Raw genomic sequence first — 281,055 nt, 5'->3', positions numbered from 1 at the left:
CCAGGACCCTGGGATCATGACATGAGCCAAAGGCAGGCGGCTTAACAACTGAGCCACCCAGGTGCCCCTGTAAGTAATCTTTTTAATATAAAGGACCTTTCTCAGACCATTTTAATCTGAGTGTGTTGTCTGTTTCCTGTTGGACTCATACTTAGTAATATATTTTTTTAAATTAGTGTTTCTGTATGTTCTTTAAGAAAATTTTCTTGGGGCACCTGGGTGGCTTAGTCTGTTAAGCATCTGCCTTCACGATGATAGGGTCCTGGGATCCAACTCTTTGTTGGTTTCCCTGCTTAGAGGACAGTCTGCCTCTCCCTCTTCCCCTCCCTCTCCCCCTGCTTGCGTTCTCTTGCTCACAAATAAATAACAAAATCTTTTTTAAAAAAGTTAAGAAATATTTAGAAAAATAAGAAAATTTTCTTAATCCCAAGGTAATGAAAATTACCTTATATTATCTTCTTTTTTAAAAAATAAATTTAAATTCAGTTAATTAATGTATAGTATATCATTAGTTTCAGATGTAGAATTCAGTTATTCATCCATTGCATATAATACCAGTACTCATTACATCCCATGCCCTCCTTAATGCCCATCACCAACTTAACCCATCTCCCCATCCTATATTATCCTCTAAAAGGTTTATTATTTGTTTTCTTTATTTTGGTCTATAGTTTACCTGATTTTAACCTCTCAGTCCTTCTGTATTTATTTATTTTTTAAAAAGATTTTATTTATTTATTTGACAGAGAGATCACAAGTAGGCAGAGAGGCAGGCAGAGAGGAGAAGGAAGCAGATTCCCTGCCAAGCAAAGAGCCCGATGCAGGACTTGATCCCAGGACCCTGAGATCATGACCTGAGCCAAAGGCAGAGGCTTAACCTACTGAGCCACCCAGATACCCAGTCCTCCTGTATTTATAGAGATTATGTTATGTCCCAGCAAATCGTCTGTCTTAGTGACTATTTCTTTTTTTTTAAATATTCTCCATTTTTTAAAAGATTTTATTTATTTATTTGACAGAGATCACAAGTAGGCAGAGAGGCAGGCAGAGAGAGAGAGAGGAGGAAGCAGGCTCCCCGCTGAGCAGAGAGCCCGATGCGGGGCTCGATCCCAGGACCCTGAGATCATGACCTGAGCTGAAAGCAGAGGCTTTAACCCACTGAGCCACCCAGGCGCCCCAGTCTTAGTGACTATTTCATGTGCATTTGAAAAGAATGTATATTTTGATATTTAAAAAAAAATTTAAAAAGATTCTATTTATTTATTTGAAAGAGATCACAAGTAGGCAGAGAGGCAGGCAGAGAGAGAGAGGGGGAGGCAGGATCCCTGTTGAGTAGAGAGCCCGATGCAGGGCTTGATGTCAGGACCCTGGGATCATGACCTGAGCAGAAGACAGAGGCTTTAACCACTGAGACACCCAGGCACCCCTATTTTGGTATTGTTGATGGAATGTTCTATAAATGTCAACTAGGGAAAGTTGGTTGGTAGTATTGTTCAAGTCTTCCACATCTTTGCTGATTTTCTGTCTACTTGTTCAATTACTGAGAGAAGCATTTTGAAACAACTATGATTATGGATTTGTCTTTTTTTCCCTTTCTGTTCTCTTAGCTTTTCCTGATATCAGTGGAGCCATTCCAACTTTCTATTAATTAGGGTTTGAATAGTATTATCTCTTTAAATCCTTTTACCTTTTTTTAAAGACTTTATTTATTTGTCAGAGAGAGGAAAGAGGAGAGAGGGAGACAGGCAGAGGGAGAAACAGGCTCTCTGTTGGACAAGGAGACCAATGTGGGACTCAATCCCAGGATTCTGGGATCATGACCTGAGTCAAAGGCAGACACTTAACCAGCTGAGCCACCCAGGTGTCCCTCTATTCTTTTACTTTTCACTTTTGTTTTTATATTTCAAGTAGATTTCTCAAAAACAGAATAGCCTCTTTTTAAAAAAACTAGTCTGATAATCTCTGTTTTTTAACTAACATGTTTAGACCATTTATATTTAATGTAAGTAACAAAATAGTTAGGTTAAGATCTATCATTTGACTATGTATTCTGTTTTCCCGTTTTGTTTTTCTTCTTTCTTTTTATTATTCCATTTTATCTTCCACTATTGGCTTATTTGCTATACCTCTTCATTTTATTTTTTATGTTTGCTCTAAGGTTACAATATGCATCATCTTTAACTGATAGCTGTCTACCTTTAGGCAATATACCATTTTGTGTATAATATAAAAGCCTTCCATTTTTCATACCCCATTCTTTGTGTTATTATTGTCATACATTTTACTTAGACACATTATAAAACCAAAAATACATTGTTATCACATTTAATTAATTAATTAATTTTTTATTTATTTATTTTTTAAGTAGGCTCCATGCTGGGCATGGAATTCAATGCAGGGTTTGAAATCATATCCCAGAGATCAAGACCTGTGCTGAGATCAAGGGTCAGATGCTTAACCCCCTGAGCTACCCAGTTGTTTCACATTTGCTTTAAATAGTTATCTTTTTATAATTTACATAAAATTATGAAGGTATAATTTACATAAAATAAACTGCAGATATTTTAGATGTAAATTTTATAAGGTTTGACAAATGGTTTACATCTGTGAAACCGTTGCCATAATCAAGATAATTAATATTTTCTTTTTCATGTAATTCTTTATAATCTATACTTGCTGTATACTTAAGAGTGAAATTGCTGGGTCATGTGGTAATTCTCTCTTTATCATACTAAGCAACTGCTAGATTGTTTTTCAGAGTACCTCACCATCTTACAGAACTACCAGTAAGGTATGAAAGAACACTTCACTTTTTTTCATGCACACACACAAAAAGGACAACCCCTCCAAAAAAAACCCCACATACCCCACTTCAGATGGAACTAAGGTTTAGATATAAAACCTGAAAAACTTTATAGTATTTGAGTGGCAAAGGCTTTTCAGAGGCAAACCCATAAGCCGGGAGGAGGGAAGAGACAGATAAATTTTACTACAGGAAAATGTAGAACATTTCCTACATGTAGACACAAAGCCAAAGACAGAAAGAAAAAAGAGAAAATATTTGCAAAATAAGACAGGCAACCATTTTCTTATTATGCAAAGAATATTTTTTTGACAGAGAGATCACAAGTAGGCAGAGAGGCAGGCAGAGGGAGAAGGGGAATCAGGCTCCCTGCTAAGCGGAGAGCCCAATGTAGGGCTGGATCCCAGGACCCTGGGATCATGACGTGAGCTGAAGGCAGAGGCTTAACCCACTGAGGCACCCAGGCGCCCCTACAAAGAATTTTTTGTTTTGAAGATTTTATTTATTTATCTTGAGAGAGAGAAAGCATGAGTGGGGTGGTGGGGGAAGAGGAAGAAGCAGGCTCCCCACTGAGCAGGGAACCCAATGCAGGGCTCCAACCCAGGACTCTGAGGTCAGAACCTGAGCCAAAGGCGAATGTTTAACCAATTGAGCCACCCAGGTACTCCTATACAAAAAAAATTTAAAGAAAATAAAACAACCCTATAAAAAATTGGTAAGAGACATGCATAGATTACAGAAAATGAAATTAAAATAGCCAATATAGAAAGATGGTCAACCACACTAATACTTAATTAAATAGAAACTGACACATATAACAGAGGTCATGTTAACCTACTAGTTTGGCAAAGATTAATGAAATCCAGTAAGGGAGTGAGAACATAGGCATTCTTATATATTGTTAGTAAATGTACAAGTTCATGCAGTTCTTTAGGAGTACAATTTAGCAATGTCTTTTAAAATTTTATTTTTTAAATTTTTATTTGTATTTTTTTAAAGATTCTTATTTATTTATTTGACAAAGAGAGATCAGCAGGCAGAGAGGCAGGCAGAGAGAGATGGAGAAGCAGGCTCGCTGCTTGTGGAGCAGAGAGCCCAATGTGGGGCTTGATCCCAGGACCCTGAGATCATGACCTGAGCTGAAAGCAGAGGCTCTAACCCACTGAGCCACCCAGGCACCCTGGAATTTTATTTTTTAAAGATTTTATTTATTTGAGAAAAAGAATGAGTGAGCAGTGGGGAGGGGCAGAGGGGGAGAGAGAGAGGGAAGCTGATTCCCTGCTGAGCAGGAAGTCCCATGCAGAGCTTGGTCCCAGGACCAGGAGATCACTACCTGAGCAGAAAGCAGATGCTTAACTGACTGAGCCACCCAAACACCCCATCTTTTTTTTTTTTTTTAAGATTTTATTTATTTATTTGCCGGATAGAGATCACAAGTAAGCAGAGAGGTGGGCAGAAGAGAGAAAGAGAAAGAGAGGAGGAAGCAGGCTGCCCACCAAGCAGAGAGCCCAACGCAGGGCTCAATCCCAGGACCCTGGGATCATGACCCAAGCCGAAGGGAGAGGCTCCAACCCACTGAGCCACCCAGGTGCCCCAATGCCTTTTGAAAAATTCCATTTTTAGGGAGAGGTATTCTAGAGAATTACACAAGTGGAAAATTATATATTTTAAAGAGTCAACGCTGACAGAGACATTAAGTACTTGTTGAGCATACCAACAGACCAAGGGTAGCAAAACAAGAAAAAAATGTTTCAATATTTGGTATCCCTTTTTTTTAAGATTATATTTTTAAGTAATGTCTACACTCAACATGGGACTTGAACTCACAAACCCAAGATCAAGAGTCTCATGCTCGACTGGCAGCCTGTCAGGCACCTCTTGATATTTGGTATTCTAAAAGGTATTGAGTAAAGCATCTTGAGAAAAAGCAACTTTGTTAGAATTTCTTACACTTGACTTAACAACGGTATTGTTTTTATTTTTATTTTTTTACCGGGGTAAGAAGGAACATATTTCCAATATTTAATAATTCTGAAGGATTTGCAATCCAATCTTAAAAGCAGTGTTTATTGTTTTTTTTTTAAGATTTTGTTTATTTATATGACAGAGATCACAAGTAGGCAGAGAGGCAGGCAGGGGGTGGGGGAAGCAGGCTCCCTGCTGAGCAGAGAGCCCGATGTGGGGCTCAATCTCAAGACTCTGGGATCATGACCTGAGCCGAAGGCAGAGGCTTTAACCCTCTGAGTCACCCAGGTGCCCCAGTAGTGTTTATTGTTAATTAGTGTTGGTTTACTTATGTGTATAATAATAAATTTACACAATAGTATTTTGGCTGAGTTAAAGATGAGACACTATTAGGCTGGTGTGTAGCAATACAACTGTGTGCTTACTCCAGACCAGCCTTTCAGCAATAGTATAGCACTTTATTTTTATTTATTTTTTAAAGATGTATTTGTTCACTTCAAGAGAGAGGGAGGGGGAATGGGGGAAAAAAACAGAGAGAGAGAATCTCAAGGAGACTCCCTGCTGGGTAGAGAGCCCAATGCAAGGCTTGATCTCACAATCCTGAGATCATGGCCTGAGCACAAGTCAAGAGTTGGACACTTCAGTCATTGAGCCACCCCATGCCCCAATAGTATGGTGCTTTTTTTTTTTTTTAAGATTTTATTTATTTGTTTGACAGACAGAGATCATAAATAGGCAGAGAGGCAGGCAGAGAGAGAGGAGGAAGCAGGCTCCTTGCTGAGCAGAGAGCGTGATGCATGACTCAAGCCCAGGACCCTGGGATCATGACCTGAGCCAAAGGCAGAGGCTTTAATCCACTGAGCCACCCAGGCACCCCTAGTATAGTACTTTCAGTGTTCATGTGGTGGGATGCCTAGGTGGCTCCATCACCAAGCATCTGCCTTGGGGCTCAGGTCATGATCCCAGCATCCTGGGGTAGGACCCCATATTGGGCTCCCTGTTCAGAGGGGAGGCTTCTTCTCCCTCTCCAGCCTCCTTCTCTCTATCCAGCTCCCATGTGCTTGTGTTCTCTCTCTCGCTATCTCTCTCTGTCAAATAAATAAATAAAATCTTAAAAAAAAAAAAAAAGACTCATGTGGTGTTGACAGATACTGAAACACGAGGTATGGAGGAGGCCTAGGAGTGTGTGTAAGGCAGGAACTGGAACCTGGTCCATATTAAGAAACTGAAATGTGTGCTCCCAGATGGCCTAAGGTTTTCTGAAAAAGTCAGAATCATTGGAAAGATACATCGTCAGCTGGGATCTTTTGGAATGGGCTGGACCAAACAGCATAGCTGGGTTTTGTTATGAGCAGGGTTTCCAGTCTGTATATCAAACATTGACAAAGTCTGGAAACACAGATAATAGTATTTTTACTTTGAAAACTGCTATTTATTGAATATGCCTCATGGTACAATTCACTGGTGTTTCTAGACTGTAAGACTGTGGTGGTCAGGAATCCAGAGCACTTTCTGAGTCTCTCAGAAAGTCTGTTCAGTGAAGGTGGCATCTATAGTGTCAAGGAATGACCTGAGTCTTTAGGAACTCAACATCTCTGCTGTGGGAATTCCCTCTGGTTGTGATAGAGGAATTATCCCTTTGTCCAGAGGGTTTTGAGCAATAAAGTTGGAAGCAACGGCAGCTGCTGAGGTAGTGGCCAGGCAGACAGCCATGACACTGAAGAAAAGAAAAGGTCAGCAGCAACCTAAGCCCCATTATGATTATCTGGCAGCAGTGTGGGCATTGGCCTGTGGACAACAGGGTGACAGCAGCCAGTGGACCAGCAATAGCAGTTGAAACGAAAGCTGATGGCTTACAGAGCCGTTGGCAGCTGTTCTGATTATGTCAATAATAAATATCTCCACCCTCACCTCTAAAACCCTTAGATAAATAAATATAGAGGGAGATGCTGGAGCCAAAGCTTGACAACTTAGGTGTTGCTATAAATGTGACCCATCAGGGGATGGTGGGGAACCTGTGGATATATAAGTCTCTGATGAGGGAAATATGCTAGTCTCTTAATCAAAAGAAATGTAAGTCACATATTCAAAAGATTGAACACTCTGAATACAGTACTAGGACTCCTTCTGTTTTCAAATAAATATCTGAATCGTCTTTCAGATGTATACTTCACCTTGTTTATTGTGACTCCACTTGTTTTCAAAGTGTATATTTCAAAGTCTATATATTGTTTTCAAGTGTATATTTTATTTTAATTAGCATTAGTATTCCCTGGCATTTTCAAAATAGATACCACAACCTTTTTAATATTTTGAAGTTTGTTTACTTGTGTGGACCAGGGACTTCTTCACCTCTAGATCCCAAAATGATTTCTGGAAAAACTGGGAAGACAGCAGGTCTTGAGTTGACTTCTGTATAAGAAAACCCATGAAACCAAGGTGTTAAAAACTGAGGTGAAATACTTCCCAGATTCTGATTGGGAGAAGCTCCTCTCACTCTTCCCTGCATGCAGATTTTTTAAGTAAATGCCGAAAATCATGTTTCAAAACTTCTGCATTGTGGTCTTATTTCAATAATATTACAGGGGCACCTGGCTGGCTCACTCGGTGGAGCATGCGACTCTCGATCTCAGGGTTCTAAGTTCAAGTCCTTTGTTGGGTGTAGCGATTACTTAAAAATAAAATCTTAAATAATAATAATACATATACAATGGAATATGACATAACTATTAGAATTAATACAATAGAGAAAAAGATGTAGCAGGATAAACTTCAAACTCCTAAGATCGACTATCAAAGTAGCATAAATGGAGGTAAGTTCTTGTAATGATGCATATTATAATCTCTGACATAATTGCTAGAGGCATAACAAAAGAAAATACAACTAAAAGGCCAAACAGGAGTGAAAATTTGAAATACAAAACTTACTTTTCCACTCCAGAAAGAAACAAAAAAGGAGGAATACTAGAACAAAGAACAGATGGGGAAAATAGAAAACAAATATCAAGATGGTAGTTTTAAGGCCATCTATATCAGTAGTTACATTAAATGTGAATGATTTAGGGGCACTTGGGTGGCTCAGTTGGTTAAAGCATCTGCCTTCAGTTCAGGTCATATCCTGGGGTCCCAGGATCGAGTCCCACGATCAGGCTCCCCATTTGCTGGGGAGTCTGCTTCTCCCTCTGACCCTCCCCCACCCTGTGCTCGCTCTCTCTCACCCTCTCAAATAATAAATAAAATCATTTAAAAAATGTGAATGGTCTAAACGCTCAAAAAACCCCACCCAAAACCCACTCCAATGAGAAAGAATATCAGATTCTTTCACCTCTGCCACCAACATGCCATCCAGATTGAGAAAGACCCAGAATTTGGGGGCCTCATGAACCATGGCCAAGGCTGCATGGGCAAGTACCCAGAGGATTGGGGTAATGCCAGTGACGTGCAACATCACAGGATCAATTTTGACAAATATCACCCAGGTTACTTTGGGAAAGTTGTTTTAGGCAGCATCACTTAAAGAGAACCCAGAGCTTCTTGCCCAGCTGTCAACCTTAATAACTGTGGACCTTGATCAGTGAGCAGACACTGGTAAATGCTGCTAAAAACAAGACTGGAGCTGCTCCTGTCATTGATGGGGGGGCAGGCAGTGTCCTGGTAGCTGGAAGCCACATAGAGGGAAGTTCATTAAATGCTCACAAGTGCTTTAACAAAAAGGAAAGAATGTCCGACCGTATATAAAAGAAGAACAACAAAACCCACAAATCCATTTACATGGTACTTATAAGAGATACAAGTTGGTTTAACATTCAAAATCCATTTGACACAATCATCAATTAACAAAATAAAGGAGAAAATGTGATTTTGGCCTTTTTTAAATCAATAGTCTTTATATTTTAGAGAAATTTTAGGTTCACAGAAGAAAATGTAACAGAAAGTACAGAGAGTTCCCATGTTCTCCTTGATCCCATATACACACAGCCTCTCACACTATCAACATCACTCATCATGGGTGCCTGGCTGGCTCAGTTAGTAGAGCATGTGATTCTTGATTTTGGGGTCATGGGTTTCAGCTCCATGTTGGGTGTAGAGATTAGTTTTAAAAATTGTTTTATGGCCTAGAATATGGTTTGTCTTGGTAAATGTCCTTGTACACCTGAGAAGGATGTGTATTCTGGAATTTAGTGGAGGGTTTTATGGCTGTCGGTTAGGTCGGATTGTATAAACCATGCTGAAGAATACAAAAACTTGTTCTTCAAATCTGTATCATACTGATTTTCTGTCTAGTTTTCTATCAGTTACTTAGGGACAAGGGCTAAAATCTCCAATCACAATTATGGATTTGTTTGTTTCTTTCAATACACCACTTCAACTTTCATTTGATTTTTATTTGTATGATAGACATTTTCTCATCCCTTTACTTTTAACTATCTGTTTTATATATAAGTTGAGTTTCTTGTAGACAACATGTGGTTGGGTTTTAGTATTTTATCCAGTCTGGTCATCATTACATTTTAATTGGGTGTTTACAACATTTACATTTAATGTAATTATCAGTATGGTTGAGTTTGAAGCTATCATCTGAACTATGCATTTCTTTATTTTTTTAAATTTGATTTATTTACTTGACAGACAAGAGATCACAAGTAGGCAGAGAGGCAGGTGGATGGGGGGTGGGGAGCAGACTCCCCGCTGAGCAGAAAACCCAATATGGGGCTCAATCCCAGGACCCTGGGATCATGACCTGAGCTGAAGGCAGAGGCTTTAACCTACTGAGCCACCCACGCGCCCCTGAACTATGCATTTCTTTCTTTCTTTCTTTTTTTTTTTTATTTTTTTTTATTTTTTTTTTAAAGATTTTTTTTATTTATTTATTTGACAGAGAGAAATCACAAGTAGTCGGAGAGGCAGGCAGAGAGAGAGAGAGGGAAGCAGGCTCCCCGCTGAGCAGAGAGCCCGATGTGGGACTCGATCCCAGGACCCTGAGATCATGACCTGAGCCGAAGGCAGCGGCTCAACCCACTGAGCCACCCAGGCGCCCCTCTTTCTTTCTTTTTTTTAAAGATTTTATTTATTTATTTGACAGACAGATCACAAGTAGGCAGAGAGGCAGGCAGAGAGAGGAGGAAGCAGGCTCCCCGCCAAGCAGAGATCCAGATGTGGGGCTGATCCAAGGACCCTGAGATCATGACCTGAGCTGAAGGCAGAGGCTTTAACCCACTGAGCCACCCAGGTGCCCCTGAACTATGCATTTCTTATTTGTCCCATCTTCTCTGTTACTTTGTTCTTGTCTCCCTGCTTTTGTTTGGGTTGACTATTTTTCATAATTTCATTTTGTCTCCACTATTTGGCATATTAGTTATTTAGTTGTTACTCTGGAGTATATAAAATACATTTTTAAAAGATTATTTTAAAGATTTATTTATTTACACAAGTAGGCAGAGATCACAAGTAGGCAGAGAGGCAGGCAGAGAGAGAGGGGAAGATGAAGGCTCCCTGCAGAGCAGAGAGCCTGATGCGGTGCTCGATCCCATGACCCCGAGACCATGACCTGAGCTGAAGGCAGAGGCTTTAACCCACTGAGCCACCCAGACACCCCAAGATTTTATTTTTTAAAGTAATCTTGATACTGAATGTGGAGCTCAAACTCAAACCCCAAGATCAAGTCACATGCTCTATTTTTTTAAAAAGATTTTATTTATCTATTTATTTGACAGACAGAGATCACAAGTAGGCAGAGAGGCAGACAGAGAGAGAGGGGGAAGCAGGCTCCCTGCTGAACAAAGAGCCCTGGGATCATGACCCGAGCTGAAGGCAGAGGCTTTAACTCACTGAGCCACCCATGCGCCCCAGTCACATGTTCTATTTACTGAGCCAACCATGCATTCCTGGAGTATATAAAATTCATTCTTTTTGTTTTAATTTTTTAAAGATTTTAGTTATTTATTTGAGAGAGAGAGTGTGTGTACAGGAGCAGGGAAATGGGCAGAGAGAGAAGACTTCCTGTTAAGCAGCGAGCCCAAGTCTCCATCCCAAGCTCCTGGGATCATGACCCAAATGCAAGTGCTCAAATGAATGAACACCCAGGCACCCCTATAAAATACATCTTAAATATCATTCTACCTTCAACTAATATATCACCTCATGTGTAGTATAAGGACATTACAGTAGTATATGTCCATTTTTTCCCCTCTCACCCTTTGTTCTATTGTGGTCATCCATTTTGCTTTTATATGTGCTCTAAACCCCATTGTTGTCTGTTTATCTTTCAAGAGCCAATTATCTTTTTTAAATTTTTAAATTTTTATTTTTTGGGGGGAAGCAGGCTCCCCGCTGAGTGGAGAGCCTGATGTGGGGCTTGATCCCAGGACCCTGAGATCATGACCTGAGCTGAAGACAGAGGCTTAAACCACTGAGCCACCCAGGTGCCCCAAGAGCCAGTTATCTTTTGAAGAGATTAAAGATTAAAGAAATGTCATTTACATTTACCAGTATACTTACTATTTCTGGCACTCTACATTCTGTTATATAGATCCAAATGTCCCCATGGTAACATTTCCTTCTGCCTGGAAAATTTCTTTTGTCATTTGTAGAACATGAGTTTTCTCTTTCACCAAAATTTGAGTGCCTGAATTTTCTCATCTTTTGTCTAAAAAATGTTTCCTTTGCTTTCATTTTGTTACTGTGGTAAAATATACATCGAATAAAATCTTCCATTTTAACAGTTTTAAGTGTACAATTTAGTGGCATTAATTATATTTACAGTGATTGTGCAATCATTACCATTATTTGCAAAACTTGTTTATTATCCCACACAGAAATTCTACCTGTTTAGAAATAACTCCCCATTACCCCCTGCTCTCAGTCCCTACTAACCTCTAATTTACTTTGTATCTCTATGAATTTGCCAATTTTAGACATTTCATCTATGTGGAATCAGACAATATTTATCCTTTTGTGTGTGGCTTCTTTCCCTTAGTTTAATGTTTATAAGGTTCATCCATGTTGTAGCAAGTATCAGAACTTCATTCCTTTGTTTGGTTGAATAATACCATATGTGTGTGTGTGTGTGTGTGTGTGTGTGTGTGCGCGTATACATATATACACATATATATGTATATATAGTATATATGAAGGAGTATATACTTTGTATGAAGGAGTGGAATTTATGAATAAACAAAATGTGACCATACACACACACACACACACACACACACACACACACACACACGGTCACAATTTGTTTATTCATTCATCTGTTGATAGATATTTGGGTTATTTCTGCTTTTTGGCTATTTTTTTCTTTTTTTTTTAAGATTTTATTTATTTATTTGACAGACAGAGATCACAAGTAGGCAGAGAGGCAGGCAGAGAGAGAGGAGGAAGCAGGCTCCCCGCTGAGCAGAGAGCCCAATGTGGGACTCGATCCCAGGACCCTGAGATCATGACCTGAGCCAAAGGCAGCGGCTTAACCCACTGAGCCACCCAGGCGCCCTGGCTATTTTTTTTTAAAGGATTTTATTTATTTATTTGGCAGTGAGAGATCACAAGTAGGCAGAGAGGCAGGCAGAGAGAGAGAAGGAACAGGCTCTCCGCTGAGCAGAGAGCCCAATGCGGGGCTTGATCCCAGGACCCTTGGATCATGACTTGAGCCGACCGAAGGTAGAGGCTTTAATCCACTGAGCCACCCAGGTGCCCCTGCTTTTTGGCTATTTTAAATAATGCTGCAATTAAAATTTGCCTATAAGTACCTATTTGAGTCCCTGTTTTCAGTTCTTTGGGGTTTGTATGAAGGAGTGGAATTTATGAGTCATATGGTTATTCTATATTTAACCCTTTTCACCATTTGTTTAGTTTTTTAAGTTAATATACAGTGTATCATTTGTTTCAGAGGTACAGGTCTATGAATCATCAGTCTTACACAATTTACAGTGCTCACCATAGCACATACCCTTCCCAATGTCCATTACCCAGCCACCCCATCCCTTGCACCCCCCTCTACTTCAGCAACTCTCAGTTTGTTTCCTGAGATTAAGAGTCTTAAAGTTTGTCTCCCTCTCTGGTTTAATCTTATTTCATTTTCCCTTCTCTTCCCCTATGATCCTGTCTTGTTTCTCAAATTCCTCATATCAGTAAGGTCATAATTGCCTTTCTCTGATTGACTTGTTTCACTTAGCATAATAGCTTCTAGTTCTATCCATGTCATTACAAATGGCAAGATTTGGGTTTTTTTTTTTTTTGATGGCTGAATAATATTACATAGTATGTATACACCACATCTTCTTTATCCATTCATCTCCTGATGGACATCTAGGCTCTTTCCATAGTTTGGCTATTGTGGACATTGCTGCTATAAACATTGGGGTGCATGGGTCCCTTTGAATCACTACATTTGTATCTTTAGGGTAAATACCCAGTATTGCAGTTGCTGGGTTGCAGGGGAGCTCTACTTTCAATTTTTTGAAACCCTCCATACTGTTTTCCAAACTGGGTGCACCAGCTTGCACTCCCACCAACAACTGTCACTTCATGTGGTTCTTGTCTTCTGTTTTATCTATGTAGTGCCACATTGATTGATTTGTAGATGTTGAACCAATCTTTGCAGTCTAGGAATAAATCCCACTTGGTCATAGTGAATAATCCTTTTAATGTACTCTTGGATCCTATTGGCTAGTATTTTTTTTAAAGATTTTATTTATTTATTTGACAGAGAGAGAGATCACAAATAGGCAGAGAGACAGACAGAGAGAGAGATGAGGAGAAGCAGGCTCCCTGCTGAGCAGAGAGCCCTATGCAGGACTCGATCCCAGGCCCCTGGGATCATGACCTGAGCCGAAGGTAGAGGCTTAACCCACTGAGCCACCCAGGCGCCCCTATTGGCTAGTATTTTGGTGAAAATTTTTTTATCGATTTTCATCAGGGATATTGGTCTGTAATTATCCTTTTGGGTGGGGTGTTTGTCTGGTTTTGGGATCAAGGTAATGCTGGGGCTCCTGGGTGGCTCAGACAGATAAGTATCTATCTTTGGCTCAGATCATGATTTCAGGGTCTTGAGATCAAGCCCCACATTGGGCTCCTTGCTCAGTGGGAAGCCTGCTTCTCCTACTCCCTCTGCCTGTTGCTCCCCTGCTTGTGCCCTCTCTCTCTCTGTGTGTGTCAAATAAATAAATAAATAAAATCTTAAAAAAAAAAAAAAAAGGTAATGTTGGCCCTCATAGAAAGAGTTTGGAAGTTTTCCTTCCATTTCTATTTTTTTTTTTAATTTTATTTATTTATTTGACACACAGAGATCACAAGTAGGCATAGAGACAGACAAAGAGAGATGAGGAAGCAGGCTCCCTGCTGAGCAGAAAGCCCGATTCAGGGCTTGATCCCAGGACTTGAGATCATGACCTGAGCTGAAGGCAGAGGCTTAACCCACTGAGCCACCCAGGAACTCCCCATTCCTATTTTTTTGAAACAGCTTCAGAAGAATAAATATAAGTTCTTCTTTAAATCTTTTGTAGAATCCTCCTGGGAAGCCATCTGGCCCTGGGCTCGTGTTTGTTGGGAGAGTTTAGATTTTTGCTCCAATTTCCTTGCTGGTTATAGGTCTGTTCAGGCTTACTATTTCTTCGTGTTTCAGTTTTGGTACTTTATACATCTCTAGGAATGCATCTGTTTCTTCCAGACTGCCCAGTTTGTTGGCATATAGTTGCTCATAACATGTTCTTATAATTGTATTTCTTTGGTATTGGTTGTTATCTCTTCTCTTTCATTCATTATTTTATTTACTTGGGTCCTTTCTCTTTTCTCTTTGATAAGTCTGACCAGGAGTTTATCAATCTTATTAATTCTTTCAAAGAACTAGCTCTTAGTATCATTGATTTGTCCTACTGTTCTTTTGGTTTCTATTTCATTGATTTCTGCTCTAATATTTATTATTTCTCTTCTCCTGCTGAGTTTAGGATTTATTTGCTGTTCTTTTTCCAGTTCCTTTAGGTGTAAGGTTAGGTTGTGTAACTGAGACCTTTCTTGTTTCTTAAGAAAGCTTGTATTGCTATATACTTCCCTCTTTTTTTTTTTAAGATTTTATTTATTTATTTATTTCACAGACAGAGATCGCAAGTACAAAGAGAGGCAGGCAGAGAGAGAGGGGGAAGCAGGCTCCCTGCTGAGCAGATAGCCTGATGTTGGGCTCGATCCCAGGACCCTGGGATCATGACCTGAGCCAAAGGCAGAGGCTTTAACCCACTGATCCACCCAGGCACCCCTATATACTTCCCTCTTAAAACTTATTTTGCTGCATCCAAAAGATTTTGAACAGTTTGTGTTTTCATTTTCACTTGTTTCCATGAATTTTTAAAATTTTTCTTTAATTTCTTGGTTTCCCATTCATTCTTTAGTAGGATGTCCTTTAGTCTCCATGTATTTGAGTTCTTTCCAAATTTCCTCTTATGATTGAGTTCCAGTTTCAAAGCATTGTGACTCAAAAATATGCAAGGAATGATCCCAGTCTTTTGGTACCAGTTGAGAACTGATTTGTGACCCAGTATGTAATCTAATCTGGAGAATGTTCCATGTGTATTTTAGAAGAATGTGTATTCTGTGGCTTTAGGATGGAATGTTCGGAATATATCTGTGAAGTCCATCTGGTCCAGTGTGTCATTCAAAGCCCTTGCTTCCTTGTTGATTTTCTACTTGATCTGTTCATTGAATTGAGAGGGATGTTAAGGTCCTCTACTATTATTGTATTGTTATAATTATTTTTAAAGATTTTATTTTATTTGAGAGAGAGAGAGATAGAGAGTGAGAGAGGGAATACAAGTGGGAGAGTGGGAGAGGGAGAACAGGCTTCCTGTGGAGCAGGAACCCAATGTGGAGCTTGATCCCAGGACCTTATTGATATTTTTTCTTTTTTTTTTTTTAAGATTTTATTTGCTTATTTGTCAGAGAGAGAGAGATAGAGAGAGCAAGCAGGGAAAGCAGCAGGAATATGGAGAAGCAGGCTCCTTGGTGAGCAACGAACATGATGCTGGACTCAATCTTAGGACCCTGAGATCATGACCTGAGCTGAAGGCAGAAGCTTAACTTACTGAGCCACCCAGGCATCCCTTGATATGTTTCTTTGATTATGTTATTAATTGGCTCATATAATTGGCTGCTCCCATGTTAGGGGATAAATATTTATAATTTCTTTTTAAGATTTTATTTTTTTATTTGACACACACAGAGAGAAATCACAAGTAGTCAGAGAGGCAGGCAGAGAGAGAGGGGGAAGCAGGCTCTCCAATGAGCAGAGAGCCCAATGTGGGGCTCGATCCCAGGACCCTGAGATCATGACCTGAGCCGAAGGCAGAGGCTTTAACCCACTGAGCCACCCAGGCACCCCAATATTTATAATTTTTAGATCTTCCTGTTGGATAGACCCTTTACTTATGATATCGTATCCTTCCTCATCTCTTATTGCAGTCTTTGGTTTAAAATATAATTTATCTGTTGTAAGGATTGCCACCCCAGCTTTCTTTTGATGTCCATTAGCATGATAAGTGGTTTTCCACCCCTTCACTTTAAAACTGGAGGTGACTTTCAGTCTAAAATGAGTCTCTTATAGACAGCATATCAGTGGATCTTGCTTCTTCTTCTTTTTTTTTTTTTAATCCAGTCCGATATCCTGTGTCTTTTGAGGGACATTTAGCCCATTCAGAGTAACTGTTGAAAGATATGAATTTAGCTCTACTGTGTTACCTGTAAAGTGACTGTTACTGTATATTGTCTCTGTTCCTTTCTGGTCTATGTTTCTTTTGGGCTCTCTCTTTGCTTAGAGGATCCCTTTTAATATTTTTTTCTTTTTTTTTTTTAATTCTTTTCAGCATAACAGTATTCATTGTTACCAAGTGCTCCATGCAATCCGTGCCCTCTCTAATACCCACCACCTGGTTCCCCAACCTCCCACCCCCCACCCCTTCAAAACCCTCAGATTGTTTTTCAGAGTCCATAGTCTCTCATGGTTCACCTCTCTTTTAATATTTTTATAGGGTTGGTTTGGTGATCACAAATTTTTTCCTTTCTGTTTGTCCTGTAAGCTTTTTATCACTTCTATTTTGAATGACATCCTAGTTGGATAAAGTATTCTTGGCTGTATATTTTTCTCATTTAGCACCCTGAATATATTATGCCAGTCCTTTCTGACCTGCCAGGTCTCTGTGGAACGATCTACTGGAAATTTGATGTTTCTACTATGGATCTCTTGTCCCAAGCTGCTTTCAAGATTTTCTCTTTGTCTCTGAGATTTGTAAGTTTCACTATTATGAAATAGGGCTCTTGACCTATTTTTAGTGATTTTGAGGGGGTTTTCTGTGCCTCCTGGATTTTGAAGATCATTTTCTTCCCCAGATTAGGGAAGTTCTCCACTATAATTTGCTCTAATATACCTTCTGCCCCCCTTTCTCTTTCCTTTCCTTCTGGGATCCCAATTATTCCAATATCATTCTGCTTCATGGTATTACTTATCTCTGGAATTCTTCCCTCATGATCCAGTAGTTCTTTATCTCTTTTTCTCAGCTTCTTTATTTTCCATCATTTGGTCTTCTATATCACTAATTTTCTCTTCTTCCTCATTTATCCTACAGTTAGAGCCTCCTCCTGTTTTTGTTTGTTGTCTTTTTGTTTGTTTTTAATGAGAGGAGAACACATTTATTAGCTTAGATAGCATACATGCACATGAGAGAAATTAAGTGATGAGTAACTCAAAGAGGTGGTCAGGACTTGCACTTATATAGCATCTTCATGAAGAATGATAAACTTGTAGAAAAGTAACAAGGATAAAGACACAGGTTTTAGGCCTCCAAGTGCATCAAACTGTGGGCAGTGAATACACTGGAGGAACCTAAGGAGATAAGTTTTGTTTGCACAGGTCCATCTCACTGCTAACTTTCTGTCTTAATGCTCTAAAAGTTCCCCAGGAAAGGGGATTTCTCAGAAGTATTTGTTTTTCATCAGAGAAGGGAAACTCCAGGATGGCTTCTTTCCACATCTCTTGGATCTCAATTGCTATTAGCTCAAAGTAATCTTTATGTCAAAGAGGCATATTTGGGGGTGGCATATTTTGATTCTTATACTATTCACAGAATAGTATAGCATAGTATTATATAGTATAGGAGAGGTATGATATGATTTACAGAGAAGTATGATAGTATGATTTACAGAATCTACACCCTAATAGCTTTGATCTCAATCTAGTTTTGAAGTGTGTATGTGGTTGTTAGTTTAAACAGGGTTAACACTAAAATTTTTAGTAGAGTTTAAGAGTTTTGGGCGCCTTGTTTTCCTATTTCTTAGATGTAATTCCCTACCTGTAATGCCTGTTAGAGCAGCAGGACTACAAGGTCATGTTCCTACCAGGTGACCAATCAGCCACAGATGATTGTAGCAAGGGTGGATATTTGCTCCAATGTTAACCATATTTATTTTCTTTCTTTCTTTCTTTCTTTCTTTCTTTCTTTCTTTCTTTCTTTCTTTCTTTCTTTCTTTCCTTCTTTCCTTCTCTCTCTGTTAACATATAGCATATTATTTGCTTTAGGCATACAGGTCTGTAAATCATCAGTCTTACACAATTCACAGCATTCATCATAGCACATACCATCCCCAGTGTCCATAACCCAGCCACCCTATCACTCCTCTCCGGCCCCCCCCCCCGCCAGTAACCCTCAGTTTGTATCCTGGGATTAAGAGTCTCCTATGGTTTGTCTCCCTCTCTGGTCTCATCTTGTTTCATTTTTTCCCTCTATACTCCCCCAACACCCTGCCCTGCCTCTCAAATTCCTCATATCAGAGAGGTCATACGATGATTTTCTTTCTCTGATTGACTTATTTCACTTTACTTCTTTCTTATTCTCTTGTCCCCCACATTCAATAAAATATGATACACTGTGGATTCTCTTTTCTCTGTATTTATATGTTTTCTCTTTCCCATTGCTAAAGGACTGATTTATGCTCTCATTCCTTCTTGCTTGATTTCAAGTTTCTCAACTGGTCTCAGCTGAATTTTCCTAAAGCACTATTTTAATTATGTCATTCTCTCACTTAAAATCACTCAAAATATCTCTATGACTTCTGTATTATCTACTGAATTTACTTAGTACATGAGGTCTTTTTCTAATCTGTTCTCCCATAACTTTTCTATCTGCACTCCTCTAGTCATAATGGGGGGTTTGCTGTACCTCAGAAGGAGTGCTTACATTTCCATGTATTTGTTCCAACTCCTTTATCCCCTTTTATGCCTCTCCCACAACTATACCCTCATGGACACCCCTCACTATGTGGCTCACTTTCCAGGCACTTTTTGAGAATAGTGATTATTTTCACAGGGAAATGAACATGGATGAAAAGTGGAAAGGTAAGAGTAGGGTTACATTTTGAAGTTAGGATATCTTTTTTTTTTAAGATTTTATTTTTTTATTTGACAGAGAGAGACACAGTGAGAGAGGGAACACAAGCAGGGGGGAGTGGGAGAGGGAGAAGCAGGCTTGGTAACAGGGAGCCCAATGTGGGGCTTGATCCCAGGACCCTGGGATCATGACCTGAGCCAAAGGCAGACACTTAATGACTGAGTCACTCAGGTGCCCAAAGTTAGTATATCTTATATCATACACTGATCATACTCTGCAATCTCTCTGCACTCATCTTTCCTCTCCTCTCGCCTGAACCTTGCACCATCGTTAGTGGTTCACAGATATTAGCCGAGTTAAATCATCTACTACTTATAGGCTTCATAGGTCAGATTAATTGTGCTTTTTACCTATTCATTTTCAAACAGGAGATATATTGTTCCACATCTGGATTTGTATGGAGTCAAAACTTTATCTGACTCCCAAAAGATAAATTTTATAAAAACATAGAGAACAGTAAGTATTTACATGTTTTATTTTTTTATATTTTTTAAAAAAGATTTATTTTATTTATTTGAGATACAGAGAGAGCACAAGAGGGGAGAGGTCAGAGGGAGAACCAGACCCCCACTGAGCAGGGAGCCTGATGCGGGACTTGATCCTGGGACTCCAAGATCATGTCCTGAGCCAAGGGTAGTCACTTAACCAACTGAACCATGCAGGCACCCTATTTACATCTTTTTTTTTTTTTTTAAGATTTTATTTATTTATTTGGCAGACAAAGATCACAAGTAGGCAGAGAGGCAGGCAGAGAGAGGAGGAAGCAGGCTCCCTGTGGAGCAGAGAGCTTGATGCGGGGCTTGATCCCAGTACCCTGGGATAATGACCTGAGCCAAAAGCAGAGGCTTTAACCCACTGAGCCACCCAGGCACCCCCTATTTACATCTTTTAATGTCTATGGCCAAATTCATTTTATATAGCTTTTCTTTCCTGGTTGATTTTTTATAGAATGTCGGTGGTGAAACTATGTAGATTGCAAAAAAGACTGTAAACATTAACAGATTATAAATATTTCTGGGGAAATTAGCAATATGAGTGGAAAACCATGAAATTCCTAACAAATAAACCCAGCAATGCTAATCTGCTAAATCACTACTGTTTTCAAGAGCCTCCACTTTTTTTTATTGCATCTCATTAATAGTCTTTCTAAATTTCAACTTGGTTAGATTTTAGTTCTTTTATTTCTTCAGAAAGGGATTCTCTAGTGTCTTCTATGCTTTTTTCAAGCCCAGATAGTATCTTTATAATTATTATTCTGAACTCTAGTTTTGCCATCTTACTTATGTCAATACTAATTAGGTCCCTAGCAGTCAGTATTTCCTCTTGTTCTCTTGTTTGAGGTGAGTTTTTCCATCTTGTCCTTCTGTTCAGAGAAGAACAGATGAGTGAGAGAACAAAATACTAAACTGGTGACAATGACCCCAGAGAAATATACACTAAACAAATCGAAGAGACCCAAAACTGGGAGAAAAAAAGAAACAAGAAAGAAATAGAATATAATCAGACAGGTGAGCAGAAGAGAGCAATACACTGGATTCTGTGTGTATTTTGGTCTTTTTTTTTTTTTTTTTTTTTTTTTAGAAAACTATGTCCCAAAATTGTAAAGAAAGAAAACTTATATATGTACAAAAATAAAATTAAATACAATGAAAGGATAGAATGTAACTGTAAAAATGGAAATTAAAAGACAAGAAAAAATGGAAGAGGAAAAAAAAAGCAAAAACAAAAAAAGGAAAGGATATAAACAGACAGGTGAACAGAACAGAGCAATACACTATCTCCTGAGTATATTTTGGTCAGTTCATTAGAAGAAACTACATCTAAAAATTGTAAAGAAAGAAAAACCTATATGTATATATAAAAATAAATATATTGAAAGGATAGAATGCAACTGTAAAGGTGAAAATTTAAAAAGACTTTTAAAAAGTTATGATCAGACAGGCAGACAGGTAACTAGAACAGAACCATACACTAGATTTGGGGTGTATTTTAGTCTGTTAGAAGAAACTGCATCCCAAAATTGTAGAGAAAGAAAGGCTAATATATATACAAAAATAAGATTAAATACAATGAAGGAATAGAATGTAGCTGCAAAAATGAAAATTATAAAAGATTTTATTTTATTTTTTTTAAAGATTTTATTTATTTTATTTAACAGACAGAGATTAAAAGTAGGCAGAGAGGCAGGCAGAGAAAGAGAGGGGGAAGCAGGTTCCCTGCTGAGCAAAGAGCCCAATGCGGGGCTCGATCCCAGGACCCTGGGATCATGACCTGAGCCGAAGGCAGAGGCTTTAACCCACTGAACCACCCAGGCACCCCATGAAAATTATAAAAGATTTAAAAAAGAAGTTGGTGGGCACCTGGGTGGCTCAGTGGGTTGAGCCACTGCCTTCAGCTCAGGTCATGATCTCAGGGTGCTCAGCAGGGAGCCTGCTTCCCTCTCTCTCTCTCTGCCTGCCTCTCTGCTTGCCTCTCTGTCTACTGTGATCTCTCTCTGTCAAATAAATAAATAAAATCTTTAAAAAAAAAAAGAAGTTGGTAAAATAAGAGATTGGTTGAGAAAGGAAAGAAAAAAATTAAAAATAAAGCTGAAAGACTAAAGAATCATGGGGAAAAAGCTATGAATTTTATGTGGTGTATTTCCATAGTTCTGGAGTTCCACAGTTCTCATTGATTGATAAACATGGTCTTGGCAGGATATTCTTGCTGATCTTCTGGGGGAGGGGATTGTTGCCTTGATTCTCAAGTGTCTTTGCCCAAGATGGGATTGTACCGCCCTTGCCAGGGGCCAGGTGAGGTAATCTGCTCCAGTTTGCTCTCCTGGCTTTCATTTCCCTGAAGGCTTTCCATAGAGCTCTGGAGGATGGGAATGGAAGTGGTGGCTTCCCAAACTCTGGCTCCCAGGGAGCTGAGAGCTCAGGGCCCCACTCCTCAGTGTGCCCTTGGAGAAAAGCAACCAGTCACTCCCATCTCCCTGGTCTCTGGCCTCGTGCTCCGTTCTCACCCGGCCTGTGACCAAGCGTTTCTATCTCTGGCACACAGCCCCCCCATTGGGAGTCTCCAAACCCTGCTGACTCCTGCAGTGTGCTCCCGTGCTGCTCCTCCTGGGCAAGAAAGGACGGTCTCAAGGAAGGAGGGAGAGCCCACACCTCGGTTTGCTGTTTGCAGCTGGCTTCCCACTCGGATACCTGGGAGCTCTGCCGCACTCAGTCACCCACAGTCTTCCTGTGACCCCGAGGATCCTGACACCATATTGTCCCACCTACTGTTCTGTCCCAGTTAGCCACCTGGGTGACGTCCCTCACTGAAGCAGACTTCTAAGAGTTCTTTTTTCTTTTCTTTTTAAAAGATTTTATTTATTTATTTATTTATTTACTTATTTGACAGAGAGAGAGAGATCACAAGTAGTCAGAGAGGCAGGCAGAGAAGAGAGAGGGAAGCAGGCTCCCTGCTGAATGGAGAGCCCAAAGCGGGGCTCGATTCCAGGACCCTGAGACCACGACCTGAGCTGAAGGCAGAGGCCTAACCCACTGAGACGCCCCAGACTTCTAAGAGTTCTGATTTTGTGCTCACCTGCTCTATCACTTGCCAACAGCCAGCTGATGGAAAGCTCCCTGCCCCCACCCCCCCACCCCCTGCAGTCTACCTTCCCATAAATCACCTTGGATTCACTTCTCCTCACCTCCTACCTTGCAGAAAGTGGTTGCTTTTCTATTTGCAGAGTTGCAGCTCTTCTTTTCTTCCACCTCCAGTTGAGTTCATAGGTGTTCAGAATGATTTGATCCTTATCTACCTGAATTTCTGAGACCAGAATAAATTAAGGTCCTACTCCTCTGCCATCTTGGACTCCTCACTGGTTAGTTTCTATTTTATTTATTCAGATCACTAATCTTTTCTTCAGCATCTGCTTTATCCCATTCAGTGTATTTTCCATTTCGTATAATGTATTTTTAAAAAATCTAGACGTTTCATCAGTGATCTTTCTTATATCTCCATTTTCTCTAATTTTTGTGGCCCTGTTTTCCCCTGCCTTTTTGAACTTATAGATCATTTTTAAAAAGATTATATTTATTTATTTGACAGAAAGAGAGCGCAACAGAGAGAGAAGGGGAAGGAGAAGTGGAGGGGGAGAAGCAGACTCCCCACTAAGCAGGGACCCAATGTGGGACTTAATCCCAGGACCCTGGGATCATAACCTGAGCTGAAGGCAGATGCTTAACTGATTGAGCCACCCAGTTGTCCTAGAGCATTTTTATAATCACTGTTTTTATGCCCTTGTTTGTTAGTTCCATCACATTATTTCTGGATCTTTTTTAAAGATTTTTAAAATTTATTTATTTATTTGACAGACAGATTACAAGTAGACAGAGAGGCAGGCAGAGAGAGAGGAAGGGAAGCAGGCTCCCCACTGAGCAGAGAGCCCGTGGCTTGATTCCAGGACCCTGGGACCATGACCTGAGCCAAAGGCAGAGGCTTTAACCCACTGAGTCACCCAGGCGCCCTTCTGGATCTGTTTTTATTGGTTGATATTTTTCTTTTAAATTAAAAAACTTTTTTTTTTAAAGATTTTATTTATTTATTTGACAGACAGAGATCACAAGTAGGCAGAGAAGCAGGCAGAGAGAGAGAGATAGGAGGAAGCAGGGTCTCTGCTAAGCAGAGAGCCCGATGTGGGGCTCAATCCCAGGACCCTGGGATCATGACCTGAGCCGAAGGCAGAGGCTTTAACCCACTGAGCCCCCCAGGCGCCCCTAAATTAAAAAACTTTTAAACAAAGTTGTTCAGGTTTTATTTACCACTAGCTCCACTCTCTTCTCCCTGCCAGCTGCTGTGCCCTCTTCCACACTCTCAGATCCAGAAGAGGACTTCTCTGGCCTTATCAGTGTTAATCTTATGGGAGTAGAGGTCAGTGAAAACAGCTGTCAGACATTAATGTGCCTCTTCTGGGTCCAACTAGGCTGAACTTTCCTTCAGCAGATGTCCTAGAACTTGCCTCACTTAGTCTAGCTTTGATTTCCCTGATGTTCAGGTGGCCATTTTCCCTGCCAGCAACAACAACTAGTGTGATCTCTATTGAACTCAGAACAGACTGATGAGGTAAGTGCTACCCACAATGGTGATACTGAAGCCAGTGGCTTTAGTTACTTAATGACCCTGATCAGGTTGTCTTGGCTGTTGTCCTAAGCAAAATTTCTTCTTCCTTTTAATACCTATTGTTGTAGGTCCTCCAAAGTTCTCCAAAGAAGTTTCATTTGGATCTTTTTTATATCTTCCATTTTAGTGGAAATGAAAGGGCTAGGCACACTTTGATAATTTATATCCCCAGCATCTCAGACCAAAATCTTTTTTCAGAAGTCAGAGGATCCACACCAATGGTGGCACATGTGTCCTGGAACTGTACTTGGAACTTGAGGATGCTTCTGGATCATCTGCTTGTGCTTGCTGGCAAATGGCCCCAGGGTGGTCTTGAACACATCCCATTCTTTGACATCTGGGCCAGTGATACCCAGCCAAGACAGTCCCTTGCTTCTTATAACTGGCCTTGGCGGGCTGGCTATATCCTTGCTATCAGTTTGTGGGCCACCCTGCTGCCAGGACCCTGGGTCTCTGTAGCCCTAGATTTACCTATGGCCTCTTTTGATTGATTTTTATCCTGTTTATGGATAATATTTTCTTGCTTTTATTTTTTGGATGTTTAGGGTTTTTTTTTTTTTTGAGTCATTGTGAATTTTACATCATTTTTAAAACTTTGCTTTAGAGTTACTGAAGAAGTTAAACATAGAATTACTATATGACCCAGAAGTTTTAGTCTTATATATATACCCAGAAATATTGAAAATAAGAACTCAAATACATGTATGCTAATGTTCATTGTAGTATTATTAACAATAGTCAAAGGTTGAAACAACCAAAGTGTCCATCAACAGATGAATGGATAATGTGGTATATGCATTCAATGGAATATTAATCAGACATAGAAAGGAATGAAGTTCTGATACATGGTGTAATATGGATAAGCCTTGTAAACATAATGCTAAGTGACAGAAGTCAGATATAAAAGGAAAAATATTGTATGGCTTCATTTATAAGAAATATCTGACATAGGCAAAAACACTGAGATGGAATGTAGATGAGAGATTATCAGGGGCTTCAGGGTGAGAGAAATGGGAAATTATTGGTTAGTGGAAATTTTCTGTTTGGGGTTATAAAAAATTTTGGAAATAGATAATAGTGATGGTTGCAGAACATTGTGAAAATAATTAATGCGACTGAACCCTACACTTTAAAATAGTTAAAAAAAGGGATTCCTGGGTGGCTCAGTCAGTTAAGCTGCTGCCTTTGGCTCAGGTCATTATCCCAGAGTTCTGAGATCGAGTCCCACATCAGACTCCTTGCTCAGGGGGGAGCCTGCATCTCTCTCTGCCTCTGCCTGCCACTCTGTCTGCTTGTGCTCTCTCTCTAAGTAAGTAAGTAAGTAAGTAAGTAAAATATTAAATAAATAAATAAGTTGAAAGGGGGGCGCCTGGATGGCTCAAATGGTTAAGCATCTGCCTTGGCTCAGGTCATGATCCTGAGGTCCTAGGATCAAGCATAAGATTTAAAATTTCAAAAGATGGGGCACGCCCCTCCCCCACCCCGCAGAGAGCCCGATGTGGGGCTCGATCCCAGGACCCTGGGATCATAACTTGAGCTGAAGGCAGAGGCTTTAACCTATGAGCCACCCAGGCGCCCCAAGCATTCCACTCTTGATTTCAGCTTAGGTCATGATCTCAGGGTTGTGTGAAGCTGCGTAGGACTTCATGTTCAGTGTGGAGTCTGCTTGAGATTCTCTCTTGCTCTACCTCTGTCCCTCCTCCCACTCATGCTTTCTCTCAAAATAAATAAATATAATCTTTAAAATCTAGGGTGTCTGGGTGGCTCAGTCAGGTGAGTGTCTGCCTTTGGCTCAGGTCATGATCTCTGGGTCCTGGAATCAAGTCTCTAGTAGGGCTTCCTGCTCAGTGGAGTGTCTGCTTCTCCTTCTCCTTCTACCCCTCCCCCCTGCTCACTGTCGCTCTCTTTCCCCAATATATAAATTAAATCTTTAAGAAAATAACAAAATAATAAAATGAAATCAGGGTGCCTGGGTGGCTCAGTGAGTTAAAGCCTCTGCCTTCAGCTCAGGTCATGATCTCAGGATCCTGGGATGGAGCCCCACATCGGGCTCTCTGCTCAGCAGGGAACCTGCTTCCTCCCTCTCTCTCTGCCTGCCTCTTTGTCTACTTGTGATCTCTGTCTGTCAAATAAATAAATAAAATCTTTAAAAAAATAAAATCTAGTGCTCGCTTCGGCAGCACATATACTAAAATTGGAACGATACAGAGAAGATTAGCATGGCTCCTGCGCAAGGATGACACGCAAATTCGTGAAGCATTCCATCTTTTTTATGCTCGCCCTGATATGAGGAAGTGGTGATGCAACATGGGGGCTTAAGTGGGTAGGAGAAGAATAAATGAAACAAGATGGGATTGGGAGGGAGACAAACCATAAGTGACTCTTAATCTCACAAAACAAACTGAGGGTTGCTGGGGGGAGGGGGTTTGGGAGAAGGGGGTGGGGTTATGGACATTGGGGAGGGTATGTGCTTTGGTGAGTGCTGTGAAGTGTGTAAACTTGGTGATTCACAGACCTGTACCCCTGGGGATAAAAATATATGTTTATAAAAAATAAAAAATTATTTAAAAAAATAAAATAAAATCTATATGTATATAATATATAGAAAAAATCTAAATCTATCTGTATATAGATTTTAAAGATTATAAATATATATTATATATAAATAATATAGATGTAGAAATTATAAATTATATGTTATATAAATATATATGTTGATGTAATTCCTCTTCTTAAAACCTTGTAATACTTCTCAATTTAAACTTATTATAAAGTTATAATAAGGGACCCTGGGTGGCTCAGTTGGTTAAGCATTTGCCTTTGGCTCAGGTCATGATCTCAGGGTCCTGGGATGGAGCCCCACATCGGTGTCTCTATTCAGTGAGGAGCCTCCTTTTCCCTCTCCCTCTGCCAGCTACTCCCCCTGCTTGTGCACTCTCTCTCTGCCAAATAAATTAATTAGAATGAAAAAAATTGTTAAAATGGTGACTTTCATCATATATTTAATTACATTAGATAAAAAAGGATTACTTTGGCAGCTGTGAAGAAATCAGACAATAGGTTAAGGTTACTGCAGGAATCTAGGTTAAAGGTGATGATGTTCTGTTTACCCCTCCAGGTTCACTCTGTCCTCCTCTGGAAGTTGACCTATGTAGACTGATTAACTGGTTCCTAGGCCCTCTGGCTTCTGGTTGAACTTGGCCAATGTACAGCAATGGGAAGAGACCTCAGTCTGCAGGATTGCTTTGAGCACCTATGGCAACTGATAACAGGTAATAGCTCTTGCCAGGCAGCCTTCTCCACAAAGCTCTGTGTGTCTCTGTATTCTAGTAATGGCTCCCTTCTCCCATTCCTTCCTTCTAAGGGTAAAGTGGCTGCCACCTGTATTTCTCTACACCGGTTTATTAGTTTAATAGTTCCCTTATCAAACTTCTCTAGAATTAGCCAATTGGAGTGTGTTATTAGTTTCCTGCTTTAGATCCGTTTAGATGTAGTGGACAGAGCAACATATGTATTTGGCAATAGAACCTTGAGGTTTTGATAGACTGGATGGTGTGACAGACATGGTCCTGGCTCTCAGAAAAGTTCTAATAAATTGGGGGAGGCAGGATGACACAGTTAGGAAAAAAAAAAAAAAAACAAAAAGTAAGATTCAGGCTCATACCAACTAGCAATAGTCCAGCTATGGACTCGGGTTCTAAGGTGGTGGGAACTAGCTATTGAATGCACTGATTCAGATAGTATTAATGATATAGTTCCCTGTCTTGGGGACAGAACTGATATTTTTCCAAGCTCTCACATATGCAGGAGAGAAACTAAAGGAGGTTGGTTGTTTTCCCACAGAGGAATCAGAAGAGTGAGCTCTCAAGGAAGCAGTAGAAATTGAGATTTGGAAATGAGGAGAAGATCTAGTCATCTGGGTGAAATGTCAAGGTGCAGACACTGGCTTGCAGCGGCTTAGCCTCCCAATCAGAGGATCTAGAGATGCTCAGGCCTTAGGTTTAATTAAGCAACACCCTGTTCCATCCACTAGTTGGCTTCCTGAGCCCATTCTGTCCCTGAAGCCATGGATAGGACTAACTGGGGGTGATTTCTCTATCATGGACCCTTCATCTACCCCTTCGACTATTTCCCCATTTTTCCTATTTTCCCTGCATGCCTCTCCTCCATCCTGGCCCTTCCAGCTGCTGAAAGGCACCTGTTAGCTCTACATCCCTGATAAGTGGCCAACCGTCCAAGATCAGGTTTTCTTGGCTCATACTGGATATCCTTAATGTCTTGCATGCCTTGCTTATTTGCCTTGGATTCTACACAGAGAATTCTAATTGGGGTGTAACCCCCACAACATGACCCTCTAGATCTTGAGCTGCTGGACCTGTTCTCTGAGCCCTGCTAGTTGTTCTGGCTCAGTTTTCACACCAAGGCCCTTTGTGGGCCAGTACAGTCAATTTCCTTTCTTATCACACCCACTTTACTCCCACAGGAAGTACTTCCCAATCCATCTTAGTCTCTTCCATGCTATAAGGATCCAGTCGCCTCCAGAAATTTACAGCTTCTGGCTGACTGTATAATCTTAGACACATTACTTAACCTCTGTATGCCTCAAGTTCTTACTAAATTCTTAGCCCATGCCTGGCACATGGCAAAACTCAGTAGATGTTAGTTGTTGTTGTAATTGTATTTTTAAAATGTCAATATGTTCATATAACAGGTATGACCCACTTCAAATTTGAGTCTAAAAATGATCATATTTCTCTCTTTAAAAAATTCTGAGTCTATGGGCGCCTGGGTGGCTCAGTGGGTTAAGCCGCTGCCTTCGGCTCAGGTCATGATCTCAGGGTCCTGAGATCGAGGCCCGCATCGGGCTCTCTGCTCAGCAGGGAGTCTGCTTCCCTCTCTCTCTCTGCCTGCCTCTCCATCTACTTGTGATTTCTCTCTGTCAAATAAATAAATAAAATCTTTAAAAAAAAAAAATTCTGAGTCTAAGTTCAGTTTATTTTAAAGATTTTATTTATTTATTTGACAGAGAGACACAGCGAGAGAGGGAACACAAGCAGGGGAAGCAAGAGAGGGAAAAGCAGGCTTCCCGCAGAGCAGGGAGCCCGATGCAGGGCTCAATCCCAGGATCTTGGGATCATGACTTGAGCTGAAGGTAGCCGCTTAATGACTGAGCCACCCAGGAGCCCCTAAGTTCTGTTTATAAAAAAAAAAAAAAAGAAAAAAAAAGATATTATTTACTTTATTTTGAGAGAGAGAGAGAATATGTGCAAGTGGGGGAGGGGCAAAGAATCCCAAGCTGACTCTGCCCTGAGCACAGACCTCATGTGGGACTCTGTCCCATGACCCGGAGTTCAGGACCAGGCCGAAACCAAAAGTCATTCGCCCAACCAACTGAAGCACCCAGATACCCCTAAATTCAGTTTATTTTTGTACTTATTTTATTTTAGCTTTCTTTTCTTTTCTTTTCTTTTTTAATTTAAGTAAGCTCTACACCCAATGTGGAGCTTGAACTCATGGCCCTAAGATCAAAAGTTGCATGCTCAACCTTGTGAGCCAGCCAGATGCCTCTATTTTAGCTATTTATTTCTTAACTAGTACACCTAGAAAAAATTCCGAAAATGTCAAAAGCCCCACCACTTCTCCTAATCACCCAGTTTACCTTCCCAGAGACAACTTTCTTAACAATTCTTTACTTAGATATAAAATATTTCCATCACCCTGAAAAATTCCCTTTGCCCCATTGCAATCAATCCCCTTACTTAACACTTAGCTATATTCAACCACTGACCTGCCTTCTGCCACTGTGATTTTGTGTGTGTGTGTGTGTGTTTTTTTTAGAATCCCATAGGAAGATTAGAACAGAAATAAATGATATAGAAACCAAAAAAAAAAAAAACAAAAAAACCCAACAGAACAGGTTGATGAAACCAAGAGCTGGCTTGGTATTTTGAAAAAATATCAGTAAAATTGAGCGTTGCTGGAAGGGAGAAGGGTGGAAGGATGGAGTAACTGGCTAATGAACAAGAAGGAGGGCGTGTGATGTAATGAACCCTGGGTATTATATAAGACTGATGAATCACAGACTTATACCTCTGAAACCAAGACTACATTATATCTAATTAATTGAATTTAAATTTAAAAAATTTTAAAAGATTTTATCCATTTATCTGATAGAGAGAGAGAGCGAGCACAAACGGGGGGAGCAGCAGAGGGAGAGGAAGAAGCAGACTCCCTACTGAGCAAGGAGCCTGACATGGGACCCAGTCTCAGTACCCTGGGATTGTGACCCAAGCCAAAGGTAGACGTTTAACCCACTGAGCCACCTGGGCATCCCAATAAAAAAAAATATTTAAAAAATTCATAAACCTCTAGCCAGACTTATCAAGAATAAAAGAAAGGACTCAAATAAATAGGATTTGATATAAATGGCCTCACAATATGTATTCTTTTGTATTTGACTTATTTCACTTATCTTAATGTTTTTCTTTTCTTTTCTTAAGATAGTTGATGTCAATAGTAGGTGGACGCGAGACAGGCTGTGGTCAGGGAGGCTCTTGAGAAGAGAAGAAGGTGCAGCCCACAAGACAGAGACAATCCTTAGCAGGTGAGCATCTGGTGAGCAGATTTGCATCTGGTGAGCAGAAGGCAAAGACAAAGCCAGGGCGGCTTCTCTCTAGCCACTTCCAACCTTCTTTCTAGTACCTACATTTGGTGGTGCTGCCCCATGCATAGCCTCCTACTGACCTGGGCTGGTGGCTTGGACAGCAGGGGTCACTATGGGCTCTTGGTAGAGCCATGGCCTCCATGAATTCATTTGTCCAATAATAGTTAACAAGCGAAGAAATGACTCAGATACAAATGACAAAGATGACTCTCAAAAACTTTGAAATGTAGTTTAGACTCTGAAGAACCTGTGGAGAGTTTCGATTTATTTTTCCTGGCTCCTAGCAATACCCTCTCCTTCTGGTAACTCCTTAACCAGTGAGTTTCAAATTATAAGATGCAGCCTATTAGTGGGTCATGATGGGCATTTTTTTTTTTTTAAGTAGTCTCCACCCCCAGTGTGGAACCCAACACAGGGCTTGAACTCACAACCCTGAGATCAAGACCTGAGCCGAGATCAAGAGTCCAATGCTTAACCGAATGAGCCACCCAGGCACGCCATGATGGGCATTTTTAAACAATGAAATATAGTGGAATAAAAATATCAGACACAACATGGATAGGATGTGTATTTAATGAAAGATGTTTCCAATATATGTGTATGTATGGAGTTACAACATGATGTGTATTTCTCCTTGTGTGTCTCAGTCAAAAAATCATGAAAGCCTCATGCATTGGTATTTCCCCTGGGGTTGTAGCTTCTTCAATCTTCTGATTCTCATTAATAGTTCCCAAATTCTAATGAGCAAAAGAATCACCCAAGAAGCTTGTTGAAACTATAATTTCCAAGCCCTACCTACCTCCAAATATATTCAAATTCAGAAGGCTGGGGTGAACTAGGAGATTTCATTTTTTAAAAGATATTTATTTATTTATTTATTTATTTATTTATTCATTCATTCATTCATTTGAGAGAGAGAATGCACAAGCAGAGTGAGCAGCAGGCAGAGGGAGAGGGAGAAGCAAATACCCCCTGAGGAGTCACCTCCACCCCCTGGCCCGACACATGCACCATTGATGTGGGCTCTATCCCAGGACCCTGGGATCATGACCTGAACTGAAGGCAGATGATTAAGGTAAACCAACTGAGTCACCCTGGCACCCCAGGAGATTTCCTTTTTAACAAGCTGGAGATGAAGTATAAATGGTCTATGGACCCCAGTTTGAAAGGCCCTGCTTGACCTCACGTTGGCCAGTTTCATCCACAGCCAAGAGTTCAGTGGTATCCTCTACCCTGAGTGTCAAAGGCAGATTGACAAGTTCATTTGTAGACACTGGTTATTGTGTCCTCTGATCTGGATGTTCCTTGCACTCATAGCGCCCAAACTGAAGCTCTTTCCCTCTCACCCCACTATCACACTTATTCCTCTAACATTGTTTCTCATCTTTGTGAGTGGATGCATTATATACCCTGTCAACCAAACCAAAATAAAGGAGAGAGAGGAATCAGAGTTGGGCCCCCAGGGTTAAGCCTGGGCACAGGGATCACTTCATAGGTATGTAACCTGTGCAACCCCATAGGGTCCTGCACTTAGAAATGCCTTACACTCAGTTTCATGTTCTGCTGCCACTATCTTAAGAATCTTCATAATTTTTGAACAAGGGACCTTATATTTTTATTTGGCATTAGGCCTCACAAATTATGTAGCCTGTCCTGTCTAGGAGCCTGGGAACCTGGTGGTGAATTTAAATAGAAATGGGGAAGTTGGATGGGGTGCCTGGGTGGCTCAGTGGGTTAAAGCCTCTGCCTTTGGCTCTGGTCATGATCTCAGGGTCCTGAGATTGAGTCCCGCATTGGGCTCTCTGTTCAGCAGGGAGTCTGCTTCCTCCTCTCTCTCTCTCTCTCTGCCTGCCTCTCTGTTTACTTGTGATCTCTTTCTGTCAAATAAATAAATAAAATCTTAAAAAAAAAAAAAAAAAGAAATGTGGAAGTTGTGGGGAACCTGGATGGCTCAATCATTAAGTGTCTGCCTTCGGCTCAGGTCATGATCACAGGGTCCTGGGATCGAGCCCCATGTCTGGCTCCTTGCTCGGCAGAGAGCCTCTTCTCTCTCTCCCTCTGCCTGCTGCTCTGCCTACTTGCGCTCTCTAGCTCTCTGTCAAATAAATAAATAAATAAATAAATAAAATCTTATTTAAAAAAAGAAGAAAGAAGGAGGTCAGCAAAAAGAACAGGTCTAGGAAGAAAGTGGGCTGGCTTTCTATACCTCAATGTGAGCTGTCTGTAACTCAGCCAGGTGAAGTACAGTGGGAAGTTGGAAATATGAGCAAGAACAGAGAACAGAGGTCAAGATGGAAGATAAATTGTTTGGAGTTAGCCAAATAGATGTAACAGGTGAGATCATGAAAGGGAATTAACCAGGAAAGAGGGTACACAGTGAGAAGGAGTAAGGGACAGGGACAGGACTTTAAAAATCAGTAGCATTAAGGAGGTGGGAAGTATGGGAAGAAGAACCAGCAAAGGCACAGGAAGAAATGTAGAAGCAAAACCAAACAGTAAAAATACTGGGGCAAGGAGATAATCTGATGTGACCATGCAGGATCTGAAGGGGAAAGTAGGAGCAGAAAAGCCAATTTAGGGACAGAGCACATGGAAAGGAAAGATTCAACCCCCCAAATTTAAATCATCTATTTTTATTTTTGAACATATACTGATTATAAAAATAATTTTAGAAACACTCATATTCCACCATCCAGACAAACTGTTAGCATTTTGGTGCATTTCCTTCCAGTGTTTGTTTTCAGCATAGTTTTCTTCCATATTTTTTTTCCTCTACAGAAAGTTTACAAATATTCTATCTACAGTCTTCTTTGATTTTGCTCCACAAATCTGAGACCATATTATCCATAGTCTCATATCCTACATAGATAGGATGGAATTTTACATTCTATCCAGAGCACTTCCTATGCTATTAAAAACATTTTTTCCTGGATGTGTAGCATTCCAAAATCTTGTGACATCAATTTTTAAAATATCATGAAATAAAATATAAAATACTTCTAATTTTGTTGCTATAATCTCACCAACCCCATCAAATAATTTCACATTTTAGTGTTTCTTTCCAACTTCACTCTTTGAAAACATCACTAGGGTACCTGGGTGGCTCAGTCAGTTAAGCATCTGCCTTTAGCTCAGGTCATGATCCCAGGGTCCTGGAATCCAGTCCCACATCTGGCTCCTTGCTCAGTGGGGAGCCTGCTTCTCCCTCTCCCTCGCCTGCCTCTCCCCCTGCTTGTGCTTATTCTCTCTCTCTGTCAAGTAAATAAATAAAATCTTTTAAAAAATTAAAACCTCATTACTTTGAGGTAACTGAGGTAATAGCATAATTACAGTGTTAAATATTGTTTTCTTTCACATTATTTTACAAACATGGTTTCATATTTCTCCATGTTCTGGTAGCTGTAAGCTATTTTGTACTGTTAAATGTTTAATAATTTAATCACCGCCTGACATAAGTGTTTCAGTACATACAGATTTTTTTTTTCTTTTGGCTTATATCGTTGGGTTTTAAATTTCTAGGTGAGGAACTGGGCCAAAGCATACCAGTTGGTTCTTGCTAAGTGTTACCTAAGTGTGCTTCTAGGAGGATTAAGTCAATTTACCCAGCTACTAGCTAGGTACGGATGTATCTTTTCCCAGGGCTTCGACTGGCGTTGGGTATTTAATTTTTACTTGATTTAATGGCTGTTAATTGGGACCATACTATACATATAGTCTTTAATTTGCATTTCCATAATTACTAAGGAAGTTGAGTCTTTATATATATATATATATATATATATATATATATATATATATATTTACTGTTTGTATTTCCCCTAGATGCCTATTCGATTCAAAGCAACAGACATATTTTGAGTGCCACCTATGTGCCAAGTGCTGTGTGCTTCCCTCAAGGATGAGTGCCCTAACAAAAATGACCATTGGGGTAGGGTGGGGGAACCAGGTAGTATAGAAAATATATAATTAACTTACTCTATTTGTAGAAGCACAATACCAGCAGGCAGCTTGGGCAAAATCCTGTGGGTGGAAGACAGAAAAGGAAGGAATTGACTCTTAAGCAGGTTAGGTTTCACAGGTCAAGTGCCTTTAGAGCTAAGCCCAAACAAAGAAGGATTTGTCAGGGTGAGAAGATGTCTGGAGAAATAAAACAATGTGGAGAGAGGTAAAGTGGTTGAGAAACATAAAATACAGTGCTTGTGTAATAGAGTTGTGACTTTTCTAAAGCTAAAATGTGATCAATTTTTTGTTCTTTAAGAGAAATGGCATGAGATAATGTATCTTTTAGGACTATCTTTCTGGAAGCTAATGACAGGTAGATCTGGAGACACTGGAGTCTATAAGATGAGCCTATGTTTTTAGCCACTTAGCAAGGGTCAGAGATAGGACTAAAGGTCAAGCTTTTTAGGTAGTATGCACATTAACTTTTTATCTTAAAACTGTTCCCATTATAACTTTTCCCTTAAACTTTTAAAAAATGGCAGGAAGATAGGGGTAACATAAAATTTACCAATTTTAACTGTGTAATTCAGTATCGTTAAGTACATTTCATATTGCTGTGCAACCATTTGCCAGATTGTGACTTTCAAGTTAATTTAATTCAGCTTTATTAAAAAGAAATTGAAATTTGTCAAATTTACCTTCTTTGGTGTTCGCTTAACACTTTACATTGTATAATGCTCTTTAACTAAATATATGATCTCGTTGATCCTCATAAACATTCCTCTGAGGTAGATATTATCCCCATTTTCCAGATGAGGAAGCTGAGGCCAAGAGCCAAAAGGCCAGACAAGCTTGGGGTGTGTGTTTATCTTGGGGAAATAAAGAGTGTCACCCAGATTTATAGGCTGAGGATTTCAGCCATCCAATCAGTCATGTAGCAAATATTATCCAAGTACCTAGTATATGCCCAGTGTTAGGGGAATGATGTTGAGCAAAATAGACATATTCCCTGCATTTATGGAGCTCAAGGACTAGTGGGGTAAACAAGAATTCATTGAGAAATAATAAGGGGCGCTTGGCTGACTCGGTCAGTGGAGCCTATGACTCTTGATCTTGGGATTATGAGTTCAAGTCCCACACTGGGTGTAGAGATTACTTAAAAATACAATCTTTAGGGTATGTGCTTTGGTGAGTGCTGTGAAGTGTGTAAACCTGGTGATTCACAGTCCTGTACCCCTGGGGATAAAAATATATGTTTATAAAAAATAAAAAATTTAAAAAAAATTTTTAAAAAAATAAAATAAAATCTTTAGGGATGCCTGGGTAGCTCAGTCAGTTAAGCATCAGACTTTTGATTTCAGCTCAGATCATGATCTCAGGGTCCTGGGATCGAGCTCTCTGTCCAGCTCTGTGCTCAGAAACGAGCCTGATTGAGATTCTCTCTCTCCTTCTGCCTCTCCCCGACCCATGCTTGTGTGTATGCTCCTGTACGTGTGTGCTCTCTTTCTCTCAAATAAATAGATAAATCTTAAAAAAGGAAAAATAGGGGCAGGGTGCCTGAGTGGCTCAGTTGGTTAAATGTTTGCCTTTAGCTCAGGTCATGATCTCAGGGTTCTGGGATCAAGCTTGAGCCATGGTCTCTGCTCAGCAGGAAGTTTACTTCTCCCTCTGTGCTTTCCCTGCCTCTCTCTCAAATAAATAAATAAATAAATAAATAAAATCTTTTAAAAAAAAAAGAAAAAACAGAGGCATCTGGGTGACTCAGTCAGTTAAGTGTCTGCCTTCAGTTCAGGTCATGATCCTGGAGTGCTGGGATCCTGTCCAGTGACAGGCTCTCCGCTCAGCTGGAGAGTCTGCTTCTCCCTTTCCCTCTGCCACTCCCCCACAGACCTCCCCCACCAACCCGGTTCCTGCATGCTCTCTCTCAAATAAATAAATAAAATCTTAAAAAAAAAAAAGCCACTCCTTCCCCAAAAAACTGTAAAAAATAAAATAAAACCTTTAAACTTCACAGAGAAAGACAATGTAAAATATCTTCATTCGAGAGAAACTTAGGACCAAGTATACTTACACTATATGCATTTGTAAATTTTCCAAAATGACTCACCCTGACATTTCCATGTGTCTGTCTAATCCACAGTATCCTTTCCTTGACATTGTGTGATTTGTATATTGACCCCCAACCATGTGAGGTCAGCAGGCAAGTATGACAGTCTATATTTTACTGATGAAAAATTCGAGTCTCAAAGAGGTTAGATAACTTGCCAAAAACGACATGACTAGTTAACAGTGAAGCTGGGATTTGAATCCAGCTCTTGCAACACCTGTAGTATTTTTGTAGTATTCATCCTTCCATTATTCATTCATCCATCAAATATGTACCCAGCACCTTCTGAGTGTCAGCCTACGCATGGAGCAGTCAAGAGCCACTGAAGGGGGCACCTGCGTGGTTCAGTTGGTTGTGCCTATCTTTGGGTTTACCTTCCCCCACTTGTGTGAGCTTCGGCTTGCATGTGTGCTCTTTTTCTCTCTCCTCTCTCCCTCTCAAATAAATGAATAAAATGTTTTGGGGGGGGCGGGGAGAGCCACTGAGGGGTTTGAAGCAGGAAAGCAGCATGATCCAATTTAGATTTTATTTTATTAGAGATTTTATTTATTTATTAGAGGGCATGAGGAGAGCAGGGAAGGGGCAGAGGGAGAGAGAGAAGCAGGCTCCCTGCTGAGCAGGGAAGCCTGACATGGGGCTTGATTCCTCAGGCCAGGACCCTGGGATCATGACCTGAGTCTAAGGCAGACGCTTAACCAACTGAGCCACCCAGGCGCCCCTTCATTGTAGGTTTTAGATGAGAGGGCAATGATGGTTTCCAAAATACCGTCTGGGACCACCTACTGGGTCTGAAACGCTGGGATTAGGGCTCAAGAATGTCACAATCAGCCAGGTTTGGGAGTTCCTTTCCAATTCTAGTGCAGTGAAGAGAGAGAAGCACTGTATTAGAGAAGGAGGTGATGCGACCAGTTAACATGACTAAGACAATGGCTGGAGTGAGAGCCAACCACGTGAGAGGTGAAGTACAGGGACAAAAGGACATTGGGACCATACTATACATATAGTCTTTAATTTGCATTTCCATAATTGAAGGTCATTTAGATAGAACCCCCACCACTCATTCTCTCTCTCTCTGTCAAATAAGTAAATAAAATATTTTCTTTTAAAGATTAATTATTTATGGGACGCCTGGATGGCTCAGTTGGTTAAGTAGCTGCCTTCGGCTCAGGTCATGATCCCAGCGTCCTGAGATCGAGTCCCACATCAGGCTCCTGGCTCGGCAGGGAGCCTGCTTCTTCCTCTGCTTCTAGCCTGCCACTCTGCCTGTGCTTACGCTCTGTCTCTGTCTCTCTCTAACAAATAAATAAAAGCTTAAAAAAAAATAAAGATTAATTATTTATTTGGCAGAGAGAGAGAGCGAGAGAGGGAACACAAGTAGGGGAAATGGGAGAGGGAGAAGCAGGCTTCCCGCTGAGCAGGGAGCCTGATGGGGGACTCGATCCCAGGACTCCGGGATCATGACCTGAGCTGAAGGCAGACTGAGCCACCCAGGCACCCCAATAAATAAAATCTTCAAAAAAAAAAAAATTAAAAGTATCTCCTTTCCACTACAATCACAGACCTGAAAAGGGCAGATGGGACTATGGGGAGATTCATCGTCATCCGGGGTCTGGGTTCCCCAGGGACTCAGGGAGGCGGGAAACTGACACCGGAATTACTGAACGGAGGCATCAGAGGCTGAGGACATCTCCACTGTCTCCTCACTGCCAAGTAGGTCAGGATTAAAGCGAACTGAGGCAAAGGGTATGGTTGGCTGTACCAGGGGAAGACTGGCCTGTCCGGGCACCGGCAAGACCACAGGAGCTAAGCCAAGCAGTTGGGCATGGAGGTGCGGGAGAAAAGGATGGGAAAGTGGGCCAGGTGGGATCCTGTGACAGGCGTTTGGGTTAGGCTGTGAGGAACCCCTGGGGGAGGTGCTCTTGAGGATGACCAATCAGAGAGCGAGTTGCAGGACAGGGGCGTATCTTAGTCGAGATTGGATAACTGCCTGGCTTTGGGAGGGGCCGCGGTGCCCCCACTCTCCCACCCCGGGCCCGCAGCTTTGCAATCAGCTTCATAAACCGCAGTGGCTGCGGCGATGGAAGTTGTATGAGTGTGGCCCACGTGCCTGAATCTGACGCTCCTCGCTAGCAGCGGAGTTCCTTGGGTCCCGCGTGCGTTTTGTCCTGCCCCAAAGTTCGCTCCATCTTCGGGGCCCTTAACCTCTAGCCCAGCTTCTCAAGCTCCGGACCTCGGCATCTGCATAACTAAATGTTCACAGCCATGAATGCCTCGGACGGAACAGAGCAGATATTGGAGCCTTACAACTTCGAGATATTATGGGACATGAGGCCCCTTTTGGAGGAGTACTGGTGAGACCTGGGGAAGGCGAAGGGCAGTGCCAGGGTCCTGACCTTAACGACTGCTATTTAGGGAGGGTTGGCGTGGGGGAGGAGATGCTGGGTGCCTGCGATGATTTTCTTTGTTTTTCTTTTCTTTTCTTTTCTTTTTTTCTCCTCTTTTCTCCTTCCTCCTCCTCCTTTTTTTTCTTTTTTTCTTTTTTTAAGATTTCATTTATTTATCTGAGAGAGAGAGAGACAGCATGAGCAGGGGGTGAGGGAGAGGGAGAAGCAAGCTCTTTGATGAAGGGAGTCCGATGTGGGACTTGATCCCAGGATTTTGGGATCATGACCCAAGCTGAAGGCAGACGCTTAAGCAACTGGGCCTCCCAGGCACCCCTGCGTCGGTTTTCTTAAAGAGCAAAGGTGTGGGGCTCCCCTGTACTGTCTCCATATCCCTGTTGTCCAAGGTGCAGTTAGCGTGACATCTCAGAGATTAGATCTGGAGGAAAGAAAGAATGAGAGAGGAAGAGACAGGATGGAAGAGAGGGAGAAAGGAAGAAGATGGGTTGAGGAAAGTAGGAGATGGAAACTGAAGGGAAAGAGGGGAGTGAGACATGATCTCTGAGGAAGGGGTTGATCTGAACTCCTCCTCCTCTCCACCTTCTAGAACGACTCTCCTCTGTCCATTGTGGCTGTGTGTGCAGGTGTGCGGGCATAGTGCTGGTGCCCAGGGACAGTCTGCCCTTCACAATTATCACATTGTTCCCCAAATGCTTCATTGTCCCCCGCTGTGGAAAAGGAGACACAGTTGGGAACCTCTGTCAGGATTTCCCCAGTCTCTTTGACTTTGCCCTAAAGCTCCTCAGAGGTGTTTGTGAACTGACTTTTGTCAGTTTGTGGATTGACAATTTGCCATGACCCAAACAGGCAGAAACTATTGCCACATTCTTCTAAATACCAGAGTCCTGGGTTGGTTCTAGACATGGACCCAGTAGTTGTCACCCACTCACAATTCCCCTGAGAGCAATAATCACAGAAACCTGTACACAGCCCCGGCCCTGTGCTAGGTACTTTATATACCTTAACACTGTCAGGGAATGTTATTTTTCCAAAGTCACGCAGCTGGTAAGTGGCAGAGTTGGGACTCCAACCCAGAGCACTGACCCTGAGAGATGAGTGGGCATTCCTCTAACCAGGACCCACCCATAAGCCCATCCCCTCTGCCTTCTGCCTGCCAGGGCAACCTCATTCCTCATAGCTCTGGTCTACCTGCTACTCATCTTTGTGGGGCAGAACTACATGAAGTCACGGAAGGGCTTCAACTTGCAGGGGCCTCTCATCCTTTGGTCCTTCGGCCTTACAATCTTCAGGTAAGACCCCCCCCCCCATCTCCACTCCCTGACTATCCTGTAGACCCTAGACCCTCATTTTGTCCCTAAAAGCTTTCTGGAAACCCCAAGTGAGTCAATGCCCCAAGTTTTCCTCTAACTCTCTCCCTAACCCATTCCCTCAGCTCCAGCTCCTTCCCCAGCTTCTATCCTCCTCTCATATTACCCTGCTTTCCTTCTTCCCCAGGCCCCATACTGGCAACCTCTGCTCTCTCTCTCTCATGAATCCACTTGTGCTCATGGAGTCTGTACTTTTAACAATTTTCTCCAGCCTCTAATGCTCTCAACATCTAACACCCTCTCCCAATACCTTCCAATAACTTCTCTTGCCCCTCCTTCCCAGATTCCATGCCCTATCCCCTCCCAGGTTCCTACTCATCCCATTAACCCTAGTCCCTAACTCAACTCTCAGTCCCATCCTCCAGCATTCCCTGGTCCTTCCCCAGCCCTCATCTCCTCTAGATTACTTATTGGATCCCGGCCCCAGGATCTCAGAAGCTGTGACCCATTCTGCTGGAAGGGGGTAAATGGTGGAGCTTGAGGCAGTGACCTGACAGGCCAAGGGAGAAGGGTGAAGTGGTGTCTGGGGATGACCCTTACACCCTTTTCCTCTGTCCCATTTCAGTATCGTGGGGGCACTGAGGACATGGGGCTCTATGGCTGCCCTGGTACTTAGGGGGAGCCCAAAGAAAACTGTGTGCTTCTCCAACTATGCCAACACTCCTGTAATTGGATTCTGGTCCTGTCTCTTTGTTCTCAGCAAGGTTATTGAACTTGGTGAGTGGCAAGGCTTTGTCTCTCTGATGCCCAGTCAACTACATCCCTCCTCAGGCCCCCCGTACCTCTCCCATTACACGGAGCGTCCCTTCCCCACCCCCTGGGTCCTAACAACACCTCTTACCCAAGCCCCTCTTTAAATTATTTGCCACAAAGACCCTTCTCCATGCCCTGAGAATTCCCCCTGTGTCCCTATATCCATCAAGGAGGGTGGTCCCAACACAGGGTGGTAAGCCAGCTATGACTCTCCATTTCCCAGGAGACACGGCCTTCATCATCCTGCGTAAGCGACCACTCATCTTTGTGCACTGGTACCACCACAGCTCAGTGCTAGTGTATACGAGCTTTGGATACAAGAACAAGGTGTCTGCAGGAGGCTGGTTCATGACCATGAACTTTGGTGTGCATGCCATCATGTACCTGTACTACACTCTGAGGGCTGCCAAACTGAAGTCCCCCTCATGGTTACCTATGCTCGTCACCAGCCTGCAGATCCTACAGATGTTTATGGGAACAATTGTTGGCATCCTAACTTACATCTGGAGACAGGAACAGGGATGCCACACCACAATGGAACACTGCTTCTGGTCCCTTGTCTTGTATACGACCTATTTCATCCTCTTTGCCCATTTCTTCCACCAAACCTACATAGTGCCCAAGGTCAAAGTCAAGACCAAGAGCCAGTGAAAAGCTGGAGAAAAAGGAGCCCCAGTTTTTCTCTCTGCCATGGCACCAAGGAGTTGATCTTAGGTTTGGGAGAATAATTAGGAGGCCTTCCCCGTATAGTTTTTCCCATGGGATCTGTGCTCCAAGGTGGCAGGAAGTTATAACAGGCAAGAAGTGTCAGCCGTGGGTGGGGTGTAATCTAGTACTTTGATGTTTCCATTTTTAATGTGAAGGCCAAGCAAGCCCTGGGATGGGGGTAGAACTGAGGAGGATCCCCAGAGCTGAGTTATTTATATTTCTACCCAGAAATCTTCCTCTTGCTCCATTTTTAAATTAAAGATTCCAACAAGTCTTCTGGGGTTTTGAGATTTGGGGGAAGAGGACTGCTGTGACGGGAAAGGGCTGCTGGCAGCAGGGTGATCACTGAGAAGCCTAAGAAGGTGTGTGGAAAGATGAGAGGCACACACATGCAGACAATAATTCTAGGCCTAGTAGGCACTTAATAAATGTCTGTTACAGACCAGAATTTTATTGCTATTAGAGATCCAAGCCCCTCATAGGAACAGTGAGAAACAGGCGGTGTTAACTTATCTAAGGTCATAAACTTCCTAAGTTGCAGATTTGACACCCGCAAGGGTTCCTGACCAGAACTTCCAGTCATCCTCCATGCGACCACGAGGTGGCGCCTCAGCACCAGTTTTGGCCAACGCCTGCCAAGTAGCTAGTCCCTAAACCACATTTATATATTCGCACGCAGGGCACGTGCCCCACATTGCTCCAGGAATCTCCCAGCTGCCCCATCCCGGTGCTGGCAGCTGAGAGGGGACTGAAGCCCTAGAAGCCCGGGCCTCACTTCTTTCCTGTGCACTCCTTTAGACATGGGGTAGCATGAGGGGCGGGAGCTCAACCGCAATTCTGAATCATCAGGCCTTTGGCAGTCCGCGCACGTTTATTTCGTTTATCTTTGAAAATGGGGGAGGGGAGTCTGGAGAAGGCGGGGTGGGCCAAGGGTCAGTTGGCCCCCGGGGAACTGGTCCCTGTTCCTGGCCTTAGTCCCAGGGGTGTGGACTGTGTGTAGAGCCCAGTCCACCCTCAGGGTCGGCAGGGGGTAGTCTCTCTCCTGAGCTGGCCGCGACTCCCTCCCCGAGCTGCCCCAGCACCCCTCTCAGACCCCGGGGTAGGCGCAAGCCAGTCAAGAGTACCCCAGTCGGGGGAGGCTGTGAATTCTCGCCCCCGCCCTCGGGGATGGTAGACGGACCGGGCCATTCATACAGGCCGTTCCACGGCGTACTGGCACGGACTGAGGTTGGCGGCCGGGGGTGGCCCGGGCACGGCGGGATAGCTGAAAGAGGCGTGCTGTTTGGCCTTGAGCCTCAGGCTGGCCAGACTCGAGTTACACGGGTCCCGATATACGTAGGGGGAGGAGGCGGCTGCAGCTGCGGCTGCAGCGGCCGAGGCGTAAGGGCAGGACACTGCCCCGGAGGACACTGCGGCGGGAGCCAGCCCGGGGGGCCCCCCGCCCAGGCCCTGCAGAGCCCCGGGCCCTGGCACGGCGCCCGGGGCGGCTGCGGCCGAGGGCACCATGGAGGCGGCGATGGAGCTGGGTGGCGAGAAGACGGGCTGCGAAGCCAGAGGCCCCACATTAACCGAGTTGAAGGCGAACGGGAAGGTCTTTGCAGCGAGCGGCGGGCCGAGCGCCTTGGGTGGCCAATTGCCGTACGAGTAGCCTGGGTACACCTCCTCGTAGGGCGGCACCAGCCCCCCGAGTGGCGCGGCGAAGCCCCCCTTGCACAGCTCCGCCTGCTGGCTGCGCTCGCGCTTCCGCCACTTGGCGCGCCGGTTCTTGAACCACACCTGCGGGCGTTGGAGAAAGGGTGTCAGGGCCGGAGCCGGGCGGGGGCCGGCCCAGGTCCGCGCGGCTGCGGCAGGATCCCAGAGCCCGGAGTTCGGGCCGGGACCGTGCCGAAGAGAAACGAAACGGAAGTGGGGCAGCCAAGCTGGGGGTGGAAGGAGCGCACCGAGTCCAGGTGCTGAGAACAGGAGTGGGCGACAGGACTGAGTCAGGGCGATAGGGTCTGGGGCGGGGGCACGTAGGATGGAGACAAAGAAGAGTGAAGACGAGCACGGGAGACAGTGCTGTGGGAGAAGGAACTAGCGGCCTGGGGCGACAGGGTGGATGGAAGTGGAGCAGAGGCCGGAGGCTGGTGCAAAGGAGGCTGTGCAAGGCAGCAGACCGAGGCAGGGGCCCGTCGGGTGTGGGGCCGAGGGTAGGCAATCCTGGAGGGAGCGCGGGCTGAGGCCTCCAGGGCTGCTAGCTGAGCGGTGGCTGAGAAGGAGGCCCGGGCTGGAGAGGGAAGGTGGGCGGGGTGTTGGGGGGTGGGCAGGGGCGGGCGTGTAGTGGAGGGCTCAGGTTTGGGAGGGCCGTACCCGCACGCGGGCCTCGGTGAGGTTGGTCCACACCGCGATCTCTTCGCGCGTGCTCATGTCGGGGTAGCGGTTCCTCTGGAAGGTCGCCTCCAGCTCCTGCAGCTGCTGGCTGGTGAAGTGGGTGCGCTGCCGCCGCTGCTTCTTCTTCAGCGAGCCGTCTTCGGGGGAGCCGCCGGGCAGCGAAGCCGAGGCCTTCTCCGAGTCTGGGGGCCGAGGTGGGGGCAGGTCACAGGGCGCCCAGGCCTGCGCGGATTCTGTGGCTCCAGGACCTCCTCCACTGACCGCTCACTCCCACCCGGCCTTCCCCCACGGCCAGATGTCACCCCCAGGAGGGATTGAACTGTTATCTCCCCTATCCCCGGTAGGGGGTGCGCTCACCGCTGTGCTCTTGGCCCTTGCAGCTGTGTTCGGGGAGGGGTGGGTGGGGAGTGCCCGCATCTGACAGCGAGAGGGCCGGGCTCCGGGCCTCCGCCTCGCTGAGCAGGCCGAACTCCATGGAGGGAGGACTCTGGAAGGAGACAGGACACGGATCAGGTGGATGGGGATAAAATCTCGCAGTTAACTGGTTCCCAGTAGTGTTTCCCCTCAACTTCACTGCCCCTTTCTCAGCTACCGACATAAAGCTACCCCTCTGTGGGGTATCCTAGGAGAGAATAGGGAAACAGCAGCCTAAGGGGAGAAGGGGGTATTCTCAGGGGCATTATGCACAGACATGCACACAGACTGTATTTTGTTCACTGCTGGGCACCTAGCTAGAACTCTGCCTGGGGCCCAGTTGGTGTGCAATAGACACTTCTTGAATCCGCTAAGGAAAACGATGCTATTGCATGGAAAACCATGCAATTGCACACCACATCTTCCAAAACTTTGGTTCCTTCTCACATGTATGTCCAGTATCCCCACAAACTCACACCTGCCCCTCGGCTGATCACACCTGAACACAGCCCAAACCTCTGTTACTCTCCCGTGGGACAGATTTGATTTTTGAACCAGGCCCAATATGTCTGGCATACGGATAATCACTGCTATTATTTATGAATACTTACTATGGGCCTTTGCCTCATTATTTCTCTCCTCACAAGAATGCATCTATCTTAAATATCACCCTTGTTCAGGTGAGGGAACAGACTTGAAGTTACCACTAAGCTCACAGAGCTTGTGCATGGTGAAGCTGGGATCTGAACCAGGTCTGGGAAACTCGTAAGCTACTGCTTTTTCTTCATTTGCTTTTTCAAACTGTGTTCCTGGGGGCCCTACTCAGAAATCCCCTCAAGGACTGGAACTTGGGGCCAGCCTCAGGGATAGAAGCCTAGCTTGGCCTTGCATGGGTTTGCTTCAACCAGGGCAGTCCTGCTTTGGCCTGTTTTGTTTATACTTTCTAGAGAGACAGCATTTGAAGAAAGGGTTCCAGGATCAAAAACAAGTTTGAAAATCCCTAGGTGTCCTGGCCTCGACTGCCTCTGTGTCTGTGCAGACACACATCACACTCCTACTAGAGCCTCCACCAGCACTCCTACCTCCCTGCTCCCAGGAGCAAATGTGAGCTTCTTAAAGCCACCTTCCCGCCCTTATTCCCTATCCCAAACCGTGCTTGACATGGCCCAGGAGATGGCTCAGGTCCCTCTCCAAGTCTCCCCAGCAGGGTCCCCCTTGCTGCTGGCTCTCCCAAGCACCCCCTGGTGGGAGGAAGAGAAAGGGGCACTAGTGAGGCTCTGAAGTCTGGACAGACACCTCTGGGTCAGAGGAGAACCAAAGGAGGTTAGAGACAGAGGAACAGGGGTGAAGAGCTGGGTAGGAGGGGTCCATCTGCCTCTCCATTAACAGGGACTTGATCCAGGCTGTGCAGGGTGGCATTAATGTGGCGGATTAGCCTAGATTGAGATGTGTGTCACTTGGCTGTTCTGAATTTATAAGGAGCCTCACTCTGGGAGGCACAGATGGGCAGCGGCCTGTATTTGCACATGGAAATGCACCCGTCAACCAGCTGAAGGAGGACAGCTGCCCCCCCAACCTCTCAAACGAGACTGGGGGTGCAACAGAGGTCAAGGCAGGAGGTTGAGAAGCAGTCAGCCCCTGTTCTGTTTGCAGGGAAAGGGGTGGGGTCTAGACTTGGACTTTTTCCGAGGTTGGAGAGGGAGGACTGAAGGGAACAGGGAAGGAGAGAAGTCAGGCTAGGGGTGAGGGATACTCAGCTCCCCTCCCTTCCAGGTCTAAGGTCAGGAGTCAGAGGCTTGGGGCTGGCCCAGGGATGCTCTGAGAGAAGGGAGATACCCTTGGGTGAGACCTGTGGCAGCCTTGAATAGTAGTTCTTCCCAAAGAGCTCAAAAGGCTTAGAACTGAGGGCTGGGAAAAGGGGGGCTCTGAAATCTCCTCTTACTTTATACCCAAGGTGCTCTCAAAAGGCAAGCTATCCCCCTGGCTTCTCCAGAGGCCATGGGAACAACACCGCTGGGAAAAGAGGGACGATTCGGTTCACCTGTAGGGAAAATTAAATCCCACCAGTGCCGTTTGTCTTTCCAGTCGGCCTTGGCTCCAGAACTCCAGTATTCCAAACTCCCCTTCCCCCAGCATTCCATACCTGTGTCTCCGTTTCACCCTCCATTGCAGCAGAAGGAGGCAGGGTGAAGAGAGATAAGGGCCAGAGCAAGAGATGAGGCCGAGAAAGCAGAGTTCAGGCCGTGTATTTCCAGAGACAGACAGACACACATGCAGACACACACGAGCCCCCACTCAGACAAAATAAGCACTTGGACTTGGAGTTAGAGGCATACAAACACATACTCTCCCACACATGCGCTCCCACATTCAGGCAGACAGACCCACACCGTCACACAGTCTCCTCTCTCTGTGACAGGGACAGCTGCCTTGGCTGTTTTGGAGCTCGCCATTACTCTCCACTCCCCCCTCCTTCCTGGCCCCTCTGAACCTCAGATCTCAGTCCCAGAACTAAGGACTCTGTAAGGGAGGAGGAGGCCTAAGGGGCCAGGGGAGAAGTCTATACTCCCCCGAGTATAGAGTCTGTTTCGCTGGGTGGGGAGAAGTCTGAGGGAAGAGAATGGCTTGGAAGTAGAGGGTGGAAACTGCCCAGGACCCTCATAGGAAAACAATCTGGAATAGCTAGAAGAAATTAGGTTTGGGGACAAAAGATCTGGGTCCATGTCCTGGCTCCCCAACTTACTAGCTCTTTGTTCTTGGCAAAGTACTTTACCTCTCTGGACATATTTCGTCATCTCTAAAATGGAGATCATACTCCCCTCCCTACCTACCTTTAGTACTGTTAGAAGGCTTAAAAAAAAAAAAAAACACATAATGTAAAGATGAAAGGGGACAAAACTCTATCCAAGTTGCTTCCCTGCCCCCCGCCATTCACGGAACAGATGTCTCTGGTGCCATCTATGAGCTGGGCATTGAGTAAGGCACTGAGGATAGAGTGGTAAATTAGATGTCATCCTTGTCTCTGCCCTTGCTTGAGTTTACCTTCCGAGACCCTGTATCACCCACTGAAGATTTCCTTTGGTGAAAAAAAAGGCAGGTATGCTGGATTTGAGAGTGGGATGCAAAGGTGTGTTGTGAATACTCCACCCTGAACATAAAGGAGGGCCCAGCCAATAAAGTAACAGCAAAATGGGCAGAGTAACCGAAGCCAAGAGCCACTGGTAAAGGGAAGAAGGAAACCTTCAGGCTCTTGACTGGTGTGGGACTAGTGGAAAGAGGGGTGGAGGCCGAGAAGAGTCCTGCCTGTGAAACTGACAAGGCAAGAACACTACAGCCAGGCAGGCAACAGAGAGCTAGACAGCGGGGGCACAGGCCTCCCGCAGACTCGCGTCCGGGTGGGCTAGCCAGGCAAAGGCTGGGGGCGCCAGGCTGTTGTCTGAGCTGGAGACAGGCTGGCTGAGGATTAAGCTCCCCCAAACTGTTAGAGGTCAGGAAGCTGGGGAGTTGGGACTGAGGCCAGGGGCTTCTCCTCACTTGGGTGGATGGGGACAAGCAGTAGGTCTGGAAGCTACAGGATTGGATGCTGGTAGGAAATACCAGGCAGGACCAGAGAGAGTCAGGAGATCAGAGGGATGTTAAGTCCAGCTCTGGGAGGGGCTGCTGGTCCCCCCTCCAGCCTCCCTGACACACCCTACCGGGGGTATAGGGGTGAGGCTCCACACTGTTAGGGTGACAAGTCCTACCCTGGGAAGAAGAAAGGACCTGCAGGTGTGCTCTGATTCTGAAACACAGCCTGGGATTACAGGAAGCCTATAGTGGACCACAGCGAAAACAAAATATTCAAGATATATTGAAGTGGAGAGCACAGGTTATCCCAGGTTAGAGAGGTCAGAGAGAGGAGGTCATGGTTTCTAAGTGACCCAAGCTCATGGCAAGAAGACAACAGCCACGGGTACCCACTTTCGCCCTGACACCAAAGGGGCAAATCAGGGCCGCCGCCAGAGAGCCCCCAAGCAGTTGCAATGGATGCTCGGGCAGGAGGCGTACCCCAGCACTGAGATGGGAGAAAACCCTGGAAGATGGAAGGGATAGAGTTGTGGCACTGTGGCTCAGTTCAGCAAGTAGCAAGTTGGTAAAAGAATATAAGCCAGGGTCCTTAGCTAGCGTGGTGCCCAGCTGGAAACCTGCGTTTGAAGTAAGGCCCTTCAGTTCATTAGGGATGCTGAGGACCCAACCTGTCTGGTCTGCTGAGCTGCCGTGAGCACATGTGAACAAATCAGACAGCTGTAGACAAAGGTCACAGACCCAAGAGGAAACCCTAAGACTCGAGCGGAGGCAGCGATGATTTGATGGAGTTAATTTAGCAAGGGGTAAATTAGGGATCAGAGAAATGGTCCCCTACACCCACCATTCGCCTTCCTTCCTTCTTTCCTTCAGCAAGTGTTAGGTGCCAGGACAGATCCCCCTAAGGATGGTAAGGCACAGATCCCAATTTCTAGGAGCCTACAGTCTGGGGAGGCAAACAGGATAGCCAATGATGGGCTAAGTAGGCCTGATTCTCACACTGGGGGGAGGTCAAAGAGACAGAAGCCCATGTAAGGTGGTATCAAGTTATGGGGCTCAGAGAATGTAGCACATGGCAGAGCTGGGAACTGGGGAGGCAGAGAAGGAGCAGAGGCTTCTAAATAATAGGGCACTACTGAGAATGAGCTAGGAGGTTCCAAGGGCAACAGGCAGTCTAATGTGGCCAGGGTCTCGGTGTGGTCAATGGGAGAGCATCAGAGGAAAACAGGTCAGGTTGAGGGGGCCTCCAGAGAAGGGCAAGGGGTGGTGCTTCAGGTTTGATAAAGTCTAAGCTAGAGCATCTCCAGCTTTTCCATCAACCCCCCCCCCCACCAAGACCAGTAAGAAAGAACATCCCTCAGGGAAACTGGGAGCACGACCTCAAGCAGCTGCCACCAGTATGAAATTTCTTTGAGATCTCCAGCCTTATGTTAAAAATTGAAGCAAGTTTTGTATTCTATTCCATGCTTAAGTGTAGTCATTTTGATATAAAAATAAAGTTTTCTCGGGGTGCCTGAGTGGCTCAGTAGGTTAAAGCCTCTGCCTTTGGCTCAGGTCATGGTCTCCTAGAATCGAGCCCCACATTGGACTCTCCGCTCAGCAGGGAGCCTGCTTCCTTCTCTCTCTCTGCCTGCCTCTCTGCCTACTTGTGATATCTGTCAAATAAATAAATAAATAATCTTAAAAAATATATAAAGTTTTCTCTCTCCACATCTTTAAGTGACGTCTTCAAGTGACATCATCGCACCAGGAAGATGGGCCACATTTAGCCTGCAACGTCATGGCCCTTCTACTCCTGCGCTGCCTGCTCTCCTCATTCCTCCTTTTTTGAGAAGCAGTACTCCAAGCAGTGGGAGTCACTGGAGGCTTGTAGGAAGGGGAGAAACATAAGAACAGCATCTCTGGGACCTTTATTTGGCTGTGGTGAGCAGAATGGATTGGGCAGGGGAAAGGTGGGAAAGAGGGAACGTAACTGAAAAATGTAAAGAAGGTGTTGAGGAGGACAATGGAGGAAGGGAGAGAATTTTAAGAGCAGTGTTCACTCCCCCCACTGTCTATCTTTTTTCCCTTTCTGTTCCCATCATCCTCATCATGGGTCCCTGCCCATGACCATGGGCTAGACACTCCAGATAATCCCAAAGCTCAGGACCTAATGGATCTTTCAGATTAGCTGCCTTCTTCCTCCCCACACTCTAGGATGCATCATTTGGAGCGAATGGAGAAGAAAAGATTTGGATGGCTCTGTCCTTCTCTCATGCCTATCCCCAGCTCAGCTCCAGCCTGCCCGCCTTTCCCCTCCTGGGCTGTGTGCCAGGCCCATATTCACATCCTTGATCAGGAGGCAGGCAGAGATCAGATCAGGATATTTGGAGTTAAGCATTAGGGGAGCTCCTTAGAACTCTTCTTGGAGAGGTGCAGGGGTAATAGCTGGCATTGGAAGCTTGGTATAGGGTGTTCCATCTGTCATTGAGACTCTTCCCATGTCTGGATCAAGGGTGCTATTGGGCTTCTCTAAGACTTGAGACCCCATCCTTCCAAGCAAAATGGGGTTACAGGGGACCTACATGGTTTGGGCATCATAATAATAGCAATAATGCTTCTTACTTCTGTGGTGCTTCTCCATTTGCAAAGCGTTTTCAAAGACATTATTTCATTTAACTCTTACAGCCACCTCAGGTAGTAGGAATATCCATCCTCATTTCACCTCTAAGAAGATAAATTTGTCCAAGGTGACACAGATTGAAGAGATTCGAATCCAGTTCTCCTAAAACCAGGGTCTGAGCTCTTTCCATGCCATGCCCCCTCTACCCCAGCAGCTGTTTGTGGTTCTGACATGCACAGATCCTCCCAAGCCCTGAAGAATTCCATTTCCACTTCCTGCCTCTACCTCCCCTCTGGAAAGGAGCTCTGAAAGTTTGCCGCCCACTGTGTGCCAAGGTTCATTTTCCTATCCATCTTGAGCCTGCATCCCTCCAGTTCTACGAGGCCCCCTCATCTCCCATTTCAGGATTTGGGGAGCAAACACATCTGTTTATCTAGGCCTTCCATTATTTGTGGACTTCCATCTTATTTCACCTTCCAGAGGCCTAAACTTTGAAGTTTGCTCTCTCTAGCAGCCCCTGACTCCCCATTCTATGGATCATTCTCTGACCCTTCTTTAGGTCCATAACATTCTCCCCAAAATCCAGTGACTCGGCATGCACTCAGCCACATGGTTTTATGCAAGGATGGGAGAAAGTTCTGTCTTTTGTTTCCACTCGTCTTCGTTATAATGCCATTGCTTTTTGGCCTTTTTGACAAATGCAGAACTTTGGGCTAAGGTCTTCAGGGAACCATCTGCAAATGCCTTCCCTATTCCTTTCCTGACTCAGAGACTTTCATTTCACTCATAATTTCAGTGATTTTTTTAAAGGTGATGGGAGCACAAGTGCCTGAAAAATGTATTAGAATATGGTGAGAGTAATTGGGGCATAACTTTATATTTATCAAAGGGAGGCAAGGACCAAAAAAAGGTTGAAAAAGCAAACTTTAAAACCGAGGAATGGAGGTGAGAGTGTGGGGAATACATATTACATATTCTTCATGGGTGGAGGTTGAGAGTTTGAGACCCACTTGTTTAGATTACTGATTGCTAAATGCATCAGCTTGCATTTGTCTCATGAAAACTCAGTCCCCATCCCAGTTTTTTGCTCACTTGCACAGACTGGGAAAGTTCTCTCTTCTTTTCTCTGTTCCCTTTAGCTTAATTGGGCTCTGGTTAAAGAGTTGGGGTCACCGTGGGTGGTCACTGTATGGGTCCAAAGGAATCAGGGCTCTTTCCCAGTTACAGAGAAAACAAAAGGGACAGTTGGGTAGGGCTGAGACATCCTTCCCAACCAGTCTTGGAGGGCCCTCTAGGCCCCATGTTGACCCCAGAATCTGGATTCCATGTATGTCCTTCCTCCTTCCTCTCAGCCATCAGGGTGGTGTTGGGACTGGTGGGGTTGAGAGAGCCAAGAGGGAAATAAAACCACAGGGTTTGCTTTGCTAAAGGGCTGCAGTTTTCTCTTCGGGCCTGGGCTCCTGGAAGGAGCCTTTAGCCTGCTGACAACCAGGTAGGAGTCCAGGGCTGTCTGATCAGCTGTTTTGGAATTAGGGACTGACTCTGAGAGTTTGTGAGGAAACGGAAGCTGTCAAGGAGGCTTGTGTTGGAGTCCTCCTTACCCTCCCCTTGCCCTTGTGGTTCATTTCCCGCTTCCCTTGTCTTCTACTAGCCGTCCTGCCATTGGCTTTCTCTCCTCAAATTTGGATTCTGGATGTGGGGGGTGATGCTCAGATCTAGTCTGGGTTGGAGAGAGAATGTCCTCCAGCGCCACCGCACTCCAAGGCCAGGCCTTTACTCTCACTCGGGTGCTCCCAGCACCCTCTCATCCCCATCCCGCAGCCCCTAGAAGCAGAAAGTAGTTTGCAAAGTGTGAGCCGGCATTTGAGGCGACCCACCACAGCGAACCCCACTGCACACGCAGCCGGACAAGGCGCGGCCCGGTACATAGACATGCCACTCGGCCAGGGACATTCTGTCCGCCTTTGCCGGACACAGCGCCTGCTCCGGAGAGACCCACCTAGCCTCCCCGGACATTCTGTCCGCTCTGAGCCCCGCGCGCTGCGGACATTCCGTCCAATTCCATGCGGCTCCAGGCCGAGACCCATCCGAACCCTGACACCCCAAGCCCGACATGCCAGCCCAGCCGCCTAGTCACTAGGGCTAACCCCGCTTCGGCCCTGCCGCCCGCACAGCGGCCATCTGACCCGGTCGCTGCCAGGCTTCCACAACACGGCTCCTATCCAAACTGCGAAGCGGCGGGGAAGAGAAGCTTGTGCGACCAGACTCACCCCTGCTCGCAGCCCCTAGAATCTGAGCCCTGGGCGAGGGGCGTTCGGAGCGGCCAACTGCCCTCACGCTGTGCGGTCGCCGCCAGCTCCCCCCGCTGGCCAGGGCCTCGGCAACCCCTTCCGCTCCCTGGCTGCCTGCTCCGCACCCCCGAATTCCAGGGCGCTTTCTGGTAATGATTTCCCCACTCTACTCCTTGCTTCGCGGAGCTCCTGTCCTGGCTTCATGTCTCCGGCTTCCCTTCTGGATCCCTTGAGTCTCCCTCTTGTCTGTCCCCCGAGTCCCGACGCTGAGTTTTCGTTTTCCTAAGTCCCGGCCCCGGTTCTGCAGTACGCCCTCCCAGTCTAGACCCGTTCCCCAGGCACCGTTCCCCAGTTCAGCCACCCAGGTCCTGTTTTGGAGATCCCGAAGTTCGGTCGTGGCCCCTCGTCCCCATGAGCCCCTGTCCCCGCACGGTCGAGCACTCACAGTGAGTCCTGCAACAGGCAGACTCCCGGCAGCGGCGGCGGCGGCGGCAGTCTGGAGGGCAGGCAGGGGCCAGGGGCTGGGCACCCGGCCGGGGTGGGGGCCGCCCCCCTGCGCCCGGGCCGCCGCTCTGCTCCGGCGCTCTCGGACTCGCAGAGAGAGAGAGTGAGCCTCGCGGCGGACTGCCACCCCCCGCCGGCGCCCATTCACTTTATGGCAGCCCAGGGCGCCCCCAGCCCGCCGCGGCAAGCCTGGAGCGTCGGGCCCCGCCCCCTTCCAGCTGCGCCGCCCGGGCTCCACCCTTTCCAGCTGTGAATTTTCAGGCCCCGCCTTTGGAGGAGGAGTCCGGCCGGCGCGCCGCCAAGAAACCCGCCCCTTGGCCAATCGAAGGCACGCCTCAGCATCTGGGCCACGCCCCTCCCCACGTGGCTGAAACTTCGCGGAGCAAGAACGTTTTGGCGGAGCAGAGCAAGTATCCAGAGGGCGAGAGTATAGGCCCTGGTGGCCCCGGAGAACTGGGACCAGGCCGCCACTTGAGCGATGTGCAGTGGTGCCGGGGGATAGGGCAGCCGGGGCGCCTGGAAGACGCACTGTCCGGGAGAGGCCACCGGGTTTCAACGCTTTGCTGCCGCTCACGTTTCGCAGATTTTCTCCACTTGTCGCTGTCTGTCTCTCCGCGCTTTTGTCTCTGCTCCAGTCCTCCCACATTTTGCCTTTCTTTCCTCTTCTTTCTCCTCCGCCGCTTGCTCTTGCTGTTTGTCCCTCTCCTCCCTCCTGTCACTTTGAAAGACTAATGTATCTTTTTCTGTGCTCTTGTTCTTCACATCTTTCTTTCTCTTCTCGGCTGTCTCCCCCCTACCCCCAACCTTTCCTCTCTTCCAAGTAAGGCAGCTTCATGGACAAAGCAGGGTTTCCAATGAGGCAAACCAAAGAGTCATTCTAACCCTGCTACCAACATTCTAACCCTGCCACCATCACCGAGTTTGACCTTGACCAACAACTATCACGCCCTCTACTCCCTTTTACCCCTCAGAATTAAAGGAAACTCTCCCTGTCAGGACTTAGGTTGGGCACTCAGGTCTGGGTGGTTCACCTGTTAGTCTGCACCTTTGGCTTTGCCCCGGTATGCTCTCCCAGCTTTAAGAGGGCTGGCATCGGGGCACCTGGGTGGTTCTGTGGGTTGAGCCGCTGCCTTCCTCTCGGGTCATGATCTCAGGGTCCTAGGATCAAGCCCCGCATCGGCTTTCTGCTCAGCAGGGAGTCGGCTTCCCTCTCTCTCTCTCTGCCTGCCTCTCTGTCTACTCGTGATCTCTCTCTGTCAAATAAATAAAATCTTAAAAAAAAAAAAAAAAGAGGGCTGGCATCTCCCTGGTGATACCAAGTTAAATCCTGTGGGCAAAGTATGGCCTTGGTGCTTGCTAGCTAGGGAGTTGCAAGAACAGGGCAGTTGTCCCGAGGAACATGTGGAGTCAGGCTGGGTAGGTTGAGTGATTCTGAGGGCCCTAGCCCTATAACATAGTATGCTCCTTAAGGAAATCGGACCAGTCATGTCTCTGCCCTTAAATGGCTCTTGATTTTCAGGTTAAAGGCTAAACTCCCTAGCCTGGCATACAAAACTTTCAGCACCTGGCCCTGTCTTTTTTTTGTTTTGTTTTGTTTTCTTTTTCCGTTTTGTTTTTGTTAAAGCACAGGGACAGGACCCATGGGCAGGAAGAGCTGCCTGGACCTGACCATGTCTTAATCTCTAATTTCGGAGTGGTTTCCTGCATGTCTCTGGCCTTTCTTCTGACAGTAACATATTTCAAGTCTTCATCTTGCCAACTCCTACTCATTTTTCTATGCTCTAATCAGGTTTCATTTTCTCTGAGAAACTTTTCCTGAACTTCCAAGATAGCCAGATGTCTAGCTTCTTGCTCCCACAACACTCTTACACATACCTTCTATTATCCCATCCAACATACTGAAGAGATGTCTTCTATGATGCTAAAATGGAGGAGGGCAAGTACCAGGTTTTCCCCATACTTCTATTCCTAGGCATAATGGAGGACTCAATACTGAAATCTAAGAGGGAGATGTTCTGCCTGGTAAGATGATGGGCATGTTCAACTTTCTTTTCTTTCTTTCTTTTTTTTTTTAAATTTATTTGTCAGAGAGAGAGAGCGAGTAAGAGCAAGCACAGGCAGACAGAGTGGCAGGCAGAGTCAGAGGGAGAAGCAGGCTCCCTGTGGAACAAGGAGCCCGATGTGGGACTTGATCCCATGACGCTGGGATGATGACCTGAGCTGAAGGCAGCTGCTTAACCAACTGAACCACCCAGGTGTCCCTCTTTTTTTTTTTTTTCAAAGATTTTATTTATTTGACAGAGAGAGAGAGAAATCACAAGTAGGCAGAGAAGCAAGCGGGGCAGGATGGGGGGTGGGGAGGAAGCAGGCTCCCTGCAGAGCAGAGAGCCCAATGCAGGGCTGATCCCAGGACCCTGGGATCATGACCTGAGCCAAAGGCAGAGGCTTTAACTCACTGAGCCACCCAGGCGCCCCCATGTTCAACTTTCATGTCCTCATTTCTAACACAATCCCATTCATGCTTTTTAAATTTTTTTTTTTAAATTTTTATTTATTTACTTGACAGAGAGAGATCACAAGTAGGCAGAGAGGCAGGCAGAGAGAGAGGAGGAAGCAGGCTCCCTGCCTCACAGAGAGCCCCATGCGGGGCTCGATCCCAGGACCCTGAGATCATGACCTGAGCCAAAGGCAGAGGCTTTAACCCACTGAGCCACCCAGGTGCCCCTAAAATTTTTTATTTTTTACAAGATTTTATTTTTAAGTAATCTCTACATCCAATGTGGGGCTTGAATTCATAACCCCGAGATCTAGAGTTACATGCTTCATTGATAGAGCCAGCCAGGCCCCCCAACCATTCATGCTTTGGGGTTGATTAATTTTTGAAGGTATATGAGAGTGGAGATGAGGAAGACAGGGAGTTTTGGTCCACTTAGGATTTTCCAGTTGGCTCAATCTGAGACGGGCCCAGAAAACCAAATCCCAGTTTTCAAATGGAAATGGCAATGGTTCAGACATACTGTGGAAAGAGGTGCTAAGGTGGTCTTTTCTTCCTCTGACTCTCTTTGGTTGAAAGTGGCAAGAACCCCAAGCTGGACCCAGAGTTCAGGAGCCCAATGTGCAGGTGCAGGGAACTGTTGAGGAGTTCTTCTGGTCTGATGTTCAGACTTATGGGTTCTTCAATTTAGAGGAATCTAGACCATTCCCACATTCCTATGGGGTTAGGTATGGGGTTTCTCTGGATTTGGGTCATCCATAAATGGGAAGAAATGGGGAGAAAGTCGGTATCTTTTTCCACTCCCTAAGCAGTCTCTTCAAGTCTATCTGGACACCTGGGCTCTATCCCAGCAGATAGGCTGAGAATTCCACCACTCAATCAGCAAGGAGAAAACCCACCTGTCTTCTTCCCACACACTCTGACTTCTAGGTAATTCTATTCTGGCAATCTCTATCATCTCTTGCAAGGGGATAGACAATTGGGGGAGAGGAGTGAATATTGGGCTGGGCATCTAGCCCTTAGGTCTCTTAGCATTTCCAAGGCAAACAGGAAAGTCTTAAGTTTCCTGTTACTGATGATGTTGACTAACCCCTATGGTTAGCTTTTTTCCAGGCAAATAAGGAACGTCCAAAGCTTAGTATGAGGAGCAGAGTTGGGAGTCACAGCCTGATAGAGGCAGTGAAAAGGAGAGCTGGACTGAGGGTGAGGACACCTGGATTTGTCCCTCTGCTCTGCTATTAACTAGCTATGTGAACACGGGGGGCCATCTTTGCACACGGGGACTCGGTTTCCTGCTCTGTAAATTGAGGCCTGGATTAGATATTTAAGATTCCTGTTTCCTCTCATTTTTCTCTATTTGTGGATGATACGAATGGGTACAAGACACAGAAACCGTTGGGATGGGACAGACACATTAATGACAAGTCAAACACGGCAGGCAGATGGTAGGATGGAGGAGGGGAGGTTGGAATAGATTGAAGGACTGGTTCTAGGACGAAAAGAACCTAGAGCTGCCTAGAAAGGAAGTGATCCCTCAAGGGGCAAGATATTGGCCTAGATGACTTTGATAGGTGGTTGCAGGTGGTGGGCAGGGGAGCAGGGTCGCCCGCTCACGCTCTCAAAACGGACCCCGCCCCCTTTCCAGCAAATCGTGGCTTTGCTCCCCATAATGCCCAGCAGCCACAGCTAAACCGCGCACTGCAACCGAACTCTACCTAACTCCACCTCTCTAACCGCGCAACAGAAATTTCTCATTTTTATTGGCTTTTATAACTGTCACTCAGAGAATCCCCGTATCCGTTGGTTGTCCCCTACCTACCCTTTTCTGTCCCTTGTAATCTCGCCTTCTTAGGCTGTACCTGCCCCCCGAAGCCAACTTCCTTTTTCTATTGGGTAGCTGGAATGTCACTTCTCACGATACAAAATTATGATTGGCTGTGCGTGCAAGGGCTCGCGCAGTTACCAGGCAGCGGGCTAGACTGAGGCTAGTTACCACGTCAGTGAGCTGACAGGGAAGGTAGCCGGCTCCACCGCCCGTTCCGGCCGAGTCTTCCTGGCCGACTGTGCGGTCCCTGACTTCGGCCTCAACTTCCAGGAAGCGGGCTCCTTCCCTTCTCCCATCCGCCACCAGAGCCGGGAGAGTCGCTTAAAGACGTCTTCGGGGCCCGGGCTGGACATGAGCAGCGGCTGCGGGTCCTGGGACTAGGCCCGCCATTTTGGATCCGCTGACAGGTCAGCGAAGTCTCTTCTTAAGAGTTCCAGTGTCTTGAAGGCAGCCCTGACATCGCCGTAGGGAATGAGGGGAGGCGGGCCCTTACGTTGGACGAGCCGGGTGGCTTAAGAACGCAGGGACAATAATTAAACAGGAAGAGATTGTTGTCGGAGAGAACTGGGAGGCATGCAGAGGGGCAAAGGTCAGGCCCCTGCGGCCGGAGGGGCGACTTCATCTCTGGCTTATGATCCTTTTCGGGTGCCCGAATCTTTCTTCCTGTATTCTTAGGCTTCACCTAGCCTTTAGCTCCCCTCTTCTAGAGCTTTCTGTTTCCTAAAGAGCCCAGTCCTCAAAAGCTCAAAGCAAACCTAAAGAACATTGGATCTGCTTTTTAGGATTGATTTTTAAACCTTAGAAATGAGGTCTCTGCAGATCCTGTACAGCGTCCACTTCGGTGTGACTGCCTCCTTAGTACAACTGAACTGCTTTATTATCACTGGATGATGAACTAGTGCAACTTAGACTCAGGTAGTGAGAAGAGGTGTGGAAGGATTGAGGCCAGTCTTATGGAGACCTGGGCTAAGAGAAGACTTTCCACTTCTGGGGCAGCTCAGCTGCCAGTCTGGGTCTGTATGTCAACACTGGACTTAACCTTCTGAGGCTGTTTCTTCCATTACACAGTCTTTTACAGATACTCTCTTCTGGTGTATGTTTTGGTTGGCATTTCCCCCCAAGGTGTTTTCTTCATTTGGCCTCAAGCGATGTTTAATCACAAGGGAGCCACTTTGTTATGATATATTTGGCTGAGAACAGAGAGGGATTTGAGTATTGGTGAAAAAAAGGTCATGAAAGATGTTCAGCTAATTTAAAAGTGGTAGGGTCAGGGCAGCAGAGTGAATGATGGAGGAGTTTAACTCCAAGAAGTTTATGGCACTGTGGTAACCTTTGATAAACTGTTGTATTGTAAAACTGTAAAATTCCCCAAGGGTAAAGAGTGCCTTCAGAAATGAGGAATAGTGTAAATAGTGTTTTTTAGCTCACAACAAAGAAGTTTTTATGCCATTAATTCAGGTATATAAGGCACTTCTCTGGGCCCTCTGAAGGATACAAATAGAAAGGTCTGTTTAGGCATTGCTCTGTTTAACTTACACCCACTTCTTAAAAGCAGTAGCATATATGTGCAATGGCCTACCTGGAGCATGAGCTAGGGATAAGCGGTGTCAACCTAATGCCTTTGGGAAAGTAATGGACACTCAAAAAGTGTTATCTGGACCTGGGCTTAGTTGTAGTGTGTGGTCCTGGCTTGTGCCTTGGTCTGGCCTTGGCAGTCAGGACTTTGCATGGTGAGGTAGTGACAAGGAAGATCAAAACCTCATTGTGTTAGAGGGAAAAACTGTATAGTATTGACAGTGACTAAACTTGTTTCTTCTTACCTAATGCCCTCTGCTCTCCTGAAATTGTGTGTGTGTGTGTGTGTTGGTGGGGGATAGCATTGTTTGTATTTATTTTATTTATTTTTTTTAAAGGATTTTATTTTATTTATTTATTTGACAGAGAGAAATCACAAGTAGATGGAGAGGCAGGCAGAGAGAGAGAGAGGGAAGCAGGCTCCCTGCTGAGGGACTCGATCCCAGGACCCTGAGATCATGACCTGAGCTGAAGGCAGCGGCTTAACCCACTGAGCCACCCAGGCGCCCCAATATTTATTGATTTTAGATAAGTGGGATGGAAATGATCCAGGAAATAAGTTTGTATTTTAACTTGCTGATCTAAGTTGCAGAATTTCTACAAAAAAACCCCAAAAATAGAAAGTGGCTTGTGAAATGATATAGCCTAGGAAGTATCCAGGTTTGATGAACCTGTCTTTCTTGCCTGGGTTGATGTGCCCTTTTGAGCCTTGTTGAGTTGATAGACTTTGCATAGTGTGCAATCTAGTCTTTGAGTAGATGGTGTGACCAATCCAGCGTCTTTTCAGTTGGGCCTGGAAGTGACTCAGGCATCAAAGATTTCTCCTTTCTTTACCAAAAAGTCATTTTCTAGGTTGGAATAGTTTTTCACCTCCCATCCTCACCCAAATCAGAAAATTTGTTCTTTTTTTGCATGTCAACCATACTTCAATTAAAAAAAGAAAAGAAAATTTGTTCTTCCTTCAAGACTTGAATTTGAGCTATATTTCAGAGGTGACTGTAGACAGACAGTGCCTTCTAATCTTGACAGTGATGCTTATTGGCTCACTGGCAGCTCAGGTTGTAGATACCTTTCCTTATGAGTAGCCGGGCACCAATCCCAGTTGAACTCGTAGTACTCAGAGTTTCACTACTATTTCACGTTCCAGAATGCAGGATGACTGCCACTTTTAGACAATAATTTCATTGATGGGATACTTAGACTGGCTAGTGTGGGCAGCTAGAGAGGCAAAAGATGCAGTTTCTGCTTTTAAGGAGACACACTGTATTTATACAGTATTCTCTGGAAGGACCATCCTTGTCTTTGTTTGCCACTTCTGTTGACTGATCACAGTCTCTCCCTGTGGTTCAGTGTGACTGATTAGAATGATTCTGTTGGGATAATGGTGAAGTTGAGTTGAAGGGAGAAGGGGAGGTTTGTTTTACCATCAGGCTGGGAAGGCTGGTGTAAATATAATTGGCAGCTGTTTAGCTTTTATTGTTCTTTTTCTATATTTCAGTATATTCAACAGCAGTTGTTTAATTAAATGAAAACATAATAGAGCGTCTGTTGATTTGGAGCCCCAGTCATAATGGAAGTGATCGTGGATGTAATGATTTGTTGCCATCACATAAACCAAGGATTACAAGCTTAAAAAAGCTTGTAAAAAAAAGGCAGATAATGTAAATGAGCAAAGTAAGCCAGGTACGAATGTATTAGGACTGTATGAATGTATTTGCAGGGACTGTTGTTACTGGCATGTGGGCACAGTATGACCAGTCTTCCCATTTTTCAGGAGAAACTTAAAATTCAGATCATTGTGTTTTAAACTCTTGGCTAGTTAAAGTCTAGTTAAAGTCTTTAAAAAGCTTTTCCAGATAGAACAAATATGTCTGTGGATTGGATTCTATCCATCATCGGTGGATGATGACCCCTGATAGGTAAGACGGACATCCTTATGAGATTTAATCACTGTAGTTCTCTATGAATCATCACACAGGCTAACTTTTTATCTTTGTCCTACTCTGTAAACTGTCACCCTTAGTTGTCACTTTGGGTTCTGTGAGTGGTTAAAAGATGAATGAGAAAAAGAAGCATGGTTTCATTCTTCATTTTCATCTCCAAGCTGTCCTCCAGAGGACATCTTTGGACATATTTTAGTGGCTCACCTTGCATATCACTTGGGATGGACTCAGAATCTCCATAGAGGGAGGAGTTGTCATGGCGGACCTGAGGTACACTGGTCACCTGATTATTATACACCTGATTTTCTACTCGTGGCCTGTCAGGGCACCAACTCTTTTCTGGTTTGACTTTCACTTACCTCCACCCTTTGGGTAAATTTCTTGATCCAGTAAGTTGTTTACTAATTCAGTAATTCTTGGTCGCTGTCTATGTTTTATTAGCACAGAACTGTTATATTCCTTGGCAAGCTCTGGGAATCTTTCAAGCTGTATCTTTAGTGCTTCTCTGGAATATTTGAGAGATTGAGTGAAGACAAATCTTGGAAGGGCCAGTTGAGGGTCATTTAGCTTCTGTCCTCTCAGAAAGCCCATCAGTTTTCTTGGTTTGCATAGCTCTGTATTAGACACCAAAGCACCATGAAGCAGTCTTTTCCTTTGGAGAATCTAATTTCTTATTAGATAAGGACAAGTTTTTGTTTTTTTTTTTAAAGATTTTATTTATTTGAGAGAGAAAACACACACACACACACACACACACACACGTTGGGGGAGGGGCAAAGGGAAAGGAAGAAGCCGACTCCCCACTGAGCAGAGAGCCTAACTCAGGGCTCCGTCCCAGGACCCACAGATCAGAATCTGAGCTGAAGGCAGACACTTAACTGACTGAGCCACACAGGTGTCCAAGAATTACATATTTCTGAGAAGAAATGTAGACATGGATTTTAGACTTCATGAAAATAGATGTTAAAATAAAATAGACTGGTGGGTAATGTGGGCTCTTTTTGTTTGTAGAGTAGCCTGTGTAACTTCTGATAGAGAAACACATAGGGGATGCAGAAAGAAGGCTTGCTTGCCTGCCTTAAAATCCTTGACTTCTATGAAGTCGTTGTTCCTAACAGGCGCTGGATATGAGCTGCCCTATATTGAGAGTCAGTCTTTGATGTTAGTTCATCCATTTGTGCATTTGCTCCTCCAGTATTTATCATTTATCTTATAGGCATTGGGGATAAAAAGGTGAACAAATCGTGGTGTCTTCCTGAGATGCCTATAGACTCATGGGAGAGACAGACTAAATGAATAATTATAAATCAGTATCAGTTCTTTAGAGCTATGTAGAGTGTAATGTGATGACAGAAAGGACTACTAATACTCTGGGGGGGAGTGGGTTAGCTAGAGAGGATCTCAAAGAGCAGGCATTATATTTTTTAGTATTTATTTATTTATTAAAAACATTTATTTTTTTGACAGACAGAGATCACAAGTAGGCAGAGAGGCAGGCAGAGAGAGAGAGGAGGAAGCAGGCTCCCTGCCTCACAGAGAGCCCGACGCGGGGCTCCATCCTAGGACCTTGGGATCATGACCTGAGCTGAAGGCAGAGGCTTTAACCCATTGAGCCACCCAGGTGCCCTATTTTATTTATTTATTTGACAGACAGAGATCACAAGTAGGCAGAGATAGGCAGAGAGAGAGAAGGGGAAGCAGGCTCCCCGCTGAGCAGAGAGCCTGATGTGGGGCTTGATCTCAGGACCCCAGGATTATGACCTGAGCTGAAGGCAGAGGCTTTAACCAACTGAGCCACCCAGGTGCCCTGAGCAGGCATTATAATAACAGCTATTTTTTGGAGGTTTAAATAGTGCTGATACCATGCAAAGTGCTTTACAGTCTTCTTATGGAGCCTCACAACAAACAGATGAGGAGATACTGTCTTCATTTTGCAATGGAGCATTGTAAACTGGGGCTCAAAAGGCTAAGAAACTTGGCTAAGATGGTAAAGATGGTAATAGGACTGTTTTGCTTCTGGAGCTGGTTCTTGAAGCCATTGTGGTATTCTGACTTTATCATTAACTTTTGAATGGATTGAGTAACGATTTACCAGGTGGACGAGAGTGAGAAAAAAATATTCGACACAGAAAAGGAACAGCAAGTGCAAAGACAGACTACAAAGACCATGATTTTGAAAAGGATGAACTTTTGGGGGCACTTGGTGGCTCAGTGCATTAAGCCTCTGCTGTTGGGTCAGGTCATGATCTCAGGGTTCTGGGATAGAGCCCTGCGTTAAGGCTCTCTGCTCGGCGGGGGCCTCCTTACCCCTCTCTCTGCCTGCCTCTCTGCCTACTTGTGATCTCTGTCTGTCAAATAAATAAATAAAATCTTAAAAAAAAAAAAAAAAAGAAAAGAAAAGAAGGAACTTTTGATGGTCTGTTTCATATATAGAGAATATGTATAGCATATATGGGGCATTAGTGTCCCCTACCTAGCCTAAAAAACAAAATATCACCACAATGAGGCTGCTTGTATATCCTCTTTTAGTCACATTCCCCCTTCCCATGGCCACTATTCTAAATCTTTTGTGAGTTTTCTGGGATATAGTCTTAGCCGTGGACTTGCTGAGATACAGGATATGAAATTGTTCAGTTTTGCAAGATGATGCCAAATTGTAATCCAGATGAGTTGTATCAATTTACATATCCACTAACTACTTGCTCTGCATTTTTACCAACTCCTAATAATGTCAGGTTAAATTTTTTGTGCTTGTAAAATGGTATCCCATAAACATTTTATAATTTTCTTGATTATTAATGGAGCTAATAATGTATTCATATATTTATTTGCTGTTTCTATTTCCTTATTCTGTGAAATGCCTGTTCATGTTTCTTGCCAGTTTGGGGGCATGTTTATATGTCTATTCTTACAGTTTTTGTAACATTTTATATTATGGATATTGCTTCTTTATTAGTTATGTGTCTAAGATATACCAGTGTTTTCTCTGAGTTTGTGACCTATCTTTTCCCTCTTTTTCATGGTGTTTTTTGAACAAATGTCTTTACTTTTAACATGGTTTAATTTGCCAGTTTTTTAAAACTGGCTATGCTTTTTGTTTTCTGTTTAGGTGCTTCTCTTCTCTGCTGAGATTATAAAAATATTCTTGTATATTCTAAAAGTTTTCAGATTTCCTTTTTCATGTTTAAGTCTGTAGTTCATTGAAATAGATTTTTTTTTTTAAATTCCATGAAATAAGGATCCAATTTATTGTTTCTGTTTCTCGTGCTTTTGTTTAGATCTAGAGGGAGTTGCTAGTTGATAGAGTGACTCCTCTTTGGATCCTCTTGGGGTGAGTAACTGGGATGCCACAAAGCACCAGGGGAATGCTGTAGACTCAGTTAAACATACAGTACTTTTTAATTTTTTTAAAAAATTTTTAATTTATTTTTATTTATTTATTTGATAGAGATCACAAATAGGCAGAGAGGCAGGCAGAGAGAGAGAGAAAGAGAAGCAGGCTTCCCGCTGAGCAGAGAGCCCAATGCGGGGCTCCATCCCAGGATCCTGGGATCATGACCTGAGCCGAAGGCAGGGGCTTAACCCACTGAGCCACCCAGGCACCCCAAACATACAGTACTTTTAAAGGATATGTGTGGCTTAGAGTCTCTGGGCCAGTGGCTTATCTGGCTAGGGATGTTAGTTGCTGCTTATTTCGTTGTTCCTTCTCATGTTATTTCTGATACAAGATAGATCTTAAATTCTTTTCTACCATACTTACATGAGGTCTCTGCAGGCCTTTGTGCTGTTTTAGAAATGAATGCTTTATTTTTTAAAATTCTTTTTTTGAAGATTTTATTTATTAGAGCGTGGGAGAGTGAGAGAGAGAGTGTGCATGCACAAGCGTGAGCATTGGGGAGGGGTAGAGAGAGAGGGAGAACCAAACTTCCCACTGAGCAGGGAGTCCAGTGGGGGACTCAATCCCAGGACCCTGGGATCATGATCTGAGTGGAAGGCAGACACATAACTGACTGAGCCACCCGGGCACTCTCTTCGTGACCTTGTGACAAAGGGTTCCAGCAAGTGGTTCACTGAGCTTCCCATTTGAAGCTGAAGGGCAGATTCCCTTGCAAGAAGACCTCTGTGAGGAGAAAAGTGCTCAGGAGCCTGGCAGGAGATGAAGCAACTCTGTATGGTCCTTGAAAAGAATTTCTCTTCATCCTCTAGTTGTTTCTTTTTTACTAAGAAAGGAAGCTTGGGAAAATGATTTTTTGCTTAGAGCTTCACTGTCTTAGAAAGTTCTTAGCTTTGGGTGCTTATTCACTTTTCATCAAATGTTAGGTTGATTACTTCAGTTGGAATCCCAGTTCAAAATTTATTTTCTCTGGGAAACCTTCCAAATAGGTGGTAGATCCTTTAATTAATTAATTAATTAATTCACCTTTTTGAAAAATTTGCAATTTGTAGTATACTGTTGTCATTTACCTGTTGCTATGTTATTTTCAGTATGAGTGTTTCTCTCATTCTCTTAGTTCTTTGAAAGAGAAATTAAATACTCTTATTTTATAGTGTCCTTTTATAGGCCTTTCAAAAAATTTTTTTACAAGATTTGTTTATTCATTTTAGAGATAGACTGCAAGCGGGTTAAAGAGCAGAGGGAGAGGGACAAGTAGACTCATGCTAAGTGCAGAGCCTGACACAGGACTAGATCTCACAACCCTGAGATCATGACTCCAGATGAAATCAAGAGTCTGATACTTAGCCGACTGTACCACCTAGGCACTACCAAAATATTTTTTATAATGGTAGGTATTCCTACTGAATGCCTACACCTACTGAATGATAACTGTATATTGAAGGCCATCCATGATATGCCCCACACTTGCTGTTCTAGCTTTATCTCCTGTTATTCCCCTAGGAATAATATGCCAATCAGTTTAGAATAACCATAATTCCCTAAATACCTACTAAATTTTCCTACCTATGAGCCTTTACCGTTGCCATTTTTTTTCCTTATATTTTTGACTATTTGAATCTGGTCTGGTGGCTCCTGGCGGCTCAGTTAAGCATCTGGTTCTTGATGTCAGCTCAGATCATGGTCTTGGATTCCTGAGATCAAGTCCCATGCTGTCAGGCTCCAGGCTTCATGAAGAGTTGGCTTCTCTCCCTTTCCCTCTGCCCCTCCCCCTGCTCACTCTGTCACACTTACTCTCTCTCAGGTAAAAAAATAAATCTAAAAAAATACAACCCTGAATCCTGTCTTTCAGTTGCCTTTCTGGAGCCCTCTGCCAGAAGTAATTTTCTTTTGTTCCACTACTGTGGCACTGTGTATTACTCATGCATCGGAGATATATATGTGTTTGTGTGTATATGTATGTTTTATCTAATCTACTAGATTATAAATTCCTTGTGGGTGGGTAGTGACAATTCTCTATGCTGTGCGTAGTATTTTGCTTAGCATGTATTAGGTAATATGTCTGATTGACTGAAGTAAATGCTAGTTAATTAACTTTGATGACTGCTCTTTTTTTTTTTTTTTTTTTTTTTTTTTAAAGATTTTATTTATTGGGCGCCTGGGTGGCTCAGTGGATTAAGCCGCTGCCTTCGGCTCAGGTCATAAAAAAAAAAAATAAAATAAAAATAAAGATTTTATTTATTTATTTGACAGACAGAGATCACAAGTAGGCAGAGAGGCAGGCAGAGAGAGGAGGAAGCAGGCGCCCTGCTGAGCAGAGAGCCCGATGCGGGACTCGATCCCAGGACCCTGAGATCATGACCTGAGCTGAAGGCAGTGGCTTAACCCACTGAGCCACCCAGGCGCCCTGATGACTGCTCTTAATCCTTTACATATGGAATAATACAACTACTCTTCACTATTCTAATTTTTTTTTAAAAATATATTTGAAAAATTATTTTATTTTCATATTAATTATTTATTTTTAAAAAAGAATTAATTTATTTGTCAGAGAGAAAGAGAGGGATAGAGAGAGCACAAGCAGAGGGGGTGGCAGGCAGAGGGAGAAGCCTGATGTGGGACTTGGTTCTGGGACCCTGGGGTCATTACCTGAGCCAAAGGCAGGTGCTTAATGACTGAGCCACCCACGTATCCCTTTAAGTATTTTTTTTTTTTTAAAGATTGATGTATTTGAGAGTGCACCCACAAATGCAAGTGGGGCCAAGTGGAAACTAAGATGGCTCAACTCGGTGGCTCAACTGATTGAGTCACCCAAGCACCCCTGCATTATTCTAATTTAAAAATAGGTAATAGGTAATATATATGTGTGAAACAAAATTCAAGAGATACAAAAAAATATACAGAGAAAATTAAGCCTTCCTCTCTTCCCAGTTCCCCACTTCCGTTTTCTAGAGGCAACCTCTGTTAGCCATTTCTTCAAAATCCTTCCAGAGGTATAAAGCATATTCATCTGGCCTAAATAATTTAAGGAAGGAACCATACTAGAGATTTTATCTTTTCTTTTCTGATCCTTTTAATTATTTTTTAATTTGGTCATTTTCTATTTCTTGGTTCTCCTCCCTCTTATTGTTGTTATGTTTTTATTGTTGAATCTTCTCAGGAGAGAACATTGCTATGTGCCTAGGGCATTTGGAAAGCAGATAAATCTCCTCGGACTAACCTAGTTGTTTTGTTTTGTTTCGTTCGTTTCTTTTCTTTCTTTCTTTCTTTTTAACCTAGTTGTTTCTTTATATTGTCATTAAAATAAATGTTTTATTATATTGGATTGTCTTGTGGATTTGAAGGGGCTTTTATGGTCCTGGACAAAATTTGTGCCTTTTTCCCTTTATTATAAGGGTTTTCATACTTCTTGTTTTCTGGGGGCCCTGTCTTATGCAAAATGTGCAAATGGTCCTACTGGAAGAATGTATTTATTTCTGTATATCTATGGCTCATTTTCTTTTAGATCCCATTAGACTCTGTAAATGCCTCATGGGCAGAAATTATATCTTATTTCTTTCTTCGTTACTAATTTTAGATTATATTGATGGTATAGTAATATATTCTCCCTATAAAAATTTAAAACATTATAGGTAAGGTTAAAGTGTCCTCTGATTACAACCTGATTTTACAATATTGTCTCTAGAGATAACTATGGTTGTTGAGTTTGGGGTACATCTGCCCAGACCTTTTTTTTTTTAAAGATTTTATTTGTTTATTTGACAGAGAACACAGGTAGGCAGAGAGGCAGGCAGAGAGAGAGAGAGAGGAGGAAGCAGGCTCCCCGCTGAGCAGAGAGCCTGATGTGGGGCTCGATCGCAGGACCCTGAGATTATGACCTGAGCTGAAGGCAGAGGCTTAACCCACTGAGCCACCCAGGCGCCTCCTGCCCAAACCTTTTTTTTTTTTTTTTTTTTTTTTTTTTTTTTTTTTTAAGGTTTATTTGTTTGGGGAAGAGAGAGTATGTGCACGTAATGAGGGGGGGCAGTAGGGCAGAGGGAAAGAATCTCAAGCAGACTCTCCACTGAGTGGAGAGCTGGACATAGGCCCAATCTCACCCTGAGACCATGATCTGAGCTGTAATCAAGTCAGACAGCAAGCCACCTGAGCCACTTGGGTGCCCCTGCCCAGACCTTTTGTTCTCTGTTTACACATGTATATATTATTTGAACAAATACATTAAGTACACTTAGCAACATGGATGACTCACAAACATAATGTTTCAAGGAAAAAGGTCGAATATCAGAAAAATACGTGCATTATTATATCAGTTAAATAAAATACAGAAATATGCAGCATAATACTATTTTTTAAAGATTATTTATTTATTTGACAGAGATCACAGGTAGGCAGAGAGGCAGCTAGAGAGAGAGGAAGGGAAGCAGGCTCTCTGCTGAGCAGAGAGCCTGATGTGGGGCTCGATCCCAGAACCTTGGGATCATGACCTGAGCCAAAGGCAGAGGCTTTAACCCACTGTGCCACACAGGCGCCCCAATAATACTATCTTTTAAAAATATGTATCAATGAAGTAAGAGTATAAAGCAACATAAAAGTTTAATAAATATCAGATTTAGAATAGTGAGACCTATAGATGAAAAAGAGGAGGATATGATTAGGGAGAATACACAGAGACTTCCGTTGTACTATTCTTAATTTGGATACAAGCTGTTCTTTTGCTTTTCATATTGTACTGTATGTTACATACCGCATATTTTCAAAAACAAATCTAGTATTTTATATAGGGTGGGTGGGTTGGTTGATTTTTAACATAAACATAGAGTTATATACTACAGTTTGGTTTTTTTTCCCATTCCACATGTCTGAGAGCTCTATCCATGTCTTATTTGCTTTGTATCCTTAGAACTCTGAAAGATTCCTTATGCATAGTAGGTGCTTAATAAGTAGTATTTGTGGAATTCTTTCTCCCCTTACTCTGATAGGCTTACTGTTTTTAACTTTCCTGGAGCCTGATCTAAATGTTTGTCTAACTGTATGTCTCTGTAGTCCTTTCCCTTTCTTTTTAAAATTTTGTCCTTGTGAGGAGGGTTTCTAAATAATGGAAAGTGGAAAGTAGTTTTACATGCTCCAACATTTTTCTCTATGCTGAGAAGATACTATGTTTTTTTTTTTAATATTTTCACCTGAGAAGAGAATTAAATATCTTCTCCAAGTGCTGTCCTAGGCAGCAAAGAAAATCCTGTGATAATTCAGTTGGGAACACTTAAAATACTAAAGTAGTATTTTAGCTTCACTTCAGAGATTCATACAGAAGGAGCTTTAAAATGAGTCTGCCTTTCAATCTGTCTTATTAGGGAGTTCCTGCTCTAAGTATGTGAACTTGACCTTTCATAACTTTTTAAAGGTTGTATCACTGCCACTATCCAGTTTTCTGGAGCTGACTTGGTAGAATGGATGTAGTCTGTAAGTTGACATTGTAACTGTGGTTTCCAAACCAAGGCGTTTTTCTAACAGCCTTCATTCATTTCTTTAAACTTAAAGTTCCATTGTTGCTTTATTGAGGGAATAAAAAAGAACAAAGGGAAGATCTGAAATGTATCTTTAACAAACTAGTAACAGATACATCTGCATACCTGAAATCCTCACAGGAGAGATTTTGGGGACAATTGACTTTGAAGAATTTGACATGCTTGCTAGAGATTGTTAGGTACTTTTGAGAAATTCTGGATTGATACTTTTTGACTTGTATCTTGAACTTTTGGAGACCTCTAGGAGAGCTAGGTAGCTGGATTCATAACATAAGATGGATTTCATCCCATCCTGGTATTACTGGTGGGAAGTCATGGTACTGAGAAGTTAAATCATAATTCTGACCTTATCAGGTACTGATTTAAACATGGATATGCCCTGAGTAACTAAATATTAACTACCTTTTAACTGTTTTGATAGGTTTTACCAGGATGGTGGATAAAAATATTTACATCATTCAAGGGGAGATTAACATTGTGGTTGGGGCAATCAAACGAAATGCCCGATGGAGCACTCATACTCCACTGGTAAGTGGGGGAATGGGCAGATAGTTTGGTCCCTGAGTTATAAGGGATCTGATGCATGGTTAAAACAGTAATCAATTTTTCTGTAATAATGAGAGTAGTAGGAACTCAGAGTTGTTCTTGGTATCAAGGACCCTTTTACTTTTTAAAGATTTATTTATTTATTTTAGAGAGATAATGCACCAGTGGGAGGAGGGACAGAGGAAGAAAGGGGAAGCAGACTGATGTGGGGCTTGAGCTCACGACCCTGAGATCATGACCTGAGCTGAAACCAGGAGTTGGATGCTTAGCCAACTGAGCTACCCCGGCATCCCTATAAAGGACCCTTCTGTTTTATTCCAATTAGTGTCAAATTTATAGGCCTTTTTGTCCTCCTGGACCCAAAAGATAATACTATTCTTCTGGCTATTTTTGTAGACAACTGAAGGTAGCATTTGGGACCTCTTAAATATGCCTCAAAATGTCTGAAAGATGCCTTACCTTTAGATTCCCTAGGACTATAATTAGCTATCACATTGATACATGCAGTGTGGCATGTTGATGATAGTCCTTGGGAGTACATAGAGCAGACCATATCTTGCCAATCAGATGACTAAGAAATTACCTATTGTAAAGCTGGCTTTCTTTGTTGCATATGTATATTCAAGAAGACTCCTTGTTGAGTAGGGATCCCGATGCGGGGCTTAGTCCCAGGACACTGAGGCAATGACCTGAGCCAGAGGCAGATGCCCACAGATGGAGCCACCCAGACTCAAGACTTTTTTTTCCCCCCAGATTTACTATTTAAGTAATCTCTGCACCCAATGCAGGGCTTGAACCTACAACCCTGAGATCAAGAGTTACCTGCTGTACCAGTTGAGCCAGCCAGGTACCCCAAAAATAAAATAAAATAAAATAAAATAAAATAAAATAAAAATAGAAATAAAAATGGTTTAGGAGTGAGAGTGGAGCTAGCAATGTCTTTGAAATGGATTTATATGATTATGTAATGAGTATAAAGAAGGAAAGGAGATAGAATAATATATTATCTTAGTCTTTTGGGATGCTATAACAGAGTACCACAGATTAGGTGGCTTCCAGTTCTGTAGACTGGAAGTCCAAGATCAGGGTGCTAGCATGGTCAGGTGAGAGTCCTCTTCTGGGTCTCAGACTTTTCCTCACATGGAAAGGAGTAGGGAAGCAATCTTGGGCTCATTCATTCATTCATTCTTTTAAGATTTTATTTATTTACTTGAGAAAGTGATCAAGAGAGAGCATGAGAGGGAGAAGGACAGAGGGAGAAGCAGATTTCCCGTGGAATCAATCCCAAGACTCCCGGATTGTGGCTTGAGCTGAAGGCAGTCGCTTAACCAACTGAACCACCCAGGCGCCCTCTTGGGACTCTCTTTTAAGGGTATTAGTTCCATTCATGAGGACAGAGCCCTCACCCACCTTCTGAAGGCCCTAACCACCTATGTTTTAAAGGCTCTACCACTTATACCATCACATGGACATTAGGATTTTTACATACAAGTTGTTTTTTTTTTTTTTTAAATTTATTAGAGAGAGAGCACAAGAAGGGGCGTCAGAGGGAGAAGCAGATTCCTCACTGAGTAGGGAGCCAGACGTGGAACACGATCCCAGTACTCCAAAATCAAGGCCTGAGCCAAAGGCTGTCGCTTAACCACCAGCCATGCAGGCGTTCCTACATAAAAGTTTTGGGGGGACATACACATTCAGACCATAGCGTATATGAAGGCCCTGGTAATCTCTGGTAGCTTGAGTGCTGTGGTTATGGTATAGATTAGTATTTCAGGATTTACTATTTTAGGTAAACCCAGAGTATCTTTATGAAATAGAAGATTGGGGAACTGGAAAGCTGATCCATGGCTAACTTCTTTTCCTCAGAAGGGAAACTTAATCATTGGATTCAAAATGCCCTTGATCTGTCTGCTATTTCCTTTTCCCTCTTTGTCTGATACTTTTTTTTTTAAACCTGTGTTTTATATAGGATGAAGAACGGGATCCTCTGCTGCATAGTTTCAGTAATCTAAAGGAGGTTCTAAACAATATAACAGGTAAGTCCCCATATCTAAGTAGTATTATTTATACTGGTAAAAAACCATATGTTTATTGCAGGGATAGACAAACTTCTTCTGCAAGGGACTATATAGTAAATATTGTAGGCTTTGCAGGCCATAGCAGCTGTGCAGCTGCTCAGTTCTGCGTTGTAGCTCAAAAGCAGACACAGTTAATGCTTACACGAATGAGTGATAAATAATTTCTTTTTCAAAAACCAGTACAAGCCACGTTTGGCCCATGGGTGTAGTTTGACCTTGGTATACTGCATTGCTGATCCTTTTCCTTGAGTTCCTGGTGCGGTATCCCACTTTACTAGGGAATCAGCATTCATAGAATTATAAGCTCCCTTTATTGATTGAGTTATAGTAAAGTTACTTTTGGTCTTGTTATAACTACTTTCTTTCTCTGCCCCATGCATGCCCTGAGGTAGCAAGTTGGTGGCATAAGTGAAGTCTTATTATTATTTGTTACAAGTCAGATTTTAAGTACTTGCAATAAAACCCTTCTCTTATGGAAAGTCTTTGTCACTTTTAGGGCTTTAATTGTGTGTAATATAGATCTTTCGGTCTTCATGTGTTCCCAAAATCATTTGTCCCCTTTTTTACTCCCTGTTTTCCTGATTGTAATAACTAATATTCATATGTTTAGAATTCTCAAAGCCTCTTTCATGTTTATTACCTTATTGAACTTTTTACACAATCCTGTGAAGGAGGTGTAGCAGATATTGTCCCCTTTTTATGAATGAAGTTGAAGCCCAGAGACATTTTAAGTGATTTAGTTGAGATCACATTGATTCTGAGAGGTGGAGTCAAAACTAGAATTCAGGCCTGGTTTAGTGCCCTGGTCTACATTGCTTCTGTTCATACAATTAGAGGAGAATGTACACAGGAAGTGCCTCCTTTTGTATATGTATGTATCAAAGGAGGAGGGAAATCTCAACACAGTTGGGTTTTTCAAGGGGAGTGAGATTGAAGGGGAAAGCCTCAGAGCTGTGTTCCTCTGTCAACCATAAAGGGCTTTTGAAATTTATATTCCTGGAATGGTCTTTAGCTAGTAACATATCTAAGTAACATATCTTAGTAACATATCTAAGACAACAATTGAAATAGTTTTAGGTTTCTGAAAGTTAAGTGAGTAATAAAATTTTTCCTTTCTTGGGAAATGTAGGAGAGTATCTGGAGAAAAATTTCTTACTACTTTCCTAAACATGGGCTGAAGTTATCTAAGCATTCTCTACATGTTTTTTTAAAGGAGCAGTTTCACTCTTTTGAAAAGTATCAGAAATGTTAGCCAAAGATCAAGTATAGAGGAAGCCAGTTAGTGGGGTTAAAGCTACAACTAGTTGGCATGTTCTTATTTTATGCCCTGTATTGTATGTGACTTGGCTGCTTTAGGAAGTTGGCCACTTGCACAGATTTTTTTTTTTAACTTTACAGATAAAGCTTACCCATCCCAATTAGAAAGAAAATGTAGGGAGTAGGTATTTACAACTCTTTGGTGGCCAAAAGTTTCAGCCTGTAGTTGATCCTTGAACAGATTTGAACCATGTAGGTAGGTCCGCTTATATATGGATTTTTTTTTCAGTACATGCAGTATAGTACTGTAAATATATTTGCCCTTCCTTATAACTTTTTTTTTTTCCCAAGTAATCTCTACACCCAGTGTTGGGCTTGAACTCAAAACCTTAAGGGCAAGAGTTATATGTTCTACTGACTGCACTAGCTTGTTCCCCACCCCCCCCACCATGACTTTCTTAATAACATTTTTTTTCTTCTAGCTATTTTTTTGTAAGAGTATAACATATAATACTTATGACATACAAAATATGTTTTAATCTACTGCTTATGTTATCAGTAAGGTTCTTGGTTAACAGGCTATTAGTAGTTAAGTTTTTGGGAAGTCAAAAGTTATACATGGATTTTCAACTGCAAGGGGATTGGTGCCCCAAACCCATGGGTTTGTTAAAGGGTCAACTGTACTATCTTTTAAGAGACGTGAAGAGGACTGAACATGTTAGTATACTGGGAAACATTTGACAAACAATTGATACACAGTATTGTGTTGTATGTGTTTGGAAACACCCAAAATGGCTGAGATGAGACTGGAGTAGCCTTGTAGGCCTTTTGGGCACTCTGCAGACTTGAGGGGATGAGATGGTGCTGCTCTCCTGACAGAGCTACATTTCCTGCTTGCCGTCTAATCCATATCCTATGCTTGTTTTCTCTACTCTGATATTTCCTTGACATATCTCAAGAGACCCTATGAAGTTCAGGACTTGGGGTTTCTAGACTAAGAGCTGCCAGAGTTGAGTCTGCTGCTTAATTTTCCTATATCTTTGAGTCAGGAATCCAGATTATCTGCTGCTTGAAACTAATAAAACCAGAATGTGCTGAGGAGCCAGACCTATCAGTGGTACTATAACATAGCTGGGTGTTGCCAAGCTTTCTCCTAGAGCAAGGAAGAAGGTGGTATTATTTTCTAGGGCAGATGTTGAAGTGGTGCCTGCCAAGGTTGCCCGTTGTTTTTTTAGGTTTTAACATATTACCTGCCTGAAAAAATGACAGAGTGGACCCAAAATGGATCATTTCATAGTCTTCTGATTGGCTCTGACCTCCCACATAGTGCTGGCTTCCAGGAGCAAGTTTATGGGTCAGCTGCCCCTGTGGTCCTGGACTCTGTAGTCCATGACCAATTTCTTGTTTCTTTTACTGAGACAAACAGATTTTTCTGATTGGCAGTGTCAGGAGGACTGCTTTCTTGGAAGTCTATTAATGTGTTAGTGGTAGGAGGCTGGGAAAGGGTTTTGAACTTGGAAAGAGAAACTGAAGGGACTGCCTGCTCTGTATGGCTGGGAATGGTGTCCCATCTAGATTGGAGGAGGTGTGGCAAGAATTCTAGAACTTCCATTCAGTTTAACTCATAAAACTGACTTGGGCTTAGATTTTTCCTATAAAAAGTCTTTTGATTTGCTTTTTTCTAGGCTATCTGCTGGCATGGTTGGTTAAGAATATCACTGTTGGAAATGGGTAGTTATTGGACATTGTCAGTAAAACAAAATGATTTGTTTTTCTCTTCTTGTAAAAAGAGAATCTTTTAAGTAGATAAGCACTATCTACCCTTCCAGGAGTATTATCTTAGTATTATGGAAGAAATAAGTCCATTGTCTCTAATAAGGTTAGCTAAGTCCATACCAGTTATTCTCACAGATACATGTCTCTGGACTACCTTTGCAGTTAGTGTTTGCCCAAACTCCATGATGACTGCATACTTTGTAGCATTTAGAGTAATAAAATAGTCTAATACCAAATATAAAGTGACGGTTGCACTTGGAAGGTACAGGGTACCTAAGAGCAAAGTTTGCATGTTGCTATTTTGGATAAAACCTTAGCTCACCATCAGTGAGACTTAACTGCTGCCCCCATGTGGTCTTTAAGCCCTCTTAGGAATCCTTTTAGGAGGTTTTTGTGGAAAGTTAAATTAGATGTGTGGTTACCAGGGGCTGGGAGGGGGTCTGGGGAGTGACTGCAAATGAGTACAGGGTTTCTTTTTGGAGTGATGAAAATGTTCTGGAATTAGATAGTGGTCATGGTTGTACAACTGTGTGAATGTATTTTAAAACATTGAATTGTATGCTTTAAAAGAGTAAATTCTTTTTTTTAAAGATTTTATTTATTTATTTATTTGACAGACAGAGATCACAAGTAGGCAGAGAGGCAGGCAGAGAGAGAGAGAGGAAGGGAAGCAGGCTCCCTGCTGAGCCAAGAGCCTGATGCTGGGCTCGATCCCAGGACCCTAAGATCATGACCTGAGCCGAAGGCAGAGGCTTAACCCACTGAGCCACCCAGGCGCCCTTAAAAGGGTAAATTTTATGGCATGTAAATTACATCTTAATTAAAAAAAAAAAGATTTATTTATTTATTTATTTGACACAGAGAGAGAGAGAGAGAGCGAGAGAGAGAACACAAGAAGGGGGAGCAGGAGAGGGAGAAGAAGGCTTCCTGCTGAGCAGGGAGCCCAATGTGGGGCTCCATCCCAGGATCCAGGTTCATGACCTGAGCTGAAGCCTAGACGCTTAACAACTGAGCCATCCGGACGCCCCTACATCTTAATTTTTAAAAACAGCAAATGTAGTGTAGGCTGGAAGAGTAGTGGGATTTTCCAGTTCTTCCTCAGGGGTCAGAGCTATGGAGGGAAGCCTCTGACTATAGTTGCTGCTGTGCCCTGAACCCATTACCCAGCAAAGGCAGCCTAAGGCTCTCTTCAGTCTTCTGGCCCAGTTTGTCCTTTTATGTCTCTCTCATTAACTCAAGAAGCACATGGCTTTTATATTTAAATTTATTCAAGCTGTAATCTTTGACATTTGAGTTAGCTTTTAGTACAGTTTTGCATTTATAGTAATATATATTATGTATTTTCTCTATCCCCAAAGAATCCGTTTTAATCTTTTCCGGATGCAAATTTCAGGCTGTCTTGTCCCATCTCCCCTCTCTTGCTGTCTTTCCCCTCCCCCCATGGAGTGTGTTTGATCAGGTGTGGCAGGAATATCCACTGTCAAGCTGCGCCCTTTATATTAGTCAATATTATCCTTCTCCCCCCTCCCTGCCTGTCTGCCCCTATGGGCTTTCCCAGTTGATTTATAATTTTGGAATTCTCATCGGAGTCTGTAATACAGTTTGTTCATTATTTAACCAAAACCTGTTTAATGAGCAGAGAGAGGCAATGTAAATGTTAGGCATGTTGCAGTGATGTACCTTTGTGCTTCTCAAAGCGGGTGGGTAGTTAACTCTGTGCTGCCTGCAGGGCTGGGGTGTCTTGGCCTTAGGGGCAGAAGAACCACTGCTTCTCCCTTACATCTGCCCAAACCCTGCTGTGGTTTGGGATTTCAAAGACACGTTTCCTTTTATTCTTCCAGAGATCTTTGGGCTCTTGCATATTGGAGTTACCTTCAATCTTACAATCTTCAATCTTACAGTTAGACCAGATGGTATGATCTATGGCATGGGATAGGGGGATGAAAAGGAAAGGAAAAATAATCAGGATACTTGGGTTTAGGTTTTAGGTCTTAAGAAAGTAAGCAGTTAAAAAAAAGAAGAAAAGAAAGTAAGCAGTTTAGAAGAATCCTTCTAGCCCACATGGTGTATGGTCTTTGATCTTTCTGGCCCAACTAGACAAGTCCTTGCAAGCCTTAGTGCCCTCATCCAGTATAGCTTCATGGAAAGGGCTCTAGTCAGTTGTGATTTGTGGTGTTTGACTGTGGGCTGCCTTTGTCCTTTGTCTTTAATCTTAGATCATTACAAAGTTTCTTTTCCAGGAAATTTTTGGTTTAAAGCAAAGATAGCATAATAGTCTACAAATATCACAACCGGAATCTTCTCTTAAGGAATTACCTCTTAGTTACTTTAAAGCCTTTAGGGTTGAGGGAGACTTTTTTAGTGTGTGTGTCTGTTGGAGATGGTGGAGGTTTGGGGGGTGGGTAGTGAGTTTGCCTTTGGAAATTTAACTCTAGTCATTTTTAGTTCTGAAGACCTGTGAGGATTGGGGGTATTTGTCATGAGACCAAGATGGTCTTGAGGCCCAGTATAAGCATCTGTATTAACTATGGAATTGTTTTATCTTCTTGGACCTTTTCTTGCTGGGGTTTACCAAGATTAGATTTCCTTCTGGTTCTGGGTTCTTGAATTGCTTCTAAATAGTATTTGTTGAATATCTGCTATGTTCTAGGCATTTTGATTAGACACTTAGGGTCTATAATGGTATATAGTCAACTCATAGCCACTGGTTTTATTTTATTTTATTTTTTTTTCCAAAGATTTTGTTTATTTATTTGACAGATCACAAGTAGGCAGAGAGAGAGAAGGGAGGAAGCAGGCTCCCTGCCGAGCAGAGAGCCCGACTCGGGGCTCGATCCCAGGACCCTGGGATCATGACCTGAGCTGAAGGCAGAGGCTTTAACCCACTGAGCCACCCAGGTGCCCCAGCCACTGGTTTTACAAGGCTAGTAACTCTAGCTGACCATTCCAAGGCAAACTTTGTGGCTTCTGTTCCGTGCCATATCGTTCCCTATCAGGCATGGAATGACTGATAGTGATTGAGGGCAGTTTATTGCCATCTTTTCATGTCTTACTAACAAACAAGCCAACGAAATGAACAAAAATTGTAGCTTATATATTTGCTTATTTGGATTTTTCATACAAAGCAGTTCTCGCCAGGGTTTAGATATTCGGAAAGACATTGGTGGTTTGTGTAGAGTAACTCTGAGGGAGAGGATTTTTTTTTAACTGGACAACAAGATATGGTGTACTTGAGTTGAAGATGGAGAAGCAGGTGCCTGCAGAAAGTGGATGTATCAGGAGTTTATTTAAATATAGTTTATCCTGGACAAACACACCTGTAGAGTACTATCTGTCTCAAGCCCTGTGAATTCAGAGCTAGGAGGTTTGAATCCATACAACCTCCAGAGGTTTGCAGAGAACATTTAAACAGAGTCTGGAAGCCAACCTGGGAGGAACGATGACTTAACACCTGTCTGGCTTAGGTCTCTTAGAAATACCCTTCTAAGTAGAAGTGAAACTGTTCAAGGATGCCTCATACCTCAAGGCTAATCTATTTTAGGGGTGCTTGGGTGGCTTAGTCGTTAAACGTCTGCCTTCGACATAGGTCATGATCTCAGGGTCCTGGGATCGATCCCCACATCAGACTCCCTGCTCAGCAACTCCCAACCCCTCTGCCTGCATTCCCTCTCTTCACTCTCTCTCTCTGTCAAATAATAAATAATATTTTTTTAAAAAAAGGTTAATCTGTTTTATTTGGCACATGGGAAGGTATCAGGAAAAGAGACTTAAGTAGTATCTGTCAGGGAAAAGATTGAGTAAGGGTATATTATTTGAATAAAAATTTTGCTAGAGGGCGCCTGGGTGGCTCAGTGGGTTAAGCCGCTGCCTTCGGCTCAGGTCATGATCTCAGGGTCCTGGGATCGAGTCCCACATCGGGCTCTCTGCTCGGCAGGGAGCCTGTTTCCCTCTCTCTCTCTCTCTGCCTGCCTCTCCATCTACTTGTGATTTCTCTCTGTCAAATAAATAAATAAAAAAAAAAAAAAAAAAAAAAAAAAAAAAAAAAATTTTGCTAGAGTTATCATCTTCCATCTGATTGAATGCATACTCACTTTTTCTATAGGGGCCTGTAGTTTGGGGATTAGTAAGTATATCATTATTAGTCAGCATGAGAAGAAGGTTGAATGAGTCATTAGCTTTGTCCCTCTTGGAATTGAGCTTGTGATTTGTTCAAGGCCTAAGTGGAGACTGAAAGAACCAAGTCTGTATGATAGAATCTGGCAGACAAATTCATATAATGGGTTGAGTGTTGAAAGAACAAGATTGGGCAGACTTCTATAAGTATGTATTTCCTGTGTCCTTTTTGACTTTTTTGTTCTATAAATAAAATATTGCATTTGTTTGGAGATTGTTGAGCAACACATTAGGATGTGACCTGAATTTGAGTCAGACTGACTTTGGCACCTTTGAATCTTGGTAGCTTGAGTGACCTGAGACTTACGGGCATTTCATCATGGTTAGAGAAAATAAAGGTACTGTGATTCTTTTTTCCCCCTGGGGAATAGTTCTATCAATAAGGTTACTCTAAGAGGCCTGTAATTTGATGACTTTGTCATTCCTGGGAATGATCTGAACCCTCCTCAATTGATACTTCTAAACCAAGAAGGTCTTCCAAACATTTGTTTGTCCTAGAGCTTAGAAAAATGAAGACTTTGTGGAAAAGAATCAGCTCTGCATAGTCTGGTTTCCTTTGATCCCAGCTCTTCCTTTTTCTCTCCATAATACTTAAACACATTTAGCCATCAAAACTAGTCTGCTGGCAAAATTTCCACTATATGTACCTGAAAGTGGATTATGATACAAAGGGCTTTCTTAATAGCTTGGATTCAGAAGCAGAGGCAAAGAAGCCTAAGTTTTTTCTAGTAGAGGTTAAGGGACGGTGTGACAGTGTGGTCTGAAGTGGGCGTCAAAGTTGCTGGTATTACTGTCATTGCCATTGTCCTCTTTGGCACAGATATCTCTTGAGGCCTGAAATTTCTCCGAGTATGTGCTCAGCTTGCCATGGCAGCAGTCAGATGAGTAAAAAGAGGAAAAGCCAGCTGCTGCTTTGTTTTTAACAAGGATGCAGGCAGAGTCTCTTTCTTCTTTTCCACCCACTCAAACTCACAGTAAGTGCCAAGAGATTTTCAGAAGCCAAATACTTGAAATTCAACGTGCAGTTTTGATTAGAGATAGTAAGGAGTTATTTGTCTCAGCCTTGCCTTCTCTAACCACCTCTGTGTGTTCATAGATGCTTAATTGGTCACCCTAGTTTCTAAAGTGATACTGGATATGTTAATGGAAAGGATGAGTGCATTTGTCTTTTCTCTCCGGCACCCATTAGAAGATAGAACTGAGTATGGAGTGAAATGAATTTGATCATTTCAGCTCAGATCCTCTCATTAGGAAAGGTTGGTTGATGGAGAGCGGTGACTCCCTTAAACTCTCAGTTTTACTTCTAGAAAACAGAAGATAAGATGCTCCTTGGAAGGTATTAAGTCTTTTATTTCTTTACTTTGGTCTTTGGAGATTCTGAAGAACTTAGATGGACGAGCACTCTTGGCCGCTTGTTGTCTGGCTTCTCACTGCATACCTCTTCTGTAATACCAGCCTTCTGTTACCGCTGTTACCATTGTAGGTTGAGTTGTGAAGGGCTGCTACATGTGTACGCATCACAACTGACCTTTCCTTGTTCCACGCTTATTGAGCAATTACTTGCCCATTTGTAGAACTCACATTATTGCCTTGGGTTTCTGGCCTAGTGTGAAGTGGGAGCTTCCAGGAAGTGGCCTGATATACTGTACATCAGAGGGCAATAAATTGGCATATGATTTGGTGGAAAGGCAGGGCCAGATGTAGTGTGGGAGCAAGGGTTTTTCTGTAGTCAGCCATGCAGCTTGCTTCCAGGTGTCCTGGAAAGCAGCTTGGGAACTGCAGACTGAGGGTAGTTGGGAACATTAACTAGGGAGGAAAAGGATCAAAAGGAGTTCAGTGTTGTCTGTGATGGGCTCTGCATTGGGAAAAATCCTCTAAAAGTAGAGGGACAAATAAAATTTCCCTGACGCTGGTAGAATTTTTCCACTGATTATTCTTTCTTTCAAATAAAGTGAGTTATTAATTGGCAGAAAAAATACAAAACTTGGAAGCCTCCTAGCAAGGGAGTATTCTGCAGCAAGGGGTTGCAGAATAAGAAAGCCTCCTTCCACATGAGATTTTTCATGACAACTCATTCTTCTCTTTGGACAAGCAACAGGTTTAAGAAAACTGGCTCCAAATTGATAATAAAGTGAGAACTAAGGTATTATGACTGCCCTGCCATGGGCTAGAGTAGTATCTTTCCGACTGCAAGTTGCATTCTGTTAGTGGATTGTGAAATCATTTTAAAGGGTCACATAGCATTTTCTCCTCAGTTTTTTATTGTGAAAAATTTTAAGCTCCTGCACACTTATTTTTACACTTACTAATATTTAGCCAATTTGCTTTATCCATATTTATGTGTGAATTTTTTATAAGCTATTTGAAAATAAGTTTCAGACATGTTGACATCTTAACCCTTGAATACTTCAACATGCATCCTAAATAAGGACATTCTCCTACATAATCATAGTACCATTATCACACCTAAAAAACTTAATAATTTATCAATTTAAAAAAATTTTTTAAAAAGATTTTATTTATTTATTTGACAGATCACAAGTAGTCAGAGAGGCAGGCAGAGAGAGAGAAGGGGAAGCAAGCTCCCCACTGAGCAGAGAGCCCGATGTGGGGCTTGATCCCATGACCCCAGGATCATGACCCGAGCCAAAGGCAGAGGCCTAAACCCACTGAGCTGCCCAGATGCCCCAACACATGAAAAATTTCTGATTTGCCCCCAAACTATCTCTTACAGCTATAGCTGGTTTTATAAACCAAAATCCAAGTGAAATTCTCTTTCATTAGGTAGTTATATCTCCTTAGACTTTTAAAATCTTATATAGTTTTCTCCACCCTTTTTTTTCCCCTTGGCATTGACCCTTGAGAGTAGGCCATTTGTCTTTAGAATGTTGTCATTCTAGGTTTGTGTTTGTCTTTGTGGTATCATATAATTTGTTCCTGTATCTCATGTATTCCTGTATTCTAGAAGTTAGGGTTAAAGGCTTCATTAGATGCTTAACTAAATGCTTAACTAGATTTTTAGCAAGAGTATTTTATAGGTGATAAATTGTGTATTTCATACTATTATCATCACAGGAAGTATATATTGTCAGATTTGTCCCCACGTATTGGTGGTGTTAAGTTGGATTACTTGCTTCTGGTTGTGACTGCCACATTTCCTCATTGTAAAGTAAATTTACTTATCCCTTTGTAATTAGTAAGTACTCTGTGAAATAATAATTTGGCACCTTATGACTATCCTGTTCTCTAAAATCCTTTTCCATAATGATAATCTAGTGATGAATTTTTGCCAGTGGGGTTTGCAAAATGATGCTTTTCTAATTCTGTTATTTTTTCTACATTGGTTAGCTGGCATTCTCTGGAAAGAATTACTTTCTTTCATAAACTGGAGGATGAACCATAGTTTCCTTCTTAAAAAGCAGGGAAAATGCTTAATTTTTTTCCTTTAACTGCCTACTTTAAAAGTAAGGAGTTAGAGTTAATAATGATGGTGGCAGATGAGGGGTTTTGTCTCTTGTGGGAGGCTTGTGAATATTCAGTGTTTTATAATTTATTACATTTATGATTATTTTTGGTGCTCAAATCATTTTGAGTTTGGCCCCTTCCAGTTAGTTTCTTTGTTCCTTCGATATAACCCCTTTGAGCACTTCCCTGTTTTCTAGCTTCAGTTATGAAGAGAGAGGAAAAAAAAAAAAAGAATAGAATAGAAAGTATCTGTGCATCACACATAATAAGGATAAGTATTATTTTGGGGAACTTTTGTTTTAGTTAGAGATGTTGTATTCTGAGTTGTAATGTAGACTGTATTTTTGTATGTCATGGTCAAAATTTACTTCTGTTCTGGCACTGGTTTGAATTAGTCTCTCTGCAGTATTATTTCTTAGGCAAGGAGTTGTAGAGGGTATTGATTTCTTGACATTCTGTGAAAGACTCTCTGAAGTGCCTTAGCCACCTTGACATTTGGAAACCAGTGAACTATTAAATCTGCATATTTTCCTTATCAGCTTTGGTTTCAGTAAAGCATATCTGTCTATTATCTTGTCTGTTATCTGTTTATTTATTTAAAGATCTTTTACATGTTATTTTCTCCCCCCAGCTTTACTGAGATTTAATTGACATAGAACATTATGTAAGTTTAAGCTGTATAAATGATGATTTGATATAAATATACTTTGCAAATTTTTCCCACAATAAGGTTTGTTAATACATTCATCACCTTGCATAATTATAATTTGTGTGTGTGTGAACATTTAAGATCTACTGCCAGCAACTTTCAGGTTTATAATACAGTATTGTTAAATCATAGTCACCGTGCTGTCTTATTCTTCTCATAACTGGAAGTTTTTACCCTTTGACCAACATCTTCCTATTTATCCTACCACCCACCCCCTTAGCAAGCACTATTCTTTTTTTTTTTTTTTTAAAGATTTTATTTATTCATTTGACAGACAGAGATCACAAGTAGGCAGAGAGGCAGGCAGAGGGAGAGGGGGAAGCAGGCTCCCCATTGAGCAGAGAGCCTGATGTGGGGCTCGATCCCAGGACCCTGGGATCATGACCTGAGCTGAAAGCAGTGGCTTTAACCCACTGAGCCACCCAGGCACCCCACCATTCTTTTTTTCTTTAGCTTCTTTAATTAATTAATTAATTTTAAAGACTGTATTTATTTATTTGAGAGAGAGAGAAAGAGAGAGAAGCACAAGCAGGGTAGAGGAGAGGGAGAAGCTGACTTCTCATTGAGCACAGAGCCCAATGCAGGGCTCAATCCCAGGATCCTGAGATCGTGACCTGAGTCAAAGATAGACGTTTAACAGACTTGGGCACCCAGGTGCCCCCAATTTAGCTTTCTTTAGATTCCACATATAGGTGAGATACATTAAATCTTCCTCATTTCAATTAGCACAAGATCCTCGGGTCCATCCATATTGTTGCAAATGGCAGGATTTCCTTTTTTTTTTTTAATGGCTGAAGCAGTGCTTTTTATATGGTTGTTTCTCTCTGGATGAATCAGCTTTTGCAAGGCAGAGATTAATTTGAGACCTTTTGAGTCATAACAGTCCTGGAGAATGTTAGAATAAATATTATTCCCCAAGGAAATAGGATTGTGGATGTACTTGTGCCTGATTAGGTACCTGATCCCTTTTATGTGATTGTTCAGGGAAAGGGGGATAGCATGTTATGTTACACATGGCTTGGCCATGCTTTTGAGTCCTTCTGGTGGGTTGAGGATGGAGTCAGTTTTTCTGGAAAGACTTCAAAACAGCATCTTCTCCAGTAAGTTTGCTCTTGACAGGAATTTATTTATCCATTCAGGCAACAGATATTTCTTGAGCATTTAATGTGTGCCAGACACTGAACTAGGTATTAGGGACCTCATTTCCAAGGGGACTGACACAGTTCCTGTCCTCATAAAGTTTATGGTCTAGTGCGCTGGTGATTTGAGAAGCTCTGGAATTTGAGTGGACAGCTGGGCACTGGTTTGAAGTCTGCCCATCTTCCACATGAGACCTCAGGAAATTGTTGTATGTCCTGGTGTGCTGAAAGAGGTTCTAGGATGGTCAGAAGAACAGCAGTGGTGTTTGTCTGTGTTGTCTGTCCTGCCCTCCCCCTCTGCCCTAGCCCTGGCTGCCTGGCAGCAGTAACTAAGTGCATAGTAGCTTCATTAGCTGCTTTAGAGCCTTGGTTATCTTAGGGCTCAGTCCACTAATATTCACCTGTGATTCACCAATCTGTGTATCTCAGAACTGAACGGACTAAAATTGTACTACAGGATATCAATGGCTATTTACCTTTTCTAATAAAATTCAGCTCTCAAGCTTGGGTTTCTGACACAGTTGTTAGGATTTTGAAGTCCAGGGACACAAAACAGAGATGTTAATGGTTATTTAGCTAAGGTTCTAAAAGAAGGAGGAAAATCCCTTGCTATAGCTTGGATCTAATAGTCCCAATTAAAAAATAATGTGAATACTTTTTAGTAGCATGTCTTTAGTCCAACAGCTTCATGTGAAGAAAGAAGTATCAAAACCCATGTAACTTTGGATAGGATGTGGCTTCAAATTAGTAGAATATCCGGTCATTTATTTATCTATTGAATTCCAGAGAAAGCACCCTTATTTGGAAATAGCCTTTGGGAACCTTGGGTCCTCAGAGAGAATACCCTTTAGAAATGCCCTTCTTTTTCAGGAAAAGTTTTCCTTAGGACTTTCAAGGGTGGAAAAAAGAGAATAGTGATACTGTGAGACAATTAAACTGGTTTAAATATTTCTAAAAGAGAATGTTGGAGTGGACGTTAGAATGCAGATCTATTCCACAAAAATATCAGTGACTCACCATTTGCTCCATAGCTTATTGTGTTCTGAATTTAAAGAGTAGTTTTTTTCTCTTTTGCCTCTTTTTTTTGAGCCTACTGCCAGGGTACATCATTAATACCTACCATAACCAAATACTTTTTGTAACCAGAGCCTGGTGACGCTGGCAGAGGATTCTGGTTCCCTCTGGCCCAGGAAGTTCTTGGTTTAGCCCACCTGGTCAGAAGCATTGTGAGGAAAGTAGTCAAGGGAAAATGGATTTCTTTTGTCAGAATCCAAATACGGCTCATTAATCCTCCCAAGTGAGCCCAAGATTAGCATCTTAATCAGTCTCATTTCATTTCAGAGGTTTTTTCTTGTTTTTTTTTTTTTTTTTAAAGATTTTATTTATTTATTTGACAGAGAGAGATCACAAGTAGGCAGAGAGGCAGACAGAGAGAGGAGGAAGCAGGCTCCCCACTGAGCAGAGAGCCCAATGCGGGACTCGATCCCAGGACCCTGAGATCATGACCTGAGCTGAAAGCAGAGGCTTAACCCACTGAGCCACCCAGGCGCCCCTTCTTGTTTTTTTTTTTAAAGAACTTTTATTTTTATTTATTTTTTTAAAAAGATTATTTATTTATTTGACAGACAGAAATCACAAGTAGGCAGAGAGGCAGGCAGAGAGAGAGAAGGAAGCAGGCTCCCCGCTGAACAGAGAGCCCGATGTGGGACTTGATCCCATGACCCTGAGATCATGACCTGAGCTGAAGGCAGAGGCTTAACCCACTGAGCCACCCAGGTGCCCCTCATTTCAGAGGTTTTAAGACTCATTCAATTCTCTAGGTTCTCTGTAAGGAAGGAAAGGAGCATTTGGTAGAACTCTGGTTCTCAGAAAATGGTAGACTTTGCCAGGTTCCTAAGTAGGCTATAGGCTCAAGAATCTATAAAACTGGGTAGTGTGCATGAAGTCACAGAAGGCAGAGAATGGGAAATCTTTATGTTAGTAATAGTCCTTCTCCAAAGGCTCCAAAGGGAAGGAAAAGTTGGCTTGTTCCCCTCCCAAAGGTTGTTTCAGTGTTATCTCTATCTAACTGATGTCAGTACATTTGATCAGGTCAACTGATGGTGAATTTTTTTGTTTATTTTTAAATAATGTCAAACTTATAGAAACATTGCAAGGATAATACACCTGTTTGCTCCCATATATGCTTTTGCTACTTGTTTTCATTATTCTCTTTATCTGTATACATCCACACATATATAATTTTTTTCTAAACCACTTGAGAATAGGTTATATATACATTATCACCTTTTATTCCTTGATACTTCAGTGTATACTTCCTAAGAACAAGGGTATTTTCTTTTTTTTTTTTTTTTTTTTTTTTTTTAAAGATTTTATTTATTTATTTGACAGAGAGAAATTACAAGTACATTGAGAGGCAGGCAGAGAGAGAGAGAAGGAAGCAGGCTCCCTGCTGAGCAGAGAGCCCGATGCGGGACTCGATCCCAGGACCCTGAGATCATGACCCGAGCCGAAGGCAGCGGCTTAACCCACTGAGCCACCCAGGCGCCCCAGAACAAGGGTATTTTCTTACATAATCTTTGTTACAGTTATCAAATTCAAGAAATTTAACATTGATACAATATTTTATTATTGATATTCTAATTTTGTCAGTGTTCCCAATAATAAACTTTAAAATTTTTCCCCTTCAGTCAAGGATGACATATTGCAGGTAGTTGTCATTTTTTTTAGTCTCCTTTAATCTGGAACAGTTTCTTCAGCCCCTCTTTGTCCTTCGTGGCATTTTATTTTTTTAAAGATTTTATTTACTTATATGACAGACAGAGATCACAAGTAGGCAGAGAGGCAGGCAGAGAGAGAGAGAGGAGGAAGCAGGCCCCCCGCCAAGCAGAGACCCCTGACGTGGGGCTCGATTCCAGGACATTGGGACCATGACCCAAGCCGAAGGCAGAGGCCACAACCCACTGAGCTACCCAGGCGTCCCCATGGCATTTTATTTTTTATGATTATAGGCTGTTTTTCTTTTTTCTTCTTTCTCTTCTTTTCTCTCCTTTTTTTTTCTTTTAAAGGATGTTCCTCATTTTGGATTTGTATGATGTTTACTCATGATTAAATTCAGGTTATGGGGGCACCTGGCTGGCTCATTTAGTAGTGTGTCATGCTTGATCTCAGGGTTGTGATTTCAAGCCCCACATTGGGCATGAAGCCAGTCAGTCAATCAATCAATAAATTCAGGATATGCGTGGGCATGAATCTACATGCCACTACTGATAATAGTACCCTGATGATTTCATATGTAGAGGTACCCCTCCAATGGTGATATTAATTTTGATCACCTAGTCAAAGCGTTACTTTTTTTTACACTGGATAGATAACTGTTTTTCTGTTGGAACTATAACCAATCTGTGAGGAGATGACTTTAAGACAGGATTTTTGCAGGGGCACCTGGGTGGCTCAGTTGGTTGAGCAACTTCCTTCAGCTCAGGTCATGATCCTGGAATCCTGGGATCGAGTCCTGTATTGAGCTCCCAGCTCAGCAGGGAGCCTGCTTCTCCTTCTGACCCTTTCCCCTTTCATGCTGTTTCTCATTCTCTCTCTCACATAAATAAATAAAATCTTTAAAAAAAAAAAAAGGACATCGGGTGCCTGGGTGGCTCAGTGGGTTAAAGCCTCTGCCTTTGGCTAAGGTTATGATCTCAGGGTCCTGGGATCAAGCCCCACATCGGGCTCTCTGCTCAGCAGGGAGCCTGCTTCTCCCCCTCTCTCTGCCTGCCTCTCTGCCTACTTGTGATCTCTCTATTTGTCAAATAAATAAATAAAATCTTTAAAAAAAAAAAAAAGACAGGATTTTGCTTTTTATTAAACTTTCCCCCCATGATTTATCATACATTGATGATTTTTGCCTGAACAGTTTTCAGGCTGCAGTGATGGTAAATATCAACTGGTTGTTTAAAATACCTGTTCTCTTGGGCATCTAGGTGGCTCAGTTGGTTTGGTGACTGCCTTCGGCTCAGGTCATGATCCTGGAGTCCTGGGATTGAGTCCCACATCGGGCTCCCAGCTCCACGGGGGGTCTGCTTCTCCCTCTGACCTTCTCCCCTCTCATGCTCTCTCTCTCAAATAACTAAATAAAATCTTAAAAAAAAATAATAAAATACCTGTTCTCTGGGTGATGAACATTAAGGAGGGCATGTAATATAATGAGCCCTGGGTATTATATGACTGATGAATCAGTGATCTCCACCCCTGAAACCAGTAATACATTATATGTTAATTGAATTTAAATAAATAAATAATTAATTAATTAAATACCTGTTCTCAAAGGACTTCTTAGGGATGGACGTGAACTGTCTTCCTGGCTTGCTTATGTTTAGAGTTTCTTTTCTTTTTTCTTTTAAGATTTTATTTTAAAGTAATCTACACCCAGTGTGGGGCTTCAACTCACAAACCTGGAAGCAAGAGTTGCATGTTCCACCAACTGAGCCAGCCAGGCACCCCAAGAATTTCATTTCTTTTTAAGGAACACAATTTTATACCCTAAAGTTTCTATCTTTTTATAGCTTTGGTGATGCTTTTTTAAAAAAACTTGGTAACCGGAAAGAGTTTTCAAAATTGGGAAGAGGTTTATCTCAATGAGGCTTGACAGGGCTTGGTGATTTTTTAGAATATGGCAACATCACCTAGTGGCGTTTGTTCACCACTCAATAGCATACATGCTTCTCCTCTAAGACAGACTGGGAACAGTCATGTGAAGCTGGTTTCCTTCTCTGTTTTTTGTTTCCCCCTCCTTCTTCAGCTTTTTAAAATCTGTGAAGTTTGGAAATGCCCATTGTCCAGTTCTTTAAGAGAGAAAAACATTTCCCCATCCTTATTTAGTATCAACTTTTTTTCTCCTTCTCTCTTTTTTCTTCTGCATTTTTCCTTTTGCCTCTATTTTCCTTTCCTTTGAAAAATCTGATTAATATGCATGACTGAGCTGCCTTAAGAAAAGGCAGAGAGAGAGAGAGGGGTATTACTCTTTCATCTCAGGTTTTTTTCACTTTTACTACTGTGGAGTGTAGGCTAATGAAACGATATTAAAAATGAAGGCCTGGGGCGCCTGGGTGGCTCAGTGGGCTAAGCCGCTGCCTTCGGCTCAGGTCGTGATCTCAGAGTCCTGGGATCGAGTCCCGCATTGGGCTCTCTGCTCAGCGGAGAGCCTGCTTCCCTCTCTCTCTGTCTGCCTCTCCATCTACTTGTGATTTCTCTCTGTCAAATAAATAAATAAAATCTTAAAAAAAAAAAAAAAATGAAGGCCTTATCAGCTCTCAGTTGTGTTTTGTTGAGGGAATCTTGCCCAGGGTAAATTAAAACAACCAAAAAAAAAAAAAAAGATAAGGAAAGAAGAAAGAACTAGAGAGGTAGAAATTAAGGAGGAATGAACAGAAAGGAGCAAAAGAAAAGGGGATACAGGAGTAGAAGGGGAAGGACCAAGAAGAATACAGAGCTGCTAAAATAGGAAAATGGGAGTCAGGTCTAGCATTTACCTTTACCCAGTCCAGTGTTTGGGCTTTCCCCCTTCAGTAGAGTATGCTATAAAGTAAGATGAGGTGGGGTGAATGAAATGATCCCATCCTTGACTTTTAAGATTCATCCACTCAGAACTGAAGAGTTTACCCCATAATAAGGTGACTTGAGAGCCTGATCCTAGTGGGCTGGGGTGGGAAGAGGCTATTAAGTGGGGCTTTTTGGGCAGCCAGCACTAACAGAGTTATTTTTAACCTCCCATTTCAACCCCTTCATTGTTCAGGCTCCTCCATTGGCTACTATGAGAGCAGTCAAAATTAGTAACTATATAAAATGAAGTACCTCTTGTCTCCCCAGTCACTTCCAAAATAAACAGGGAGTAATACTGTCCGTATTTTGTCTCACTTTACTCTGAAGGCTACCGATAGAGGAAGCATGGATTAGTGTGTAGTGATTTCTAGGCTCTGCCCTCTGGACAAATTCCCCTCAGAGTGCTGTGGCTGAGTGACAGGACCATGTGGCAGGAGTGCAGCTGGAAGTATATCATCGGCAGATTTGGGTTGGGTAAATATAGCAGGAGCAGGATGTCAGTGTGGGAGATGGATTGTTCTGGGAAAGGAAGTGTTGTCTTTCGTCTGTGAAACAATTTCCTGCACTTCTGGGACTCTTGCTTTCTCCTTCTCCTTCTTCTTCTTTCTTTCTTTCTTTCTTTTTTCTGGGGCAGGAGTTGGCAGGAGTTGGGTACACTTGCTGAGTTCTATCTCTGGGTGTCTGTTCCTACATTTGAAGTTGGGAGTAGAGATCAGATCTATTTCAGCCAGTTAGGAAATGTACCCAGTAAAGAGCTATATCCATGCCTTACAGTTCATATTTTTGGAATCTTAATGCACATACCTGTATAGAGCCTCTCTTTAGAAAGTAATTGTTCTTTTGGTAAAACTGACAGGTTGAGAGACAGAAATAATTATACAAAGAGAATCAACTCTATTGAAAGTCAGACATGAGGCACCAGCTGGCAGGAAACAGCTGGGATGTTTCTGGGGGCTAGACTCTTCCACACCAGAACTTAACTCTTCAAGCCATCTCTGTTACATGAGCTATTAAGATGGCTGCCTACCCATCAACAATCTCCATAAAGGACTGAGTCTACTAAATTATGCAGTATTTAACAAATGACTAGAACTTTACAATTTTTATAAACTACTTTTGCATATTTTCATTACTTTTTAAAATAGCCCTTTTTTTTTTTTTTTTTTTTTTTTTTAGATTTTATTTGTTAATTTGTCAGGGAAAGAGAGAGAGCACAGCAGGGGAAACAGCAGGCAGAGCAGGCAGAGGAAGAAGCAGGCTCCTCTGGACACCACATTCAATCCCAGGACCCTGGGATCATGCATGCCCTATGCCCAAGGCAGATACTTAACCAACTGAGCCACCCAGGCATCCCTAAAATAGCCTTTTTTTTTTTTTTTTAAAGATTTTATTTATTTGACAGACAGAGATCACAAGTAGGCAGAGAGGCAGGCAGAGAGAGAGGAAGGGAAGCAGGCTCCCCGCTGAGCAGAGAGCCCGATGCGGGGCTCGATCCCAGGACCCTGGAATCATGAGCTGAGCTGAAGGCAGAGGCTTTAACCCACTGAGCCACCCAGCGCCCCTAAAATAGCCTTTTTGAAATAGATTTAGATTTATATAAAAAGGTTGTAAAGAAGTTCCCACACACTCCATACCAAGTTTCCCCCATTACTTACATCTTAACAGTAGTATGGTACATTTGTCACAATTAATGAACCTGTATTGATACAGTATATTAACCAACATCCATACTTTATTCAGATTTCCTTAGTTCTTACCTAATGTTTTTTTTTCTGTTGCGGGATCTCATCCAGGATACCACATTACCTTTTGTTATCATGTTTCCTTAGGCTCTTGGCTATGACAGTTTGCATATGTTTTTTTCATTTAAATTTCATAAAAACTCACGAAATAGGCTTGGACTGTATTAGCATTACCCTTTCACAGATAAAACTCAGGTTCCAAAAAAAGTAACATGTTCAAGCTACGCAGTTAGTAAAAGTGTCTATTGAAATATGACTATGGGGGTGCCTGGGTGGCTCAGTGGGTTAAAGCCTCTGCCTTCAGTTGGGTCATGATCCCGGGTCCTGGGATCAAGCCCCGAGTCGGGCTCTCTGCTTAGTGGGGAGCCTGCCTCCCCTTCTCTCTCTGCCTGACTCTCTGCCTACTTGTGATCTCTGTCAGATAAAGTAAATAAAATCTTTTAAAAAAATGACTGATTTAGAAAAAATCAGTGAGGTAACTTTATTTGCTTTTTATGTGAATGAGGGCAGAAATGTAGTTAACCTTCAAGTGGGCCATTTGCAGAAGAGGAGCAAGAGGCAGAGGTGAACATAGTATACTTGTTCTTAGGCTTTTCTGTTACAAATTATTTTAATCACAATGCCTTGGGGAGACACCCTTTCTCTTTGTGATTCTGCTCTGTCTACTGAAGGAGCTGATCCCAGAGAATCCTGACCTGCTGTCCTGTTGATCTTGTTATCCTGCTGTCGACTTTGGGCTGCTCACTGGTCCCTGTTGTTAGACATCCAGGTTTAATAGAAAGACCCACTGAAAGCCTGGCATACACACCAACACAACCAGATTGTTTCAGACGTATGTCAAGGTAACTATCTGGGAATAAAGTATGTGAGTTTTTTAGTTCCCGTATCTAGTTGGGCAGACTGACATTCTGGCTTGCGGTTAGGAGATTCATGGTAATGCAATGCAATGTGGTAGAAAGACTAAAAATCCAATGAGACATGGCAATAACTGGCTCTGAGTACTCTACACAGAAGGATGAGTGAGGGGAGCGGTGAGAGGAGGTAAAGTGTGATATGATACTGATAATCCTAGATACTATTAAAAGATCATCTCAGGGTGATGGAAACTATTAGGGGTATAAACCATGAGATCTTAAGGGATGGCATAGCACCTCTTGCTTTGAAAAGTAGTCATAAGGATCATACCTGGATTGTAGAGAACAACTTTTAAAGTGTTCCAGCTTTAGCTGTCAGGATGAGAGGTCATTGATACCATTAACAACCACTTTTACTGGAGCAGTTTTTAAAAGATTTTGTTTATTTATTTGAGAGAGAGAGAGCACGCGGGGAGAGGGGCAGAGGAAGAGGGAGAGAGAATTTTGAGCAGACTCTGCGTTGAGTGTGGAGTCTGATGTGGGGCTCCGTCTCACTACCCAAAGATCATGACCTGAGCCGAAATCAAGAGTTGGACGCTTAACTGCCTGAGCCACCCAGGCACTCCTTTTTAATTTTTTTTATTATTATGAATGGGAATGGGGATACTTTTCAGTTTATGCTTTTATGATATGTTGTTGTGATCTTAGAGGCTGGTTTGGGACCTCTTGGTACTGAGTAACTGTTGCCCTTTTTTGTTAACTCTGAGCCTGGGAAAAGCCTGATTTCTCCAAAGGGAAGCTGTGGAAATAGCGATGAGGAGGAGCTTCACGAAGTTTGTATGCATCGTGAATCTTTGTGGCATCATAGAATGGGCTGGAAACAGGGTAGATATTATAAATCACCAATTATAGGAGTTTTTAAAGAAAGGCATGGGTAACTGAGGCCTTCTTCTAGGGGATTGGGAGGCTATTGCCGGGAGGAAAGGTGACAACAGGTTTTAAACATCACAGACTGGACCTCATGCTCTGAAAGTGCTTTTGCTTCAACAGTTTGAAAGGGAAAATGTCAAAGACAAAGTGACAGTCTTTGTGAAGTGAAGAATGACTGTTCAAAGTGCTTCTACCAGAAAATCCCATCTGTTGGTGAGATTGAAACTGTCCTTAGGTTAGAGGAAAAGACTGGGAGACTCTTGTTCAGAGTGCTTGACAAAAGTCAGTGAAGTACCTGTCTCCAGAGAACTGCACTGAGCTGTGGTGGAGGGGGGGGGGAGGAATTTCTTACTGTAGTCTTGCATGATGGGAAGACTTCATGAGATCTCAGAAGATATGAAGGAGTTTGTGGCCAGCTAAAGTTCAGGTTCCATAAGCCTCCAGTGGGATTGCAAGACAGAGATGGCTCACTGACATTTCTGATTAAGGGCAGCCAGTTTTGGTGAGTGGAAAGCTACCGGAGTACTTCACTTTTACAAGAATCTAAAATGATCCCTTTGCACCATGGCCTGAGGTGACTACTTGTCTCTACAAAAGCTACAGAGGAGACACTAGCAGACTTTAACTGGAACTTGTTTATGGCTTCCCAGAAGGGAAGCTCATATCCTGTTAAAGCACTTTAGAAAAATAAAGTACAATTAGAGATAAGAGAGTCTTTACTCTTGTTTTCAAGAGCTTTTTAAAAAATTGAGGTAAAATTTATATAATATTAAACTATTTTAAAGGGAATAATTCAGTGGCATTTAGTACATTCATAGTTTCATGTCACCACCACATCTGTTTAGGTTCGAAACATTTTTATTACCCCAAAAGGAAACCATGTACTCATTAAGTATTTGTTTCCCCTTCTCGCTTCCCTCCAGCCTCTGGCAGCCACCAGTCTGCATTCTGTTTCTATGGATCTGCCTATCTTCTATTTAACATAATAGAATCATGTAATATTTGACCTTCATATCTGGCTTCTTTCACTTAGCATAGTGTTGGTTTTTTTTAAAATTCTATTTATTTATTCATCAGAGAGAGAGAGAGAGCACAAGCAGGGGGAGTAGCAGGCAGAGAGAGAAGCAGGCTCCCCACTGAGCAGGGAGTGTCATGTGGGACTTGATCCCAGGACCCTGGAATCATGACCTGAGCTGAAGGCAGACGCTAAACTGACTGAGCCACCAGGTGTCCCTAGCATGGTGTTTTTGTTTTTTTTGTTTTTGGACTTTCTTTTCTTTTTTCTTTTTTTTTTTTTTTTTAAGATTTTATTTATTTATTTGACAGAGATCACAAGTAGGCAGAGAGGTAGGCAGAGAGAGAGGAGGAAGCAGGCTCCTTGCCGAGCAGAGAGCCCGATGTGGGGCTCAATCCCAGGACCCTGGGATCATGACCTGAGCCAAAGGCAGAGGCTGTAACCCACTGAGCCACCCAGGCGCCCTAGCATGGTGTTTTTGAAGTTCATTCATGCTGTAGCATGTATCAGTACTTTATTCCTTTTTATGGCTGATTAATATTCCATTGTATATGTCTACCACAATTTGTTTATCTATTCATCCCCTGATGGGCATTTGGATTATTTCCACCTTTTGCTTTGGTGAATTGTGCTGCTAGGAATGTGTGTGTATATGTATTTGAGTGCCTGTTTTCAATTATTATTATTTTTTTTAAAGATTTTATTTATTTGTCAGAGACAGAGGGAGAGAGAGCGAGCGAGCACAGGCAGACAGAGAGGCAGGCAGAAGCAGAGGGAGAAGCAGGCTCCCTGCCGAGCAAGGAGCCCGATGAGGGACTCGATTCCAGGACCCTGGGATCATGACCTGAGCCGAAGGCAGCTGCTTAACCAACTGAGCCACCCAGGCGTCCCTGTTTTCAATTATTTTGAATTATATACCTGGAAGTGGAATTACTGGGTCATATGGTAACTCTATGTTTAACTTTCTGAGGAACTCCCAAACTGTCTTCTACAGTGGCTGAACCATTTTACAGTTCCAGCAGCAATGTTTGAAGGATTCCAGTTTCTCCACATCCTAACCAACACTTGGGATTTTCTGTGTGTGTGTTTTTTTTTATTATTATAGCTTCAAAATCTTTTGAGACTGGATAAGACTTTGATGATATAACTCTTTCCAGTCTTTCTGAATTTCCTAGCATGCTTCTCTTGAAGTAACTAAATGGCTCTTCTGGGGTTAAAAAAAAAAAAAAAGGTATTGAGGTTCTACCTTTTGTGGTAAAGAATGACTTGCATCTTAAAATCTGCAGTAAACATGGTGTTCACAGGTGATAGGGGTTGCCTAGACAGGGTTGAAATCTGACTTGCCAAAAAAATAGTGTTGGTTACACTTTGGGTCTTGAGAGTAGATGATAGTATTTTTGGTTTCATCTGCCATCAGAATTCTGGACCAGGCAAAGGACTGGTCTTGCTGACTATACTCAAACAGAGCTCAGTTTGCTCGCAGATTGCCAGCTTATTTTCCTGTTTACTCAATAACCATCTAGAGAGGGGGTTAATTCTAATTCCTGATTGGTGACTGGTTCTTTTTAAGGTGCTATATAAACTGATTTCAATTGTTAGTCCATTACTATTTGTATGAGATCACATACAGATATTAAAACTCTAAAGTTCCTACTTCTTTGCTGTCTGGCCTGATGGTTTCTTGTTTTGATGTCTTGCATCAAATTACTGAGTTCCTACATGCCTTTCTCTTAGCTTCTCTTTTAGGTCATCAGTTTCTACTTCATGGGTTTATATATTGTATGATTTGCCTAATAGTCACTATGGTTAATGTTTTAGTATGTCTTTTCTAAATTAATTTTTTTTTTTGAAAATTGCTTTCTTTGGAAGGAGAAAATTGATGCTGGAATCTAGGGTGCTTGAACTTCCAACTCGCTCAGTTTTTTTCTATAAATTTAGCTTTCCTTTTTTTTGTTGATACTGCTTTCTCTAGTTTATATTTTGGGTGGTAGGTTTTTCTAACTTTTAGAACAGACATTTTTGCTGCCATAATATGTTTGCTGGGTTTTTTCCTCGTAATATTTTAAATCAGAATACATTTCAATGTTTATTGTTTTCATTTGTTGTTGTTGTTGTTTTTTTCCTTAATGAGTTTGGACCAGTTTTCAAAGTAAACAGAAAATTGTAGTCTCTGTTGCACCTCCCCCCTGTACACACTGGTGTTAGGTTTACAAATGCATCCTAACCATTTGATCAAAGTCAGCCTTTGAATAAGGCTTTATAGTCAGGTGTGGTTGAATGACAGGTATGTCTGGATTTGGTCTTGAGAGATTTGGGGATGTAAAAGTATAAGGTTTTTTTTTCCTTCTCTTTCTTCCAGTAATACACTGTGGTCTATAATAGGTTGAGTTGTAACATTCATTAAACCACTCCTCACATTCCCTGTTTTCAAAGCTTATCAGGATGACTTTGATTTAGTTATTTGGAACCAAAAAGGCAGTTTGTGGAGCTGGTCTGGAGCTGTGGAGCAGTAATATATCAGAGATCAGACTTAGGTCCCAGCGGGATTATTCCTTGGGATTTATTTGCCTGGAAGTACACACAGGAGCCAAATGGTATGTATGGAAAGCTTTGCTGGAATGCAAATTGGACACATTTTGTTGGGACCTGTAGGGGATTTTCACTGCTTCATAATTTTTCAAAGGTTTGTTATATATCAGACAGTCACTGCCTCTTCTTTAAATCTTTAAATCCCCCCTCTTTTTCCTGTTGTAAAGGTCAGATTTTTTTTGACAACTGTGTGCAGGAACAAGATTTGCTAAATCCCTTCATTTTTATTCATACAAATATCGGCATTCAGTGAGCATCAGTTACCCCAGCATTTAGAGGTAAGGAAAACTCAAGGAGAATCTTGTGAATCTCTGCTTAGTGCCAGGCATGTATCTCTAGGGATAAGTTTGCTGCCTCAACTTTAACCCTTGACTGCTCTTACAGGACAACACCCATATCGTGGCGTGCATGTGAAACCTACCCTTCACTAACCCATGTCTATGGCTATAGGATAGATAATATAATTAGTGGGAGGGAATTGTGTAGACTCTTCTCTTTGTGACAATCCTTAAATTGGTGTTAGGAGAGAAAGACCATTCATTCCCTTCATTGGAATCTCTTCTTTAGCCTATAGCTTTTAGTGGTATCTTGGGCAGCATACCACTTTTAATTTGAACGTGATTCTTTTCTTCACAGAGTAGGTGAAATCATGATATTACCATATAGTATTGTTCCCCATCAAACTTATTTAGTTTGATGTTATGTTGTCATCTGTTGCTATATAACAAGCTACCCTAAAACTTAGAAGCTTAAATTTTTTTTTATTTCACTGTTTCTGAGAGTCAGGAATTTGGGAGCTGCTTGGTTAGTGGTTCTGGCTTAGTCTGTCAAGATAGTCAGCTAGGGCTGCAGTCATATGAAGGCTTGGCTGGGCTGGAGAATCATATCTGAGCTTCAGATATGATTTGTTATGTTCAGATATGTTATGAGGTCTCAGTTCCTCAAAATAAAAGCCCCTCCATAAAGCTGTTATGGAGCTGCTATGTTGTTACCTGGCTTACAGCTTTCTCCCAGGGAATGATCCAAGAAAGAGATTTAAGGGAGAGAGCAGCAGCCACACTATCTTTGCTGACCTAGTCTTAGAAATAATGTACTATCACCCAGACCAACCCTGATACAGTCTGAGAGAAGACTGCACAAAGGTGTTATTTTGGAGGCTGGCTACATAGGAAGTTAATTGGAAAATTTCGGATGTTTAATTGGACTTAAAGGTTGACTGATTTTTTTTTTTTCCTGAAAAATTGTGTTCTCTCTGCTCCGCCCTTTCTCTTTGTCTTTTCTCAAACTCTTTTGAAGAATTTTGAAATTATCCAGTGTGTATATGGCAAATAGATGTGTGAATATTGCTTCAGCATGTGAATCTCTCTCTCTTCCATTGTCATCTTAGCCATAAACAATAATAAAAACCCCCTTTTTCTAAAGCAAGCCAGTAAGCATGATCCCTCCCTCTCCCATTGCTTCCTCCTTCTCTCTCTCCCCTCTTCTTTTTCTTTCGAGGGGACATCTCTGCAGCTAGTCCAAGGAGCCCTCTTCTCATGAGAACACCTCAGTTGGATTCAGGGAATCCTTTGTGCTTCCTCAATCCTTTTTACTACCGATCCTCTAAAGTTTGGCACAAATAGACTAGAGTGCCCAGAGTTTATGGAGCTGCTATGGATCTTCCAACTGAGATATACAAAGATGTGAGCTCTTGAATTCTGTTCAGGAGTTCCAAAATGGAGGTAAAGGCCTTATGCATGGAGACAATTTAAATTACTTATCTGCTACTCAATGGATTCAACTGGTCCTTTGTATACCAGTCAGAAAAGAGCCTGAAGAGTTATTTGCTATTCTTTACTTTCTAGGACAAGCAAATCTATAATCAAACGAGGAAGAATGCATAGGTTGATCCTGAAACTAAGCAGGGACACTGTCCTGCCTGTTTGGTGACCATGTGAGCCATGCTGTTACATTGCCATCTTTCCCCAAGTTGGTATATACCAAATTCTGTACTTGATAGGAGAAATCTCTGTTATTTAGCTCTTGGGCTGGGGGAGGGAGGGTTGATTAAAATGGAGAACAATTTACTTTCTCAGAGATACTAGATCATCTTTGGTTTCCTAAGAAACAGCCTGAAGCTGTGGATGAACTCTGGCCTCAGATTCCTGTTGCCATTGACTTGGCTTAGTGGAAAATTCATACCTGGGAAAATCCACTGGATGTGGATTTTGTGTGTGTGAGTGTGGTGGGTTTTATTTTTTTGTTTTTATTTGGGCTATACTGAACCAGAGGAGATCCAAAATTGTGTTTAAGTCTATAGAAGAGTATAAACTGGCAAAGGAGGCAAACAAAAACGCTTTTTTCCATAAAATCATTGTTTATCTCTCTGACCTCTAATCCTTGTCATCATAGACACATAATTTAAATAACTTAATTAATGTGCCATATTGTTTTTGTTCCTTTTAGTCATTTAGCACAATTTAATTCAGAATTAAAGATATAATACCTTTATCTTTAAAGATACTTAAAGATATCTTTAAAGATATAATATCTTTAATGATACTATAAAAATATGTTGAATCAGAATGCCGTAGGTTAACTTCTTTGCAGGTCTTTAATTTGTTACATATAATGAAATTTTAATCATCTTTGTGGCGACAATATAAAGATGATACCTTTATAATTTGTTTTACATTTCTTTAATTACTAGGATTTTCTCAGTGTTTTACTGTTTGAATTTTTTTCCTTTATCTCTTCTTAACTCTCGGCTACTTATTTGACAGAAATTGGGGGGTATCCTTTCAGATTTGTGTCAGCTCCTTTCATGTCTGGATAATGCTTTTTTATCTTTTTATATTTATTGCCAGGTCCTTTTTGCCCTATTACTGTGGGTTATTTAAAACCTGGGTAGGTAGAGGTATTTTCAGGTCCTCACAGTAAAGTGTTTGGGCATCAGCTAGTTTATTTGCATCTGAAATGTAGAAATGAGAGGTGGTGTGAGAACCTTTGGCTCAGAGTATGCATGGGAGCCTCCTTGTGTGGAGAGCAGGCCATCCAAGGTGTAAGGAGGGGAGATGAGGACAAGGTTGACACCAGACCTATAAATAACCTAAGATTTAGCTTTGTACTTTAATATAGATATTAGGTCACTTTTATTGTCTTCCCATTTTTTTTACTGGTTGGCCATGAAGAAGAGACATTAGGATTTTGGGAGAAAATGTTACTGTTTTCAGCTCTCAGAGAAGTGAAGAGTGTTGATAGGCCCTACCTCTTGTTTTCTCAATTCTCACAGAGTGAGATGACTGAGTGACAAGTTTGGGTTTGGGGATTTGTTTAACTAGACATGATATCCAGCTTCCTAAGTAAGAAAGTGGAATTCTAAATGGTTAAAGGTCCTGTATCCCTTTGCTGGGGCACCATGTCTAGGACAGTTTTACATGGTCACCCAGCATGTGTCATTCTTTTCACCATTAAATGAGGTCCTTTTTTACCTCTGTTGTCGACTGCTGTGCCCAATCATTCTCATTGGTCTCTCTGCAGAGATCAGAGGCCCAGACTCTTAGAACTTTGTCTATGGTGCTACTGTCTCATTTTCTCTTGGGCTCTCAGTTTTCTTCTCCAAATGAGAAAAGTGGACCAAATGACCTCTAATGTCCCTAAAGTCCTAAGATTCTTTGGGTCCATTGGCCTCTCACACAAGTTTAGAAATCCTTTCAGAAGGATTCTGTTCTATATAATGTCATTATACAGTATTTATAATGAAAACTTTGATGTTAGAATATTACAGAATATAAGGGCGCCTGGGTGTCTCAAAGGGTTAAGCCTCTGCCTTCAGCTCAGGTCATGATCTCAGGGTCCTGGGATCGAGTCCCGCATCGGGCTCTCTGCTCAGCAGGGAGCCTACTTCCTCCTCTCTCTCTCTCTCTCTCTCTCTCTCTCTCTGCCTGCCTCTCTACCTACTTGTGGTCTCTGTCAAATAAATAAATAAAATCTTAAAAAAAAAAAAAAGAATATTACAGAATATAATTTAAAGAAGAAAATCTTTACTTCTATGTGTTTTGAGGTAGCCTAGCTTTACAATTTCCCTTTGTTTTTCTGTTTTTCAGTTAGGTCACTTTTCAGATGAACTGTTATAAGCTTGTTACAGGATTGTGTAATGCCATTTAGTTTCAAGTGAATGATTTTGAGATCTTTGAATCTCTTAAAATTTTCAGTAATTCTTGAAAATGGATTACTGTTGCACGAATGCCAAGTAAACGTGTTCTATTTTGATTTAAATTTTTTTACTCAATTTTTTTTACTTAAATTTTTTAAAGATTTTATTTATTGACAGACAGAGATCACAAGCAGGCAGAGAGGCAGACAGAGAGAGGGGTGTGTGGGGTGGAACAGACTCCCTGCTGAGCAGAAGCTCTATGTGGGGCTCAATCCCAGGACTCTGAGATCATGACCTGAGCCGAAGGCAGAGGCTTAACCTGCTGAGCCACCCAGGTGCCCCTAATATTTTTTACTCATATTAAAATGCTTTGCATTTTATATGTTAATTTATTTGAAGATATATAGGTATATGTCATTTAAGCCTACAGCAGTCCTGTGAGGTAGGCTGAAGATGTGGAATAGTGTTTCCTGATACCTTCTCTTTCCATCATATGCTACTCCCTTGGCAACTCCTTTCACTTCTTCTAGCAGATTCTTTTGGAATTCATTTCTGTAGTTGTATACTTAAGTTACAAGCTTTTATTGCCAATTCTTGGTTTTTCAGTTTTGTTTTGTTTTGTTTTGTTTTGTTATTTTAAGATTTTATTTATTTATTTGACAAAGAGATCGAGAGTACAAGTAGGCAGAGCAGCAGGCAGAGGGGAGAGGGAGAAGCAGACTCCCCGCTGAGCAGGGAGCCCGATGCGGGGCTCGATTCCAGGACCCTGGGATCATGACCCAAGCCGAAGGCAGCTGCTTAACCAACTGAGCCACCCAGGCGCCCCTTAGTTTTGTTTTTTAAAGATTTTATTTATTTGAGAGAGAGAGTTCACATGCGTGCGCTTGCAATAAGTTGGGGGAAGGGAGCTCCTGGGTGACTCATTTGGTAAAGTGTCTGCCTTCCACTAGGGTCATGATCCTGGGGTCCTATGATTGAGTCCTGCGTCAGGCTCCCTGCTCTGTGGGGAATCTGCTTTCTCCCTCTTCCTTTGTAGCTCTGCCTGCTTGTGCTTACTTGCTCTCTCTCTCTCTCTCTCTCTTTCTCTCTCTCTGTCAAATAAATAAATAAATAAAATCGTTTAAAAAAAAAAAGAGTGGTGGGGAGGGGCAGACGGAGAGGGAGGAAGCAGATTCCCTGCTGAGCAGGGATCCCAATATGGGACTCCATCCCAGAAGCTGGGATCATGCCCCAAGCCAAAGGCAGCTGCTTAACTGAGCCACCCCAGTTTTTCAATTTTAAGCATGAAGTTGCACTCATTTGCTTCTCTCTCTACTAATGTTTACAAGGGTTAAGGTATCCTAGAACTGGAAGAAACTTCATATCCTCCAGAGAGCCAAACTTAAAAAATTAAAAGGGCCTAAGCAGAAAACTGAAATGGGTATGGGTGTAGGGAGCAGTGTGGACTGCAGCCAACTAGAAGGCTACCCCCATCTTTAAACATTCAGTTCTGTTTGTTTGTTTGTTTGTTTTTTAAGATTTTATTTATTTATTTGAGATAGCGAGAGCAAGAGAGCACGAGCACTGGGGTGGGGGAAGGAGAAGCAGACTCCCCACTGAGCAGGGAACCCAATGTGGGACTCGATCCCAGGACCTTGGTATCATGAACTAAGCTGAAGGCAGACATTTAACTGTTTGAGCCACCCAGGCACCCCCCTTCAGTTCTGTTTTTTAACTGCATGTATCAAATAGTTGCAATATATGGATCTTACTTGGATTCTGACGCATACAAGCAGATATAACATGAAAGAAAAGTTTATGATAATTAGAGAAATCAAATAGTTGCAAATTGAGCACTAACTAAAGCAGTAATTGATATAATGTAAGATTCTTTTATATGTTTTTGGAAGTTATTATTCTTTTAGATGTGATGACAGTGATATGCTTATGCTCTCGCCGGGTGATATGATGTGATGTGCAGGATTTGCTTCAAAATAATATGGGAGTAGGAGGGGATAATGAAAAAGCAAGATTAGCCCTGAGTTGCTCATTATTGAGGCTCGGTTTATGGTACAAGGGAGTGTATTACATTTATGTAATTTTGAAAATTTTCATAATAAAGGTTAAAGAAATTATATTATTCAGAACCTAGTCTCCTTAGGATAGGATATGGAATGAGAAGAGGAATCCAAAATAGGCTAGAACAAAGGCAGTTCTATTAGCTGTACTGTTTAAAGGTTGTCACTAGGGCGCCTGGGTGGCTCAGTGGGTTAAGCCGCTGCCTTCGGCTCGGGTCATGATCTCAGGGTCCTGGGATCGAGTCCCGCATCGGGCTCTCTGCTCAGCGGGGAGCCTGTTTCCCTCTCTCTCTCTCTGCCTGCCTCTCCATCTACTTGTGATTTCTCTCTGTCAAATAAATAAATAAAATCTTTAAAAAAAAAATAAATAGGGCGCCTGGGTGGCTCAGTGGGTTAGGCCGCTGCCTTCGGCTCAGGTCATGATCTCAGGGTCCTGGGATCGAGTCCCACATCGGGCTCTCTGCTCAGCAGGGAGCCTGCTTCCTCCTCTCTCTCTCTGCCTGCCTCTCTGCCTACTTGTGATCTCGCTCTGTCAAATAAATAAATAAATCTTTAAAAAAAAAAAATTAAATAAATAAATAAATAAATAAATAAATAAATAAAGGTTGTCACTAGACCCTTAATAGATTCAGTTGAATAACTATTTATTATTATAAGTATTCATTTGTCTAGAATATTCTGTTAAATATTTATTTGTGTGCTCAGTTAAATATTTATTTGTGTTAAGTGGGTAATAACATGTAATTCCAAAATATGGTTTCAGTTATTCTCAGTAAATTCATTTATTGCTATAAAAAATTAAAACTCACAGCATATACCAAAAAAATCCACATCTTTGGATCCAGCCTAAATTTTTTTTTACCTGGCTTTCAGTTTGTGATTTCTCAGTCTGCTCTAGCCTTCTCATTTTACAGAAGAAGAAACAAAGTGCAGAGTAGTTATGATGTGACTAAGGTCATACAGGTTATCAGAGGGAAAACTAGAACTCAGGCCTCCTGACTCCATTCATTGTTTCTTATGAGAAAATTGCCCAGTTGACTTAAGAAAGAAGGGTTATGGTTGTGACTGGCAGTTTGCTTGTTTGCTAACCTTAGATATTTGTTTTTAGAACATTGGCTAGGGATTTGGCTTCTCTCTTTTTGTAAGGTGATAGCGCTAAGAGATTCAGTCTTAAAGTCTGGTGGGAATCCAGGCCAGGGATGTTTATATTTCTTAAGATGATGAGGACCTGCCGAGCTTAAGCAAGTTGTAAGCACAAAACTTTAGCTGAGGCAGGGGGCGCCTGGGTGGCTCAGTCCATGAAGCATCTGCCTTTGGCCCAGGTCCTGATCTCAGGATCCTGGGATCCTGGGATGGAGCCTCGTGTCAGGGCTTCTGCTCAGCGTGGAGTGGAGTCTGCTTCTCCCTCTGCCTTTCCCCTTCCCCCTGCTCATGCTCTCTCTCTCTCTCTCTCTCTCTGTACCCCCCCCATAAATAAATAAAGTCATTAAAAAAAAAAAAAAAAAAAACTTTAGCTGAGGCAGGACTGGAAAAATGAACCTTTTGGTTCTGTTTGATCCCCAAGTGAGATTTCACTCCCACTAAAGACTATTTGTGTATATGACTTAAAATTTTTTTTTGAACTATTTTCTCCAAGTCCAGAGCACTAAGCCAGCAGCATAGATGTGCAGACTTGCCAGCTCTGGGGAATGTGTTACTAAGTAGCTGTGACAGAGGCTTGGTAAGATGCTTTGCTGTAGAGCTGTTACTAGGTTTTGTTCCCAGGTCAGTTTGGGAAATAAGGATTTGTTAAGTTGTATTTTGTATATATTTTATTTATATGCTTAATTTAAAAGCCTGATAAACCTGAGCTGACTTCCAGTTATTGGTATATTGGCAAAGATTCACACAGTAAACACCAGTTGAAGGAAGAGGTTTTATAGAAAGCACCAGAAGAAAGTAGAATAACTCTTATAGATAGGTTTTTTTTTTTAAGATTTTATTTATTTATTTGACAGATGGAGATCACAAGTAGGCAGAGAGGCAGGCAGAGAGAGAGGGGGAAGCAGGTGCCCTGTTTGAGCAGAGAGCCTCATGTGGGTCTCCATCCCAGGACCCTGGGATCATGAGCCAAAGGCTTTAACCTACTGAGCCACCCAGGCGCCCCTAGATAGGTTTTAATAATCTTTCCACCATGCCAGCTTTTTCTCGTCTTTTTTTACCTTTCTACACTAAGCTTGTTCATTTATATATTTTCCCACCAAGACCAAACAGAAGCAGGGGCGCCTGGGTGGCTCAGTGGGTTAAACCACTGCCTTCGGCTCGGGTCATGATCTCAGGGTCCTGGGATTGAGCCCCGCATGGGGCTCTCCGCTCCTGCTTCCTCTCTCTCTGCCTGCCTCTCTGCCTGCTTGTGATCTCCATCTGTCAAATAAATAAATAAAATCTTAAAAAAAAAAAAAAAAAAAAGACCAAACAGAAGCAAAAGAGAAGGAAATGATCTTACAGAATTCCTTTGGGTATGGAAGTTGAAGCATACTTGGTTTTTCTAAAGAAACCAAAAGTTTTATTAAAATAGTCAGTCATCAGTCACTTACCTGTCACAGAATTTAGGCCATTATGTATTTTTCTTCTTCTCAGATGTCAAAGATTGCTAGGGAAAATACCATTTTTGAGATTGACACAGATACCTGGAAGGAAAGAGTTGGAACCAGTAGTTTTGAAAATATGTTAACTGGTAAAGACTTTGCCCTTAACTATGCCTAAAGAATATTGTAGACTAAAAGAAAGGTGGATTCCCTTCCCTATTTGAGTCTTGATTCTGATTTAAAAAAAAAAAAAAAAAATTAGGGATACCTGGGTGGCTCAGTTGGTTAATCATCTGCCTTTGGCTCAGGTCATGATCCCCGGTCCTGAGATTATACCCCACATTGAACTTTTCTGCTCAGCAGGGAGTCTGCTTTTCTTTCTCTCTTTCTCTCCCCTTCTGCCCCTCCCCACTGCTCATTCTCTCTCTCTCAAACAAAATCTTTATTTAAAAAAAATTAAATAGAAAGTTAAAGCTATTGGCTAAAATTAAATTGATTTATCTCTATAGTTTTATAGTTCCAGTCACACAGTTTAGCATCATATTATATAATGGTATTAATTCTATTTTTGGGAAAGTGTTTGTCTCTTTAATTAGAATAATGTTCCTTGTAGTCAGGGACTATGTCCTTTATATCTTTTAGAGCTTAATAAATACTGACTTGTGTATTTAGTAGGTTTTTCGTTTGACATGACTTTTTTGGCTCTATTCAATTTGGGTGGCAATAACATATTTTTAAAGTTTCTTATTTTTTATTTTTTACAGTTTATTTCTTAGTAATCTTTACATCCAATGTGGAGCTTGAACTTGTGACCCCAAGGTCAAGAGTCATATGCTCTTCTGAGTGAGTCAGCCAGGGCCCCCCATTTTTAGGTGACAGTAATATTGTATGTCAGTAACCTTATATATTTTCTCATTTAATCCTTCTAAGAATACTTCAACATTTTATAAAAGTGAAAACAGGTTCCAAAAAGTGAAGAACTTATATATACATTTACATACTTAATAAGTGGTAGAACTGGGATTCTAAACCTAGACCGGTTTCACTGATGATAGCTGCTACCCTTATTTCCGTACCACGCTCCCTTAAGAGCTTTGGAATCATTGCTAGAAGTCTCAGTCTATTCTCAGCCTCCTTTTTAGTAAATATGAAAGTTATTTATTCTATGGGTCTAGAGCTCTTCATGTTTAAATTAGGATCATGGGTTGCTCTTCTGAGAGCTTAGGTGGCTAATGGGGGCAGTATGTATAGTGGTTAAGTGCGTAGGTTCTAGGGGTTCCTGGGTGGCACAGTCAGTTAAATGTCCAGCTCTCGGTTTCAGCTCAGGTCTGATCTTGGGATCGTGAGATCTAGCCCCCTGTTAGGCGCCGTGGTAATTGTGGAGTCTGAGTTTCTTTCTCTCTCCCTTTGCCCCTCCCCCCCAATTAATTCCGAAATCTTTGAAAAAAAAGTATATGTTCTAGAGCCACAAAGACTGGGTTAGAAGACTAGGTTCAATTTGGTGCCATTCAACAGGTTACTTAACCTATCTAAGCCTCAGCTGCCTTCTCTACAAAACAAGGACACTGTGGAATGCTACTCAGCAATAAGAGGAATAAGCTATTGATATACACAAGAACTTGGATGAATCTCAAAACCATTATGCTGACTGAACAATTCCAGTTATATGACCTTCTGGGAAAGGCAAAACTGTGGAGACAAGGAACAGATTATGATTGCTGGGGGTTAGAGGTGGAGAACGGGGATGACTACAAAGATGGGTAGTAGAGGGAACATTTGAGGTGATGGAACTGATCTGTATCCTTAGTATGTGATGGTTAAATAAATGTCTGTTCAATGTTAGAACTCATAGAACAGTATATTTCCCCACTCTGAAAAAGTCAATTTATTGTATGTCAATTTTATTTTATTTTATTATTTACTTATTTATTTATTTATTTTTTTTTAAAGATTTTATTTATTTATTTGACAGACAGAGATCACAAGTAGGCAGAGAGGCAGGCAGAGAGAGAGGAGGAAGCAGGCTCCCCGCTGAGCAGAGAGCCCGATGCGGGGCTCGATCCCAGGACCCTGGGTTCATGACCTGAGCCGAAGGCAGAGGCTTTAACCCACTGAGCCACCCAGGCGCCCCTGTATGTCAATTTTAGAAAATAAATGTAAAAAATGAGGATAGTAATAAAACCTTTCTCAGAAGGTTGTCATGAAAATTAAAAATAAGATAATGTAACTAAAATGTTCATCACAGGGGCACCTGGGTGCCTCAGTGGGTTAAGGCCTCTGCCTTCGGCTCAGGTCATGATCTCAGGTCCTGGGATCAAGCCTCGCATCTGGCTCTCTGCTCAGCAGAGAGCATGCTTCTCCCTCTCTCTGCCTGCCTCTCTACCTACTTGTGATCTCTGTCTGTCAAATAAATAAGTAAAAATCTTAAAATATATATATATAATGTGTATCACAGTAGTTGAAACATAGTACAAATGACTAAGTGGTTTTTTTTTTTTTTTTTTTAAGATTTTATTTATTTATTTGACAGAGAGATCACAAGTAGACCAAGAGGCAGACAGGGGAGGGGGGTGAGAAGCAGGCTCCCGATGAGCAGAGAGCTCAATGCGGGACTCAATCCCAGGACCCTGGGATCATGACCTGAGCCGAAGGCAGAGGCTTAACCCCTGAGCCACCCAGGCGCCTGTATTGTTATTTTTATCATTAAAAGTTTGACATTAAATATAGTGATATTCATTGAAAGGAGAGGGAATAAACTTTCATGCCATCTGCATGGCTGTAGTCAGTTAAACAGAAAAATGAGTAACCATGAGTCAGATGGAGTATACATTTTCACATGTCTTGGCAAGGGACTTGAGGTCTTCTGGAAGGTAGGGAAAGATTAGGCCTAGTATTTCTGGAGTATTTTGCAGCTGGCTTCTTTTCTGGCTGTGTATATTGTTCCCTTGATATTATTCTTCAACAAAATAGCTTTGGTCTCAGAAGCCACAGCTCCTTTCACTGGCTTCAGATTAGAGCTGAAATTTTGATTGAGCAAACTGATCAAAGAAGGAGCTGGAAGTGGTTCTCATACTTGGAAGATGGTAGCTGGTCTGTATAACAGCTGTGGCTTCCAGAGCCATTTCCTCTTGCCAGCCACAGTCTCTGCATTAGACAGTGATAGCAGCAGGGCAAGCATTATTCAAGAGCTAAAAAAAAGTTAAGGTCGAAGTGGCATTGTAGTTGTATTAGCAGTTAAAGAGTGTCTCTTAAGTGAAACCTTGACCTTTCTGTCATGTATGTTGGTTGTCTTATACAAGAGCTCAGAACCTGAATTAAAACAAGTTGAACTGATAGTGAAAAGGATTCTGATCTTACGATATCTGCTATACTAGTTACTTACCAGTATTACTAGCATGTACTATTCTGTGAATTACATTGCTTTTAGCTAATGGCACTGGAATTGAGGAAGCAGAGAGAAAAAAAAAAAAAAAGGAATGTTTGGGGATCTTAGTATAGGGCTGTGGTTTAAAAGTAACTTACTTTTTCCTAGTTTCTTCACAGCAGTGACACTAAATTTTAAGCAAAGCTTTATTATTCATTTTGCTTCTTTCATACCTTGTCTTATTGTATATATATGACTAAATCATTGATTGCAGTGGGGAGCATTACTCCTTTCTAGGTTATGAGACAGTGCCAAGGGGACTAGCCTATTGTTTTGCTTTGGTTTTGGTTTTGGTTTTGGTTTTTAAGTTCCTTGGTAGTTTTGCTGAGTAGTTTGTTAGGACAGTGGTTTAAAGTAAAAGAGGATCACTGTTTTCGAAAATTGCTGTGCTTGGTTGCACAGCTCTGAATATATTAAAAAACATTCAATTGTACAATTTAATCTTTTTTTTTAAAAAGATTATTTATTTATTTGACAGATGGAGATCACAAGTAGGCAGAGAGGCAGACAGAGAGAGAGGAGGAAGCAGGCTCCCTGCTGAGCAGAGTCTGATATGGGGCTCGAACCCAGGACCGTGGGATCATGACCTGAGTTGAAGGCAGAGGCTTTAACCCACTGAGCCACCCAGGCGCCGCTCAGTTGTACAATTTAAAGAGGTGAATTGTATGGCATGATGTGAACTAGATCTTGATAAAGCTATTACCCCCCAAAATGCCATACCAAAAAAAAAATTATCATACTGATAATTTTCTTTTCTTGGAAGGAGTTGGACTAGGAATTTTCCAGATGGATATTGGCATTTAGGCAGGATTCTGAGATCATCTAAAAATGATTGTTTATGGAGTATTAAATGACTTTTCTGAGAAGTTTCTAGGGTTCAGCTACTAAGCAAATAACCATTCGGGTAGTCATGACATAGACATTGGTAATTTTGCAAGGGAGGAGGATAAGGAGCATCATTTCATTTATAATAGTGAATCTCAACTGGCAGTTTTTCCTCCCAGGGGAAATCTGGCAGTATATTGAGGCATATATTGGGGAGGGAGGGAGGCTACTGGTAGAGGCCAGGAGAGATGCTGCTAAACATTCTACAGTGTACCTAATAGACTTGCAAAACAGAATTATCTGCCTCAAACTATTATTAATGTCAAAGTTGAAAAACCATGGTGTAAAATTTACACCTATGTTTTCTTCTAAGATTTGTCTAGGTTAACTTTACATTTAGGTCTTCCATCCGTTTTGAGTTAATTTTTTAAGTGGTATGAGGTAGGGGTCCAACTTCATTCTTTTGCATTTTACATTTGGATATCTAGTTGTCTCAGCATCAATTGTTAAAAAGACTATTCTCTACTCATTGAATGGCCCAGGTACACTTGTGAAAATTAATTGACCATAAATGACCTTGGTGTAAAATGATTCTGATATTTATACAGACTTCCACTAGAAAAGCCAACATGACCTCCCTGAGGTCTTAGATAATCTTGATGACTCTGTATTGCTTCAGTTATCTGAAGAATAACTCAAGATGATTAAATATGGATGCAGCTACACCTGAGTAAGACACAGGTTAAGTGAGGGTTAGGATGTTTCTAAGCCTCCTCCTGTCCTGTATTCAGGTAGCTCACACCACATAGCCTCAGTGTTCCTCAGGCTAAGGCGTGGCATTAAAATGGTGAATGGACCCTAATGATCATTTAATTCATTTCTCTACCAAGTACTCTGAATTTTCTAACATTATTGTTTATAATATATTTTACCAAGTACTCTGAATTTTCTAACATTATTGTTTATAATACATTTTAATGTACGAGTAGCTACCCTCTCATTACCTAGCTTTTACAGAAATTTACGTAGTTGCTCTTGTCTGAATGTTTTTTATACATTATTTTATTTAAATCTCAAGCCTATGCGATAGGGTTTTTAAATCTCCCATTTTGTAGAGGCTTGGAGTTTATTTGCCATCGTTATACCAGAACTGGAATTTGAGTCTAGGTCTTTTTTTACTTCAAACCTGCTGTTCTGAGGCACCTAGGTGGCTCAGTATGTTGGGCCTCTGCCTTCAGCTCGGGTCATGATCTCAGGGTCCTGGGATCGAGTTCTGTGTCGGGCTCTCTGTTCAGTGGGGAGCCTGCTTCCCCTCTCTCTCTGCCTGCCTCTCTGCCTACTTGTGATCTCTGTTTAATAAAAAAATAAAATCTTAAAAAAAACCCAAAACCTGCTGCTTTTAGAGGCATATAATGAGGCCTCAATCTTCACATAAGATTGAGTCCTTCTAATAGGAATAAAATAACTATAAAAATGTATACAAATGGAAAAATCATACATGAGCTTTAAGTTCAAACCAATATATATAGTTGGGGTGTGTGTATGTGTGGGGGGAATCTACACTAAATTTAAGATTCATTGACTTTTGTATCCTGTATTCTGACCCAGAAAGGCATTATAGACTGTTCTCTAAACACACTGGGCTTCTTATTTGCTGTACAGCTCAAGACTTTAGTTTCTTACAGTGGTGGGCCTCATCCTACAAGATTTTGAAAGCAAAATCATAGCATGCCAACCCCTTGAATACCATATGTGGTTCTGGTTGTAGCTTCTAAGAAAGATATATATTTTGAAAAAACTTGAAAAAATTTCAGAAAAAGGTAAAATAAAATGAAGAAGGGACTTCTAAGTCTTGAAGTATTAGAATTCAGGAACATAATCTTCACATTGGAATTAAGTATAAGAAGAAGTTCTTCCTGGGGCACCTGGGTGGCTCAAATGTTTAAGCATCTGCTTTGGGCTCAGGTCATGATCTCAGCATCCTGGGATTGAGCCCCCCATTGGGCTCCTGGCTCAGGGGATTCTGCTTCTCCCTCTTCCTCTGCCCCCCCATCCTGCTCATGCTCTTTCTCTGTATCTCTCTGTCTCAAATAAATAAAGTCCTTAAAAAAAAGGAGAGAAAAGAAAAGGTTCTTCCTTATGTGGTTATAAATAAATTTATAAAATTTTATACAAGAGATTGATTCAAGAAAGATTTAGGTCAGACATTCTGATCTGGGGTCTAAGAATGGGATTCAGAAGATTAATAGATTTTCTGAAATTATATGGAGAATTATGTGGGTGTATATATACGAACACACACACTTTTCTGGTAAGATCCATATCTCTTCAGAATCTCAGACAAAGCTATTAAGTTCTAAAGCTCCATGAACTTAGACAAGTAACTTTACCTTTTTGTGTTTCATTTTCTTTCACCTGTAAAATGATGTAGCTATCCTGAGATCCTTAGTTTCTTTCCAACTTTGGTGTTGAGACTTCCTTTTCCTTATTAATTGGCATTCTTGGTCCCACATGCTTGAGGAAGTGTTAGCTTTAAACCTGATTACAGTGAAATAGTATTAAGAGATACCACTTACAATTCTGGACAATATCTCTCTCCCACCTATAGAAGGCAAAGTCCTTTCAACTATGTTTCTCTCGTAAAGAGTCATTTCAGTACATTTCTACTGAGTGTCTTTGGTATGCCAGGCACTTAGGGGTGCTTTGTTGTAGAATGCGAAGATAATCACATGTATTGAGTCACACGTACTGTTTTGGACAGTTAAAGGGTAAAAGGAGAGCATTCCTGTCAAAAGATGTAGGTAGGACAATTCAGGGTTTGGGGAAGAGCAAGGAGTAGGTTGGATTCATGTTGCAGAGGGCTTTATCTGCCAACTGAGAAAGGGCACTGGGTATAGTGAAAAGAGACCTAACTGGAAATCTGAAGACCTAAAACATAGACTGGGCTTGGGACACCTGGGTGGCTCAGTTGGTTAAGTGTCTGCCTTTGGCTCTGGTCGTGATCCAGGGGCCTGGAATTCAGACCCACACTGGACTCCTTGCTCATCAGGGAGCCTCCTTCTCCCTCTGCCTGCTGCTCCCCCTGCTTGTGCTCTCTCTCTCTCCCTGGCAAATAAATAAATAAAATCTTAAAAAAAAAAAAAAAGATATAGACTGTGCTTTGTCATAATTATGCGTGTGATTTAGAGTAAATGACTTAACCTCTCTTCAGTTTCATTGCAAACACATACACACATTTGCGCACGCAGTTGGGAAATGGGCAGTTGGGAAATGGGCTGGATGAGTGTTTGTTTCCTTATAACTCTAAAATTCTATTATTCTCCTTAATTCAGTTAGAAGTGGGGAATCACTGACGTTTTCTAAGCATTGGTGTTTTCATCAGCAGAATTATTGCTGTTTCATAGCTTGGATGCTCCTATTTATTAGTGCTGCTTCTTTCACCCTTATGTGGTAGATCTTGAAGGATTTTCACTTTAGATCGTTCTTGATGTGGTGAAGGAGTTGGCCATCATTATCATTACTAGTTCATTTTCTCAAGAACTTGGGAACTACTAGGTATCTGTTCTTGAATCAGATCTGAAGTTAGTCTTGTTTGCTTATGTTGTCAGTCACTGACCTGAGAGCTGGAACATGTGTCCAGAGTGTGGGCAGCAGGTAAGTGCTGACATTTTGATGGCCACATCATATTTCAGGGATCTATGAGAAGGCCTGTAATGACCATAGAAAGCCAGCCAAGAATCTCCTTGCCATGGACAAATGGGAGAAGTTACTAAGTTTAGCTGACATTAAGCTGTAAATTATTTGAAAGGTGGAAAAGGATTCTATTCAGAGGCTATCTAGAATTTCCATTTACTAATCAGGTCTGTGTGCTATAGGGGCTTTCACCCCAGGAGAAGTATTGCTTTCTCTCTATTTCTCTACACTTTGTCCCTGTTATATTGGGAAGATGATTTGTAGCTCTTACTGGGACCTGGCATTTTAGTGCTTCCTACTATTCTTAGATGCCAGGGGACTTCTTAGATGCCAGGGAACTCAGCATGATAGGATCAGAGGTTGGAACTGCTGGTTAAAAATTGAAATACAGGCTTAGTTGGAGTTGGGTTTTATCCAGAGCATGGTAGAGAAGTGTATGAAATAGAGTTAACTCCTGATTTTTGAGAGGAATATTCCTAATGATATTCACAAATCACCAAACTTGGCAAATAAAAAAGTCTTTATAAGAACTTGTATAAATTATTAGGAAAAAAGCAGATTTTCCAACAGAACAATAGCCAAAAGACTTGAACAGACACCTCACAAAAGAATATCTGAACAGTCAGTGAACATAAGAAAAGGTCTTCAACTTCATTTGTCATTAGAAAAATTCAAAGGCACAATGGAATACTACAGATAGAGCAGAATGACTAAAGTGAGCTGATAATGTTTATACCCTGTGAGCCAGCAATTCCATATCTAGGGATATACCCAATAAGAATTTATAAAATATATCCACCAAAAGATGTTTGTAGAAATGTGTATAGAGGCGCCTGGGTGGCTCAGTGGGCTAAAGCCTCTGCCTTCAGTTCAGGTCATGATCCCAGAGTCCTGGGATCGAGCCCCGCTTCAGGCTCTCTGCTCAGCAGGGAACCTGCATCCTCCTCTCTCTGCCTGCTTCTCTGCCTACTTGTGATCTCCATCTATCAAATAAATAAATAAAATCTTAAAAAAAAAAAGAATGTGTATAGCAGTGCTATTCATAGAAGGCAAAAAGAGGAAACTACCCAAATGTCTATCAGAAATAAAATGGATAAATAAAATGTGGTATATTCTCATTTGACATACTGTATTCTCAATGGAATACTATACAGCAAGGGAAATTAGTAAACTACAACATATTACAGCACAGGTGAATTTTTCCACTGTAATATTGAGCAAAAGAAGGCAAACACAAAGGGGTCCATACTACATGATACCATTTATATTGTAAATGCTTTGCATTGATTATGCAAAGCAATCACTGGTAGTAGAGGTCGAGACAATGGTTACCTTTGGGGAAATTGTGACTGGAAGAATTCATGATAGGCACTTCTTTTCTGGGTCCTAGTAGTATTCTGTGTCTTGATCTGGGTACTGGTTACATGGATAGTTAAATTTGTGAAAATTCATTGGGTTATACCTAATGTTACATACTTTAGCTGAAATGTTTCATTAAAAGGGGAGGGAAGGCTTAAATTTGCAGATGCTGAGGAATCAGCCAGCTCACTCACTACCTAAATAACTTACTGTTACAGATCAGCTTTAGAGCAGGATTCAAACTTGTATCTCAGAAAGGTTATTAATTATAATTTGTCTTGGATCTTCAGAGTCACTTTTAAACAGTTGAAATAATTAGTTTCTTTCTAACTCCAAATGTTAGATCTGTGGATGTAAGGGTGTGTATTATTTTGGTCATCAATATAAATAAGATGGCCTTTGGAGAAATGAATGTAGATCAGTAAAATTAAATGGCAAGAGGGTGTGCTGTTTCCCCTGATAGTAATTTTTTTTTTTTAAGATTTTATTGGAGGGGTGCCTGGGTATCTCAGTCATTAAGCATCTGCCTTTGGCTCAGGTCACGATCCCAGGGTCCTAGGATCTAGCTGAGCCCTACATCGGCCTCCCTGCTCAGCAGGAAGCCTGCTTCTCTCCCACTCCCTCTGCCTGTATTCTGTCTCTCTCTCTCTGTGTCAAATAAATAAAATCTTTAAAAAAAAAAAAAAGATTTGGGGCGCCTGAGTGGCTCAGTGGGTTAAAGCCTCTGCCTTCAGCTCAGGTCATGATCCCAGGGCCCTGGAGCCCCACATCGGGCTCTCTGCTCAGCGGGGAGCCTGCTTCCCTTCCTCTCTCTGCCTGCCTCTCTGTCTACTTGTAATCTCTGTCTGTCAAATAAATAAATAAAATCTTTAAAAAAAAAAAAAAAGAATGGGGAAAACATTTAAACAAAAAAAGATTTTATTTGAGAGTGAGCAAGAGAGAGGGCATAAGAGAACAAGCTGGTGGGGAGTGTGGTGGGTGGGGGAAAGGCAGAGGGAGAAGCAGACTCCCCACTGAGCAGGGAGCCTGATGCAAGGCTCGATCTGAGGACCCCAGGATCATGACCTGAACCAAAAGCAGATGCTTAGCAACTGAGACACACAGGCGCCCCACCCTGATATTAATTTTCCCTCTTCAGATTCAGCCTCCAGAGATTGTATATATGAAGCTTGCTCTTTCTCTTTAGGCTGTTCAGTTCATGGCTTTTCGTAGTTTTGCCTATCTTCATTTATAAATAAGATATTGTTCCCACCTTCCATGGCTGATATGCAGCTCTTGTGTGTTATATTTGGCCAGAGTAAGCTGGATTTTTGTGGGAGCTTTTTGAGAATTTTTGGTCTTTTTAGTTACAGTTTTTATGTGCACTTGTTTGTGGATCTGGAGCTTGATTCATTATTAGTTGTGGAATGAAAGTTAAGATATATTTTTGAAAAAATATATTTGGAAGAAATATATTTTCAGATATATTTTGGAAAAGTCCTGGGGTGCCTGGGTGGCTCATTGGGTTAAAGCCTCTGCCTTTGGCTCAAGTCATGATCCCAGGGTCCTGGGATTGAGCCCTGCATCCGGCTCTCTGCTCAGCAGGGAGCCTGCTTCCTCCTCTCTCTCTGCCTGCTTCTCTGCCTACTTGTGATCTCCATCTGTCAAATAAATAAATAAAATATTTTAAAAAAAAGAAAAGAGGGGCGCCTGGGTGGCTCAGTGGGTTAAGCCGCTGCCTTCGGCTCAGGTCATGATCTCGGGGTCCTGGGATCGAGTCCCGCATCAGGCTCCTGCTCAGCAGGGAGCCTGCTTCCCTCTCTCTCTCTCTCTCTGCCAGCCTCTCTGCCTACCTGTGATCTCTCTCTGTCAAATAAATAAAATAAAATAAATCTTTAAAAAAAAAAAAAAGAAAAGAAAAGAGAAATCCTGAATTTCTTCCTATTCTAGATCTGCTGTTGTAAAGCTATAACCAGAAGCTAATTTGCTGATGGAGTTAGTCCTATAAATTGCCTTCAATTCTAGTTTATTCTGTGTTTCTGGGTTATAGAAAAAAAATCTCGTGATTCTTGGTTTACATTTATATAATTTAGGAAGTATGACCATATGTATTTTAAATATAGATAGACTTCATCTTTTCTGTTGAGCTTAAAGAGCTGTGTTGGATATTGTAGAACTGGAAGGAGGCCATGTGGATAGTTAGGGGATTTAGGTGGATTTGCAGTGGGTAGAAGTGGTGAATTGGAAAAGTAGTAGGGTACACGTGTTTTTCATTCAAGTCTAGTCTATTCTTACTGTTTGATGTCAGAGTAAAAAGTGTCAGTAGCTTGAAAAGGCAAAAGCATCTTGACAGAGTGGAAAAAGTTGTGCCTCGTGTTCTGTTAACTAAGAGGAGGTTATATTTTCAAATTTGCTTCCGGAGATGAAACTGAAGTTGTACATCTGCCTTGCTTATTCTTCTTAGTCCTGATTTAGGTTTTTTGAACCTTTCCTATTTAATATGATGTGTTATATTGACATTGGATATTTTAGAGTCGGCTATGCCTGTATTGGTTGAGATCCCTGTTAATCTGTTAAGTCATTTCTACTGGTATCCCCTAAAATAGAGGTATGCATGCATGCTTATATTCTGATGAGTACAGGCACTAGGGGTTTTTCCTGGGACTGTTAGAAAACCTTTCAGCAGCATTAACCCAAGAGAGATTTGGGGTTTGCAGGTAACTCTGGGGGGGGGGGGGGTTGGTCAGTTTGTTGCCTCTACACAAGGCTGTTCTTTATCAGCCCAAACCATGGGGGTTAATTTGAGCAGGGGCTGAGGAAGGGGTTGATTTTCTATTTATTAGAGGTGACATGAGCAGTGGGGCAGCGGCAAAGAGGCCATGTTGCTCTTGCTAAATATACATCCCTGACAGTTGGATAATAGGTTCCAGGAAGTTCAGTGGAAAATTAAAACAAAGCAACATTTATAGCTGATTGAACTTGAAAAGCCATTTTGGTGTTGAATGGCAAATATGTAGACTTCAGCATTCCTGGAGCCTGATGCATCTCACTGGATGGCCCTGTTCCTGTGTACATGATGGCCTGGGGACTCAGCAGTGTGCAGGGTGCTCTCCTTTAGAGTGCTTTGAGGAATGAACATTTCCTGCTACTTGCAGAAATCCTCTTCCCATAGGCTTATGTAACACCAGTTCCTCATGTCTGGGGAGTATCTTTCCTCTGATGGTTTGAGGACTTATTTGTTAGAAGGACAGGAATGTCTGGCAAGAGACAGAGGAGCTCTTAAGCGCTATAAATACTCCTACTCTATTGAGGCTGAAGCTCTGAGCAGATTGCTGTGGTGTATACACATGATCTTAGCATGGTAACATTTCTGATTAATGTCCTTAACTGTCCTAAGGCTACTGGCTTGAGCCTAAAGTTGAGCTAACTTGGCTGTGAAGAAAGAGCTTTGGAGTTTATGCATGGGGTGGTTAATTTTCTCAGAATCAGGAGAGGGGCTGTGAGAGAGGAGAAGGTGAAAACACAGGGAATGTAGGTGGAGAGAGATATTTGAACCTTTTGCAACTATCAGGAAAAGTTGCTCTGCGTACCCATCTTTTCCTCCAGGATGATCACATGCTGTTATTCCTGTTTGTCTTGTGGAAGCCGAGGCTTGTGTCTCATGGCAGCTTCTGAGCATTGGTTTGGTAAGGGTCATGAGAAAGTCCCTGTCATTTAGCCCTGTCAGTCCCACAGGCATTTCATGCTTAACCAGTCTGGCTGTCAGAAAAACGTGAATTGTGGATATTGCCTTCATTTTCTTCTTTTCCCACCCAGGTGAACTGCCCTTTTTGGCTACTGAGCTAGCCATTCCTGTGCCCTGTGAATTTCCCCATGTTGAACTACTCTAGTGCAACTAAGCTAACAGGTTCTCTAGCTTATCAGGGCAAACCACTCTTGCTCCCCTGCCCCCCCCCCCCATGAGAGGGCTTTCTTTCCTTGCATCTTAACAAGAAAATAGAAATCCAGCCTTTAATAATTCCCTCAGTGCCTCCTTTTGTTAGCAAAGAGCTTGAATGGGCCCCACTTCTAGACCTCCCTCTCGTAAGTATGGTGGAACGTTTACAAACTCAGAAAATGTTAAGTCTCTCCCTCTGCCCTCACTCAGCTGATATGTTGAGACATAACACTTAATAGGTCTCTTCTCAGCTGCAGCCACAGCAAGTCTATGCTTAGGTTGCTTAGCAAGCATTTATAAACTTCGGATAACCTGGCACCAGGCCCTCGGTTCACTTATGTTTTAATGCTAGTGAAGTTTAATTTTTAGTTCGATAATCTTTGTTGCTTGGGGCCTAACTGGTCTAGTTGGCAATCTCACCCATTGCAAGATGGTCTTGGCAGCCGATTCACTGTTGTCTGTGCAGTTTAAAGAGTCTTTAGTTGAACTAAACCCCTACTTTTGGTGTTCCCAAACTGTGATACTAATGCTGCAAGGTAGAAGCAGCTGTTTTTTTTTTGTTTGTTTGTTTTTAAAGATTTTATTTATTTATTTGTCAGAGCAAGAGAGTGAGCACAAGCAGGGAGAACAGCAGGCTGAGACAGAAGCAGGCTCCTCCATGAGTGAGAAGCCCAGTGTAGGCCTCGATCCCAGGACCCTGGGATCATGACCCAGGGCTAAGACAGACGCCTAACCAACTGAGCCACGCAGGCATCCGGAAGCAGCTCTTTCAGTTCAGTTTCTCCAGCACAGACAACTCTGCTCATGAACCTCCACTCCAGCTATTTTTCTCAGGTGCCTATAGAGTCACTGAGGAAGAAACAAATTTCTAGTAAATTGAGTTTAATTGTGGCCCTTGCATTTTCTCCCTGTATCTCACACTGGTACCATTAGTTTGGTTTCTAAGCCAGTCAAAGCAAAGATGTCCTATAATCTGAGGCTTGCTAGGCTCATCTTGGTGGTCTTGTAATGGTGAAATTAGGGCCAAACTGCAAGGGAATCCTGAAAGGACCAAGAGGGGTGCCTGGGTGGCTCAGTGGCTTAAGGCCTCTGCCTTCGGCTCAGGTCATGACCCTAGGGTCCTGGGATCGAGCCCCATCGGGCTCTCTGCTCCGTGGGGAGCCTGCTTCCCCCTCTCTCTCTGCCTGCCTCTCTCCTACTTGTGATCTCTGTCAAATAAATAAATAAAATCTTTTTTTAAAAAAAGGAAGAAAGAAAGGACCAAGAAAGTAGTTCTGAATGTGCACTTCAGATGCCCTGCAAGCACAGCATACTGTGAGTGCTAAGAGGAGGAATTGTGCCTGTGGGCAAAGGAAACACCTCAGGACTTGAGAGCAGGCTCCTTGTATTGTGGAGGACAGGTTATTTTCCAACTTCAGGGAAGTGATTCTACAACAAGAAGCTTCATGTTTTTCTGAGTACATGCAAGTCTAAACTACAGTTAGTTAGTACTCTTATTTTCCTGAAATAAGAAAGTGATTTATGAGGTGTGGGCCCTTACGTGAAAGAAAACAAAACCGGCTGCTGTGTGGGCCCGTAAAGTTCTTGTGCCACCTCGGTGGTATGGGTTACAGGAGGAGAAGATGGAGAGGCTAGCTGGCCCGCCCTTGCTGGGGCTCAGCTGCCCCAAATACTTGTGATATTGTGGGTTATTTATGAGCTCGTCTGGGCTGGGATTCACCACCCCACACCCTGGTAGGTGAAGATTTGCAGGCAGAATGTAGAAGCCCTCATTAATCTTTCTGGTCTTGTTGAGGATTTCTTGCCTGCTAGATAGAGCTCCTGTTGGAAGACGTACTGGCCTTTCCCACTGAACAGCAACGGCTCAGATTAATATTAATCCCTTTAATGCTGCAGTTCATGATATAGTCATTAGGTGACTTGGAACTAATCCTGTCCACCTAACTAGTGTGATTTATTAAATACACATGGAGATCGAGTCTGAATACAACCAGGCCGAATCAGCAGCAAATAAATACCTCTGTGTATGTGTATTAATGCTGGTTGATTGGGACACAATTGCAGGCTGGGCTGGGGAGAAATAAGGGCAAAAGGAGGCTGAGCTCTCTAATCAACAGCATTTGCCCACCCCTGGTCTTTAATTTAAATGGCAGAAACTACAAAAACTCTAAAGACATAGGCCCAAACTAGGAAGGAAGAAATCTCTTGAACGTATCAATTATTTGAATGTGACTTTTCTCCTATACTTTTTCTTCCTTTAACTTTCCATGACTTGCTTAGATTCTTTGAGTTCTTAATCAGTAGACATCCTAGGCGGGCACTGGGCATACTGGTCTATCTCCTCTTCTGGCTTTAGGGCTTAAATTTTTCTTTTTGAAAAGGGTAAGGAGGTAGAGCAGCCAAGCCTTCCAGATAACAGTTCTCTTCTTTGATATCCTTGCCCAGGCTAGCAGAAGCATAATTTCTTTTGTAAATAATTGAGGTTTATCATTTTCTTTTCTCAACCCTCCTTTTCTTCTCCCTCTTTGCTCTTTTAGCAGAGATGGCATTAGTATGAAAAACATCTACCTAGCTGGCTTCGTTTAATCAGGCAAGTCTGACATTTGTGAAACCTCTCATTAACATTTTCCCCAAAGAGCACAAAATGGCCTCTCCTCTCATCTCCCCTCCCAATACAGCCACCTCAAAGTTTAGGCTGCTTTCCATCACTATTGGCAGGCTGTTCCCAGAGATGTTACTTCTCTAAACTTTCACTCTTGGCCATTGGCCACTGGTTACATATGGGGGGACCTTCTGTTCAGGTGCTGCCCTATTCCTTGTAAACATTACTTTTTACCACTTTTCCCCGGAAATGATAAATCTTTGATAAGAGGGTTGGGGTGTGGATTTCCTTAGTACTTCCTTGTGACCTTTTTTCTGCTAATTCAAAAATATGGGTTGAATACTACTGTGTTCACGGCCTTCTAGTAGGCTCTCTAACACAAAACCGAAGAAACTTTTGTCCCTCTCTGCCATCAAGGAGCTTACAAACTATGGTTATCTGTTCCATAAAGCAGAATATGCTATATTACAGCAATAGCACTCTGGAAGTACCAAGAATAGTCATCTTTGTTGGAATTAAGAAAATGAGTAGTGAGAGAGCCAGGCCTAAACTCTTGGGAAGATCTTGGTTTTGTTACTGCCATCAAAGCAGAAATCTTGTGCACCCTGAACCAGTGGATAAGAACTCACCCAGAATAGGGATCTGACAAATAATTCTTCCTAGTTTTGCTGCAAGGTGGGCAGTAGTAGTCCTCTTCATTACTTGTACTCTATAGCTTTGTCATTCCATTTACGTACTTTATTTCATACTAGCATGCTAGTTCATATCCAAGTGAGGACAGTAGTCTTTTGTCAGTTCTATGTTTAGATCATATTTGTGAGAGATTCTAGCTCTCTAGTTTTTGACTGAGTATAGTTTAGGTGAGGACATGGCCTCCTTATCTCTTGGTAATTTCAGTTGTCTTCTTCCCCTTCTCCTTTCTTCATACTCCACCTTATCCCAATATTAGCATCTACTCAACAAGCATCAGGAACAGAACCACCACTTAAGTCCTGTGTGAGCTACAGATTTAAAACTGTGCCCTAATTAATAAGTAGGAACACTTGGCATGCCTTGACAGTTGGAAATATAGTCATTAATTTCAGAGCCATCATGTAGTCGTTTCCAGTTACTATTCTTTCAGGCAGATAGAAAAATGAATAAATTAAGACACCCCCCCCATTCACCCCTAAATTTGAGATTTGGTTATGGTCATGTAAGCTAATGTAGTCTATAGTCTGTAAATAAGAATTATAGGTTGTTCATCTTTGTATCTCCAAATTTGAATATAGGACCAGGTCTTGCAGGAGGTACAAAATAGTACTTGTTGAAGGAAAAGAGAGGCTGGTATTATTTCAGTGATCTTACAAGTGCAAAGTGTTTTGTTTTGTTTTTTTAAGGATTTTATTTATTTATTTGCAACAGACAGCGAGAGAGGGAATACAAGCAGAGGGAGTAGGAGAGAGAGAAGCAGACTTCCTGCTAAGCAGGGAGCCTGATTTGGGGCTCAGTCCCAGGACCCTGGGATCATGACTTGAGCTGAAGGCAGACGCTTAACTAACTGAGCCACTCAGGTGCCCCTCAAGTGCAAAGTGTTTATGATTATTTTTAATTTTCTAAAAATAGAATATTACAGTAAAACCTCATCCTCAGCTGTTTATGAACAACAAAATCAGTATTCATACATTAACTTTTGGGTAAGTGACAGTTTTACTCAGATAGTAATAATATTCCATCACACTCTGAGATTTAAACTGCCGAATTCTCCCTTTTTTCCAACTAACTTTTTAAGTATATTAAAAACAACATTCAAAATTACATAATGTATTTCACATAGAAAAATTTGGGAAGGGGCACCTGGGTGGCTCAGTGGGTTGAAGACTCTGCCTTAGTGAGCTCAGGTCATGATCTCATGGTCCTGGGATCGAGCCCTGCATCAGGCTCCCTGTTCACTGGGGACCCTGCTTCCCTTCCTCTCTCTCTGCCTGCCTCTCTGCCTACTTGTGATCTCTGTCAAATAAATAAATAAAATCTTTAAAAAAAAATTTAGGAAATAGAAAGTAGTATAAAAAGGAAATAAAAATCATCCGTAGTCCAATCATCTAGAAATAACTATTATCCCTTTTTTTATATATGTACATGCGCACATACACACAAAGTAACACCCTTCAGCAAAATTGGGACCATATTTTATGGGTTTTTTTGCCTCTTCCTTTTTTCTTTTGTTGTATTATGGGCATTTTCCCACATTGTTGCACATTCTTAGGAAACAAGATCTAGGGGTGCCTGGGTGGCTCAGTCTGTTAAGTGTCTGCCTTTAGCTCAGGTCATATCCTGGGATTGAGTACCTCATCAGGCTTCCTGCTCCATGGGGAGCCTGCTTCTCCCTCTCCCACTCCCCCCGGCTTGTGTTCCCTCTCTCACGATTTCTCTGTCAAATATATAAATTAATAAAATCTTTAAAAATATATATTTACTTCTATATTTTAAATAATATGCTGATCTACCTTTCTTTAAAATGGAATTTTTGTATTTGAAGCAGTGTCTGTTGACTTCTTTCTCATAGATGAGAGAGAACACTTTTTGTAGTACTTCATGTTCCTTCATCCTCCCAGTATAGTTATCTCTCCAACTGGTTAAACCAATATTCAGTCTTTACTTTATTAGGTCTTAAGTATTATCACTACCTAGTCAAATATTTCTTCCTATTCAAAAACTATGCTTAGTTTTCTATGTTACTATCACTATTTCTTTTCAAGCTCTACAATATAGTTCTTAAAACTCTCTGAATACTGTTTTACCACATGATCAAATACACAGCTCTTCTATTCCTTTTATCTCTTCCTAGAGACCTCTCAGAACCTCCTACCCTCTTCTTCCATTCTACATAGGTTGCTCTCTAAATGGAACTTCCCTCCACTTTTCTCTAGACTCCATGTTCTTGGATCACATGTCCACTTTTTATCTTGGTTTATTCTCTCATTTTGGCTTAAAAAAAAAAAAAAGTCCTCCAAAGTCTTTGGGAAACGATACCTGGGATGTAATTTTCTTTAGACCCTGCATATCTGTAACTATTTTATTCCATACTGACACTAGATTGATGATTTGACATACTAGAGAATTCTAGTTTAGAAATGATTTTTCATTCAGAATGTGGCGGCTTTTTTGTCTTCTCATTTCTAGTGTTGATCTTGAGTAGTCTGGTGCCATATTGATTCTCAATCCTCTGTATTTGAACTAGACATTTTTTGAATAGGCTCTTTGTTCCCAGTGTTCTACCCACTTGGTGTGGGTCTCTTTATTCATTGTGCTGTGTTCTTAGTGAGGGTCCTTTTGATCTAGAAAATCAGATTATTTGATTTTAGGGGATGATCTCATATTAGTTCTTCAGTGATTTCCCCTTCCTTCTTCCTTTTTGTGTTTGTTTGTTTATTTGTTTTCTGAACTGACCCTCCTGTTTTCTTGTCTTCCACCTGATCCTTCCATTTCAGAGCTTGTTCTTCATTGGTGCTTCTCTTTAAAGGCACTTAGTGTATCCAGCCTTTTTAGCTCTGCTTCCATTTCCTTTTCTTCTGCTAAGAAAATGTTGATGAAATCTCATTCACTACTTTCTTTTCACCTCAGGTCCACTTTATTCTACCTATTATGTATTTCAGTTTTTATATTTTACTTTTGAACACTCCTAGCACCTTGATCTTTTTCATAGTATTTGTATGAGCCCTTGCCTATGTCTTTCTCTAATATTACACAGGAAACTCCATGGGGTGACGGGGAGCTGGGATTGCATTGCATTGTTCACCATTATATTTCTATTATACGCTCCAGTGATTGGCACAAAGTTGGTGCTCATAAATATTTGTCTAGTGAATTAATATCTTTCTTTAATCAAATAGAATTTATTTTATCAAGTGGAATGAAATAGGAATTTAACGTTTACCCCATATTAATTAATGTGTGTTACGGGGTATTCCTTGAATATTCTTTTTTCATCGTATATAATATACTCTAAATTGTCCTAACTATTCTTTTGTTAGTAGTATACTCATTTATTTGTTAGAGCTTTATCATACATTTTAAAATGATATTGCAAATTTTCTGTCATTTATTTACTATTTTTTTAAATTTATTTTTTATTTATTTTCTGCATAACAGGATTCATTATTTTTGCACCACACCCAGTGCTCCATGCAATCCTTGCCCTCTCTAATACCCACCACCAGGTTCCCCCAACCTCCCACCCCCCCCCCCCACTTCAAACCCTCAGATTGTTTTTCAGAGTGCATAGTCTCTCATGGTTCACATCCCTTTCCAATTTCCCCCAACTCCCTTCTCCTCTCTAACTCCCCATGTCCTCCATGCTATTTGTTATGCTCCACAAATAAGTGAAACCATAGGATAATTGACTCTCTCTACTTGACTTATTTTACTCAGCATAATCTCTTCTAGTCCCATCCATGTTGCTACAAAAGTTGGGTATTCATCCTTTCTGATGGAGGCATAATACTCCATAGTGTATATGGACCACATTTTCCTTATCCATTCGTCCGTTGACGGGCATCTTGGTTCTTTCCACAGTTTGGTGACCGTGGCCATTGCTGCTATAAATATTGGGGTACAGATGGCCCTTCTTTTCACTACATCTGTATCTTTGGGGTAAATACCCAGGAGTGCAATTGCAGGATCATAGGAAAGTTCTATTTTTAATTTCTTGAGGAATCTCCACACTGTTCTCCAAAGAGGCTGCACCAACTTGCATTCCCACCAACAGTGTAAGAGGGTTCCCCTTGGTCCACATCCCCTCCAACACATGTTGTTTCCTGTCCTGCTAATTTTGGCCATTCTAACTGGTGTAAGGTGATATCTCAATGTGGTTTTAATTTGAATCTCCCTGATGGCTAGTGATGATGAACATTTTTTCATGTGTCTGATAGCCATTTGTATGTCTTCATTGGAGAAGTGTCTGCTCATATTTTCTGCCCATTTTTTGATATGATTATCTGTTTTGTGTGTGTTGAGTTTGAGAAGTTCTTTATAGATCCTGGATATCAACCTTTTGTCTGTACTGTCATTTGCAAATATCCCATTGTCTGTACTGTCATTTGCAAATATCCCATTCCGTGGGTTGCCTCTTTGTTTTCTTGACTGTTTCCTTTGCTGTGCAGAAGCTTTTGATTTTGATGAAGTCTCAAAAGTTTATTTTCGCTTTTGTTTCCTTTGCCTTTGGAGACATATCTTGAAAGAAGTTGCTGTGGCTGATATCAAAGAGATTACTGCCTATATTCTCCTCTAGGATTCTGATGGATTCCTGTCTCACGTTGAGGTCTTTTATCCGTTTCGAGTTTATCTTTGTGTACGGTGTAAGAGAACGGTCGAATTTCATTCTTCTACATATAGCTGCCCAGTTTTCCCAGCACCATTTATTGAAGAGACTGTCTTTTTTCCACTGTATATTTTTTCCTGTTTTGTCGAAGATTATTTGACCATAGAGTTGAGGGTTTATATCTGGGCTCTCTACTCTGTTCCACTGGTCTATGTGTCTGTTTTTATGCCAGTACCATGCTGTCTTGGTGATCACGGCTTTGTAGTAAAGCTTGAAATCAGGTAACATGATGCCACCAGTTTTATTTTATTTTATTTTTCCTTAGCGATTCGGGGTCTCTTCTGATTCCATACAAATTTTTGGATTATTTGCTCCAGCTCTTTGAAGAATACCGGTGGAATTTTGATTGGAATGGCATTAAAAGTATAGATAGCTCTAGGCAGTATAGACATTTTAACAATGTTTATTCTTCTGATCCAAGAGCATGGAATGGTCTTCCATCTTTTTGTGTCTTCTTCAATTTCTTTCATGAGTGTTCTGTAGTTCCTTGAGTACAGATCCTTTATCTCTTTGGTTAGGTTTATTCCCAGGTATTTTATGGTTCTTGGTGCTAGAGTAAATGGAATAGAATCTCTAATTTCCCTTTCTGTATTTTCATTGTTAGTGTATAAGAGAGCCACTGATTTCTGTACATTGACTTTGTATCCTGCTATGTTACTGAATTGCTGTATGAGTTCTAGAAGCTGGTTTTTTGAAATAATCAATAAGATCGATAAACTATTGGCCACACTAATCCAAAAGAAAAGAGAGAAAGCCCAAATTCATAAAATTATGAATGAAAAGGGAGAGATCACAACTAACACCAAGGAAGTAGAAAAAATCATCAGAAGTTATTATCAACAGTTATATGCCAATAAGCTAAGCAACCTAGATGAAATGGATGCATTCCTGGAAAACTATAAACTCCCAAAATTGAACCAGGAAGAAATTGACAACCTGAATAGACCGATATCTAGTAATGAGATTGAAGCAGTGATCAAAAACCTCCCAAAAAACAAGAGCCCAGGACCTGACGGATTCCCTGGGGCATACTACCAAACTTTCAAAAAAGAAATAACACTTATTCTCCTGAAGCTGTTTCAAAAAATTGAAGCAGAAGGAAAACTTCCAGACCCTTTCTATGAAGCCAGCATTACCCTGCATCCCCAAACCAGGCAAAGACCCTACCAAAAAGGGAAATTTCAAACCATTATCACTGATGAATATGAATGCTAAGATTCTCAACAAGATCCTAGCAAACAGGATCCAACAGCACATTAAAAAGATTATCCACCATGGGGCGCCTGGGTGGCTCAGTGGGTTAAGGCCTCTGCCTTCGGCTCAGGTCATGATCCCAGGGTCCTGGGATCGAGTCCCGCATCGGGCTCTCTGCTCAGCAGGGAGCCTGCTTCCCTTCCTCTCCCTCTGCCTGTCTCTCTGCCTACTTGTGATCTCTGTCTTTCAAATAAATAAATAAGATCTTAAAAAAAAAAAAAAAAATTATCCACCATGACCAGGTGGGATTCATTCCTGGGCTACAAGGATGGTTCAACATTCACAAATCAATCAATGTGATAGAACAAATTAATAAGAAAAGAGAGAAGAACCACATGGTCCTCTCAACTGATGCAGAAAAAGCATTTGACAAAATCCAGCATCCGTTCCTGATTAAAATGCTTAAAAGTATAGGGATAGAGGGAACATTTCTGAACTTCATCAAATCTATCTATGAAAGACCCACAGCAAATATCACCCTCAATGGGAAAAAGCTTGCAGCCTTCCCTTTGAGATCAGGAACACGACAAAGATGCCCACTCTCACTCTTGTTCAACATAGTATTAGAAGTCCTAGCAACAGCAATCAGACAACAAAGAGAAATAAAAGGTATCCAAATTGGCAATGAAGAAGTCAAACTCTCTCTCTTCACAGATGACATGATTCTTTATATGGAAAATCCAAAAGACTCCACCCCCAAACTACTAGTACTCATACAGCAATTGTTTACTATTTTTAAAAATATTCTGATTATCCTAATCTGGCTTTTCTTTCATATACAAAGTCACTTAAGATCTTTTTAAAATTTCCATTGGGATTTTGATTCAAAAACATGAGTTAGGGGGCGCCTGGATGGCTCATTCGTTAAGCATCTGCCTTGGGCTCAGGTCATGATCCCAGGGTCCTGGCATTGAGCCATGCAGCATAGGGCTCCTTGCTTAGCAGGAATCCTGCTTCTTGCTCTCCCACTCCCCCTCCTTGTGTCCCTCTCTCGCTCTCTGTCAAATGAGTAAATAAAATCCTAAAAAAAAAAAAAAAAGGAAAAACATGAGTTAGCATGAGGAAGAGGAAGAATGGCATCTTTATGTTTGGCCTTCCCACCCAAGAACATGCTGTGGCTTCTTCATTTGTTCAAGACCTCTTTTGTGACTCTAGTAAAATTTGTAGGTTCTTTTTTTCCCCCATTTTTGTGCCATAAATTTCTTAAATTCTTAGGGTTTTTTTGTTTTTTGTTTTTTTATTTGACAGATCACAAGTAGGCAGAGAGGCAGGCAGAGAGAGAGAGAGAAAGAGAGAGAGAGGGGAGAAAGCAGGCTCTCCACTGAGCAGAGAGCACGATGCAGGGCTTGATCCCAAGACCCTGAGATCCGACCTGAGCTGAAGGCAGAGGCTTTAACCCACTGAGCCACCCAGGTGCCCCTATAAATTCATTTTTATTTTAACTAAGTTGGGGTAGATTTTTCTGTATTCCTGCAATACAGTTTATATTACTTGCCCAGAACAAGGAACTACTGGCTTCATTTTTAGCAAAAGCCAGCTGTTTTCAGTTATCTATTGCTATATAACAAACTGCTCCAAAATGTTGTGGCTTAAAACAACAAACATTTTATTTTACCTCACAATTCCATGGTTGACTAGGGCCCAGCTGGGCAGTTCTTCTGATAGTCTCACTTGGAGTCTCCTCTGTGGTTTCAGTCAGCCTGGCTTTGGCTTCGATGTCTGGCCCCATGTGGCTTCTTTTGATGTGATGCCTCAGTCTCCAGGGCTTTTCCTCATGACCTCTCTCTTCCATAGGGTAGCTTAGATTTTGTATATGGCAGTTCAGATCTCCAAAATGGAAGAAATGGAAACTTCAAGGCCATTTTAGTGCTTGGATGTGGAAATCCCAGATTGTCATTTCTTCTACATTGTATCTGTCAAAGTACTCATAGACCAGATTCAAGGGGAGCAGACATAAGGTCTACCTCTTGATTGGAGGAAGGGCATATGAGGGGAAGCACTTTATGGGACTAGCTTTGGGACTAATTACAATATGGAATTTGTTCATCTCTTCTTTTGAATTTCTTCTTTTATACCAAGTAGCTACCCTAAACTCTTAGGTTCCCATAAGCATCTTTTGTCTAGTCAACTAACAGTACCAAATAACTATATTCATTATATAAGCTGGAATCTGGTTGAAGTGGGTAGCAGAGGAGAAAGAAAAATGTTTCCACCTTCCCATTTGTTCTCCTTGGTGAGGCATAACTCTCAAGGACAGAAATACAGAGTTTGCTTGAGCATGAAATACCAGACAAGGGGACAGGTGTAAATTGGCCTTGTTCTCCTGAATCCTGCCTACTCTCCAGGAAGGACAGCCTCCCCCTTTCCTCCCCAGCAGAAGTCCAACCTCTTCCCTCATTATGGCTTGTCATAAGAGCTCCCTCCTATGCTGGTTCAAGTAGAAATCAAAGAAAGTGTTATTCCTCTTCTTTTTTCATGTAGTACTTCTTCCCACCCTGGGGTTACTAACTTCTGGGTTAAATATGCAGCAAGCAAAGATGTATAGTCTTCCTCCCTTCCTCCCCCTCAGCTTGGTCTGAAGGAAGGCAGCAGGTGATGGAATGCACAAAAGATGGGGGTTGCGCAGGGGGTGGGTGGGTGGGGGAGGAATCTTCTCACACATTATGGATGTTGCTCAACAGAACGAGTGTGAAATTTAGTCAGAGCCACAGCATGTGTTTCAATTTTCCAGGGAATTTCCTCTTTCTAACTGTAGGTTTAACCCTTTTTTCTGTGTAGTGCCAAGGGCTACCAAAGATACATGAAATGAGTTATTTGCAAGAAGGAGAAAATGCTAGGGTTTCATAGGGGCCCTTGAAGATCTAGGATCTCCAACTTATTTCCTGCCAAATGGTTGTGGAAAAAAGCATAAACTTTGGAGTTGAATAGACCTGGGTTCAGATCCCATTCTGCCATTGGGTGGTCTTGAATGGTTACTTGGACTTATTTGAACCTCCATTTTTTTATGTATAAGATGAAGATAAAAACATATCTTAGAAGATTCTTGTGAGGATTAATGAGATGATGTGTGTGTGCGAGGTACCTATTAATACAATGCATACCTTGCATATAGTAGGTACTCAAAACATGTTTGTTTGTTTTACTTCTCCAATCTTCCTACTGGATTTTGAGGGTATTTACTTTTCTTTAACCTGTGCCATGCTGTGTTTGCCATTTAAGCAGCTTCTCACATCGTAGATTTGTTGCTTTTCTCTCTAACTCTGTGTGTTAGAGAGGAGACACCATTTCACATGATCTGTGGAATCTCTCTGGAGGTTCTCATTAAGCTAAAGGATGAGTCTGTGTAACAAGGCTGAGAAGAATTACAAGACTTGCCTTTCCCATCTGATCCTGAAGGCCACATGAACTTAAAAGAATTATAAAATCATGCAGTGGTAGAGTTAAAATGAAGCATAGTCCATTGTATAGAGAACTGTGGCTTAGAGGTCATGTCTTACTCAATGCCTCATGACAGAGTAGTGGCAGTTCTGAAATTGGAGGGCTGACTTACTTGTCATTAGTCTGATTATAATTTAATTTTTTTGAGGACTGAGTGGTAATTACTAAGGGCCTAGTTTTTGTCGTATATGAACTTTCTTCTTCTAAATTGAAACCCTGATTATATTTATAGCAATGGGAAGTAAACACTGTTGAAGACATTTCAGTGATATTCCTTTGGGAAGCAAGAGGGCCCCATTGAAGAGTATATCAGTTACCACCTGAAAATCTCTTCTTTCCCCAAAGGTTGCCCAAGGGGCACTGAGGTGGCAGCTCAGCTGGCTGTTGAGCCTCTGCTCCCAGAATGGTGAGTTGGGAAGTAAATTTGTTTCTTCTGTTCTAAATTTTCATTCTCCCAAATAATGCCACGTAGGGGAGGCTTACCCCAGATTCCTAGCTCTTTTACTTTTTCAAGTTGAGGTATAATTAACATACAATAGAATGTATAGAACTTAGGTGTTTAGTTAATAAATTTTGAAGATTATATAAACACATTATAATCATCATAGAAGAAAAATAAAAGATACAGAACATTTTCATTACCCCAGAAAGTTTCCTTGTGCCCCCTTTAAGTTACCCCTAACACACACAAAATCACCTTCTGTGTTCTATTACCATTGATTAGTTTTGTTTTGGGGTTTCATATAGTTGGAATCATAGGATATACTCTCATATCTAGCTTTCTCTCACTTAGCACTTTTTAAAATTCATCCCTGTTGTTGCATGTCTCACTGGCTTTTGTTTGTTTTGATTTATTTTGTTTTGCTAAATACTTTTCAATTGTATGAATACAGAGAATTTATTCATTCTCTTACTGAAGGACATTTGAATTTTTTCTAGTTTTTGTCTGTTATGAAAAGGCTGCTATAAATATTCCTATACAAGTCTTTTTGTGAATGTATGTCTTAGTTTCTCTTAATAAATACTTAAGAGTAAAATTGCTGAATCATAATGTAGATGTGTGTTTAACTTTAAAACAAACAGTTTTTCAAAATGGCAATGACCCCCAGTCCACCTCTTATCTCCCCTGAGGAGCTAGGCTCTTTAAATTGAGGATTTGGCAGGAGAAGAGAACCCACATCATCAGGGTCCCTGCTGCCAGAGCACAGTGGCCTGAATTGGACACTTAAAAAGCTGAAACAGGTGTTTGAAACCCTACTCCAGCCTCCCTATTTGATGCCAACCCCCTGAGAGGCTGGGACTTGGCCAACAGAATTCAGACCTAATCTAATGGATACTGGGATTAGAGACTTTTGCTTGCAGGACATGGCTACATAATAGTATATGTACTGTGACTTGATACATTTGAAGCAGGTAAATGTACATCTTCTTGTAGGAGAGAGGTGTCTTTAGTGTCCCAAGTGCTTCTGGAGCATGGGATAATTAGTCTGTGTCCCAGATGAAAGCCCCTCCTTACCTGGCTTCTTATTCCCACGCCTCTCCTTGAAACTGTGTGCGGAAGTCACACTTGCACTTCCTTAGCGATGTCCATATTGCTAAGGGCCTTTAGCTGGGTAGGATTTGGTATGCTATATGTCAAATATTATAGGAGACAAATTATTCCCTGGTAAATTATTTCTCTATTTTTTTTCCAAAGATTTTATTTATTTGAGAGAGAGTGAGAGTGAATGAGCAGTGGTGAGAGGGAGAAAGAGAAGCAGACTCCCTGCTGTACAGGAAGCCCAGGGTGGGGCTCAATCCCTGGACCAGGAAATCATGACTTAAGGCAGATGCTTAACCAATTGTGCCACGTGCACACCCCTATTTCTCTATGTTTTTAATGCCTTCATCTTACCTAGGCCTTGGGAACTAGTTCTCAAAGGTTAAAGCAAGAAACTGAAGGTTAGGGTGCAGGCTCCCAAAGGCAAATGACTTAAAATACTGAAGCAGTAGTTTTTCTAACCATGCTCAGTGGGGTTGAAGTTAACAGAAGTGTGGTCTGTCATTAAAGGGCAGCCTCAATTGAAGATTTTGAAAGAATAGGTCCCAATTCTAAATCTTTCATAATACTTATTAGAAGAGTCCAGGGAGAGAAGAAATAGGTTCCCCATGCTAGTCTAGCCTTTCCACAAATCCTTGACGGAAAGGGCATCTGAATTTATGTCGGCCTTTGTAGGTGGCCATTCCTATTCTGGGTATCTTCAGACCTCAGTCTTGAAAGGCAGGGCCTGCTGTTGGACTGCATCCTATCAATGCCATTCTTGGTATGAGCTAGGCTGAGACTAATAGACTACAATTCTTTCAGTAAGTATATTTTCTTCTTTTAATTGTCATAGTACAATTAACTGTTTTTAGTATACAATTGTATGAATTTTTTAAAAATATTTTATTTATTTGACAGAGCGAGATCACAAGTAGGCATAGAAGCAAGCAGAGAGAGAGGGGGAGGCAGGCTCCCTGCCGAGCAGAGAGCCCGATGCGGGGCTCCATCCCAAGACCCTGGGATCATGACCTGGGCTGAAGGCAGAGGCTTTAACCTACTGAGCCACCCAGGCGCCCCTACAATTGTATGAATTTTAAAGATTTATTTATTTGTTTGTTTGAGAGAGTGAGCATGTGCATGCGTGTGCAAGTGGGGGTAGGAGCAGAGAGAGGAGGACAGGGAGACACTCCAGAGACTCCCCGCTGAGCACAAAGCCCTGAGATCATGACCTGAACTGAAATCAAGAGACAGACACTTACCTGACTGAGCCACTCACTCAGGTGCCCCCAGTTTGTATGAATTTTCATATACACATAGATCCCTGTAACCACTGTAACAATCAGAATTCAAAAGAGTTTCATCTCCTCAGAAAACTCCCTCTTGTCTCTTTGTAGTCACACCCTTCCCACTCCAACCCTTGTCAACCATTGACTTTGCCATCACCACAGTTTTATCAAGGTCATAAAATGAAATCGTACAGTATGTTACTTTTTTTAAATTTAATTTTTTTTCAGTGTTCCAAAATTCATTGTTCATGCACCACACCCAGTGCTGCATGCAGTACATGTCCTCCTTAATACCTACCACCAGGCCCTCCCAATCCCCCACCCCCGCCCCTCCAAAATCCTCAGTTTGTTTCTCAGAGTCCACAGTCTCTCATAGTTTGTCTTCCCTTCCGATTTCCCCCAACTCACTTCTCTCCTTCACGCAGTGTCCTCTGTGTTAATTCCTTATGCTCCACAAGTAAGTGAAACCATATGATAATTGACTCTCTCTACTTGACTTATTTCACTCAGCATAATCTCCTCCAGTCCCATCTATGTTGATAGAGAAGTTGGGTATTCATCCTTTCTGATGGAGGCATAATACTCCATTGTATATGTGGACCATACCTTCTTTATCCATTGGTCTGTTGAAGGGCATCTTGGCTCTTATCACAGTTTGGTGATTGTGGCCATTGCTGCTATGAACACTGGGATACAGATGTTCCTTCTGTTCGTTACATCAGTATGTTACTTTTGAGACTGGCTTCTTTCACTCAGCATGATGCCTTCACCTAAACTACTGCTCAGCGGTTTGTTCCCTTTTTATTGTTGTGTGGTACTCCACAGCGTGTATGCACCACAGTTCATCCATTCACTAGTTAAAGGGCATTTGGCTTCTCCAGTTTGAGACAGTTTTGAATAAAGCTGCTATCAACGTTTGTATACAGGTTCTTGTGTGAAGAACAGCAGTTTGCATTTCTCTAGGATAGACACTCAGGAGGGGGATTTCTGGGTCAAAGGGTAAGTGTATGTTTAGCTTTGTAAGAAACTGCCAAACTGTCTTCCAGAGTTTTCTGTGTCACTTTGCAGTCCCACCAGCAATGAGAATTCTGGTTTCTCCATGTCCTCTCCGGCACTTGGTATTTTCAGTATTTTTATTTAAGCCATCCTCATAAGCAGGTAATGATATCTTCTGTGTGGTTTAAATCTGCATTTCCCCAATGGCTAGTGACACTGAACATCTTTTTTATATGCTTACTTGCCATCCGTGTATCCTTTTTGGTCGACGTGTCTGTGTCTGTTCAAGTCTTGACCCCATTTTTTAAGTTGAATTGTTTTCTTACTGTTGAGTTTAGAGACTTCTTTATTTATTCTGGATTCAGTCTTTTATTGGCAATTCAATGATCTACAAATATTTTCTCCCAGTCTGTAGCTTGTCTTTTCAGTCTCTTAACGGTATCTCTCATAGAACAGACATTTTTACTTTTTTTTTTTTTTAAAGATTTTATTTATTTATATTTGACAGAGAGAAATCACAAGTAGATGGAGAGGCAGGCAGAGAGAGAGAGAGGGAAGCAGGCTCCCTGCTGAGCAGAGAGCCTGATGCGGGACTCGATCCCAGGACCCTGAGATCATGACCTGAGCCGAAGGCAGCGGCTTAACCCACTGAGCCACCCAGGCGCCCGACATTTTTACTTTTGATGAAGTCTGGTATATCAATTTTTTTCTTTAGTGCGTTGTGTTTTTGGTGTCGTATCTAAGTACTCTTTGCCTAATCCCAGGCTATGAAGATTTTTCTTATGTCTTCCTCTGAAAGATACAAAGGTTTACGCTTTTTTTTTTACATCTGTGATCTATTTTAAGTTAATTTTTCTATAATGTGTGAGGTTTGCATGGAGGTTTTTTTGTTTGGTTGGTTGGTTTGGCAGGTGGTTGGGTTCTTTTGTTTATGGATGTCCATTTGTTCCAACATCATCTGTTGAAATTAATGCCTTCTTTAGACCAAATTCTCCTTAGGACTTTGCCTTCTTTAGAAATGAAGGAGTTCCAGAGGATTCTTTCTTGGGTTCCTCCTTTCTTCCCAGGAATCACCCTTGTACTCCTGTTCTTTATTTCTTTCTGAGTCTTTCTGATTTTGGGTTTATTTTTAATGCCATGTAATGGAACACTTATTATTTGTGAGTTGATTGAGCATAAAGTATTTCATTATAAAGTGGCCATCCATCACAGGAAGGCATGTGGGCTGTAAAAAACATTAACTGTGCACTCTGAGCTGGAATGCAACTTTACCAGAATAATGCAGCTTTTGTATTGTGTGCAGTTGGGATAAAACAAGAGACAGATAGATAGACAGATATTGTTGGGGAAACAGGTGTTGGCTGAACTCGGGTTCTGTCCCATGTTTTCTGAACATGGTTGTTTCCCAATGCTTTCAGGATTGCTCCTCCAGATTCAGCTGTGTTAAAGGTTCCCTGGGTACCTTTCAGAACAAATAATGTGACTTCTCAGAGTACTGCTGTTTCCAAAAATGTTCTTTTTCATTCTCCAGCTTACAAACATGTCTTTTTTTTTTTTTAAGATTTTATTTATTCATTTGATAGAGAGACAGCGAGAGAGGAAACACAAGGATGGGGGAGTGGGAAAGTGAGAAGCAGGCTTCCCACTGAGCAGGGAGCCCGACTCGGGGCTCAATCCCAGGTGACTGAGCCACCCAGCCCCCCCAGCAACATATCTTTAGAGACAGCAATGGCAAGTGGCTAGAATACTTGTCCTGACTCTTATGATTACATGTTTCATGTCTTTATTTTCCCCATCTGTAAAATGGGAAGTGTACATTATTCTCCAGTTCTTGAGCCCATTAGGAGAAAGGGGATCTGAGGCAGAATAAGATTCCTTAGTCTTAGTGTCACTAAGAATTTATGATCTGCTGCCATAGAAACCATTTTCAGCTGTTGGAGAAAAATGAATAAATAGGATTCTGTACACTTAAGGGACAGGGAAAGACTGCTACCAGTCCTGTAATTGATACTCTTTGAGACTCTCTGATTCTTCTCCAAAAGTTTTGGCTGTTGACCCTTTGGTCTTTTCCATATCTGTAGACTTTGCTAATGTCAGTTAAGAATTTAGTTCTTTTTTATTTCCTTTTACTTCCCATTCAGGGCCCCTAGAGGAGACCTGACAGGGTGGTAATTGATAATAAACCTGTAATTGTCTTCTCTTCTTGCTGCCATCAAACACTGGAACTTTTTACAAGACTGGGAGAAGAATTTGGATTGAAAAAGTTGCTCCAAGTGTAATGACTGCATAAAGTTGGGGTGAATTGTTCTCTTTTAAAGTATAGCAACAGAAGTTTTTAATTTCTCCTGGGCTTTCAAATTGCCTGCTTAAGTTTGGGCTTGGTCTTGTACAATGTATGCAGAAAACGGCAAGGCAGAGTGAAGGACCAGAGCAGCTCTGGCTTTTGCCTGTACGTTACAACCTAATTGCTTTCCTTTCAATATGTGCCAATTTCCTCTAGAAGGAGAAAACTGGTGTTTATAGAGTTGATACACATCAAACTTTGCTCTCAATAAGACAGATGGATCAGTCTGTCCTCCGGCCTCTGCAGTACATTTGAGGCCAGTCCCTTTGGGCCTCATTTAGCCCTGCCAGCCTTGTTAAAGGGGCTTCACTCTTCCTTTTGGATTAGGAGGCAACCTGGGCAAACCTGATGCTTAATTCGTGTGGCAGTACTAAAATCAATAGCTAACAGTGTTTAGTCATTGGATAGGAGGAGGAAAGGTAGAGAAGAAACTTCAATTCCAGGATAGTTGAGTTTTGAATTTTTATTTGCCATCCAATTCATGCAGTTTATAAATATATCTAGTAGTAAACCTGTAACAGCAATAGCATGGTATAATATTAAAGAACATAATACAGTGTTTAAGAGTATGGACTTTGGGGGCACCCGGGTGGCTCAGTCATTAAGTGTCTGCCTTGGGATTGGGTCATGATCCCAGGGTCCTGGGATCGAGCCCCTCTCCCTGCTCAGTGGGAGGCCTGCTTCTCCCTCTCCCCCTGCTTGTGTTCCCTCTCTCGCTGTGTCTCTCTGTGTCAAATAAATAAATAAAATCTAAAAAAAAAGAAAAAAAGAGTACAGACTTTGGAAGCTAGAAAAGACCTGGCTCTAAATTCTGGCTCTTTCATTTATTGTGTGATCTTGGGCAAGTCTCTTAACCTCCTAGTGCCTTGATTTATTTATTCATTTCTTCCTTCCTTCCTTCCTTCCTTAAAAGAGAGAGCAAGCAGGGGAGGAGGAGAGAGAAAGAATCTTAAGCGGCTCCACACTCAGCAATGCTGAGCCTGACTGAGTGCTTGATCTCACCACCCTGAGATTATGACCTGAGCCGAAATCAAGAGTCAGACGCTTAACTGACTGGACTGTTAAGGTGCCTGAGTCTTGGTTTCTTTATCTGTAAAATGGAACAGTAATACTGTTTCTCAGAGTTATTGGGAGGATAAAATAATCTATGTGTAACAGTTATGCTTAGTAATCTGTGTAGCTGTTTCTGATGTCTGAGTCAAATTAAGGTGGTTGTCCTTTGCAGTGAAATAGGATTCTTCTTATAAGGGTGGTAGATAGCAGCTCCTGGCAACAAGCTAAACTGGCTATTGAGGTTGGGTTGGCCACTGAGGGCTAGGATTGGCCTAAAAAATGAATAGTCCTAAAGAGGTTTTTTGTTTTTAAGATTTTATTTATTTATTTGAAAGAGGGAGCACGAGAAGGGGGAAGGTCAGAGGGAGAAGCAGATTCTCCACTGAGCAGGGAGCTCAAAGCAGGACTCAATCCCAGGACTCCAGGATCATGACCTGAGCTGAAGGCAGTTGCCCAACCAACTGAGCCACCCAGGCACCCCTTAAAGAGTTTTTTTTTGAAGGATCAAGTGTTAGAAATAATTTGCCTTTCTTAGTGTAAGTGGTTGGTACTGTTATCTTCTACTGCAGGCCCATGGATTCACATTGTACCTAGATGTGGTAGCGATTAACCCATCATCATATTTTGTTTCTTAAGGGTCATAATATCAAAGATAATCAGCCTCCCTCCCAAATCTAAAGGTGCCTTGAGAAACTAGGCATTTCAGACAGATCTGGGAACTTTAGGTGATAGCTAAGAAAAGAGGATCTACTGTCAGGAGCTTAGAGAAACAAACTGGGTTTGCTTTTCCCCCAGGCTTCCTTTGTAACAGACTGTCTGCATTCATGTGCACTTATTCCCAAACTGTATTTTGCATTTTATAAGTTTTAGGAATCTAAAGGAGCCTTAAAGAATTTAGTTAAACTACCACCACCACCACCACCTTCCCTAAGGAAAACTCTGTGGATGAGAAATCTATGGGCCAGAGAAGGGAAGTGTTTGCCTGTGATGGGCCAAGACTGGGCCAAGTGCATTTCTTTATTTTATTTCTCCTCTTATATAGAGCAAGGTTGCAAAGGCTTATCTGGGTTTTACCCTTAAGCTTGGAAGGGAATAAATTTCTCTGCAAGCTGCCCCTTGTCAGTATTCCTTCAAGTCAGTTCCTCAAGTCAAGCCTAAATTCCCACGTACCCATTTGAAATTTGGAAATAGAGGCATGACAGGTGTGGCAGATACTTCAGAGGCTTCTGGCTTTACCAAAGTTTAGTTTTGCTCATCCTTTGGACCACTACTCTCGATGTCCTCTAGTGACCACAAAGAGTACAGCTTCTTCCTACTGAACTTAACAGTATCTCAGAAATTCTGAGATCATTCCCAATCTTACTCTGACTTTTACCAAAAATATTCCTGGGTATAACATAGTTAGAGAAGTAGAATATGAGGACCTGACCGTTTTTCTTAAAATAAAATGTCCAGGCGTAAACAGAAAAGCCAAAAACCAGAAAGTTTTTTGTGTTCAAATAATTTTGTTCTGTGTCTCTTAATACAGAAATATCAGGAGGGGTAAATTAACTTGACTTTTGTTTATATCATGCTCTGATTTATTAGTCTGTTATATACATGATCCATCTTGCAAATGATGATATTCTGTCTCCAGGAACATGAGCCAGTATTTGAAGGATGAAGAGCAAGGATGGGAGCAGGCTGGTGACCCTCTAGAAAGCAAGAAGGGAGAAGTAGGCTCTGAGGGCAAAAGGGTCGAGACAGGCATTTCTGAGGCCAAATGGTGTTGAAATAATATACCACAGGCCTTTTTCCTTGTCAGCGTAATCCAATTGAGAATGCCCAACCGCCCCTGACAAGAGTCACTCAGGAGTGAAGAGCTTCACTACCAGGGAAAGCAGCTTATGTGTGCATTTTGGCTCAGGAATGTGCCAGCCCCATGCTGGCCAAATGAGAAAAGGCTGCTGCAGGCTGGAGAACCCCAACCTCGTGGGAGGATAGTGACTGTTCCCCTATAGGCTAAGAAGAGAGTGTTCCCTTTTGTCTAAAGGCAGTGCTTGATGCCACATGTTGAGACCTTTGGCATAGATTATCAGTGAGGGTGGCAGCTCTGACGTAAAAAGAGAAAACAGTGTCAGGATTCATTCCCTTTTGGACAGGTCAGCTCATCATCTAGAAAGACAAGAGACTTGGGGGACATCTGCAGATTCTCAGACTGATGCCAGCCCGAACTGACACTTCTCTGTTTTAATATCGAAATATAGGGAGTTGAACCACCTGCTCACTGCTGTTGAACAGAGTATGAGGGGAACATCACAAGACATCTCTAAAGGGTTTCCCTTTGCTTGGTGTTGAAGTGGTTCATGAGCTTCTCCAAAATCAGTTTAATAATTCTTGTTTTAATTGTTCTTATTCAGCACTGATTAGCCAGAAGAAGGACTCAAATTTCGTTTTAGAAGCAGGTGGCCTAGTCCTAGAAGGATCGCGTGTTTTTTTCTTCAATGAGGAGTTGCATTTCCCCTCCTTATACTCCTTCCTTTTTTTTCCATCCCATCTTGGAACATGAACCAGTCACCTTCAGAGTACCCCTCTACCTGATCTGCACTCTCTGTTTACTGGACTGTTTGTACCTTGAAGTTGACAGCCTTCCAGGGCGGGAATTTTGGCTGCTTGGCAGCGGTGTCAGATGTCTCCTTGGTTGTGGAATTATTCAGCCTGCTTACTATGAGCAGCATCATGGCACCTTCCCCTGAAGGACTCAGACAGCTTTTCTCACTCTTCTGAAGAAGATCTAGACAATTGATTCTCATTTGCCAGGCAGACTGAGCCAGGAGGCAGAACACCAGAAACTTTTTTATTCTGACTTCATAAGAAGCAGTGAAGTTGAATAGCTAGGACCACAGATTTAGGAGTCACATGAACCTGGATTTGATTCTCATTTCCACCACTTGTTAGCTGGTGGGTAGATCTACTTTCTCAGTCTCATTTTCATTTTCAAATGAGGATAATTATGAAGAGATAAGATATATAAGGTGCTTAGCACATGGGCTGGCACAAGGTAATAAATAGTAGCTGCTATTATTATTGTTATTTTTATCTCTTCTAAAAAGAGGATGAGTATTTCACTCATTTGTTTAAAAAAGGGAAGCCTCTTCCTTTCTCTGATAACTATACATACCTTGGAGAAAGCTGAAATTCTCAAATTAAAGGGGCTATCCTACATTGCACCATACATAAATAACAACCACTAGTTATCTTGGTATCTATCCTTAATTTTTATCTCTTTTAGTAGTTTAGTAACCAAAGATAGAAGGCTTACCTTTGAAGTTTTTGATATTTACTTAGATCTTAAGAAATAAAACTGAGGGATGCCTGGGTGCCTCAGTTGTTAAGTGTCCGCCTTCGGCTCAGGTCATGATCCCAGGGTTCTGGGATCAAGTCCTGCATCAGACTCCTTGCTTGGCCAGGAGCCTGCTTCTCCCTCTCTCTGATCCTCCCACTGCTTTGCTCTCTGTCTCTCTCTCTGACAAATAAATAAGTAAAATCTTTAAAAAAGAAAGAAAAAGAAGGGAGGGAGGGAGAAAACTGAATTGGGGCACCTGAGTGGCTCATTCGGTTGAGTGTCCAACTCTTAATTTCAGCTCAGGTCATGATCTCAGGGTCATGGGTTTGAGCCCTGCGTCGAGCCCTGCATCGGGTTCCATACTCAGAGTGGAGTCGGCTTGTCTCTCTCCCTCTGCTCCTGCCCCTACTTGTGTGCTTGTGCTATTTCTCTTTCTAAAATAAATAAAATCTTTTAAAAAGTAAATTGAACTTAAAATAACTTATAGTATTAAGAACCCTGGACTGGGACCCAGAACTAAAAAACTAGAAAAATACTATCTTACTTATATTTTATACATTTGCTCTATTCCTTGCATTGTACAATGTATTTTACATGCATTAAATGAGATAATTTATGTGAATTGCTGAGCACAGTACCTGACACATTAGTATATGCTTAATAAATGTTAGCTGCTGTTATTTTAAAATATAATTTATTTTAATTCTTTAACACCTGTTTTACAGGTGATAAAACACAGGCTTTGAAAAATTTAGTATCTATTACACAGCCATTAAGTTGCCCAACTGGAATCTAAATCCAATTCAAAAGCCTATGTTTTCACCTAGAACCCTCAACTTCTAGTCCTGGTTCCAGTACTAACTGACTTTCTAGCATTTTACAAATTACTTAACCTTTCTCAATCTTTTTTGTTTTTTAAAGTTTTTATTTATTCATTTGAGAGAGAGAGAGAAACAAAGCACAAGCAGGGTGAGAGGCAGAGGGAGGGAGAGAAGCAGACTCCCTGCTGAGCTGGGAGCCCAACAAGGGGCTGGATTCCAGAACCCGGAGATCATGACCTGAGCTGAAGGCAGAGGCTTAACCATCTGAGCCACCCCAGCACCCCAAGCTTTCTAAATCCAAATTATCTCATTTGTAAATTATTTTTAGGGCCTATCTTAGCCATAATATCCTAGGATCTGAAGGATTTTCTGGAATGACCAGTTGAAAATTTGGCTTTATTTTTCTAGAGCACTGTTACTCAAAGTATAATCTATAAACCATTTTGGGTTCACAAACTTGTGCTTAGTACATGATGAAATGTGTATAGAAATTGAGGGAAAGCATTTAGAAATTTTTATAACATCTTGACAGTATTTTTATATATTAATTCTAATAATAAAATGGATTTATATCTTTGTTTTTATAATTTCATTCTCTAGCAGTTCATTTTATTATAGATTTTTTATTTTTATTTTTTAAAGATTTTATTTATTAGATAGACAGTGAGAGAGGGAACACAAGCAGAGGGTGCGGGAGAGGGAGCAAGCAGGCTTCCTGCCGAGCAAGGAGCCTGACGTGGGCCTTGATCCCAGGACCCTGGGATCATGAGCCAAAGGCAGATACTTAACGACTGAGCCACCCAGGCATGCCTTTATTGTAGTTTATAAAATGGTGGTCTGCAGTGGATTGACATAAAGGAAAAAATAAATTGGCCCTAACCACAGACTGTTTGAGAAGCACTGTTTTAGAGGACCATCTGAAGATCTTAACAGAATTTTTGAATTGAAATTCCAGGGCTGTTTTTTTTTTTTTTTGGTTTTGTTTTGTTTTAAGCGTGTTTACAAAGAGGTACCTGTTAAATTAGAAATGTCTCACTAGTGGTACCCTGCTAGTAGCTCAGTCTCTCCTGCCATATCTGAACCCCTACCACCACTAAAAGCTGCACGTGGTGTTCCTGTTAGAGTGTCTCTGATGCTCCTAGCAATCACCAGTTGAACCTAGAGAGCAAAACTCCAATTCTGCCTAGACCAGATGCTTGGAAAAGTTAATTTTATATATCACAATTCTCTTTTTTAGGGGTATGGGTATGAGGGTGATAGTGAAGGTTCCTGGTGGGCTAATTAAAAACTCCAGCTCTGGGGCATCTGGCAGGCTCAGCTGGTGGAGCGTGTGGCTGTTGATCACAGGGTTGTGAGTTCAAGCTGCACATTGAGTATAGAGAATACTTAAAAATAAAATCTTTTTTAAAAGTCCAGCTCTTCTAGTTTGCCATCACTAAGTCTCCATAAAGCACTGATACACAGAATAGACTTGCCAGAAGGAGTGTATTTTAGCCGTCATAGATTCTAACTACCTAATTTGACAGATGAGCTTGGGTGTCATATGTCGGCCATTGGTAGTAGTGAGAAGTAGGGAGACTGATGATCCCTGGTCCATTGACTGGATTATATACTGTACAGGGACCACATCCAGAGCCTCCAGAGAGTTTTCTGTGGGACGTTGTCCAAACCTCTATATGATATCACCCCTGCCAACTTCAGGCCTCTCATGCCATAGTGAGCTCTTTCACCTTATGAGGCAGAAGATTGGCAAATAGAATCTACCAATATAGTAAAAGAATAATACACTGAGACTAAGTGAATTTTAATCCTAGGAATACAAGGATGAGTCATTATCTGAAAATCAGTTAATCTACCATATTAACATTCTAAAAAGGGAAAATCACTTGATCATATCAATTGATGGTGAAAAGGCATTTGATAAAATATAAAATCCACTCATGATAATAAAGATTTACAAAAATACTTAAAACTAACATCATACTTTAGGTGAAACACTGAATGCATTTACTCTAAAATTGATAGCAAGAAAAATGTCCACTTTCATAGCACTGGAAGTCCCACCAAGTGGCATGTAATTGGAAAGGAAGAAATAAAACTGTTTGCAGATGATATAATTGTTCCTGTAGACAATCCAAAGGAATCTGCAAAAACAAAAACAAAAAATCCTAGAACTAATAAGTGAGTTTCATAAGGTCACAGGATATAAGGTCAACACACAAAAATCAGTCACATTTCGTCTCTTTGGTCTTGGCTGCACAAATGAAATGATGAAGGGAGTAGCATTTGGAAAGGGTCTCAGGAAGATGCACACATTGTGTTGCCACTGTGGCTCTAAGGCCTGCCACCGTCAGAAGTCAGCCTATGGCAAATGTGGCAATTCTGCCAAGCAGAAGAGAAGTATAACTAGAGTGCCAAGGCTAAAAGACGAAATACAAGGCACCTAGTGGTGCCTTCAGTTAAGCATCCAACTCTTGCTTTTGGCTCAGGTTGTGATCTTGTGGTGATGAAATTGAGCCCTGCACTGGGCTCAACACTCAGTGTGGAGTCTGCTTTAGTTTCTCTCTCCCTCTCCTCCCACTCCCCTCATGCATGTGTTCTCTTGCACGTGCTCTCGCTCTCAAATAAATAAATAAATCTTAAAAGCAGAACAAAACAAAAATGAACTCCCACCTGGTTGAATGAGGCACCCCAAAATTGTATACTGCAGATTTAGGCATGGATTCCATGAAGGAATAACACCCAAGCCCAAGAGGGCCACTGTCGCAGCATCCAGTTCTTCTTAAGGATTTCAATGATTGGTCACAATAAATATTGTGATTTAAAACAACAACAAAAAATCAGTCACATTTCTATATACTAAAAATGAACTTTTGGAAACTGAAATTGATACATAATACCATTTACAAACATACCAAATAAAATATACATCTAACAAAACATACAGAATCTGTATGCTAAAAACTATAATACAGTGGTGAAGGGAATGAAGAATATATAGAGAGACTACCATGTCCATGGATTGAGAGTCACAACTTTGTAAAGATGGCATTTCTTCCCAAACTAATTTATAGACTCAGTGCAATTCCTGTCAAATTCCCAGCAAGATTTTTTGTAAATATAGACAAATTTATGTTGAAATGGAAAGGCAAAGGAACTAGAATGCTGATAGCAGTATTGAAAAATAATAAAGTTGGAGGGATTATCTCACCTGATTTTAAGACTTCGAATATAATTAATTAAGATAATTTAAGTTTAGAGAGTTAGACACACAGATCAATGAAACAGAGAACCCACAATATACTTATAAAAATAAGGCCAGTTAATGATTGGCAAAGTCCAATAACAATTCAGTGAGGAAAGATTTTTTTTCAATAAATGTTGTTGGAACAATTAAACATCCATATAGGGAGGGGGAGAACATCCATGCAAACCTCACACATTATAGAAAAATTAACTCAGGGATGCCTGGGTGGTTCAGTTGGTTAAGCAGCTGCCTTCGGCTCAGGTCATGATCCCAGCATCCTGGGATCGAGTCCCACATCAGGCTCCTTGCTTGGCAGGAAGCCTGCTTCTCCCTCTGTCTGCCATTCTGTCTGCCTGTGCTTGCTCTCTCTCCCTCTCTCTCTCTGACAAATAAAATCTTTAAAAAAAAAAAAAGAAAGAAAGAAAGAAAAGATAAGAAAAATTAACTCAAAATAGATCACATGTAAAAAAAAAAAAAAAGCATAAACCTTTATATCTTTCAGAGGAAAAGATAGGAAAAATCTTCATAGCCTGGGATTAGGCAAAGAGTACTTAGATACGACACCAAAAACACAACGCACTAAAGAAAAAAATTGATATACCAGACTTCATCAAAAGTAAAAATGTCTGTTCTATGAGAGATACCGTTAAGAGACTGAAAAGACAAGCTACAGACTGGGAGAAAATATTTGTAGATCATTGAACTGCCAATAAAAGACTGAATCCAGAATAAATAAAGAAGTCTCTAAACTCAACAGTAAGAAAACAATTCAACTTAAAAAATGGGGTCAAGGGGCGCCTGGGTGGCTCAGTGGGTTAAAGCCTCTGCCTTCAGCTCAGGTAATGATCCCAGAGTCCTGGGATCGAGCCCCACGAGCCCACATCGGGCTCTCTGCTGAGCAGGGAGCCTGCTTCCTCCTCTCTCTCTCTGCCTGCCTCTGCCTACTTGTGAACTCTGTCTGTCAAATAAATAAATAAAATCTTAAAAAAAAAAAAAAAATGGGGTCAAGACTTGAACAGACACAGACACGTCGACCAAAAAGAATACATGGATGGCAAATAAGCACATAAAAAAGATGTTCAGTGTCACTAGCCATTGGGGAAATGCAGATTTAAACCACACAGAAGATATCATTACCTGCCTATGAGGATGGCTTAAATAAAAATACTGAAAATACCAAGTGCCGGAGAGGACATGGAGAAACCAGAATTCTCATTGCTGGTGGGACTGCAAAGTGACACAGAAAACTCTGGAAGACAGTTTGGCAGTTTCTTACAAAGCTAAACATACACTTACCCTTTGACCCAGAAATCCCCCTCCTGAGTGTCTATCCTAGAGAAATGCAAACTGCTGTTCTTCACACAAGAACCTGTATACAAACGTTGATAGCAGCTTTATTCAAAACTGTCTCAAACTGGAGAAGCCAAATGCCCTTTAACTAGTGAATGGATGAACTGTGGTGCATACACCCTGTGGAGTACCACACAACAATAAAAAGGGAACAAACCGCTGAGCAGCAGTTTAGGTGAAGGCATCATGCTGAGTGAAAGAAGCCAGTCTCAAAAGTAACATACTGTATGATTTCATTTTATGACCTTGATAAAACTGGTGATGGAGAATACATTAGTGGTTGACAGTGGTTGGAGTGGGGAGGAGGGTGTGACTACAAAGAGACAAAAGGGAGTTTTCTGGGTGATGAAACTGTTCTGTAGCCCTGTTGTCACACCATCACAGTGGTTGCAGGAATCTATATATGTTCTATAAAATTTTAGAACACAATGCCAGAAAGAGTTGGTTTTACCAAATTAAAAAATGCACATGGCTCTGGAAGTGTCAAGCCATGGCTGTGAAATTTCCCTAGTCTTTCACCATGAAGGAAGACATAAGAAAGTATAGTTACAGCAACTGGATGAAAGCTCAGAAAATGTTTCATTTCCCACCTCTTAATTAAGGATTATTTTTCCATCTAGACTTTTATATCTCAACTGTACCAACCATGACCATATTTTTTAAGTGACAGACCAAAACATATATAATAGTTAACGTTCCTAAGGCAGCAAAACTAGATGACTTTATATATTTTAATATGCTTTACAAAAGTATTTGATATATTTCAGTTTTTCCTAGTATTTTTATTCCTTGCATCTCAGCCCTCTACTACCTCACACACACAAAGGTTTTTCTCGCAAATTGTACATCTCTAGGTGGGGGTAGGTGGGGGATAAGAAGCAGGTTTTATACAGCTGATGTGATCACTGTACATACAGGCTTGGAAAATGCTACCCAATCTGCCAATTAATTAAGCATTAATCTGAGGAGCAGCCGGGCCCAGGGAATGTTTACTGAAAGGGAGTTGTGGTAGGAATTGAGTGGGAGGCTCCCTACATTTGCATGAAAATGAAAGTACTTAGAAAACCCAGCTTTCTTTTGTGTCTGAAGGTGGGCAGCCTTGACCATGTCCCTTAATCTTTCTGGGCAATTTAGGAATCCTTTTAGTGAGCTGGTCTCTGGAAAATAAAAGCATTGCAGACTCTAGAAAACAAACTCTATAGAGTAGGGTAGAGAGCAAGTCCAGTGCAGTATTACTTCTTAGATCTGGAATGAAGCCTTCTAAATTTGGGAGTTTGTGCTGGTAGTTAGGTAAAATAGACGGAATGGTTTCACAAGTTTTGAAACCATGTATATAGACTGCATTTAAATCCCAGCTCTGCCTCTTATTAGCTTTGTGATTTGGGGCCAATCATGTAGTTTATCTAAGCCTTATTTTTCTCATCTGTGAAATAAAGATTATGAATTGCTCCTTCATCTCAGAGCAGTTAGCCCTTTGGTTTGCTCCAGGCAGAAAGGAAGCCAGAGTGGTTAGGACCTTCCAAGATTACAAACTGTCTCCAAAAATAGGGACTGTGCAGCCTTTTGTTCTTCTTAGGCTTATTTTTCAGCAAGGGACTAGAAACCTCAGGGTTTTCCCTTACCTACCTGGGATAAGCTACATTTTTATCTCTAAGAGAGGTAACCTTGACCCTAACAGCAGAATAAAGGACAGTAGCTCATCCTAGGACCTGTTTGGCCAACTTGAGATGATGTTTATCTATATGTCACCAGGAGGAGTGGTGAAATGGACATGGAAAATTGATCCAACAGTAGTTGCTGCTGTTAAAGAATCACTTTTAATTTTTAAATTATGGATATACATATATATATATACATATATATATTATGTATATGTATTGGATATATTATGGATATACATATATATATATATGTATATATATCAAAATTTACCATCTTGGGGCACCTGGGTGGCTCAGATGGTTGAGTGTCTACCTTGGCTCAGGTTATGGAGCTCCACGTCGGGCACCCCCCAGGTCGGACTCCCCTCAGGTCAGGCTCCCAGCTCAGCAGGAAGTCTGCTTCTCCCTCTCCTTCTGCCTTTCCCCCTGCTGTCTCTCTCTCTCAAATGAACAAATAAAATCTTAAAAGAAAAGAAAAGAAAAAGGCCAATGTGGGGCTTCAACTCAAGACCGTGAGATCAAGACCTCCAAGGGCCCTGGGATCAAGTCCCTCATCGGGCTCCTTGGTATGCAGGGAGTCTGCTTTTCCCTCTGCCTCTGTCTCTTGCTATCTCTCAGACAAATAAGTAAAATCTTAAAAAAAAAAAAAAAAAAAAGTTGCATGCTTAATTTACCAAGCCACCCAGGTACCCCTATTGCTACTTTTCTTTTTTTAAAGATTTTATTTACTTGACAGAGAAAAGAGAGATCACAAGTAGACAGAACAGCAGGCAGGGTCTGGGGTGGGGGGAGCAGGCTTCCCGCTGAGCAGAGAGCCTGATGTGGGGCTTGATCTCAGGACCCTAAGATCATGACCCGAGCCCAAGGCAGAGGCTTAACCTGCTGAGCCACCCAGGCACCCCTATTGCTACTTTTTAAAGCATGATAATGATACTGTGGGTTTGTGTTTTTTTTTTTTTTAAGATAGATAGATTGATTGATTGATTGATTGATTGATTTAGGAGCGCACATGCAGGAGGGGCAGGAGAGTGAGGGAGAGAATCTCAAGCAGACTCCATGCTACGCATGATGCTGGGCTTCACCCCACACTCCTAAAATCACCACCCAAGCTGAAACCAAGAGTTGGATGCCTAACTGACTGCCATCTAGGTGCCCTGATACTGTGGGGTTTTTTTTTTAACTTTTTAATTTTTGAGCTACATACTAAATATTTTACAGATGAAATGATACAGTGTCTGTGATTTGATTTAAGGTAATCCAGAGAAAGGAAGATTGACCCAGTAACTAAGAATTCTAGCTGTATGGCACAGACAAGAAGGGCCTTTTTCTAGCTTTTGTCAGATGGCATCCCTTCATTTCTTTCCTTTTTTAAAAGATTTTATTTATTTATTCATGAGAGAAAGAGACAGAGGCAGCTGGAGAAACAGACTCCCTACTGAGCAGGCAGCCCAATGTGGGACTCAATCCCAAGACCCTTGGATTATGACCTGAGCCGAAGGCAGACTATTAACTGACTGAGCCACCCAGGTACCCGGCATCCCTTCATTTCTGTTTCTTTTCTTGCAGAACTCTCAGAAATTGAGCCCAATGTGTTCCTCCGTCCATTTCTGGAAGTGATTCGCTCTGAAGATACCACTGGCCCTATCACTGGACTGGCGCTCACCTCTGTCAACAAGTTTCTGTCCTATGCACTCATAGGTAAGAGCTCAGTCCTTGTTGGATGACCACAACACTTCATTTCCTGCCTCTCCTGGGGTAGTCAAGCTTTAGGTAATGAGCTGGTAGTACTGGAAAGTTTCTCCTAGCCATCTGTTTCCTTGTAGGAGAGAAGTAAGACTGTTACTGGTTACTTATCATGCTAATTGACTCAGGTTATAGAGAGTGCCGAGGAGGTGGGGGTTTCCTTGGGACTCTGGTTTCTTTATACTTTGGAGGGAATTAAGAGTATGGTGCCTGGTGCACTTGGAGGTTTAATTTGGTTTCTTTTTAAAGTTATTTTTCAAATACGGTGCATGCTTATTTTAAGAAGATAAACAGTGGAGAGGTGACTAAAAGAAAAATTAGTGGTATCTCCTCTCACTGTTCCTTCTTCTTTAGGTAAATCATGTTGACAGACTGGTTTGAATCTTTCTATACCTTTCTCTACATGTATATAAACATGTACCATTTAAAAAATAAGAGTTTTAAAAAATTTTAAATTTAAAAACTGGGGGCGCCTGCGTGGCTCAGTGGGTTAAAGCCTCTGCCTTCAGCTCAGGTCATGATCCCTGGGGGTCCTGGGATCGAGTCCCACATCGGGCTCTCTGCTCAGCAGGGAGCCTGCTTCCCTTCCTTTCTCTCTGCCTGCCTCTCTGCCTACTTGTGATCTCTGCCAAATAAATAAATAAAATCTTTAAAAAAAAATAGGAGTATGTGCTATGGATTTTCTTTTTTCACTTTATAGTATTAACTTAGAAAGATGTACATGATATAATTAGCCCTCTGATTTATTCTTTTCCCCCCAGTTTGATTGAAATATAATTGACGTATTATATTAGTTTTAGGTATACGACATAATGACTTAGTATACATATGTTATAAATGATTACCACATTAAATTCTAGTTAACACTTATCACCTCATATGGTTTCATTTTTTTTTCTTGTGATGAGGACTTTTAAGATCTCCTCTTTTAGCAACTTTCTTTTTTTTTTTTTTTTTTTTATCTTATTTATTGATTTGACAGAGAGAGAGACACAGCAAGAGAGGGAACAAAGCAGGAGTAGTGCGAGAGGGCAAAGCAGGCTTCCTGCTGAGCAGGGAGCCTGATGTGAGGCTCCAGCCCAGGACCCTGGGATCACGACCTGAGCCGAAGGCAGACACTTAACTACTGAGCCACCCAGGCGCCCCTTAGCAACTTTCAGATATGCAGTGTAGTATTTTTAAATATAGCTACAAGTTATTCATTGCATGCCTAGAATTTATATATCTTATAACTGGAAGTTTGTATATTTTTCTCTTATTATGGTAAAATACATACAATATATAAATTATCATTTTAATCATTTAAAAATATATAATTCAGTGATATTAATTACATTCACAGTGTTGTGCAATCATCACCACCATTTGTTTCCCAAACTTTTTCACCCCAGAAGAAACTCTAATCATTAGGGGACAATATACCATTTTCCCTCCCCTCAGTTCCTGGTAAGACTTTTTTTTTCTTAGTAAAGCTGGGTAATTTCCATAGTATAGATTTATCAGTCTTTCTGGTGGCTCAGTTGGTTAAGTGGCTGCTTTCAGTTTGGGTCAGGATCCCAGGGTCCTGGGGAGTCTGTTGCTCCCTCTCCCCTTCCAACCCCCCGACCCCGCTCCCCACAATGTGTGCATTCTTTCTCTCTCAAATAAATAAAATCTTCTAAAAAATATTTCTCTTATTAATATTTAATATTTAGATTGCCTATTTTGAGCCACTATAAATAATGCTGAAATAAGCATTTTTTGTTTGTTTGTTTGTTTGTTTGTTTGTTTTGTTAGAGAGAGAGCAAGCAAGTACACAAGCTGGCGGAGAGACAGAGAGGGAGAGAGAGAACCACACTCCCCATTGAGCCCGGAGCCTGATGCGGGTTTCCATTCCAGGATCCTGGGATCATGACCTGAGCAAAAGGCAGACACTTAACTGACTGAGCCACCGAGGCATACCTGAAATAAGCATTCTTGCTCATATCTCCTTATTTAATAATTTTTCTTTGGATGGCAGATTCCTGTACTTGAAATTTTTGGATTAATGGTCATGTGCATATTATATTTTTATAGGTACTGCCAGCTTGCTTTCCCAGAAGATTATAGTATTATACTCCCAATGTTTGAGAATTTCCATTTCCCCACCCTGTCACCAGCACTGAATATTAGTAGTATTCTTTGTTTTTGCTAATTTGATTGGTGAAAACTTATTTTATTTTTCTTTTTTGGAGTTAAAAATTTGAACAACTTTTTTTTAAAGATTTTATTTATTTATTTGACAGACAAACATCACAAGTAGGCAGAGAGGGAGAGGGGGAAGCACGCTCCCCGCTGAGCAGAGAGCCTCTTATGGGTCTCCATCCCAGGACCCTGGGATCATGACTTGAGCTGAGGCAGAGACTTTAACCCACTGAGCCATCCAGGCACCCTGAACAACTTCTTTTCCTCCTATTTTTATTGAGTTGTTTTGGTTTTTCTTACTAATTTGCAGGAGTTCTTTGTGTAGTGGGGATATTAATCCATTGACTGTCATAGTATTACAAATATTTTCTCCCAATTTAGCCCAAATATTTTATCTAGTCTATTATCTCTGAATTAGTTTAGCTGTGTTTTTTGGATTCCTTTTTAGTTGGTCTTGTCACTCAGGATCCTGAATTCCTTTTCCCCTATTGCTAGCCCATGTGCAAGGGTGAGAACATAGAAAACAGGCAGCTGTCTTTGTTTCTAAGTAAGGAGACAAGAAGAGAGACAGCTCAGGCTGTAGCTAGCCACCGGGGGGGGGGGGGGGGGGGGATGGCCTTCAGTTCAGGGCAAGAAAACCCTTTATCTTTTCTAGAAAGTGGGATTTGCTTAGCTGAAGCATTCAGGATCCCTAGCAGAAATCCTAGGTGCCAGCTGGATTCTGAAGAGGTACATAAGCCTCTCCAGGCACCCTAGTCCTAGCTTCATACTTTTCCTAAGCAAAAATCAGGCCCAGCTACTTCCATCCTTGCCCTGAGCACCACCTGCAGGTCATCTCTCTCCACAGCCTCTAGCCGCCGCCTTCTGCGCTTCTTCCCTTGCTTTCTTGTCAGTGTTACTCTCTCCCCTTCCTGGGGTTGGCAGACAAGCTTGTCATTGGAGACCTCAGGCCAGATGGTCATTGGAGTTTCCTGTGGTGGGAAAAGAGAATGCTGTAGGTGGTGATTGCAGTAGGCATGAGAAAGGGGGCAGGAAGGAGTGTACGAAAGCCAGAAGGCGAAGGAGTTGAGATTGGCAGATTTCCCTGCAGTCTGCTCCAGAATGGCCAGGAAAGGAGGAAATTCTAAGGAAAGGGTCCTGAGGAAGACAAATTCTGCTAAGTGAGCCCAAACCAAACAATCTTTTGTTTAGGCTTTTCTAGAAGAAATACCCATTATCCCTCAATCCTGTGACCCAAGGCTTCTAGGATTATCTTAGGTCCTACTCCAAGGATCAGCCTTTTGTTTGGCCCCACACAGCTGCCAGACCAGAATTTGTGCCACTGGTTGCCTGGCAGGCTCTGCCTGCAGTTCTAAAAACCTGTCACTCTTACCTGCCTTTTTAGAAGATTAACTTTACTGCTTCATTCAGGCTCAGTTAAACTACTTTAACAAGGGAGATGACTGAAAGAGGGGAAGAAATAGACCCCTAGAAGCCTTATGAGGTGGGAGCAAAGCTGCAATTCACTGAGCTCCAAAATACCACATAGAACTGAGGACCTGGATTTCCTGTGCGAACAAAGGTCCTGCTGTGGACCCTGGAGGCCTGAGTAAAGATGGTCAGGCAGGGCTGTGAGAGAAGACTCAGGCCAAGGGCCTTTGGAGTATAGGATTTGCTGAGTCAGGGGCACCTGGATGGCTCAGTCGGTTGGGCCGCTGCCTTGGCTCAGGTCATGATCGCAGGGTCCTGGGGTCGAGCCCACATCAGGCTCCTTGCTCGGTGGAGAGCCTGCTTCTTCTTCTCCCGCTGCCTGCCACTCTGCCTGCTTGTGCTCTCTCCCTATCTCTCTGTCAAATAAATAAATAAAATATATTTTTTTTTAAATGGATTTTCTGAGTCAAATAAGAGAAACATGGAGAACTGGGGTGATAGAAAGAGCTGGGTCACCCATACACTGTGTATCATCCTGAAATTGGCTTCCTTCTGCATGACCTCTAAGTAACCACTCCTGATGCCAAATAGGGGCATGCTCTAAGGACAAATTGAGTCTCTGGCCAGGTGTCAGAGAGGAATTAGGACATAAGAGAAAGATGAAAATCACGTACAGTTCATGAAAATCTTCAGGCTCATGGTTGTAAGGGAAATGTTCTGGTTTCTCAGGTATCCCACCTGAACTTTAAGCTCAGGAGCTGTTAATTTTAGATACCAGGAAAGAGAAAATGATAAGATTTCTTTTAATTTCTTCCACTTAATACTAGGAGGTGCTCTTGTGTATGCCATGCCTCCTCTAGAACAACTTTTTCTGTCACTTGCAAAGCTTTGTCTTGTCCCTACCCTTTTTTCCTATTTATGCTTCCCTTTCAAGGATAATCCAGGCAGTTTACGGGACCCTTCTAGGCCTTGATGGAGGCCACTTCTTTGGCTCTCCCTTGTGGGTATTTAACACATGAATGGGAGCAGTTTCCCCACTTGGCAGCATTTGTGTTAGTTTCCAGCATGGCACTGGTTGTCTGAGGTAGCTTCTTCCCTCTTCTTATTTACTGTTGAAATTCTCTCTTCCTCCTGCTCCCCAGTCAGCCAGCCTCCAATCCTGTTTAGTTTTCTCCTTTCTGTTCTTTTGTTTTTTAAAAAGATTTTATTTATTTATTTGACACAGAGATCACAAGTAGGCAGAGCAGCAGGTGGTTGGGGAAGGGGGCAGAAGCAGGCTCCCTGCTGAGGAGAGAGCCCTCTGCGGGTCTTGATCCTAGGACCCTGAGATCATGAGCTGAAGGCAGAGGCTTAACCCACTGGGCCACCCAGGCTCTCCTGCCCCTTTCTCTTCTAATGCCTGTTTAGTTAAGCTGGTAAAATGACTCTTGCTTCATGTCATTTTATTTTAAATAAGAATGAAACCAAAGCAGGAAGAGGTCTCTGATTTGTTGTAACGTGGCACCCAGATTTAAGTATTGGCAGCAGTGACTGTCCATTTCTTTCCCCTACTTCCCAACCTCACTTGCATCTGAACACAAAACTCTAAAAGCAACCAGAGAGAGATGTGTTGAAAGAGAACACAAACAGAGAAAGGCTACAAGCTTGGTGTTCAAAGGTCTGGCCCTGTTTGGCCCTTGCTGTGGACCAAAAGCTCGTATTTCTAGGTCCTTCCTCTATGAAACAAGTAGCTTTACACCAGTAATTCCAAAGTATCCCCCCTGACCAGCAACATTAATTCCTTCCGGGATCTTGTTAGAAATGCAAATTCTCAGGCCCCACTAATGCAGAAGCTCTCAGAGTGGGCTCAGCAATTTGTATTTTTGACAAGTGTTCTGAGTCATTCTGATGTATGCTTAAGTTTGAGAACCACTGTTAGTGGGATTTGTGCTGAGGAGCTTGTTAAAGCCAGTTACGGGCGGAATTCTCAGGTAACTTAAGTAGCCATGAGGTAGGAAATTGGAGAGGAGAAAAACAAAGTCAAAGCAGTCCTTGTACAGGATATCTTGCCTTTTCTGTCTCTTCTTTCTGTACCATTTAGTCTCCCCTTTTTTTGTTGGCGCAGATCCCACTCATGAGGGCACAGCAGAGGGCATGGAGAACATGGCAGATGCTGTCACCCATGCCCGTTTTGTGGGCACAGATCCTGCCAGCGATGAGGTTGTCCTGATGAAAATCCTTCAGGTAAATGGAGAGGAAGAACAATTAGATTAATGGCCAGGAGCTGGTGCTGTCCGCTCTCCTTACCCAAGTTTGCCAGCAGCATGAAACCTTGTTTTGACTCCACCGGGGCTTATGGAGCTACTTTATTTCCAAACAAGGAGCCACTTACCCAAAGTAAAAGCTTTTTCCAAGGAAATAATTGAAAGCTTTAAATGAACTGATATCAGATACTGGAAGCCCTTAATACACCTGTACCTCTGCAGACCATATCTGCCGTCCCATCTTTTGGGATTGTGGGCTAGGGCTGGAATGAGTGCTGAATTGTGTCAGGGTCACACAGAGTAAAGGCACAGTTCCCAAGAGGAGCTCCTGGAAGATGCCCCCTACCAAAATGAAGTGAGGTCAGCATTCTTGCTAACCTCTCTTTCTTATCCTCGCGTGCTTCCATAGGAGACTAGAGGAACAGGAGGCAGCTTCTCTCCCCTCAAGTGCACCCCACTTTACCCCACCTGCTTTATTTATCATTGTATCTCCTCTTTCTTCCTGGTAGGTGCTGCGGACTCTGTTGCTGACCCCAGCGGGTGCCCACCTAACCAATGAATCTGTGTGTGAGATTATGCAGTCTTGCTTCCGGATCTGCTTTGAAATGAGGCTCAGTGGTAGGTGCTTGAATATTAGGCCTGTCATCATTTCTAGGGCCAGTGTCCATGAGTATAAATATAGGGTGCTGTCTCAACCCCGGAGAGATAGAAAACTCGGGACTTGTCCATCACCTACCTACCTTGTAGACCCATAGGGGTCTTGAAGTCTTTACTTGATTATTGTACACCTAGAATAGGAACCTTAGTTCATTGTACCAGGGCAAGAATTGGGATAGATCTCAGACTGACTCAGCCCAGGCACCAAATCTTCCTCCCTTGAGGTTTCTGGGATAGACACTAGCCTGCAACCCTTGAAAACTCTTCACTGTGCCCCCTCCTTTTTTTCCCCTGACTCAGTAGTGCCACCTAGTGGGATAGTGCAGTTGTGGCTGCCAGGCTGAGCTGGAGCTGGTTTTAATAAGTTTGGTATAATCCTTAGTAAACAAGGTTTGGAGGGGAGTCTGCTCGGAGAAGCCTCCTGATAATAGCCCAGCAAGTAATGACACCTGTGTTATTTGTTTTTGCCTGTGCAGAGTTATTGAGAAAATCCGCAGAGCACACTCTCGTAGACATGGTGCAGCTGCTCTTCACAAGGTAAACCTGCTGCTGTTTGCTTCAGCCCGGCTGCCCAGGCCTCTTGAGCCTGGCTGCTTTCACACAGCCACTTCAGGGACCTGGCCAACCCTACAGCCACTTCAGGGGCCACTGGGATTATGGATGGGGATAGTTCCCTTGGTCCAGGGTTACTGAACAAGGGAGAAGGAGGAGGGACCTGGCTTGGCCTCAGCGGGAGGCAGAGGGTTATTTGATCTAGGCTGACAGACCTTGTTTTGCTTCCCAAACTTGTGTCTGTTTCTGTGCAGGTAGCAGCTGGGAAAGGGAACCCAGAGAGGAAGCCAGATTCAAGGGAGCCTAGAATAGGATGTTGAGCTCTGTAAGGAAGCTAGGATGACCAACCTTGTTTGCCCAGACTATCCTGATTATAGCACTGAAAGTCCCTGCAAACCCTTCGGTTTCTGGCAACCCCAGACCACTGGTCACCCTAGTCAAGGCCCTCAATTTAGGGCCTAGAAGGCCTTCTCATGCTATGCCTAACTGCCTGTTTCCTATACCTTTTTTCAATAAACTGACTTTGAGAACAGTTGACTGAGGCGAGGACTTTAAAGCCTCCTGAGATGATATTAATAATGAGGATGATTATGCATCTGCGGGGCTGGGATTATTTGGGAAATCGATGTACCTTCTGCTCAATTTTGCTATGAACCTAAAACTGCTCTAAAAATTAGTTAAAAAACAAAAAAACTTCCCCATGGGATTTCATTTTGCTTTCAAATCTATAAGAAATAATTATTAATATGTACAGACTAGATCTGCCCCTGGGCCCTGCTGCAAAGTGTTCTTACTCCTCAGGCTCAGATATATTGGTTTCAAAACTCAGCCTGCCTTTAACTCCTTACTCTTTGCCCAGTCTCCCAGAGTCTTGATGGACTTCCCTCTTCCCCATCTTGCGGCGTTCATCAATACTTATCAAGAAAACACAAGTAGGAACAAGTCAGTTTAGGATGAAAAGAGCCACCACATTCCAAAGGCATTTAGTCATCTTACCCTGGTGACTACCTTCTTTTTAAGAAAGTGTCTGTATTATAAGTCCCCCAATTTCTTCTTTGATGAGGCTCTCAAAAAGATGCTTCTCTTCCCAGCTTTTCTGAGGGGCAGGGCATGCTTGGGCCCAGAGCATCTTTGGACTGTGGCTGGCATGCAGGGGAGATTTGTTTTTGTCCCTAATGACAGTCCATGGGATTCTCTGTCTTATAGGTTACCTCAGTTTAAAGAAGAACCCAAGAACTATATGGGGACCAACATGAAGAAGGTATGACCTGCTATCCCTAATCCAAACCTTGGTCTCCCAACTTTAGTGCTATGGAGATTTTCCTAGATATCCTTACTTAGCAAAAAACGATTTTGCCTATACAAGTCTGCTTGAAATCTAGAAATAGGTGTCACTCCTTTAGTGAGAAATTTATTTTTCCCCAGATACCTCTTCTTCCCTAGCCTTTCCTTCCCAGCCTATCTTTGTTGACCCAATACATAAGCTGGTGAGCCAGTCCTTCATGGAAACTTGGTGAAGCCAATCAGGTTGTGATAAAAATGTATGTTGATAAAGATGAACACCCTACCATCCCCTCAAGATCCAGCCTTGTCAGCAGGTAGGTGGCCTAAGGATCCTATGCCCTAAGTCCCACCCTAATGCTGGATTAGACAGGGCTCACACTTGTGCTAGACTCTGTTGATGAGACAAATCAAGCCTGACTCTAGATCAGAAGGCTCTCGAACTGCTATAAGAATGGTGGTCAGAAGAATGGCCTCTTTCTATCTTAAAGTCCTGGACTTCACAGGCCTCTGATGATTCTACTTGCAGCCCTACCCTTGACCCTTGGCTGTTTGGTGCATGCACCTGACCTTCCTTCTCCCTAGCCACCCATTCCCATTCCTGCCCTCTGCCCTGTTGGCGTGTGTCTGAGTTTATGTCACTTTGTTTAAATCGCTCGTTTGCCTGTCTTTCACAGATTTCTCCATGTCTCCTCAGCAAACTGGAGCTAAATAGTGGGGAGCAGACCAAAGCCCTGAACCAGTTAGAGAGGGTACTACTCTTTAAGAACCTCAAGGTCTCTCTCCCTCTCCTTTCCCCTTTTAATTTATTTAAGTATATATACATAGATGTATATATATGTGTGTGTATATATATATACATCTGGGTCCCATTTCCATTGTGGGAAGCACAACTTACCCCTCCCTAGTAACACAGCACGGCTTTGGAAGTGTTGCATGTGTTTGTAGCTTTGCAGTGTTGGGAATTTTCCTGTGGCATTTGGTTGCCTGGAGGCAGAAGGAAGCTTTGAACTGGTGATACATCATGTAGTGAGCCTAAAGAGCCTGGGTCCTGCTGACATCGTGTTAGGAGGTTTAATATCTCCCATTTCTAGGGGAACTGTGAGGGGCCTCTAAGCAAGGCCCTCCCCCTTTCTACCCTCTCCCTGTCTCAGAGCTGGCATATAGAGCTTAAGAATAGTCTTGAGTCATCTGGATACTTGAACTGGATTTGGAGGGGAAGGATAATCCATCTAGTTGGGGTCTTTTTTTCTTAGTTAACATTAAAGGACTTCTTCCAAGATTTAGGACTCTAGATGGATGGGAAGGAGCTAGAAAGCCCAGGTCATTGAATAAAAAGATACTGTGTGTTTCTACACCTAGCCATAGGCCTGCATTCTGTTTGCATGAATTGTGTCAATTTTCATTTGTGTGCTTGACTTGTCACAAGTTGCATTTCTCTTTAGTAGCTGCCTGGCATTTTGCCATGATTATTAACCTAGGACCTTTCTTTGTAAAGCTTATACTTCCCTTTGGAAATACAGTTATATAAATAAGGTGTTGTAGAGTTCCATGAACACCTGCTGCCCCCCCACCTTAGAATCTTAGGACAGGGAGCATAACAGGGAGCAGAGTTATGATGGATAAGGTGTTGTAGGGTTCCATGAACACCTGCTGCCCCCCCACCTTAGAATCTTAGGACAGGGAGCATAACAGGGAGCAGAGTTATGATGGATAAGGTGTTGTAGGGTTCCATGAATACCCACTGCCCAGCCCCGACCTTAGAACTTTAGGACAGGGAGCATAACTGTACTTTAAAGGTTGAGGCATTTGTGAGAACTGGCAGCCTCTCGTCTCCTACTCCAGCCTGGAGGCAGAGAATACTAATTGAAATGATCAGGTTGGAGCGAGCTTTGCTGAGGTTAGAAAAGGAAGCAGGAGGGACTAATCCTAGTGTAGGAAGGCATCTTAGTGAGTGACTGGCTTCTCAGTAGAAGTAGAACCACCTAGAGTCCCTGAAGTTGGGAGACCGCCTAGAGAGAAAAGATAGCTCACAAAAGTGGATCCAGCTATTAGTGCTTTTTGGACCTCAGTAACAATTGCTGATAAAGCCAGGAGGTTCTTGTTTCCTCTTTGGTCTCTTGAGCTTCTTGACCATGTATTTGACTGATGCTTACTCCCAGAACATTCTTTTTACCATGAACTTGCCACAGATGTGCTTCAGTGGTTACTGGAGAGAGCACCCTGATTCCTGTGTAGCCACAGTGCTCAGAGCACTGGAAGTTTTGTTCTAGGCATTTTACTGTAGGCTTTGTGGAGATGGAGGGACAAGAAGCGTAAATCCAGTGTGAGGCTGTTGCTCTGTTAGTAAGAGCTGGGTGCAGGGCTCGACTCTCGGACCTCTTTCTTTTCTGGGTGGAGCTATTGGTAAGGAAGGTAGAATTACGTGGTTTCTAAGCAAAAGATCAGTGGTTACCCATGTTCAGGAGGGCTTGGGGGAAGTCAAGGAAGGAGGCCTGTTTTCCAAATACTAGAAGGAATTGAACAGGCAAAGGATAGCATAGGTATATTCAGCCTCTAGGAAGAGGCAAGGAGGAAAAATGCTTCTACTCTATTAGAGACATTCTGATGGTCCCTGGACCATTACTGTTTCCCTGTCCAGGGATGGTCCATCAGTATAGGAATAGTATGATGTAACTGTAAAGGGACTGGTTTCAAACCCTAACAGAAGGCATCAGGACCAGGAAAATGAAATGGACCTAAATAAAGTAGCTGTGAGCTTAGAGTGGAGAAAATACATAAAATCTTATATCCCAGAACAGTTCCCACAATGAGTTATAGAGATTTTCCTTTGTGACTAAAATGAAGCTATAGGAAAAAATGGAAATACAGCAGGAGAGAAGGAAATAGAATAGTGTAAGAGTCCAAGAAATCAGTAGCCTTACTATCTGAAAACATAAAATTGCATTTAGAAAGACCTAACAGTGGGAAGAACAGGTCTCAGTGATGTAGCAAAATTGGGAGCAATAGAGAGCAGAGCAACAGCATGAAATGACCCACCATCCTTAACTCCAAGTTGGCTGGGATACCACTCCTTCTTAACTCCAAGGAATGAGCCTTTGACCAATCTGATGCAAAAATTTCAGAGAGCCAGGAATATGTATAGGATCTAGGCCCAGTGCACGAAGTAGTGGGAAATCTGAGTGTGACAGGGAAGTTGTAGGCTGTCATAGTGGGATAAGAACTAGGAGTATGAGGCTGTGCTACTGATAGTTGAACAAAGCCCAGGAATCCAGGACCTGTAGATCTGAAGCTTCAGGCCAAGGAGCCTCTGCCCTCACCTTTTCTGCAAGAGGGTCAGGCACCACCTAAAGGTTTTAGGATTGCCAGGACTCAGGAAAGCAGAGTAATGTGTAATTAGCCTAAAAGTAGACTGTTTAGGAGGCTCCTAGGCTGACCTGTGAAGTGGAAGATGTAGAAGCCAGATTAGAGGAGTAGGAATGTGTTCTGATGGTCTAGAGTTTTCCTTTGGCACAGATGTGGCATATAGGCTGTTTTCTAGGGATCAGTAGGAGTAAAAGAAGGGAGATTGCTAGGGAAAGAATCTTAATTTGAATACCAGTGCTGATGAGGTATGCTATTTCCAGCTGAAAATGAGAGCAGGAGGCATGAGTGATTCATCCAAGTGGAAGAAACAGAAGAGATCCCCCCGGCCTTTGCGCCATATGACCAAAGTCACATCAGGTTCAGAGCTGCAAACCCCCAATGGAACCACCTTATCCTCTAATCTCACTGGTGAGTGCCCTGAGTTGCTTCCCCTGATTAGAATAGATAGAAGAAAATGTCTTTCCTCAAAACCAGCCAACTAAAGGGTTTTGGTCTTTCTACTAAGAGCAAAAAGGAAAACTCCAGGTCTGTCAGACTATGACCATTTAGCAATTCTGCAGTGACTTAAGGTTGTTCTCCTTCCAGAGGGACTCTGACTACATCAGAGACCAGCGTTTATAGAGATTATTATTCAGTCTAGGAAATAGAGCCCCTGGTGCCATGGAGGGTATGTGTTTTGCACAGGGTCTCTTATCTTCAAGCCTAACTTACTTTGCTTGGCAGGGGGCATGCCATTCATTGAGGTGCCCACTCCCATCTCGTCTGCAAGTTCAGAAGCTGCTTCAGCTGTGGTCAGCCCCACTACAGACAGTGGCCTGGAGTTCTCCTCCCAGACCACCTCCAAGGAAGATCTTACTGACCTGGAGCAACCTGGCTCTCCAGGGTATAACACAGCTACAGAGCCTGGCAGCAGTGACCCAGGGGTTCCTGAGCAGCCTGACCCCCAGGTATGGCTTTGATTTCTAAAGGCCCCCTCTCTAGTCTTTTCCTTTGGGAATTGGCTTAATCCTTTTCATCTTTTGTCCAGGCCTTGGCTCAAAAGAAGGTTGAGGTAGGGGGTTATTTCTTGTTTCCTTGAATCACCTGTGCTATATAGAAAATCCACAGCAAGATTCAATGTGAGAGGTAGCTCATGGGATTTATGAAGCAATGCATACAGATAGTACTTGGCAAAGGTAAGAGAGATGGCCATAGCTTTGTCTGGAAGGTAATGATCTAAATCCCAGGCCTATGAGAGCCTCTGTTGCCTCCAGAGTTCTAGTCATTTTAGGTCACTGATGCCCCAGGAGGTGCTTTCTGAGTCTTTCATCATACTCTGCCTGAGCCATCTTTCATTGTGCATTGATTCATAGCCTGCGGAGCCAGCCCTACACCTGCAGTCCATTAGAGACACTTGGAGCATAGGCATTTCAGGGGAGTAAGTTCCAAGTTGCTCTTCTTTCATCCCTCTTCCTATCCCGCTGCTACCGGTCATAGCAGGAAGGGGTCCCTGTGGAAAAGGCCCAGTCAGCATCCGTGGAATCCATCCCCGAAGTGTTAGAGGAGTGCACGTCCCCTGCCGACCAGTCTGACTCTGCCTCTGTCCATGACATGGATTACGTCAATCCCCGAGGTGTGCGCTTCACACAGTCCTCCCAGAAGGAAGGTGAGTTCTCTAAGGCAGGCTCTGCCTATTCACCACCTCCATCCTGCCCACTAACTGTCCTCAGTCTAGACCATCTTGGATCCAATGTGTCTTGTGGTCCATTTTCTAGTCAGGAAATGGAATCAAGCCAGAGGACTCTTAGTGTGGATGGAGCCCTTCTCTAACTTACACAGAGAGGGACTTTGGTGGACAGTAGGAAGTGAGAGGAAAGAATAGCTTGAGACTTCTAACAGAAAATAGGGTCATCAATTCTGATTGCCTTCAATAAGTGAGAGTAATCTTCTTAACCTCCCCAGAAAAAAACCTTTTTTTTTTTCCTTGAAGAGACTCACTTACCTGCAATTGCCTTGTATAATGCAGGGCAGGCCAGGCCAAGCTATCAAGCCAGTTGTTTCTTAGCAATCCCACTTTACTCCTGGCCTTCCTTAGGTACAGCGTTGGTCCCCTATGGTCTTCCCTGCATCCGGGAGCTCTTCCGCTTCCTCATCTCCCTCACCAATCCACACGATCGCCACAATTCAGAGGTTATGATCCATATGGGACTGCATTTGCTGACAGTGGCTCTTGAATCAGCCCCTGTAGCCCAGTGCCAAACCCTCCTGGGCCTCATCAAGGATGAGATGTGCCGCCACTTACTCCAGGTAAGACTGGATTTCTAGAGGGGCTCTGAGTCTCTGGCTGTTTTTCAGGGTCTCTTAAGGACCAGGAGTGTGCAGGGAGGTTTGGCTGATAGGTGCAAAAAGTATAGGATCCAGGAAAGAACCTCCCTCCCCAACTGGCCAGTGGTCATTGTCAAAAGGACACTACTAGTTCCCTGGGAATTTTGGCAGCCAAAGAGAAATACGGGAATGGCTAGATGTGGAGTTCCCTTAGAGCACAAGACCTTAGTGGCAGCCTCACACAGTTTGCTTTCCTGTTTTTCTCTTGGTTGAGTCATAGGTTCAGAAATCTAATGATTTAACCCTACTCTGATCTCCAGCTACTCAGTGTAGAGCGACTCAACCTTTATGCTGCTTCCCTGCGGGTATGCTTCCTGCTCTTTGAAAGCATGAGGGAGCACCTCAAGTTCCAATTGGAGGTGAGTGTATTGAACTTGGAAGAACAAAAAAAATAGATGTATGGCATCTCCAGTGGGGAGATGCTCCAATAGCTCTGTCATTCTGCAGGGATGGGATTTAGGGGCTCCCGTAATATAGGGCTTTTAGCCTCCATAGTTTTATTCATTGGCTGGCATCTTTGGTGGAAAAATTAAAAGAAGCCCAGAGGAAACTGGCTGGCTATAACATGAGAGAAGCAAAATATGAGGACTGGTGGACAACCTCACTGTGAGTGGGTATGGCTTTTCTGCCTGGCAGTTCTGCAGCATAGGCAAGCAAGTCAGACGGCTTCGCCACTAAGTTGCAGACAAGAACTCTGTAGTACCAGGTCAGGCTCACAGAGCACAAAGAGGGTTAGTAGGCAACTTGTTTTGGATCAAGTGTGAGGTAGAGAGCCAGGTCTTCCCCAGTGTGGAGGCCAAAGAGGATAGAATACCTTTAAGGGTCTCTTACTGCATGCCTCCTGGCTGGGCTTCTACTTCTTGTGTTTAATGGTTTACCTGTCTAATTTTTCTCTTCTATCTTGAATTTTTCCCCACCCAAATGGCTATTACTGCTTTATTGCCAGATGTACATCAAAAAGCTCATGGAGATCATCACTGTGGAGAACCCCAAAATGCCTTATGAGATGAAAGAGATGGCACTGGAGGCCATTGTGCAGCTCTGGCACATCCCCAGTTTTGTCACTGAGCTCTATATCAACTATGACTGTGACTACTACTGTTCAAACCTCTTTGAAGACCTCACCAAGCTGCTGTCCAAGGTGCTGACCATTATTACTGGCCTCAAGAAAGAAGGCTCTGTTAAGAAATCTCTCTGGTGGTAGAGAGCATACGATATGCAGGGCAGGAAACACTTGAGAGTTGGGGAACAGGAAGAAGAAAGGCATTTTCTCAGGGCAGTGTAGAAGTTAAAAGAGGTTTCAGGGTTTTTGGAAAAGTGTAAAGTATTCTCACCTCAAGTCTCCTGGATCTGTTTACTTTGCAGAATGCCTTCCCTGTGTCTGGTCAGCTCTATACAACACACCTCTTGTCTCTTGATGCCCTGTTGACAGTGATTGACAGCACTGAGGCCCATTGCCAGGCCAAAGTCCTCAACAATCTTACCCAGCAAGAGAAGAAAGAAGCAGCCAAACCTGGCTATGAGGCAGTAGATGGTTCCCGAGAATCCAGCAATAGTGAGAGGCATTTCTTTCTTTGAGGAATCCTAGGATTCTATGCTTATCACTTTTCTGTTCACTGAATCTTCTCTTCATCCTTTATATCACTTCTTCTGGGGGCTCTCCCAATTCTGTGTTTCCAGAGTTTGATGGTTTGAATCATTGGCCAGGCAGATTAGCAAGATTCATGGACTTGTCCTTTTCTTATCCTCCACACTTTGGCTTTCTTATAGAATTATTATTATTATCATTTAAAGTATAGTTAACGGCACGTGGGTGGCTCAGGTGGTTAAGTGTCCGACTCTTGATTTTGGCTCAGGTCATGATCTCGGGGTCAGGGGATCAAGCCCTGCATTGAGCTCTGCACTCAGCGTGGAGTCTGCTTGTCCCTCTCCCTCTACTTCTTCGCCCCCATGCCCCTGCTCATGTGTGCATACACACACTCTCTCTCTCTCTTTCTCTAAAATAAATAAATAAAATCTTGAATGAAATAAAGCGTAGTTAAAATACAATGTTACATTAGTTTCAGGTATACAACATAGGAGTAGTATTATTTCTTTATGGGGAGAAAAGAGAACCTAGATTAAAGGATAAGATTTCTCTTCCAGGCCGTACCTTCCCCCACCCCCAGTATCTGCTTCCACCCTAATTAATCTTCTCTGACATCCCCTTAAGACTGAGGTTGCAGAAGATCAGAGAATGGGACTAGGTAATCTCTGTTAAATTACAGAATCTAATGCTTAACTAATCTGGGACAGTGACTACTTATTTGGGCTTAGGTTTGTTGTCTTCAGGGCTGGTGACCTATGTGGGGCTTTGTGGGACCTACCCAGGTCTCCTTGACCTAGTACACAACTTCTCTTGCAGCTCTGCTTGGTTTCTTACCCCGTCTTCATTTATTTTCTTATCTCTTACCAGCTGAGAGAGCCGCCAGTGATGGGAAACCTGTAGGCTTAGCCCCAGACATCCCAGGCCTACATCTGCCAGGTGGAGGGCGGCTGCCAGCAGAACACGGGAAACCAGGATGCAGTGATCTGGAGGAAGCTGCTGACTCTGGGGGTGGGTACTGGGTGTCCATGATCCTCAGCCCCCTCAACTGGAGGTTTTGGCGGAGAGCCCAGGGAGGAGGGGGAGGGCACAGACACCCTAAAGCAGTATGTGAGTGAACCTTGGCTGCTCACCCATACCTTCAGAGAGAGAAGGAAATATTTGAGAGGCCAAAGATATTTGAGAGAAAACATTTGGAGCCCTAGAAAATAGGACCTCTAAGAATGTAGAAGACTGATGAGGACAAGAAAATTTTTGAGGCATTTTTCTTCACTAGATAGTATATTGGCAATCTTCCAAAAGCCATTATACTGGTAAAGGAGGTCTTACAGGTTTTTCCTTTTCTTCCTCCCATATCCTGTTCCTAGCTGACAAAAAGTTTACCCGGAAGCCACCTCGATTTTCCTGTCTCTTGCCAGATCCACGGGAACTGATTGAAATTAAAAACAAAAAGAAGGTATGTATGGCCATCCCCAGAACTTAGTCTCTGCCTGCCTCGGTCTGGGTGTCTTTTGTAGGGTTTCTGTCCCAGAGGATAAGGGAGAGTCTAGCAGCTCATTGAGCAGTTTCCCAAGGCTAATCTTTGCATTTTTGGGGACTTCAGCAACCATCCAGTCTCCTTTGAAAGCCTTCCTTTCTAAGCCGTGGAATTAGACACACCCTATTGTGTGCCCCTTGGCAAATCCTGCCCTAGGTGAGAGCCAGTTGTTAACTGGTGGTAACAAGAGCCTGGGATGATGTCATGTGGGTCACTGGAGGTTATTGGTTATCTCAAGCCCTGGGGTAGGTATTGGCAGTGAAATAGAATTGACATTTATCTGGTGCTTTAGTAAAGTTCAAAAAAATTGTTTTTTAAACACAAAGAAAACTTTTATTTAACCCTTTCTTTCTCTTATGGTCAGCCTAAATGACTGGTTTGTGTCCCCTTGATTGTAGAGCTGTGGCTAAATAGACAAAAAGTTGAGTTATCATCACAGTTAGTTCACCTTGTCCTTAAAAGCTGGAAAACTGGAGAAGAAAGGGAAATCCAAGCTAGGCTATAAACAGATGCCAGGATGGCTATAAAACTGGGGAGAAGAGGGATCCTTGGGTGGCTCAGTTGGTTAAGCGTCTACCTTCAGCTCAGGTCATGATCCCAGGGTCCTAGGATCAAGCCCTGCATTGGACTCCTTTCTCAGTGGGGAACCTGCTTCTCCCTCTGGTGGCTACTCCCCCTGCTTTTGCTCTCTCTCTCTCTGAAAAATAATTAAATAGAATTTAAAAACAAACAAACAAACAAAAACCTAGAGGGAAGAGACCTTCTCTAGTCTCTCTTTCTGCTTTCTTCTGATTTTTAAGTTGGTGGAGAAGGGCTGTCCTTGTGCATCTTGAGAACTCAGAAAATGAGTGAAAAGGAGCTCCTCAGGCAGTTCTTCTTACTATTTTTTTTTTTTTTTTAATTTTTAAGTAGGCTCTATGCCCAGTGTGGGGCTTGAACTCACAACCCTGAGATCAGGAGTTAATATTCTACTGAGTCAGCCAGTTGCCTCTTATGGTGCAATTTTTTAAAAATTCTGTTTTGTTTTTAAGTAATCTCTACACCCAACATGGGGCTCAAACTTACAGCCCTAAGATCAAGAGTCACATATTCTAGTAACTGAGCCAGCAGGGCACCCTGGTTCCTCAGCCAGTTCTAATTAGACACGAAGAATGGGGACAGCTAGTGGGGCTGGTATGATCCAGCCTTAGTTTTGGAGTTACTTAAAACTACATCCTAGGAACCTGTTAGGTGACCAGCTGTGGACTGTTTGATGGAGTTCAGCCTGGCCTTGTCTGGTTTAGGAGCTAAACAGCTTGTGACACCTCTAGTATTTCTCCTCCAGCTGCTAATCACTGGCACAGAGCAGTTCAACCAGAAACCAAAGAAGGGGATCCAGTTTCTGCAGGAGAAAGGCCTCCTTACCATACCAATGGACAACTCAGAGGTTGCCCAGTGGCTCCGAGAGAACCCTCGGCTGGACAAGAAAATGATTGGAGAGTTTGTGAGTGACCGCAAAAACATTGACCTGCTGGAGAGCTTTGTGAGGTGAGGAAGTGGCAAGAAGTAGAGGACATAGTTGGTGATCAAAGGGCAAGGCATCCCTCAAAGTAGTCTCAGTCAGTTCCTGCTGGTAACCTAGGTCACACACTCTTCCTCTTCCCATGACTTATGTCTTTTGGACCTGAAAGAGTCTCCAGCAAGATAGCTTTGGGAGCCATTTCATTCTGCATAGAGAGCATTGCAAAGGGATAGAACAGGGTTCCTGAGCACAAGGTAGATTCCAGCGGATGGGGTTTCCAGGCAAGAATGCACTGATGTGGAAAGTACTAAAATTAGGAGTTGTCAGATTCTAGTCTGTTTTAGAGATGACCACAAGATTGTTCCCTTTGCTAGGCCCTTCAGCTTCCTCTGTTCCAATATGAGATTAGAGGGACTAGAGCTAATAGGGAGCCCAATGTTTGCGACTTATGTATCTTTAGCCTCTCTGTCCTTCTTTCTCTCTAGCACCTTCAGCTTTCAGGGTCTACGGCTGGATGAAGCTCTTCGTCTCTACCTGGAAGCCTTCCGCTTACCTGGAGAAGCCCCAGTCATCCAGAGGTTGCTGGAGGCATTCACAGAGCATTGGAGAGTGAGTTGCATGTCAGGGCCTGGAATGGGTTTTTATGGCTCCAACTGAAGGACCCAGCTGCTGTCTCCTAAAAGGCTGAGAGAAACATCAGCAAACTTCCCATAGAGAGATAAGCTTCTGTTAAGGAGTTGGCAAGAGGTTGGAGGCTTTGTGGCTCCTCTTTGTACCCAGCACTGGCCGGTGGGTTGGTAATGAAGGTTTGATTGGCCGGAGAAGGGCATTGATACAGGTGGGGTCTTTGCTTTTTCAGAATTGTAATGGCTCCCCATTTGCCAATAGCGATGCCTGCTTTGCCCTGGCCTATGCTGTCATCTTGCTTAATACTGACCAGCACAACCACAACGTTCGCAAACAGAATGCACCCATGACTCTAGAGGTAAGCTTGGATCCCAGCCGAGGCAGAGAGGGTCCAGTGCAGTTTTGGAGGTATAGCAGGAAGGACATGGGATTTCCAGTGGGCACAATGGACAGAGTTTGTCCAGGGGAATCAGGGAGGGCTGGCCAATCCAGGAAAAGAACTGGGTTAGGGAGGTGGGCTCTTCCACTTACTGTTTCCTAAGTCCTATCTACTACAGACCCAGGAGTTCCTTAGGTGGGGCTTCGGCATTGACATATGGGGGAAAATCTTGTTGGCCTGTCTCTAGGAGTTTCGCAAAAACCTAAAAGGTGTGAATGGAGGCAAGGACTTTGAGCAAGACATCCTGGAGGACATGTACCACGCCATCAAGTGAGTATTTGTGGAGAATAGTTTGTCTTCTCATTAAGCAGAAGCACACTGCTTCCTTTTCCAGATTTTAGAGTCCCATCAGACTTCAGTGTTTCATCTGCCCTGGATTTAGCTTTGAGACTCAGCTGTGCAGCACGTTTTCCCATTTCTTCCTTAAAGAAGCCTGAACAGTACTGGAGCTCCAGTACTCTGAGCCAGGATCTAAACTGCCCCTGCTAAGTAGAATATCATGGGCCCATTTCCTGAACCCAAAGCAGCTGGGTTTTCCTGTCTAGCTCACAAGATGCATTCTGAAGCTGGTAGAGAACACAAAATGGGCACTGGAGGGTGAGGTTTGGGTCAGAGATCAGAGATGGGGCACTTAGTTTTTTATTATAAATCAGAAAAAGTAGAGAGAAATGTTCATCCTCTCATACCCAGAAAGAATGGAGCTCTCACTACAGAACTAAAGGCCCCAGCTAAAGACAGGGCTTTGGCATTATGGGGGGTTCTGGGTGCTTCCTTTTTTTCTCCCTGTTCCCACTAGTGGGTGGGAAGCAGATCACTGAACTGCACTTATGGTGACCTCTCATTAATGGACTGTGCCAGTGTGGGCAAAACCTGTTGTCCTAGGGGTGCCTGGGTGGCTCAGTGGGTTAAAGCCTCTGCCTTCAGCTCAAGTCATGATCCCAGGGTCCTGGGATCGCACCCCATATTGGGCTCTCTGCTCAGCGGGGAGCCTGCTTTCCCCCTCTCTCTCTGCCTACTTGTGATCTCTGTCAAATAAATAAATAAAATCTTTAAAAAAAAAACAAAACCTATTGTCCTAGCATGGAACCAGTTAGGTTCACAGCAGTGTACCTACTCTTTCCTTTACCTCCTAACAGGAATGAGGAAATTGTGATGCCTGAAGAGCAGACAGGCTTGGTTCGGGAGAACTATGTGTGGAATGTGCTGCTTCATCGAGGTGCCACCCCAGAGGGCATATTCCTTCGTGTGCCTGCTGGCAGCTATGATCTTGACCTCTTCACCATGACATGGGGCCCCACTATTGCTGCCCTTTCTTATGTCTTTGACAAAAGCCTTGAAGAGACAATCATCCAGAAAGCCATCTCAGGCTTCAGGTAGCCCAGCTGTGGCCTTGGTCTTGACCTCCTCTCACCTCTCTGGGAAAACATGGTTGCCTCCATGCCTTTCTGATTCCTACTCATATTTTTATTAGAATGGGTTTTCTCTGAGTTTTTGAAAGGAGACTGAAGTTTGGGAAGGCTCAGTCTTAAACAGATTGAAGAGTAAAAGGTTTCTTCTTGGGACTGATCGGGGAAGAATCCTAAGTAAGCTTCCTCAGGGACTTGGAAGGACTACCTAGCCTTCCAGTGACTCACTCTTTCTGGAATGTGACATTACAGGAAGTGCGCCATGATCTCCGCCCACTATGGCCTCAGCGATGTGTTTGACAATCTCATCATATCTCTGTGCAAATTCACAGCTCTTAGCAGTGAGGTAAGCAGGGGCAAGAACCGTTTACTTAGAGTTCCAAAGGAGGACCTCTCTTTTAGCCATAAATCCATCCTTATCTGTAGAGCTGTTTTCCCTCGGCATATTCATTTACTCCCCCTAGACTACAGTAGCACTTGGGCCATTTTTGTTTCATACCCCCTAGAATGAGATTAGTGTCACCTCATGCAAGTGGGATGGGAGAGGAGATACATCAGTGGGGAAGGCCTTAACCAGGTTAGCCTTTCCCACTAGTACTGGGGGGGGTAGTGAACCATAGCAAACAGGACTTTCGGGGAACTATAGGTAAAGGCCTAAGAGATCTCCTTTCCAGACATTTGCCAGACCCTAAGCCTTTTCTCATCTTCCTTTTCAGTCTATTGAGAACCTGCCCAGTGTGTTTGGAAGCAACCCCAAAGCCCACATTGCAGCCAAGACAGTATTCCATTTGGCCCATCGTCATGGTGACATCCTGCGGGAGGGTTGGAAGAATATCATGGAGGCCATGCTGCAGCTCTTCCGAGCTCAACTGCTGCCCAAAGCTATGGTGGAGGTAATTCTTATAGGGGATTAGTGGGCAATAACAAGGCAAAAGCTCATAAACTATGTGCTCTTTGTGTATGGAACTGGTTGAGACCAGCACTAGGCCCAATGACTGCTGAAACTTAACCAATGACTTACTGAAACTTAAGGAACACCTTAAATGTAAGACCACAGACTTGGGGTGAGGGGATAGCTGTAAAAGAAAGCTGATATAAGCCATTGCCAGTCACCAGCTGTAGGCAGCCCAGTCAGGAGTGTAGGACACTGAGCTACAGGAAGAAAGCCAGAGAATTTTTCATGAAGAAGCAGGACATGCAAAGGACATGTGGAAAGAAATTATTCTTGATCTGATTTTCCAGGTAGAAGATTTTGTGGATCCCAATGGCAAGATCTCACTACAGAGGGAGGAGACGCCATCAAATCGGTAAGGGCAGATCAGAGGCTGAAGGCTTGGAGAGGGAGGGTCAGAACTATGGAGCTCACCAGGGTTTGAACTTTTTCTGCAGAGGAGAGTCGACAGTTCTAAGCTTTGTGAGTTGGCTGACACTAAGTGGTACTGAGCAGTCTAGTGTGCGGGGCCCATCCACTGAGAACCAAGAGGCCAAAAGAGCAGCCTTGGACTGTATCAAGGTAACTGTCTTTGCCTACCCTTGGTAGCCTTGGTAAACAAGCCTAAATCCCTCCCTTCTAGATGAATGTTGCCATCCCTCCCTTCTAGATGGATGCTGCCCTAGAAACTGAAGAGTAGAATTATCCAGGGCTTATGAACAGAGCTGATGGCCTTTTGTCCTCTCTCCCTAGCTCTTGGGAACATTCTCTTCCCTCCAGCCCTTGTCACTGACCCTCCTCTCTCTTGAATCCCCTCTAGCAATGTGACCCAGAAAAGATGATCACAGAAAGCAAGTTCCTTCAGCTGGAGTCCCTACAGGAACTCATGAAGGTACAGGATAAAGAGGGAAGAGGAGGGATGAAAGAGCCGGCTATGTCTGGGAGGGGAGATGGGGACAATGGTGATTGCCTTAATTTCTGTCAGGGCAGAGCCAGTGGCTGACTTCTGCATGCTTTCCCGCTGTTGTGCTCTAGGCTCTGGTCTCAGTGACACCAGATGAAGAGACATATGATGAGGAGGATGCTGCTTTCTCCCTAGAGATGCTGCTGAGGATTGTGCTGGAGAACAGGTAGAAGGCAATCTTTAGGCAGGCCTCATTCTGGGCTCGTGCCAAAGGGATGGAAGACTGGAGCCATCTTGCTGAGTGGGCTTTAGGAACAAGAAGCACTTGAAGCTATAGGCAGTGGAGAAGCTTGTTCATTATACCTGCCTGCTTAGGGTATAATACTGATGAGCCCTGAAAGGCCTAACCTGGATCAAAGGGAGAGACCTATTGCCCAGTGGCCTGTCCAGCTGTGACTGTCCTCACCCTTATGTTCCTCAGGGACCGTGTGGGCTGTGTGTGGCAGACTGTCCGAGACCATCTATATCACCTGTGTGTCCAGGCACAGGATTTCTGCTTCCTTGTAGAGCGAGCAGTGGTGGGGCTGCTGCGCTTGGCCATTCGACTGCTCCGAAGAGAAGAGATCAGTGGCCAGGTAAGCAGAGTACAGCCTGGAAAGCAGGAAGTAGGTAGGGGACTAAAGCCACAGTGTCAGTTGTGGGTATGTCCTGAGACAGAAAGTTCATTTAGTGTTGCATGAGTCCGGTTACGTACCACAGGGCTAGAGGAATCTAACAGGTGGCATTAGGGATGAGTCTGGAATGGTCTCATGCATGAAGCTGGTACTTAGCACCTCTGCAGGCTCCTATGAATCTGCTCTGTAAGGTTGAATGGCTACTGCCTTGTGGCAGTCTCAGCCCTATATCTGGTTTCCTGGTTCTCATGCTTAGAACCCTCCTGAGATTTCTTGGCTCAGGTATAAAAGACAGTCAGCATAGAACTAATAAGTGAGTTCAGCAAGGTCACAGGATATAAGATTAACACAAAAATTAATCACATAGAAGAGGTGGGTGGGGGAATAGGTTGAATGGGTGATAGGCAGTATGGAGGGCACTTGTTGCGATAAGCACTGAGTGTTATATGTAAGTGATGCATCACTAATATTCAAATACTACACTATATGTTAACTAACTTGAATTTAAATTTTTAAAAAAGTACAGGAGTCTTTATATAACAATTTAATAAATTTTAGGCAATGTTAGAGTCCTAATATCTAAAGAAAAATCACAGTTCCAGATACTAACAGTAAATGTATAGAAAATGAAACCAACAACACAATATCATTTACACATGCTGCAAATGAAATGAAATACTGAAATACACACCAAGCAAACATTAATAGCATCTCTCTGCTAAAGATTACAAAATGCTAATGAAAGATATCAAGACCTAAATAAATGAAGAGGCATACTGTGTTCATGGATTGGAAGACTCAGCATAGTAAAGATGTCAGTTCTCCCCCAAATTCATGTATAAGTTTAATGCAACTCCCATGAAAATCCCAGCAAGGTTTTTTGTAGACCTAAGCTTATTTTAAAATTTAGATTGAAAAGCATAGGCCCTAGAATGGCCAAACATTTGAGAAAGGAAAATATGGGAGAAATCACTCCATCTGCTACTAAGGCTTCCTGTATAGCTGCAGTAATCAAGACTGTCTGGTATTGGGCGCCTGGGTGGCTCAGTGGGTTAAGCCTCTGCCTTCGGCTCAGGTCATGATCTCAGGGTCCTGGGATCGAGTCCCGCATCGGGCTCTCTGCTCAGCGGGGAGCCTGCTTCCTCCTCTCACTCTGCCTGCCTCTCAGTCTACTTGTGATCTCTCTCTGTCAAATAAATAAATAAAATATTTAAAAAAAAAAAAAAAAAGACTGTCTGGTATTTGTGGAGAGAAAGACACATAAATCAGTGGAACAGAAGAAAGAATCCAGAAATAGACCCACACAGAGATGCTCTGTGACAAAAGTGCAAAAACAGTTAAATGGAGGAAGAATCGCCTCTTCAGTGGCTAGAATAATTGAAATTCATGGGTGGGGAACAAACAATGAACCTTGACCTCAGCAGCATACCTTATAGAAAAATTAACTCAAAATGACTCATAAATTAATTCTTTTTTAAAGATTTTATTTATTTGACAGAGAGAGATCACAAGTAGGCGGAGAGGCAGGCAGAGAGAGAGAGAGGGAAGCAGGCTCCCTGCTGAGCAGAGAGCTCGATGCGGGACTCAATCCCAGGACCCTGAGATCATGACCTGAGCCGAAGGCAGCGGCTTAACCCACTGAGCCACCCAGGCACCCCATAAATTAATTTTTAAGTTATTTTTATTAACATAAAATGTATTATTTGCTCCAGTGGTACAGGTCTGTGAATCATCAGGCTTACACATTTCACAGCACTAACCATAGCACATACTCTTCCTAGTGTCTATAACCCAGCCACCCTCTCCCTACTCCCTTGCCCCCAGCAACCCTCTATCTGTTTAGATCTTATTTTTTTTTAAGATTTATTTATTTATTTGAGAGAGATTGTGATCATGGGGGAGGGACAGAGGAAGATGGAGAGAGAGAGACGCTCAAGCAGACTCCCTGCTCAGCAGGGAGCCTGACACAGGGCTGAATCTCCCTGAGATCATGACCTGAGCCAAAATCAAGAGTTGGACACTTAACTGACTGCGCCATATAGGTGTCTCTCAAAATGAATCATAGATTTAAATGTAAAATGTAGAATTATGAAACCTTTAGGAAGAAAGCTAGGAGAATATGTTCAGGAGCTAGGAAAAGAATTCTTAGGCTTGACACCAAAAGTGCAGTCCATAAAAGGAAAAATTGGTAAATTGAACTTCATCAATTTTAAGAACTTATACTTTAGGGGTGCCTGGCTGGCTCAATCAGTTAAGCATCCAACTCTCGGTGTTGGCTCCGGTCATGATCTCAGGGTCTTGGGATTGAGCCCTCCATTGGGCTCCATGGGAAATCTACTTGAGATTCTCTCCCTCTCACTCTCCCTCTGCCCTTCTCCTGGCTCATGCATGCATGCACGCACTCTCTCTCAAATAAGTAAATCTTAAAAAAAAAAAAAAAAAAAAAAAAAAAAAAACTTGTATTCTTTGGAAGGTCATGTGAAAAGGATGAAAAGATAAGGAGCATATCTTTGCAAACTACACATCTGAAAAAAACTAATACGTAAAATATAAAAGAACTCAAAATACAACAGTAAGAAAACAATCCAATTAGAAAATGGGCAAAAGAAATGAACAGACATTTCACTGAAGAAGATACACAGATGGCAAATAAGCACATGAAAATATTTTAGTGATGTTCAGCATCATTAGCCAGCAGGGAAAGGAAATTGAAATCATGATGAGATATCACTAACTACCTGTCAGAATGACTAAAGTAAAAAATAGTGCTAATACCAAACATTGGCAAGGATGACATTTCTGGATACTAATAGTAAACGTATAGAAAAGGAAACCAACAACACAATATCATTTACATTTGCTTCAGTGAAATGAAATGTTGAGTGAGAATGTAAAATGGTACAGCTCCTCTGTTAGCAGTTTCTTAATAGAACTAAACATGCAGTTATTCACACAATCCAGCAGTCGTACTCTTGGGCATTTATCTCAGAGATATTAAAGCTTACTTTCTCATAAAAACCTATTCATGAATGGTCATAGAAGCTTTTTTTGTGATAGCCCAAAACTGGAATCAGCCCAGATGATTCTCAGCAGGTAACTAGTTAAACTGTGGCACATACATACTGTGGAGTTCTGTTCAGCAATCAAAGCAACAGACTGTTGATAACAACTTGGAGGAACCTCCAAGGAATTACGCTGAGTGGAAAAAAGCCAATCCCAAAAAGCTGCATATTATGTAATTCCATTTATATCTAACAAGTTTGAAATGACAGAATTTTAAAAGTAATGGACAGATTGCCAAGGGTTAAGATTGGGGACAAGAAGAGGCAGGAAAGTATGTTTTTAAAGGTCAACGTGAAGAATCCTATGGTGGTGCAACTATTCAACATACTGACTTGTGAAGGATACACAAACCTAAAATTAGGTGATTAAATTATGTAGAACTTAATACACGCATGCATACACAGATGAGTAAAGTAAAACTGGGAAACCTGAGTAAGATCAGTGGATTATATTGATGTCAGTATCACTTACCATTTACTGTAGTTTTATATAATGTTACCATTTGGCGTAAATGGGGCAAAACATACAAAGGATCTCTTTGTATTGTTTCTTTTTTTTTTTATTTTTAAGATTTATTCATTTTGGGGGACGCCTGGGTGGCTCAGTTGGTTAAGCAGCTGCCTTCGGCTCAGGTCATGATCCCAGCGTCCTGGGATGGAGTCCCACATCGGGCTCCTTGCTCGGCAGGGAGCCTGCTTCTCCTTCTGCCTCTGCCTGCCATTCTGTCTGCCTGTGCTCGCTCTCTCCCCCTCTCTCTCTCTGATAAATAAATAAAATCTTAAAAAAAAAAAAAAAGATTTATTCATTTTGGGAGAGAGCATGTGTGTGGACAGGAGTGCGGAGAGGGGCAGAGGGCAAGGAGAGAGAGGATCTCAAGGAGACTCCCCACCCAGTGCAGAGCCCACAATGTGGGGCTCAATCCCACAACCATGAGATAATGACCTGAGCCAAAATGAAGAGTTGAACCTCTATATTACTTATATTTTATTGTATTATTTTTTACAACTACATATGAATCTATAGCTCAATAAAAATTTTAATTAAAAAGAAAACTGAAGAAAGGGCGCCTGGATGACTCGGTTAAGGGTCTGCCTTCGACTCAGGTTATGATCCCAGGATTCTGGGATTGAGTCCTGCATTGGGCTCCCTGCTCAGCAGGGAGCCAGCTTCTCCCTCTGTCCCTCCCCCAACTCATGGGCGCTCGCTCGCTCACTGTCTCTTGGGGAAAAAAAAAAAATCTTAAAAAAAAAACAACCTGAAGAAAAGACCAGCAGCAGTACTCTTAGGTGGGTTCTAACCAAACCATCCTCACTGACCTAAGGAAACTGGTAAGGAAGGGGTCTAGACAAGAAGCTGTGTGCTCACTTACTGCTCCCCACCCACACACCCAGGTGCTGCTCTCCCTGCGCATTTTGCTGCTAATGAAGCCCAGCGTGCTGTCCCGAGTCAGTCACCAGGTAGCCTATGGGCTCCATGAACTTCTTAAGACCAACGCAGCCAACATCCACTCAGGTGATGACTGGGCCACCCTCTTCACACTGCTGGAATGTATTGGCTCAGGTGTAAAGCCACCAGCTGCCCTGCAGGCCACAGCCAGGGCTGATGGACCTGATGCTGGTAAGCCGTTTCCCAGGGAGACCCTCATTAGTGGATAAACAGTTATGGCCCCAGAGGTTGAGGCAAGAAAACAAAATAGAGGTTTTTTTATTAGCAGATTGAACACTCTTGACTGCCACCATCTGCTTCCAGAGCTTCCTATATCCACTGACATTTCCCCAGCACTCATGGGTTAAACAGCATGAAGGCTAGTAGGCAACAGAGATGTCTATGACACTAGGCTTCCTACTGTCCTGAGGACTATTTTCTCGGAAACTATGTCCTCACCACCAACCCCATGCCCGGACAGCTGCTACTAGATGCCATCAGGAGCCCAAATTAGCCTGTTGCCCCATTTGGTCAAGAGACAATCTGTCCAGACTGTCCTTCAGCCCCTTGGTGACAGGACGGAGAAACTAAGCTGGACCAAGAGAGAGGAGAGGCCAGGCTTGAGCACCTACTTCTTAGAACTAAAATCATCCTTCATCCCAGTGTAGCCATTTCCACCCTGACTCTGCCCTTCTCCCTGCTGACTTAGGGGCCCAATCAGACAGCGAACTCCCATCCTACCATCAGAATGATGTGAGCCTGGACCGAGGATACACTTCTGATTCAGAGGTCTATGCTGACCATTGCAGGCCTGGCAAGATCCACCGATCAGCGACAGATGCTGATGTGGTAAACAGCGGCTGGTTAGTGGTGAGTGAGCATATGGGCAATGGGTGAGTCTTCCCTCCTTGGCCTGGGGGAAAGATTCCTGGTCCTCCAGAGGGCATCTGAGGGAAGATCAGGCTCAAGCCTGGGTTCCCAGCAACTCTGTGTACTTTACAGGTGGGGAAGGATGACATCGATAACTCCAAGCCAGGTCCTGGGCCCAGCCGACTAGGCCCTTCACCCCTGGTCAATCAGTACAGCCTAACAGTGGGGCTGGACCTCGGGCCACACGACACTAAGTCCCTGCTTAAATGTGTAGAATCTCTGTCCTTCATCGTGCGTGATGCTGCCCACATTACACCTGACAACTTTGAGCTCTGCGTCAAGACTCTCCGCATCTTTGTGGAGGCCAGTCTGAATGGCGGTGGGTTACCCAGTGAAGGGGCAGCTGGGGGGTAGCCATGTGAATATATGGGGGAAAGGGAGGAAAAGGTAGGCCATCTGTGTCCATGGATATAGAAATGTGACCTGGGTCTGGCTTTGCTCAGGGTGCAAGTCCCAGGAGAAACGTGGCAAGAGTCACAAGTATGATAACAAAGGAAACCGCTTCAAGAAGAAATCCAAGGAAGGCTCAGTGCTTCGACGGCCTCGAACCTCCAGCCAGCATGCCACTCGGGGTGGGCACAGTGACGATGATGAGGATGAAGGTGTGCCTGCCAGCTACCACACGGTGTCTTTACAGGTCAGTCAGGACGTAAGTATGGCATCCTTTACTTCCTCTCCTCTCGCCGCCCCTGATGTTGGGATTGTGGGCAGGGCCAGGGACAGCCAGGGCTCTGAGGAAGGGCCTATGTTTTCCAACCCAGGCCCTCAGCCACCACTTCCAAATTGTTCCCCATCCAAAACCACTGTAAATCTCTGCTTAATATTCGAGGTTTATGTTTTGAATAAGTAATACATGTACGTAGTGCAACGTACAGAAGTACAAAAGGGTAAACGGATAAAAGTAAGTCCTGTTCCATTCCTGACCCCAGCTGCTAAGTTACCCTCCCCAGAGGTAGACGTTGCCACTAGTTTCTTGTCTATCCTTCCAGAATTATTCTTTGTCTGTTCAAGGCACATAAAATTTATTTTACAAGCAGACTTTATATCACTAAATAAATGGAGAACTAATTGCCTTAAATAGAATAACCTTAGAAAAATGATGAAAACAAAAAATTACTGAGGTTGACTGGACACTATTGCCCACCACAGCCTCTGAGCCTGAGCTTTGCTTTCTGGTTTTAAAATGAAATTAACAAGGTGAGGCTTTATCTGTCATCAGGAGGTATGAGAGAGAATTAAGAAGAAAGTACCTTTTTCACCATGTAACTCATTGTTGTTAAACACTCATTCCACATACTTCTGACATCTCCTCCACTGTAATACCCAACTTTGGGAAACACTGGCTGGCAGGGGACAACCAGCTCATGAAGTTGAGGAGAAAAGAAGGGTGAGGGGTGGAGTATAGTATGACTGGTGTGACTGGGACTAGGGACTCCTTTGAGGACTCAGTAAGGGACATTGTTGAGAGGGGCATCACCCAGACCTTACCCCATCTCATACCCTGCCCCTCCTGTGACTCCAGTTGTTAGACCTGATGCACACCCTGCACACTCGGGCGGCCTCCATCTACAGCTCTTGGGCAGAGGAGCAGCGCCACCTAGAGACAGGTGGCCGGAAGATCGAAGCGGATTCACGCACCCTCTGGGCCCACTGCTGGTGCCCGTTACTGCAGGGTAAACCTCAGGGGAGCAGGCAGGGCAGGGGCTGAGGCGGAGCTGGAACTTGGGGAGTACCAGGACCAGGATGCCTGAAGGATCCTGAGCCTCTTCTCACTCTCAGGCATCGCCTGCCTGTGCTGTGATGCCCGGCGCCAGGTGCGGATGCAGGCACTGACCTATCTGCAGCGAGCCCTGCTGGTACATGATCTGCAAAAGCTAGATGCCCTGGAGTGGGAGTCCTGTTTTAACAAGGTGGGACTTTCCTCTAGTCTTAAAGCTCATATCCTTAGGACAGGGAGAACTGGGCAACCTGAAAAGCCCCTAATGTCAGTCCTCAGTCTGCATCCTGCCTTTCCTTCTGCTCTGTGCTTATCCATCCCAGCCCCTGGCTTTCTTGGAGTAAGGCTGCCAACTGACCTGTTAGGGACACGTTGGCTCTTTACCTACCAGGTGCTGTTTCCTCTGCTGACCAAGCTCTTAGAGAATATCAGCCCTGCAGATGTGGGCGGGATGGAGGAGACTCGGATGAGGGCTTCCACACTGCTGTCTAAGGTACTGCTCACCGCCCTCCCCAACCACTCTCCCCACACCTGCCTTTATGCAAGGAGGAAAGCCAGGGCTTCGGCTGGGCCCTAGAAATGCAATGTGGGGGCTCGGGACCCTCGGCTATGGAGACTCATCAGGACCCAGGGACCTGGGAGGATACTGGCATTCAGAGGAATCTCTGATTTAGAATTCCCATGCAAGACAGGGCAGGCTTGCCTCCCAGCCTTACAGAGGGATGTAGATAGATCCAACCCTTCATTAAAAGGGGCTGGCGGGCCTTAGGTCTTCCTGCAGCACCTGTCTCCACTGCTGTCACTCTCTACTTTTGCGGCGCTCTGGCTGACCATTCTGGACTTCATGGACAAGTATATGCACGCAGGCTCCAGTGACTTACTGGTATGTTCTACCTCAACCCAGCTCCCACTGCCTGCTTCCTCTCCCACCTGCAGGAGACACCATGCTGTTTTCCTCTTGGGGGCTGCCTCCTCCTTACCATATCCCCCGCAATGCCCTCTTTACATGGTCCTACTGTCACCACAGTCAGAGGCCATCCCTGAGTCTCTGAAGAACATGCTTCTGGTGATGGACACAGCAGAGATTTTCCACAATGCTGACGCCCGAGGAGGCAGCCCCTCAGCCCTCTGGGAGATCACCTGGGAGCGCATTGACTGTTTTCTGCCCCACCTACGAGACGAGCTCTTCAAGCAGACTGTCATCCAGGGTAGGGGGCTTAGTTCAGCTTTGTCAAAAGAGTCCTCATTATAGAGTCTGGAGCTAATAATTAGTTCTCTGTACTCTTATCAGCGGCAAGACTGGTGGGTAGCCAGGGCTGTGCTTGAAAGAAAACACTAAGAGCTGCCATCTGGTTGTTCTGCCTTCCCCAGACCCCATGCCCATGGAGCCGCATGCCCAAAAACCTCTGGCCTCAGCCCACATGACTCCTGCTGCTGGGGACACAAGGACACCTGGCCATCCACCTCCCCCAGAGATGCCTTCCGAGCTAGGGGCCTGTGGTGAGTCCTTTTGAGTTAGCCTTCTGGGTGTTGAGCAGAAAGTAGGAAGCCTAAGACAAGGCCCACGGTAGTTTGGGATTACTGCTGAGCATGGGCTGTGAGCCAGGGGAAGGAGGGATCCAGAGTATTTCTGTAGCCTGCTCTTCCTGTGGGAGGTAGCAGGACCAAGTAAGTGGTGATGAGCTACCTGCTCGAGATTTTCGGGCTTGGAAGGAGAAGGCTAGATCAGGAAATTGGAATAAATATGCAGAGTTTGCCCTTTGGGGATTCTAGTAAAGATCAGATCAGAACTTAGCTGACTGAAGGTACAGCAAAGGAGGTAGAAGGTAGATAAAAGAAAACTGGATATTGAATGAGTTTCAAAGGCATATTCCCAACTACTTAGCCTGTCAGGGGTCATTTTGTTCACAGGAATGGGGAGAAGCAGAGGTTAGGTAAACCAGCTGTGGGATGTGAAGGAGTCTGACCAGCCCCTTGCTCTCCCTGTAGACTTTGAGAAGCCTGAGAGCCCTCGTCCGGCCAACAGCAGCTCCCCTGGATCACCAGTGGTATCTAGCCCCAGCAGACTGAGTCCTACTCCAGATGGGCCTCCTCCGCTGGCTCAGCCCCCACTGATCCTGCAGCCCTTGGCCTCCCCGCTGCAGGTGGGCGTACCCCCCATGGCCCTGCCCATCATCCTCAACCCTGCTCTCATTGAGGCCACCTCACCAGTGCCCCTCCTGGCCACACCCCGCCCCACAGACCCCATGCCCACCTCCGAGGTCAACTAAGGCAGGCCCCTCAGAGATCAGGACCAGTCCTTCCTACCAGACTGTCCTCAGCCACCCTTCCAGCTGTCCCCAGGGCACAAACTTTTCAGGCCCAGCCTGACTGAGCTGCTCTCACTGCTACTTGGAGGGAACCTGAAAAAGAAAAGTTTTATAGCCCCTCTCCTAGGACCCACAATCAGGCTAAGGAACCTTCTTCCTCAGCTCTCCATTCCTGGGGGTCTAACCTGAGAACACATTCAGGTATCACCTGCAATCTGGCAGCCCTGAGAAGGCATCTCTGTGCCAACCCTGTAGTGCCCGTCCTCATGCCCTTCCTGCCCGTGGTCAGGCACTGAGAGCCAAGCCAACCACTCTGCACTTTGTATCCCTCTCCCATCTCCACTCCCATCAGCGCTGGGCCACCTCCTCCAGTTCTTCCTCTTTTATTAATTAGTCAGTTTGGAAAGTTGATTGGCACCATGGAGGGTTGGCAGGTGGGCTGGACAGAGGGACCACCCACAGGAACATGTACATATGGATAAACAGAACAACAATGGACTTTTTATGATGTAATAAATGTCTTAGTACCAATGTCATTGCCTTACCCTCTGGTTTCCTTCTTGAGCTTATGGACACCATGTTATTGAGATACCCAGATCTTGGCCCTTGCATGAACCGAAGTGAGGCTGAGCCTACCAACAGTCTGGCCCAGGTCGCCCCAGGCCAGCAGCCAGCCAGACGCCAGTGAGGATTCCTTCACCAGTGCTGGTGCCCCACCACCATAGCAGTGCACTCTTGTCACCAGGGATATGCCTGGGGTTTGGGTATTGTCCTCTTCCCTAACTGCTCCAAATATGACACCTGAGACAGTCTAAACTGGGATCAAAGCCAAAGGGAAGGTGAACCAGAGTTAAACTGGGGTCAGAGTCAATGAAAAGGTGAACCAGAATGGAGCTTTAGTTATTCAGAAGTATTCCCTCAGATGTGCCCCACAGTCCAGGAGCACAAAGGGGAGCCTGGAGGGCTTAGGAAGGAAGCCGTCTTGCCCACAGTAACAATTGTGTGTTTCTGGGCCCAGGGCATTTGTTTTGGCCCTAGATTGAGGAGGGACGATTTTGTCCACACTACAGTCTCTACCCATCTCATTTACTGAAGCATGATTGGGGAACCTTCCCCATCCCTCTGCTTTGTGTCAGGGTAAGACAGGTGGGAGAGTGGGGGCCAGGCAGTGTGGCTTTCTGTAGGCTGAGGCACGGTGGGTGGGAGGCAGGGTGCTCTGTGTGACGCTTTCCCAGGTGAAGCATCTACATGTCTCGGCTTCCTCCTCTGCAGTGGTCCCTTCCCTCTCCAGGGGGAGGCCAGGGAGCGGTACCACACCTGTCGTACTAACAGCTGGCTTCTCCCATGGAGACTTTGGGGCACCCACCCTCTCCATTTGGGCCCAGCTTGCTATATGATCCATCAGGAGCTAGAGCTTCCCTTTGCTCAGCACAACTGCCTGGATGTTGCTGGGAGTCGAGACCTCAGGAAGTGCCTTCCCCATGTGTAGGAAAAAGTTCCTTGGAAATAGTAACATTCTGGTGTGGAAAAATAACGACGTGGCATCTCCTACACTAGTTTTTCCCTCTTCCCTTACTTCTACCCGGGGAGTTCAGACCATGCCAGGTTTCGGCACTAACCAGAAGCCTTGCCTGACCCCGTGTCTAGGAAAATTAGGAGTATGGCTGCCCTCCTGATCTGTACTTTCTTGTGTGAGTGCTGAGAGGCCTGGGTCTTCGGTAAGGTAGACACTAGGGCCATCAGCTTCAGCTAAGATGTCTCTGTTCTCCCATTTGAGCTCCACAAGCGTTGCCTTTAGAAGCTTCCCTGTGTCCCCCTGTGGGGGAAATAATGTTGGATACTGCAAAGGAATTTGAAGGTCATCCCATGAACAAAAGAATATCACAAGTCTGTGCCCCTCAGTGTGCAAATAGTGGAAAGCAGCTGGACTGATTACAAATGGAGCCTCTCCCCACTAGGTTGCAAAAAACACTTGTCGGAAGTCTCATTCTGTTCAGAAAGATCAGCTGACACATACATGACTTGTGTTATGGACAGTGTTATCCGTGAGAAGGCAAAGGAAGCTACAAAAGAAACTAATATTCAGGCCCCAATTCTAACCAACACAGAAGGGCTTGGTGATGTGGAAGTGACAAAAAAAAAAAAAAAAGCTTGTAGGAAAGTAACAGTGTAATCCAGAGAGAAATGTTGGTCTCGATGATGTCTCCTATATAAGAACTCCAGGGTGTAGCAGATTTCAAGAAGTCTAGAGGAAAGCTACAGACTGAAGGCCAAACGTGGAGAAGGGCATTGTTGGAGCACCTATGTGTCAACAGTAAGTGCGTTGCCCACAACTGTAGATGTGTTTACTCCTACGAGCGAGGCAATGGGTTCAGAGAGGCCAAGTCCCAGGTCTGCCTCACTCTAAACCTCATGGTCTTCACTATGATACTTTCTCAATTCAAGAGTGATGGTGGGGGTGGGGGGTATGGAAATCCTTCAAAGCTACATACATTTTCCATAGCTCTTTTTTTTTTTTTAAGATTTTATTTATTTATTTGACAGACAGAAATCACAAGCAGGCAGAGGCAGGTAGAGACAGGAGGAAGCAGGGTCCCGGCAGAGCAGAGAGCCCGATGCGGGGCTGGATCCCAGGACTCTGGGATCATGACCTGAGCCGAAGGCAGAGGCTTTAACCCACTGAGCCACCCAGGCACCCCTCCATAGCTCTTAAGAAATAAAAGGTTGAGGGGCATCTGGGTGGCTCAGTCAGGTGTCTGCCTTTGGCTCAGGTCATGATCTTGGTGTGGTGGGACTGAGCTCCACGTCAGGCTCTCTGCTCAGCAGGGAGTCAGCTTCTCCCTCTCCCTTTGTGATATCTTTAACTCACTCTCAAATAAATAAAATCTTTTTAAAAAAGTAAAACATTGAGCCTCTGAAGGGACATGTTATTTATTACCTAGGGAAATAAGAGTTCACTAGAAAACTGGAAAGAGATGCACAACCAAGAATAAATGAATTTTCTAAGCACATGATAATACAGAAAGGATGAATTACAGAATTAGCTACAAGGGAAACACACGTCCCCCTGCCTCCTCCCCAAATGGTAAGAAGAACAAAAAGTGGGGGTTTTTGAACCCTCAGGTATTTACTTTTGTTCAGGGTTCACTGCTTGAGAGGTAAGTGGCCATGAGTAAGCAAGAACCACTCAGCCGCTGGGCTTCAACTGAGGAAAAAGAACTTCTTTTAAAAATATCTATTTGAGGGGCACCTGGGTGGCTCAGTGGGTTAAGCCTCTGCCTTCGGCTCAGGTCATGATCCCAGGGTCCTGGGATCGAGCCCCACATCGGGCTTTCTGCTTTGCAGGGAACCTGCTTCCTCCTCTCTCTCTGCCTGCCTCTCTGCCTACTTGTGATCTCTGTCAGATAAATAAAGAAAAAAATCTTTAAAAAAATAAAAAATAAAAATATCTATTTGAGGGTGCCTGGGTGGCTCAGTTGGTTGAGCAACTGCCTTCGACTTAGGTCACGGTCCTGGAATCCCGGCATCGACTCCCGCTTCGGGCTCCCAGCTCCATGGGGAGTCTGCTTCTCCCTCTGACCTTCTTGCCTCTCATGTTCTCTCTCACTGTCTCTCTCTCAAATAAATAAATAAAATCTTTTTTAAAAAAATCTATTTGAGAGAGAGAATGAGCCACGAGCAGGGGGAACAGCAGAGGAAGAGGGAGAAGCAGACTCCCTGGGAAGCAGAGAGCTGATGCGGGGCTCGATCCCGGGACCCTGGGATCAAGACCTGAGCCAAAGACAGATGCTTAACCAACTGAGCCACCCAGGTGCCCCCTAGGAAAAAGAACTTTAGTTCAAGTACCCCCTCCTTGAAATAGTCTTCCCTTGGCTGCTGAAACACTTGTTTTCCTTGGTTCTCTTCTACTTCACTGGCTCAGCCTTTTAAATTTCCTTGGTTGGCTCCTCCTCGTTTCTCATCTCTGTAGCCTGTGAAGTTCAGAGCAACCCCGGCTCAACACTTGGTCCTCAACTTCCTTCTCCACACTCAATTGCTGAGTGATGTTGTCTACTGTCAAGACTTTAAATACCACCCACTTTTTGTCCACTACCCCTCATCATCTCCACTTGCAGGCCTCATAGGCTCTCAAATACAACAAACTTAAAGGAAAAATTACCGATGTCCCCTGTACAAATCTGCTCCCCCACTGTGCCCCATGTCACTAAAGGACTTCATTCTTCCAGGTTCTCATGCCAAACCTTCCCCAACCCCGCCTCATCTTCTACATCCGGTTCCTCAGCAAGTCTTGTCATTTTTATCATTCAAATCTGTTTGCAATGTGATTACCTCTCATCCTCACTCATGATCACCCAAGTCTAAGCCACCATCTGTTGGACCACTGGTCTCCATCCTTCGTTTCAGCCATATACTCTCTCTACTCTCCACAGAGTAAAGTGTATCTTTTTAAAACATGTCATATTGGGACGCCTGGATGGCTCAGTTGGTTGGGTGCCTGATTCTTGTTTTCAGCTCAGGTCATGATCTCCGTGTCATGGGATCGGACCCCACGTGGGGCTCCATGCCCAGTGTAGAATCTGTTTGTCCCTCTCCCTCTGTTCCTCTCCGTACTCTCTCTCGCTCTCTCTCTCTCCAATACATAAATTAAGTCTAAAAAATATATATCATCTCCTTTTCACCCCACTGCTCAAAACCCTCCAGAGGCTTTATTTTATTTTTTTTTTGAAAAATTTTATTTATTTGACAGAGCAAAAGAGGGAAAAGCAGACTCCACGCTGAGCAGGGAGCCCGACGTGGAGCTCGATCCCCGGACCCCGGGATCATGACGTGAGCTAAAGGCAGATGCCCAACCTACTGAGCCACCCAGCAGCTCCCTCCAAAGGCTTTACACCTCATTCAGAACAGAGTTCAAAGTTATTACTTTATCCCACCTACCTAAGCTTCTTGCTCTTCCTCAAATATACCGAACACATTTGTACTGAAACTTTTACACTGCTAGTCCCTGCTCCCAGAATGCGTTTCCCTCAGGTATCCACATCACTCACTCCCTCATTTTTTTCAAGTCACTGTTCAAATGTTACCTCATCAGAGAAGTCTTCCCTCCACTACTACCAAGGAAACCCTTATTACTACCTCCTTGCCTACTTAATTTTTCTGCTAGCACTTATCACCAACTGACCATCCATTTGATTTTTATCTATAAGCGAAGACATTGTGCTCTAGAGTATGCCCTTACTATTGGTGAATGAATGGAGTGAATTTATGGTGCCTCTTCTTTGGGCCAAGTGTAGTGCTAGAGCTAGGTACAAGAATAGGTAGTCATTAGGCTGGAAACTAGTGGAATAAGCAATGAAGAGATTCCTTAATCCCAGTTAGATGAGGCTATAGCAACTGACAATAAACTACTTTGAATCAGTTAAAATCTCCAGGCCCAACGTTGGGAATTGTTGGAGCTGACTGATGAATACACAGGGGTTCATCATACTATTCTATATGTTTGAAATTTGTTAAGGGCTGGCTTTATTTATTTGAGAAAGAGAGAGCACAAACAGGGAGATGGGGAGAGGGAGAAGCAGACTCCCTGATGAACAGGGACCCAGTGCAGGACTCGATTCCAGGACCCCTGGATCACGACCTGAGCCAAGGCAGACATTTAACCAACGGAGCTATCCAGGTGCCCTATGTTTGAGATTTTCTATAATAGAGTTTTTCTTCCTTAAAAATCTTCCAATAAATTACAGCTCAGAATCTTCTATCTAAAAATAGCTCAGCCTCTAGGGGCTCTTATAGAGGTAGTTGTAGAGACTACAACTGGAAGAATTCATGCCAATTCCAGCTGGTAGTTTATGAGTGCTTTGAAAGCACAGTTGTAATCATCGGCAACCAACACAGGCTCACTAAGTTGGAGTATACCAAACTAACCTCATTTCATTTTGATTTAAGGGTTAAGGATCTGGTGTGCCTGGGTGGCTCAGTGGGTTAAAGCCTCTGCCTTCAGCTCAGGTCATGATCCCAGGGTCCTGGGATTGAGCCCCACATTGGGCTCTCTGCTCAGCAGGAAGCCTGCTTCCCCTCTCTCTCTCTGCCTACTTGTGATCTCTGATAAGTAAATAAAATCTTTTTTAAAAAAGGGGGGATGGTTTAAGGATCTGATTTACCAGGGGAATGTAGTAGGCAATATCCCTAGAGTTCAGCAAAATTTTTGGTGGTATCATGATAATCACTTGAGGCTCACGGTGGAATGGAAAGACCTGCTTTGTTTTATATCAGTTTAAGGAAGTGCTTCATTCTAGAATTAATAGACTGGGTATTTTGAACTCTCACTCTGTCCCTTTCTAGCTGTATTTGGTCACTACTTTGCCTCTCTGAGCCATAATTTCTTCATCAGGAAAGGTAATATTTACCTCCAAGTGCTGTTGGGAGGAAAATAAGAACTTATACTATTAGTACCTTAACACAGTACCCGCTACCTCCCATTTGTAAGATGAAGAGGAGGGGGAAGTAACAGGAAATAGCTCATATCAAGGGCTGTAACAGTCTACTTTTTATGCAGAACTATGCAGGAGTGTAATTCCATTATCAAGATCAGAGGTGAGGCCTCTGGGTGGCTCAGTGGGTTGAGCGTTTACTTTGGCTCAGGTCATGATCCTGGGGTCCTGGGATCAGCCCCGCAGCATCCCTCTCCCTGCTCAGCAGGGAGTCTGTTTGTCCCTCTCCCTCTGACTCTCCCCCCTTGATCAAGGTCTCACTCACACTCTCTCTTTCGAAGGAATAAATTAAAAAATCTTTAAAATGGGGGGGGGGGTGGAGGTGGTGGTGGTCAGGGGCAAGTTTCTTGGAAAAATCTGAAACAAAAGCCTGTGTTCTACCATGAGCCTAAGGGAGAACGACTCCAAGAGTGGAGATTGCTCATGGCATCTCCTAAAAAGAAACTTTACTTATCACAGATCTTCAGCCTCAGAGTCAGTACTTTATGAAATCCTGTACTGATCTTGCTGCCACTGAAAGTGTTCAAGCGGAGTTGGGAGCTATGTAAAATGCAACTTTCTACACTGGAGGAAGTTCGAACCGTTGAGGTTTGGGATGCATTTTCAATCCCAATGTTCCAGATCTCTGTGATGGATGAGCAAGACCTGAGTCTCTCCGATGAACACCTCTTTTACCTTCCCTGGCGCAGAGCTCCGAAGCTCAGGTCTGGAAGTCTGGCCGCCTGTGACCTGCCATTTATAGAATAAGTTTCAGGTTCAGGTGGTCTCTTCCAGGAGACGCTGAGTAAGGAGACAGGAGAGGATTTTTGGAGTCTCCCTGCGGCTCCAGAGAGGCCACCAGATGGCGCCCCGGAACAGACTGCAAGATCAACTTCCTTCCTCTTCCCCCAACTCTTCCCGGCAGCGGGGCCCCGCTCGGGGCTGGAGACTCGACGGCTGGGGCCAGCCAGCTTCCCCCTGGGGTTCCCCGGCTTCAGAAGTGGCCAAGCGTTAGGCGCGGCATAAGCCGACTAGTAGCAGGGACTGTCAGCTGTCTGGGGTAGGCAGGGTGGGTGTCAGAGACCGGAGCAGGGGCCCTTGGCGCGGGGATGGCGCTCGGTCAGCGAATCCAGCCTCGGGCAGGTCCCTCTGCTAGAGTTCAAGCTTTAGCTGACCGTCATCCTACCTCCCCGCTCTCCTGCGGGAGATAATAGTTCCCCTCCACCGGGCGCGCCCGAGTCGCTCCGGATTGGCTGCACGAGTCCGGAGTTAAACTTTCAGCCAGTGAAAAAGGTTACAGGGCGTGACGCACGGAAACGTCACGGGAATTCCCCCCTCCCGGGGGTGGAAAAGGGGCTTTCCCGGCTGGAGCCCTGGTGGCAGTGGAGCAGTGTCGGGACCCCTCCGAGGTGGGTCGGGCCGGGAGCGAAGCCGGAACCGGAGCCGCCGCCGCGGTGAGTGGCCGGGCCCAGACTCTTGAGTGGCCGGGACACGGGGAAGGGCGGGAGGACGGCCCTTAACTGACCGACTTCCAGGGCTGGAGAGCGGCTATGCACGCGCGCGCGCACACACACACACACACACACACACACGACGCACAGTAACAAGACACACGGATACCCATCGACGTCCTTGTACTAAAAAACCCAAACAACAAAAAAACACCCGGACCATACGTGCACCTACGCGTATACTAGCGGTCGCACAGCATTGTTCCTGTACTCAGACTCGCATACACGTACACGCAAACATGCTCACCCGTGCAAGGTACCTGGACCCATACCCTTCACGCACAAACTCAGATATGCTCACCTGTGTGCTTATATATCAAGACACGCTCAGATACGTCCACGCTGAGAAGTTGAAGGACGCTCACCTGTGCACAGCCTTGCTCACTGGCACACGCATATTGACACCACACGTACACAACATTCACGCAAGCACAGGGGACGACACACTATACCTGCGACAGAAACACGCACTAGAGACACACACAGCTATGGGACTGGGGCAGGGGACATGGACACCGCCCCGGAGCAGGGGCGGTGTTGGAATCCAAAGACTGTTGAGATGTTTCGGGGAGCGGGAACAGAAGAGTCCATCCCAAGAAGGAGACACCCTTCTTTCCCCCGCCCCACGGCCTCAGAGTTCGTTCTCGGGTCAGAACCCCGGGGCCCCCCACTGGGAAGAGCCCCCGCCTACAGGCCTTCGGAAAGGAGGCCTTCCTACTGCAGGAATGTCCCCCCAAAAGCCCCCGGGTGAATCAGCCGTGGCCTCCCTCGGGGTAGAAAATCCCAAGGTTGCTCCAGGGAGGGGAAGGGGGCGGGAGGCGGGCCTGGCCCTAGCCTGAAAGCGTCCGCCAGGTTTGAAAGACCCTGCAGTCCCCGGCGCCTGCCCGGATGTGTGGAAGGGGGCCCAACCAGCAGGGCGCTTCCCCGGGTCTAGTTGCCCCTCTGCCGGCAGAGAGGCTACTAAGACCTCAGAGCCCAGCTACCACCTCGCACCCCTCCCGCCCCGGGGGCGTGACCAGTGGCGTCATTTCCAGGCCCGCCCCCTCCGGCCCCGCCTCCCCCTGGTATTTTCGGGACTTTCCTAAGCTGTTCTAACTTTCCTGCCGCTTCCCGGGCCCAGCCCAGCTCAGCTCCGGATCTCGCTCTCCACCGGATCTCCCCTGCCACACCCGGACGGGTGGCTGGAAGAGATCAGACCCTCCCCCAAATCTGGGTCCCTCTCGCCCCCCCAACTCCTGTCCTGATCTCTCCCTCCCCCCGCCACTCCCCCCCCCCCCACCCAAGGCGGGCGCCTGAAACTCTGGGAAACGGAACCGGGCCGAAGCCACCCGACAGAGCCGGGCCTAGTCCAGAGACATGGAAAGTTGCTACGACCCAGTGAGTCACGCCTCCTGGCTGTAAAGCCGGCCGGCTGCCCCCACGTCTGTCTGTCTGCCCGTCTGTCGGAGTCCCCTCTGCTCCCCTGCACCTGTAATGCTCTCTGATTATCTCAACCCACCGGTCAGTCTGTCTGCCTGTCTGCAAACTTCTTCCAGTAGGAGCTTTTTCATGGGCCTGAGGAGGGAAGGGAGCCGTTACTCAGGGCTGGGAAGTGGAGGGCTCTGGGGTGGCTCAGAATCTGTTGTGACTGCGGTCTGTCTCCAAACCAGGCTCTGGATGGCATGATCGAATATGATGACTTCAAATTCGACCCGTCCATTGTGGAGCCGAAGGAGCCAGCCCCAGAGACAGGTAAGTTCCTTATGTTTCCTTGTCTTAGAGTGGGGGAGGGAGGACCATGTGTCCTCCGGTTTGGGGATGGGCTCAGAAATCCTGGCTCAGCAAGGCCCCTCTGTCCCCAGCTGATGGTCCTTACCTGGTGATAGTGGAACAGCCTAAGCAGGTGAGTGAACAGAGGGATGGTGTGGGGTGACTTCAGCTTTATGGACAGGTGGGGTAGCGGTAGTTGGGTGGCCATGGGAGGGTCACTGATCACAGAGGCCACTTCAGGTTGGAATGGTTGGCTGCTGCTAAGCCCAGTGGTGGTGTGGTTCAGGAGATACTGCCAACTGTTGTGGTCACTGCTGGCTGGGAGTGTGGCTGGCTTGGGGGGAAGGGGGGTCTCTCCTGTTCACAATGTCATTCTGCCCCGGGACATTCAGCGAGGCTTCCGATTTCGATATGGCTGTGAAGGCCCCTCCCATGGAGGATTGCCAGGTGCCTCCAGTGAGAAGGGCCGGAAGACTTATCCCACAGTCAAGGTGAGTCCAGGTGGTGATGGAGGGTGGGCCAATGGACGGTGTGTTCAGGGGCATTACTGACAGCCCTCACCCCTCCCAGATCTGTAACTACGAGGGACCAGCCAAGATTGAGGTGGACCTGGTAACACACAGTGACCCGCCTCGTGCTCATGCCCACAGCCTGGTGGGCAAGCAATGCTCGGAGCTGGGGGTCTGCGCCGTGTCTGTGGGGCCCAAGGACATGACTGCCCAGTAGGTGCTCCCCTCGTTGCCTGCCAGCCCTAGGTCCAAGCCCACTTCTGTGAGCTTAGCATCTGACCAAGGGGAGAGAGGTTGGGCCCAGAACCCAAGGCTCCAAGTAAAAACCGGGAAAGCTTCCTGGAGGAAGTAGGGCTGAGTTGAGCCCTGGCATCGGGGAGGGTGCCTCAGGAGGAAAGAACTGCCTGCAAAGCTTCCGACTGCCCCTCCCCCACCCAGATTTAACAACCTGGGCGTTCTGCATGTTACCAAGAAGAACATGATGGAGATCATGATACAAAAACTTCAGAGGCAGCGACTCCGCTCCAGGCCCCAGGGCCTTACTGGTATGGAGGGAGGAGGGGTCATGGGAGGTGACCGTGGAAGGAGTAGAAGAGGAGGAAGAGGGCAGGGATCACGTGTATGTCCACCATGCCCACTGCCCAGAGGCTGAGCGGCGGGAGCTGGAGCAGGAGGCCAAGGAGCTGAAGAAGGTGATGGACCTGAGCATTGTGAGGCTGCGCTTTTCCGCCTTCCTTCGAGCCAGCGATGGCTCCTTCTCGCTGCCCCTGAAGCCTGTTATTTCCCAGCCCATCCATGACAGCAGTGAGTATCCTGATCATCTGGGTTGCCAGGCCGAGGTGCTAGTGGGAGCATGGGGGCAGTCTCAATCTGTGGAGTCAGACGGGCCCAACTTTGAACTGGCCCCACCACATATGAGCTGAGGAATCTTGAGCAAGTCATTTCCCAAGTATGGCTTCCATCTTGGGTAAATGAAGATACTAGCAATTCCTGTATTTCTTGTGGGTGTTCAAATAATAATACAAAGCACCTGGCTCCATAAATGGAGCCATGGCTATTATGTCATCTCAAGTAATTGAAATCCCACCGCTACAGAGTCTCCTGGGGCCTCAAACCTGAAGATTTCTCGAATGGACAAGACAGCTGGCTCTGTGCGGGGTGGAGATGAGGTCTACCTGCTTTGTGACAAGGTGCAGAAAGGTGAGGCTGGAGCCCAGGCTGGGAGCTAGGGCCACTGCGTATCAAGATGGGGAGCCAGGGCAGCTCTAGGACAAAAGGCCCTGGAGATTCTACTAGAAGCTATGGCCAAGCTTCAATTTTCCCTATAGATGACATTGAAGTTCGGTTCTACGAGGATGATGAGAACGGATGGCAGGCCTTTGGGGATTTCTCTCCCACAGATGTTCATAAACAGGTACCCTAGGGCCAGGGCCAGGGCCTGGGGTGGGGAGGGCACTGAACTAGGCCAAGACCTCAATAACACCTTATGTCCTCCAACCCCCTGCCAGTATGCCATTGTGTTCCGGACACCCCCCTATCACAAGATGAAGATTGAGCGTCCTGTAACCGTGTTCCTGCAGCTGAAACGCAAGCGGGGCGGGGATGTGTCCGACTCCAAACAGTTCACCTATTACCCTCTGGTGGAAGGTGGAGCTGGGCTGAGGGGTGGGGGGGAGCCCTGGGCTGGGCTGTCCCGGAACTAGATCAGGGGACCCGTGAGTCAAGTCAGGAGTGGGGAAGGCCCCAGGAAGAGGTGGTCCTAGGAGACACCCTGAGGGCTTTTGGTGGGAGGGCCAGGACCAAACTCAGGACAGAGCTGTTGAAGCATGGTGCAGAAGTTGGGGTTTTAACCTCTGTTTTCCCTCTGGCCCCAGACAAGGAGGAGGTGCAGCGGAAACGGAGGAAAGCCTTGCCTACCTTCTCGCAGCCCTTCGGGGGTGGCTCCCACATGGGTGGAGGCTCTGGGGGCTCGGCTGGGGGTTATGGAGGAGCTGGAGGAGGAGGTGAGGGGCTGCTGGTAGCGGGAAGGGGGAGGGAGGAGGGAGGATGGGTAAGGAGAGAAGTTGGGGGGTTAAAAATCTGGGAGAGTCCTGGCTGGTGCCTCCTACCCACAGCCCGGCCTGTATCCGCAGGTGGCAGCCTCGGCTTTTTCCCCTCCTCCTTGGCCTACAGCCCCTACCCGTCGGGCTCGGCCCCGATGGGCTGCTACCCCGGAGGCGGGGGCGGGGCGCAGATGGCCGCCGAGGCACCCCGCATGGCTGCCGGGGAGGAAGCAGCGGAGCCGAGCGCGTCCCCCCTGACCCCCCACCGCGAACCGCAGGCCCCGGACCTGCTGCAGCGAGGTACAGCCTCTTGAATCCGGGCGGTCGGGACGCTGCGGGTGGGGACCGAGCCCGTGCCGACGCCCCTGTCGCCCGCAGCCCGGGAGTACAACGCGCGCCTGTTCGGCCTGGCGCAGCGCAGCGCCCGAGCTCTGCTCGACTACGGCGTCACGGCGGACGCGCGCGCCCTGCTGGCAGGACAGCGCCACCTGCTGACGGCTCAGGACGAGAACGGAGACACGTAGGTGGGCGGGCGGCCGGCCGGGCGGCAGACCCAGGTTCCCAGGGCCCGTCAGGGACTTGGAGCGCGAAGGAAGGTTGTGGGGTGCGGGACGGGGAAGGAAGTTGCAAGGAGCCAGGGCTGTAGAGTCGGACGGACCCGGTTCCAAGTCCCGCCTCGCTATGTACTAGCTGCGCTCAAGGTACTTGATCTATCCCCACTTCAGTTCTGTTGGCTGTTGAGAGAGCACCATAGTACCGACATACTGATCACGGTGCGCAGAAGGACTAAGTTCGGGTGCAGCGATGGCCCTGGAGACGTTTGAGTTCCACAAGCCCCAGTGACAGATCGTGGAGGCAGTGGGATTTTGAGGGTAGAGGATGCTGAGTGGCTGGGCTCTCTAAGCCGCAGTCTCACTCTCACATTCCTCAGGCCACTGCACCTCGCCATCATCCATGGGCAGACCAGTGTCATAGAGCAAATAGCCCACGTCATCTACCACGCCCGGCATCTCGGTGTTGTCAACCTCACCAATCACCTGCACCAGGTGAGGGGCACCTAGGATGAGGGGGCAGGAGTTGGAAGGCGGGTGGGCCGAGGCTGGGGGTGGACCTGGCTCATTCCACCTCGTCCCCAGACGCCACTGCACCTGGCAGTGATCACCGGGCAGACGAGGGTGGTGAGCTTCCTGCTGCAGGTGGGCGCAGACCCAGCCCTGCTGGACCGGCATGGAGACTCCGCGGTGCACCTGGCTCTGCGGGCGGGGGCCAGTGCCCCCGACCTGCTTCGTACCCTGCTGCACAGCGGAGTTCCCGCCATGCACCAGCTGTTGCACATGCCGGACTTTGAGGGTGAGTTCATCACCTCTGGACTGGGGGGAGGCTGGGCAGGGGCAAAGGTGTGGACCAGGGAGGGCGCATGGTGAGTGCCTGGTGTGAATGCGAGGTGTTGATGTCAGCTGCTCAGGGGGCTACGTTGGGGTTGCAGCCGTGGGCTGAGTGTCTGTGTCCCTAGGTCTGTACCCAATACACCTGGCAGTCCACGCCCGAAGCCCCGAGTGTCTGGATCTCTTGGTCGACAGTGGGGCTGAAGTAGAGGCTGCAGAACGGCAGGGGGGCCGGACAGCCCTGCATCTAGCCACGGAGATGGAGGAGCTGGGCTTGGTCACACATCTGGTCACCAAGGTGGGACTGAGGATTGGTGAGGAGGCGGGGCCAGGGATTGTAGAACCAGGGACGGTGAAGATGCAGGGAAAGGGGAGACCAGACAGTGGATGCTGGGATCAACCACTCCCTTGCATCCCACAGCTCCGTGCCAACGTGAATGCCCGCACCTTTGCCGGAAACACACCCCTACACCTGGCAGCTGGATTGGGATCCCCCACCCTCACCCGCCTCCTCCTGAAGGCTGGTGAGTCTCATCCTTGGAGCCCATGAACAGGGCTGGTGGGGAGGAAAAGAGGTGCCTCCCAGTCCCCCCTTTGCAGTTCTCAATGTGGGCTCCCCTTGTCCCTCCTCACAACTACCTCCCCCCCCAGGGGCTGATATCCTCGCAGAGAATGAAGAGCCCCTGTGCCCACTGCCTTCGCCCCCCACCTCTGGTAGCGACTCAGATTCTGAGGGACCTGAGAGAGACACCCGAGGCAGCTTCCGGGGCCACACACCTCTTGACCTCACTCGTAGCACCAAGGTGAGGCTAGCCTGGAACAGGAGGCCCCAGGGAATGGGGTACCTGGTGGGCTTACGGCTGGTGCCCGGACTTGAGGCCTGGGGTGGAAGGTTGTCAAACTGAGGCTGTCTCCCTAGGTGAAGACCTTGCTGCTAAATGCTGCTCAGGATGCCACGGCACCCCCTCTCACGCCGCCCAGCCCTGCAGGTGAGAGCTCTTCCCCTGGGGCAGACTGCAGGCTCCTGCTCACGGAGGTCCTTCTTTAGAACCTCTAAAGCAGGGCTCCCTTGCTCCCTTCCTGTTGCCACGCACTGCCCTGGTACCAACTGCCTCACCTGTCAGACTCCCTGGAGAGCAAGGTGTCTGCCTGGGCCTGTCTCTGGGCCTAACAGATACAGCTGCATGTGTGTCCCTATCAGGGCCAGAGCCACCACTTGAGGATACAGCCTTACAGAACCTGGAGCATCTGCTAGATGGGCCAGGAGCCCAGGGCAGCTGGGCAGAACTGGCAGAACGGCTGGGGCTGCGCAGTCTGGTGGACACGTACCGGAAGACCGCCTCACCCAGCGGCAGCCTCCTGCGCAGTTACAAGGTCAGCTGGTCCCCATCCCCTGCTCCGAGCCTGGCTTCTTTCCCCTGTCTCAGATCTCAGGGGCTCCCTTGGCCCCAGGGCTCCTGATCCTACATTCCAATCTCCTGCCTCTTCCTTCTCCCCAGCTGGCTGGTGGGGACTTGGCAGGCCTGCTGGGCGCCCTGTCTGACATGGGCCTGGAGGAAGGAGTGAGGCTGCTGAGGGGCCCTGAGGCCCGAGACAAGCTGCCCAGCACAGGTAAAGGGGTCCTACCTGGAACGCAGATCCGGGCCTGGAGGGTGGGAGGCCTAAGACCTTAAACGTTTCCCGTCGCCTTCCCTGTGCCCATTCGCCTAGCAGAGGTGAAGGAGGACAGTGCATATGGGAGCGAGTCGGTGGAGCAGGAGGCAGAGAAGCTGGGCTCACCCCCTGAGCCACCAGGAGGGCTCTGCCATGGGCACCCCCAGCCTCAGGTGCACTGAACTGCTGCCCACCCACCAGCCCCTCCCCAGGCCCCTCTGTACAGCACCCCTGCCTATTCCAGTTCTTATTTAACACCCCGTGCCCACCCCTCTGTTGGGGCAAATAAAGGATTCTCATGGGAAAGGGAGAAGGCACGGCCCCCTCCCTAACTTATGGCTACCCCTGATGTGACTCTCGTCCCTGGAACCAGCTGCCGGCTCCGGCCCCAAGCCAGGTACTGGAGAGAGGAGAACGAGGCCCAGCCAGCAAGTCCAGAGCAGTTTAATGGGAGGGGAGGCTATACAAAGGGCAGGGCCCACTGGAGAAGGGAAAGCAAGGCCATGCTGTCCCCAGACTCTGTAGGGGGCCTAGGCATGGATACCCTTCCTCTGCCTCTGGAAGGAGAGAGGGTGAGCCTCAGGGAGGAAGGAGGGAAAACCAGCTCAGCCCCAACTCCTGGCCTCTATCTGAGCCAGGCCCCAGGATGGAGGGGGATTGCTGGTGTCGGGTGGGGGTGGTCTCAGCAGAAAGCAGAAACGTCAGGCCTCCCCCGCCGCCAAAAAAAAAAAAAAAAAGCATCAAAAGTCCAAGGGGCCCTGGCCCCTCCCACCCCAGCCCCCCGCCCCGTACGAAAAAGTGCAAAACATTATCACAAAATGGGGGTCTCAGAGGGGCCCCTAACCTAGGCTCCTGAGGCCCAGGCCCTAGCCCTGCCCTGCCCCGGACACCGCGTCCGGCGCGGTTGGGCCCTGGGCCGAGGGGCCCTGGCGGGTGGCCCGAGGCCGGCCCGGGCTCAGGCGGGGCTGTCATGCAGGTGCCCAGTGGGCGCTGACCCCCCACGCTCCTACCCCTAGCTCAGAGCTTCCACCGCCCGCTGCTTGCCCCTGTGCGAGGCTCTGAGCCGGGACCCTGAGCCCTGGGCTGGCTGGAGGGGTTGGCCTGCGGGGAGGGACTGGAGTGAGCTGGGGGGAGGCCGTCCTCCGAGCTCCCGGCCTGGGCCAGTGCCGCCTCCACTGCATCCAGCTCTTCGCTGCCCACCTTCAGCTTGACCCGAAGCAGCGCCGCGTATGTGCCATAGCGGGATTTCTGAGGTAGAGGGGCAGGCACTGTGAGCCTGCTCTCCACCCTCTGCCCATCTCACCCCCCACCTGCAGACAAAAGCTGGGAGACAGCAGGTTTCTGTCCACCTCTGGGGCCCCAGAGCCCCCACTGTGACATGATCCCCTGGTAAGCTGGTGACCCTCTGCAGGCACTCTTGCTGCGTAGTGTAACCGCTGATACTTCCTGAGCCTTGACTAGAGCTGGGGAAAGTGAGCCCCTGAGCACTTGGCAGACCCCATCTCACTTCATTACCCTAGTGGGTAGAGAATGGCATCCCCTGGCCCACAGAAGAGGAAACAGGCCTAGAGGGGTTAAGCAACCTGCCCCAGGTCACCCAGCTGGCCCCCCTGTCCTAGAGCCCGTGCCCTTAACCATTAGCCTGAGCCTGTATGTGGAACAGAGAGGTCCCACTGGTAGCCAAAGGAGCCACAGAGGCACCAGGGCAGGGAGGTTCACCTCAAACTCCAGGTAGGCCTCCTTCTGCCGCTGCTCCTCCGCCTCCTTGCCCCGGGCCTTCCTGCCCAGCTGCGCAGCCCGGTGCTCTCGCAGCTCACTTGCCATGGCCTTTAGCTTGGCCTCGTGGGTCCGCACCTGCTCCTCCTAGGGCCGGGGGAATGTAGTCAGGGTCCCTCTAGTACATATAATGCCTTTGTGTGTGTGTTTAAAAAAAGGTGCCCCATCCTTTGGATGAGCAAAGCACAGTTGTCTAGGTTAACACCTAGGCAAGTGGAATGGAACTGGATTCCAGTCTTCACCCCCCCCCCCCATGGCCAGTGTCCCGGGGTGACGGACATCTATGTAATTGCCTATGCCAGCCCTAAGTGCAGTCGGCTGGGCCTGCCCCACTCCATCCCACTGGGGATGGGCGGATGGAGCTGGGGGTACCTGGGAGAGGCGGGTGGCAGCACTGGGCAGCAGAGGGCGGCTGAACTTCCTCTGGGAGCTGACAGCAGCTGGGAAGGGGGGTGCAGAGAACATGGCAGCCACCACATTGATGCGAGTGACCCAGGACTGCATCTGCTCCAGGCTCCTGCGGAGACAACATGGCCACTTAGGACCTGGGCCCAGGACTTGTATCCCAGGATGCCTGTCCTGGCTCAGGGTGTGGCCTGGGAAAAAGTGAGGCAATCCGGGGACAAGGGAGGGGAGCAAGGTGGGAGTGGGACAGAGGGGTCCGGGATGGGCAGGAGGAGGGCACTCACGGGGCCTGAAAGAGGAAGACCCGCCAGTCTGCTGTGCGCAGGTAGAAAACGTGGGGCCTCTTGCTGTAGTCGCTGGCACGCGTGGCCAGTGCATGGTGGATGCTGATGGCATTCTTTAGCTCTGCCTCTGATAGGGCCTTCCCGGGCTGGTACTCCTCCTGTGGGGGTGCCCATCTTGTCCTGGCCATGGTCCCGCCCAGCCTGGCCCAGCCCACCCACACTCCTGAGCCAGCTCAGCCCCAACCCCTTGGGCTGGCCCCGCACCTTCTGTAGGTAGAGGATCATGCCCTTGAGGATCCCGTGGAAGCTCTTCCAGCCCCGCTTGCCCCGAGGTGCTGGGGGAAAGGAAGACAGGTCAGGGGGCCTGAGACAGGCCCCATCCCCTCCATCCCCCAGACCCACCCCACCCAGCCACGTACTCTTCCTGCAGTCAGGGTCTGCGTGCACCTTTCGCACCAGGGCCCCATGCTTGTAGACTGCAGCCCCGGGCTCAGGAGTCAGGTCCAGGAAAGGGCTGGAGCCGCTGCCACTGCCCCCGCTGACCCTCTTGATGACCTTGGGGTTGGGGTCGGCCAACTCAGACAGAGAGCGTCTCAGCTCCTCCTCGTCTCTGCAGGTGTGATCACCTCAAAGGGGGCTGGCCTTGCAGCCACAACCCCCCCCTCAGTCCTAGCCTCTGCCCCCTCCCCAGGAAAGTGCCCCCTTGTCTGTGGAGGGAGTAGGGGAATGGCCCCCTTCACAGGCTGTGGCTACCCTCAACCCGAGGCTCCCTGTGTCTCCCACCTCAGATCAGATCTCCCCACGGGTAGCTATGCCCCCCTGTTCAGCTGAGAATTCCTCTAAGTAGCATATCTTCTCACTTAGGTTAGAGCTCCCAGGGGCAGGGCCATGACTGTTCCTTCATCTCCATCCTTTTTGTTTCTACATATGCACACACACACCAACCCTCACCCCCTTCTTCACTAGGGCAGACACAGCTCTGACACAGTGGTCTCAACCACACCCAGCAGCATGCTTTGCTCAGTTTGTTGGCTAAATGTTGGCAGAAGTAGCTTCCTAGTGGTCACCTAGTATCTCTTGGTCAGCAGGCCTTGCTAGATAACATCTAAAGAATCGAGTTCTACCCTGTCACTCTGCTGATGAAAAACCTGCAGTAGCTCCCTATTGCCTCCCACAAAGAGCCCATGCTCCAACCCCGCCAACGCTGCCTGTTCCTCCTAACACTCTCCAGCCAGCCAGGCCTGCCTCCTCTTGGTCTCCCCACCCCACGGCCCACACTCATTTCAGCCACCACATATTTGCCTCCCAAATGTCAACTTCCCTCTCCCCAAATGCTTCCCCTCCTTCAAGGTTTGCCCGAAGCCCCAGTCTGCACCCCAGTCCTGAGCTCTGCCTCCTCCAAGGCCATCTCTCCTGCAGACTGGGAGCTCCCATGACTGGCCTCTCTGCAGACAGCAGCAAGTATAAGTGATCTACTGGCTTCCTATATGAGGCTCTCCCCCTCAGACTGGGGGCCCTGAGGCTAAATCTGGACCTCTTCCCTTAGTCTGGACTCCTCTAAGACTTACTCTGAGTTTCTTTCCACTGAGGCTGCCAAGAGTAGACAGTGTGGTCCCCTGTTCTAGGACACTCTGCATTCTCTAGGACCCGAGAGGGGGCTCTATCTACCTCTAGAGACTTCTGCTTTCCCATTTGGCTTGCCAAGGGACCTTCCCTTTTTGTTTCAGCACTCCTCCTCCCAGGCCCGCTAACAGTGGCCACCCACCCCAACCTAGCTTGTCATAACAACCCAGCTGAAGAAAAGACACAGATCCCCAAGTCCAGGCGGCCATCTCCAAACAAGGCAGTGAGGCTGCCTCAGTGCCTGTCATGGCCTCACCCGCCTCCCCTACCCCACACCCAGCCTGGACTTCCAGAGCCTGCTTCAGCACTCCTCTCCGGGCAGCCCCTTCCCCACCCCAAGCTCCCTCACCACACAGCCCCAGGACTCACATGGCCCACTGCAGCTTTTCATTCTTGATGGAGCTGTACAAGGCCTGGGAAGGGAGGAACAAATCAGGCAGGTATGGGTCACTCATGGGGAAGGTAAACCATGTATCCCAATGCCAGAGCTCAGAGCCCACCCTCCTAAGTCAGGGTAGGAGACAACAGGGACCAGGGTGTGATGACCAAGAACAGAGGCTCTGAAAACAGAGTATTAGGACACAATACTATGTCACTTTCAATGCAGGACTCTGGGCAAGTATCCATGGGGGAGAACAAACGTAGTAACAGGTGTGTAACGTAGAGCAGGCAGTTGGCACAGGGCACCCAGGCACACGGCTGACGCACAGTAAATGGCAGCTGCTGTTATTATCTTTGCTGTTGCTACTGTGAGGGGTCATCCCGCCCAGATCCTGGGTGGGAGAAGCACAGTGCTGGAAGGAATAGACAAGCGCATCCCAAGAAACGCTCCTTCCCCCAGTCATATGCCTTGGCCCATTTCCATAGGATAAACCCACACAGAACATATGGGGAAACTGAGGCCCAACAACAGGGATTCACCCCATCACTTCCCTCTCTAGCTATCAGAGAATACATTCTCACGGCTCCTCAACCCCAGCGCAAGCTGAGCACTTCCTCCAGCCCAGACAGCCCCAGCAAGTCTAATGCCAGGGTGAGTGAGCCTTCCCCATCACACCCTTCTTGTTACTGGGGACCGAACACTAAAAGGCAGAAGTTACAGCTTCCAAACCCTGCACACCCCAAGCTCCCTGTCAACTCTGAACCAGTCACTTCTCCTCTGTACAGCTGTTATGGGGGCACTGTGGGGGTCTTGTGGTGGTAGGGTAGAGAATGGGCTCCAGGAGTTACAGAGGGGACCCCTCTTCTTGGGAGTGGCCTGCAGCATGGGTCCACTGCAGCACCTCCCACTGTGGGGGCGACTCCACCAGCCTGTCTGTGAGTGGGTGTGTCTCCAGCATGTGCGTGTTGGGCTAAGCGTGTGGCGTGTGATGCTGCCTGCGTGATCTGGGTGCAGTAGTGACGTCGGTGCCTTCCCTGTGATGGGATACAGCCCCCCACCCCACCAACAACATACCATAGTCACTGGCTCTCTCACTGCCCACTGTCATACTCAGCCACAAGGCTAGCCCAGCAGCCCACCTGTGCACCTCCTGTTCAGGGTGGGTACATCCCACAGCCTCCACCCCCTACACAGAACAACCCAGCTTTATGCACACCCCCAGCCCAAGCCTGACCGAGCCCCGACACTAAACCTCCACTCTCCATCTCTGGGCCAGGAGGTTGAAGTGGCCACCCAGATCCGACCTGTCTACAGTCCTCCAGTTCACCCCCGTCCCCTGAGAGGACCCCCTTTCGCCCACAACCACGACTTCCTTCCAAAGTCCTAAATCCTGTTGGTGAGCTCCTCGTCATGCTCCCAGCCAGAAGACCCAAAGACCCTTTGGTTTGAGATGCCCACCTTAATCCGCCCGTCTCTGCCCTTCCCCCTCCAGTCCATGCCCACTCCTGGCTACCCATGGGCTCTGTACCCACTGGGCTCGGCCCCCCGCAGTCCGCCCCACGCCACCTCGGCTCGAGCCCCCTTCGGAGCCTCCCTCACACCGCCCCCTCAGCCACGCCGCCCTCCAACAACACCATCGGCAGCCCCCCCACCAGCCTGGCGTGGGCCGCGGCCCCAACGCCCTCACCGCCTTCTTCTTCTTGCGGCTCTGCAGGCGGCTGACCACCAGGTCGGTGTAGAGCACGGGCTTGAGACTGCGCGAGCGCTGCGGCCAGCCGTAGCACAGGGTCTCCGCGCCGCGGTGGGTGCGCCCGTAGCGCACGGAGCACAGCGAGCGCGAGCGCAGCCGCCCAGCGCTGCTGTGGATGCTGTTGACGCCGATCATGCTGGCCCGGCCGGCGCGCCGCGGCCCCCGGCCATGCCCCCGCCCGCCCTCGGCCCGGACGGCCCGGACGGCCCGGACGGCCCGCGGACGGCTTCCCCGACAGCCGGCGCGAGCGGCCCGGCCCGGCCCGAGCCCGGCCCGGCTCCCACCGACGCACGGAGCGCACGGCGGCGGCGGCGCTGTGGGCTCTGCGGCTCGGCGCGAGCGGGAGGGGGCCGCCGACGGGGAGGGAGGGCGAGGGTTGGGGGCGGGGACGGCGCAAAATGGAGGCGTCCGACCGCGCAGGGGCCCGGGCGCGCCGCCGCCATGGGGGCGGGGACTCAGGGGCCCGCCGGGGCCGGTGACGGGAGGTGCGCGGCGCCGCGGGCGGTGGCGAGGGCGCCGGGAGCCCCCGCGCGCCGCCGGGCCTGCGTCTACGAAGGTGGGCTGACCCTGTAAAGGGTCTGCAGCTGCCTCCGGGCTCGTCAGGGTAGGGGCACCAGGGGCGGAGGAGGTCGGAACGCGTTCCGTGGGCCCCTTCTCCCCGCCCCGAACCAGGACAGGCCACGCAGGAGGGGCGGTGCAGAATGGAGGCAGCCATGGAATTGAAGCCGTCTCAACCAACTCGCCCTAGCAAAGACAGCTCAAACGCCGGAGGCTACACCCCAACTCACGTACACACACTCCAGTTTACAGACATACACTCCAAGTAGCCAAATCATCAATCCACACTCACCCCCAATTCACAGACACTGCAAATTCAGATGCACACATCAGAATTTAGTCTTTAACTCCTACAACTCCTGCTCATGCGAGGACCTGGGTGGCTCAGTCCGTTAAGCCGCTGCCTTTGGTCGTGATCTCAGGACGTGGGGACTGACCCCCAAAGCTCCACCCACATTAGGGCTCCCTGCTCAGCGGGGAGCCTGCTTCTCCCTGCGCCCATGTCTGCTGCCCCTGCTTGTGCTTGCTGTCCCCTGCCCTTGTCAAATAAGTAAAATCTTTAAAAAAACAAACGAAACAATCCCTGCTCACGGATTCATGTCATAAATCAGAGAGCCAATCTGTAGATATACAACCTAATATACAGAAACACCCAACGTACAGCCCCACACAGACACACTCTAAATCGTAGGCCGTTAAAGCACATACCCAAAGCCAAACCGCCTGATTTGCCAACTCCCTAAAGCATGCATATATATATATATATATATATATATATATATATGCAAGCCAAGCATATACCCCAACTCTTCTGATATTCCAAACTCACAATGAACGCCCCCCACTTGGATACATTCCCAAATTCAGAAGCCCAGCACACCCCAAGCTCACAGACGGACCCAAGGACACTCCTGCGCAGTCACATGTATGTGATGGCCCAGAGACCCATTTGCCAACCCTTGAGGTTTTAAATGAGTCCAGGCCTCCCTTCATGAAACCAATGGAGCAGGGAAAAGATTGAACATGCAGGGCCGGCCAGGACACCTCTCCTCCTCCCATGCATACCAGTCCCTGTGGGCTAAATCCCTCAAGGGCTGGCATGTAGGAGCAGGGGCTGGCAACGAGTAAATCAGAAAAGAAGTGTTTAGTCCCAGCTTGAATATAATTGGCTCTGAGACCTTGGAAAAGTCTTTGTCAACCTCTTGAGCCCTCTATTTCCAGCTCCCTCCAGCACAGCAGTACCTGCCCGGCCTTTGTGGCCATATATCCTGGGGTAAGGGGTGGAGGGGGAGGTGGCAAACAGTGAACCTGTGTGTCCCCATCCCCATGCTGAGACCCCTCCCATGCTCAGTGAACCCTGCAGGAGGGGAACCTAAGGAAAATGCAAGGTCCCAGGCCGCCTTATCACGGGTTTTCAAGAGCTTTCTTCCCGCCCCCCCACGCCCCCCTCCCGCGCTGCGAACGGCCAAGACTGCACGCAAGCGCTCATGTTCCGGGGGAGCCTGCCGTGTTGGGGTTGGGGGAGGGGGCAGTCCCCAAGCTGAGTCACAAGAAAGCCCAGGCTTCAGCAGCAGGAGCTGGGGGCGGGCAAGCCCCTAACCTCATCAACCTCCACGCTGACAGGTCCCCATCCCTCCCTCCAGCAACCTCTACCCCCTCCCATCCCCCTTTGTGTCTCCTCCACGCCGACCCCTCCCCCCACCTTGAGCAGCTCCCTGGGGAAGTCTCCGCCTTCATTGAGGCCCTCCAGGTTTCCGATGAAGTCTCCGCAGGTCATGCGCTTCCCAATGTTCTAAGTGAGGGCATAGAGGCCTGTGAGGGGGACCATGGGCCCCGGACCTTGAAGTCTCTGGACGCGGTCTGTTTTCTGGGCTCCCTTCCACTAGACCCCCACTCACATGGCCGTGGAGATCGGTGTTGAGTAGCATGAGGGCGCAGGTCAGCGTGTGCGCACCATCTAGGGGAGAGTCGACATTTAGCCTCAGCCACTTCCCACGGATCCTTCCCACAGCTATCTTCCCCAACCTTCCACTTTATCTCCTGCCCTCTTTGGCCCATAATCACACTTTTGTAAACCCTGAACCCCACAGTGAACCCCACCTCCTCCTGCCAAAGCCCTTTCTTCTCCAGCAGATTCCCGAAAAGGGACCTTCTCCCCAGCACCCCCATGCCTCTGGGAGTGTGCAGGGCGCACAAGCCAGTGGGACCCCTCTGCGTTATGCGGCCCCGTGCCGCCAAATCACATTGTATGTGGACAGTTCCACGTTCATGAAGCCACGTCACCACTGCACACACGCATGCTCACATGCCTGCAAGCTTGTGCAGGCATTCACTCCAACATACACACGCTTACGCTCCCACACACACACACTGTGCCCATCTGCCTTGGTGACCCTCTGGGAGAGCCCTGCCCTCTGCCTTCCTCACCCTCTGAGGACAGGGCTCCGGGATTGCACTGGAAGTATCTCTGGGAGAAGTGGGCCAGCACGCGCTCCCGTTCTTGGGTCTCACCCATTAATGCCAGCTCCTTCAGAAACACCCTGGGGAGGGGGGAAGAGGGAGCATGTCACCCCTACCCAAGGTCCCCTAATCAGGCAGCCCCATCTTTTGGCCATGCCCAGCCAGCCTGGGAAGTATGACATCAGGGCATCTTGGAAGAGAGGCCCAGGGGCACAGAGGAGGTACAATGGAGGCCCTGCACACCAGGCCTGGAGAGTGGGGGGCTGCCCTCAAAAGGCTTAACACCCACCTGAGAGCTTGGTCCAGACTCATGCCCGTGAAGACAAAGAACTTGAGGTACTCGCCAGCCACAAGTTTGCTGAAGTCATTGCTGTGGGCAGGGCAGACAGACAGGTGGAGTCTCAAGGGAAAGGGTCAAGGGGCCAAGTGGGGTTACCTACAGACTTGGGGCCATTAGATAGAAAGGATGAGGAGGTGCTGCCCACAAGATGCATTCCCCCCTGCCCCATGCTCACTCCCAACCAGTGACTTTACTTCTTGCCCAGGTGCCGGGCCACGTCGGCCTTCCTGAAGCCGTCTAGTCGGTACAGCCTCTTAGCTAGGCGCTGCGCGGCCTCCAGGTCTGCTTTTTGCCCATTGGACAAGGTGTCTGTGCTTCCCAGGGCCAGCCGCTCCGTGCTGTCCAGCTCTGAGTCCGAGTCAGACACCAGCTGGCTCAGTGGTGGCTCACTGCCGGGGTAGAACACTAGCTCAGAGGTGGGGCAGTCCCTCTGGGGCCATTCAGATCCTTTCTCTGCCTCCAAACCCGGAAGGCAGAGAGGGACAGTTGGAGACATGGGGAAGGCAGTTTTCTCTCCTCCAGAGGACACTGTACAGGTTCCCTCTATCAGCTGATTCCATCTTTACCATCTCTCTGTAGAAGTCCTACATCAAATTTAACTCCTATTCATCCTTCTGCTGTGGGAATTTTGTCTGCTTCTCCTAAGTTCCCTGTGGAGTTTGCTGTTAGGCACAGATTTCCCATCTCCACTTTGGCCCTCCTGAGAACATAGTCCTCTATCGCTGAGGATATGGTCAAAGGTGGGATACAGACAGGAACAGTGGAGAGTCAAACAAGGATTTGAGGGCAGCAAGGACACCTTCCCACTCCTACGTCTTTCTTCTGCCCTCTCAAAAGGCAGAGGAGCTTCCTCCTTGGTTCTTCTCTTCTACCCACAAAGAGGCTCTGGTGTAGAGGGGAATGGGGGTCAACGTGCACCCCATTCATCCCGTCTCCTCCTCCCCTTCCCTTCCCGCCATCCCAGCTGCTCTACTAGCAAAGCCACCTGTCACCCCAGAGACAGAGGCCGGAAACTCCTGGTTGCTAGGCAACCCTGTCTCCCTGGCCACCCCCTCCTGTTGCCATGGCTTCCGTGGCTGAGAGGGTAGCTGGCAGAGGGAGAGCAGAAAGGTTAGACTGGTGAAAGGACTTCCTGGAGAAGGGTGAGAGGCTCCTGCCTGGAGAGGGGAAGTGATAGGGGAGGGAGGCAATGGGACAGGCTGGTGGCTGCATCTTTGTGAGAAGCCTCCAGGCTGGGTGGGGTAAGGTCACAAGAATTTCAAGCATGTTAGGCTCCATGGGGGAAGGAAGGGCCTTCCTAGAAAGAAAGGTGTTCTCTGGGGACTCTTCAATTCTGAATCATGGTTTTTCAAGTCACTGTATCTGAGACCAAGGGAGCCCCTCCCTTGGAAGTAGTCCTTCAAATAGAAAAAGAGCTGTCTGCATCCCCTTGCTACTCTATCAGGGGTCAAGAACCTAAACTACATCTTTGCACTCTCAGGCTCTTTCCCTTGGAGCAGCTCAGCTCTGATGAACCAAAGGAATCACTCACCTGCCCAGGGGTGCTGTCCCCAGCCCAAAGCTGTCCTCTGAGCGGCAGGGACTAGCAGGCTCCCTCCCTGGGGCCTGCTTGGCTCCAGCCTCTGCCTCCTCTTCCTCCCCTCTCTGTGTCCAAGGCCCATCAGCGGCGGAGCTGGTACCAGAATCTGGCTCAAGAGGTGCAAGTGGGGCGGGAGCAGGTGGGTCAGGCCGGGGGGCAGGGGGCTGGGGAGGCAGCTCAAAGGTGAAGAAGGGGCTCTGGGTTGGGCCGGGTGAGGCCAGGGCCTCCAGTGAGGCAAGGCTGGTGTAGGAGGTGCCCTTGGCTCGGTGTGACTCCAAGATGGCTTCAAACACGCAACTGAAAGAGTCAGGCCCATCAGCCGAGGGGCTGGTCCCGGGTAGAAAGGGCACAGGCGACTTGAGAGGCCCAGGATGAGGCATCCGGGTGCCTGGCCTGCAGGGGCAGGGAGAGTCTCTGATCAGCGGCCAAAAGGACAGCTCTTTGGTGGCATTCATTGAATTCTCATACGGCTCTGTGAAGGGGATTATCACCTCCTTTTCACAGGCCCCCAGCCCTCTAAAAAAGCCACCTGGGTAGGGAATCCCCACTACGTTCACCAAGCTACTTAGTGCCCCGGGGGCACCCTAGCCTTACCCGTCCCTAGCACCCAATCCCTTCTCTTCCTCCCTGCTAATCTCCCTTTCTCCTCCTTCTCCCTGATCCTCTCCCCTCCTGCCATCCCATTTCTATTTCTGGCAACATCTTAGGAGAAGAAGACGAGGCTCCAAGCTGCAGTGGGGTGTGAGACAGAGAGGAAAGCCCCCACACTCCCCACTCTCCTGCCAGGATCTAGGTTCCGTATTGATGCTCCCACGCCCCCAGGCTTGATTCTGGCCCCTGACCTCTTACTCTACCTCTTGTTCTTCCTCCTCTGTCCTGGCTGCTCCCTACCCTATGGGCTCTTGCTGACACACACCCACCCGCTACATCCCCAGCATTCTGGCAGGCCTGGGGCCTCCGTTGAGAATCTCCTGCTACTAGCTTGGCCCTGACCCTCCCAGGCCCACCCTCATCTTCATTCCAGTTCCTCTGATACCAGTTCTGCCCCTGGCCCAGCTTTGAGGAGCAAGCCATGTCCCTTTCCCATTCCCGCACTCACCGGGCCCCCTCCGAGGCCTCAAACACCTCGTCGTCCACTTCCTCTTCCCCACCTGCCTCATCCTCGTCGTCCTCATTTCCACTGCCCAGGCTGGGACAAGGGCCAAGGCATGGACTGGGACGTGGGGCAGGTGGGCGGGCAGTGCTGTGCGGGCCCTCGGAGCTAGGCTGACTCTCGATGGCCGAGTCAGCCTCCTCCCGCTCAGCCAGCACCTCATCGATGTCCGTCTCGCGGTAGCACCTCAGGGGCACCGTGTCCAGGTCCGTCTCGGAGTACTTGGCTGCTCGCCCCACAGCCACCCCAGAGCCCTGCCTGGAGCCCACCCCAAGTGGAGATGGGGGGGCCTGCTCTGGGGGCTTAGCACCTGCAGTATGCATAGGCATCCTGGTCAAGAGGGTATCCTGGTCAGCTCCCTGTCTAGATTCTGGTCTAGGAAGGAGCTCTTTCCCACTGCCTCATATCGGCAGGAAGTTCTTTCACTACCTAGCCACCATTCTTCCTGCTACAAACTCAGCTGTTCCTGGTGCCAGTGAAGCTCATTTCAAATCAAGTTCTTGTCAAGTAACTTTGAGAGGCCTGAGGGAGAGCAGCTTCTTTCCTACTTCATGGAATGACCCTTGATATCCTGCCATCCCTTTTCTCCACAATCTAGCTTCCTCAAGGGGCCCAACCCAGCCAGGATCCCCAGACCCTCCCTCATAACACAGATGGGAAGTTGGAGGCCTGGAGAGGCATTAGACAACTCCTGAGCCCAGGAAAGGACTGGGGGGAGGTTTAAAGGAAGTCTCCCCACCACGCCTCTGCTGCTGTGGAGAGGGCCCTGCCTGGTTCCCCTGGTCTTATCCAGGATCTTACCTGAGCCTGGGGGGTCCAGGGAGCCATAGAAGAATTCCCATTTGGCTCGAGCAATTTTCTGGGCATGAGAGGAGACTTCCCGGGGGGAGGACCAGGTGTCTCCCTAAGCCAAGGAGGAAGAGATAGACACGACCACCCGATAAAGCCACATGACCAAGACACAAGAATATAGGACAGAAACACAGAAAGAAAAACACACAGGGACACATAAAGAGATGCCAAGGCACAGGGACAAACATGGAGGGCAAGAAAGAGACTGATTTAGGACAGATGGAAGAATTCAGAGTGAACAGCTGATGGGCTCCCAAACTGCCAAGGGGCCAAGCCTTCCTTGCCCCTTTGCTGAGTCCCTGGGGCTCCAGGGAGTCCAAAGGAGGTCACATACCTGGTTCCGGAGTCCAGTGTCAGCAGGTCCTAGGAATAGCTTGGCCAGGTGCTCAGAGGGTCCCCCCAGCCCATTGGGGAGAGAGGAGTAAAGGCCATCTGTCCCAACCTGAGGTTGAGCTGGTGGCCCATGGATAAAGCCCTGGCTGCCCGGCAGAGCTGAGCCTCCTCCGGCAGGGAGTGGGTCTGATGTGGAGGCCTCTAGCCGCAACTTCCGGTTGGAGCCAGGCCCAAGGGCTGGGGTGGGCCTGGGAGGAGAGACCCCACCCAGGTCCCAGCTCCGACTCAAGCCTCCAGGAGCCGGTAGCCCATTTAGTGGCCTCACACTGGCCTTCTCCACAAAGCGGAATATGACCACAGAGCTCCGCGCCCCGGGTGGGGGCTGCCCAGTGGGTGAAGAGGGTGCCCAGGGTGAGGGAGCAACACGGGGGGAGGGAGGGCCACGCAGGGGTGTACAGGGTGCTGTCACACGTCCCAGTTCCCGGCCCCGGGGACCTGGACCTGCCACCCGCCGTAGCAGGGAGCCCGTGCTGCCATACATGCTGGCTGGGGGGCTTTGTGGCACTGGGCCTTCGGGGAGCCAGCGGCGTGGGCATCGTGGTGGGGAGATGGCACAGTCGCCCTCCGAGCAGAAGCGCATGGCACCCTGGGCCATGCTGGGGCCGGGGGTCAGGCTGGGGGGGCAGGGATGGCGAGGCCAGGCGGGGAGTAAGGGGGCAGCATGCTCTTCGGACAGGCCTGCAAGAGAGGAAGGGGGAGCAGGGGTGAGCTGCAAGGAAGGTGGATGGGCAGGAGAGCAGAGACAGGGAGGGGAAAGCAGGATGGGCCATCTGAGAGCCAGGGGCCTAGCCCGTCCTGGGAATATGATATTATTGATCCCACCCCTAGAAGTGATCAGGCCTCCTACTTGGGCTACTTCCATGGAGGCCTGAGGAAAAAAGAATTGTATCCCCAATAGGCCCCTGACTCCTTTCCTTCTGTCTGAGGGCCCTGAGCATCACCCTGGGAGGAGAAAGGAAGCTATTTCAGAAGTTGAGTGAGCTTGGAGTCCCTGTGGCATGTTGGAGCTACTTCTGGTAGAAGAGGGGGAAGGCTGGTACCCCACCCTCTGGAGGAGGAGTGTCAGCCAGTCATAACCATCTTACAGCCTTGGGTCCTCACAGTCTCTCTTACAGCAGCCCCTCACTGAGAGAGAACTCAGGCCTCTTAGAAAGAAAGCCAGGAAGATGGGGGGGGGGTGTTATATAGGGACTATAAGGGGCTGAGAGGAATATGGTGAAGGGAAGAACTAAGGCCCCTACTCCTAATACTGAATGGGAAAGGGACATTCTTGTTCTTCATACAAGTACACACACACACACACACACACGGACAAATAATGTCAGTACACACTTAAACATATTCATATTCATAGGCAATACCTCCTGCACACACAGACCCAGACACACACACATACACACCCAAAGACACACCCTCATACACTCACAGTCATAACAAATATGCATGTAATGGAAAGGCACATGCTTATTTTACACACACACAGTCATTAAACAAGAACACACAAAGAGACACCCAAATATACACACAGGGCCTCATTCTCCAAAGCACACAGACACAGGTGCATCAGACACTGAGACCTACTAGTCACAATCACACACAAATACAGATGCACCCTCACACGCATACTTAAGCAAGAACACACACCCTCTTCCCCAACCCCCACCAGTCACCGGTCTCTGGGTGGGAAGGCTGCGCCAGACCCTGTCCCTCCTTCCCTCTTAAGGGAATGACAGATCTTGTCCAGCCCTTAAAGGGGTAAAGGGGCCTCTGATGCCAATGCAGGGTAGGGGCAGAGGTCAGGAGCAGCAACCCTGTCAGGCAGGTTTCTGAAGCTCAGTGTGGGCCCAGGGCATCCCAGTGCAGCTCCGACTGGAGCTGCCTCAGTACTCACCGCTGCTCGCCGGGAGCTGGGACCGAGGAGAGGCGGGGAAGAGGCTGGGCCCAGCTCAGCTGTGAAGGCAGCGCGGCTCCCGCTTGCTCCCGTTGCTCCAGGCCCGCCTGCCTCTCAGTCCCTCCCCCTCCCCCCTACGCGCGGCTCAGGCAGAGCTAATCCCCCCACCCACCCCCCGCCCTTTCCCAGGGCCCTGAGCCCCGGAGGCAGGCCCCCCTTCTCGACGCTAGGTCCCCGCTGGGCTCTCCCGCCAACCTGAGACCCGCCCCTGACGAGGGGGAGGATGTATGGAACCCCCGGTTCTGTTCCCAAGACCCTCACGTGCCCCACCCCAATCGTGTCTTGGTCCCTTTCCTCCACCGCCCCCTGAGCCACACGCCAGACCCAGCTGCACTCGCGTGTCCCGCTCCAGACCCCACGCGTGTCCCTAGGAGGTTGCCACATGACCTGTTACATGCCACACGCGCTCCCGCCCCCACGAGCACGCGGCCGCGCCAAGCACACCAGTATGGGTGTAGACCGGACCCGCCCCCTAAATCCAGGAGACTGTCAATTTAAGGAAGAGAGATCTAGGAAACACTGCCTCAAGCCCTAAGGGGTTTTGCGTTTCAGACCCAGGAGACCCAACCTTGACCACTCGCCCAGGATGCAGCAGGAGGGATGTTAGTCAGACTTTAGAAAGAACTTCCTTGCTGCCTGAGTTAGGTGTCCTGCCTATCTGCGGGTTAAAGGTTAGACGGGATGATGCTGGGAGTGGAGGAAGTGGGGAGCAGGCAACCCTTGTGCCCTTGGCCAAGGTAGAAGGGGGCCCAGCTATTTTAGGAAAGCACTGCCAGAGTTACTATGGCAACTGCTCTCCTTGGGAACGCCAGGGCATGCAGGTGGTGACCTCGGAAGGAAGAAGGGGTCTGTTCTGGCAGTCAAGGGGCGCGAGGACGTGCGCGACGGGGGCGCGCGGGGCTCACCGCGGGGAGGGGCTGCGCGGGCTCCGCGTGGTGCTGAAGGGGACAGCGCCAGATTTGTCGCACTGCGCAGGCGCAGAGGCGCGAACAAAGCAGGGAGGAGGAGGAGGCGCGCGTCCCGAGGTGGTGCGCGCCTACAAGGCTCAACCTAAGCGGAGGTCGGTCCTCCCATCTACCCCTCCCTAAGCAGACTAAGGAAAAGGAAGCAAGTCCCTCACCCAAGTTAGCCCTCTTTGGTCCTTCCCCGCTGCTGGCTTTTCCCTTCTTGCTGCATTGGGGGGTGGGAGAGGGTTGAAGGGATTCTGGGAAAACTAGGACGCCTGAATTCTCCATCGCGACTTGCATGACCCTGGACAAGGCGCGTCCCCTCCAGGGCCTCGGTTCCATCTTTAAAATGGAGTAACAGCACAGAGCTGCTCACCTTGCAGAAGTGCCCGAAGCCCTGATGAAATAATGGATGGGAAGCAGTTTTCGTTATGCAGAGGGAGATGAAGCGGCTGCACGAAGGGAGAGCGCAGCTCTGCTAGGAGGGAGCTCCCGGCGACAGCAGTAGCCCTCAGCGTCCTTCACACCCTCCCCACCAATGGATGATGGGGAAAGCACTGCTTCTGCTCCGGGGGTTCCCCGGAGGGGACCCTGGAACCAGGAACTGCGGAGGCGATGAGACGGCGGACCAAAGTCTGAGCCTAAAGTTCTGGGACATCACTGCCCCAGGGCGGGTCGAGCCCCAAGCCCCACCACTAAATCTCCAGGTCAACCGAGAAGGGGTACTCCTGGTGGGCTGAGCTGAGCACTCATTCTTCTCAGGACTCTAGACCTCCTGGGGAAAAGATAGGGACCCAGCTGGAGAGATAATCCTTCTTAGCGCCCCCTATATCTCTCCCCTAGAGGTGCAAATCCATTCCAAATCGTGCGGGAGTGGAAGGGGCTGGACAGCTCTGTACTACATAACTAACCAGGAATGAGAGGTTTGGGCAAGCTTGCTTGATGAAGGAAGAAAAAAATCTACCTTCGCCCGTTCGATTCATTCAACAATTACCGGGCACCAACTATGTGCCAGACGGTAAAAGCCTGGATAGTTTCTCCCCATTTTTCAAAGTCGCTAAACACGACCAGAGGGCAAAGAGTAGGCCCAGAACCTTGGAGTCTTGGCTCCGCCCCTTCTGCGTTTGGCTTTGCCTGCTCCTCCCATCACCACTTCACTCAGAGGCGGCCACTGGCCCAAGACGAAAAAAGACCCAGTCTCTGCTGCACCATCGCATTCTCCAGCTTCAGTTCTCAAGCCCTGTAGCCGCGAAGGCGAGGTCTGATATAACACCTCCGGTCTGTTTCGCCCTCAGTTTCGAGATCCATCCGGAACGCTTTTAGATAGGATCCTCAGTGAGATCGCACTCGATTGAATCGGTCTGCCTCTACAGCCCAAGGAGGCGGGTTCGCCGAGGCCGCTCCAAGGCCAAAGCGAGACGACCTTACTGCGCACGCGCAATAGGCAGCCGATGGAGCCACCGATGGAGCCGTCCGGAGGGGAGCAAGAGCCCGGAGCCGTCAGGTACCGAGCACCGGAGGGGCCGGGAAAGGGAAGAAGGACCTGGGGCTCAACTGGGCCGGGTCTGGGGGCCGCTCTTAGGAGCCGGGGCGCAGAAGCATAACGGAGGCGGTCTCGCTGGTGACTGCGGCCCGGGAACGCCACCGCCAACGCCCCTTTACCCGCAGGCTCCTGGACCTGCCTTGGGAAGACGTGCTGCTCCCACACGTTCTGAGCCGGGTGCCGCTACGCCAGCTGCTCCGGTTGCAGCGCGTCAGCCGAGCCTTCCGGGCGCTAGTGCAGCTGCACCTGGCGGGGCTGCGCCGCTTCGACGCCGCTCAGGTGAGAGCAGGAGGCCAAAACCCCGCCCCGTCTGGGTACCGCCCCCGCCCCCGCCCCGCCTCCAGCCCAGCCCCCCAGCCTGTCTGTCTACCCTTGCGGACCCTCCCGGTCCTCCAAGAGTGCCGGGGAAGCGATCCACGCCGCGGGAAGTACTCTCAAAGGGCGAGGGCCGGGTGTCAACTCAGAAGGCGCTTGGGGTCTCTCCTGGGAGGGCAGGTGGCAAACCCCGAGGGTGGGTTGCTGACGGGAAAGAACTCTTCAGGGGCGGAGAAGCAGCGTCCGTCCCGCCCCCGGGACCCGCTGAGAGTCGAGGTGCCTCCCTGCCCGCAGGTGGGTCCGCAGATTCCGCGGGCCGCCTTGGCCTGGCTGCTGCGGGACGCTGAGGGGCTGCAGGAGCTGGCGCTGGCGCCGTGTCACGAATGGCTGTCGGACGAGGATCTGGTGCCTGTGCTGACGCGGAATCCGCAGCTGCGGAGCGTGGCGCTGGCCGGCTGCGGGCAACTGAGCCGCCGCGCGCTGGGGGCGCTGGCGGAGGGCTGCCCCCGCCTGCAGCGCCTTTCGCTCGCGCACTGTGACTGGGTAGATGGCCTGGCGCTGCGCGGCCTCGCCGACCGCTGTCCGGCCCTTGAGGAGCTGGACCTCACCGCCTGCCGTCAGCTCAAGGATGAGGCCATCGTATACCTGGCGCAGAGGCGCGGCGCGGGCCTCCGCAGCCTCTCGCTGGCAGTCAACGCCAATGTGGGGGACGCCGCGGTCCAGGAGTTGGCCCGGAACTGCCCGGAACTCGAGCACCTCGACCTAACCGGCTGCCTCCGCGTCGGAAGCGACGGCGTCAGGTGCCTGGGCATGGGATCGGTGGGTTGGGAAGAGGACAGTCACTCACTTAGCCTCGGGTTAGGGGCGGGCTGTAGCTGTCGCAAGGCAGAGCTGTGGTGCTATTTTTCTGCTACCACGGCACCCCCATTCAGACCAGGAAAGGCTTCTAGGATTGCCTAGACCATAGAGCCCATAGTTGAGAAAAAACCAAAAAACTTTTTTGAACCAGTATTTTACACGTTGGCAGATTGCACATAGTCAGGTTTCTGGCTTTTCTTCAACTAGTGGGGGTTAAATCTTGAAATCCTGGGCGGAGCCAAGGAGCAGTTTCCCCCTTTAAGAGACAGGAGAAAGTCTCGGGTTCCCTGGAGACGTTGAATGTATGACCCCACCCAGACTCCCCTCCCTCGTTTATGGAGGGGGAAGAGTATGCTCTGAGTTTGAGGGAGACAGGGGCTTTGCTGGCTCCCCCACCGTGGGCGCAGCGGCTTCTGGCCCCCAGCCTCACCCGGCTCCTTCCCCAGGACGCTGGCCGAGTACTGCCCCGCGCTGCGCTCGCTGCGGGTGCGGCACTGCCACCATGTGGCCGAGCCCAGCCTGAGCCGCTTGCGGAAGCGCGGCGTGGACATCGACGTGGAGCCGCCGCTGCATCAGGCGCTGGTGCTGCTGCAGGACATGGCAGGCTTTGCACCCTTTGTCAACCTGCAGGTCTGACCTGTCTGCCGACGGGGCACAGCTGGACTGTGTGGCGGGGCCTGACTATGAACTGTAGGGAAACTGGACTGTGGGGGCCTCTGGTTAGAGGCAGATGCCCTGCCCCACTCTGGAGCTTCAAATAAAGAGATTTTTACCCCCACTTGCCTGCCGCTGCTGCCCTGTTGGAGATAAGGGATATGAAGTTGGGAGAGAGGTCAGACAGACACAGTACCCCATCACCCCAATGCTGAACAGAAATGACCAGAATGCACTCACACTTCCTGGGGCCACCTTTACTGTGCCCTTGGGCAGCTCCAAGAGGAGGTCAACAGTGTGGGGCAAGGAAGTCGAGAGCAGGGTGGAGAAGGGGGACAGGAGTTAGGGCGGGCCCTGTGGGAGAGTGTAGGGCTCCTGCATCCCTCTGGGATCTGAGCCTAGAAGGCTCTGGCAGAGTCTGGCAAATGCCTCAGTGGAAGCGGTACTTTCTGGCAGGTTTGAGGTTGATGTATGTGGCCTTCATCTCCTCGGCCTCAGGGTTCCGCACGTCTTTGAATCGCTCCCCCTTAGTACTTACTACCTGGTTGTCAATGTAGCGGATCAGCTTCTTGGGGGCCTGTCAGGCAACTGGACAGTGAGAAGCAGAAGCCAGGAGATGGTCCCCCCCCACTCCACACCTCTAGCAGCCATAGCCCTCTCACCTCCCTGGGAGCCATGGGCCGGTGAATCTTCTGATCCTCTGCGCTATCCACCATCATGTACCTGCCAAAAACTGGCTGGCTGAAGCTCCTGCCACCCCGGAAAGACCTTCTAAGGGTCTAGCCCAGCCCAGCCCAGACTCACTTCTGCAGGATGAAGGACTTCAGTTCATCCTTTTGGGGGCCTCTGAGGCGCCTGGGCAGGTCCTGCAGAGAAGAGAAGCCCAGTCTAAAGCCTAGGGCACCAGCAGAAGCTGACAGGGATAGGCTAGGGGCAGGGGCTTAACAATACGGCACCGTGGGGCTGAGGCTATTTGGGTGGAGGGAGATGTCTAGCAGAGGATACCTGGTTGGGGCCGTCCCAGGCTGGAGGCCCCTCCTCCTTCCCCTCTACAAGCATCTGCACAGCTTCTTCCAAGTCTCCCCGAGCTTTGGCCAGCACCCACTGGGCCTGCTCCACTGAACAGGTAGGGAACACCTCCAGGAGGACATCCACCCCTGGCAGCAGCTCCTCCTCAGCACCAGCTGCCTGTGGGCAGAGATGTTGACAAGAAGCAGTACTTCCTTCTTTCCTGGCCCCTAATTCTCTCCCAGTACCCTCCTCTACCAGTACCTCATCCTGGGTGTCTCCAGAAGCTGTAGGAGAAGCCCTAGTCTCTTCTTTGAGCTTTTCAGGCCGCTGCAGGGGCTCTGGGGAGACAGGCATCTGACCTTGGACCTCAGAGCTCTGTGGTTGCAGGTTCTCTTAAGGAAGCAGAGAGAGCATCAGGTTTGTCAGGATTTGGGGGGATGGGGGTTATGAGTCATCCCAGGCCCCAAACTCACCTTTGTTCCTGGCGCCACTTAACTGCCCTGAGAGCTTCTGCATCATGTCCCCTACTGTCCCCCTGAAAAAACAAGGAGGGTGGTAAGAGGACGACTCTGCCCACCCTCCACCGTCTGCCGGCCCTCCGCCCCCTCTTTGCCCCAGCCAGATCCCACCTTGGAATGTGGGCAAAGCCAGGCACATAGGCCTCCATCATCTCAGTGAAGGCCTCCATATCGAAGTTCTCCTCTGATGGCCCTGAGGGGCCCAGATCCTCCAGGACCCCAAGCACATAGGAGAAGATGACTTCATCCAAGCCGCTGCAGGAAGGGGACAGGACAAGCCCTGAGTAGGACACTGGGTACTTCCAGCAACACCCCCTCCCCCTCAGCCTGAGACTCGAGCCCTTGACTTCACTGTCTCCATGAACCAGACTTCAAGCCTTGAAGCCAGAAAGTATCCCACCCTCCCACAGAGCTTCGATTTCCCATCTGTCCAGCAAAGCGACAGGGACAGGTTAAGATTAAGGCCATACCAGCAGATCATAATCAGCCCTCCCCCACCTCTGCATTAGAGCAGAGGGCTTCCCACCCCAGTCTTTCCATGGGCCAGGGCCCAGAGTCCTGCCCAGCAGCTCCAACCCTGACCCTGGCATGATCCTTCTAGGAGAGCTGCTGCTACCTGAGGTCAGCCTCTGGGAGGTGCGTCTGGACAAAGGCAAGGAGGGCTGCACTGACAATCCTCTCCAGCTCCATGCTCTCTCCTCTTCTGCAGGGACAGAAGATGTAGGTTTGTCAGGCCCTCTTCTGCCTGCCCCTACCCAGTAGGCCCAGGCGCGGCCAGCCCCTCCCTCCTGCCCGGCTGTGGAAACCATTTGTTGATGCTGTCCACAGCTTTCAGCTCTGCAGCCCTCCCCCGCTCCGTCAAGCAGAGCTGCAGCCCACTCCCTGCCCGTCCCTCCACCTCCTTAGCCCCTGTCTCAGGAGGAGGCCTCCACAGTGGTTTCCCTCGCCCTTCCCCTGGCCTCTCCCCATCTCTCTACCCCATTCCCCAGCAGTAGGCCAGACCCTGTGGCAAGAAGCCAACGTCTTGGGGTCACATGCCTCTTAGCTGAGGAATCCCATCATAGAGAGGGCCACTTGGCCCTCAAGTCCAACCACAAGGGGCCCATTGTCTAGCCCCCCCCAAGTAGCAGGCCTCAGGACCAAGCACAGCCTTCCCCCAGCTAGAATGGGCCACCCACCCACTGCACAAAGGGGCTTTTCTGGCTCTGGGGCTCTGATGGAAGGGGAAGTCTTTCAGAAATTCTCTTTTCCTGCCCAATCCAGCAACTTGGGGCTATCTACACAGGACTTTCCATCCTCCATTCCAAAGCCTATGGAGCCCTCCAAGATCTGGCCTTTGCCCGGCTTTCCAACCTCATCACTCACTCCACTCCTGCCTCACCAGCCTCCTTGCTGGTCCTCAAACTTCCCCAGCTTCTTCCTTCCTATCTCCCCCATATATCTACATGGTTCATCCCCTCATCTCCTCTGGAGCTCTGCTCAAATGTTGCCTTCTGAGAGAGACCTTCCCTGACTAACCTACCAAAAATAGGGAGTATTGCTGCTACTCCCTAGTCCCTTACCTTGCTTCATTTCCTATACAGCATCTATTACAGTTTAATGTTATCTTATGTTTATTTGCCTATTGTCTGACCTCCCTCATAGACTGTAAGCTTCAAGGTGCAGGGGTCTTTGTCTTATTCACTGGTGTAACCCTAGCACTTAGACAACTGCTTGTACTTAGTAAATGTTCAATAAATACTCATTGACTTATTTCATTCCCATCTACATGCTTTTGACTCCCAACAGTCCATATGTGGGAGTCAGGAACACATGGCTCCACAGGCCCAAATGTCAGCTCGTCTTCCCACTCAGAAGACTCAGAGATATCTCAGATTACACCTACCCCACACTCACAATATTTCATGATTGGTGTAACACCCCCCCCCCCATTTCACTGGCTGACCCTACCATTTACTCACTCAGCTGCCAAACCTGAGACTTGGTAATTACCCTTGATTTCACCCTCTCTCAGCCCGATCTGCTGCACTCAGCCAATCCAATCATGTTGATTCCATTTCCTTATTAGTCTCCTTTCTAGCCACTCTCCCCAGCTCATCTGGCTTCTGCTCCAACATCTCTACCAGAATTGCTCAGTCCAAGGTCATGAGTTACTTTTTCAGGTTTTGGTCTAATTAGGTTGAACCATTTAAGCTTGCCAATACTGCCTGTTTTGGATCTATAGGAAGGAAGGGAAGGAAGGTGAGAGTGAGAGAAAAGAAGGAAAAGAAAAGAAAGAAAAGGCTATTTTTTCTGGATGCACCTGATATTTGCCCTTTCAAGCAACATCGATGTCGGTTTCTGACACATCACACTCTCCTTCTCCAGCCACTCCTTCCCAGGCTCCTTTCTCTGTTCCCCTCACTTCTGCTAGCAGCAAAGCTCAGGCTCACAGCTGCTCCTCTTCCCTCCTTGCTCTGCACCTCCCCCCAAGACCTTGTCTGGTCCCACATCTTTATGAACCAACTCTATATCACCAATCCCCAAATGCCAGTCCTCGAGCCCAGTCCCCTCCACGTAGCTACACATTTGCACGCCTCCCTCTCGGACACCTCCACGTGGGTGACTTAACATGTAAATGCACGTTCACGTACCCAGCTGCTCTTGCCACAAGTCTGGGAATTATCCTGACACCATCTTACCCACATCCAGTCACCAAGCACTGACCATCACCTCTCACACCTCTCAACACATGTGCTTCTCTCCATCTCTCCTCCCATTCCATCCACCTCTTGCCTTCACTGCCAGAGCCTCCCAGCCCCTCCTCCTACCACTGTATTGTCCCCAAAATCTATTCTTTACAAAGATCACAGTTGCGTAACCTGTACAAAAATCCTATTTTTCCTGCTACAAATCTAGCAGTGAAGTCCCCCTTCCCTTCTGATTAGCCCAGATTCTTTTGGTGGCCGTTAGTTGAGGGCCTTACCCCTGCCTACATCTCTCCAGCCTCTCCATGTGCCACACCCTCCCTGGTTCACTCCCCTCCACCCTGGCTTTCTTCCAGTTTGCCAACCTTCAAGCTCTTTCATGCCAAGATGCTTTGCACAAACTGTTTCCTCTGCTTGGACAGCTTTCCACCTCCACCCCTTCACTTGTCTAACACCTTCTCACCTGTCGGGTCTCAGTTTACAATCTTCTTCCTCAAAGGATGCTGCCCCTGACCCCTGAGAACTGCTTCAGTCCCCTCTGTCTTACACCCTCATTGCAGACTGCACTTTCCCATATTTCACAGTACCTTCCGCAGCTATAATTAAAAATAATTATTTGGGGAATGTTTAAGGTTTCTTCCAATTGTCTCATGAGGGCAGGGACAATACTCCTGGCTTATTCATGAGTGTACACTAGGTATCCTATGGAGTGGGATGCTCAAGCTCCCCGCTTTACAAATGAAGGAACTGAAGCTCAGTGAGTTTAATGATTTGCCCAACTCACTTGGCTGAACTGTGGTAAAGATTTAAATCTAGATCACCTCGCTCGTATATATTCCAGGCGATGGGGGGAATCTCAAGACTTCCAAGAGGGGTGAGACAGAACTACGATCTATGCTCACAGTTACCCGGTCCCCTGAGTGGTAACACAGTGTTTCTGTGACAGCATGGGAGTCACTTTGGACAGCAAGACTGAGAAGCTCTCGCCTACTAGGGGGAAATGCCTGCCTCTTGCTCCAGACTCTAGCATGGGCCCTGGACAGGAGAACAGCTCACACCACACATGCCAGATACCATTATGCAATTCCCCCCAAAGGTCAGCCGCCTAAGAGACCCACTACACCCACCCTGGATTACATCAAATCCTGGCTGCTGTCAGTTGCCTGGCAACCTCTGCTGGGACCGAGGGCTGCAGTGAGAAAGTCTAGTTTCTAGGGAAGAAGTGCTCAGAGATGTGTCTGATGCCCCTGGGTTTCTACACTTGATCTTAGCCAAAAGGCCGAGAAGCGATGATGCCCCTGGGTTTCTAATCAAGGTCTGAGGGCCAGGAGGTTGTTACTGGGAAACTCCTCACTATGCCCCCAAAGAATGTCTTCCTTCCTTTGGCTTTTGCTCTAGCTTGTCTTCTAAAGCAACACACTCTCTTCTGTTCTGGGGCTGACCAAACTTTACCCAGCCTTTAAAGCTTGCCACTTCTTTCTTTCACCCTTCTCCATCCTTCAAGCCTTCCTCAGCATTGCTTTCCTGCCCACAGGCCGCTTCTAATATTTCTCCTCCACAGTCCCTGAGCTAGGGAAGCTGTAGCCTAAGCAGCCAGCCTTCTGCAGGGTAAGAACATGAATTTCATGACAATTTTCAAATTCTGGATGTAGTCCACAAAATTCCATTACTTCCTTGGGGCTCCAAATCAGGGCTCCCTCGTTGGTAATGTCCATGAAATGTGATTGTCATCCTGTCATAAGTCCTGTTTAAATACCTCTGATGGGGGCGCCTGGGTGGCTCAGTGGGTTAAGGCCGCTGCCTTCGGCTCAGGTCATGATCCCAGGGTCCTGGGATCAAGCCCCACATCGGGCTCTCTGCTCAGCAGGGAGCCTGCTTCTTCCTCTCTCTCTGCCTGCCTCTCTGCCTAATTGTGATCTCTGCCTGTCAAATAAATAAATAAAATCTTTAAAAATAAATAAATAAATAAATAAATACCTCTGATGATGGTAATAATAATTCTATGCACTTTACATGTATTAACTTACCTAATCCTCACAATAACTCTAAAATATAGCAAGTAATATTATTATACTATTCCATTTTGCCCAAAAGGAAATGGAGACGCTGAGAGGTTAAGTAACTTGTCCAAGATCACACAGTTATTGGCACATTTACATCCAAGCAGTCTGGCTCCAGAACCCTGTTAACCACTATGCTACACTACCTCATAAATTAATTGATGTTCTGATCTTCCTGTCCTGCCTGGTTGGCCCTCCTCCCTACCTCAGAATCTTTGCTTACACGCGTCTCCCCACTCAGAACGTCTTTTCCTCTGCCTCTTATTCTGCAGGACTCACTTTCTCCCCACAGTGAGCCCTGAGTGCCCCATCCTCACTGCTCCCAGATGGCCTGAGAGCATACTCAGGACCAGGCACAAGCTTGGACTCTACAGATGCTCAATACAGATTCCCCAGGACAAATTTAAGTGAGACTGGGGGAAGGCGTACCACGCTGTTCCCTTGGGGTGGGGAGGTGCTTAAGGCGGAGAGAAAGCAGAAGGCCATGTGGGAGGAGTCCTGGGAAGCAGTGTGGGCACTCTGAGGGTCTAGCACGGGTCTTCACTGGTTTCTCAGCCCCTATGAACCCCAGCTCCTGGGGCCCTAGTCCCATAATGCAGGTTCCAGAGGACATCGTTGTCCCCTGACCCCCAAGTAAAGTCTTAGAGGCGCCAAGGACACTGAGGGCTATAAGGGATTCCGGCACCCAAAGTCAGACCGGGGCATGAACGGGGATAGTGGGGTGCACAGGAAGTGGGACCGCGATGATGGTCCACCCCTGAAGCAGGAGCACCCTAAACAAGCTAGCGGAATACCCATAGGGTCTGGAATAGTGGGCCCGAGGGCACCGGGATGCGGTTGCAGCCCTGGGGACACAAGACTAGGGAGGCCTGAGTAAGCTGGGATGTGCCTTGATACAGGCCACGGCGAGAATCAGAGATGGGGGGCCGATGGGCCCCAGAGAGTACCGTGGGGGAACACACAGGACGGGTACCCTGGGTCAGCGTTCTCCGCGACTCTCCTAGCCCTGGGCCGGGGGCCGGAGGGGAAATCACCTGCTCCGTCGGGCGCCGCCGGCGACTTGTCCCGCGCGGTGCAGCTCTCATCCCCCAGCCCCACCAACGAGATCAAAGGCGAGGCCCAGAGCGGTTCCTTTTCAGAAACGCCGCGGTAGCCATTTTTGAGAAGGGCATTGCCCACAACCGGGCGGGGCTTCTGCGTCCAAGCTCGTTTGTCTCAGGGTTTTGGACAGGCTCCCGCGGCGGCCATTTTTGTTGCGGGTTGGGAGGAATTAGGCGTGGAGGTCGCGCCAGTGGGTGGAGTATTATTAACTGCTGACTGCCTCCCCGCCTAGTTTCTTGTCAGCTGGGAAACACCGAGAACCGTTCGACCCCACCCAGGGTCTTCTCGTCTGCCTTCCTTGCCCCAGAATCTCCGCCTTCAAATCCTGTAGCTTCCTCCCCTCTCCTCGTCTCTTCCGTCTTTCCAGACTTGGATCCTTAATTGCATCTGGTGGCCCCTACGTCCAGAACCTGGTGTTCTTCCCAGATCCCTGTGTTTTCCCCCTTCCTGTCCAGTGTAGGGTCAAGGTCCGTCAAGGTCCGTTACCCAGTCAACTCTTAGGTGACTCTTCCTTTCCCACCATATCTGTCCTCTTTGCCTTCCCTTAACAGCGAAGTCTCCCGCAAGATTCGGGTGGTTACAAGGTCTGGGTCTTGGGATCGTGGAGCCTGGTTTGGACGGAGGTAGCAGGGAGTGGGTGTTCTGGGTCAGTATCAACCTGAGCCCAGATCCAGGACAGTCTAGAGGCCATGCCAACTCTCAGGGCCTTCATGCCCATGTTGGCGGACATATTGGCATGTCTCTTATAGGTTAGGACAACTGAACTCCAAGACCTAGCAAGGCCTTACCTTCTTCCTGTTCCTGCTGCCTCTGCTTCCCGGTGCTACCCTGTGGGGGAACCCACAGCCATCCCTTCCCAGGAATCCCGCCATGGGTCATGAAGGAAAGAGTTCCCTTCAGGGCTAGTTCCCTAAGGTACTGTGTACTCAGAAACTGTCACTGCCCTCAGGAGCTCATGGTCCAAGGTAGAAAGTCCTATCCTCTCCTCTCCCCTAAGAACTGCTCCCTCTCAAGCTCTGTCCCTTGCTGCAGGCTCCCAGCTACCCCCACCAGGGTCCTCTGGCCTCAAAGAATGAGATGTTCACTGCTGGGGAGTCAGGGCAGGAAAGGGGAGGGAGATATGAGGGAGCACATTTGGCGTCGCGTCTCCCATAAAAACATTGCCGCTGCCAGCCTGGCGCTGCTAGGGTTAATGAGAGGTGTGGTGACAGCCACTTTGAACTCTGGCTAGGCTGGCCCCTGGGAAGGGGGGTGATGGGAAGCTCCATCAGCCCCAGGCCTCTGCCAGTCCTTTAAAGACTTGGCTGTCCCTCCCTTCCCCCAGCCCCATCCCCGCCTTCATTGCACAATGCTGATGACTCTTCTCTCCCTACCACCCCCATTACGGGAACTTTCAGGTTTTCTCTGTCCCTACGTCTGGCCTGAGATCCCTGCAGCCATCCCTGTGCCTTTCTCTCCTCCCTTCTGGCCTGTTCCTGGGCTGGCAGTTGGATGTAGGTAGATATCATCAGAAAGAAATTCCTGAGCTTTGGGAGAAGGATCATGGGAAGACCTCTTAGGGGGAGTCCCTTGATTCCCAGCTCAGATCCTGAAGGGTCCCTACTCTGTGCAGCAGGGGATTGTTTCTGGGGTCAGAAGACAGTGGGCTGAGGAAAGGGACTGCCACAGGCACAAGGACACACAAACTATAAGATAGGAGCTCTGGGGAACACTTCTCCTGCTTGGCATTCCATAGCTGGCCTGATCTTAAGCCCCTGATTCTTTGTCCCCTCAGGTCTCAGTCTCTCCACCCCCAAGATGGGACCAGATTCCACCTGCCCTTCGGGTGCTGCTGGAAGCCACGTAGGGAGAAAAAAGTGACGTGGTGACTGCTCTTTTCCCATTCCCTCAAGTGACTTTTGCCTCCTAGGTGTCCTCAGCTGAAGGGAAAAGCTAGAAGCCTATGCCGAAGCTTCCCTTAGCACATCAATTCCCCATCATCCAACCTCAGAATAGGAATTGGGTTTGAAATTAGGCATAAAGGGCAGATTGCCCAGACATTAAGAGCAGAGATAAAGCCCATCTGGCTGGTCTCAAGGGGTGGGAGGGTTTCAGTCAGAGACTGAGGTGAGGAAGGGGACACTTCAAAAGGATGGGGAGGAAGGAGGGGGTCCCCGCTCTTGCTTGAGGTCAGAAAGGGCTCTCTGGGCAAGGTGCCCAGTCCTCCCACACCTTCCTCCTTTCTCAGAAGAGCCAGGATGGGGCGGGGGTGGGAGTTGGCTGGGGCAGGGAGGGGGCCTATTTAAGGAGCATTCTCAGCATCCCTGCAGATCCAGCCCCAGGAGCAAGAGAGGAGGCTTCATGGGTATGTGTGGGCCCTTGGTCACAACCCAAGCAGGGTGGGGGTGGAGTGGCTCCTGGGCTTGCAGGCTTGCCTTTTCCTCTCCAGGGATAGGCTGTGGCTCTGCCTGGGGATGGGGAATAGCCCCCATTGCCCTGTTTAACTCTCCAGAAATGAAAGCGTGTTTCAGGGAAAGATTTCTCTTTCACGCCCCTACCTATCCCACGTAGCTCAGATCTTCATTTTTGGTGGGGAGATTTTCAGGGAGCTGGAGCTTTGGGACTCCTATTTTGGGGATTCATATTTTAGGGTTTCCCTCTGGTTCAGGAAGCCTCCCAGTCTCCAGAGAGATGCCTTTCTCCATGCAGATATTCTGGCACTTCCCTCGCCCCGACTTCTCCTGGAGTACCTCTCAACATCTGGCCCCCCCAGGAGCACATCTGGGCAAGAAATGATTCCACAGTACTCATAGAATCCCTGCCATGGCCCCAAGCCGCCTCCCCTCATATCCTGCATCCCTCCTGTGGGAATTCAGAGAACTCTTGCCCCTTTCCCTGGGTATGGGCTCTATTTTTCAGCTCTAAGCTCAGACCCTCTCTGGGATAGGAGGAATCTTGAGATCCCAGGTTCCTTATCCATGGTGAGAATCAGAGGAATTCACAGAAGAGAGCACAGGAGGGCAGAATCAAGGCTGGGAGAATGTTGGCCACCTGGCTCTGAGAACTGAATTCCATAGGCTGTGAACTTGAGCAAATGGCCTAGGGACTCAGTTCTGGTGCCCGGCTGTGCTGTACCATCAACAGAGAGGTTATGGGGAAGCTGCTGGCTCAGGCTCACAGCATCCCAGCCAGGGGCTCCTCCAGGCACTGGCTACATCTTTTAACAACTTCAACTTGGACAACACTTCTGTTCAAAGACCTCAAAAGCTTCTCCCTATTCCTTACTTTGTAATTAAAGTCTTTCACAGTATGGCCTCCACTTTGCTTTCAAGCCTGAGATTCCTTTCTCCCTGGTTATAACCTGCCCTCTAATGAACCACATTGCTCCCTGGTCCTGCTGCCATACCTTTACTCATGCCGAAACCTCCTCAGTTCTTCCTGGGACACCTCCATCCCATCACTATCTGTTGGGATCCTATACATCCTTCAAAGTCTCTTTCAGATGCCTCTTCGAGGAAGCCTCCATCAACTTCCCAGCAGAGCAGATGATCTCCTGCAAATCCTCCATATTTCTCTCTAGAGGGGCTCATTCATGAACCCCATAGTGTCCAGTCAAGTGCACATAGCTGTTTAGTAAATGTTCCTTGCATTTTGCTGAGTGTGTCTAATATAGAAGAGGCAGTTGGGCCTAGAAGTTAAGGTACAGCTAGATTTCCCAGGTGCATTCTCCATTGTGTGAACTTGGGTAAGCTGTTTACCTGTATAGGTCTCAGTTTCCTCATCTGTAGGTAAAAAAAAATAATCACACATATCGAAGTTTTGTGAGGCTTAAACGAGTTGATAGCTTCTTCTGTTCAGGGCTTCTGATAGTAAGTTCTCAGTTAAGTGTGGTGAGTTTATTATGATTCTTATTATATTCCCTTAAATAGAATGTGAACTACCCCATTGCAAGGGGTGGGTAGGATAAGGCTTAAAATTAGTCACAACCCAGGTTTACTGAGTGAAGGGCTCCAGACCAGATGCCAGGGGCAGGTAGGGCTGGGGCAAGACCAGGAGGAAGCCACCAGAACCAGAGTTTGGTGGCCCAAGCCTGCTGAGATCTAGGAGTTGTAGATTCCCACCAATTGTATAACCTTGGGTGAGTCACTCCTTCTCTCTTGGATTCCCAGCATAACGTAAATTGAGGGGACTGAACCAAGTGAACAGCAAAGTCCCTGGCAACTGAGATGTTTTATGAGTTCTAAGCTTCTAAGGGTTAAGTTCAAATAAAAGATCAGAGAAGGAGGCATCTAGGCTCCCTGCAGGGCTCCCTTATGTCCACAGGGCCTGGAGAAAGCACTGGGCTTTGGAAGGATGCATGGCAGCATGCTGGACTGAAGGGAGTGGCCACTCTTCCTTCAGAAAGCCTGTGATCGGGGGCCCTCTTCTCACTGGGCCTGTGGGCAAACTGGTGTGCAGGCTATGGGCATTTCTAGGGCATAAGCAGAAGGCTTGGGGAGAAATGTCCGTGAGCTATGCAGATTCTCAGTGATAGAGGATGTTAAGAGACTTCAAGCTCTGAACCCGAGAGGATAGAGAAGAAAGGAGTTACAAAACACACCTTATGTGATGTGAGACTCAGTATTTAGTTGAAACCTGCCTGGTTTCAAAAAAGGATTTGAGACTTACTGGCATGCAGACAATTCTCCAAGGTTAAAATGTAACACATAGACATAGCTCTGTAGTACATTTACTACTTTTTTTTTTTAAGATTTTATTTATTTATTTGACAGACAGAGATCACAAGTAGGCAGAGAGGCAGGCAGAGAGAGCGGAGGAAGCAGGCTCCCTGCTGACCAGAGAGCCCAATGCGGGTCTCTGAGATCATGACCCGAGCCAAAGGCAGAGGCTTTAACCCACTAAGCCACCCAGGTATCCCAAATAAATAAAATCCTTAAGAAAAAAGAATAATTAAAAAGTCCAGGGGCACCTGGGTGGCTCAGTGAGTTAAAGCCGCTGCCTTCAGCTCAGGTCGTGGTCTCGGGTTCCTGGGATGGGGCCCCGTGTAGGACTCTCTGCTCGGCGGGGAGCCTGTTTCCCCCTCTCTCTATGCCCGCCTCTCTGCCTGCTTGTGGTCTCTCTCTCTGTGTAAAAAAAAAAAAAAAAAAAAAAAAATTAAAAAGTCCAATCACATTCTTGCCTACTTATAACACTCTGCCCGCTAAGAGTAAAATCCAAAATTCTCAACGTGCCACAGGATCTGGCTTCATCCCCAACCTCATTAACGGCCACTTTCTTGCTCCCTTGCTCACTCACAGGATAAGGATGCTCCAGCCATGGGTTGTTGTACTTTTCTCCCCAGGTATTCAAATGGCTTGTGAAGGTCTTCAGTAGGTCTCAACCCAAGAATCACCTCTCCAGAGATGGCCTGGCTATCGTCTTGGAGACTGCATCCCATCACTTAATCACTATCTGACATTATATCCTATGTTCACCCATTTGGTTGCTGTCAGTCTGTTTCTCTGGGTTCTGCCTGAGGTCAGGGACTTGTCTGGCTCTCCCCTATAACCCCAGTCCCTAGAGTACTTACTGCCTGGCATATTGTGGGTTCTTAAATGGCTGAAGGAATGAAGGTAACTTTCATTCCTTCGGGCTTTTGTACCCACCATGTCCTCTGCCTAGCTTCTTCCTCACCCTTCTTTTTGCACAGCTAGCTTTGTCAGATTCTTTAGATCTCAATTTAAATGTCACCTCCTCGGAAAGCCTCCCTGTTTACCTTATTCTAAGTTCCACTGCTGCACTCGCCTTTCCCATCTCAGCCTCTCATTCCTGCTGTAGTATTTCTAACAATTTGCCTTTATCTATTAGCCTGTTGTCCCATCTCTATTTCTCCCCCTAAAATGCGAGCTCCATAAGGGCTGGAACTTCCATGTTGTCTCATTCACTACTGTATCCCCAGGGCCTAGAACAGTTCCTGGCAAATAATAGGCCCTCAAGAAATTTGTTGGATGGACTTTCAATAGCTAAAAACTAAAAAAAAAAATCCACATGTTATAGAATGTTGGGTGGCTGCTGAAAAGTGAGGTAACTCCATGTACACTGGCATGCAATGATGTTCCGAAATACACTTACAGTAAAATGTAACAGGTAAAACAGTGTAATTCCTTTTATATAATTAATATTATGTGCACATAAAAAAATAGGAAAAATAACAGCTTAGACACTACTCATCATTTGGGGATAAGGATATTAAAAAGATTTTAACTTCCTATTTTATGTATTTCTGTATAGCAAGCTATATTTTTTATTTTTTTAAAGACTTATTTATGTATTTGAGAGACAGCAGTGCACAAATGGGGGGAGGGCCAAGAGAAGGGAGAAAAGCAGACTCCCCGCTGAGCATGGAGAGACCTCAGAACCACCCTCACCCCCAGATCATGACCTGAGCTGAAATCAAGAGTAGGATGCTCAACCAAATGTTGGGGTGCCTAAACCCAGACACCCAACAATTTTTTTTATTTTTTTAAATTTTTTTATTTTTTAAAGATTTATTTATTTAGTTATTTGACAGACAGAGATCACAAGTAGGCAGAGAGTCAGGCAGAGAGAGGAAGGGAAGCAGGCTCCCTGCTGAGCAGAGAGCCAGATGTGGGGCTCTATCACAGGACCCTGGGATCATGACCTGAGCTGAAGGCAGAGGCTTTAATCCACTGAGCCACCCAGGCACCCCCCCCCAATTTTTTAAAAACAAACATTAACATTTGATTATTTAGTACATGCTAGGCACTGTAGTAAACATTTTGTAGGCAGCATCTCATGGCATCTTCTCAGTAACCTCATGAGCTAAAGGATGCCTGGGTAGCTCAGACTGTTAAGCGTGTGCCTGTGGCTCAGGTCATGATCCCAGGGTCCTGGGATCGAGTCCAACATCAGTCTCCTTGCTCAGAGGAGCCTGTTTCTCCCTCTGCCACAGCTCCCCCTGCTTGTGCTGACAAATAAATCTTTAAAAAAAAAAACAATAACAAAAAAACCCTCATGAGATAGAGGTCCTAATACTACCACCTCATTTGCAATTCAAGGACATTAAGCAATTTACCTAAGGTCACATGGCAGACCCATTATACTACACCAACTCCCTGTGTTTTTATAATTAAAAAAAAAAAAAAAAGGAATATAAGATGAAACTAGGGGTGTCGGATGAGGATCCAGAATTTACACAAAGGATGTTAAGCAAATTTGGCTTTGAACTCTCTAGAAGCCAGGGCGAAAAGAAAAATATGAGTTATGAGATTCTTGGTGCTTCCAAAATAAAAGTAAACCATTCATCAGGAGAAACAAGTCTTCCCAAATGGTGAGGCTTAAGAACCCTTCCATGAGGTTCATAAATATAGCAGTATTCAGTCAAGTGGTGTACGACTTCAATAACATACCTGCATACCCAGGCAGCTGTTGGCTATCCAACAAATGGAAATTCAGTAAAAGCAATTCCATAAGGAGCCACATTTGGAGCCTGGGCATCAGATTTGGAGTTCTGCCAGACCCAATCTTAAAATTGGATTAGTGACCTAACCCTCCAGCTAACTCCTGGAATACTGCAAATTCAGCCTGTTAAAGACTGTTAGTAAGAATTAGGAGACAAGGGACACATGGGTGGCTCAGTTGGTTAAGCGGCTGCCTTCAGGTCATGATCCCAGGGTCCTGGGTTCAAGTCCCACATGAGGGTCCTTGCTGAGTGGGGAGCCTGTTTCTCTCTGTCTCTGCCTGCCACTCTGCCTGCTTGTGCTCTCTCTCTCTGACAAATAAGTAAATAAAATCTTAAAAAAGAAAAAAAAAAGAATTAGGAGACAAGAAGTGACATTCATCTTAAATTTCAACCCAGTGAATTTTCCGGGTAGGGTGGGTTGATTTTTACAGATGAAGAAACTGAGGCTCAGCAAGCCCAGTTACACGACTAGAAAATGTCAGTAGCAGCCCTAAGTCTATGTCTTAGCCATTCCTTCCTCTGCCACGTCTACCACCCAGGCTTCAACAAAAGAGCTTATGCCCGCAGAATCTCTCCCAGGGTGGTGGGTCAGGGCAAGTAGTGGGCCGCAGGGCCTAGAAAGCCTATGGTCCTACACTCTGCGAAGCAGGGAGCTCAGCCCTGCTGTGGGGAGGCACACCGGCTCTTCCCGAAGCAGGGGAGTAAGCCTCACATTAGCGAGATGAGGAACACCCCCACCCACCCCAAACAGAGAAGTGATCTCGCAGCATGCACTTAACTTCATTCATTTATTTACTTTTCACTACAACCTGCGGATAGGTGGGCCCTCAGCTTGGGCAGGAACTTAGGCAATTCGGGGAGCTGTGTTAGGCGGAGGAGGGGGAAAGGGAAAGTGGGGGCCTGGCGCAGGGCAGGATTCTAAAATAGGGAGGAGGAAGGAGAGACGAAACACAGGGTCCGCGCCCTTCTTCCGCCCCACAACCAGGTTTCCCAAGTCCGGATGGAAGGAAGAGAAACAGGACATCCACCCCGAGATGTTCTTGATCTCTTCTCGCCCTTCCCCCGCTATCCAGCAATATCGTGAGAGAAATCAGGGAAGTGCAGCAGGTGGGCGGCGTGCAGTCTTGGTTAAAAAAAAAAAAAAAAAATAGAAGAAGAAGAAAAACAAAAAGGCAAAAAGCGAGGTGCACCCAGCGCCAGCGCACCGCGGAGGTGTCCCTCGCAGCGGGCCGGCGCCGGCGGGCGAAGGGAAGGAGAGGCACGCGCGTGCTCACCGGGGCCGGCCGCCGGGCGCCGCGGCGTCCTCAGCTCCGGCCTTTCCTCTTCCTCCCGCGTCCACGTTCTGCCACTTCCGCGGCCGGGCTGCTGTCGGCGCTGCCGCTGCTGGCGGGCGGCCGCAGCACGCGCCTCTGCACACGGTACTCGGGCTCGGGGACGCGCGGCGTGGCCTGAAGCAGGAACTCGCCGCCGCGGTAGGTGACGCGCACGTCGGTGCGCGGGTACGTGCCGTACACGCGCCGGAGTTCCCGGCGCACCACGTCCGGCAATTCTAGGCGCGGGCCCAGCGCGTGCTCCACGCGGCCCCAACGCAGTTCCGCCTGCAGGCTGCCGCCTTCGGGCCACTGTGCCCAGCGCGGGGCAGCCGCCGTCTCCTCCCCCGCGGGCCCTTGTAGAGATGGCCCCAGGTAGCCGGGCGCCGGGAAAGGCGGGAGCAGGGCCGCGGCGTAGGCCTGCTGGAAGGCCCACGAGGGCAGCGCGGCCGCCAGGGGCGCGCCTGGGCGGTGGAAGCAGTGGTATTCCCGCGGAGCCGGCCACTCGCCTGCGCTCAGGCTTGGGGGCCAGCTGTAGAAGCTATGGGCGTGGATGGGGGGCAGCAGCAGAGGGCTGGGCAGGTAGGTGTAGGTGAGGGGCTGCAGCGGAGGCCAGACGCCCTCCTTGGATGCCAGGCAGCTGTGCGAATACATGGTCTGAAGCTCAAGCGGCGGGCATTTTTACTGCAGCATGGTCCATACCTAGGGTGGGAGTGTGTATGGATACTCTTTGTTTTGTCTCCACCACCCATCCCTGGGGCTTAGTAACCCAGGGCTCTGGTTCACAGCAGGAGCCCATGTGCAGCACCTGATGGTTTGAGGGGAACTCTTCCTAAGGCATTCAGCTTCCATCTCACCTCTTGTCCCAGGGCTGGGACGAAACCCAGGCTCTCAGTAGGCCGTAGGACCCAAGGCCTTTTCAAGCCTTCAGTCCTGAAGTGTTCTTCCCAGGTGGTTCCTCACTCGTTTCCTTCAGCCCAGGGGTAGCTGGTCCCAAATGCTGGTCCCCAGCCTTTGGGGGAGCCAGAGAAGTCCAGAGCAGGCTCCACTTCACCACTGTTTAGTGGCTCTGTTACCCTTCATGACCTGCCTCCGCCACACCTCCTGGTTTCCAGGCAAAGGGAAACACATTTTGCTGGCCAGAAGCCAGCCAACCTGTATCTACACTGGGTCACCTGACCCAGAAGGTGAGGCTTGTGCTCAGGGATGCCCCCACTCCTACATCACTGAGGCTGTCTTGGTGCCCTTTCCAATCAGTTAGCCACCTGTTCCCCACACCCCATGCTCCCAGCCCTTCCAAATGGGTTGAATTATCCTAACATTTGAGTGAAGCTCCTACACCAGGCACTGAATGATGTTGTTTATGAGCATCTAACTTTAGGTTTACATCAGCCCTAGGAAGGAGGTACTAAAATTTTCCCCCACTTAATGTAGGAGAAAGCTGCTTACCTCAGATTTGGTATACAGTAAATGTATTATGTGACTAGAAAACACTCCCAGTGTTGTAGGTTATGCGGGTTAAGTATCTAGCCCAAACTCACACAGCTAGTTATGGTAAGAACAAAATTCAACCTTATCTCAAGATTCGTGATTGGTAATTAGCTTAATAGCCAATCCATGCTGGGACTTCTTTCACTCTGTGTCCAATTCTCCCCCTCTAGAATGTTACATAAGGACTAATTCTTTTTATTTAATTAGTTAATTAAATTTATTTATTTATTTGACAGCTAGAGAGGGAAACAGGCAAGGGGAGTGGGGGAGGGAGAAGCGGAGCAGGGAACCTAATGCAGGGCTTGATCCTTGGACCCCAGGATCATGACCTGAGCCAAAGGCAGATGCCTAACAGCTGAGCCACCCAGGCGCCCCAAGAACTAATTAATAGCCATGTGATGAACATGGTGACATCATTTTCATCTAATTGATAAGGAACCAGAGGCTCAGAGAAGTCAGGCCACTTTTCCCAGGTTTACACAGTCTAGGTAGCACAATGGGATTTGAACCCAGTCCAACTAAGGCCAAAGCCCACCCTGCTTGGGTGAAGCCAGCAATCTTTCTGGTGTGAAGCCCTTTCTTGGGTGAAGCCCTGTCTAAGCTCCAGCCCATTCTGGCTGCAAGCCCGGGTGGTAGTTACTGGATACTTAAAACTGATACCATCTCCCAGGTGCTGGGCTGCTGGACCATCATACTTTCCTTCTTCCTCTTATCTTGACTCAGGAACCACCAGTAACCCCCTCCTCTTACGTTTTCAGTTGCCCCTCAAAGGCCAGCTACCCTCTGGGAAGTTCTGCACTCGCCTTGATGATGTCACACTTTTATATTCCTGGCTGAGCTGCTCTCTCAAGTCTTGGGCCATTGGCCTGGTGAAGATAGATACTGGAATTGGGTATCTTCCTGACACTCCCTACCCCAGAGCTCCAAGAGGGAGCCTCACCCTCTGTGCACTCCAGGAACTAGTCTCAGGACAAAGTGGTCTTTGTTGGGGGAGGTGTCCACCCCCAAGATGTCCACAACCTAATCCCTGCCAACCTGCAAATATGTTACCTTACATGCAAGGGGGAATTGAGGTTGTAGATAGTATTAAGGTTGTGAATTAGCTGTCCAAAATGAGATTATCTTGGATTATCTGGATAGATCCAGTGTAATTACAGGTGTCCTTAAATGTGGAAGAGGGAGGCAGAAGAGTCAGAGTGATGTCATATGAGAGTGAACCAGCTGTTGCTGGCTTCGAAGATGAAAGGGGCTCATAAGCTAAGGAATGCTGGCAGCCTTTGGAAGCTGAAAAACACAAGGAAATGGATTCTTCCCTAGAACCTTCAGAAAGGAACGCAGTTCTGTCAGCACCCTGATTTTAGTTAATGAGGCAGACTTCTAACCACCAAAACTGTAAGATAATTAATTTGTATTGTTTTAAGTAGCTAGGATTTTGGTAATTTGTTACAGTGCCAATAGGAAATTAATATTCCTCCCCCTTCCTGTTTATAACTTTGTCTTCTCCAAATCTCAGCACTTGAGGAATGTCCAAGACTGCCTATAGACTCACCTCACCCAGGCCTGGAGCTCAATCGTGGGCCCTGTGGAACTGGCCCCTTTCTCCTCTTCCTCCCACACGGGGATCTGGTCACACCTGGGTGGGAGGTGGGGAGCGTGTGAGAGCAAGCTCAAGTTGGAGGCTGGGAGGGTGAGAAGCCTGTGTTTTGTTTGTTTGTTTGTTTGTTTGTTTTTAAGATTTTATTTATTTATTTGTCAGAGAGAGAGAGAGTACAGGCAGACAGATGGCAGGCAGAGGGAGAAGCAGGCTCCCTGCTGAGCAAGGAGCCCGACATGGGACTCGATCCCAGGACGCTGGGATCATGACCTGAGCCGAAGGCAGCCACTTAACCAACTGAGACATCCAGGTGTCCCGAGAAGCCTGTACTTTAATAATCGGTCCCTATATGCTTGCTGAAGACCTCTGCTGGTCGGGGGTTGGTTCAGGTAAAATGGGAAAAATAAGGACCAAACTGTGAGTTTCTCAACATTCATCCTGATTGTAGTAACAGTTTCTAGATTTGGGGGGTCCCATACCTTATGTACTCAATGAAGTGGTTCTGGGGGAGTTGGCCATACTCTGTCCTTAAAGTTATGGGTGATTTATGGCTAGATCAATTGCACTGCAATCCCTCTGGCCGTAAGGATTGGTTGAGAGTAGCCAGGTGACTCAACTGGTCAGTGGGAGCCAGGCCCAGGACTTTGTTTTCTTGGCGTGGAGGGAAGTGCATTCTTTCCCCTGGACAGAAATCTGAAAGAATACAGTCTGGGTGGAGAGGTGAAGGCCTATAGGAGCATGGAGACACAGAAGAAGTGGAACCAAGGGACAGAAAGAGAAATTAAGTCCTGCTGACATCATTTAAATGTCCAATTTTATTGAGATATAATTGACATACACGATTGTATAGGTCTAAGGTATACAGCAAATGATTTTACTTAAGTATATGATGAAATGATTAACACATTAAGTTTTGTTAATATCCATTATCTTACACATAAAAATTTTTCCCATGTGATGAGAACTCTTAGGGTCTACTTAACAACTTTCAGATACTCATAATCATCATATGTATTACATACCTAGTAGTTCTGGAACTTTACCTTTTGACTACCTTCCTCCAATGCTTCCTCCCCACCCCACCCCATAAATTCCTTTCTTTCTTAATCTGGTTTGAATGGAGTCTTTTTTCTTTTCACACACCAGTTGTGTTTACTTCATATAAATTTACAGAAGACAATGAAATAAATTTCTGTTTTTAATTACAAAACACCATCATCTGCGTCCTCAGAAAATTAAAAGTTTGGGTTATCACACTGTGGGGTGGAGTCTTCTGTTGTTTGCATCTCCACTACACCCTGAATGTTTTCCCCAGCAGTTCATGAAAAATTTCAAAATGCAGCAACCTGAGTAGTTTTTGATTTGCGAACCCCATGATCAGAGGCTCTCCTGTTGGCAAAGTAGAGGATAGATTGGTGAGAGAGACTGGAAGCTAGTCTTGGAGGAGGTTCTCACATGAGCCCAGGAAAACTGACAACCAAAGCAGGAGCTGGGAATGGAAAAGAGATGGGAGCAGATACACCAAGAATTGACCCCATATAACTGCCTGGGTGGAGTGGGTAGATTAGAGGTTTGGCTTAGTTGCCTGGGTGGGTAGTCAAGGCAAGCCTGGAGAATAAAAACAAAAAAACAAAAAAAACTCTTGCGGGTGATTGGAAGTTGAGGAAATGGTGCAGTCAGGGAGTTTGTTCGGGGAACTGTCGGGCAGGTGGTTTTATATTCAGGCTGGAGATGGGAGGTGGGGTAGTCATGAAGTGAAAAGTAGTAGGTGAAGGGCTGAAACAGCTGCTACCTGACCTGACCCGCACCTTACTACGTTGTCATGGCTGCCACTTTGTTGGGTTCCACTTAACACCTTTTAAAGGCAGCAGTCTTGTGTTGGAAGTCCCTTTTACCCCAGATAGCCCATGACCTGACAAGTTTGAGTGAATAAATGAGAAGAGTTTTGAAAATGGAAACTTGCAGGGTGGTGCCTGGGTGGCTCAGTTGGTAGCATCTGCCTTCAGTTCAGGTCATGATCCTGGAGTCCCAGGATCGAGCCCCACATCCATCTGTCCATCTGTTCATCCAGCTCCCTGCTCAGTGGGGAGTCTGCTTCTCCCCAACCCTCTGCTCCACCCCCCCAACCTCGTGCTTTCTCTCTCTCTCTCAAATAAAATTTATTTTAAAAAAGATTTTATTTATTTGACTGAAAGGGACACAATAAGAGAGAGAACACAAGCAGGGGGAGTAGGAGAGGGAGAAGCAGGCCTCCCATCCTGCAGGGAGCCCAATGTGGGGCTCTATCACAGGACTCCGGGATCACAACACCAAAGGACTGAGCCACTCCTCAAATAAATAAAATCTTTAAAAAAAAGAGAATGGAAACTTGGGGGACCTGTCCTTTGATTTTAGAAAGCCCCTGGGAAAAAACGTGCCCTGGGAACTGAGGAGGAGTTGTTTAATAGGAGGAGAACATGATGGAACCTAGATCAGAGAGGTCAGAAGCCGAGGGAGGAGAGAATTTCGAGGAGAAAGACTGTTTATGTATCTATTTGTCCCACAATCTAGGGACTCTGATATGACTCAAGAAGTCAGGCAGATGATATGCCCCAGTTGCATCTTAGGTCCCTTCCCAGTTAGCTCTGTGGCTGGCAATCAGGAAGGAAGATTGGAGATAATCAAGACCCAGTCCTGGTGCTGGTACAAACACCATTACATTGCTACGTTGTCTATAAAATTAGAGGAATGAGGGGGCGTCTGGGTGGCTTAGTTGGTTGAATGTTTGCCTTGGCCTCAGGTCATGATCCCAGAGTCCTTGGGATTGAGTCCCTCTTTGGACTCCTTGTTTGGAAGGGAGCTGCTTCTCTCTCTTCCTCTGCTGCTCCCCGTTTGTGCTCTCTCATGCTTTCTCTCTATCAAATAAATAGAAAGATAGATAAATAAAATCTTTAAAAAAGAAAAAATCAGGGGGGTGAGGAGCTTCAGTGTAACCATGAGACATTAAGTGCAACATAGGGGGCAAAGTTTTCCCAATGGATTACATTCATTTCTGGCTCCTTCGCAGCCCTTTCTGTTCCCCTGTTTTCCCACTGGACTGGAGGGCCAAGTAAAGAGTCAGGGTTGTTTTGCAACAAAGGCACATGCTGGTCAGAAATGGAAAGGCAGGGGAACTCCTTTACTCAATTTATGGAGGTCCTCGTGTGCCAGACAACATGCTGAATGCTGGGTTTCCAGCCTTATATTCTCAGCCAGGAAAACATAGATGGGAATAACGGGTTGGGATGGGGGAATAATGGTCAACTTCCTTTTAGTCATGAGGGCTTTCTGGAGCAGGAGGGGTTCCAGAAATTGGTTGAAGTCCAGAAGAGAAATGATGTGGCTTCAGGGGGATATAGGAGGTAAGAAGAGGAGGGTCTGAAGGGGCAAGGTCTGAATGTGGCTTCAGGGGGACATAGGAGGTAAGAAGAGGGTCTGAGGGGGCAGGATTGGGGAGAAATGATGGTGAAAAAGATGGGGAGAAAAGTGGTGGATGCTGGGAGCAAAGTTCACAGGACTGCTGGGGCACCACAGGAACTGGTTGGACAGACTCCAATCCCTGCTTATGAGGGCTCTAGTGTTGGACCATTTGCTGTAGGTGGGCCCTTTGCCAAGTTGTCAGGCAGGAGGAAGAGGATGATTTTCCTGTTGACAACCATCAACAAAAACATAATGACCAAAAGCTGGCAAAATTCTGAACACTCCCATTTCTTAACTAATGCCTACAAAATCCTTCTAAGGCATAAAACAGAGGCTCATAAAAGGAAGTTCCCTTAACAAAGAAGTGGAACTAGGGGACCAGGCCCCAGGTCCTGGAAAGCTAAAGCCCATACTCATTGCCCCATAACCCAGGATTAGAAAACAGGAGGTCTGAAGTGTGTGCTGTTTGGTTGCCTGGAAAACTAACCAGGCTTACAGGCCTATTGTGAAAAGACATGGGATATCCTCACCAGACTGGATTAAGCAAAATAAAACTTGACTTTGAGGCCCTTGGCAGGGGTAGGAAGAGGAAAGACTCCTGTTCTGAGAGTCAGGAGAGCTTGGTTCTAGCTGGGCCTCTTGCTTGTAGGAAAGTCATTGAATCTCTCTGAACCTGTTTCCTCCTCTGTAAAATGGGGATAATAGCACCGGCCTCCCAGGGATGGTGTGAGGACTACAAGTTAATGGATGCAGAGTGCTTAACACAGTACAGGGCACACAGCGAGAGCTCGGTACTCCTTTTACTTTATTATTCTTATTTTTAACTCGAGGAGGTTGGGTTGCATGGTAGCTCTCCTGGGACCGGCGCCTGTGGCCTGAGCCCCAGCGCCTCCACATTAAGCTGGGGCTGTCCACTCTCGAGGGGCTCACATTCCAGCATCAGGGAGTCCCAGGTTGCGCCACTGTCGTCCTTTCATCCGCCTAGCTGTGCATCTAGTCAGACCACATGGCTCGTAAGAAGGTGCTGTGCTCTCTTCACTCTGCGAATTAATACTAAGGAAGGACAGGGAGAGAGAGGGGAGCACTCAGAAAAGCCTTGTTGATTTTAAGTGAAATGGACTTTAAGCAACTATAGAGGTGAAGGGGGGGTGAACCGTCAGGAATCCAGGCCATCTGCTCTCTTCTTGCCAGCATCTACGTTTTCTTCTCGGTCCCCACGGGCACGCGCCCGTGACAAATATGGCTGCGGCAGCCTTGGGCGCGGGCACCTGCCGGGGCGCGGTCCCGGGAGCCGCGCGGAGCCAATCGCCGGCAGGGGGCGGGGGGAGAGGCTGGGGAAGCTGCCGGCCGGGCGCGCGCAGGCGCACTGACTCGCACCTGGCTCCAGGCAGCCGCAGGATTAGGCTTCGCCTGCCGCGATATTGGTGAGGGGCTGGTACGCCGCCCGGGCGCGGGGACAGGAGCGGGCCGGACTGGGGGCCAGTCAGACGCAAAGGACGGACCCGACGGGGACAGGAATGCTGTCTGCTCTGGGAGTCCTAGGGGCTGTCTGCCGAGGCGCGCGCGCGGGGTGGGGGTGTCCCTGAGGTGATCAGGTTGTGGGTTGGGAGAGCCCTTGGGGCAGGATGGGAGAAACTTGGGCTCAAGGGTGGAATCCTTGAAAAAGGGCTCCTCGGGGGTCTGGGGTCGCGGGATGCCTCGGGCCGGGATCCATTTCATGAACACAATGGCCCTTACCCCTGGTGGCCTAGTGGAACCACTTGGGGAGATTTAAAAGAACACTGACGCTGGGCCCCATCCCTGAAAATTCCGATTAATTGGTCAGGGATGAGGCCGGGGCCTTGGTATTGAGCAACTCCTCAGGTGATTTTAACGTACAGAGAGGCTGGAGAACCACATGTTTCAGCGCCAGTTGTTGCGTAAAGAGCCTCTGGGTTAGCCCCAGACTCCTTGGTGGCTTGGGAGGGGCTGGTGGTCCCAGGGTGAAGTCGCTGACCCTCCAGTGCCCTGGGAGAGGAGGAGGGTCCCACCCCCCAGTGAGGCGAAATTTCATTTCCAGCGTGAGGAGGATAGACCTATTAGTATTTGGAATGGAGGGTGCCACCCCCACCCCGCACCCCCTTGCCAGGGGAGGCCCTCCTGCCAGGACTGGACTCTGCTGTGGGGAGGGAGGCTGGGCAGGGGGACGGGCAAGGCGGGTGTGAAACAGGAGAGGCAGCAGACAATTGAGAGGTCAGCCGCTTGTTGAGAAAAGGACACACCTAATATTTGTGCAGGGTGTTACACCTTTCAATTTCATTTGATACTCCTGAGGACAGGTAGAGAATGGAATTATTTTCTCCTGCCTCATAGATGTAGGAATAAACTCAGACGGCTAGTTAGTAGTGATGATGTTCAGACTTGACTCAGGGCTCGCAACTCCAAATTATGCTTATTAGTAGCTTTCCCCCCTTTACACTATACTGCTTCACATACAGTCATTAGTCCTTTTGAAGGGAATCAACACCCACCCTCCTGATGCCCCTCACTCTAGGGGCCCAGTCTGGCATTCTTGGTTTCCTCCACCAAATCCACCAGCTCCCAGCCACTATCGGTTGGTTCAGAAATCAAGGAGATGCTACTGTTCCCATCCTTTCTGTTCTTTATCTTCCAGAAGCCTGATGGGTCAAGAGAGAGTTTTTATGCCAGGGGACTCCTTCCAAACAGATCTGGTTCTGTCACCTCAGCAACTGCCCAGTGCCCCCCTTCCGTTGTCCTCAGGACAGAATCTTATGTGTGATTTACAAAACCCTTTCTGATCTGGTGTCTCTCTACCTCCTTGCCCTGAGCTCTCTTTCCATACTGTATCTGCTTTCCTTAGCACATGGTACAAGGTTAATAAATGTAACTTTTTGTCATCACTCTCCCTCTTTGTGCACCTGTTGCCTTGCTATATGTGTTGTATTCAGCAGGGCACATCAAGGTTCCCCTGGTTGCCTCTTTCTGACTCTCACAGCCAAGCAGAGCTGAGGGGCACAGTGGGATTTGGGGGTGGCAATCCTAGGGCTGCTGCTTCTCCCTAGTTCTGGGGATACCCATGTTGGCCTTTTAGGGGCACACTGACTCAGCAGGCATTAACTGAGCACCTACTGTGTGCTGAAGGAGCCTGGTGGAAGCAGGGAGTAGAAAACTGGGGTCTGACCTGGTGCTGCTCTTACAGAGCTTGGGTGCTGGAGGAGGGCTAAGGGAGGCATTTGGATCCTGATCAAGGAGCCAGGGGACCTGAAATGGGAGAGAACACCTGCCTGGGTGTACTCAAGAAGTCTTGTGCCACTGAAATAGGCCTTGAATCAGCAGGATTTGATAAGATGGTGGTGGGGTTGGGCATAGTGACATGAGAAATGCTGAGGTTTTTTAGTCAAAAACACCAGTTTTGAATCTGCCCCAGCCCCTAATAGCTCTGTGATTTATTTGATCTTTAGAGCCTTGGTTTCTTTGTTTATAAAATGAGATGGAAGTAGTAACAAGAGTTGTAAGGATTCTTGATGATGGGGGTAAAAGCCAGGCCTACCCAGATGCCTAAGAAATGATATGTAGCTACATTTAGGGTGTTTTAGATGGAGGGGACAGCATGAACAAAGGTGTGGAGGTGGCATTTAAAAGAGAATATGAGGGATGTCAGGATGTACCAGGCAGCGAGAGGTGTCTGTCCATGTTGGGTGCTGGAGAGACCACTTCAGTCGTGGATTTGACAGAAGGGAACACTGACTGAAACCCTTTAAAGGTCTTGAAACCAAACTCCAGAGACAGGAAAAAGAATAACAGTAGCTACTGCTTATCGAGGATCTCCTATGTGGCAGGGACTGTACTTGGTGCTTTGTGTACCTTTTGTTTCAGCCCCACAGCAATCCAAAAGGTTGGCAACATCCCCTCTTTATTTATTTTTTTAAAGATTTTATTTATTTATTTGACAGAGAGAAATCACAAGTAGGCAGAGAGGCAGGCAGAGAGGGAGAGAGGGAAGCAGGCTCCCTGCCAAGCAGAGAGCCCGATGCGGGACTCGATCCCAGGACCCCGAGATCATGACCCGAGCCATGACCCGAGCCGAAGGCAGCGGCTTAACCCACTGAGCCACCCAGGCGCTCCACATCCCCTCTTTATTAAAGATGAGGAGACCAAGGGTCAGGGGAAAGGAAATGCTGGCTCAAAACCACATAACTGGGACCATCCTAGCACAAGCATGGGCTCTGGGGACCTCCACCAGGCTCTTCTGCCAGGTGCCAAGGTGGGGGTGGAGTTGGCTGGCTTACAGGGTATTTCACCCAGGTTATGCAACTAGGTTGGTGTGGGTTCCAAGCTGTTCCTCCCCTGGAGAGGCAGGGTTGCTATTTTCTGCTGGGGCTTATTGAGGGTAGGAGGATGAGTAGGGGCAGGCATTTCCTGAGGGAGGAGCAGAATGTAGAAGAAAAATGGCTGCAGTGACCCTCCACACTCCGCCCCCAGCACCCTCTCCTGGGCAGAGGCTTACCTGGACAGGTCGCTTTGGCACACCCCCCCCGCCGCTCCCCACCCCCGCACCCTGCCTCTGGCTGTGGTGGGGGCCTGTATCTAGCTCTCCTGAACTGTGCATGTGTTCTTGCTACTTGTAGACTCTCCTCTTTTGATTTAGCCTTGTGTGCCCTGTCTTCTCTCTCGAATTCCCTTACCGTGGGAAGGGGCCGGATTACCAGGCTATTCCCCTGCTCTTACTCTGATCTTTTATGAGTGAGCCCGAGAAAAAGCCAGTTTCTGAACATCTTCTGTGTAACAGTGCTCTGGGCTCCTGGGCATTAGTTTAGTCCTGCCTGCTTTCCTTTAAAGGATGGGCATTATTATTCCCATTCTACAGGTGAGGAAACTGAGGCTCAGACAGGTTAAGTGACTTGCCTGAGGTTACATTCTTAGTAGGAAGTGCAGGTGAAATTTAAGCCCAGCCTCTCCTGATGGCAAAAGTAACACCCTTCCCATGTCACCACCTCTGAGGTTTTCTGCTGTTACCCCAGCAGGGGTGCAGGGAGCCAGCTGGTGGAGGCTGGGGACTTGCCTCCAGGACTCACCTTCTCCAGCCTCCAGGGTAGGTCATTGGTCATCCAGCTGGGGGCCTGGGAGGCTTCATTCCCTTTGGACAAAGGCTTTGGAGGTGAGGCAGGGGTGGGGGTCTGAAAGGCCCTGGGGAGTCTGAGAAAGTGAGCTAGGTTAAGGATAGCAACAGGGGTGCCTGGGTGGCTCAGTGGGTTAAAGTCTCTGCCTTCGGCTCAGGTCATGATCTCAGGGTCCTGGGATCAAGCCCCACATCGGGCTCTCTGCTCCGCAGGGAGCCTACTTCCTCCTCTCTCTCTACCTACTTGTGATCTCTGTCAAATAAATAAATAAAATATGTATATTTTAAAAAGGATAGCAACAGATAGCTTTGCAGCCCCCCAAACACCTTTAGATTATTACTCACCCCATCCTTGTGTAGTGGGTTTGGAAGGTCTGAGAGGCTCCATAGCAGTAATCTCTGAAGTTTGTCCACTGCACTCATGTGCTAAGTGTTTGAGAGTACTTTCCCCTTGATTGTTAACAATAGTCCTAGAAAGGTTGGTGCCATATTGCAGATCAAGAAACAGACATAGAGGGGCGCCTGGGTGGCTCAGTGGGTTAAGCCGCTGCCTTCGGCTCAGGTCCTGGGATCGAGTCCCGCATCTGGCTCTCTGCTCAGCAGGGAGCCTGCTTCCCTCTCTCTCTCTGCCTGCTTCTCCGACTACTGGTGATTTCTCTCTGTCAAATAAATAAATAAAAATCTTTAAAAAAAAAAAAAAAAAAAGAAACAGACATAGAGAGGTTAAGCAAATTCCTCCAGGTCACACAGGTAGTAAATGGTGCAGTCAGGACTTAAGAGGCCCCTAATTCTGTTTTCTTTCCACTACGTTCCTTAGAAAGTTCCAGGGAAACTTCTAGGGTGATGGGTATGTTCATGGTCTCCACTGTTGTGATGGTTTTCCAGGTACATATATGTGTTAAAACTGATCAGACGTACACTTTGCATATGTGCTGATCCTTGTGTGTCAGCTATACCTCTATAAAGCTATGGGGGGAAAAGTACTTCCCACCAAATGTTCCTTCAGGGCCTCAAGGGTTCCAGGAAGAGGCATAGCTGGCCATCGTCCTGCTTTGCGGCAAGGTAGGATCACTGTAGCCTGGGAGAGTCTCTCACAGACTTAGTGGCTGGTTTCTAGTTTCCGGTTGCTCCAGCTACTTCTCCTTTGCTCATTCCCCAGCACTAGACATAGACGGGCACCAGGTTGGATCTCTTGAGCAATTGCCCTCATTTTCCATTGAGCCTGAGAGACCCTGAGATTCCCTTCTTTTCCTCCCCACTCGGCCTGTTTTTCTATCAGAGAGTGGTCGTGTCCAGTCCACCCTCCCCGAAGGAGATGGAGGACAGAGAGACAGGCTCTGACCTGAGAAACCACACAGTCAGGTTGTTATGGGGGCAGGCAGGAGAGTCTGTGGTATGGTGGCAGGAGGCATCTGTAAGGGGCTGGAGAGAGTCTGGACACAGTGCTGGCTCTTGAAGGATGGGGAGAGGGGAGGCTGCTTCCAGCAGGGGCACTACCAAGGACAAAGGCGGGGCTAGAGGAAAGAGTGGCTTGAAGACCCAGGGAAGGCTGGGCTGGGCAGAGGCCCTAGAAGAGTGGGCACAGAGTGGGAGCCTTCGTGGGTCATGGGGCAAGGACAGGTCCTGGGAGTCACTGCTGTTAGACGGGCTGAAGTTGGCTCTCCAGGGCCTGACTATGATGGGAAGCAGAAGTTTCAGCTGTGTGTATCTGTATGTGCGTGTGCATGCGTGCATACACTAACATGTAGATCGCACACGTGGTCAGGCATGGTGTTACAAGGACTCAGAGAGGAACAGCCCCCAAGGGTATGTGTGAGTTTCCTAGGGCTGCTGGAACAGATTACCACAAACTGGGTAGCTTAAAACAACCAAAATGTATTGTCTCAGGGTCCAAAACAACTCCAGCTGGTCACGCTCCCTCTGGAGGCTCTAGGGAAGAATCCTTCCTTGCTTCCTCCTAGCTTCTGGTGGTTGCCTGCAGTCCTTGCACTCCTTGGCTTCTAGCTACATCGTTCCACTTTCTGCCTCTGTCCTCACATAGCCACCTTCCTTCTGGATGTGTCTGTCTCTGTGTCTAAATTTCCATGTCCCTGTAAGGGCCCACCCAAATTCACTATGATCTCATCTTAACTTGGTTACATCTGCCCAGATCCTGGTTCCAAATAAGCTCACACTTACAGGTGCTAGAGGTTAGGGTTTGAGCATATCTCTTTTGGGGGGTATGATTTAACTCACAATGGGGAACTGGAGAGAAGGAAATCCTCTAAGCTTCCCTCTGGGGGTCAGACACAGGGTTATTTTTCTGAAAAGAGGATGAAAGCTTTGAATCTAAAAAAAGATTCAATGCCTCACTGCCTAAACTGCGGTCATGGCCCCGTGGTCGCCACCTGGGCACCCCTTTCGAAGTGCAGAAGCTGATTCCTCCCCAGACCTCCTGAGTCAAAATCTGCATTCTGATGAATTACCCACATAACTTGAAAGCACTTTCCAGTTTAAGAAGGCCTGCTCTAATAAAGATCTGACTTTTATTTCCTTCCCTCTCATGTTTGTCTGTCCAGCCTCTGTGTACAAGTCAGACCAGTTGGCAGCCAGGCACCCCCACTGTGCTTTGTTCACTCTTTTCCCATAACAGGTTCTTGAATTTCTCATCTATGTGTTGAGGTGGCCCACAGGCTTGCCTTCTCTGGGGAGCATCTGCCTTGCTGAGCCAGTCCCTTTATTGCATTGTTGGGCCATGTCCAACTTTTTGCTGTTTATTACCATTGCTGCCTTGAATGTCTTTGTACATGTTCCTTTGGGGTTCATTTCTTGAGATGGGATTTCCAGAATCAAAGTGTGTGAGCGGTTGTGGATTCTATCACTCTTATATACCTGTGGAACCTGACATCACAGCAACACTCTCTGTTCTACCCAGCAGCGCATAGGAACCTGATTTAGAAGGTCAAGTGGCAGACTTTAGAACCAGAAAAATCTCCTACTTTTTTGCTGTATGACATTGGGCAAGTTACTTAACATCTCTGAGCTTCGCATTGCTCTCTTTTCACATTGTACGAGTGCCATAAATTTTGTAGGGATTTTATAAATACATATCATTATATTTATATAAATATAAATCATGACACCACCACTATCCATTTATCAAGCACTTTCCCTGAGTTACCTCCCTTGATCTTTATATTCCTCTGCAGAGTAGGCATGATCATCCTTTTTTCCCTTTTACAGAAGAAGAAACTGAGCCCAGGTTAAGTAGCTTGCCTGAGGTTATAGGGGCATTGTGTGCCCAGACTCACAGCTGGCATGTCCAGATTGTTAAGGTTTTTGTGATAAGATAGTGTAGATGAAAGAAAATACTGAGCACAGTGTCCTAGCCCATGACCTGGCTTCGAACTTGTTGGATGCCTGCCTTTTTTTCCCACGCTTTTATCAGTTTTCTTGGGTTAACTCAGATAGTGGTATCCAGACTAGCACTGTTTCGGTTGTTATGTTATTGATGAATCTCTAGCTTTGTTTTGTGTACAAACTTTCTCCCAGTGGAAATGAGGTTGTGGGTTTTTTTTTTTTCTTCTTTAAGATTTATTACTTTATTTATTTCCATGAGCTGGGGCGGTGGGCGGCAGTGGTCGTAGAGTGTAGGGGAAGGGAAAAACAGCAGACTTCCCACTGAACAGGGAGCTAGACGGGAGTCTCAATCCCAGCACCCTGAGATCATAACCCAAGCCAAAGGCAGATGCTCAACCGACTGAGCCACACAGCCACCCCCGGAAACGAGTTTTTAAATGATTCAGAGGTCTGGGGTTAGGAGCAGAGCTGGCTCTGATCCCTGCAGCTAACTTTCTCCCCCAGGGACAAGGATGGCCAGACTGCTCTTGAAGGATGTGAGCACTCCTCAGTGTTGCTGGAGCTGACGCCAAGCTGGCAGCCATGGGGCTGGGCAGGCTCCAGGCCTGGATGCTGGGCCTTCCTACTGCTGTGGTCTATGGCTCCCTGGCCCTCTTCATCTCTATCCTGCACAATGTGTTCCTGCTTTACTATGTGGACACCTTTGTCTCAGTGTACAAGATCAACAAAGCTGCCTTCTGGGTTGGAGAGGTAGGCCAGCACTGGGGGTGGGGGGGGCGGCGCAGAGCTGGGCAGATCGCAGGGCTAGGTCCCACCCAGTCCAGAGCATGGGGCAGGCCAGGTTGCCCACCGCGATCTAGTAAGAAAAGCTGGAGCTGGAGGTGTTGACTCCTCCTTCTCCTGGCCCCTGTCCTCTGAGCCTGGCATGGTTCTAAATATTCACATATATGACAAAATGTATTCACATAGGTTAACTTGTCAGCTGGATAAATTTGCCCTGGGTAGGTGAGCGTCTGATGGGGGCAGTGGCTGGTGGAGTGGGTTTTAGCAGAGGGACTGCCCTGAGCAAAGGTTTGCAGGCAGGAAAGCGGGACTCACCTTTGAGGGGTGGCGAACAGGCTGGGTAGGGAAAACTCTGGAGAAGAGGCTGCCTAGAGCCCACCTGCCCCATCTCCCCTCTGCCCACAGACGGTGTTTCTCCTCTGGAACAGCCTCAACGACCCCCTCTTCGGCTGGCTGAGTGACCGTCACTTCCTCAGCTCTCAGCCCCGGTTTGTGTCCTGGGGATGGCTCACAGCGGGTCCTATCCCGCCCGACCCCTCCCCAAGGGTGCCTGTGTTTGGGGTGGGGAGAGAAAGGGAGAGCATTTTCAGCTTTGGGCCAACTCCCTCCCTTCCCAAGGTCAGGCAAGTGGGAGAAGTGGCCTTGACTAACTGTTGCCTTGTTCACCTGGGGAGAGATTTACCCCAGCTTGGCTTGTCAGGTCCTCAGAACTGGGAGCTGTACAGCAGACCCTCTCTGCTGCTTCTGGCAATTATCTTGACTCCATCCCTGCTTGAGCCAAACCCTGAGAAATAGGTATCCCACCACCCCTTGGCCATCAACCCTGGCAGGCTCACAAGAGAGCAGATGAGAAAGTATACCTCTTTTGCTTCCTAAGTCAGAGGCTGAGGACAGGGGGCTCAGTGGGCTCACTCTGGTGTGAGTTTCATACTCTGGGCCTCTGTCCTCCCTTTGGGGCCTGGGCAGAGGGGGAACTGGGGCTAGCCAAATTGGTAAGAGCCACTCCCACCTTTCCTCCTCTCCTTGGCAGGTCGGGCATTGGGCTCTCCTCGAGGGCCGTGGTGCTGGCACGGGTGCGGGCCCTGGGCTGGCATGGGCCGCTGCTGGCACTCTCATTCCTGGCATTCTGGGTGCCCTGGGCCCCAGCTGGCCTGCAGTTCTTGCTGTGCCTATGCCTCTATGATGGCTTCCTGACACTCGTGGACCTGCATCATCATGCCTTGCTGGCTGACCTGGCCCTCTCTGCGCACGACCGTACCCACCTCAACTTCTACTGCTCCCTCTTCAGTGCGGCTGGCTCCCTCTCTGTCTTTGCCTCCTATGCCTTCTGGAACAAGGAAGATTTCTCTTCCTTCCGCGCCTTCTGCGTGGCACTGGCCACTGGCTCTGGGCTCGGCTTTGTGGGGGCCACACAGCTGCTTAGGCGGCAGGTTGAGGCAGCTGGCAGGCAGCCAGAGTGCCCAGCCCTGGCTGCGGATGGCGGGTGAGTGGCCTGGCCCAGCGCCCTGGGTTCCCCGCAGCACACAGAGTCCCCTGGGGCATGGGCGGCTGCCTGGGGGTGGCAGATGGCTCTGGCCCAGCCCCAGGCCATGGGTGACTCCCCTGTGCCCTGTAGCCTGTGCGGAGAGGAGCTGCTCACAGGCTGCCAGGATGCAGGCAGCATCACTCTCGGCCAGTACCTCCAGCAGCTGGCACGTCACCGGAACTTCCTATGGTTCGTGGGCATGGACCTGGTGCAGGTATGGGAGCAGCATCCCCCCCAACCCCCCACCGACAGCCAGGATGTGCCTCACTCAGGGGAGCAGGCGCCTTAAAAGCTGGGCCTCATGTGAGCACTGCTGGGTGATTTGTTAGCTGGGACACAGGTCTGTTCGTTGAAAGGCCTGGATTCTAGGACCATCAGAAGTCCTCACTCCCTGTGTGACCTTAGGCAGGTCTGTCTCTCAGGGCAGCTGTGTCTTCACCTGCAAAAGGAAGCTGTGAGAAAGAGGTGCCCCTGGGGAACTCTGTGACAATCTTTTTAAAACACTAAATGCCGCGCCTGAAACACCTGTAGCATGTAAGCTAGCTAAATTCAGAAATAGATGGTGTTTATACCAACAAGATTGTTTTACAAAAGTGTTATCAATTAAAGAGAAAAAAACTTAATCATTCATTTTGACAGTTTTAATCATTCCTTCTACCTTTTAGCAAAATTAGATGAGCAACAGGAATCTGGTGTTGGGTTTTATTCTGGCATGTTCCGTGGGGAGGGACATGGGGTGAAAGCCTGCTCTTGTTCTCGGCGCTCCCCAGTCGGCTTCCGGCCTGCTCCCAGCTCCCCTCCAGCCCAGCAGCCTCCTCACGGGGGCCGTTGGGTTGCAGGTCTTTCACTGCCACTTCAACAGCAACTTCTTCCCCCTCTTCCTGGAGCATCTGTTGTCAGACCACATCTCCCTCTCCACGGGCTCCTTCCTGTTGGGTGAGTGGGTGCCGCAGGCAGGCTGGAAGGCCCGAAGCTTGCCGCCCAGCTGCAGGCGCAGCTCGCAGGGGTGCAGGGGCGGGGGGCGGGGTCCCTGGCGCTGCCTCCAGCCTCCCGCTCAGCTGTGGGAGGAGGGGGTGGGAGCGGGTTGCGGTGCGAGCAGGGTGTGGCCGCTGTGGTCTCGGTGATGGCGCCCCTCACAGCGCGGCTGACAGGCTTGGGTGCGCGTCTTGACTGCTTGTTCACTGTGCGTCCTTGGGTGTGTTTTCTTTAGTCTCTTTGGGCCTCCACTTACCATCTGTGAGGCAGGGGCAATCACAGGACTGATCCTGAAGGGTGGAGAGGATTAAATAAGTGGACGTGAAGCTCGTGGCGCAGAGCCCGGCATGTCGGGAGGCTTCCGTCCGTGCCCGCTCTGACGCCCGCGGCGGGCATGTGCGCTGGCAGCGCCCCCTGACAAGGCTGCGCCCTTCTGTCCAGGCATCTCCTACGTGGCCCCCCACCTCAACAACCTCTACTTCCTGCCCTTGTGCCGGCGCTGGGGCGTCTACGCCGTGGTGCGGGGGCTCTTCCTGCTCAAGCTGGGCCTGAGCCTGCTCATGCTGTTGGCTGGCCCCGACCGCCCCGGCCTCCTCTGCCTCTTCATTGCCAGGTATGCCTGCGCCGCCCTCCCTCACCCCCTCCACCTCCGCTCCACCTGGTCATCCTTGCCTCCCCCTTTCTTCGTTGGCAGCAACCGCGTCTTCACGGAGGGCACCTGTAAGCTGCTGACCCTGGTGGTCACTGACCTGGTGGATGAGGACCTGGTCCTGAACCGCCGCAAGCAGGCGGCCTCAGCTCTTCTCTTTGGCATGGTGGCCCTGGTGACCAAGCCGGGCCAGACCTTTGCCCCACTGCTGGGCACCTGGCTGCTGTGCTTCTACACAGGTGAGGGCCTTGGGACTGGCACAGGGCTCTTGAGGTTCCAGGGTTCAGAGCTTACCTGGCACAGCAGCTGACAAGCTGGGTCCAGTCATGGGGAGAGAATGGCAACTGGCCAACAAGCTGTGCCTGGTCCACACCTCCTCCACCACTGCCCAGGTAGAGAGAGAAACTGAATGTCCAGTACTTCCCATGTTTCAATAGTTCATTCATTCATTCATTCATTCAACAAGCATGTATAGAATACTTTCTCTGCCAGGAGCGGCTCCAAGTTCCTTTAGGGAGGTAACAGTGGTCTTTGCCTTCCTGGAACTTACATTCTGGTTAGAAGGACGGGTGGGGTTGGCGACAAAGAGCCAAACAAGAAAAGAGCGATGGTATTGGGAAAAGTGATGGCAACATAGGCAGTGTGACTGAGAAGCTACTTAGTGTGTGGTCCAGGAAGGCCTCTTTGCGGAGATGACACCCAGGATGTGGACTGAATGACAAGAATTGGGTCTAGAAAGATCTCAGTGAATCCCGGACAGGGAGGGGGCCAAATACAGAGGACCAAAGTATCAGGAGTGGCTGGAGACGAGGCTGGGCAGCAGGGAACTCTGTCTGTCAGCACAGGGTTTGGAGTTGATTCTCAGTGTGAATAGAAACTGTTGCCAGGGCAGTAGTGACATGGTCTAGCAGGGCAGTGACATGGTCTGGTCTGTTTTTTAAAGTTCGCCCTGACAGCAGTATGGAGAATGGGCTATGGGGAGGCGGTGGCCGAGGCCATGGAAGCTTGGAGCTGGCAGTGCCAGGGTTGCTGGAAGAAAGTGTCTGGGTGTGGGGTGTGTTTTGGAATTGGGGGGAGGGGAAGGACTGGCTGCTGGGGAGTGGGAATTGCTGGGGACTCCATTTTGAAGAATTGAGGAAGGCTTTGTGCTTATGGGGTGGATGATGGTGCCAGTCACCCAGAAGGGAAGCGCAGGGTAAGGCAAGTTTGGGGGAAGAAGGGAGTTGTGGTTTAGCATGCGTGTGTGTCACTTGAGATGTGGCACTGGGGACCTTGGAGGAGATCGGGGCTGATCCTGTTCTTTCTGCACGCTCTCTCATCCTAGGTCATGATCTCTTCCAGCAGCCCCCACTGACCCCTGTGGGGAGTGCCCAGCCCTGGCCAGAGCCCCCGGCCCCGGCCCCAGCCCAGGCCCCGACACTCCGCCAGGGCTGCTTCTACCTGCTGGTGCTGGTGCCCATCACCTGTGCCCTGCTGCAGCTGTTCACTTGGTCCCAGTTCACACTGCACGGGAGACGCCTGCACATGGTCAAAGCCCAGCGCCAGAACCTATCACGGGCCCAGACCCTGGATGTTAAGATGGTGTGAGATGCAGGCACAGCAAGGCCACCCTGCTGAGGACGCTGTCACAGGCCTGGGCAGGAGCCACTTTTGCCAGGACCTTGTCCTGTTCCTCTGCCTCCCTGGGGCACAGCCTGGAGGACAGATGGCAGAATGGGAGCCTTTGAGGCTGAGCCAGGAGCATCACTGAGGTCTAAGTTCTGGCTTGGCTGTCTGGCCCAGCTTGGACAAGAGCTGGGCTGTATGTGCTCAGGGACCTGCTTCCCTGCCGTGGGGCAGGAGGAAGAGGAAGACCAAGAAGGGAAGGGGCTGTCTGCGATCACATGGGTTTGCTGTAGGGCATGGAGGCCTGTCCAACCACCTGGCTGGGGCTGGTGCTGTGTAGGCTCCGAAGCCACTTTCACCACTCAGGGGACTCTGTGAGTCCCACCGCCCCCTCCCTCTACCTTTCCAGTGGTTTCTCTGACCTCTCTGCTTCAGTTGTGCCTGAAGTATTGTGCCCCAGCTGCTGCAGGGCTTCCCCACCCCTATCTGACCTCTCAAAGAAGTTCATGTCATCGCAGACTGATTAAAGTCAGTCATTTCTGTTCCTGAGGTCTGTGCTATGTGCAGGAGTGGTGGGTGGGTGGGGTTGGGAACAGAATTCCTCTTAATAGGAAAAGCACCTGGAGAACATTTTTCTGTAGATGAGTTGGTGGGGGTAGGGGGACACCCTTATCAGAGTCACTGAGGTAGCAGGGAGGGCGTGCAGACCGGTAGCTGCATGAGCATCTGGGGGCAGAAGGACTTGCAGGCCTGTGGTCATGTCCTGGTGCATTTCCCATACACCACTGTCAGGCATGGGGAGTGAGGAAAAGCAGCTGCTTCCAAAACTGAGGTCTTCAACCCTGGAGTCACTGGGAGCTTTCAAAAATGTCTTGAATTCTGTTCCCCAAGATTCTGATGTCATGGGCTCTGGGCTATGGCCTAGGCAAGGAAGGTTTTGGAAAACTCCATGATTTTACTGTGCAGCTGGGATTGAACACCTGTGCTCTAGGCCAGCGTTTCTCAACCTAAGGATGTTCGGAGCCAGATAGTTCTTCGTTATGAATATTTGAAGTGGCATCCCTGGCCTCTGCCTAGATGCCAGTAGCATTTCCCGACTAGTGGTGACAACCCAGTGTCTCCAGACATTGCCAGGCATGTCCCACTTGATTGGGACCTACTGCTTAAGGCCAGTGGTTTTTGAGGATATGTATAGTGGCTAAAACTTTAGGCTCTAGGTCTATATTACGTGGATTCAAATCCTAGTTGATAAACAGCAGAGCTTTGGGAAATTACATAATCTTTTTGTGGCTCTAATTCATCTGCAAAGTGGGTAATAAAAATATCTACTTCGCAGGGTTGTTGGGAGAATCAGATAAGTTAATATTTGCAAAGGGCCTGGAAATCGCCCCCACCAGGTTTAAAATGGAGAGCTGATTAATCAGAATATCTGAGTGTGGGCCCCAGGAACTACATTTTAAGCTCCTGAGCTTCTTATCCATGTGGAAGTTCTGACTTCACGGATGTCAAAAGGTGCTCCCCTCATCTGAGGTAGTTTCAGTCATGGGTTTTAGTGTATGTGCAGGGCTGGGACCTTCAGTTCCTGAATTGGGGCTTTGGCATGAACAACACCTTCCTGTATCCACTTGACAGGCTGCGACCAGCTGCGACCTGGGTGAAGGGCTGGCCAAGTCTGGCTGGTACAAGAGTGCCCTCTAGAGGACACACAAGGCCCAATCACCACCTTCGATTCAGAGACTACAGCTCCTCTTCCCACCCAGCATCAGAGAAAGAGGCCCAGCTGATGCGTCTATTGGAACGACTTTATTTAAGTACATTGGGCCCCACCAGGCAACGTGGTCTGTGCAAGGGACAGGCTTGGGCTAGGAGAAGGGAGGTGAGCTGGTTAAGCACTCTGCAGTCCGTGGGTCGCCACATCGCTTTCACACACACCTGCTGCTGCGGCCCATACCTGGCAGGGCCTTTGGTCGTTGGACGGCATGGGGGAGAAGGCTGCCTGGAGTCTGGGATTGGGGCGGGTCTTGGTGTCACAGGTGAGGGTGCCGGTGAAGATCTGCTGACCCCAGCTTTGCACCATCTCGGCTAAAGAGCCTTTGGACACTGCTAGGCCAGCCTAGTCCAGGGTAGGCACCTGGCCCCACTGGATCAGGGGAGATGAGCCTGTCAGCGCCTGGCACTCTGGTCTGACCCCACCCTCCTTTAACACATAAGTCCAAAGTTAAGAATGGCACAAATCAGCCCAGTTGGGGCCTTGTCACCTCTACAACCTAGAGCCCCCTGTCCGCCCCCCCCCCGGGGGGGCACAGCTAGAGTGGGAAAAGGCAACCTGGTTAATGGCAGCTCTTTCTCCAGTCCTAAGGGGGCTGGATCCCCAATACCCCTCCTTTGCTAGAGGCCTCTGCCAAGAGTGATTCTACCTCCTGTTTCAAAAAAATCCAACTGGCAACCAGCCTGTTGATCCCAGGGCAGTGAGCAAATGGAAGAGGAAGAAAGAGGCTGGTGGTAGTGACTTTGAATGTAGCCTCTGATCCTAAATAGGCCTGAGGCCTGTGGATACTGTCAGTTCACTGTTAACAGGGAGTGGCGGGGCCCCGGACTATGCTAAACCGAGGTGCTGTAAACATCAGTGTGAACAGGGTGACTGGTGGGCAGGAGGCGGTGAGCTCCCTCTCCAGTCCCATACTGAACAAACACGTCAATAAATAAAACTGTTTAAAGATGGCATTGCCCAAGGATGGATGAAAAGCAAGTAACAGGGCCTGGGGCCAATAGGCTCCTGATGCTCTCCCGAGACCCCCTGGACAGGGGCTGAGGGTTGGAGCATTCACTCTGCCACCCATCAGAAGTATAGCACTACTGCCTCTTCAAATGCCCAGTGTGGTCCTGGTCCCCAGGTGAGGTGGAGGGCCCCCTGCCGTCTCCTGACCCCAGAGTCTCAATAATAGCTCTTGGAGTGCTTTTCCCAGCCTTCCCCAACCCAAACTGCAACAAAACCAGACAGAAGTCAACTTCGGCCCCAGTCCTCAGTCCATGAAAACTGGCATCAAGAGCAGAAGGACGAGCAAGGGAGGCAGCGGCTGCCTTGGGCCTCGGGGCACCCTGGGGGTGGGACGGGGTGGGGCTAGCCCAGCCGAGGATGAGCAGCAGCAAGGTCTCCCGGGATTTACCCTCTCTGTCTCCCTATGGTAGTAAACATAGTCCCACACAGCCAGACGAAGGCCCAGCTGACGAAGGAGTGGAGCCCTCTGCCAGCACTCTTCCCTGTCGGGGGCCAGTTAGTGGTCAACCCCAGGCCTCAGGCCGTTGCCATCATGGGTAGTTCATCGTCCTTTCTGGGCCCTGGGATCCCCGGGGCCACAGGGCTCTTGCATATGCGCACACATTCGTACCCACACACCCACACACACACTCACACACACAGGCAGTTCCTCGCAAACACTCCCGACTCAAGAAAGCGAGTTTTAAAGTGGAGTTAACTTCAGAGAGAGGTGAAGATGATGTCCCAACATTAGAAGGTTTTCCTGTGGATAGATCGGGCACCGTCTTCCTCATATTCCTTCTTGGAGACCCACATCTTCTTAAAGGTGTCCAGGGAGGCGAGGATGGAGCCCCTGGAGTGGAGGGAATCCCAAGGAATGTTGTGAGAGGGAGAAAGTAGGTATTTGTGGAGCTGGCCCCATGGGGCCAAAGCAGTCAAGGCTTTGCTTTAAAGGGATGGGGTGGTGAGGGATAATGATACCCTCACTTCCTGTTCCGCTCTTATTCCCAGGAGAACTACTCACCCAATCCATGTGGAATACAGCCTCTCCTGAGGTGCAGATATCTGAAAGGGTAGGTGGAAAGAGGATTCTGAGACTTTCACCCTCCTGTCCCTTTCCCGTCCAATGCTCATCTTTATGGCCAATTTTAATGCCCAAGGCAGTGGATGCATTTCACACAATGTCCCTGCTGGACCCCGTGGCCTCTCCCTCTGGGGGGTACTGTGGCCAGCCCGACACTCATCTGGAGGAGCAGATTTCCAGCAGCCCTATGTATCTACAGCTGTCAGAGAAGCTGGGGCTGTCAGGGGACAAGATTCTGCTGGGGCTGATCGGAAGCAGACTCCATGGCAGCAATCACACTCCTTCATTTAGCCTCCCTCAGGAGGCACTAAGATGGTGGACTGGTCACGAGGGAGCACTAGGAGTCAATGTGTCAACATTATGGTTTCTCTGAAAGACTATATGTGGGACCCTCAAGCCTAGCGGCCTGTGCCATCAGGGCATCAGAACTGCCCCCTTCTGTTGGGAGGGAAAAGGAAAATGGGTTCTCCCCTCTGATAGACGTCAAGGTCAGTGTGGAAGCTGGGAATTGTCTAGCCTCAGAGGGGAGGCCCGGTTCCATGAAGCCCCAGCCCCCACCATGCTCCTACCCTGATCTTCACGTCTTTCGGAGCCAGTTTCTTCACTTCACTCAGTAGTCTGTCACCGAAACCTGAATAGGCAGCATAGGGGAATCTCAAGTCAATTCTCTGAGCACCTGGAAACTTCCTTGGCAATGGGCCCCAAGAGCAAAGACCAACCTTTGAACAGGGTGGAGCCTCCTGAGAGGACAATGTTCGAGAAAAGTGTGCGCCGCAGGTCCATGTCCGACTTCTGGATGGCAAACACCAGCACCTCATGGATGCCCTCACTTTCCTCTCCGATCAGGTCTGGCCTGAATAGCAGCTCAGGTGCTCGGAATCGGGAAGGACCAATCTGCAGGGTGGGGGGGCAAACTCAGAGGCTGGGCCCAGGGCTGAGGTGCCTTTAGGAGTGACAGTGGAAGAGGTCCCTCTGCCCATCTGTTAGTGACCAGGCGGCTAGGAAGGCCAGGCTCAGGGGAGACCTGGTATGTCAAGAGCCGAGCCTCAAAACACCAAGACAAAACTCTGGGGAACAAATGGGAAACAAAAAGGGACAAGGAGAGCTCTTGGGAAACCAGAGAGAGGAAGCTCTTATGTTTAATCCTAGCTCTGGGACTTTCCAGCCAAGAGACCTTATAATAAATTCATGGGTTTATTCATTTATGGAAATTTCTTCCTACTAATGCAGGTCCAGGAAGAGGTAGCTCACCCTATACTGTGCCAAAGTGATAAGTGATAAACAGCACTAACCACCTTCTTCCAAACCCCTTGACGCCTCGCTCTGCAGGAGACAGTACCATTCAAGAGCTCCAGGACTCCAGGCAGAGGGTGTAAAAGGGTTGGTGCATGTGAGTCCAGTCTTCCCCTGGGGAGTTCTGTTGGGGCCCTGAGCTTCTGGGGACCTGCGGGGACTGAAGGGAGATCCAGACCTACCTCAATGGTGCTGCCGTCAGGCAGGTAGTACTGAGCTTTCTCCGTCTCTAGAGTCTCATCCTTCTGTGGGTTTATGGACAGGTAGCAGGCTCTCTGCAGGACCGAGCATGAGTCAGGCAGGTGGGAAACCTAGGCCTACCTGGTCAAAGTCCCAGTGTTGCTGCAGACATCTGCCAACCACGCTGATTGCCCTAAAGGGCCCCAGAGCTCCTGCCCTGGAGCACGGCAGGGTGGCCTCTGTCGGCCTTCACTGGGTGGCACTTAGGATTCAAGTTCCTACCTGCTCATCTTCCTCATGGGCAGGCTTGGAAACTGGCTCTCTGGAGCTGGGTCTGAGACCACAACCCAATTTTAGTACAGACTTAGGCTTCTTTTTCCCTTCTACTACTTGTGGTTCTGGGTCCCATCTACCCAGCTCAGGTTTCCCTAGAGCCATGAGTGGCAGGAGGATCTAGTTTATTTAAAAGGAAACTACTACCCACTGCCTGGGTGGCTCAGTCAATTAAGCCTTAGGCTCAGGTCATGATCCCAGGGTCTTGGTACTGAGCCCCACATCAGACTCCTTGCTCAGTGGGAAGCCAGCTTCACCCTCTACCGGCCACTCTCCCTGCTTGTACTCTCTCTTGCTCGCTCACTAGCAAATAAATAAATAAAATCTTAAAACAAAAACAAAAATGTTCATTAAAAAAAAAGAAAACTGGGGGCGCACGCCTGGGTTGCTCAGTGGGTTAAATCCTCTGCCTTTGGCTCGGATCATGGTCCCAGGGTCCTGGGATCGAGCCCCTCATTTGGCTCTCCGTTCAGCGGGGAGCCTGCTTCCTCCTCTCTCTCTCTGCTTGCCTCTCTGTCTACTTGTGATCTCTGTGTATCAAATAAGTAAATAAATCTTTAAAAAAAAGAAAAAGAAAACCGTATTCTGACTTCTTTAAGGATGTAAAAGAACATGTGTTCTTTTACAAAAGAACATATAAGCTATAAAAACATAATAAACACTGGTATACCCATCACCCAGCTTAAGAAATAACAGCATCTCCCTTTCCCCCACAAGATGGCAGCACTTGGGGACAGGGACCATCAGTGTGAGCCCCACTCAGCCCCCCATCATAAGGTAGTCAGGAGGCCTGGGTGGGGAGAACAGAGCTTGACCAGAGACCCCTCAGGACTGGCGCTTCGCCTCTCTTTACTCCAGGTCACAGAGGTCCTGGCTGCCCTGTTCCCATTCCCCATCCCATCCCTGGGTGTGTGGGGCAGCACTCACTTCTTTTATGGCCTTGACAATCTCAAACTCGGACGATGAGTGGAAATCATAGCCCTCCTTCCGCAGGTAGAGGCGAAGGAAGCGAGACACATCTCGGCCAGCGATGTCAATGCGCATAATTGAGTGGGGCATGGCAAAGCCCTCATAAATGGGCACGGCATGCGTGACACCATCCCCAGAATCCAGCACCACGCCTGTGGTCCGGCCTGTGGCGTAACTGAAGCACAGGGGGCAAATCGTCACTAACCCCTGCTTCCTCATCTGGGGAAGAAACTCATTTTGTTTTAGAGTTCAAAGTCAGCTAAACTAAAGCAGAGGCCTACCTTTCTCTAGGAACTTTAGACTGGACGCAGTACTAAGGAAGCCTGAGCATAAGCAAGCCTGAAAAACCTGGAAAGGAGCTAAGCCTCCTTCAATCACAGGCGATGGCCTGCCTTTGACTGCTTCAGGAACCCAGCCTACGGGGCAGTTTCCACTTTCCAGACAGGAGGAAAAACCTCGAATGTCTACAGGGGCCATGCAGGAAAGGTAAATGAGTAAAGGAAAATAAGAATATTTTCACTTCCACAAAAAACTCGCTTTTTCCTCACATGGCCTCCTAGATTCTCAGGTGGTAGCTGTCAAGAGTATAGACATATTTCTGTGATACGATGGGGAAAAACCTGTGCTGTTTGAGAAACAGCAACGGACAGTCCCTCATGTTGGGAAGACAACAGGGAATAGAGTGGGCTGTGGCAGTCAGGCTTGCAAACTCAACTGGAAGTGGCAGCGGCTACTTTGGCTCCAGCTGACTTTTGTCCTATAGGAATGCGCCCAGCACTGCTAGATCATCCCAGTTTTTTTGAGAAAAGCCGAAAGTTTAGATTTTGATAGAAAAATCTCCCAATTTTTTTTTTTTTTTAAATAGACTCTATGCCTCATGTGGGGCTTGAACTTACAATCCTGAGATCAAGGGTCACATGTTCTACCAACTGAGCCAGCCAGGTGCCCCGGAAATCTAGTTAAAATGCTGGCTCACAGTTTTTCAATGGGATCAAACACATCTTGGCTGCGGATCACCAGTGTACACCCTCGGCCCTACACCTAACCCTGGGATGAGGCAGGCTGGGAGCATGACAGGGATGATAGGGGTGTGAGAAAAGGGACCCCGTGGTGGTGTTTCCATCACAGCTCTGTCAGCAGCTTGGCATAACGTCTATACGAGTAGGCACTGGATAAACATCCGAACACATTAGGGGGCCTTTGGGAAGAACTGTAGCAGTGTATGGCCCTTCCTAGCAGGCAGAGTGGAGAGCCCTGGGCACCCAGTCGCCAAGACAAAGAACAAGAGAAGCAAGAATGGGACACAGTCTCAATATTCCCTTTTCCCGCCTCTAGGAGACGCATCTCCATTCTGCCCTCAAGAGGCCAGGGTAGCCAGCCAGGCAGCTACTCACAGGCTGAGCACAGCTTGCATGGAGATGAAAAGGGCTGGTACGTTGAAGGTCTCGAAGAAAACTTCAGCCGCTCGTTCGCGATTTTTCCGTGGATTTAAAGGCGCCTCCGTCAGGAGCACAGGATGCTGATGAAAGATGCCCAGAGGGCAATCAGGGCAAGTCAAGATTTCTACCCTTTATCAGCACCAGGGCAGAAGCCCTTGTGTGCTGGGCTAGAAAGCTGGGGGGACCTTTGTGAATTCCCCACCAAAAAAAGGCAAGCTGGGCCCGCCAACTTCCCCTGCACAAGCCAATGTGTCAACCTTCCAAATTCATGCCCCTTTAAAAGTCTCGTTCTGGCCTCGCCTCTACCCACTTTCTCCCCTCCTTGTCCCCAAGATTCTTACATAAGCTCCTGTATCTACTGTATGCCTCTAATTGTCCAGATTCTGCTTAAATCTAAATTTGGAATTCGTATATTAAAAATAATTATTTAAACTCTTTTCCAAAATTAAATTTAAATATTGAAGGTATTTTTGAAAACCAAACATATCCCTCCCCTGGAAATGCTGTATGTCTAATATTCACCTTCCTTTGTTATTGTGCACTGAGAGTTATTTCCTTAGAAGTTAGAGTATAAGCTCCGAAGTCTGAAAGACATGGGTTTGAGTCCCAGCTTTCCCACTCTATTCCCTAGTGATCTTGGAAAGACTCCTTGGCTTTCCTGAACTTCTGTTTCCTTGTTTGGAAAATGGAGATAATATTCTCCGTCATAGGACTTGTGTGTAGACTAGGGACGACTTGTCTGAGGAGCATAAGGCTTGGTGGCCCAGCAAGAGTCCAACACTCTGGCAGCGATCTCCCTGCTCCTCCTCTCTGGGGCAGTGGCTCTGCATAGCTCTGTACACCCCGCTCCCGGGACCCTCACCTCCTCAGAGAAAGTCTGCAGCTGGTCCTTGGAATAGACATACTGCCAGATGCGCTCCATGTCGTTCCAGTCCTTGACGATGCCATGTTCCATGGGGTAGCGGATGGACAGCAGCCCTCGGTGTTCCTGCGGGCAGAGAGCAGGACTTGCAGCGGCAGCCAGCTTCTCAGCTAGGTGGCCCAGGGGGCCCCCACTCCTCTAGGACTAGGAGTGGCCACTGCATGGTCCTCACCCAGGGCTGAAGTTAGGCTCCCGTTTGCCTCGTGTCTAAACTGTATGCTGCAAACTGTTCTCATTGTCCAATTAGCCAGCAGGGCAGAGGGCTTCTGCATTTCCATGGCCCCTCAGTGTCCTTATGGCAAGTGACAGGAGGTACCCTCCTCATGGTCTGACCCCAGGATACAAATCTCCTGGCTCTCACCCCTGGGCCTCAGCACTTGCCCCCAAGGTTGACAACAATGATTCTGTTGGTCTGCTTCTAGAAGCTGCCCATGGTTCCTCCGAGTGGTGCTAATTAACTCATCCCCAGGGTATCCCAGCCAGGATCTCCCCCTGAATCCCTTTTGCCAAAAAATAACGAAGCTAGCCAATTTGGCCATTGGCAAGGTAGTGACAGAATACGGAAGAAAGCAAAAGCCCTGTTTTTTAAACTGGTCTCTCTCTCCCCAAGTGCGGTTCCAGATATCTCCTCTCTAAAACCAGAGGCTGCTCCTGGGAGACATGAACCAACTAGACCTGGGATGAGGGGGCCAAAGGCAATATTTTAAGAGGAAACTGCTCCTTTTACTCATGGCTGTCCCACTGCCCTTTTGGGGAACAACGAAGGTCCTCTGCTGGCTTGAGGCTTCTTCAGTAGAACTGGGAGTTACCTCGGCTTTAGGCCCAATGAAGATGTCACCTTCAAGGGCTCCGGCCATGACGCGAACGTGTTTGGGTCTGCCCACACTAAAAAAGAGAGCAGGAGGACCATTACTTTTCATTTCACGACAGAACACGGAAGGCTGTACAGATGTGCATGCTTGGATGGGAAGAAACAGACCCAGTTCTACTGTCATTCTCTCTCAGGAGTGAGGTTAAAGTTCATTTTGATTTTCATCTACTTTTTTGCATTGCCCGCGATTTCTACAATGAACATGTATTATTTTAAGTTATTTGTATATTTCTGACCCAAATCAGAGATCCTTCTCTGTAAAAGGTGGAGGGCTGACCCCAAAACAAAGCTGACAAGCCTCCCCAGCTTCCGACTATGCTACAGAATTACTTACTAGTTTGGAAAGCAGTATTTGGGAATCTGATCACCAGCAAAACCAGCTTTAATCACACCAGATCCCTGAGGAGAGAGGAGAAAGAAAGAGAAGTCAGAAGTATGACAAAAATAAGAGATATATATCATATAGTATGCATAGTATGGTTTCACTTTTATTTAAAAGAGACCTTATATCTGGATATAATATGTCCATTTGCATGAACATCTGTAGAGGGTACACATGCCTCCAGGAGGGAAGTGGGACTTCCCTCCTGTATACTTTCACTGTATACTCAAAGTATTACTTGATTTTTTGGCATTCTTTGAACTTTCTTTTCTTTTCTTTTTTAAAAGATTTTATTTATTTATTTGACAGAGAGAGACACAGCGATATTGGGAACACAAGTAGGGGGCGTGGAAGAGGGAGAAGCAGGCTTCCGGAATAATAGGGAGCCAGATGCAGGGCTCGATCCCAGAACCCTGGGATCATGACCTGAGCTGAAGGCAGATGCTTAACTGAGGAGCCACCCTGGTGCCTCTTCTTTGACTTTTCTACATTGACCATGCTTTCCTTCTGGAATCAAAAATAATACTAATAAAGAGAAGAAAAAGAGAAAACCCGAGGGAAGAGAAAAGTACCTAGAATCACCAAAGCAGCCAAGTTCATGAACATAACCAGGGTGGGAAAAATGTGATTCTTTCTGTTAAACCACATGGGACACTGTTGACCTACTTTCCCAACTCAGGCCTGAACTCTCTCTGCCCTCCAGGGTGTCTAGGACAGACACCACCGTGAACACCACCAGGCTTGAAGCTGACTCTGATGGAACATATATTGTCTGGTTCGTACTGCAGGGGCAAAGCTCTATGGTCTGTGGGAGGAGGGTTGTGGTGGTTTTATTTTTTATTTTATTTTATTTTTTTACTGTGCTTTCTTTTACTCACAGGTCTCCTGCTGGTAAAGAGCAGGGAAGTTCTAAAGCATCACCCAACAAGAGACCCAACATTACAATCCTGATGCTTCAATCCTTGGTAAATTGGGTGGGTGTCAGAAGAGAATGTGACTTCTCTGTCAACATCTCTGGTACCACCTAGGCCCAACCAAAGTAAATGTCTCTAGCCATGACGTCGAGGCTTGCTACTGCTTGCGGATAGAGCCTGTTCTCTTCTGAACTCTCCTACTACCACATTTGATAAGCTCACCCTTCCACTCCAACACGGTTTGCGGCTGCACATATAATAGGCGCAAGCCTTTTCCTGCTGCCTATTGACCCCTTCTCTTGGGGTGGAGAGTGATATTTCCAGAACCCATGCAGCAAGCGGTAGTAAACACATCAGGAGATGCTAAATAGCCAAGGTTATCTTTGCACCAAAAGCTTCCCTGCAACACCCCTGGTTTCCTTTCTCTTATTCCTGCTCTTCTACAAGAGAAGTGTATGTATGTGTGTTGGGGTGGGTGGGTGGGCAGGGGAGGTGGTTAGATAGGCCATCCTAGTGCTTGACTCTGGCAAGACAGAGGGAGGAAGAAGTAGCTAAAGCATAAGGAATGGTAGTTCTCTAAGATAGCAGGAATCTCTGCCAACAAAAAAGAGAGAAAACAGGAGACAATGTGCAAACTCATCGGCCTGGGCAGAACAGCAAGGAGCCTGGAAAAGGTGCAGCTGTAAACTGAGCTGAGGGCCTGGGCAAGAGGGAGAACCACTGCTGCAGACCCAGGGCTCCGGGACAGGGGCATGAGGAGTGAGAACAGCACTGCACAGGAGAACTGCGGGAACTTGTTGGCTCAAGCTTCCAATAATTGCTCATAGCCTTCATCTGGGCGTGGTGATGCCAACAGACTAATTGGACCTCCTGGCAGAGGTTGAAAACAAGTAAAGATGAGACCTGCATTTCAGAGTCTAGATATTTTGAAAAGATGATTTCCCTGTATATTTAATTTTGAGTTTACTAGCAAAATCAGACTAGAGTCTGAGTGACAAGGCAAATAAAGATGTTAGGTTTATTTCTTCGTCTCTGTCCTTCCCAGTAAGAGTATAAAGACCCAGTTCTTTTTTTTTTTTTTTTTTTTTAAAGATTATTTATTTATTTACTTGAGAGCAAGGTCACAAGCAGGGGGAAGGGCACAGGGAGAAGCAGACTCCGCACCGGGCAGGGAGGCCGATGGGCACCTGATCCCAGCACCCTGGGATCATGACCCGAGCCGAAGGCAGATGCTTAACCGACTGAGCCACGCAGGTGTCCTAAAGACCCAGTTCTAATATCATTGCCTTCTTCCAGAAGGATAATCCCCTGTTGGAATTAATTTTCCCCTTCCTATTATTTCACAAAATCACCATTACCTGTACCATTAGGTAGTCTGCATTTCCTTCTGCTATCTGTTTGAATTTATGGTTTCCATTTTTGTCCATTTTCAGCCCAAGTGCCTCAAGCTCAGAGACTTTATGTATCAGCAGTCTCTGGCATTTGAGGGTACTCAAACAGATTCGGGCTGCCTAAAATTAAAACCGAGCTCAAATGATTGGTAGGTGAAGCCTCAAGTATGGAGCCTGAGCAGGCGGCTGGAACAGCAGCAGCCTTGGGCAGAGGTGGTGCAGGAAAGGTGAAGGCAGCGTCGGGAATGAGGCACGCGGTAGAACCAGACCCAGCTTGTCTCTGCGGTCTCACCCCGCCAGCAACTGGGTGAAGACTGAGTGGGGATGGGGGAGGCTGCTGAGCCGCTTCGCTTCTGCTTCGTTTCCGCTTCCGCCACCACAGGATTATAGAAGGACCCTGTCCATTTCTTTAATAGCATTTGTAACTAGGAACTATGTACCTGGCAAATGAGCTTCCATTCTCTTTGTTATTCACTCTGGCAAAGCCAAGTAAGTAAGTGCCTTGTAGAGAGCCTTCTTGAAAAAGTAGTTTTGTCATAAATATTTGAGATCTGACGACTCAAGTCTGTTGTGAACCACCAATGGCCAACTGTTTTCTTTCTAAAGCTTTTATTTTTTAAATTTTATTTATTTATTTATTTGACAGAGAGAGAGAGAGAGAGAGAGAGAGATCACAAGTAGGCAGAGAGGCAGGCAGAGAGAGAGGGGGAAGCAGGCTCCCTGCCGAGCAGAGAGCCTAACACAGGGTTCCAACCCAGGACCCTGAGACCATGACCTGAGCCAAAGGCAGAGGCTTAGCCCACTGAGCCATGCAGGAGCCCCTCTGAAGCAAACAGCAAACCCCTCAACCAGGCTCTCCCAGGACCTGCTGACTATGTGCCTTGGGCAACCTTTCACCTAAGCACCGCTGCTTATTCTTGATAAGCTGGGAAGGAGCCTCCCCATCTCCCATTTTACAAGTGGGAAAAGGATGCTGAGAGGTGGAGTCTCAGGTCCCAGGGCACTGAGGGCCTATTTTGGCACGAAGACATATTTTGTTTGGCCCACGAACCACTTTTTATAAAAAAAAACTTTATTGAAATAAAATTCACTACCATATAATTTACCCACTTAAGGTGTATAACTCAGTGGTTCTTAGTATAGCCACAGTCATATAATCCTCACCGCAATGAAATGTCAGAACCTCCTCGTCGTCCCGGAAACTGTATCCTTTCACGGGCACTCTCCGTCCTACCTGCCCTCTCCCACCAAGCAGTCCTCGGCAACCATGAAATCTATTTTCTGTCTCTGAAACTACAAACTACTTTTAAATTAACTCCCAAGAGTTAAAAATTAGACTGCAGGGGCCCCTGAATGGCTCAGTCATTACGCATCTGCCTTTGGCTTGGGTTATGAGCCCAGGGTCCTGGGATCAAGCCCTGTATCAGGCTCCCAGCTCGGTGGGAAGCCTGCTTCTCCGTCTTCCACTCCCCCTGCTTGTGTTTCCTCTCTTGCTGTGTCTTTCTCTGTCAAAAAAAATAAATGAAATCTTAAAAAAAAATTTTTTTTTTAATTAGACTGCATATACAATCTGTCAATTTTCTGATTTCTCTCAAAACAGCAGAAAATCTGGCAACACTGGGTCTCCATTCCTACATGGGGGCAAATGGCTGGAAGTGAAAAGCAGCTGGCTCTTTGGTCAGGCCCACTCAAGGCACTTTCCAGAGTCCTCATGCCTTCTTTATGGCTACCCTCCTCCTCCCCCTTTTTATGTTCCTCCTTGGCTTCTGCAAGTACTGGGTTCGAAACTCCTATTCAAGGCATTCCCAGAGACTAATTCATGTTTCTCCTTCCACATGGTACCTGGTTTTTTTTCTTACCCTCAGAGCACCTCACCTGGTGTGAAGCACATCCAGGGCTCTCAAAATACACACAACTACACAGGGAACTCTGTAAGTCCCCTCCCCTTCATCCTTTCCAGCAAGCTGGGGATGGATTCTTTTTTTTTTATTTATTTATTTATTTATTTATTTGACAGAGAGAGATCACAAGTAGGCAGAGAGGCAGGCAGAGAGAGAGAGAGAGGAGGAAGCAGGCTCCCCGCTGAGCAGAGAGCCCGATGCGGGACTCGATCCCAGGACCCTGAGATCATGACCCGAGCCGAAGGCAGCGGCCCAACCCACTGAGCCACCCAGGCGCCCCCTGGGGATGGATTCTTGCTGAAGTTCGACAACCAACAGGTTGAATATCACATCACAAGTGACAATGTGACAAAAAATAAATATACTGACTTCATTTCCTCAGCTAATTCTAGTGTCTCTTAAACTTAAGTGAATCAGGGACACCTGGGTGGCTCAGTCGGTTGAGTGTCCAACTCTTGATTTCAACAGGTTCTAATCTCAGGGTCGTGAGACTGAGCCCCACTTCAGGCTCTGAGCTCAGCATGGAGTCTGCTTGAGAGCTCTCTCTCCTTCTGCTGCCTCTGCCCCTCTCCCTGCTAACACTAATGTGTGCTCTCTCTCTCAAAATTAATAAATCTTTTTTAAAAAAAGATTTTATTTATTTATTTGACAGAGAAAGATCACAAGTAGGCAGAGAGGCAGGCAGAGAGAGAAGGGGAAGCAGGCTCCCCGCTGAGCAGAGAGCCCGATGCAGGGTTCGATTCCAGGACCCTGAGACCATGACCCAAGCCGAAAGCAGAGGCTTAATGCACTAAGCCACCCAGGTGCCCCATTAAATAAATAAATTTTTTTTTTTTAAAGATTTTATTTATTTATTTGACAGACAGAGATCACAAGTAGGCAGAGAGGCAGGCAGAGAGAGAGAGAGAGAGGGAAGCAGGCTTCCTGCGGAGCAGGGAGCCCGATGCGGGGCTCGATCCCAGGACCCTGAGATCATGACCCGAGCCGAAGGCAGCAGCCCAAACCACTGAGCCACCCAGGCGCCCCAATAAATAAAATCTTAAAAAATAAACAAGACTTAAGTGAATCAGCAGATCTCAAGAGCTGATGACAAATTATAAAATAATAATAATAATAATAATAAAATTAAGACCATTTGTGAAATTTGAACATTGACTGGGCATTTGATGACATTAAGGGATTATTCTTAATTTTTTTAGGTTTGATAATAGTATATTGATTTTTTTTTTAAGATTTTATTTATTTATTTGAGAAAGAGAGCATGTGTCCAGAGAGAGAACATTAGCTGGGGGAAGAGGCAGATGGAGAGTGAGAAGCAGATACCTTAAGCAGGGAGCCAGTCATGGGGCTCCATCCCAGGACCCCAGGTTCATGACCTGAGCTGAAGGCAGATGCCTAACCGACTGAGCCACGCAGGTACCCCTGATTTTATATATTTCCCCTGATTATATTTTTAAAACAGTGTGGGAGAGGGTAGCTGGCTGACTCTGTCAGTAGAGCATGCGACTCTTGATCTCAGGGTTATGAGTTCAAGCCTCACACTGGGCACAGAGCTTACTTAAAAAAGAAATTAAAGGGGTGCCTGGGTGGGCCAGTCGGCTAAGTAACCCACTCTTGATTTCAGTTCAGGTCAGGATCTCAGGGTGGTGAGACTGAGCGCCATGTTGAGCTCCACACTCAGGGTGGAGTCTGCTTGAGATTCTCTCTCTCCCTTTGTCCTTCCCCCTGCCTACATGCTCTCTCTCAAATAAATAGGGGCGCCTGGGTGGCTCAGTGGGTTAAAGCCTCTGCCTTTGGCTCAGGTCATGATCCCAGGGTCCTGGGATCGAGCCCCACATTGAGCTCTCTGCTCAGCAGGGAGGCCTGCTTCCTCCCCTCTCTCTGCCTGCCTCTTCTGCCTACTTGTGATCTCTGTCTGTCAAATAAATAAGTAAAATCTTAAAAAATTTAAATTAAATTAAAAAATAAATAAATTTTTAAAAAGTTAAAAAACTCCCACAGTGGGGTGCCTGGGTGGCTCAGTGGGTTAAGCCGCTGCCTTCGGCTCAGGTCATGATCTCAGGGTCCTGGGATCGAGTCCCGCATCGGGCTCTCTGCTCAGCAGGGAGCCTGCTTCCCTCTCTCTCTCTCTCTCTCTCTGTCTGCCTCTCCGTCTACTTGTGATTTCTCTCTGTCAAATAAATAAATAAAATCTTTAAACAAACAAACAAACAAACAAACAAAAAACTCCCACAGTATGGGAGAGGGAAGTAGGTGGGAATAGAGTTAAAAAAAGATTAGCCAGGAGTTGATAAGTGTCACAGCTAGGTGATGAATATGTGGATGTTTGTTATGTTCTTCCTCTCCTTTTGTTTATATTTGACATTTTCTATAATAAAAGGAAGAAGTTTGGATGCCTGGTGGGGCACTTGGTTAAACATTCGACTATTGGTTTTAGCTCAGGTTGTGATCTCAGGGTTGTGAGATGGAGCCCTCTGTTGGGCTCTGGGCTCAACACAGTTAGTCTGCTTGGGTTTCTCTCTTCCTCTCCTTCTTCCCCTCCACCTGTGCATGCTGGCTCGCTCTCAAATAAATAGATCTTAAAAAAAAAAAAAAAAAAGAGCTGGCAAATAAGAGGACAGCACTTAACTAAAAATTCAAAACACAAATACTGCACATGCACTATAAAATATCTATGTCTGCAAAATCACGAATGGAAAGGAGCACATCAATTTATGATGATAGTTTGCTTCTGAGGTTACTTCTGGGACAAAAAGGACAGGATTGTGGAGGGGTACACAAAGAGACTTCAATTATATCTGTAATGTTTATTTCCTAAAAAAAGATCCTGAAGCAGGGGCGCCTGGGTGGCTCAGTTGGTTAAGCATCTGCCTTCAGCTCAGGTCATGATCCCAGGGTCCTGGGATCAAGCCCCGAATCAGGCTACCTGCTCAGCTAGGAGCCTGCTTTCACTGCTTTGTGCACCCTCTGTCAAATAAATAAATAAAATCTTAAAAAAAAAAAATCCTGAAACAAACATGGCAAATGTCAACATTTAGTAAATGTGGGTGGTAAACACGTGCTGTGTAGGTGCTAGTTATATACTTCTCTGAAATTTTCTGCATGTTTAACTATCTCGTTTTTTAAAAAAAGGTGGGCTAAAGCAGTATAAGATCCCCCCCCTCAAACAGTGACACTTACTTAGTTTATTGATGAACTTGAAAAGATCTGATACTATTCCAGCATTTAGGCCCCAATAGTCACAAAGACAGTTTTAAGATTGACCAGAACATTGATCCATTTTAGGACAGAACTTAACCTTTGAGATCTCAGCAAAGATTTGGGCTTCAGAATAAACACAGTATTCCAATCAAAGTGTCATAGTCATCAAAATGTGGCCTGGGAGCTGCCTTCCTCTTATATTACTATCTATGACATACCTTTATATGTCATATGACATACCTTTATATGTCAGGACATACCTCCTGCTTTTTTTTTTAAGAATGACTTGTATTCAGTTTTTTAAAATACCTATCACTTTATCGTTGTCATTAAACTGCACACATGTGCACCTCCTCTTGCATTTCCCTCATTAAATTCTCATGAATTGGTTTGGTTCCAGAATAGGAAGAAAGGCTGTGAACTGATAATGAGGCTCTTCCCTCTTTTCCCTGATTTCTTTGTTCTCCCCCCCACTTTTTTTTAAAAGATTATTTATTTTTTTGAGAGCAAGAGAGCATTGTGTGCATGTGAGCAGGGGAGAAGCAGACAGAGAGGGAGAGAACCTCAAGCCAACTTCCCTGCTGATGGAAGAGCCCGAGTGAGGGGTTGATCTCATGACCCTGAGATCACAACCTGAGCCAAAATCAAGAGTTCAGTGCTTACCTGACTGAGCCACATGGGCATCCCTCCTCTTTTTATTTTTTATTTTTTATTTATTTTTATTTTTATTTTTTTTTAAAGATTTTATTTATTTATTTGACAGAGAGAAATCACAAGTAGATGGAGAGGCAGGCAGAGAGAGAGAGAGAGAGGGAAGCAGGCTCCCTGCTGAGCAGAGAGCCCGATGCGGGACTCGATCCCAGGACCCTGAGATCATGAACTGAGCCGAAGGCAGCGGCTTAACCCACTGAGCCACCCAGGCGCCCCCCTCCTCTTTCTTTTAATTACACTCTCCTTCGCCCAGAAATAAAGTTGTAGCAATGTGTAACTATGGAGCAGTTAAGTCTGTTAGATACACATTATTCTCACAGATATTTCAAGGTATTTTTCCTATCCATCTTTTACTTCGAAACAAAACAAAATCTCTAAATGTCAAACAGCAAGAACTACCTGATCTTCCAGATCTTCCAGATCTAAACATGTGGCAGATGTTCAGTAAATCCTAATGGGAGAATTTCTCTCACTTCACCTTTTGGCCTAATTATTGGGATGATAAAAGAAATGTTTTCCCAGGGGCACATGGGTGGCTTAGTCGGTTAAGCAACTGCCTTTAGCTCAGGTCATGATCTCTGGGTCCTGGGAATGATCCCCACATCAGACTCCCTGTTCAGTGGGGAGTCTGCTTCTCCCTCTCCCTCTGCCCTTCCCCACTGCTCCTGCTCTCTCTCTCTCCCACTCATATTCTCTCTCATAAATAAAATCTTTAAAAAAAATGTTTCCCAGAGAAAATAAACAAATCAATTCTATAAATCTTAAAACTGAAAATAAATCTCGGCTTTGATGCATTTCAAATGCACTATGGAGAAAGAGAAAGGAGAAACTAAAAAGCATTAGCTTAAGTGACATTAAAGAAAATGGCTGGAGATGGAACTCCTGCCTCCACATTCCAAAATCAAAGGATCTAATGGGATGGACAGACTGCTCCTTCTGCCTTGCTGATGGAAACAGGAACTAGTTAATTTCTATTTTTTTTTCTTTTTAAAATTAAGAAAAACACAGATGAAGTACATACAAACTGGATGAAGTATTCTCTGAAAATCGAATCAAGAACAAGAAGCCCTACTTAACCCTCTGCAGTAACTAACTAGGATCCCTCCCCACTTCAAACCTTTACTTATTTAGGGATATCTTTGTTACTGTGATATTTGGTCACCCATCCACCCATCCATCAGTCCAATGAAAAAACAATTACTGAGCACATAATGGTGCCAGGCCATAGGTGTTATGTGTGTGAAGGAAGGTGGGAAGGCTAGAGTAATAAAAAAATGAAAGAATGCTATCTTTCCCCCCAAGCATTTAACAGTCCAGTGAGGGAGACCAAACAAACAAACAAACCCAACCAAACAACAACAAAACAAAACAAAAATCCTCCTTCAATGAGGTGTCTCATTGAGCTCATCCTCCTGCTTTTTTTTTAAGATTTTATTTATTTATTTGACAGACAGAGATCACAAGTAGGCTGAGAGGCAGAGAGAGAGAGGTGGAAGCAGGCTCCCCACTGAGCAGAGAGCCCCATGCAGGGCTTGATCCCAGGACCCTGGGATCACGACCTGAGCCAAAGGCAGAGGCTTTAACCCACTGAGTCACCCAGGCACCCCATCCTTCTGCTTTTCAAGACAGAAGCTATACCTCTGGAGAGAAGGAAAGCTAACAACAACAAAAAATCACCTTTCCTTGGAAAAAATGAGAAACTTGGAACCCAATCTTAATTTGAGTCTTGACTCCTCAACTTCTAAGACAGGGGACTTGCATACTGACTGTTACTTAACCTCTCTCAGGTTCACTTTCCTGCATAAACAGGGGACAGTGATTCCTATCCACCTACCAGAGCTGACGCTTAAACGAGATGATGCAAACGAAGGCACCTTGTAACACGCCCAAGGTCCCAAGGGCGGATCAACAATGAGTCCGACAGCTTAGGACGGATAGAACTGACAGTTTTCCCTCAACAGTTTTCCCTCTGGTACCAACCAATCTCTGCGGGACGAGCCCTTTCAGTGGAAGACAGAAATGCAGTTGTTTTACAACAGTCACCGTCCGCCCAAATTAAGAGCAGTTATTTAGATTCTTTCCATTTATCACTATTGATGCACTTGCGTGGGCTACGAGCAAGAAGAATAGCGGATAAAGCACTGGTTTTAGGTCACCTCTACCGTGTGACCTTGGGCTCACTTTACCTCTTAGTGCTTCGGGGTTTTTGTTTTTTTTCCTTTGTGAAACGAGGATCAAATTTCCTGCCTTAACTATCCCCTCAGTTTTTGTGAGGATTCCATTCGAATGTACGTGAAATCCTCCTGCAAGCACTTGAGCGCCTGGCAAATAGGTTTAGTAATTTTTTCCCCCAGCTACTAAGCGTTCCAGAGATGGTACCTCCCTGCTTGCTTGGTCACTCTCTTTTCTTCTGGATCTTTATTAACGTTGTAATCTATAATCATAGAAATAATCCTATAGCCATTTCTGGCACCAGCTTCCCAAGCCCCACCCATATACACCCCCCAAGACCCCGCCCGGCTGGGGACCGAAGGAAACTTAGCCCTTCTCCACCCGAGGGCGGGCCCCAGCCCGTCAGGCTGCTCCAATGTTGAGTTCCCGAAACCAATCCCTACAGCTCTTGTGCACCCGCCCGCCCCTTAGAGAGCGAAAACACTATGGCGGCCCAGAAGAACGGCGGGGGCGCAAGCCAATCACTGCGGAGGGCTGCTCTCATCCGGCAAGGCCCAGAGGCGGGGTCATCGGTCAAGATGGACAGCCAAGAGAGCCAATAGAGTTATTGGAAACTGGGGAGGGGGCGGACGCCCGGCGCTCACAGAACGGCTAAGGCCCCTCGAGCCAAGGGCCCAAAGACCCAGCTCGGACTACAGCCCTTCCCTTTATCCATCCCAAAGTTCTCTATCACATGGTTGCTGGCTAGCCGTCCCGTCTGCGGACTACGGGTGAGGGGAGGACAGAGGCGGCAGCTGCTGAACCCGCCTGACAGGCTGGGCCAGTGACAAAGAGCCGGTGGCCCAGGCCGAAACCCGGGAAGCGATCCCTTTGGGGAACAGAGAATAAATCCGTTTAGAGATAGGAAAAACGCAACTCACGTTGTCGATCACGACAGGCTGATTGGCGATCACATCGTAGGACTCCATGGCAGAAGAATCTCTCCTTCCAAGGAAGGAACTGCCACCCGGGTCCGCTGCTAACGCCACTGACACGCATGCGCAGTCTAGCCGCCGGTACAGGGCGTCCAGGGAGCGGCCCGACCTCGCCTTCAAAAAACTACAACCCCCAGCATGCCTTGCACCAGAGTTAACGCGCCCGGCAGCTTTGGAGCCCCGCCTAATTTAAGAGCAGGGCGTCACTTTCCACTCATAGTACCCTGGGATTTGTAGTCTCTGTGGATGAGTAGACCGGCACGCAGATTGATGGCTGCATTGCATGCCTGGATCTGGTTCCTTTGAAGGAATTCACACTGCATGCTGAAGTATGTAGTCTTCTTGAGCACTTGTCTGTAGTTGGGTTTGGATTGGCCAGTATTCCGTGGATGTTTAGATTTTCCAGATGCGTCCTGCCACTACTTCTCCTGGGTAGTATAAGGTTGCTATGTTTTCATTTGGGTCAGTAAGACATTAGTAAACATTTATCAGCATCAAACTCTAATAAAGGAAAATTTAATGTCACCCCCACCACACCCATATGGGGAAGGAAGACATAATCCCAGAACAAAAGAAAATAACTTAAATTTTATAAAATTTGCTTTTTGAGAAAAACCAGCACATTTTGGTTCTTTTCACATTTTTTCCTGGGTGGGTGTAAACTTTGCAACAGGCTAATATTGGTCTGAGGACTGACATTTGGAACTAAGGTACAGGTAATCTTTTGGTCATTAAAAAACATTGTTCCTTTAATAGCTTCAGGAGCTGCCTTCTCTGATTTTCATGAAGAGTCAGAATTGCTATTGATGAATAAGAAAACGGTAGTGAAGAGAAGTTATGTGTCGCTATTTTCAAATGAGCCCAGTGCATTTTTCTCCAGATTATGCAACCCCCACCCCCTTCAAGTTGCGGGGAATCTTTAGTCAATAGCATTGGTAATCAGGGCTTCCTTTTATTCCTTTCGCTTGGAATTCCTTATTGTACACAGGGAAATAATTCTCAGCCAGGTGCCTTGTGAATTAATTCTCCCAGGGGTGCCTGGCTGGCTCAATCAGTAGAACATAGGACTCGATCTGGGGGTTGTAAATTTGAGCTCCACATTGGGTGTAAAGATTACTTACAATTAAAAAAAAATTCTCCCAGTTACAGAGAGTGAACGTTAATGGGAAAGAGCGGATCCATAGCAGATAATAAATATTGGTGTTCCTCAAGGCAATTTGCATACATCCTCATAAAACAAAAATTAGAGATTGTCATAACTAAAAGCATTTATTAAAAAATTACCAAGTCTTGGGGCATCTGGGTGGCTCAGATGGTTAAGCGTCCTCCTTTAGGGGCGCCTGGGTGGATTAGTGGATTAAAGCCTCTGCCTTCAGCTTGGGTCATGATCCCAGGGTGCTGGGATTGAGCCCCCACATCAGGGCTCTCTGCTCGGCAGGGGGCCTGCTTCCTCCTCTCTCTCTGCCTGCCTGTCTGCCTACTTGTGATCTCTATCTGTCAAATAAATAAATAAATAAATCTTAAAAAAAAAAAAAAAGCGTCCTCCTTTGGCTCAGGTCAGGATCCCAGGGTCCTTGCATCCAGCCCCACATAGGGCTCCCTGCTCAGTGGGGAGCCTGCTTCTCCTTTGCCTTCTGTTGCTCCCTCTGCTTGTGCTCTCTCACTCTCTCGGTCAAATAAATAAATAAATAAAATCTTAAAAAAAAAAACTAAGTCTTGGGGTGCCTGAGTGGCTCAGTAGGTTAAATGTCTGCCTTGGGCCCTAGTCATGATCACAGGGTCCTGGGATAGAGTAGCAGGGAGTCTGCTTCTCCTTCTCCCTCTGCCCCTCCCCCACACACTCGTGCATGCTCTCTATAAAATAAACAAAATCTTTTTAAAAAATAGAAATAAAAAAATCACCAAGTCTTTTAAAATTAGTCCTAGTTGACTTCACATTTGCTACTTTTTAACAGGACTCCAAAATAAGTATTTCAGCCTACAATCCCTGAATTTGGCGGTGTTAGTGGCAGTGAATATGGTAAATGGACATTCAATGACGGTAAGAAACATTC

At 46.1% G+C, this 281,055-nt stretch overlaps 10 protein-coding genes, 1 long non-coding RNA gene, 1 other non-coding gene and 1 pseudogene across 34 annotated transcripts; 7 read left to right on the top strand and 6 right to left on the bottom strand.

The window, feature by feature from the left end:
- Positions 1 to 24,042: 24,042 nt before the first annotated feature.
- LOC131830085 (vacuolar-sorting protein SNF8-like) lies at positions 24,043 to 29,727 on the bottom strand (annotated as a pseudogene).
- On the top strand, positions 26,513 to 26,619 carry LOC131830907 (U6 spliceosomal RNA). The gene has a single exon (XR_009353440.1). It is a non-coding gene; the product is annotated as a U6 spliceosomal RNA (small nuclear RNA).
- A 9,368-nt stretch (positions 29,728 to 39,095) lies between the features above and the next one.
- Positions 39,096 to 42,564, top strand: ELOVL3 (ELOVL fatty acid elongase 3). The gene is made up of 4 exons (XM_059172592.1): positions 39,096 to 39,412; positions 40,621 to 40,752; positions 41,396 to 41,547; positions 41,807 to 42,564. The coding sequence occupies exons 1-4, from the start codon at positions 39,312 to 39,314 to the stop codon at positions 42,232 to 42,234; spliced, it is 813 nt and encodes a 270-aa protein (XP_059028575.1). The 5' UTR covers positions 39,096 to 39,311; the 3' UTR covers positions 42,235 to 42,564.
- A 498-nt stretch (positions 42,565 to 43,062) lies between these two features.
- PITX3 (paired like homeodomain 3) lies at positions 43,063 to 54,230 on the bottom strand. Its single transcript, XM_059172590.1, has 4 exons — positions 53,978 to 54,230; positions 45,019 to 45,148; positions 44,641 to 44,843; positions 43,063 to 44,067 (listed from the first exon to the last, which is right to left on the bottom strand). The coding sequence occupies exons 2-4, from the start codon at positions 45,134 to 45,136 to the stop codon at positions 43,480 to 43,482; spliced, it is 909 nt and encodes a 302-aa protein (XP_059028573.1). The 5' UTR covers positions 45,137 to 45,148; positions 53,978 to 54,230; the 3' UTR covers positions 43,063 to 43,479.
- Positions 54,231 to 58,508: 4,278 nt separating this feature from the next.
- GBF1 (golgi brefeldin A resistant guanine nucleotide exchange factor 1) lies at positions 58,509 to 186,257 on the top strand. 10 transcript variants are annotated; one of them, XM_059169093.1, is made up of 41 exons: positions 58,509 to 58,762; positions 71,214 to 71,320; positions 73,308 to 73,374; positions 152,461 to 152,592; positions 158,315 to 158,433; positions 158,963 to 159,071; positions 159,587 to 159,647; positions 160,869 to 160,923; positions 161,621 to 161,695; positions 164,570 to 164,717; positions 165,033 to 165,256; positions 165,789 to 165,954; positions 166,384 to 166,595; positions 166,934 to 167,032; positions 167,620 to 167,814; positions 168,039 to 168,228; positions 169,129 to 169,269; positions 169,626 to 169,714; positions 171,120 to 171,322; positions 171,782 to 171,905; positions 172,156 to 172,281; positions 172,550 to 172,632; positions 173,499 to 173,735; positions 174,021 to 174,114; positions 174,485 to 174,661; positions 175,011 to 175,075; positions 175,158 to 175,281; positions 175,520 to 175,591; positions 175,735 to 175,829; positions 176,085 to 176,238; positions 180,732 to 180,957; positions 181,475 to 181,635; positions 181,768 to 182,014; positions 182,139 to 182,344; positions 183,218 to 183,368; positions 183,475 to 183,605; positions 183,804 to 183,905; positions 184,182 to 184,295; positions 184,440 to 184,620; positions 184,784 to 184,912; positions 185,402 to 186,257. In XM_059169093.1, the coding sequence occupies exons 2-41, from the start codon at positions 71,225 to 71,227 to the stop codon at positions 185,680 to 185,682; spliced, it is 5,661 nt and encodes a 1,886-aa protein (XP_059025076.1). In that variant the 5' UTR covers positions 58,509 to 58,762; positions 71,214 to 71,224; the 3' UTR covers positions 185,683 to 186,257. The 10 variants fall into 10 exon arrangements, with proteins under 10 accessions (XP_059025076.1, XP_059025075.1, XP_059025072.1 ...); XM_059169092.1 differs by having other exon boundaries at positions 165,786 to 165,954; XM_059169089.1 differs by having other exon boundaries at positions 161,621 to 161,719.
- A 7,236-nt stretch (positions 186,258 to 193,493) lies between these two features.
- On the top strand, positions 193,494 to 201,379 carry NFKB2 (nuclear factor kappa B subunit 2). The gene is made up of 23 exons (XM_059169082.1): positions 193,494 to 193,642; positions 194,984 to 195,076; positions 195,349 to 195,430; positions 195,541 to 195,581; positions 195,841 to 195,939; positions 196,019 to 196,170; positions 196,396 to 196,502; positions 196,603 to 196,761; positions 197,053 to 197,157; positions 197,286 to 197,371; positions 197,466 to 197,604; positions 197,832 to 197,960; positions 198,090 to 198,299; positions 198,378 to 198,519; positions 198,931 to 199,045; positions 199,136 to 199,349; positions 199,513 to 199,682; positions 199,806 to 199,908; positions 200,036 to 200,187; positions 200,304 to 200,373; positions 200,586 to 200,758; positions 200,884 to 200,995; positions 201,098 to 201,379. Exons 2-23 carry the CDS (start codon positions 195,056 to 195,058, stop codon positions 201,217 to 201,219), a joined length of 2,703 nt encoding a protein of 900 aa, XP_059025065.1. The 5' UTR covers positions 193,494 to 193,642; positions 194,984 to 195,055; the 3' UTR covers positions 201,220 to 201,379.
- An 86-nt stretch (positions 201,380 to 201,465) lies between these two features.
- Positions 201,466 to 218,307, bottom strand: PSD (pleckstrin and Sec7 domain containing). Of its 7 annotated transcripts, none has more exons than XM_059169077.1 (18): positions 217,867 to 218,307; positions 216,484 to 216,542; positions 214,534 to 215,270; positions 214,149 to 214,251; positions 213,294 to 213,657; positions 212,147 to 212,587; positions 210,810 to 211,004; positions 210,565 to 210,645; positions 210,243 to 210,355; positions 209,714 to 209,772; positions 209,518 to 209,607; positions 205,495 to 205,538; positions 203,922 to 204,112; positions 203,767 to 203,837; positions 203,503 to 203,660; positions 203,186 to 203,330; positions 202,757 to 202,900; positions 201,466 to 202,285 (listed from the first exon to the last, which is right to left on the bottom strand). In XM_059169077.1, the coding sequence occupies exons 3-18, from the start codon at positions 215,185 to 215,187 to the stop codon at positions 202,055 to 202,057; spliced, it is 3,084 nt and encodes a 1,027-aa protein (XP_059025060.1). In that variant the 5' UTR covers positions 215,188 to 215,270; positions 216,484 to 216,542; positions 217,867 to 218,307; the 3' UTR covers positions 201,466 to 202,054. The 7 variants fall into 7 exon arrangements, 6 of the variants coding, with proteins under 6 accessions (XP_059025060.1, XP_059025064.1, XP_059025062.1 ...); XM_059169081.1 differs by lacking the exon at positions 217,867 to 218,307 and adding an exon at positions 217,449 to 217,838 and having other exon boundaries at positions 214,534 to 214,780; XM_059169079.1 differs by lacking the exon at positions 217,867 to 218,307 and adding an exon at positions 217,112 to 217,414.
- A 496-nt stretch (positions 218,308 to 218,803) lies between these two features.
- Positions 218,804 to 220,984, top strand: FBXL15 (F-box and leucine rich repeat protein 15). The gene is made up of 4 exons (XM_059169083.1): positions 218,804 to 218,994; positions 219,159 to 219,312; positions 219,643 to 220,148; positions 220,653 to 220,984. Exons 1-4 carry the CDS (start codon positions 218,942 to 218,944, stop codon positions 220,840 to 220,842), a joined length of 903 nt encoding a protein of 300 aa, XP_059025066.1. The 5' UTR covers positions 218,804 to 218,941; the 3' UTR covers positions 220,843 to 220,984.
- A 112-nt stretch (positions 220,985 to 221,096) lies between these two features.
- On the bottom strand, positions 221,097 to 228,326 carry CUEDC2 (CUE domain containing 2). Of its 3 annotated transcripts, none has more exons than XM_059169085.1 (9): positions 228,171 to 228,326; positions 223,006 to 223,092; positions 222,501 to 222,644; positions 222,345 to 222,406; positions 222,133 to 222,263; positions 221,866 to 222,048; positions 221,665 to 221,726; positions 221,523 to 221,583; positions 221,097 to 221,437 (listed from the first exon to the last, which is right to left on the bottom strand). In XM_059169085.1, the coding sequence occupies exons 2-9, from the start codon at positions 223,077 to 223,079 to the stop codon at positions 221,291 to 221,293; spliced, it is 864 nt and encodes a 287-aa protein (XP_059025068.1). In that variant the 5' UTR covers positions 223,080 to 223,092; positions 228,171 to 228,326; the 3' UTR covers positions 221,097 to 221,290. The 3 variants fall into 3 exon arrangements, with proteins under 3 accessions (XP_059025068.1, XP_059025070.1, XP_059025069.1); XM_059169087.1 differs by having other exon boundaries at positions 228,110 to 228,249; XM_059169086.1 differs by having other exon boundaries at positions 228,084 to 228,243.
- An 8,121-nt stretch (positions 228,327 to 236,447) lies between these two features.
- Positions 236,448 to 238,087, bottom strand: C4H10orf95 (chromosome 4 C10orf95 homolog). The gene is made up of 2 exons (XM_059169073.1): positions 237,846 to 238,087; positions 236,448 to 237,690 (listed from the first exon to the last, which is right to left on the bottom strand). The coding sequence occupies exon 2, from the start codon at positions 237,640 to 237,642 to the stop codon at positions 236,983 to 236,985; it is 660 nt and encodes a 219-aa protein (XP_059025056.1). The 5' UTR covers positions 237,643 to 237,690; positions 237,846 to 238,087; the 3' UTR covers positions 236,448 to 236,982.
- Positions 237,012 to 258,050, top strand: MFSD13A (major facilitator superfamily domain containing 13A). Of its 6 annotated transcripts, none has more exons than XM_059169061.1 (8): positions 237,012 to 237,150; positions 252,474 to 252,719; positions 253,158 to 253,240; positions 253,783 to 254,235; positions 254,368 to 254,491; positions 255,117 to 255,213; positions 255,694 to 256,140; positions 257,226 to 258,050. In XM_059169061.1, exons 2-8 carry the CDS (start codon positions 252,552 to 252,554, stop codon positions 257,486 to 257,488), a joined length of 1,635 nt encoding a protein of 544 aa, XP_059025044.1. In that variant the 5' UTR covers positions 237,012 to 237,150; positions 252,474 to 252,551; the 3' UTR covers positions 257,489 to 258,050. The 6 variants fall into 6 exon arrangements, with proteins under 6 accessions (XP_059025044.1, XP_059025040.1, XP_059025042.1 ...); XM_059169057.1 differs by lacking the exons at positions 237,012 to 237,150; positions 253,158 to 253,240 and adding an exon at positions 244,736 to 244,935 and having other exon boundaries at positions 255,694 to 255,865; positions 255,947 to 256,140; XM_059169059.1 differs by lacking the exon at positions 237,012 to 237,150 and adding an exon at positions 244,845 to 244,935.
- Positions 258,051 to 259,290: 1,240 nt separating this feature from the next.
- ACTR1A (actin related protein 1A) lies at positions 259,291 to 279,102 on the bottom strand. Its single transcript, XM_059169068.1, has 11 exons — positions 278,948 to 279,102; positions 267,690 to 267,754; positions 267,294 to 267,369; positions 266,425 to 266,550; positions 265,518 to 265,642; positions 264,082 to 264,298; positions 262,824 to 262,916; positions 262,068 to 262,242; positions 261,918 to 261,979; positions 261,289 to 261,329; positions 259,291 to 261,117 (listed from the first exon to the last, which is right to left on the bottom strand). Exons 1-11 carry the CDS (start codon positions 278,993 to 278,995, stop codon positions 261,015 to 261,017), a joined length of 1,131 nt encoding a protein of 376 aa, XP_059025051.1. The 5' UTR covers positions 278,996 to 279,102; the 3' UTR covers positions 259,291 to 261,014.
- LOC131828503 (uncharacterized) lies at positions 266,549 to 268,796 on the top strand. Its single transcript, XR_009352480.1, has 2 exons — positions 266,549 to 268,512; positions 268,618 to 268,796. It is a non-coding gene; the product is annotated as an uncharacterized LOC131828503 (long non-coding RNA).
- Positions 279,103 to 281,055: the final 1,953 nt, after the last annotated feature.

The sequence above is a fragment of the Mustela lutreola genome, chromosome 4, assembly GCF_030435805.1.
Source record: "Mustela lutreola isolate mMusLut2 chromosome 4, mMusLut2.pri, whole genome shotgun sequence".
NCBI lineage: Eukaryota > Metazoa > Chordata > Mammalia > Carnivora > Mustelidae > Mustela > Mustela lutreola.
This window is presented reverse-complemented; position numbering and strand designations above follow the sequence as displayed.

Excerpts from the sequence above, each read along its gene's own strand:
- CUEDC2 (XM_059169085.1), bottom strand. The coding sequence starts at position 223,079 with ATGGAGCTGGAGAGGATTGTCAGTGCAGCCCTCCTTGCCTTTGTCCAG. Across the intron at positions 222,264-222,344 it reads AAGTGGCGCCAGGAACAAAG|AGAACCTGCAACCACAGAGC; the intron begins GTGAGTTTGGGG and ends TGCTTCCTTAAG. Across the intron at positions 222,049-222,132 it reads CTGGAGACACCCAGGATGAG|GCAGCTGGTGCTGAGGAGGA; the intron begins GTACTGGTAGAG and ends CTCTGCCCACAG.
- MFSD13A (XM_059169057.1), top strand. The coding sequence starts at position 244,751 with ATGGCTGCGGCAGCCTTGGGCGCGGGCACCTGCCGGGGCGCGGTCCCG. Across the intron at positions 252,720-253,782 it reads CTGCCTTCTGGGTTGGAGAG|GTCGGGCATTGGGCTCTCCT; the intron begins GTAGGCCAGCAC and ends TCTCCTTGGCAG. Across the intron at positions 255,214-255,693 it reads CACGGGCTCCTTCCTGTTGG|GCATCTCCTACGTGGCCCCC; the intron begins GTGAGTGGGTGC and ends CCTTCTGTCCAG.
- C4H10orf95 (XM_059169073.1), bottom strand. The coding sequence starts at position 237,642 with ATGTATTCGCACAGCTGCCTGGCATCCAAGGAGGGCGTCTGGCCTCCG.
- PITX3 (XM_059172590.1), bottom strand. The coding sequence starts at position 45,136 with ATGGAGTTCGGCCTGCTCAGCGAGGCGGAGGCCCGGAGCCCGGCCCTC. Across the intron at positions 44,844-45,018 it reads CAAGGGCCAAGAGCACAGCG|ACTCGGAGAAGGCCTCGGCT; the intron begins GTGAGCGCACCC and ends CTCGGCCCCCAG. Across the intron at positions 44,068-44,640 it reads TCACCGAGGCCCGCGTGCGG|GTGTGGTTCAAGAACCGGCG; the intron begins GTACGGCCCTCC and ends CAACGCCCGCAG.
- PSD (XM_059169081.1), bottom strand. The coding sequence starts at position 217,832 with ATGGAACCGAGGCCCTGGAGGGGACGCGCCTTGTCCAGGGTCATGCAA. Across the intron at positions 210,356-210,564 it reads AGTCTGGACCAAGCTCTCAG|GGTGTTTCTGAAGGAGCTGG; the intron begins GTGGGTGTTAAG and ends CCCCCTCCCCAG. Across the intron at positions 209,773-210,242 it reads CGGAGCCCTGTCCTCAGAGG|ATGGTGCGCACACGCTGACC; the intron begins GTGAGGAAGGCA and ends ACTCTCCCCTAG.
- NFKB2 (XM_059169082.1), top strand. The coding sequence starts at position 195,056 with ATGGAAAGTTGCTACGACCCA. Across the intron at positions 195,940-196,018 it reads AGACTTATCCCACAGTCAAG|ATCTGTAACTACGAGGGACC; the intron begins GTGAGTCCAGGT and ends CACCCCTCCCAG. Across the intron at positions 196,171-196,395 it reads CCCAAGGACATGACTGCCCA|ATTTAACAACCTGGGCGTTC; the intron begins GTAGGTGCTCCC and ends TCCCCCACCCAG.
- ACTR1A (XM_059169068.1), bottom strand. The coding sequence starts at position 278,995 with ATGGAGTCCTACGATGTGATCGCCAATCAGCCTGTCGTGATCGACAAC. Across the intron at positions 267,755-278,947 it reads AGCCTGTCGTGATCGACAAC|GGATCTGGTGTGATTAAAGC; the intron begins GTGAGTTGCGTT and ends CTCTCTCCTCAG. Across the intron at positions 261,980-262,067 it reads AGGCTCCACCCTGTTCAAAG|GTTTCGGTGACAGACTACTG; the intron begins GTTGGTCTTTGC and ends CTGCCTATTCAG.
- FBXL15 (XM_059169083.1), top strand. The coding sequence starts at position 218,942 with ATGGAGCCACCGATGGAGCCGTCCGGAGGGGAGCAAGAGCCCGGAGCC. Across the intron at positions 218,995-219,158 it reads CAAGAGCCCGGAGCCGTCAG|GCTCCTGGACCTGCCTTGGG; the intron begins GTACCGAGCACC and ends CTTTACCCGCAG. Across the intron at positions 219,313-219,642 it reads GCCGCTTCGACGCCGCTCAG|GTGGGTCCGCAGATTCCGCG; the intron begins GTGAGAGCAGGA and ends CCCTGCCCGCAG.
- ELOVL3 (XM_059172592.1), top strand. The coding sequence starts at position 39,312 with ATGTTCACAGCCATGAATGCCTCGGACGGAACAGAGCAGATATTGGAG. Across the intron at positions 39,413-40,620 it reads CCCCTTTTGGAGGAGTACTG|GGCAACCTCATTCCTCATAG; the intron begins GTGAGACCTGGG and ends TCTGCCTGCCAG. Across the intron at positions 41,548-41,806 it reads CAGCAAGGTTATTGAACTTG|GAGACACGGCCTTCATCATC; the intron begins GTGAGTGGCAAG and ends TCCATTTCCCAG.
- GBF1 (XM_059169088.1), top strand. The coding sequence starts at position 71,225 with ATGGTGGATAAAAATATTTACATCATTCAAGGGGAGATTAACATTGTG. Across the intron at positions 73,375-152,460 it reads GGTTCTAAACAATATAACAG|AACTCTCAGAAATTGAGCCC; the intron begins GTAAGTCCCCAT and ends CTTTTCTTGCAG. Across the intron at positions 175,592-175,734 it reads CCCTACAGGAACTCATGAAG|GCTCTGGTCTCAGTGACACC; the intron begins GTACAGGATAAA and ends GTTGTGCTCTAG.